This window comes from Delphinus delphis, chromosome 18 (assembly GCF_949987515.2).
Source record: "Delphinus delphis chromosome 18, mDelDel1.2, whole genome shotgun sequence".
In the NCBI taxonomy this organism is placed as follows: Eukaryota; Metazoa; Chordata; class Mammalia; order Artiodactyla; family Delphinidae; genus Delphinus; species Delphinus delphis.
In genome coordinates, this window is record NC_082700.1 from 65,629,624 (window position 1) to 65,917,981 (window position 288,358).

The 288,358-nt window shown below is 41.0% G+C and overlaps 2 protein-coding genes across 5 annotated transcripts; both read left to right on the forward strand.

Moving 5' to 3' along the window:
- The first annotated feature begins 22,623 nt into the window (after positions 1–22,623).
- Positions 22,624–174,505, forward strand: MBNL2 (muscleblind like splicing regulator 2). Of its 4 annotated transcripts, none has more exons than XM_059995746.1 (9): positions 22,624–22,852; positions 72,544–73,319; positions 120,270–120,434; positions 128,740–128,940; positions 132,060–132,323; positions 139,080–139,133; positions 139,765–139,918; positions 148,406–148,500; positions 171,724–171,868. In XM_059995746.1, the coding sequence occupies exons 2-9, from the start codon at positions 73,146–73,148 to the stop codon at positions 171,736–171,738; spliced, it is 1,122 nt and encodes a 373-aa protein (XP_059851729.1). In that variant the 5' UTR covers positions 22,624–22,852; positions 72,544–73,145; the 3' UTR covers positions 171,739–171,868. The 4 variants fall into 4 exon arrangements, 3 of the variants coding, with proteins under 3 accessions (XP_059851729.1, XP_059851727.1, XP_059851728.1); XM_059995744.1 differs by lacking the exon at positions 171,724–171,868 and adding an exon at positions 148,794–151,502; XR_009516781.1 differs by lacking the exons at positions 139,080–139,133; positions 148,406–148,500 and adding an exon at positions 174,186–174,505 and having other exon boundaries at positions 171,724–171,929.
- A 47,576-nt stretch (positions 174,506–222,081) lies between these two features.
- RAP2A (RAP2A, member of RAS oncogene family) lies at positions 222,082–262,555 on the forward strand. Its single transcript, XM_059995747.1, has 2 exons — positions 222,082–222,642; positions 258,765–262,555. The coding sequence occupies exons 1-2, from the start codon at positions 222,329–222,331 to the stop codon at positions 259,000–259,002; spliced, it is 552 nt and encodes a 183-aa protein (XP_059851730.1). The 5' UTR covers positions 222,082–222,328; the 3' UTR covers positions 259,003–262,555.
- The last annotated feature ends 25,803 nt before the right edge of the window (positions 262,556–288,358 follow it).

Sequence of the window (288,358 nt, forward strand, 5' to 3'; positions counted from 1 at the left end):
ATAAGCTCCATGGGGGCAAGGTGTTTGTGTATTATGCCGCATCCTAGCATGAAGATCAGTGCCTGCCCCCATATAGATACTTAAGAAATAGGAGTTGGCTGAACACATAAGCATGGGCATGGATGACCACGGCTGAATGCAGAATGTGTAACTGCTATCCAAGACCCACGAGACGAGAGCTGTGCATGTGGAGATGAGAGGTGACTTCTGATGGGAAAGACCAAAGAAGGCTCACGCCTGAGGAAGCTCTGATCCCCATTCGGATAGGATGGTTAAATCGGTTAACAGCTCAGGCTTCCTATCAGACACACCTGGATTCCAACTCCGACCTTGCCGCTTACAGCTCTGGTGACCTTTGGCAAATCTCTTCACCTTTCTCACCCTGCATTTTCTTAACTGGAAATGAGTAATAAGGCCTGTTTCCTAGAGTAAGGGGTGAATACAGGTCATGTTTCACAGGCTCGAAAAGCACATCTCCACACGCGGTCACTCTTAGAGAAGCAAAAACTGGAGAAAGCATTCTAGGTATAGAGACCTGGAAAGGAGCCATAAGAGGTGGCGAAGCACAGGCTGTGGCTGGCGAAAAGCAGGATGGTCTGATCTTTCTGAACATGAGGGCCACGCACGGGGAACGGGAGATAAAGAGGAAGAGGGGATGGTTGTAGCAGACGTTTGAGGATCTTGTATGGCGGCCATACCTGTGAACTTTATCTGAAGTCACCAAGGAATCGTCGAAGACATTGCATCGGGGCGCAGCTGGAATGAGATGATCCGAACAAACCCATTCTAATCGGTGTGAAGGAAGGACTGAGGTATCCGCGTGCAAGTTGCCTCCGCAGCACGGAATTTAGAACGAGATAAACCTGGCTCCCAGACCTCGCTCTGCAACATTCTAGCAAGTCAATCTCTGAGACCTCAGTCTCTTTGCCTCCTTCATGCAGGCAGTAAATGGTGCATATATCGCACAGCTGATACGAAGCTTCAATGAGTTGTTGCACATAAAAAGCTTAGACTCTTCTGATATATGGGAAACACCCTGCTAGCTATTTATGGAGCCTTACTGGGTAGGGACTTTGGGAGAGAAAGATGAGGACAGATTCTAAAGACATTTTGCGGATCGATGCAAAAGGACTCAGATCTTGCAACTGCTTAGAAAAGAAGAGGATTCTGATGTTTTGCTCTTATGTGTCTGCATCAGCCAGTTGTTCTTAATTGCAAGTAAGAGAATCTCCTCTAATTGGATTAAGTGTTTAATCCTGCCTACCTAGCTTGTAAAATCTTCAGAATATACAAAGAAATAGGATTGGAGACTCTAACAGGAACAGTGCACAGAGCATACCACGAAGTCCCTACCATTGCCATGGGGAGCAGACACCACAATTCCCGCCTCAGAACTGGGCAACAGAAACCAGAACCTCTACCCTTGCTGTCCTGGAAAGCTAAAAGCATCCAACCGCCACTCTTGCCAGAAAGCAAGTTCCAAATGATACCTACTCTGTCCCATTAGTCTCCTTCAAGTGGAAGTCTTGCCTGGCTACAACTGATGGGTATAGATTATGTCAGACACCTTACTGGACCTGCAAGGAAGGTGCGGAAAGAGAGTTTCCTAGGATGAGACTAACCACGTGTGAAATTCCCCAGACATAGGAGATGTTTTTAAAAGATACTTGGAGGCCACAAATCATGACAAATGTCAATTTCTACTGTTAACAGAAATTAGGAAGTCAGGAGAAAGAGTGTATTTGCTCGGGGAAAGGAGATGCTGAAAAATTGAGTTTGGGGTTGACATTCCACTGGATTATTTGTCGGAATACATCTAGCAGACATTGGATGTGGATTTGGAATTCAGAATGGCATTATGGGGAATATAATCCCAAAGTGGAGATTGCTAAAGCAATGCAAGTTCATGAAATTGCTGAACTCTTAATGGGTGGTTTCTGGACACTGCTCCATGATTTTGTTTCTTTAATTCTGAGAATTTATTTATAGCTGATAAAGTGAAAATAAACAGTGAAGCTCAAAAATCTACATTGTTGGATTTCATTAACTGACAAAGTTATCTTCCTGTAAGTTCTGTAATGGGCAAATGATTATTTAATTCAACATTTAATGAATTGTTCAAGTTTTTATTAGGATTATTTATGTTTGAATATATAATTAAGTATATAATGTAATCTAGGATTATTATTTACAATTCATTTAGTTATTAAATGAACTATTTTGTTATTATTTTATTAAATTAACTAATTATTATTACATAATAATTATTAGAATTATTCATTATTTAAAATTATTTCGGTTTTGATCTTTTAGTCTTAATGAACAGAATATTGATTAGTAACTATCTTGGTGAATGAAGAAATATGAGTTACACTTTTATATGCAATATTCATACGGTTTTGCCAATTTGGGGGACTTTCCATGAATTCTGGAGGATATTTTTTCTTTCAAGCACTGAATGAATTTTAGTTTCTGAATTGTTTTTCTACCTCATATGGTTAGTGAATCAGTCGAGGTTTGGTCAAGAAGCAGAATCGCTACGCATGGTAAGACATAAGGGATTTGTTATAGGAGTTAGACCTGTCCGCAAGCGTGGGAGCTGGTGGTGCAGTCCCTAGGAGTTAGACCTGTCTGCAAGCGTGGGAGCTGGTGGTGCAGTCCTTTACTGCTGTTGGCTCTGCACCCCATGTCAAGCCAAAAACACGGAGCCTTTGGATCAGCCAGATCGGCAAGTGGGGAAGAAAGCTGGATGTGGCCGAGAGCAGGGAGCTGACACTGATGGACTGCAGCCCTATGAAGTCAACCGTAACCTTTGAGACCAGTTGGGGCCTGCACCTGTGTCTCAACCCCTGCGACCCCGATGCCGTGGCAGGAGAAGCGGGTGTCTCAGCGCAGAGGTGCACGTGCACCCGCTCCATGCCTCGGAAAAGGAGAAGGAGCAGATCTCGCGGGAGCTGGAGGTGCGGTGAGTCTGGATGCTGTGCTACACCAGCCCCGCCTCCGGCTAGCGGCTCAGCAGTGCTGTGCAAGGTCTACCGTGGGGCCTGGAGCCTGGCCCCGACCTTCAGAGGGTAGGGAATATGGCTGCAGCTGCACTTCCCCTTCTCACTTCAAATGTCTCCGGCGACCAGCGCTAACCCAGAACCGTACAAGCAAAGGAATCTGGGAAAACACAGTTCCGGCTGAGCCAAGCTGACCCACCACAGTTGTAAGAATTTCTACTCAAAACATTTGCGTTTTGTATGTTATCTCTCTGTATAGAATGTTAATAGGCATTGGACAACAACAAAAAAGTCCTCTTGGATTGCATTTTTTTATGATTTTGACTGTAAGGAGTTTTAAATAAATTTTCGTCAGATCTCCTTAAAATTTGCAAGTTACTTATCCCTCAAACATGACTTGTATTTGAGTATCTTGTTTAATATTCTAGCACCTGCAGACAGCACTTAAAGATGAATGAAGCAGTTGTGGAGGGTTTTAAACTAAGTAGACACATTGAATCACTGTATGCTAGAGAAGCACTTTTCTCTGCCCTCTGTTCCTAGAGACAAGTTCCAGATGCATTAGGGAGGTGGGTTCCTTCCAGAACCTAGGCTGCCCAGCCTTCCGCCCAAGGTCCTGCAGTACTAGATGCCCGTACTTGTTTCATTTAAACTCTACCTTTGTTTATGGAAGTTCATTATTCTTCATCCACCCTAGCCCTTTCCCCCTACTTTTGACCTCAGACTCTCTTCTCTCTCTGAAATTATTTCCTCTCTCTTTCTCATTAAGCTAATAGACTAGAAAGAGAGAGAGAGAGAAAAAGAAAGTTCTTTGAAAACCTCTTCTTCCTTGAAGCCCGAGTGATGAGCTTTTAATGATCTATCGCTTTCTTCTTGGTAAAGCAAGGCTGGGGGCGGTCAGAGTCATCTGCCCATTAGAAGAAAAGTGAAACTTCAAAGACCATCTTATCTTTAGAAACACATAAGCCCTCTTGTCTGAGTCTCACCCGAGTTTGCAATTATTTCTTTTTTTCCCATATTACGTAACAAAGCAATCGTACTTATAATGTTGTAATTAACCTGCTTGCCTATGTTTTGGGTTCTGTGAAGAATAATAGTTTCATTTTACATATTATTAAAAGACTACTTTTAGACATATGTCTTGCTAGATATATAGGTAGGCACATTGATTGACGGATGCATAAATGAATGGGTAGATAGATAAATATACTGATGGTCAGAGGGGAAGAGGCTATTTGAAGGTATTTACCTATTATTCCTTTTTAACACCAATGACTCCACTTTTCAAGTTTAGAAAGACAGTCCACTAAGGAAATCATATTTATGAAATAAAATCCTTTCGGAATATATATATGTAAAATAACCTTCAGAAAGTTCTAGAATTTGAGAATTCCAAATTATGTCACTGATAGTTCAAATTCCTCTTTCATATATAAGAAACTGAGGTCCTAAGAGTATAAGTAGTAAACTTAAACATGGAGCCCAAACTTGAGAACTAGATTTTCTAAATCCTGTTGCTTTCTGCTATGCCACTTGGAGAAATACATGGCCTCAGCAACTTGCATGTAAAGTAGCCTCATTTGCTCAAACACATTTAAGTGTCAATGCTGGAATACAAATGATGCCATTAGGGGTTTGGTAGATTTATTCCTTCATCTGTACCAAATCTTGTCATACCTATAAGATTATGGCCTTGTAGTTAAACTACAGCTTGAGACTGGGTATTTGTTGTTTTTAATGAATTATTGTTAATACTTTTAGGTGTGATAATGGTATTGTGGTTATAGTTTTTAAAAGTCCTCTTTTAGAAATACATAATGAGATGTTTATTGATGAAATGATCTGGGTGTCTTGGACTTGCTTCAAAGCAAAATAGTGTTGGGGGAAAAATAGAGGAAACGAGACTAGCCTTATTTGGTAATTATCGAAACTGGGTGATGCATACCTAGGAGCTCATTATACTATCCCTTCTACTTCTGTTCATGTTTGAATGTTTTCACAACAAAAAGTTAACTTAGGAAAAAAAGGCACTGTCACTGGAGCATTGAGGTGATGAGCATAGGCTCTGGAGGGGAGCCAAATGAGGGAGATTTCAATTCCAGATCTGCCACTTACTACCTCTCCATTTATAGAATGCATGTCAAGTAGCTTCCTCATAGGGTTATGAAAATTAAATGAGATAATACATATAAAACCCTTAAAACAACCCCAGCACATCTGTAATCCCTCAAATTTTACCTAGTATATTATTGCTGTGATTGTTGTTATTTGAAAAGCTGCCTTATCTCCATGGCTTTCTGTTCTTCCACACCTACTGCAATGGTTAAAAAAGAAATGTGACATGAATAAAAGATGTGAATACTATTATCCTAGGTTCTGAGATAGAGAGAGTTACTCACTGGAGAGACAGAGTTACTCACTGAAGTTTTCAGATGACGAGTGGCAGAGAAGTCAAAAGGTTCAATTGCTGACTGCAGAAAGGAAAAGAAAAGAAATGTTCTTGATTATAAAGATGAATCTTTACCAAAGTCCGAGCAATCTTATATCTTACACTCAGCTGAGAAGTGGGCAGCACAGGTGGCTTTGGCCTGGGGCTGGATGTGTGGTCTGTTGCGGCCGGCAGATTCCATTCATTGCCAAAGGAATTGCTCGGTGCAGACTCCCTTTGGCTTCTCTTCTCCTTCTGTGCTTGTGTTTCTGCCTTACTTCGTCCACCACTGATTTTCTTGTCTTTTTTTTATGGAGAAGTGACATGCTTAGAGTGATGGGTAGACCAGAAGGATTTGTCTGCCAGGGCTGTTCTGGAGATGGGAAAGTTCTAGGAAAGGATGCCTTTAACCAGAGTCAAGGAAGCCATACCTTTTTCATAATATAGACCACTTTCCATAAAAAGGTCAAGACCTATTGCTTTGCAGACGACTTTGGCGGGGGATCGGGGTTGCAGGGTCATCATCAGGACTTAGCCAGTGCCCATTTGAAACACTGCTAAGTGCAGGGACGTGGAAACAAAAACCTGGTATGTTTTCATTGTTAAGGGTAGAGGTCCTTGTTAATTCACATATACATTGTTAAATGCAAAACAGTTCAGTAATTCTATGATAGAAGCCAAAGTCTTTAGAATATCATAGGAGTCTCTACACTGGAGCACCACTGGCCGTCACCCCCCAACCCCACATTGTAACTAGCCTAATCTCTTCTCGACGGCTGCCATTGCCAGCCCAATGTGCTCCAGGTAAGCACACCCCTACTTCAAGCTGTTTGTGCTTGTTTTTCCTCCACCTTGAAAACTGACCTCTTAGGGGTCACTATGGCTTGTTTCCTTAGTGTCTAATCAAATACAGCCTGCTTGGGGTGGCCTCCGCTGACAACCTGTCAATGCAGTAAACCACCACCTGAATCTGCATTCATTACCCCTTTTCTGTGCTTTACTGTTCTACGTAACATTTAGCATCTTTTAACACATTATGTAATTTACTTACTTATTTAGAAAATGATGGCTCTCCTCCCACCCTACGAAGGCGTGTATATATTTGTGTCTGCTTTCTTTTACGGATCGCCAGTGCCTCGAACACTGCCTGGCACGTAGTCATTGTTTAATTGAATGAATAAATAAGGGAAAGAAATGCTGAAAAAACTGTAGAACTTGTCATCACAAGGTGTTGCTCATTCATTTTCACTGGCAAAGACCAGTTCCCTCTTCTGCCTGCCTACGTCTGTCTTCTGAGTCTCAGCTACCTGCCTGAGGATCTCATTTACCCCAGACAGTCACAGCAGTGACGGATGTCCCCTTTCTAAGAGAACTGCCATGTCACCACCTCCTACAGCCCACAACATGAAATCATCTGACTTCAGTAAGTCCTACTTTTCCACATGTGGAGTAGAGGCTGCAGTGAGTTACACGGTCGCAGAACTTAAGCAGAGAGTTTTAAGATCTATGCTTGGATTTAATGCCTTGACCAGTTATTAAATATCTTAGGAAAAGGCTTATCTGAAATAATAAAACATCCATTTAAAACATTTTTCAAAATACATTCAAAAGAAGGCAATTTTGGTAATTCCTTGGTGGTCCAGTGGTTAGAACTCCTTGCTTTTACTGCCAAAGGCGTGGGTTCAATCCCTGGTCGGGGAACTAAGATCCCACAAGTCACGCAGCGCAGCCAAAAAAAAAAAAAAAAAAAAATCAAAAGAATACAAGTTTGTTATTCTAAGTACATAGAAGCAACTCAAACTGTTAACAAAGTATTACCAACATGAGGAGTTCCTAGCTTTGTTTCTTTGAACAAGTAAAGTACATTTATTATGGAAGCATTTATCTGCATAAACTGTTTAAATATACTGTTTAAGGAAGAAAAAAAGCTATACTTTCTTAAGAATGTTGAAGAAACTTTTAAAATTATGTAGCAGTTGAATGATGTATCGACTTATTTAGGAAATCTCTTCTTCTGAAGGAGGAGGAAGGGGACTGCAGCTCCACCAACGTCAGCCTGCTCGCACATGTGCTACATGTCGACACCCCAAGTCCACGCAGTTGCCTGTACAGCAATTCAGTGGTTTCCGTAATGTTCTGCATATAAAGTAAATGACGGAAGCACAGCGTTCCCCTTGAACTCTCCCCTTTGTCAATGTTCTTCTGTAACAGTGAGTTGGGATCTATGAATCTTGCATCTGATAACAGAGTATCCTCTTAAAAGACTCTGCATCTGACATTTAGGTTGGATTACAACTTATATCAATTTCCCTCTTGTAAGAAGAAAACTCTCACTCAGAATAAGATCTGCCAGAAGGTGACAGCTGTTTTTTGTTGGATGTGAATTTAAGTAAACAGTTAAGACAGTAGAGCTTTTACTAAGATGATTTAATAAAGCTCATTAATGTGCTGATTTCCATAGCTGACCCGAATAGAATATGACATTCATCTCTCTGCTGCAGTAAAGTGTCATCAAGATATATTAATGTATTAAAGGCACTGCCAATGTTAAATTTTAATTCTAAATGTAATCAACCTTTATGATGGAGGACAACACAAAGGGGGAAATATTGGAAATAGTTCACATGTATTTTCCTTTGTTTTTAACCCATATAAATTGCTCAGTCTACCTCGTCAGGAAAGTATTAATAGCATTTCCATTGGTATGGAAAAAAAAAACTGAGTTATTTGCGAGATTATAGATCAAAGCTATTAGATCAATCAATATAAAAGCCAGTGAGTAGCTAGAGAAGAGCTTTAGCTCTCAGTAAGCATCCGCTTGTCTCGCTCAGCTGTATCCACAGTCATGAGTCAGCAAGAAAGCATTTGACCCAGCAAAACTCACCCCTGTGTCTGAATCGTGATCCATAACAATTCTGAGCCTCGGAGCACAAGCCACTTGGATATTTTCTATTTTCTAGTTGAATGCTCAATGCTCTCACTCTTCACCGCACAGTGACTGAGGGTATCATAGAGTCCACCTGACAAGTATGCGATTTTTCACATATTAAGACCTCTTAGTCCCCCTTCAGCTTCAGGGGAGAGGAAGGAGAGAGGGACTCTATTTTACATTTGATCCCAGCAGTTCCTGACAGTTCCTGACATAGCCTTGGCTATGAAACTTGTAAAATTTGAGAATTAAGCTGTGAATAGTAATAATAAAAACAACTGGCAACATCTATTGTTTACTCAAATAGTGACGGGAAGTATTCAAAGTATTTTCTGAACACCAATTCCTTTAATCCTCTCAACAATCCCATGTGGATTACTATTCCCTACTGCAGAGATAAGGAATTGAATCGGAGGCACAGGGAACCCCAGGCAAAGTCACATGCCAATCCGTGGGAGGGATGGGATGTGGACTTGAGGACTGGTTGGAGCCTGCACTCACCACTGCACCATGGTGCCTTTTCCACAGTAGCGATATTAGCAAGTGTAAGATGATACCAGAGGTAATGAAATGGAAGAGCAAGGGGTTTGGAGGCAGCCATGTGGGTTCAGGTGAAAGCTGTTCACCGAATAAACAGCGTGAGCTAATGCAAGCTATATAACTTCTCTAAGCCTCAATTTCCCCATATGCAAAATGGGTTTAATAAAACAGGGCCAGGTAACAGGCTGACCTTCCCTGAATTCCCTTGGTCACCTGTCTGTGGCTCCTTTCCCTCTACTTTGCTGTCTCCCTAGGCCCCCAGCTCCCTCCTTCTCTTTCTTGTATGCAGGCTGTTGCGAAGCTCAACTCATTATACGGTGAAATCCTGTGAGGTGCTTGGGAGAACCTGTAAACGGTCAAGGTTGTGCTGTACACATTATTATGGATGCTACAACCTAGCTAAGCCAATGAGGGTGAGATCAGGGAAGAGTCTTAAATCATGTTGAGAAGCAATGTTTGTAGAACTTGTTCTTCTGTAGACTAATATTTCCCGAAGTGCATTATTGTTATTAATAGGAGTTACCAAAAATAAATAAGTAAACTTGGGGATAAACAAAATTAAACAGATTTATTTCTTGCAGGACTTCTCAAAGCCTTTGGTATGCTAACACACTATGTGAATCTCCAAGTGGACAATGTAGTATGCAGTGTTTCCCAAACAAATCTAAAAAGGAATCCATTTTTATTTCCCCAGATCATCTTGCAAGACCAGTACTGAGCAGGAAAAAACTGGGGAAGGTTTTGGGCTTCGGTGACACCCACGAATAGATGTAGAACTCAATGCTGAGGATTGTTTCTGTGACTTAGGGAGTGGAGCAATGAGACTAACCCTATACCGCTGATTCCTTTGTAGAGCTGGAACTCAAACCTTTTGAGGAAGCTGCAGCCTGGCCCAGATTGTACAACAGAACTAGATTGTTCCTAGGACTGTAGAAGTAAGAGCTGATTCATGGATTTATTTTATCAATCTCCTGGGACTTAGAAACCCTAGTTATTAGTCCTTAGGCTATTAGGAGCAGTGTAGAGAAGTCTCAGTTGTAGAAGTATATGGGTCAGGGGCTTAAGAAAGATTTGAAAAAATAATGACAAGAGGGCTTCCCTGGTGGCGCAGTGGTTGAGAGTCTGCCTGCCGATGCAGGGGACACAGGTTCGTGCCCCGATCCAGGAGGATCCCACGTGCCGCGGAGCGGCTAGGCCCGTGAGCCATGACCGCTGAGCCTGCACGTCCGGAGCCTGTGCTCCGCAACAGGAGAGGCCACAACAGTGAGAGGCCTGCGTAACGCAAAAAAAAAATAATAAATAATAATAATAATGATTTACAGAAGATTTACAGAAGACTAGAAAAGAGTCAGGGGAGAAACACAAAGATTATCTAAAAGTGGTAAATCTGTGACCAGCCCCTATTAGTGTCTATCACCCCAGTCTTAATCTGAAGATGTTAACCGGGCAGACACGTACGGTTGAGCAGGTTGTGTACCGCATAACTCCAGGGGAGCACATATTTTATGAATGGTGAATGCAGAATGTTGACTACAACCTGAATAAAGCCCTGGAGATCTGCCACACATAACCTCCTTGGTCACACACAGTGGCCCTGGACATTAACCTCAGCGACTAGGTAAACTAACGGAAAATGTGTTCTTACAAAATATTTATTTGATTTGTCAAGCTGTATCTGGTTTGTCCATTAAGCAGAGTTCTTAAAGTTGGGGGCAGTAAAATCAAACAGCTACCCAAGCAGCTAGAAACACACAAGAAATGAATTCAAAATACCATAAAGATATGATCTGAGTAATTTAATTATGAGTTTAAAAATTAAATCTCGGTATTTCCTTTAGAACATTTCAGGAAGTGCTCTATATTTTCATGTTTTCAAGACAATCCCTTTCCTTATTATTTTCCTCTTCATGAGCAAGAGAACCCACCAAAATTTCACTTGCGAACTCCCTGCTGAAACATGGCAAGTGAGTATGAATCTTTGCTCAAGTTTCAGGATTAGACTGTGTCTGAGTGTTTGTGCCACTGAAGGGCCTAAACTTTACACAGAATCTGGGTTCACCACCCACCTCAGCCACTAGGTTCTTCAGAGACCCAGGATGAAGCCTTCAACCTTCGGCATCTCAGTTTCTCCACTTGTAAAATGAAGGTAAAGAAAGTGACCTCCCAGATTGAGTACAAGTATGAAGTGAAAAATGATTGTAAAGTGCTTTTCGAAAGAGAGTGTACAATGAGTGCTTGGTAATAATCTTTCCAATACTGAAGACATAAAGATAAATTAGGCAGCCCTCTTTTCTCCTCTGAGAATGATAGAATCCGTATTTGGGTGTCAGGATAATTAGGGCAATAAGTACTTATTAGTTGATTCGGTATGAAAAATATGCTCTAATTGCCCATTTGGTGAAATTTACATTTTTCTTGAAGTTTGGGAATCTTTTGTTTCTCTATTTTCAATGTTAAAAAGTCCTTTACAAGGAAAATGTTGATTTCTAACCAAAAGGCAGTTTCCTCATTATATTTAGATGTGAAATCTCGAGAATAGAGAGGTTTTTAAAGTATGGTCCAAATTATTAGCTCAGCAATGTTATGTAACTCAAAATATATATAAAGCAAAGTTATAAATGCTTAATTATGTTAAAAAATATTTATGCTTTAAGATTAAAATAGATTAAAAATATCATCTGTGCTTCTTAGTCAGGGATCCAGCAAACTGAGAACTTTTGAAATTACTTCTGGAACGTGACGGTTAATACGTGATGAGAACTCATGAAGGAAGTCTTTGTTTGTAGCAGAGCTTGTGGTTTTGAAAGCTGAGCACCTGCTTTTGCCAAGGTGTTGCATGTATGTGGATAGTGTGCTACTCATTGATAGCAAATTTTTCCTGTAGATATATACAAATATTTACTACTGTAAGTAAACATAGCTTAAATGATCCTACACGACTGCGAATTTTTTAATGTTATTTATTTTGAGACCCCAGTGAGTATTTAAACTCTTAAGTGGAGGAGTCTCAGACCAGTTTCTGGTACAGGAAGGATTTCTGGCTGCTGTAATTCAGCCAGTTGGGTGTATGGAATTTTTGTGTATGAAGGAGACCAGGGGGAGGCGCCTGGGGCAGAGATGCAGGGAATGGGGGCCAAGTATGCACCCAGTGCATAATATGACACCCTGTAATCATCCTCACTGATATTTTGAGGAAGTACAAACTTCCAGAGGGTTAAAATCTCTTCTGCTTTCATAAAAGCCAAGGATTGTGTTTCCTCACCTTCAAATAAGGGGCTAGAATCTAGATGAATAGTAAGATATCTTCCAGCCCTAAGGATCCATGATTGTAATCTCACCATAATCGCCTCAGGACTGGGCTCCTTTGCAAAATAAAATAATTCCATTTGTAAGTGATCAGGCTTGTTGGGGAGGCTGGCAATCCAACGGGCTGGGGGGCACAGAGAGGGAGCTTGTGGGCATCAGCATGACTCAGGAGATACAAGGGTATCTTAGGCAAAGCTGTAGCAATAATTGGAGTGAGTCGAAAAGGAGTGAGTCGAAAAGGATCAATTCTTATTTTGTTTGGCTGTAGACGAGAGACCTGCTAACAGAGTTCAGGATTATGACTCAGTGAATATTTAAATGTGGTTATTTCTTCCTTTCTCATTAAGCCTTTTAGGTGCAGAGATCTACAAAGCATTGAGATTTAAAGGTCTGAGATTTTAGAGAAAGAACACAGTGACATGAGACCGGAATGATGTAAGGTGATGACATCAGCACCAGAATGCTGTTGCTAAGGTGAACCTATTTTTCTCTCTGATCCAGATGGAAGGCTAAATAATTGCCCATTTCTGGTAAAGAATCTATCCATGGCATTTTCCCTTTTCTGTAGCAGATGAAACAAAGCCAGATGCTTTCTCTTTGCACAAATTATTTCTTAAAGACAAAATTTTTATTACAAAACATACCACCTGTTCTTCAAAGAAAATTCGGAACACTTTATATAAGTTTGAAATTTTGATGATCAAGAATATATACTGAGATCTAAATGGATTATCTGAATGAGATGATGATTTGATGAATCACCCTAAATTTAGTGAAAAGAAATAGGGAAACATCTAGAAGGGAAAAGAAAGATCTGTCACCTTCAGATTGTTGACAGAGGGAAGGCAGTGAGGGGAGTCCTGGGTTGGAAGACAGAGAGAGAGAAGACACCGTTTTAAGGCTATGGACTGAGCGAAACTGCATAATGGATTATGCCATTAGTACGGAGAGAACAGGGCAGAGCCGAGAAAACCTATGAAGAAACAAGGGGTGGGATTCAGCGACAAGTTGGAGGCCAGAGCAGTTGAATACAGAAGTCCCTCCTACATGAAGGTCTTCCAGAGTTCTCCCTGGAGTTTGCATCTTCCGCTGGAGCAAGTTTCTCCAGGGATCCATGACAGACTCCCCCAACCCTGCAAATCTCGGCTCAAGGGACACTTTCTCAAGGAGGCCTGTCCTGCCTACTTATTGTAAGATGGTCTGGTCCCCTGCACCGTGTCCTACTTTTCCTTTTTCTTTTATTTTTGTAACAACACTTGACACCTTCTAATTTACTGTATGATTTTTCTTTCTGTTACTTTTAGAGCAGCATACTGTAGTGGCAAAGAAAATGCACTCTGAAGCCAGCCTGCTTGGGACAAATGGGCTCCACCGCTGACTCGCTGTGTGGCCCCGGAAAGGTTCCTTAACCGCGCAGGTGACTTTTCTCCTCTGTAAGGTAAGGCTGGGATAATAGTAGCATGTATTTCATAGTGTTGTGCTCAACATAGTAATTGCTATGTAAATATTTAACAATATTACAATATTAGTATTGTTAGTTAACCATATTAAATATTATATTAATATTTACTATGTAAATAAATTGTATCTACCCCCTCCAAGCCCCCAAGACTATGGGAAATCCTGAGAAGCACTTGTCATGAGTGACATTTGATGGAGGAGAGAGATGAATAACACATTTTCCAGAAACTGGTATTTTCGTTGAAGCATAGAATTTAGGTGGGATTACGATTTGGAAGGGTAGTTCTGCCTGTAGGTCACTGGACAACCACCAGGGGCCCTCTGCTGGCCAGAAAAGCCTGGGCAAATGGTCTCCAAGATTTGACCAAGAAGGATGGTTGTGAAGGTCTGGTCCAGCCAAGACGTCCTGGAGCCACAGGGGCTTCCAGGTAACTGTGGTCCCAAGAAATGAGTAGAAAGTAGCACTGGAGACGTGGTAGATGCCTCACAAGTTGTCAGCACAGTTGAGGACCTCTATAGAGTAGGAAGATCTGGCACCAGATAAAAGATGTTGAGGTGAATGAGGTAAGCAGATATGGGCATGGCCCAAAGAACGGGACAAGAAAAATAAAAAAAGATTTATCTGGGCCAATGTTCCCCAAAATGCATCACCCATATAGTTAGATGTTACACCATACTAGTTAGATGTTTTTTAATTAAAAGGGTCTGTGGTAAAATAAATTTTCAAACATGGCAAACTACAAACTACTTGGAGATTCACAAAGCATATTCCTAGAATTAAACCTCTGAGAAGTCCTTTGATGAAAGCACATGCTTAACTGGTTATTCCAACATTTCTTGAACTTACTTGTCTGTGACCCTTTTCTTCAGGAACATTTTGAGATCCGTAGATCTTGCTTTGGGGAACCTCCGTGTAATTCTTCAAGCTCCTCGGGGTCAGGTCCTACTCATCTTTATATCTTCCATATCTCAGTTGGAACCAACGCATAGCAAGTATTTCATAAATCCTAATCAGATGAGTGAAAAAGCAAATCTAGGTAGAGTGGCTGTCCTGGGAGAAACTGGAAGAGATGGAGATGGGAATGAGAGCCTTGAAAAGCGTCCCATCAAGGAACGTCATATTGTACTATATCAAAACTGGTTGTATTTATTTTTAAAATCAAGCTTGCAATCAAAGCTGCACTTACACACATGCCACCCTTCATTTCCCACAACTAGCTCATACTGGCACTCCAGGACAACAGTTGTCTTCTCTAGTCAACAAGCTCAGGTTCTCCTGCTGTCACAGAGGTTCACCCAAGAATTCACCAAGACCTTTTTCTCAAACTCACCACCCACTTCTCAGCCTTTTGGAAAGGAGGTTATTCCCATTCCATTCAAGACCCTTTCTAGTGATCTGGGCTGCTCATTGAACATAAGAAACATGACATCCCAACTCTGCCAGAGCTCATGCTGTCAGGTGGCACAAAGTTGCACCCTCAATAGCCGGTCCTGACTCATCCCTGGTTTGCACACATGTGGCTCTAATGACCCTTGGAAGGCCCTTAGGAAGTGCCACTCCAGCTTTGATGGTTTCCTGTGTCTCAAGCACAATTTCCTACTTACCCTGTGCCACATTTCAGTCCTCTCATATTTTATTCATTTACTTAATGAATATTTATCATCAGTCCCATATGTCAAGTATGTGGTAGGCGCTTGGACTATACCAATGAACAAAACAGGGAAAGCCCCCTGCCCATGGGTGCCTACATCCTAGTGGAGGAAATGGACAACAAAGAATAAATATCAAGTACATTACATATTATGATGAAAGGTGACAGGTGCTATGGAATCTCCTTCCATCCAGTTGCTATTAGACCCCAGTCCAGCTTGGGGTCTTCAGTCAGGAGATGGTCAGGAGGCAATGGATGGGCAAGTCTTTCAGGTAATCCAACAAGGGGAGCATGCCAGCCCCCTCTAGCATTTCAGGTTTGGAGGATTCTCTGTCATACACACCACTTTACTATAAGGAGGTGGAGACAGGGTCTAAGAACAGTCACCCTTTCTTATAGGTGAAGGGTCAAGTTATGGTGGCCACAACAGGAAATATGAGGGAAGCATGGTGATCCACCAGCTAGCCTAGAAGAACAATGGAGATGAGCTGCAAAAGATGTGTGTGGTCTTAATGAAGAGGAATTATAGGAAAAAGACTCATTGTCTCTTCCTCTTTGCACTTATTTTCAGAATTCACCATTTTGAAAGGCAAATGGTCACTGGCAAGTTGTCCCCGTGAACAGCTGGCAGCATCAGCATCCTCTTTGTCCCATCACGTTCTTCTCTATTTGACCCACAAGCATCTGAAATTCTGAGGACCATAAGGTTCATCCACTACTCAGCAGCTTGTTTTCAAATGACCTCGGTTTCAGGGCTGGACATGTCCTGACCTTGTCTTTGCAACTCCAAATGCCTTTGGGCCTCAGGACAGGAAGCCTGATGCAGCCATCACACCAGAAAAAAACACTGGAACAGATGATGTTGGCCAACCTGTTGCGACCCTTGCCTTAGTGCCATGGTTCCCAAATTGAACCATGAGTCACCCTGGGAGACTGCGGTGAACACACATGGGTTCCATGGAATATTTTATATTTCCAGGGGAAACACAGAAATATTTAGCATTTGTCAGAAACTGTGCAAACTACTAATTCAAAGTAATGCAATTCCAATATTAGAAACACACTACATTCCTTTCAATGGTATATATATCTTTGCAAAGTTGGACTTGCAGCAATTGCTAAGAAGAAAAGCAAGTGCAACACAAAAATCAATGTGGAGCAGGAAACGAGAGCAGTGCTTCACTCTTATTTCAAGCTTTGAGAATTGCAGGCAGTGCCCAATAGGCATTCACAATTCATTAATAACTAATTAAGGTTATTTAAGAATGAAATAAAAATACTGTTTTTTCTTTTAAACTTTTTATATTAACTTTTCAATCATCTACAAACTTGTGAAAACATAAACTCTTACTAAGTTGTTAGGATCTAGTTAATAAATAGAACAATTAGGTGTTTCTTTTGGCCTAGGAGCATGGTGAAAAAAATACAAGAAAGTCTGGAAATCTCTACTTTAGTCCATTACCACATAGACTCCTCAGTGAAATATTGCTAGAATTCTAGAAACTAAAAATGATGATGCCGATGATGATAACAGCAGCAGTAATAACAGTCGTAGTTAACATATATTGAGCATTTATTATGTGCCATGTCTATGCAAAGGATTTCTCAGACAGTATTTTATTTATATGCTTTATGCAATTTATTTTGTTTTAACCCAGAAATGTTAGTCTTAATTTTTCCCCAGGCCTGCTGCCCCTGGACCTACAGAGAAAATTTAGGAACCAGTTGAACTTTTTGTAATAAATTTGATTGAAAACGCTATAACTTTTTTTCTAATGATTATAAAACAAATTTTCTATTTCCTACTGCATTTTCGACAATCCATGTATTAAAAAAAAAAACTACCAGTCCCTTCTAAGTATGTAAATTTTCTTCAGATTCATAAATAAAAATCCACCAACCAAAATTAATTCAGCATTGCTCCATGCTAGGCAGTGTAGAGGATGCAAAAGGACTTAAATGCATGATCTGTGCCCTCAAAGGACTTCCAATAGGATTTATACATAAAATAACTAGAGGAAAATAAAAAATAGTATCTACTAAAGAACTAGATGGGGAAGTGTAGGGTAGAGATATTCTATTGAGAGAGGAATGCACCCAGAGATTGAATTGTCACAAACCTGGCCCATCTGCACCTTGCCTTCCTGTCTCATTTCTCTTTTTGCTGTAAACAAACTTCTCCTTTCTAGCCATCTCTTCTGGAAAGTCAACACTTCCATCTGTTCTAGGACACCTATCCATTTCCACTTGAAGGAAGGCTTTGTTTCTATGGAAATCACCTCCATTTTAAACATCATCAAAGATTAATTTTCCTCTTGCCTGTAAGCTTGCTAACTTTGGTATATCCAACAAAGGAGACGATCATAACTGCATGTGCTTTTTGGCTTTTGTAGTATTTCTCCTTTCCCTTCTCCAGAGAAACGTTTTTTAATATATAGACCAAATCCATTGTCTCTTTGACTTCATTATCAGTTTTTTTTCTTGAACCCTGAATTTGTCTTTGCCACTTTATTACTAGTGCTATTTTCAAGTTATCCATTAACCATTCAACAACTGTTTAACAAATGTCTATTATATCACTGCATGTTCTAGGTATTGGAATAAACTGATGGGCAAGAAAGACATGGTCACTTCTGTTATAGAGACTAGTGAGGTACATAAACAAGTAAGACATATTTAATTGCTAATTGATATGTGATAACTGCTATAAAGAGTAAAATGTCAAATTGCCAGGGAAGCTTTGGTGGTCAAGGAAGGCTTCCTGGGAGAGGTGATGTGTACATTAAATGTTGCTGGATGGAAATATGTTAGATGGATATAAAAGGAATAAAAGATGTTTCATGCAGAAGGAATCCAGGCTCTAAATTAGAAAGGGCATAATACATTCTAGGAAATAAAATTAAAATTAGTTTAGTAATATTAGATGTGAAGTAGGAGGGAAGTGAGTTCAAGAGGAGTGGTGAGAGAATATACTCAAGTCTTAGGCAAAAGATTTATTCTGAAGGTAATAGGGAGTCACTGAGTGACTTTGTGCAGGTAATGGCACCATAAGATTTGTGTTTTTAAAAGATGAGTTTGGCTGTGGTGTTGTGAATAGAGTGAGAAGTGAGGGGCAAGATTGGAGGCAGAGAGGTGAAGAATAGACAAAAGATGATGGATGTTTGAATTAGCGACAAAGCAAAAGGGGAAGAGGAGAAAAAGAAAAAAGTCCAGCTTGGATCTGCAGTACATTGTGTTGATCAATTCACTAATTCAACACACATTTATTATTGAGAATCTTTTTTTATGTGCCAGGCACATCCTAGATTAGATGCTGAAGAGGCAGTGATGACTCTGACACTGACAAGCTGGTTGAGAAGGTAGATCTTAAGTAATTAACCAAAGAAATGTATCACTATATCCTGTTAAAAAGTGCTATAAAATGAGCAACATCTATAAAATCTTGCTACTCAAAGAATAGTCAATGGACCAGCAGCATCAGCATCACCTGGGAGCTTGTTAGTAAAGCTCAGTATCTACCTAAGAACTACTGAGATAGAATGTGCTTTTTTTTTTTTTTTTTGCGGTATGCAGGCCTCTCACTGTTGTGGCCTCTCCCGTTGTGGAGAACAGGCTCCGGAGAACAGGCTCTGGACGCACAGGCTCAGCGGCCATGGCTCACGGGCCCAGCCGCTCCACGGCATGTGGGATCCTCCCGGACCGGGGCACAAACCCGTGTCCCCTGCATCGGCAGGCGGACTCCTAACCACTGCACCACCAGGGAAGCCCTAGAATGTGCATGTTAACAAGATCCCTGGGGGGGGGATTTACATGCATATTAAATTTGAGAAGCAGTGCTCTAGAGAGTACGGGGCTGTGAGAGAAAACAACAGGTGGACCGGAACTCCTCTTGGGGGTTAGGGAAGGGTTCCCTGAAGAAATGGCCTCTGGTTGGCTAGAGAGGTAGGCAGGGGCTGGGTAGCACAAGACCTTGTAGGCTATTTTGAAAACTGTCATCTCTTCCTAATAGCAACTCAAAGATGTTTAAAGGTTAGGTTCATCAGCTCAAGCAGCCATAACAAAATACTGCATAGATTGGGTGGCCTAAACAACAGAAATTTATTTTCTCATGGTTCTAGAGGCTGGAAGTCTGAAATCACCACGCCAGCATGGTTGGGTTCTGGTGAGCGCCCTCTTCCTGGCTGCCTTCTTGCTGTGTCCTCACTTGGCTGAAAGGGAGCAAAAAGATCTCTCTCCCCGGTGTCTTTTCTTATAAGGACACTAATCCCATCATGTGGGCCCCACCCTCATGACCTAATTACCTCCCAAAGGCCTCATCAGCAACTGCCGTCACATGGGGGCTTAGGGCTTCAACATATGAATTTGGTGGGACACAACTCAGTCCATAGCAAAAGTATGTGGAGTATTCAAAATTCTGTTTTTGAACTATTATTCTGGCTGATGTGCAGAAAAGGGATTGGAAGGATCAAGAATATATGTAGGACACCAGCCAGGAGGCTATTTCAATAGTCATGGTGAATGACACTGAGAGCTTGGACAAAGTTGCGCTGGTGGAGATGGAGCAGAGTGAAACATTTCAAAATATTTAGGTGCTAAACTTGACAGGCTTTGATGATAGATTTCATATGGTGGTTGGGGAGAGGAGGGTCAAGAATGACTGCCAGATTCTTGGCTGGTGCAATTGGATGGATATGATATCAACTCTTGAGATAGGAGTCATGAAATTAGCAAGTTTGTGCATGGCATCTTGCTGAATGCAATGAACAATATAGAAATTAAGATAAGAATAGCCATCATTTAGTGAGCATTTATCACGTGCCAGCCACTGTGTAGACACTTTACATACATTACCTTCTTTAATATACTATGTGAGCCTAGCCTTCTGAGATGGGAAGATCAACTCATTGCTAAGGGTTTAATGGTCTGCTAAAATGAACAGTGCAGAATGCTTTAAAGGAGATCAGAGAAGACAATGTGAACAGGGAAGCCATCGCAGAAGAAAGAGGATGCAAGCTGAGGTTTAAAGGCTGGATAAGACTTTCTTCAGTGAAGCTCTTGGGAGTCAGGTCTGAAGATTGGCTGTAGGAGCCAGGTCCTGGAGACTCAGGCATGGCTCCCTCACAAAGTTCACTTAGAAAAACAGTAGAAAAAGTTGAGTGGAAAGGGAGGGCCCAGATTATGAAGGGCCTTGAAAGTCGGTAGTTTGGATTTTAAGAGAGAAGAATTGAATATGAAAGGAACATGACAGTACATGACTTAGGAAAACCTGTCTGGCAACAGGGGAGCTTGAACATGGGAGGCTTGAGTCCCAGAAGCCAGCTTATTGGCATTTGCATTAGCCAGGTAATAGGTCAGATTTGTGAACTAGCTAGAAGGAAAAAAATCAACCAGATTTAGTTTCATTGAATGAAAATAGAAGAATGGGCTTCCTTGGTGACACAGTGGTTAAGAATTCGCCTGCCAACACAGGGGACACAGGTTCGAGCCCTGATCCTGGAAGATCCCAAATGCCGCAGAGCAACTAAGCCCATGCACCACAACTACTGAGCCTGTGCGCCGCCACTACTGAAGCTTGTGCGCCTAGAGCCCGTGCTCCACAACAAGAGAAGCCATCGCAATGAGAAGACCGTGCACCGCAACGAAGAGTAGCCTCCGCTCGCTGCAACTAGAGAAAGCCCACACAGCAATAAAGACCCAATGCAGCCAAAAATAAATAAACAATTTTTTTAAAAAAAGCCTTTAAAACAAAAGAAAACAGAAGAATGAGTCAAAGAAGACTAAAATTTCAGGATTGAAATTAAGGGAAAGGTAGTTTTAAAGTCATAATCAGAGGGGGATCAGGGAGAGGATAGTCATAAACCTGTGATATCCCATTTACATGCAGTATAATATTAAGAATATTTAAAAATAATTGTTTACCTGTTTGACCACAGAGATCATTTAAATTTCCAGAAAAATTATAGTAGATGAAAGACTCTAAGTTAGGTATACCTTGGATTTACACTGGGATGAAAAAAAAATTGTAAGTATAAGATTCAAGGGGAATAAAGTATGGTATTCTGTTAAAGAAAGAACCTACAAATCATATGAAACATTGTGATTTTTAAATGCAATTGCCAAAGTCAAAAGAAACCATTACATTCCACCCCAACTGTTACTTCATTACAGATGCCTCAAGCCGTCGCTTATAAACAACAGTGCGTTGGGTTCAACCTTTCAGATGAATGGGCCTTGGTTCCCACCTTGGTCTAGCCATGTAATCATAACGCAGTTTTTTTTAAATTCAAAATATTGTGTTTAGTGGAAGGAAAATGTATGCTTTTTTGTGTTTTCTAAATGCCATTTATACTTTTTCAAAATGGAGTACCGTTGACTGGGAAAGAAGTAAATAACCCTTACTAAGCTTTCCATTCCTCTTCTGCTTTATCTCAGGGAACTTCAGCACCTCCAGACCATCCTTTGTGGAGTCGCACCTGATGGTGCCCCTTGGGTCACGTGCCACGTGTGTTCAGCAGTAAACATCCTCCTGTGCTGTTTGCTTCATTAATGACAATATGGACCAATGCACAGTATTTATCAAGTGGTAACCAAGGAAGCTAAGGTTAGGTTAAGGCACACCTAATCCTCTCAGGGGATCTTGCCAAGAGCACAAAGGGTAAAGTACAGGTATCAATTTTATTGTTCAGAATTCCTTAATTGAAGTCCCGGGGAGTCTGAAAACTTAAGAGGAAAGATATATGGGCTGCAGTAACTAACCACTGCAGTAACAGATGTTATACAGGAAAACTGTGCGAGGGATATAAGCGTGTTTTGACTTTGACGATGCACTTGGGCTAACACATCCTTCCTCACTAATGGAAATCATATGCAAACGTTTTGTAAGGTATATTAATTTCCATGGCAGACATCGAATTGTTTTCCTTTTAAAAAAATATAATGCTTTGTCCAATGGGGTAACGACTTCAGTTTCATGTACAACCTGGATTTTTCCTAAATCAGCAGAGTTTTCTGTTTTCCAAAGTATCGACAATGCAGCCACAAGCTTTGGGCTGGCTGTCTTAAAGGGTGTTTTCCGGAGCTACCCCTCTCTCTGCTCTGCCAATTATGTGCCACTTTGTCTTAGTGCTCTGATTGCTTTCTTCTGAGAGGGAAATTCCTCTTTCATCAGTATGGATGCACTGTTTTCACACACTGCAAGTGCTGTGTTGCTGTGTCAGTCATCCTATTAGGGCCAGTTTCAGACGAGTAGGGCTGACGAACTTGCTGGGGATTGGCTGCTCACAGCTGGGAGGGATTTGTCGGAAGGAAGGGCTGCAGCTTACAGCAACAGAGTTTAGACTGTCTTTGCTTCATCATCTGAAGGCAAAATTTTCCAGATACGGCAGACGGCTCTCAGAGTACAATAAACAGGGAATGAGAACTATTTACATGGAAATTTCTTCCTCATGATGCAGCGGAGAAGCCTCGGCCGCTTGATTTTGCCAGATGTTCCTGGGGTTACTGTAAAAGGAAAGGAGAGGCAGAGCTAAACAAGGTAGGGAAATCATCCCCCCCTTCTTTTTTTTTTTTTTTTTTTCCTGAATGTTTAAAGAGTTTGCTGCAGTATGCTGCATTCCGTGTATGTTGCTTAGGGAAGCCAGGGAAACCGGATTCCACTAGTTCAAATGTAATACTTGCAGGGGGGACCCTGGAGTTTTACGTAACATTTTGATTCGAGAAAGAGAAATGGCAAAGCGTGAATCTCTGCTGCCTGTTTGGGGTGAGGCATAAAACGAGTTTTTATTCAAAGAATAGATCCATTGATTACTCAACAAAAACCATTCGAATTCTTGGGAGCATTGTTATTTTCTTGTTCTAGAAAATGTTCATACTGTCGTAGTTAGCTCCCGAATAAATAAAGTTTACGTCGATCCTGTGATTTGAAAACAGACTCGTAATTAAGAAAAAGAAAAAAAAAAAACTTCACGGTAAATAATTATCAATTGGACGTTTAGCCCAAAAAATACGTCTACTTATCGGAAATTAGGGACCTACCTAGCTCTACAATGCCACGGCTTTAACTGAGTTTCAAAAGCACATTTTTAACACGCCAGCAAGAGGTAGCTTTCTGACAAGTTTTTGATACTGTAGTTCGATGTTTACATTTCTTTTTCTGGCATGTCTGAGCCTTTGTTTCCAGCTTAAAAGTGGAACCATTATATTCAAAAGTAAAGCTGGGTTAATAATGCTTACTGCAATTATCTGATCTTTATGCATTTTTAATGAGAACACACAGCCAGCAGAATAATTTAATGAGGGCAGGCTAGCTTTTAAAGCTGTGTTTTCACTGGGCCGAACCATATCAACTTTCTAGCCGAGAAGCAGCAGTGAGAAATGATGGAGATTTATTTTTAACACACTTGGCCCAAGAGAAGGAAAGGATATATTTGTTAAAGAATTCTTTCTGCCCTTTTCCGTTTTAAATTTCTGCCAGGCATGAGGAAACTGTGCTTTTTTGTTAGGCCTCAGAAGCATATGTTTACAATAAATGTGTAACATTTTTAGAATAGTTAGCAAGCACTGAAGCAAAGAAAAAAAAAATCTGACTTGCGTAACCATCACCACCGTGAATGTTGTTCAAGAAACATCACTGGCCTTTGAAAAGACAAAGGTTAAGTGGAAAGATATTTGTTCATTGAGTAATATGTGCATTTTGAGGATAATAAAGTAAAAAGATAAAGAGGTTCCTATAACCTGTACATAAGATGAAGTTTCTTCAGCTAGCTTGCCTGTTTTGGAAGAAGCCGTAGAAGTACTCATTTAAATAAGGGCAATGCCACGTAGATTCTTCCAGACCCACTGTTTTTACTTTCAAGGAGAAGTGCAGGACACTAGCCCAGAACTTCTGACGTCATCTCCCAACTATTTCTGCTGTGTGTTTTTTATTCAAGCTCGTGGAGAGGAATATTTTTTTATGTCCTGGCTAGGAACGTTCTAACTGTCACTTGGCAGGTCTTGAGTTAGGTCTTCATATTCCCGTCCTTTCTAAACCCTAAACCGACCTCCAGCAGAAATAGGGCATCTTCTCCTACCTGCTTCCTCATGTCGGGCAGGTCAGGGCGGTTTTTCTGCAGGACCCTGGCTGTGCTGACTGGAAGCGGCAGGGAGTGGAGCACGGCTCTGCTTCTGGTCCCACTTCCCCTCAGTGCAGCCCAGCACTGCCCCCTGGGCAAACAGTCCCCGTGGCCCCATTCCTAGCTCCCCCAGAGCCACTTTTTAGGACCCAGGTTATGCCACCGAGTTCACGGCTGGTCGTGATGGTGGGAACAGCCGCTCTGATAGAAAGAGCACCGTGTCCTCGTGCAGATGGACCCAAGGAAGGGCAGTCCAGTACTGCAGGCTGTTCATCCCGTGTCACAAGTGGCAACCTTGGTCGTCGCGATCAGGGGATGGTTAGTTTTTAATAAGGAGGCTTTTCAGAAAGAATTTCCGTTAGAACAGCTTGGAGTTCTCGGGAGTTCCCAGTCCTTGTCTGCATCCTCTTCAGGACTGCTTGTGTTGTGTAGCCTCGAACAAGCACCCATCTCAATTTTTCTCTCTCTTAATAGAATTGAATACTTGCTACACTTTCCTTCATACGTCTAGCATTTTGAGAGGTCTTGACCTTGCATCCAAAAAACAAAAAAAAGTTTGTCTGTTGACACAGTGAACTAGTTAAAGTACAAAGGGATAAAACCTCCCTATTAACGAAACTGGTAAATGCTTTAGGGTGTTAAGATATATCGTCATATATACAGCACCCTTCAATCTACTTCATGTTCATGTACATTTTCTAGGGATATTTCTCCTTAGACCAACGCATGCAATTCCCAAGGAAATCAGAGCATTGCTGTGTGCATTTTCTCCGTTGGTCTTGTGCAATAGACTAGAAACTGTGCAAACCAGACCCTTCAGACTCAGGCCTTGCAGTGCCCGAAGCATTTTGTGCTTTTTTCTTTGACTTTGGTATTACATGTGTGCAAGTGCAGTGAATGAGAGAGAGAATGAGAGGAAAGGAGACAAATACGCTTGTGAAATCTACTGGTTGTGCAGCGTTACTGGTTAACAGCCTGCCTTCTCCCTGCTAGTTGTTTTAATTTGCTGTTGCTATGGTAAACACAAATCAATATCACATGGCCAGTCCCGCTCGGGGAGTGCCACAGAGATTCAAGATCAGGTACCCACGCTTCCAAGCAAGAATTGGGAGAAGCGGATTCAGATGTTGAGTTTGAGGAATTTCCTTATGGGAGACTGATAAGGTTCAGGCTTGCATGCGTTTTCTCTTCCTTTCTTCCTGCACTTTCCTACCGGTAACGAGAAAAGCTGGGTATTGTATGTCAACGAGACGTCAATAAGAAAAAAAAAAAAAATGGGAAGGCCTACTGATTTGTTTACATTTTCCAAGATGACAAAACATATTATCAACATAGAAGGAGGCTGGCCACGTGGCAAGTGGCAAAGGATTCTGATTAACGAAGAGGTGGGACAACTGCAGGACCTGTTGGTTGTGAAAACATAGTTTGGGGTCTTGAGTAGCTCCAGGTACAGCTGCACAGGAGAGCTGGTAGGTCAGAAACAGTTGTGACTGCCGTGTCAGGCAGAGAAAGCTGGCATCTCTGGGGAGCAGGTGGGCAGGGGGGCGAGGGGCGTTATGGAAAGATAGGGAGGTGTGAGGCATCAATGTCAGCCCGGAGCAAAGTCACGAGAAAGCTGTAGGTCCAAAGGCAGGCCAGGTGAGCACGGAAGCCCGGGGGTAGAGCAGCACAGGGGCAGGACACTTACCTCCTCTCATAAAACCTGCCTGAGGCCCGACCTGAAGGCCCAGCAAAGAAAGAGAGGAAGTGGCTGTGAAGAGAAGTAAAGATGTCATGTGCCCAGGCATACTTTCTGGAAGGAACCAGATGGGCACAGATGTCCCCTGCCGGGTGGAGCAAGGAACTTGGTACTTCATGCTTTGCTTTATTTCAGAAGAACGATGCAGGAAGACTTAGCTGGGCTTTGTAAATTAGTTGCAGTACTGTTTTTGACCTCCAGATTTTTACTCAGCTCAGTTGTTTTTTGGTTTTTGTTGTTTTGTTTTGTTTAATGTGCACAGACTGTTAGTTGCAGCTGTGATCATATTCATAGTAAGGGGCTCAAGGTGGCGTCATGGCTGGTCTGCATCAGGCCATGCCTCCAATTGCTTGGCCTCGTTGAGCTGAAGCTGGTCCCCGCTCTGTTGCTGAGAGTGAACATAGGTGTGAAAGGCGAGGCCATAGGGTTTCTTCTGTGATCCGGAGCCACAGTGCTGATGGATAAGTTTTCGGCTGGCCTGCTCCCCTCAATATGGCAGAAACGCTTGGTCATAGAAGTGGACCCACTGATTTACCTTAGTGCTCTGACAAAGACTGCATTGTCTCCGAGATCCTAGGTCGGTATATTCCATCAATCGGTCAACAAGTGTTTATTAAACACCTCTTGGCTCCCCTGGCTTTTGCCATTTGGTTAGAACAAGTCAATTACCTAATAGCTAACTTTGAGTATGTGCAAAATGTAGGACAGAAAGAAACAATGCGGAATTGTAAGTTTCAAAGACTTTCATAATAACTTTATTGGCTAACATTAATTTAACATTGTTAACCATCAAACATTAATTGTAGGTTTGAGACAGTTTTGGTGTTTGGGGGAGGTATAAGAGAAGGAATTTTGAGTTTTAACTCTGTAATTTCTTCACCTCTACTGTATTTCTCAGCATAATACTGTTTAAATAACATATAATGATGTACGATCAGCAACAGACGTATGAGAATGCTGCCTCCACAAATCCAAACTATGAGGCTGTGGAGAGCATTCCCCCCATCTCAGCAAGCTGAGAGACAGCCCCGAAATGACTGGGGAATATGGGTGCATCGTCCAAAAGGATCTTAGCCATCAATCAGCAAAAGGAAATCCTAGACCCTCTCCCACACTTCTGAGCCTCGGGGTGGCTGAGATCTCACCGTCCCCATCCCAGCAAGGAAACCTGATTCCTGACCCTGGAGGGTTAAGCTCCACCACCCACACACACACAACTCTTTTTTAAAAGCACAGTTACTTAAAAAAAAATCTATTTCCCTTTTTAAACACAAAGTTTTTGTTTTGCTTTGTTTTTCACCCTGACATCAAAATTAATGTGTGTTCTCTGGGCACAGACAAGCCACAAGTTTGGGAAGAGCTGGGAGAGGAGACTGAGGGTGTAAGGGAGCCTCAAGAATTCTTTTCAGCGATGGGTCCTGGCAGGCAGATGGGCAGGTTCTAAGGTCTAGGAGCATCGAGGCGAGCTGGTTGCCAGAGAAGAGCTCTGGGGGAGTGAGCCATCTCAGAAGACAGCAGAAGGAGGCAGGAGGCATGGAAGATGCTGCAGGTCCCTGGGCCTGAGCAGTTTGCAATCCACACTAGCTGGGGCACAAGACACTCACAAACAAGATAAGAGCAGCTCAGCACACAAATGCCATCAGAAGGATAATTAGCATATGTATAGTTCTGTACCCTCTACAGAGGGCTTTCACAGACTTTATCTCAATTAACAGTTCAAACAGTGGGTTAAAAACTGGGAGCCTAAGATTAGAGCATGCCTGTGAGGATGTACTAGGTAAAGCTTCCGGCGGAGATGAGTTATAAACCGGATTTTAAAAACTTTTATTCATTGATTTTTTTCAGTGTTGGATTTGAATTTAGAAAACCAGGAGACACAAGTGCTCCAGGTTACAAGTATGCGTGTCACCTTCTCCTGTCCCCAGATGCTTTCTTGGACAACTACACTTCAAAACTAGTACAGGAGGCAGTCCGGATGTGGCAGCAGAGCAGGAGAGGTTGGCTGGCTTCGCTTTCCCAGCTCTGACTGCTCAGAAGTCATTAGGAGACAAAACCTACACTAGTTTCATGCCCCAACCCAGGCACACAGTGGCAACGTGAGTCTGGCTATGACTGGCAAGGAGGTGCTTCTAGAACATAACATTCATAAATGGTTGTAAAAGGCTCACAGGTCAGGGAAAAACCATAGTCAACAATGAACCCAAAATTCAAAGTAGTCCATTTGCCCATGAGAGCACCTCACTGAGTTCTCTTAAGCCTGTTAAAGGGGTTAGGGCAGAAATTAATATTTTAGTGGCATGTGTTATAAGCTAGGTGCTTAACACACATATCTTGTGTATTTCGAACCTTAAAAGGACTTCATGAAGTTAATGTTTTCCCCGCAAAGTTAACGCTGGCCAATAGAAGTTCTGAAAGTTTCCGGAACACACCCGTGATCCCACAGCTGGTATCTGGCAGAGCCAGGATTTAAACTCAGGCCCGATCATACCTCCAACTCCTATAGGGAGGCAGCACCATGTTTTCAGCTGAGCAAATAAAATAGAGGAAATAAAAATAATTTATTTGCAGAAAGAAAGCTCAAGGTGAAGGTAGGAGGCCGATTCTTTTAGAAATCTCCGATGTGCTTTATAGAGTTTACATTATGATACATAAATACTGAATGTAATAACACTAGCATCTTACTTCATATATCATTTCCGTTTTTATGCTTATCGTCTCTTTTAATGGCCACAAAGCCCCCTATGTGTCCCCATCTGATAAATTAAATAAAAACCCAATTTGAATGAGGTTAAGCAATGGGTTAAAAATCTCGCTAGCCAAACAGCGGAAAAGCTGGTCCTCAAAACTGTGGGAATCTGTGCATATGATATTCAATGAGATCAAGCAGTCTTTAAATGAAATGACGCTGCAGCCTGACTTGGAGTTTTCTTGCAATGGACGTTGCATACTGGACTAGAGCTCAACCCAAGCAATTTTGGGAAGACAGTATGTTTTTGATTAAGATATTGAATTACTTTTTAAAAATCTATCTATTTCGGGCATCCTAGATACGAGCTTCACCTAATCAACTTAAAAGTATTGGTGAAGTATATATTATGTCAGTGATTTACTGCTTGTAGTTTTCAGTGCTCTGGGAGTTCAGGAAAGTGGAACTCCTTTTGGGTTGGAGTACTAGATAAGGCTTCGAAGAGGAAGAGATACTTCCTCTAGCTCTCTATGGATGTACTGTCTCTAGATCAGTGTTTCTACAATGGGATGTTTACACCCCAAGCCTAGGGCAAGGCCATCATCTCCGTGAGGAAAGGAAATAGTTGAAATTACATCTTATATGTTATTTAACCCGTCCTTTAAAAATGTCACGTTTCACATGTGTGATAATGTATGTAGCATATTGTTATGCAAGTATAACATTTATAAATAAGTAACTAATCTTATAATGGTTGTTCCTGCATGAAAGTATTTTTCTGATGGGGATATATGATCTAAAAAGTTTGGAGAGGACAATAGTCAAAAATAGAGGAAGGAAGATTATCTCTAGAAGGGAGGAACAGCATGATGTAATGTAGAGGCCAGTGTGGAACTTTGAAGAATAGGGATTAAATGCTGGAAAAGAAGCATTTTTTCAGTGTGGAAATAAGTTTAGACAGAGTGGGGGAGTGTGAATATGGGAGAACTAAAGAGCTATGTGGAAGAGTTTAACTTGTTACCTACAGCATCACGTCTAATGCTTTATAAGGATTGAATTGAACTTGTGAGATCAGGTTAGAGGTTAGAAAATTTGTAACAAGTGAGGCCACTGGCCGGAAAACTTTTGCAATATTTCAGGCACCGTGTGGGAAGGAGTTGGCTTAGAATGGCCGAATGAGGATGGAGGAGATAAGAGCAAATCTAAAAGATGTCTTGAAGGAAAAATAATAGAGGCTAGTGAGAGCTCAGAAGAGCCAAAGTGACACTGGAGTTTCTAGCAGGAGAAATATCTGTGGGACCCTAACAGAAAATAGGGGTAGATGGAAAAAGGGGCCCATCATGGGAATGGGGTCAGGGGAGGGAGGGAGGATGAGTTTTGAGTTTTGAGTCCTGGTAATGGTGTTTTAGCTAACGATGGGTCATCAAAGTGGGTCATCCATAGACATCTGACAACATGAAATGGAGAACAGCTTAGGCACCAGGCTGCAAATGTAAACTGAGACACACCTGTGTTGAAGCCATTGTTGAGGCCAGGAGTGCTTACTGCCTCCAAGAAGAAGGGAACATAAATGGAGATGGGGAGATGACCAAGGATGAGCCTTAGGGAAGACTGCCCGGGCCCAGAGAGAATAAGAGCTAGCAAGGAATCAGGAAAACGAAAACCCACAAAGGAGCAAAACTGTCAATCAAAAAATACGTAACCAAGACTGTTGCGCACCATACCACGGCCTCCACGGCTCCTGTGCTGCATCGTTCTGCCGGGGCTTACCCTCTCTGACATGAGTGCTCAGCCCGTGGTCCTCGTGGAGGCCAATATCAACTCAATGCCATGGTGAGAGCCACAGAGTATCGGCGGATAAGGAGAACTTCCTACCTGGATCTTTCATGTAGATACAGATATAGATATTTGACTCTTTAAAAAGTAACTCTTCACTAATAACCAAAAGAAAGCATTTAAAACCAACAATAATTGTTGATCAAGATGTATGCATCTGTATCTCAAAATATACATTTTGAGGGTATAAGCGGTTAGGACAGTCATTCCAGAGTGATTGGAGATCTTGCTGTTGTCAGAGACCTAGGAACAGGCCTTTGACCTGTTGTCAAAGACCTAGGGTTCGTTCATTGCTGGCTCTAGCAGGCGTCAGCTGAACCCAGCTGTAAGGACTACTCTGAAGGAAATGAGAAAGTACCCTCATGCCTACAGTGAGCAAGCCAGAACGGCACTCCTCACACTTTCGTGTGCACAGCAGACCACTGGGGATCGAATTCAAACTGTAGGGTCTTGACTCAGTAGATGAGGAGCGGGGTCCGAGATTCTGCATTCCTCCGGGATGAAGATGATGCTTGTTGCTTGCCCTGGAGGCTTTGCTGGCGTGAACGTAGACGGCGGTGGGCCTCCGGGTCTGAGATGATTCTAAAGGAGGCTCTGTGGGGCTGAGGGCCAGGACCGGCTTCCTCCATCCAGGAGGCCTTTCCAGGCTTCCCGGGCCCAAGAGTGGAGCAGAGGTCGAGCCGACTTATCCTGCAAGCCTTGCACCGAAGCTGCTGTGGTGGAGGCCACGAAGGTGAGCCTTCCAGCAGTTTCCAGCAGCTCCGTGGCCACAGCAGCAGGTCTGTGGATGGCGCCCCGTGCCCGCAATGGCCGTTTTCTCTGCGGACACAGACTCTCACCAATTCCCAAAAAGATTTGCTCACTGCCTCCAGGGAAGGCTAGTGTGTCTGTTTCCACGTCTGCTCCAGAGATATCTTTTCCTACCAAATATATGTGTTCAAAATCGGCCATAGACTTTTCCCTCCAGACAGTGGTCGGAGCTGGAGCCTGTGAGTCTGACAGCCTCAGCGGGTTACTTCGGGGAACTCTGACAAACCCAGCATTTCCCTTAGGATGCTCTCATTCTCCCCTCATTCCCTCCAAAGAATAGGAAGAGTGTAGAGGAAGTGTTATGTGCAATTAAAATCACATTTGTTTAAACATGCTAGTTTTAAAGTCTCATGCTATGAGTGAAGACGTTAAGAGAAACGACAGCTGTCGCAGGTGGTGGCTTCAGTGAAACTGTGGACAGTCTTACATCTTGTTTCATGTCCGTCTGCCTTCCCTGCCCTCGAGAACTTCATTTTTCTGTATGTCCAGCATGTGGCCCCCTCTCTCCTAGAACCAGGGGTCCCGCTAACCGGATTTAGAGAAAGTCTTCCCTGCCCAGATGCCCTTTTAGCCCACACACAAGACGACCGGTATTTTGATGCATTTTTAATTTACCAATAACCTTTTAGGACTGAAAGGAAACAAGTATTTATTGAGTGTCTACTATATGCCAAGCCCTCTGCTGAGAGCTTTATGTACATCAACTCAGTTAAACCTTTCTACAAAGAAAATAAAGTCCCAGGAGTCTGAGTTCCTTGCCAAGGTCACACATGAACAAGTGACACAGAGCAGGGGGTGAAACTCCAGTTAGCAGGTCTCCGAACACCCAGACCTTTTCCAACGGTGCTTACTTGGGGGTAGCAAAAAAAGGGGTTTGCTTCGGGAAAACTTCTCTCTCATTTGCACGTACTGTTAGCAGAATTCACTAAACAGTTAAATAGAACACAAACAAGCAATTCCTGGCAGCCTGGGCAGGCATGAGTTCAGTTTTAGCCGTGAGTTCCTCCTCACAAAGGGACCTGGGAAATCTCCAGGGACAGCTAGAGCATCATCTTCATTATTTGTTGTGATTAGTGGGCCTTTTCCTTACTCCTGAATCTCCTCTGTGTCTGTGTGCGTGTGTCTGTGTGTGTGTGTGTCCAGGTGCGCAGGAAGATGCTTAAAGAAAGATCTCGTCCGAGGTGCCTTCTAGATACTTTCAATTGATAACACGCTCATTATCAGCTGTGAGGCCTGTGTGAAAGTGAGATGCTCTGTGTGGCTGTGGTTTGCTACCCTCTAGGAGGACTTAGAAATCCCCTTTCCTTGCCATCGACTTCCCTGTTCTCATGCAGGGCTGTTTACACTCACGCGTGTCACCCGTTCTCTGGTGGGGGCACGTGTTCCACCTCTCGGGCTGCATCTCCTGGCCATCGTGGCACTGCAGGCTCTCCTTCTCCCTTACTCTGCTGGCTCCTGAGCTGACCCATGACCTCTCTCCCCGGGTTCTCTTCTCTCTGCCAAGGCTGTACCTGGCACCCCTCCTAAATGGCACACAGATGCCCCATGTCTCTGGGGTTCTAGTCACACCCGACTCTTAGCTGGTAGAAAGGACTCTTTATTTGCCCCTGAGGAAGCCCATCACTTGAACCCTGAAGTATCAGCTTCCTGGCATCCACCACAAAGACCATCCCCTCAGGAAACAAAACAAACCCTATCTCCAGAGTTTCCCTGTTTCTTTTCTTCAAAGTTCCCTATTGCAGCTAAGCTGCAATTAAGAGGCAGGCTCAAAGGGACTCAGCTGCCTCTGGGCTGCCGGGACCCAGCAGAGCTTTGGCCTTTTTAACTCTTTGCTTCCTGTGACCTGCTGCGCGTCTCTGCTCCTCTGGGTGCTCAGGTATCAGGAGGGTGAGCTGTGGGGAGACATCGGGGTCGGCAGAGGAGCTTTGCCCACCCCACCAGATTCTGATCGCCCCTCCGAGAGCCACCCAACTGACGAAACCCACAAGTGTGCGATGAAAAGCAGAAGGGAATCCCAAGATGGAAGGAATTGGCGGGACTAGCTGGCACAATTCGCGTCTACCCTCTGCCACGGTCCTGCCAAGCAGACTCTAACAGGGGTTCATCCGTCTCTATGTGCCGGCCAGTCACGACCCCACGATGCAAGCAAACCATAGCGCTTTGTTATGAAATTCTTCCCTGTGCTGAAACGACATGTGACTCCCCATGACCTTCAGTGCTCAGCCCTCGTTCAGGCCTTTGCATTGACCCTAAGCAAGTCAACTGCCCCTTCGGCAGACGAGCCCCTTCACATATTTAAAGACAGCAAACAAGCTTCCTCTGATAGGAGCAGCGGGCATTGCCTGTTGTTTTCGGGAAAGAGTACTTTATTTATGCAACCGAAGATACACAGTTTTTCTGGCAGCTTTGTTGCATTGCTGACCCATATTGGTATTGTACTTGAACCTTGAACCAGCTGTGGTAGAGAAGGGGGTGGGGCTCTCCATTTTCCCTCAGCTCTGTTCAGGCCTGAGCACAGTGGGGAAAAGGTGATGGATGGAGGTGAAGCGGGGGAGGGACAGACAGCTTCCCCAACTGCACGGAAGGGTTGAAAATTGTCTTCCGTTCCAACAATAGGCTCTAGGCACCTCTGGAAATGCCTGGCAAGTTCCTGGGCATTGACTTGCAAAACCACCCATAGATAGATAGATAGATAGATAGATGGATAGATAGATGGGAGATAGATAAGAAATAGATAACTGTATAGATATAGATTAATATATATGTATCTATATAATACACTCAGATAGAGATTAATAAAGATACACCTATAGATAGATTTAGATTACTGTATAAATAGATGGTTATAGATACAGATTAATATTTATATATACAGATAGAGGTAGGTAAAGATATAGATAAATGTATACACAAATAGATAGCTATATAGATTAGTATATATACACAGATGTAGATTGATTGATAGATGATAGAAAGACAGATCAATGATACTGTTCACACAACTTGAATACCCCGTTAAGGCACTTTCAGAGGTGAAGTACGCGTTTTGGGTTTCCTTTTGTTTTGTTGCGTTTGTCTTCTGGCACGACAGAAGGGCAATCGTTTTAGCAGTAGCTCTGAGTCTTCCAGAGTTTCTCTGCGGCTCTCAGCACAGTCCTCAGCAGCTTAGAGACACACTCTGCCATCAGGAGATGCCAAGGTCACCGAAGGAACTAATTAATCCCAGCTCCAGTCTACAGCAGGCTGCACTAACCTGCCCTCCTTCCTCTGAGTGGGAGAAAGAAACCAGGAAGGATTTTCTCCCTCAGCTCTGCCCGGGCCTACTCAGGGCCTCCCTGAACAAACAAAGGGAGGCAGGGAAGGCTGGTAAACCATTTCCCGACTAACTGGCCAGGTTTCATCTAGAGAAAGCCTGTTCTAAGGCTTTAAAACTTGAGATAAGCCCTCCAGTTTTTCTTAGGAAAATTCCCAGGTTAATAATTAACCTGAAGGTCCCCAGGCCCCCCTACTCTATCACAACACTGCCTTTTTTTTTTTCTTTACTGCTAGTTTCACTAATGTCCTCTAAACCCAGCCAGCACTCTTCGCCTTGTTGAAAATTTGCCTTTTTAATTAAACCTACAAATTTTCCAGCTGACCACTAGGGAGCAAGAAACTTTTTCCCCCTCAGGGTAAAACTGATGTCATATAACCCAGACCACACTAAATAATTGATCAGAAAAAATAATTGAGAGGAGTGATGATTTGGGGAAACAATGCCGAGCTGACAACCCAAGAGGTGAAGTTGGAGATGGTTGCGGTTCAAACATTGTGGATCCCCGAGTTAATAATCGTCCCCTTAGCCAGATACATGCTGCGTCCTGAGTTAATTGTTCTGCGGCTGTGGATTTTTTTTTTTTTTTTTTTTTTTTTTTTTTTTTTTTTGCGGTACGCGGGCCTCTCACTGTTGTGGCCTCTCCCGTTGCGGAGCACAGGCTCCGGACGCGCAGGCTTAGCGGCCATGGCTCACGCACCCAGCCGCTCCGCGGCATGTGGGATCTTCCCGGACCGGGGCACGAACCCGTGTCCCCTGCATTGGCAGGCGGACTCTCAACCACTGCGCCACCGGGGAAGCCCACGGCTGTGGGTTTTTATTTGACGTTCTGATCCCTTCCTTCCAGCTTGAGAATGAGTGCGGAAAGTAACAGTGAAGCTCAGACAGGGCCTGCGTGTTTTGTCAGGTCAGCAGTCCGGGGTCAGTGCCGCCGCGTTTTAGCCCCTGGTCCTCAGTGGGTGCCCCCCCCGCCCCGACCCACCGCAGCTGCTACAGCAGGATGGGCATCGGTCTGGAGTTAGTTTCACCTTACAGTTTGGCAAGACCAGCAAATCCTGGAGTTAGGGTTGTGACACTCTCCATCTTGCTCTCTGGTTCAAAACCGAAAAAAAGAAAAAAGAAATCAAAACCATATGTTCAGTACGGTATCAGGCTTCTACTGAACACTGTGCTATGAAATAATAGTCAGAGACCTAGCCCCATATCCGGAGGCTTGGGAAGAAGGAGCCGGCCTGCTCCAGCCAAGCTGAGGCAGGTAGGGAAGGGCGATTCCGTTTGCTTCCTTTCTCAAAATGGCATGTCGCTGGAATGCTTCCAGCTTCTAATGGGGAAAGCAGAGCGAGGCTGCGTTTACTGACTTATTTCCCTCCTTCACATCTCCCTTCTTCCCCTCACATCTTCAGGATGGAAAATTAGAAACACTTTTCTCCTACACACAAAACTACTCCCTCACACACACTTTTTTTTTTTTTTCCGCTTTGAAATAGCAGTTGCTGCCAGAAAAGTCTTCTCAAAACACACACGCTGTCCTGGCCAGAACAAAGGGTTAACTTCAACTGGAGCCAGCTGGTTAGACGTAGTGGCTAGCTAAGGAGAGGGCTCACCCTTTGCGGAAAGGGAGGTTATGACCCAGAGAGACGCCGGAGGGGCAGCCAGGGTCCTGCTAAGACGTGACCTCTCCGTCTGGGTGTGGGTTACCCACTGTGTTCGCTTGGTGGAATCCAGCGAGCTGGACACTTAGGATAAGGGGCTAGGTCTTTTAGTCTTTCCTGCCTGTAAGAAAAAATGTTTAAATGTAGCTGGCCGCCGGGTACTGCCTGTTATCAGATAAACGAAGAACGAGTCAGAAGGTACCCCTGTTTCCGTCTTTTATTTCCACTCACGTCTCCCCACCTTATCTGTTTCTCTCCTAAACTTCCGGGCTTCCGAAGTGGGGCTCCATTCCCACTAATAACAGGAACCATGAAGCCCTATAACGTCCTGCCCCCGGGCCAGTGGAAGTTAACGCTTCAAATGCAAACTTGAAAGGAAGTCATCGGTGTTAAATAATAATGATGATGGTAATCATGATAGTAATAATAAGGCCACTTGGTCATGGTGTACAAACCATCTACTTTTCTCTCCCTGTTGTTATGTTTTACAAACACATGAAAGTTTTGCTTAAAAGGTTTTGGGGTTCTTTTTTATCCTATTCGGCAGTCAAGACTAGTGGGAGGAAGGGACACCCTGGAGACCACAGATGAGAGTGCCCTTTGCCCTTTCGGGGGACTGCAGGTCTCAAAAGATAAATAAGGGTGGCTGAGGATGGCCAGAAGCCACAGCTTGCGCGTTGTTGACATGGATTGAATCCTGGCCTCCCCCGCTTAGGATGAACGAAAGTTACCAAGACACTTGGGACTTTGATCTCCTGGCTGGCAAAAAGCAAGATCATCGTGACACGTCTCGGGATTTTTGTGATGATTTGGTGAAACAAGGTACCGGAAGTGCCCTGCACACTGTGAAAGCCCCAGTGTCCGTGGGAGAGACAGAATCATTGTTAATTTTATCTTCACCTGCTTGGCCAGAGCAAATGTGTTCTACTTAGTGAAGTTTTCTTGGCTACAGAAAAGTTTGCGGAGAAAAAGAATGCTGTGTGAAAGGTCACGGTCTTCAGTTTTCCTCATTTCCTTTTTCTCATGGAATTTATGCTCTAGAATAACAGATAAAATGTACAAATAAATCGCCCTGGTGAAGGTAATCCGTGCCACAAGGGGGGTGTAAGGTGTCTTTGCAGAAGGTTAACTGCTGTGCAGGTGAGGCAAGGAGGGCTTCCTGGAAGATACAGCCTCTGACCCAGCGTGTGAAGGCCAGGCAGGACCACGGTGCATGCACTTGGGGGCACCCGTGCAGGTGTCCGCGGAGCAGGGGGCAGAGTCTAGGGAGTACTCTCAGGGGCAGAGCTAAAATGCTGGGAGGACCCTGAATGCCAAGCTATAGGTTTTGAACTCTATTCAGAGTGCAGCAGAGAGCCACCAAATGTTTGTGAGCAGATGAGTGATGGCGTCAGACACTACCTGAGGGAGATAATTCTGTGAGCGCAGTTTAGAGCCGAGAACCACAGGCACCCAGGAGTCACGGAGGCGTGAGCTGGAATAGTGGCGACGCAACGTCGCAGGAGGCGATGCAACGTCGCAGGAGGCAATGCACCGGTACAGCGGCAGCGTCCTAAGATCGTGGGCAGGACTTGTGGAAGCCGAGGGAAAAGGGGGGAGTCCATGAAGTGAGGTTGCAGGAACATTCATGATGCCAATGACAGAAGCTCCCCAGAAGGCGTGGGGGAGGGAATCAGATTGGTTCCGGTCATCAGAAGCTTGAAGTGAAGTTGGAACGTCCTCGTGGAAGTGTGGGTCGTGGCTTCCGTGGAGTGCAGAGCTCAATGTACATTTGGGATGCATCCACAGAGGAGCGGTATCTGCACCCACAAAAGGCGTTGAGATCCCTAAGGAAGCGAGTGTGATCTAGAAGACGGTAGATGGCACAGGCTTGGGGAAGGTTTACGTTTAACGGGATTTCCTAGGCACACTCCCGCTGGCAAAGAAATCCAGCGTCAAGAGCATTTCAGAGGGCAGGTGCTCCTTGGAACAGGTGTGTGGGCCTCAGGGTGTCTCCCTTTGCCTTTGGGTCTGTGAGAAGAGATCAGTCTATTCACTCCAGTAAGTCCCCTACATACGAACGAGCTCCGCTCTGAGAGCACATTTGTTAAGTCCAACAAAGTTAGCCTGGGTACCCAACTAACACGATTGGCTATATAGTACTGTACTGTAACAGGTTTATAATACTTTTCACACAAATAATACATAAAAAACAAACAAACACAAAAAAATAAAACATTTAAAATCTTACAGTACAGCACCTTGAAAAGTGCAGTAGTATGGTACAACAATTGGGGTACAAGGGCTGGCATCGAGGGAACAGGCAAGAAGAGTTACTGACTGGAGGAGGGAGAGGAGGGGGGAGACGGTAGAGCTGAAGGATCGTCAGCAACAGGAGACGGAGGGCGAGCTGCGATGTCGCTCACGCCTGACGCTGACGGCACACACGTTCGCATCTTTGAAAGTTCGCAACTTGAAGGTTCGTGTGTAGGGGACTTACTACGTCCTAGAAATAACACCGATCAATGGTACAGTATGAATGTGTTTTGAATTACGGTTTCCTAAAACCAGGTGATAATGGAAAATAATGCCAGAGAGTGGTGACTGGGCAGCTGAACAGCCAGGTACCGGGAGAGTGGAAAGCCGAAATCTTCAGGGAGGGGTGTGGAGTATTTAGAGCAATCAAAGGAGAGGAAGTAAGTGGAGGAGAAGCAGGGTTAAGATAAGACTGTGTAGGTTTGTCGGAAGGTGGGCTGGGCTGGCTGTTGGCACCTGGTGCTGCTTGAAGCCCGAGGAGGCTGCAGGGGGATAGATGGGCTGAGACCACCAGGGAGAAATCATTTGTGAAAATCTGTAGGGAACAGGTCTGATTCTGCTGTAAAAGGAAGGGGGGGAAACGTCAGACATATTTGAAGGAAGGTGTAAGTTGAGGTCTAAATGCTTCCCAGGGAGACTCCGAGAGGCCTTTGCCGTGAAATGAATCCTGCTCTATTCAAAATAACCATCGTGGGGTGAGGCCAATATACTGCATTGATCTGCAATTATTAATTAAAGATGAGCTTTGCGTTACTGCAGGCTTAACTAAAATGCAGTGACTGCCACTTCTTTCTAAAGTGCTGCACCAATGTTATTCAGTTGTTGCTTTGTTATTTACTCATTCTCCTTAGCTTTTTCCTTCATCTCACTGGGTTCAGCAAAAAGACAATCCGTGGGCCTAGCACTCTTTTCTGAAGTAACAATCTGTCAATAGAGATATCACATGTGGAATATCTTTAAAGCCCCTTATTTTAGTAATCCTTGTGCAATTTAAACTTGAACCAATGTCTGGTAAGAAGTAGGTGTTCGATAAATGTTTATGGGACACGATTGAATGATTAAAATATTTTATAATCGAGGCAGGCCTTCTAGAGATGATTATTAGCCACGAGTCATAGTTACAGAAATACACAGTCCATCATCCACCCAAATACACCCAGAAGTTTCTATCACAGACACAGAGAGAATGCATTTCCCCCCAGAGATTGTGCACGTTTGTATGAAGTTGTCGTTTAGTACTGGAGAGGGGCCAGCTAAACCTTGACCCCTTCAGCTAGGGCTCTTTTTTCACTGAAACTTCACAGAAGAAGTTTTGCTGATGAAGACAACGGGCAGAGAGAGACGAAGGGTGAAATGTATCAACTGGGGAGTTATCCCGAGTGCCCTGACTTTGCAAATACGTTTTAGTTGCTTAGCTGCTGTAGGACAGATACTTCTGATTATGCTTAGCTGCACAAAACGTACAGCACATCTCACAAAATGGATTTGGCCTATTTATTCGCGCTTGGGGGCCACTTGAAAACTAAGGAAAAGAGAAACATGCCCACAGTCCAGGCCACAATGAGCTCTTGTAGCCACTGGGACAAGGTCGTACGTCTGCACTACATTCGCTGCCCCACCCAACTCTAACCTCAGGAGAAGAAAGAAGTTGTGTTTTCTTTCTGAACCCATTTCAAAAGCCCTTTCCAGTTACTCCAAACCCTGGTTTCATTGGCTGCACAAACTCTTGGGAAGCTTGTTAAAAAAAATAAAACAGATGACAGATTCCTAGGCCTCGGCCTCTGAGGTTCTGACCTGGGACGTCTGGGGCAGGGCCCGGTAATCTGCATTTATTGTAAAACCACAGAGTGATTTGAACACAAATGACTGACAGACCTCCTGGCACAGAGGTTAAGAGACAATTCAAACCCTGCATTCAGATTACGGCGGGACCACAGACTAGATGCGCAACTTCAAGCAAATTACAAAATGTATTTGAATCTCAGCTTTCTCGTCTTTAAAATGAGGGTAGTAATACGTCTTGGGGTGGCGGTTAGGATTGCATGAGATTACCCATATAAAGAACTTTCCCTACGGCACAGAATAAACACTCAATACAGAATATTTGGGTATCGTTCTCTGGGTGAACGTGAAGCTACTGAGGACTAATCTCCAATTAATGCTACGTAACCTCTAGACAATTCCAGAAAGGGTAGGGGCTTCACCAGGACTATTTCTGCAATTTCTTAGAGTCTTGCTATCACTCACAGACTGCACTGTTTTCTCAGTAAAATTCAAGAAGCCTTTATAGTTTACAAAATAATGCTATACCGGACTTTGGGGAAGGCTTATATTTGGTAAGGATGGTGAGACACTGGAGCATGTTACCCTGGACTGAAGGAATGCTGTTGCTTTTGAAAACAGGAGGACTGAGCCACTTTCAAGAAGTTTCATGCAGCGTGTGTGTGAAAGTGGAGCCCTTAGCCCAGCTCTGTGATTGCCCGTGCCTTGAGCTGTTTTGGCAAAGATAAAGTTGATTCTGTCCCCACTTAGGCTGCTTTTAGGTCATTGAAGTAGATGGTAACTGGCTCACGTGGAGACTAAATTCCTGAACTTAAACTTTTGGAAATGAATGAATGAATGAATGAATGAATTTCCTCTGAGGCCCGGTTACACTCCTGACATCTGCCAGTCCATTCTGGCCCTTTGGTCCCTGAGGAAAGGTTGACTCTTTGTTGCTTAGGGAATAAATAAGCAAGGACTGCTCCAAGGTGTTTCCTGCAACCATGTGCTCCTTCCTTCCTGGATGTAGTAACCCAGTTGCCTGTGTTGCAAGGCTCAATGTCACGTGTCCTTTTTTTTTTCCCACTTAGAAGCCATCAACAGCAGAAGTATTTTCACAAGTTAGATGCTTGCTGGTGCTCTAGGTCATGAGATCTGGGTCACACACAAACAGGAGGAAAGAAGTGTGGTACAGAGTCCATTTGATCGACACACAGGGAGAAATAACAGAAAAGTGAAAAAGAAATTCAAACACAGGAATTGGAGTGCAAAGAGAATTTTATGATACTCTGGGATAGAAAAGGCTTAGCTTCAGCTCGGTATATCTGCAAATCTTCAAATTCATTGTGAATCATTTTCAAAAGACTCATTCCCTCCATTCAGAATGTACTGATTAAAACCCAACTGTGTGCCTGTCCGCAGATGCTATAGAAAGCAAGCAAAACGAGGAGGATTGGTAGCTAGCAATTGCACTGAGGTGTTAAGACATACACGCGCATGCCTATCTTGAAAATACATGCACACGCGCGCGCGCGCACAATGGAGAACCCTAACTGTAACTCTGTTTGGATTAAGGGCCCCAGGCACTTAACTGCTTAATCTAAGGCAGGAGGGAGGGAAAGGCCATTAGAGTTAAACCAGTTAGGCCTGACTCCAACTGGAGTGGCTCCTGAGTCGAGAAGGATGCCTGGATTTAGATAATTTCGAAGGAGAACGGAACACATCCCATATCAAAGGCAACCATTTAAACAAAAGCCAATAGGAGGAAATGAGCTCTTATTGTGCACACACACGGGGCTCCACAGAAAGGAAACTGCCTGATTCAGGACACTTCCGATGCCTGCTGGAGCTACCAGGAAAGGCCTGCGTTCCCACAACCTGGAGAAGGTGTGTCTTTCTCTACCCAGGGTTGGCTGCAGTGAAATGGGTAGGACTTTGGCAAAACCACCCACTTTCCTGGACCTCCAGAGACTTCGATTACGAAAAGTATCCTTGGAAACCTAAAAGGCATTTTCTTATGGTCCTCCTTGTGCTTTGGGGTGTTTGGAGATAGGAAAGAGCGGGGAGCAGGCACGTAGGTAAAGTTCCTTCATTCTTCAGGGTCCATCAGCCAACTGAGACATAGCCTGTGCCCTGCGGGGCCACCTCTCTACAGGGCCCTTGTTGGCTCCCTGGGGTGGGTCAGGCCAACCAGGATGAGGCCCCTTGATCAGCTCAGGGGGATATTACATCCACGCCCCTCAGTTAGACAATAGTAACATCAACAGGCTTGCTTCCTGCCGTCTTCTACCCAAAAACACAATCCTGACCGTGAGCTTTTGATTTTGCAGGATACAGCCTGGTGCCTGGCCTGGTGCTTGTGCCGGACCCCGCGGGGAACATAGAAATGTATATGACATTCCCAGTTCCCAAGGACTTTAAGGTCTAGAAGAGGATCATTCATTCCAGTAAACATAATAAGAAATAGGAATTTCCCTGGTCCCTGGAGCCCCTGGGGTGGGGCACCTAAGTGTTGTTAAAAAAGCACAGAATAGCAGAACTTGTTTTTTTTTTCACCTTTGTGTTATTTGATTGACAGCTCGAGTACAGTTAAGCTTGGGTCTGTGGGGATGCTACTATAAGTGGCATGTATTATGGAGTCATTTTCCACTGACGTCATCTTCTGAAAGGGTGCTGGTGGAAGGAGAAATGAGAGAAGACTGAGTCTCCTTAGTCTAACACTAAGGGCTCCACACCCAACACACGGCCTGGCCCCCTCCCCCTGCCTGAGTGGATGCGCTCCTGTGGTGGAGTCTCCATCCGTTTCCACCTCGATCCCCAGAGCTTAGGCGCAAGCTCAGAGTGTCACCACCCCAATCCTTCTGTCCTCCATCCTCCCCCACGTGACTGTCTGCAGCAGTGGCCAGTAGCAGGCGTGGACAGTGGATGGAGGAGAGAAAGTTGATCACAAGACAGTGCTCCTTGAACACATCAAGTTTCACTGCAGCTTAGGTAAATTGATTTTCAGTTCACTCTGGAGGATGGAAAATTAAGGCCCTTAAATTTTCTTAGGAACTGCTCTTGGATCATTTATTTATTTGGTCAATCCGTCAACAGACCCTAGGCGAGTACCCAGACGCCGTTCTGGGTGCTGAGCTAGAAACAGGGGTTAGCCTGGCACCTGGGCTCAGCTGGCTCACGTTCAAGCCAGACTCAACAACAACAAGGTCAACTTCAAGGACATGAGAGGGGGTCACAGTGGTCAGGGAGAGTGAGAGTGGCTCTCTGGGGCAGTGGGGATGGGGGACAGGGTAGGGAATGACTTTCCAAGAAGGGACATTTGATCGGGGACCTTGTAGGATGCACCCAATGACAGCCAGCAAGGAAAGGGGAGAAGGCTGTCACAGTCTCCTAATTAGCACGCACCTTCTAATTAGTGGCTTCTGGGGCTTATCAAGTCTTGTCTATAAGCTACAACTACTAGGCAGTTCGATTTTTTTTTTTTTTTTTTGCCTCTTTCCTCCTACCCTTCAAGGGAAAAACACATGAATTAAGAGTTAATATGGCAGCAGATAGCATGATGCAGATGCACAAAAACAAGACTATTTTATTCAGCATGGATAGGGCTAGATATTTAGGGAGATTTTTGTCCTCCAGCCTAGATCTTGTTTTGTTATCATTCATCAGAAACAGCAGGGGAAAAGGGTCGAAGTAAAACTTCTCCGCAGATTCCTGCTTGTTCTCCCTACACCATCATCTCCCACACCATCAAAAAGGCAAGAAAAGGAACCGCACCCTTTTTCTTGGTCACAGCGTGGACCGTCTCCTGCCCTCCCCGCTGGCTAAAAATGACGAAATAAAAAAAAAAAAAAAAAATTCGTCTCACATGACATTGGATAACGGTGGTTTCAAAATTCCTCATAGTTTAAAGGCATTAGCATTACAGGGTTAGGTCATGGAAATGCTTGCAGAATTCCAATGTGATTCTTTAGTTGTGTTTAATTTATTTCAAATATTACCACATGCCCAGAGAAAAACCCGCACTCATGAAAATATTTGCAGTGAATTTGTTCACTTGCGTTTCAAACATGTTGACTTTTTTTTTAGCTGTCCTGAATACACACAGGCTATAATTTTAAGAGCAACAAATTGAGAGATACAGAGAGAAAAAGAGGCCAGTACCCAATAATACTGCTGAGTAGATCATGATCAGAAAGGGAAACGTGTCCTCTGGTAAGGAAAATATGGACACTAAATAGAGACAAGTCAACTTAAATTCAGGATGATCCCACCAACCATTGAAGTTCACTGAGAACCGTGAAACTTTGGCTTTTTCATGTGTTAACAGCGCTTTTGTGCCTTTGGTTTTACAATGTAGACCAGCTGACAATGCGCCTTGTTCCTCATTGACTTTGCAATCTCATTCTTTGCCACAGATAGAATGGCCTGTTTGTTTTGCCACTAATGCACGCTGGCCAAAGAATCAGACATTTGTTTCACAGTGCTTGTTTTGAAGAAATCAGCTCTCGGTACATCTTTACACTGCTCATAAAAACAGAGGCTTATCTGGGTGAAAGACACCCCAGGTCTGCGCTGGGGTAGGCTTACATTTATCCACTATTATAGGAAATGAAATTGAAATATAATAAAACTTCATTTCAGTCTAATTATGGAAGAGCCTGAATTATAGACTATTCATAAAGATGTACCCTTTTATTAATTACAGCGACATACAGCGATGTGAGCTGGCCAAGACTATTTTATCTCATAATGGCTCTTAAGAAGCTCTTATTAATGAAGAGATAAGAATGGTTTATAAGTAGTATTACAGGTATTTATATCTAAATGAACGGTAATGAAATGCCTGAGAAGTTTGGTCTCCTAAGTAGGGTAAATATTCCCATTAGAATTACGTTAAGACAGTTAATTTATTCAGCAAGCACGCACCCTCTGCCCCCATTTTTCATAAGTAGTTCAAAGGTAACCTTTAGCCTAGCCTCGGGGTGGTTCCAACTCACAAGGGAACTCTAATCAGTGGGTGGTGGCTGCCTGCCTAGAAACTTGTTTTGAGAAATTTTTGAGTGCCAAGTGCAGATCCACAGGGGAAGAGCACTGGGATCAATTGGTCATGCCTGCTGTGGATGGGAAAGGTGGCCAGAAGGAACCTGAGTGACGTCCATTTGTTAGCCTGGCGTAGGCCTTTCTGAAGTGTTAGAAAGTTGGAATTCTCACAACAGTCAGCTCCGGAATAGACCGCAAAACGGTAGTAACTTCCATGCTGCAGGTGACACAGTTTCTGTGTGTCTCCAAAATCCCGCCATCAAAGGTTCTTTCTGCAAGGGTGGTAACCATTGAACTATCCTAACTCACTGAAACTCTAAGAAAATTAAGTTGCATTTACTAAATGTAGCTCTGTAAAATGCATTTTTATTTTTACTAAGTTTGAGGAAACAGAATTATCCTGCAACTCTTCTTTCACTCCTTTCTCCTGAATGTGATATTAGGGGTAGGGTGGGGAGCAGTTAACACAGGAATGAGCCCTTTGAGATGATATTCTGATATTTTGTTATAGTTTAATCTGTAGTCATTACTCTTGCAGTTTTTGAAAGAAAGTGAACAAGTGCTTATTTCCCTCCACTAAAACAAATCGGAAACTCAGGGCCAGGTCCGCAGCGCAGCACAATTTTCTTTCATTTCTAGGTTAAGTAACATAATGAACAGAATAGAGGCAAGGAGCTAACTCTTTTAAAGCTCCTGCTATGTTCTAGGCACTTTGACAATTACTTTCAAAATGTTAAATTTTTTTTCTGATTTAATGCTCCTCACTGCCCTGAGAGCTTCATAATACTGCCTCATTTTATAGATAAGAAAAGTGAGGTTTAGAACATGTAGACTGTTAGTTCAGTGGAGCCAGACTCTAAAACTGGTCGAAATTTCTGTTTGGAGTTCAGAATCTAAACATAACCACTCATCCTAACTTTTAAACAGTACTTTAGCAGTGATGTTTTAATGTATTGACTACTAAGAGTTTTATAACTTTAGCATTTTGAGAGCCCTCAGTAAATGTTGGTTACTATTATTTCTCTCTCCGTATACATACACATATTCATATATATACATCTATATTTGTGGACTAATGCCCTACTGAACTTCAAATGTTTATTGCAAACCACTTTGCCTTTTTATTTCAAAAAGAAAATGTGAATGCCTACTCTTTGTGTTAGAAAATTATCTAAACCTAGAAAGGGGAAATTTTTATAGGAGGATAGAGACTGTAAGGAATACAATAAAATCAGCAGCGTGTGTAAGGAACTAGAATATCATCCTGACATTTTATACAGTAGGCAAATTGCAGTTCTAATCCAGAAGAAGTCTGCTGTTAGTTAAGCACTGTGAATAAACTCCTGTTTCTAAAATTCACTGTCTCTGTCTTTTGGTGGGAGGGGGCAGCGGCTTTGGTGGTAGGGAGAGAGGCTTTTTTTTTTTTTCCTCTGAGAAGGCTTTTTATTAATTTCTTTTGCTGAATTTTTGACCCTGTAAAGAAAAAGAGAGCTATTGTACCGAACCACACCACAGGACAGGCTCCCCCAGATGGGATTTTTCCTTCCTGCTGAAGGACATAGATATCAACTTTATGAGCTGGTTACCGTCAGCTTTATCGCAAAGCCAGTAGATTTTCTTAATATACTTATTGCTGTTCTGTAAATAGCACAGGAGCAATCATGAATCTGAATCACTTATGGGGTCACAATGAGATTGCTACCGGTAATCTGGGGAAGAAAGTGTTGAGTAGCCTAAATAATGAAACTAGTAATTGGAAATCTTCCTTATTGTGCAGGCTGACAATCTCCAGACCAACCCTTTGAGTACGTATTGTCCACGTCTGAAGTTTAATGAGATAGTGCATGCTGGAGGCTCCTCATTCACTGTGTAAAATTCTGTGTGAATGACAGTTGATGATACTAATGACAATAATTATATTGAAGCTTTTAACTAAGACATGAAGAGAGCTCTAAGATTGCCCACCATGTTTCTTCAAAAAGAGGATTCATTAAAGACTGCAGTCTGCTTTACTCGTTTCTTTATGTTCGACAGTATTAGGAGGGACAGGCACCTGAATCCTGGCTAGATGTTAATAATACAAAAGCCCTCAGAAGACAGGCGGAGATTTTTTTTTCTTTAAAATGGTATGCTGCCTTGATTTTTAAAATTCGAAATTGTTGGGCTTCCCTGGTGGCGCAGTGGTTGAGAGTCCGCCTGCCGACGTAAGGGACGCGGGTTCGTGCCCCGGTCCGGGAAGATCCCGCATGCCGCGGAGCGGCTGGGCCCGTGAGCCATGGCCGCTGAGCCTGCGCGTCCGGAGCCTGTGCTCCGCAACGGGAGAGGCCGCAACAGTGAGAGGCCAGCGTACAGCAAAAAGAAAAAAAAAAAAAAAATTCGAGATTGTCTTTTGATTGAATTGTCTTTTGAAAGAGGGACTAGAAAAGATATACGTTCTAAGGTCTAGGACAGAAAACCACTAGCTTTTCATTCTAGGAAAACGTGACTATGGTTCTTCTCAGAGCTCTCGGGGAAGGCGTCATCTCTCTCATATCTGTTCCTCTTTGTTGATCGGTTGAAGTTAATCAATCTGGGATACTCATCTGTGGATTCAGATGTAAAATGTCGTGGTTTTTGAGGCAGTGGTGTTGCTTATATGAAAACTGTTTAGAACTCTAGATGATTTCTTTACTTCATTCATTAGTCAGAAAGCTTTAAAAAAGCCAATGTCACTTACCCTATATTTTAATCACATTTTGATTCAGTTGCATTATTTTTATTTTAAATAGTTTATAAGCAATTAATATTTGGATCTGCTGACCAATTGCTCTACTTGTAACTTTTACCCTAAACTCTAGGTGCACCCATATCTAGGACACATTTAGTTTGAATCAAAGCACATATGGCAAATCCTGCATCACACTTTCTCAACTTAAAATATTTTATCTTCAGGCAGTCACATTCTAGTTTAATGTTTTTATGTGGAACTAGAAACGATGTTTCTCGGCAAATATTCCTTCCTATATTTATTACTGCTGGATTTAACGTGTAATTATTTACTCTTTACAGAACAATTTGCTCTTCATAATATTTCATCGTCATGTTTGAGGTTCTTGTACGTGGTTGAATAGCTTAGTTGATTAAAGCATGAACAGTGATTATGGGTCCCCCGTACCACAGACTCATGCTTCATTCCAAACCTTAGCCAACCCTTCTAAAAATATGTGCTATGAGTTCCCAAAGAGATCAAACCATAGCCTAATATCTTTAACCATTTAAAACACAAAAGGAAACCCTATGTTCATTATTGCCGTTAAGAATAATAAAATTCAGATACCTTTCTTTTTTTCTTAGAATTCCCTCTCTGTTTTTCTAAAATCTTATAAAATCAAAGGAGGTGATGAGAAGGTGGAGCCATAGCCTAAATGTAATGTTAAAACCGTCTCGGGCTTCCCTGGTGGCGCAGTGGTTGAGAATCTGCCTGCTAATGCAGGGGACACGGGTTTGAGCCCTGGTCTGGGAGGATCCCACATGCCGCGGAACAACTAGGCCCGTGAGCCACAAGTACTGAGCCTGCGCATCTGGAGCTTGTGCTCCGCAACAAGAGAGGCCACGATAGTGAGAGGCCCGCGCACCGCGATGAAGAGTGGACCCCGCTTGCCACAACTAGAGAAAGCCCTCGCACAGAAACAAAGACCCAACACAGCAAAAATATATTAATTAATAAAAAACTCCTATCCCAGCATCTTCTAAAAAAAAAAAAAAACTGTCTCATCTGGTGCCTTAGCGGTTAATTTTGCGTTAGTTATGTCTTATTATTAGAAGTAATAACAAGCAGTTATAATTTAACATTTTTATTCCAAGTTCTGTGAAAAGTGTTATGCAAATTTTACTATTATTAGTAAGCTACAATTTGCAAGCCATTGTCACTCTGTTCATTCTTTCATCTAATCTCTTTTCTTAAAAGTTGGCCAGCCTCCTCCACCATGACCCACTCACTGTGAGTTTGAATTATTCAAATTAACCTCAAGTTGTTTAAATATTAAACCGTATTTTACTTTGTGACTTAGTTTTCAGTAACACTTATTATAATTTCTGCTGAGCAACTTGGACGACCGACTATGACATATGATATGCTTATTATCTCATCTAACTGGGCAAAGTTCACAATCATGAAAATATGTCTAGACTTAGCAAAATAATGTGATTTCCCTATCTTGCTACTATCTTGCATTTGAGGCTATTCAGGCTGGAAAGTGTATCCACACTTTCTAAATGATTGTCCCTAGATCTTCGTAACATTTGACCTATTGTTCAGTTTTAAATGAGGAAGTGACACGTTTGCAAGCATAAAAGCCCAGGGGGCATTTTTAGAATTTTTGTCTCAGAATGTTTTTTGTTTTGTTTTCTGATAATAAAATATTTGCTTCCTAAAGAAGAAAATATAAAATATTTATATCACACGATTAAGCGTTTGGACGTGACATTCTACATTGTTAGAAAACATGTTTTTTTAAGAGCTGCTTAATGTCCAATAATATGAAGGTACCATAATTTATTTAGCATTTCCCATCACTTAACATTTACATTGGTTCTAATTGTTTGTTTTCATAAATCATGCTGTGATTAACATCCTGATACATAAATATTTAATCCCAGTGCCTGATTTTGTTCCTTTAGGATATATCCCAGTATTCCTGGGAACTGCTGTAGTTTTCGATCCCTTGCATATTTGAGAATATTTTTCATTTCCATGCAAGATAATATGATTGAGTATATTATTTAGAATAATAAATTTTCCCCTCAAAATTCAACAGAGATGTTTCTACTGACTTTTAGTGTTTTGTACTGCAAAGGAGAAGTCAGAAGCCAATCAGTTCATTTGTAGGTAACTCTTTTCTGAGCAGAAAGGGTAATAATTTTAGAAATCTTCCTTTATCTTCACAATTGCCAGGATGTTCACAGACTTTTCATTGCTTTGCCTACGACACTGAATTCTCTTTGGATCTTCTTTCTCAGCTCCTTTTTGAACCTCCCAAGACTTTCTTACCTGTATCTTTTTTTTTTTTTTTTTTTTTTTTGCGGTACGCGGGCCTCTCACTGCTGTGGCCTCTCCCGTTGCGGAGCACAGGCTCCGGACGCGCAGGCTCAGCGGCCATGGCTCACGGGCCCAGCCGCTCCGCGGCATGTGGGATCCTCCCGGACCGGGGCACGAACCCGCGTCCCCTGGATCGGCAGGCGGACTCTCAACCACTGCGCCACCAGGGAAGCCCCTCTATCTTTTAATTATTGCTTCTATTTTGTTTCCCTCCCTCCCTCTCTCTCTCCCACCCCCCACCCCCAACCAGGGGCATTAATAATTCTTAAGCTGCACCTTTGTTTTCTGACCTCCATATCCGTCACTAGCTCTCTGATCATTTTAATCTTTTTCCTTTTTCTCTACGTTGTGTAACTGTGTCTCGTGTATTCTCCACCTCATTGATTACATTTTGTACACCGACAATGCTCTTTGCTGCATAAAATTAAGATTTGTAATCTGCTATTGAAATGTTGGTTTACTCAGATTCCTTTCTTATGTCAATCAACTACCATTTTTATTTCTGGATATCTCTCAGTCCCTTTCCAATTCAGTCTGTTGTCTTTGCTTCTCATCTTTCCTTTCCTATGTCATAAGTCCATGAAGAGAGGATGAGCTTTACTGAACTTTACTGAAAACACAAAGCAAGATGCTGTTTTAATATTTCCCACTTTTTTATGATAAATCTTGAGTGCTCAAGCTTGATCCTCTTTTTAGTTTGCAGAATCTTTCCTTTGGTCTCATATTGGATCTATGTTGCATATCTAGATTTTTGCTTTTTTTTTAATTCATTTATTCATCTTGAATGAAAAGAAGTCTGTCCAGGCTTGGTTCTTTTTATTTAAACAGGGCAGAGGAGTCTTTGTATAGTTCCTTGCTTGCCACCCGACTGTAGATAGACTCTCTCGTCAAATATTAAGTAGAAAATGCCTTGATGTCAGTTTGGTAGAGTTCAGTGGTGGTACAGCTTCAGTATAGGTTAGAGAGAGCTGTGGCCAGGGGGTGCCCACCAGGGATATGCCACCTCTGCTCAGCTTCTTGTCATAGGGGTTACTCTCTCTACCCAACTTTTCCATTGCTCAGCCTGTATGCCAAGTAGCCAACTCAGTCAAGCCCCACTGCTGTTGCTATTTCTACTACACAAAGGAGACAAATCAGTGAACTCTTGTTTTTTGGTTTAATATAGCTCCTGGGCATAATTTGGGGTTTTTCAGTATAACTAGTAGTAGCACAGGCTTCAAAACATGTGGCTGACACACTTTCCTTATTTCTAACTCTGCTTAAAGTTGTTTTTTTTTTCCATATTTTTTAAACCAACCTTTAGTCATTTCACTGGGGATTTTGCGGGGGAAGTTAGATACAAGCTGACACTGAACTAAGAATTCAGAAGCTTCGAGTGAAGGCCTATTAAAGCCGTAAAAGATCGACCTTTTTGTTGTTCTTCCTTGTTTTCTTTGTATACATTGTTGGTTTTTTTTTTTATTCTTAGGAAGACATGCATGCCTGTTCTTGGTTAAAGATTCAGCTATGTCTTCTTTTGCCTTTTTGTAGATTATCTTTTTTAATCAAGTCAACATGGAATTTATTTTGATGGACAGTACAAGTTGAGTTTACAAATTAATTTTTTTCTTGTTTTTTCCATTTTTCTAAACGAGTCTTATTCAATATGAGTAAGGCATCTTTTCCCATCTGTATACTTATTATCTTGGATCCTAAGTGTATACTGGGATCTTTTTCAAGATACTTTTAGTCAATTTCATTGATTTATCTATCTATTTCTTCATCAGTAACAAACTCTTTTGATTGTTTTAGATTAATAGTGTATGTATCCATCTACTAAGACCAATTCTATATATTATGATTCTTATTCAGAAATTTCTGTTCTGCCCTCATCTATTTCTTCATCAAATTTCAAAATCATTTTTAAGTTCTTTCTCATACTCATAATGACCTCTTCCAGCAACAAAAAATCCTTTTAATATTTTATTAAAATTGTGTTGAATCTATAATTTTGTAAGAACTAATATTTTTAAATGATAAGAATACTAATCTAGAAATATCTCTGAATTTTATTCAAATATTACTTTACATCTCCAGGTAAAGTTTGTTAATTTTTATGTCTGTCTAAAACATTTTCAGTTAGCATTATTTCCAGGTGTTTTATGTTTTATGTAGCTATTATAAATGATATATTTTTCTATTATATATTCTACCTGATTATCGCTATGCTAGAGAACAAGAAAACTATTGGTTCCATTTAACTCTATTTCGTTGTCTCATTTCTGGCAGTTTAACAGAACTCACTTTTTCCTTGTGAGAAGTAAATTTAATTCTCTTGAATTTTCTGGGTATATAGTCATATCATCTGAAGATGATAACATTTTCTCCTCTTTTCCAATAGTTATGCCATATATTCCTGTTACATATTAATGTATCGGCTGCACCATTTCTTGACTTTCTGAAAATTATGAACAGCTCATCTTCTGAAAATTCTCAGAAACAAATAGTTAGTGACAGAGGTTTCTCTTTATTTTATATCCTGCTATGAATGCAAGCTTCCCCAGAGAAATTTCAACTAATAATACAACCAGCAGTAGATATGTCATCTTGCTAACTGAAATCTAAGACCCTTACACATCTCATAAATATTAGTTTTATGATATTAAAAACAAAATTCAGGCTAGTACATTTAGACTGATTGCACAAAGTTTCCTGCTTTATAGAAAATATAACTGATATATACATTTAAAATAAGGAGAACCAAAAATTTTTGTTTTGTTTTGTCCCATTCATTCATCCGTCCACCCATCCATCCATTTATCTACTCAACAACTGTTCATTGAACCCTGTGCTTAAAGCAAAGAAATGAAAATCTCATCCCAACCCTAGAGAGTCTCAGCCTAGAATTATTAGGAATGTATAGTTCTGTTCACATAAGTGTACCCCCAAAAGTACATGACTTGATTAAATGATGTCAAGTGGAAATGTATATAGTTATTAAGTTCTTATTACATTCTAATGATATGCTTATGAGTTAAAACTTCATCCTTTGAGATAGAAACACCTGTGACACGTGAGTAAAAGCAAACATCACTTGTGGATCTTGTTCATTCGTTACCAGAGGCCTCTTTCTCCCTCTCCATTTTCTTATATCCTCATCAAGGTCTGTCAGTCGGGAAAAGACTGGCGCTATATGAGTAAATGCAAGAAAATTAAATGTGCTCCAAGTCTACCAATTTTCATACTCATTTAAAAAAAAATCCTTTAGCTAATCCTCCCTTTAAGAAATAATGATACACAAAAATGTTCTTTTGGGGGCTTCCCTGGTGGCGCAGTGGTTGAGAGTCCGCCTGCCGATGCAGGGGACACGGGTTCGTGCCCCGGTGCGGGAGGATCCCACGTGCCGTGGAGCGGCTGGGCCCATGAGCCATGGCCACTGAGCCTGCGCGTCCGGAGCCTGTGCTCTGCAATGGGAGAGGCCACAACAGTGAGAGGCCCGCGTACGGCAAAAAAACCCAAAAAAAACCGGAAAAGAGAAACTAATATTATTAACTAACTCTCTAACTTATTTCCACAATACCCTCTGAAAAACACTGGCCTCTATTTTTTTTTTTTCTTTTTTTTTTTTTTTTTTGGCGGTATGCGGGCCTCTTACTGTTGTGGCCTCTCCTGTTGCGGAGCACAGGCTCCGGACGTGCAGGCTCAGCGGCCACGGCTCACGGGGCCCAGCCGCTCCACGGTCACGTGGGATCTTCCCGGACCGGGGCACAAACCCACATCCCCTGCATCGGCAGGCGGACTCTCAACTACTGCGCCACCAGGGAAGCCCCTGGCCTCTATTTTGAAAATATTTTTTTCAGTCTAAACATTTGATTTGAACTTGCATTTTGACTTCTTTTGACTTTAAACCTAGTCCTCCTTCGTCTAATATTTGATTCTTATACATGTAGGCATATAAAATGATCCGCAATTCCAGATCTGCTTTTTAATTACCGAATTATCCTTGGTCATAGTGCAAATCATTAAGTAAATAATTAATTTGACGGATTTCTTAAAACAAGATTGACTCTTGTCCAATGTGAGCAAATACAACTGAAATGCAATGGACACCACTTTTCAGCGACGTGAACAGCCCAGGTGCTTCTGGCTGACCCTGATGCTGTAGTAAATTAATTGGTATATTAGATTTCCCAGCCCCAAAGGTAACACTAAGTCCAGAGTATACCCCCATACTCATTTTAGGCAAGCAAATGGCCGGAAGAAGTAATATTTTCTTTGAGGAGGGTTAGTGATTCAGATGAAATCTTTAGCTATAATGAACTTTGTGTTTCTGCTGCAGGTAACAAACTAAACCCCACTAGATGACAGGTATCTCCCTAAAGATCCCTCTCACTACTAGGCGAGAAACACAATCACTAGATGTAAAAGGTAGAAGCGGCCCTGGAGACCCTGTTGTTCAGAATTTCTCAAGTTTTTCCACTGAGGCATCATGATAGCAAAGGAGAGAGGAGTTGGTCTCCTGAAGCTTAGAAGGACTGATGGACCAGGTCCCCTTACTTATCTAAAGTCTTCTAAATCTTGCCTTCTATCTGCTATGTATGTCTGCTCTAGTATAAAAAATTTAAAATTACATACCCCTTTTACCCTAAAACTTTTTAAGTAAAACTGATGCTTCCATAAACTATGCTATATGTTTACCTTTGGCCCTGTAGCTGCTCACACGCGAGTTGGAAAACCACTGCTTGGTCCTTTTTTTAAATAACTGAATACACTGAGGCCTGCAGAGGGATTGTGACTCACCCCAAATCTCCTGGCAAGCGTGTCACTGTGCAAAAACTAACATCTCTTCTGACTCCCAGCCCTATGCATTTTCTGACAATTAGGCAATTAGGCTACCCCCGCAAGGGCAGTCAAGTACATCAGAGGGTCTTTACCTTTTATACTTTTCCACTTTGGAAAAAGAAATACTGGTTGCCCTTTCCTTCTGGAAACTGCCTGGAACCTGAGGAGCTAACTGTGTTTTTGGTCGGGACTGAGGAGAGCTGAGCCAGTTATCCACAACTTGTCCGTAATCTACCCATGGCCTTGTGCGTTCAAACACTCCATCTTCTTTCTGCTCTTGTGAGCAGAGTGGTGCTTTTCCTGAAGGCCACCTTTGAGTAGCCTAAAGCATCACCTTAAGACAAATATGAGTGAACCCTTAAAACTGCTGGCTTGGGGACAGGGACCTTTATTATCAGTTTTCTTTGAACATATCAGAACTAGCATTTGCGAAGCTGGATGAGATCTGGGAACACCTGTTAGCAGAGGTGATGGGGAGTTGGTTATAACGTCGGGCCCAGTGAAGAGCACGGAGCCAGGCCTAATAAATGTTTGCTGCTGAGTCATTCTTCCTGGGAAAAGCGATGCAAACAAGATCATCTCTGCCAAGCGCTGCAGGGTTATCACTGGCCTTCACCAAGGTTTCCACTGTCAGTTGCCATCTTCCTGCCATGGCTCCGGAAGGACCCCAGGGATGAAATCTTCACACTAGTGTTCTGTGTTAAGTCTTCCAATGTTTTCACAGACAGTTGATCAGTAGAGTCTTAGAAACAACCTACTATTGATGGGGCAAAGGAACTCTCAAGTTTAAAGGCTGTCTCAAGGGCACGTGGTTTTGTAAGCTGCATCTCTTGACTCTCAGAAGCCTGGATTTGCAAAATCATAAAAAAAAAAAAAAAGAAGCCTGGATTTCAGTCAACCATCCATGTCTCATTAAGATGCACACTTCTGTTAAATTCTAAGAAAGTCATTCTGATTGCTGCCAAGAAGACCCATTCCAATAAGCAAAACATCATTTACATCTACACAATAAAGTTTTACTGGCATCATAAAAATTATTTCCAAGTTCATCCCTGTTACAAAGAGACTGCATTAGGAAAATCATACTTTAAATGTAAAAGCACTACTTCATGGACAAGTTGCTTTTTCATACATAGTGTTAATGACCAAAAAAAAAAAAAACATTTCAGGTACTGGAATAGGCAAAGAGCGTAAGTGGGTAACCATGGGATGATCTGCATACCAGAGAAGGTGTTTTTCAGACTCTTTTTTCCTCTCTCTCATTTTATCTTGTCAGATTTGGTTTGATTCAAAGCTATTGGTTCTCTTAGAGAAGGAGGACAGACCAGTTTCAGGAATAAGCAGCATTAGAAGAGCAGTTGAAGTGTGCACATGGGAACGCAGGTGATAAAAATCATTTTGAAAAATAATGAACAGGTAACTTGAGAGCTTGTCCTGAGGGTGGTATGACAGGTTATACCAGGTTATTAGTTTTCTGACTCAGCAGTACGTCTCTTAAAAATCTCTTAAAGGAAAATGGATGTTTTTGAAAGAAATGCAGTTGGCAGAGGAGAGCTAAGGAGCTGAGTGAGTCCACAGGTCGGTAGACCCGGGAAAGCAATACTACGTACATTGAAATAAGCATTGTGTGTTTGAAAAAAATGTGCAAAAGATGTAGTTAAGACAGCAGTGTTTTGTACATTAAAATAGATGTCAAAAAAAAAAAAATAGATGTCTAGGGATCTTTTGGTTCATCTACAAAATACCAAAGCACCCACCCTCTCTGTTGTTTTTTGTTTGTTGAAATGGCTGAGTGACCTCCATGGGTGTGGCCATCAGGTTTTACATTTTGCTCCTCCGTTCACAGGAATGCGGGAGAGCCTGAGCCCTTCCTCAGTCTCCCCTTCCATAAAATGGGAAGAAACACGTTTGCCACCTCAGAAGTTGCTCGTGACCAGGAGCGGTTCAGCCCGTGACTATTTTTCCTTTTCTCATTTCCCTGTTGCACGCCTCAAAGTGGTGGCCCGCTGTTGCCATGGTGACACAGCACAGGGTGACGTCGCTTAGAAATAATGACAACTGGCGACAGCGGGGAAGCAGAGCCAGAGTGGTGATTAGCCTCGGAGGAGCGCCCTGTCTGGGCGGAGAGGCAACAAAAGAAGGAAGGAACGGGAGGGCGAGCTTGATTTAACAAATCGTGAGCGGATGCTACCTGCCTCCAGCAATTAGGAATCACGGGACCTGATAACGCCCCGTATCAGAGTGCCGTACATTTTTACAGAATATCCCTTTGGTTGCCAGGTTTGTCCTTCTTTATTACTCAGAGCTCCCGGTTTAAGTGCAGTAAATATTTGTTGTTGATCTCGATTCTAGCTCCATCTCCTGAAAGATAAGAGGAACTGTTGACACACCATCTTTGTAGCCTGCTTTGTACTTGCGACTTGAGTCGTGCCTTGTCAATGGCGATATTTAAAAGTGTGGCAGGAAGTTGATTTTTTTTTTTAACTTCTAGGGTCAGTGAAATGACAACAAAACTAAAATCCAATTTTAATAGATTGACCTCTCCCTGATCCTGAATTCCTGGGCTCTGTTTTTCTGCTGAAGTCAAATGGTGCTCTGTAGGGAAATTTTTATTTGGTTAAATATTAATGAAATACCATCACCTGCATGCCTGACCCTGCTGGTATCTTTCCCACAGTGTTCAAACAAACAAGTAGCACTCTGCATCCTTCTGGGATCTTCTGAACCCTGGGAGCATCCAATCCACATACCCCATATCTGGTTCTGTGACAGAATGATTGTGTTCCCCATAGTTAGTGGGGTGGGGTTGGATGTGAAAAGAAAATGGAAAGCTGGAAGGTTCTTCCCAGCAGAACCTCTCTGTGACGTATTCAACATCAGCTTACAAACATCGAGAAGAATGGGACCTAGCAATGGCCGTTGGCTCAGGGGACCAGGACGGAGGAAAACCCGCTCTCTCTGGTTTGCCTTCAGAGATACGTTAACCCCACAGGGTACCCTGTGTTGAGGGTCCGTGTGGCTCACAAATTGTGCCTTAACTTGCTGGAGAATACCGCGGCTGGCGCAGGGCCTCTTGGACCCCAGTCTTATCAAGAAACAAATTCACGTCCACTTTTAGCAACCTTTTTCAGCTGACAGCCTTCAGAAGCCAGTATTGCTTCCATTCAGAAAATTCGAGAGCCTCCTGGAGGTCTGAAAGCAGAGCAGCTCCCACCACCACACCGTGAAGACAGGGCTGGGGTGTGGCTGAGTTCTGGGGGCACAGTAGCATTCTGTGTGCTGTTCTTTTCTCAGAAGAGAAAATGTAAAGAAGAACAATTAAATCTCTGGGGTCCCAAGACCTAGATCTGTGTCCTTTTTGCAGCCTGGGGCTGAAGTATTTCAACAGCTGCTCCTTGCCGGGTGTTGAGTACAGAGCCGCCACCTCTCCACCCCGCCTGGACGCCCCCTTGGATCTGAACTCTGGAGCAGGAACACAACGAGCTCCCCAGAGGCTCCCCCCAAACCCCCGCACTGATGTTCCTGTTAGATCCCCCGGCTCGAACAGCCGGTTAACAAATCTAGGCCAAACCCAGCCGAGCTGATAAGATTTCCAGAAGAGTTCCTAAAAATACATTTCTCCTTAAACCAGCCTTGCCAATCACTGCACAATCACAGAACTTGAAGGACAGAAGTGGCCTTCGAAATTGTTGCACCCTCTCCATTTTTAAACCTAAGAAATCAGAGTCCCAGAGGGCTAACCGCAAGAACAATGGTTGAGGAATATTACAAATCGCATCATGAAGATGGAACAAAGCAAACCATAAAGGCAGTACAAACTGTGAGCTGTGTAGTACATTCTTTCACTTATTTGCGCATTCAGCCACTCACTCATTCAGCAGATATTTATTGCGTGCTTACCATGTCCTAAAGTTCTGGTGTTGCACTAGATCCAGACAGACCCTGCCCTCACGGACATCACACTGTGGTTGGGGGAGAACACGAACAGATAAGTAGGTGAATATGTGAGTGTAAAATAATGATCAGGACTCTGGAGGGAAATAAAGCAGGGTGAGCTGGAGTGAGGAGGTAGGACTGAAACCATATCACATCAGGAATGGCCTACCCCAGGCTAATATCTGAACATCTGGGAGAGGCACATTCTCAGCAGGGGAAGAGCAGGTCAAAGCCCCAGGCAGGCCCATGTTTGGCCACTCAAAGCCCAGCCAAAGGCAAGGGTGGCTGAGGGGGAGTGGACAAGGGGAGAGGAGGTCAGAGAAGGTGTGGGCAGATCCGGGAGGTCAGTACGGGCTATCGCAAGGCTTTCGGCTTTCTCGCACGGGAGGTGGGGAGCCACTGGAGGCGTCTGGCAGACAAGTGATGTGATCTGATTATGTTTGCACGGGATTTGTCAGAATAATATGAGATGGGCCTGCAGGAGGCAAGCGTTAGGAGGTTACTGCATTAACTTACAGGAGAGGTAATGGTGTCGTTGAAGGTGCCCGCAGGGGAGGTGGAGAGAAGGGCCTAGGTTCTGGATCTATTAGAAAGGCAGGGCCAGTGGAACTTCCTAATGGATGGGAGGTGGGCTAGCGGAGAGAGGGAGGGAGGGAGGGAGGGAGGGAGGAGGGAGGGAGGGAGGGAGGGAGGGAGGGAGGAGGGAGGGAGGGAGGGAGGAGGGGAGAGAGGGACACACATTTGGGAGTCATCACCATCCAGCGGTCTTGAAGCTCTAAATTGGAGGAGAGAATGGTGGAGCAGAGGCCTGGTGGATTTTGCAGCCAAACTGCCTGTGTTCTAGCCCTTTCCTCAGCGCCACCATTCACCATCCACAGATATGCCAGCCTCCTCCAAGTAACACTGGCCACGAGGCATAAACTCTTTGAATGCTCTCATCATTATTACCTTTCACCTGAAAACCATTATCTCAAATGCTTCTCCATAAATATTTGTTTTAAGTTAGTCCCTGGGTCTTATCTCGCTGTTCACCCCCAGGCCAGTGCTGTCAACCAGGGAAGCTATCAGCTGCCTCTGCCCACCAGCCTCTTCCAACACCTGCCTCTTCCTTCTCGACACGTGCGCACCTCCCACGGCACATTCCGCAGCTATTCACTGGCACCCGAGGGAAGCCACTGGCCTTCACTCACTCGCAGATCACATGTGATTATTATGTGCTGAGCCCACGACTGATCTAGAACCTCTTGACTGGGGAGTCCAGCCGTGCGCACTTCTGACATCACTCACGCCCGCGTGCGCGCGCGCGCGCACACACACACACACACACACACACACGATACTTCATGATGCACTCAGACCCAGTCACAGGATAACAGATACAACTTCCGCAAGGAGAGAAGCATAGCCCTTTCACACACCTCCTCGGCTTCAGCCACCTCTGCACATCCTCTTGTTAGAATTCCACCCTTTGTGTTGCTTTTTGTCCCACCTCCGAGGCCTGGACCTTTGAATTCGGTAGCATCCTTTCTCTGCCCCTGCTCTCAGGTTGCCAAGGATAGATGGAGAAATCATTCATTTCAGAGCAGGTTCACGCTGTCCCACTCAGGTGGCGCCCCCTGGGCAGCTCGACACTCCTCGGTTTCTCTCTCTTCCTGTGGGCAACATCGCAGGTCCCACCTCAGCCTGTCTCAGCAGGTGGAACACCTCCTCCCCGGCTGAGATGGAGGGGCCACAAGAGCTGCCCCATTCTTCCTGCCTGCCCTCCAACGGGAAAGCAGGTGGTTGCCGTCGCTCCCCTCCTTCTGTCGGCCCAGGTCTCAGAGCCTCCCCTGGAGCTAATGCCCTCGTCCCTCCCCTACCTTTGGTGCCTCCTCTGGCCCACACCCCCACCCTGGCATTTTCCCACATTCCTGTTGTGTTTCTCTCCTTCCACTCAGAAGAGAAAGGAGAGGACGGAGAGTGATGGAGAAGCAGGTTCTCGCCACTCTCCTGGGTCTCTTACAATTCTGTGCACAAACCTCGGGTTCACAAAGGTCACTTCCCCAGGAGCGCACAGGTGGTCAGGGGCCATCTGCCTGCAGAGCACAGGGGGTTCAAAACTCTCCTGGCGGGCTTCCCTGGTGGTGCAGTGGTTGAGAATCTGCCTGCTAATGCAGGGGACACGGGTTCGAGCCCTGGTCTGGGAGGATCCCACATGCCGCGGAGCGACAAGGCCCGTGAGCAACAACTACTGAGCCTGCGCGTCTGGAGCCTATGCTTCGCAACAAGAGAGGCCGCGATAGTGAGAGGCCCGCGCACCGCAATGAAGAGTGGCCCCCGCTTGCCACAACTAGAGAAAGCCCTTGCACAGAAACGAAAACCCAACACAGAAAAATAAATAATAAGAAAAAAGAAGAAAAAAAAAACAACTCTCCTGGCTGCTCCACGGTGTTCTTGCAACCTCAGATACTCCAGGGAGCTCCAGGCGCTGGGCACCCTCCTCCCCCTGTGCAAGTGCCACAGAAACTGGCACCTGGAAAGTCAGCAGTGACCTCCTTGTTATGGCATCTAGCCACCACCAGTTGTCCACATGCCCTTGATCTTGTGGCACTGAACACTTTCGGCTGCTCGGTCCTCCTTGAAACTCTGAATCTCTCTCCCAGCACCCTGGATGCAGCGCTATTCAGAGGCTCTTTTGTCTCTCATTATTCTTTTCCTGTGGCGTCACCTGCTCCTCTTTCTGTCACCTCTAAATAACTGAAAAAAGTGTCCATGACCCTGTCCAACTCTTTCTTTTTTTCTCTCCTAGATATACACACAGATGTAAATATTGATATGTGTTTCTCTCTCTCCCATTTTAGCCAGTCTGTGGTTTTAGCTATCATTTCTATGAACATTAATTCCAACTATGTATCCATGACCACGACCCCTATGTCCCGTTTCCAACTTGCCTCCACTCCCCAACATCCTTCCTCCTGGGCAAAGCATCAGTGTTCTTCTGCCCACACAGGACCCACATTTTGAGGTCCTCTTTGACAAATCTCTTTCCTGCACTCCTCACTCCAAGTCCCCCCCCAATCTATCTTTTTCTGATGATTTTACCCCAGCCATGATATGGAATCACCCTCATCCTTTTCCTTCCCACCCCTGCAGTATAACTTTGGGCCTGGATTACTCCTTTGCTCCTGGACCATTGCTGGAATCGCCAACCAATTTCACCACCTGCGAGCTCTTCTAATTCTAGTGCATCCTAAGTGATCCTCCAGTTGGGGTCCTGTCTAGAGCTCAAGTGCTCCCCAATATCTACCAGAGTAAAGATCCTGATAGTTTATAACTGAGCCTACTTCCTCAGACTAACTCAGCCTAAGACCCTACAGCACTATCCTCAATGGGGACGACACCACTCCTTATAGAGAACTTTGGAAATTTAAAGGAGCATTTTTCCCCCATTGTCCTAATGACCAGGCAACCTCTCTGGAATGTAATGGGCTGAAGTAAAGGATTTTGACATCTTGCAATGAATACGACTCCCTGGGAGTAAAGAACTAGTCTGTATCTCATGAGTTCTGAGTGTCCTCCTGGACATTCACATGGATAAAAATCCTGTTCTGGGGGATCTGGGGCAAGATCTTAACTGTTTCATGTATTTGCATGGAGTGTTTTTTCTGATGTATTTTTTATTTTTTGGACAGTCAATATAACTGAATTTTTCAAGAATACAACAACAACCGTGTAAATTGAGTCAAGACTGTTCTTTAACTTGTTAGGAACTTGAACAGGAACTGACTTGGCATGTTTAAAAGCCACGTCACCTGTCTCACCCATGTCGGTCTGCATTGTGCCCGTCACACAAAATAAGGTGTGAACATCCGACCACTTCATTCTGTCTTCTAACATATTTGTGCCTAAGTGTGGACATTTTAAAACACACATTATTTATCTTATAAATAACGACTTCCTTTGATATCTTAGTTATATTTCAGTTATGACAATATATTGAGTCTTCTTCAATGTGTACATGTTGGCTAGATTATTTACGATTTTCATCTGGTGGTAATAAAAGTTATGTTTTCATCTGGTGGTAATAAAAGTTATGTTACAAAAATTTTGTCAAAGCAGGGGGCATTGGTCTTTGTACGTGTACAGGCAGATGAACTAGGCATTTGGCTGGTGATAATAGAGAGAGAAAAGGGAAAAGGTCAGCTGAAGAGCAGTCCTGGCCACCAGCAGCTGTGGCTGGGAAGGAAATGGAAGTTCTGGGAAGAATTCTCTGGCATTCAGGCCTAGACTGCAGCCTGCAGCTCGATAATTGTTCTCACTGCAGCCACTGGGTCCTGGATATCCAGGAAACCGGTAAGTGCTGTCAGTCTTAAATGGTATCTAATACAATTGCTTTTATTCTAATAAGAGCAGCTCCTAACTGAATGATAAATGTTTAGATAGAAAACACAGGCGCGGTGAAAAAACATAATTTGAATACAAATGTGTGTTGAATATATTATATCTGGCTGTAGTTTCAGGAGTATGTTTAGAAATCTCTCCTCTTCTAATTGAAGAAGGGATTTCTTTTTCTGCCCATTCCTGGAAACTACAATGAAAATGGGCTGGAAATTTTCATGCATTAAAATGATTTCTGGATTTTATGAAGTTTTCACTTGTACTTTAAGAGACAAGGTCCAAGAGGAAAATTTTTAGTGGGGGAATTTCTCCTTTTATTTCTGTTATTATGAAACATTGGCTTATCTGACTTACTGTGTGGCTTGGGTGCCCCGGTGTTTAAGTTCCTCTATAGAAATGTATTTGAAAGTATATTCAAAAGAACAAGTACCATGTGAAATGAAGACATGCTTGGTAGCCGTGGTTCTTTCCCTGCTTAGAATGAATGAGCGTTTGGAATTAGTTTTTGAAGAGCATCTATCAAAGTTTTGTCTAACATTCTCTGAAGGACTTCATACTTTGTACCATCATCAAAGAAAGAGACTTTCTACTTGCTTTAAGTTACACTTCATTTGCTTTACAGAAATGTCTAACTCTTAGTGAATAGGAGTCCTTTCCACCTGTGCGTGTATATGTGTGTGCGTGTGTGTGTACATGAACACAAATTTAAGGAAAGTTGATGCCTTATCTAATGCTGATAAGGGTTAGACACCAAACAGAGAGTCCTTATAATATACTACTAATTATATTTTGGTAGCAATACATCCATTTATGGTTTAGGTATTTCCAGTCTCCACGATTCCAAACAAGGAAACTGAGACTCAGAGAGCTTAGGTGACATTTCACAGCTATTCGGGACAGAGGAATGACTGACTGGAATCCAGGGTAGAAAATTTTGTTCTTACCCCTAACCCATGCCAAGTTTCAAAGCACTATTTCATTTATATTTCCAATAAATTTTTAAAAAATCTTAAGGTGTCTAGAAAGAAAAATCTTTTTAAGGACAATCACTTTTGCTGCTCCCTTCACTTTTTTGCTTGGAAAAGTCAATGAGGTTCTGTATTGCCTTTGGCACTTGGGACTGCTTTCATTTCTGTATTTTTATTGGTCCTCCGGGGTTCCCATGGGAAGGTCCCAGTCGGGGACCTCTTCTCAGTGGCTGTGATTACGGAGCAGGGTTACACCCACTCCCGGAGGTCAAGTGGCTTTTAGCCCAGTTCTCCAGCCTGCGCTACTCTGGGTTCCTCTCCAGCCCGGGCGTTTGCATCTGACACGCAGGATACAGGGAGTCAAGGACCGAAGGAGAGAGCATGTGGAGAGATATTTTAAATTAAGCTCCAGAAATAGAGCTGGAGACGTCAAGCCACTCACAGGAAGGAAGAATCATTTTTCAACAATGTGTTTTAAGAATTGAAAGATTAAAAATACAGTACTTGTTTTTCTCTTTCTGACTTACTTCACTCTGTATGACAGACTCTAGGTCCATCCACCTCACTACAAATAACTCAATTTCGCTTCTTTCTATGGCTAATATTCCATTGTATATGTGTGCCACGGCTTCTTTATCCATTCATCTGTCGATGGACACTTAGGTTGCTTCCATGTCCTGGCTATTGTAAATAGAGCTGCAATGAACACTGTGGTACATGACTCTTCTTGAATTATGGTTTTCTCAGGGTATATGCCCAGTAGTGGGATTGCTGGGTCATATGGTAGTTCTATTTTGAGTTTTTTAAGGAACCTCCATACTGTTCTCCATAGTGGCTGCACCAATTCACATGGGTAAGCTGGGACGAAGTGAGAGAGTGGCATGGACATATATACACGACCAAATGTAAAATAGCTAGTGGAAGCAGCCGCATAGCACAGGGAGATCAGCTCGGTGCTTTGTGACCACCTAGAGGGGTGGGATAGGGAGGGTGGGAGGGTGGGAGACGCAAGAGGGAAGAGATATGGGGATAAATGTATATGTATAGCTGATTCACTTTGTTATAAAGCAGAAACTAACCTACCATTGTAAAGCAATTATACTCCAATAAAGATGTTAAATATATATATGTATATATACATAAAAAGGGAAAAATTCATGAAAATTACCAAAATTAAATAAATAAATAAAGGATTAAAAATAGGAAATCCAAGATTCTCCAAATTAGAAGTTAGGAAACTCAAGGAGACATAGTTTCTTCATGTAATTAGATTTATGCAAAATAAAATTAAAGGCATCCCATAAATTACTTAATGGAAAATAAGTCCTTGACTGTCTGACTCAGAAATCGGTTTGTTTTGCAAGGATCCTTTAATCAGCTCTCTAGGAGGCCGCTGTCTGGCAGACAGCTAAAATACCTTAGATGACCAAGAGTTGGCTGGAGAAGCTGTGTGCTGCACAACTATTTTCCTTAAGGCGGTCTTAACGTTTTAATCAGTCTCCGTCTCAAGATTGGACATGATTGATGTGTTTCCCTTCAGAAATGTACAAACTGGCTACAAAGCGTTGGCAAGGTGAGGACACCTGGGGTCCACAGCCCGGGCTTGTCTGAGGGGCGTGGCCTGGGGCAGGTCGCCAGGGTGGTAGAGTGGAGGACCGTGCTTTCCAAACTCACCCTGCGACATCACAGAGTTACTGTAAGGAAGGATCGTGCACAGCGAATTCTTTCCTGCAGTCAAAAGTCACAGCTTTCTGAAAATCTAACACCTAGAAGAGTTTTCAATATGTTTTGAAAGATGAAGCGTCATGTAAGTGAAGACCCTAAAAAAAGCGTAGGATTACTTTGTACTGTTGAACAGCAAGTCCTTTGGCATTTCAGGAAATACTACAGAACCTCCTTCCTTATCCTTGAACTTCAATCTTGCCTTTCCTTTGAAGATGAGTCCAGCAGTGAACCTCCATATTGGTCATATCTGGCGCCGGGGCTTTACACAGCAGCCCCTCTGTGGAGAGTTCTGGCGTCACGCGGCTGAGGACCAAGCTGCTGGCCACCAAGGGCCGCCAGCCCCCTAAGATGGTCCTCTCTCAGACAAGGGCCCTAGAAACAAAGCCCTATTTACCCCCATCAAAGGCCTGCTTCATCCTGAACAAAATCTGCAAGCTATGAGACAATCTATTTTTCAAATTCTCAAAATCAAGTCTTAGCGGGGACAGATCTCTCAGGTGTTTCCTGTGTCATCTAGTTTTATTTTGTTTTGACTGATCGGAAACACAGCCACTGGGAGAAACCCTCAGCCAGCCCTCCTGCAACTGTTTGTGTGGGAATCGGTGACCCCAAGACCCTGTGATTGACTCAGGACAGACATCTTGGTTCCCTTAGCAACCCAAAGGATGCCTGGCACACAGGAGGGCGGCAAGAAATGCTTACCACAGTACTTGTCAAACTTGAGAGTGCTTCAGAGTCAGCCCTGGAGAGCTTGTCAAAACACAGATTGCTGGGCCCTACCCCCAAGACTTCGGACCCAAGACCTCTGGGCCGGGGCCTGAGAACCTGCATTTTTAATGAGCTCCCAGGGGCTGCTGGGCCTGCTGGCCCACATATACTACACTTTGAAAACCTCTGGCCTAAAGATTCAGGGTTTTGAAGCTCAAATAATTTATCTGTGGGGCAGCTCCTCACCCACACCCCCAGCTTCCTTGGCAACAACAGGGTAAGCCGCTGGCACTCGCTGGAATTTTCCTACAGGATAATACTGAAAGTCTCTATTCAGAGCCTTATTCCCTTAGGTTAGACTTTGGTCCATGTTAAAATGCAAATGCTCTTTGGAGGAGGATCAGGAGTTTATTGGACAAATATTCGTTGAGCATATTCTAGATACCAAGCACTGAACTGAACCCTGAGGATTTGAAAATAATAACAGTCTATTAGATACACAGGAGCTTATACTGGGGGGAGACAGTTGGATAAATCAGTATTCACAGTTCTCATGAATTAAGGAATAATGATGTCTACTTACAAATAATTACCAGGCAGTGTTAAAAGACGGACTACAGAGAGGCCATCAAAAGGGGAATGAAGGGGACTTCCCTGGCGGCCCAGTGGTTAAGACTCTGCGCTTCCAATGCAGGGGGCACGGGTTCCATCCTTGGTCGGGGAAAGTAGGATCCCACATGCCTAGTGGTGTGGCCAAAAAATTTAAAAAATAAATTAATAAAATTAATTTTAAAAAGGGGAGTGAAGGAGGTCAGGCTGGAGCCCCGCTTCAGGGGGCAGGGCCGGTGAGGGCTACCAGCCTGTGACTCAGCAGCGCCTCAAGGGCAAGATCATACCCTCCTCTGTGAGGGGCTTAGAAAGGCAGGAAGGGGAGAGAACGTGGGGTGCCTGAATGCCTGGAGAGGACAGGGGAAGAAATACCTACAACGGCCAGAGAAATAACTGGGAACAAGTGCTTCAGAATTCGGCCCAGGTTCTGCCTGGGAAGGAGCTAATGGGAGGGGATTGATGTGAAGCTGGAAATAAAGCTGCAGCACAATTGAAAAGCAGCGAAGCAAACAGAAGCCAAAGCAAAGCACTGGGAGAAACTTAAACAGACAACACTGGAAAGTAATGGGAGCAAGAGACCTGGCTTCCCAGAGCAGCGCAGAAACTTCCAGGAAAGGCAAAGGGTGCCCGGCATCGAATGGGTCCAAAGCTGACACCCGTGGCAGCTTTTTGAAAATAGAAAGATGTGCCCTCTCCACACAGACACATTTTAACGGGGAGTCCTCTGGGCAGGTGAACTAGAAAGTGCCGCCCCCTGCTCCCCCCTCGCCCAGGACGCTGGGAGCTCACTCAGCAGCTGTGCTCCCACCAAGGCCTCGAGCCAGATGGGCTCCCCACCACTGCCACCAGCATACTGGGACTCGGCATCACACCCAGGCTGACCACTGGGCCCTAAAAGTGTTTCATCTACTTCTGGGTTGGTAGCAGCTGGAGGAAGACAGCAGGCTCAGGCCTTTGTAGTGACACCGTGGGACGTGTACTTGGGGAAACTTCTCTGTGGGTTCCCTTCGGCTGCAGAATAAGATGGTCTGAGAAATGAGGGGCGCTCCGGATGCAGTCAGCTCTTTGATCTGCAAGGTACCGTCCTGCTCTCAGAATCTGTGGCTTGAGCAGATCCACCCCAGGCATGACCCCAGTCATTGATAGGGAACGACTGCAGAGAGGAAGCCTGGAAGTGGATTTATTCAATAAATATTTATAGAGCGGCTCATCCTTTCATCACCTTGCTTTGGGACAGCTCTTGACTGTTCACAGAGTGTTTTTATGTTTCTTCTGTAATCAGTCCTTCGTGGCAGTATCCATGTAAAGTAGGTAGGAACTATCATTAACATTTTACAGATGAAGAAACTGGATCTCAGAGAAATTGACTTATTAAGGTCATATGAAGGAGGCTTGGCAAAACAAGGGCTGGAAGCTGGCTCTTAGGACGGGGTACTTTCCACCATTCCAGAAAGTGCTGTGGCTAATAGAAGAAATGCAAAAGCCCCTACAACAGCGCCATCAGCAGAAATACAATGTAAGCTACATATATAATTCTGAATTTTTTGGAGGGGAGCTAAAAAGAAGCAAGTGAGTCTAATTTAAATAATAATATTTAATCCAGTTTGTTAAAAATATTATCAATTCACCATGTAGTAAATATGAAGCAATATTAATGAGGTGTTTTCATGGTTTTTTTTTTCATACTAAGTCTTTGAAATCAGTGTGTATTTTATACTTAGAACACATCTCAATTAGGATGCTGGATTTTTATTAGAAATACTTGATCTGTATTTAGATTTCCTAAAATTTACAACTGAAAAGTAGATTCATATAGTCAAGTTGGCCCAAGCATACTTAAAAGTTTTCCGATAAGTAAACCGAGGATCCGTTTTTAAGTTAAATTTATGTTAATTAAGAGTAAATAAAAATTTAAATTTAGTCCCTCAGTGACGCTAGCCATATTTCAAGTGCTCAATAACCACGGGTGGCTAGTGGGCCTCCCAGGAGCCTCCAGTCTGGGAGACCCGATATGTAATTTGCTCTATGTGTTGGTTAATTTAGTCTTGTCCCTTGATAACCATGTTAAAGGTTGGTCTTCTCCATCCTTGCCCATCATTGCCCATCTCCTTCGGTGGCCTCCCGTGACCTCAATTAAATCTATTCTCACTTCCTCATTCCCACAGCTGCTTGCTGTGCCCACTCCGGAAGATGGAGGTTGTCATGGCCCAAGAGAGGTGATATCTTTGTAACAGTAGCTCGGTAACTTTTAGGATAGAAACAGAGAAGAAGCTGGGAGAAAGACTGGATTCATGAACGGTTAGGACAGCGGTATATTTAGGTGCAACCTGACGAGCCTTGTGGAACACCTTTGACTTACACAGGACTCTGGCCAGCAGAAACTTGGTTCCTCTGTTTCCAAAAGCAAGTCCATCTTGATAGAGTGTGACCATCTAAATTCTGGTTGGCTTTTCATAGGAGTAGAAATGGCACTCCGTTTCTCCCGGGGTGGAGGGGGGAAATGTCTTCTTATCTAAAAGTATAAGCAAAAGTGTACCCCATTCACTGGATTGAGTTAAGAGCATTGTTCCTGTGTGGTTTTTAGGAAGACTTGAGTAATGATTCATTTGCCATCTGTGCATGAATCTGTGTTTGCCTCTTTCTTTTCCTACACGTGACGCATCGGCCAAGACTGTGCTGCTTTGAGGAAGAGCATCTCCTGCATCTTTGCTGTTCTGTGACCCCATTGGACCCAGGTCCTTGGGACTCGGGGACGCTGCAAAATATTCGGCAAATATGAACTACGTGTGTCCAGCCCCTCATTTTGTCTCCACATTATTGGCGCCTCAGCTCCACTGAACACACAAGCAGAAATGTTTCCTTGTCCCTTGCTTCCCTTGCTTTGTTCTCACGGGGTTTAGAGGTAAGGGTTGAGGTAATGAGGGTGCAGGTCCAGGCTGGTCGGTGAAACCTGACCCAGAGGCAATTTGGTTATTAAAGTCATCTTCTTAAACTCTTGAAGTTAAGATAGTTGATGTTAGCTGCTGGGAATGCAATCCTGCCAAAAAGACAAGCAGGAGCCTGTCTGGCCCCTCAAATATTTCAAAATGGGAAGCTAGGAATGTGTCATAGCTTTCCAGGTTGCCAACTTCCTTAAATGCACATACAATGATAACTCATTCAAACACTTCTACTAACAAGTCAGAGAAGTATTGGGATGAAGAAGCATTTCCCACTAGTCCCGGGAGATGTCCCGCTAAATAAATGATCCACAATCAGATAAGCTTGAGAGACACCACTGCTTCTCTTCCCCTGTCAGAGACTCATCCAAGGCCGAAAAAAGCCCTCTTGCAAGGAAGCCTGTTCAGCTTGGTTTGCCTGGAGTTAACTAAACTTAACTGATTGTGAGACTTACTTTTTCAGGGAACACTTGTGAATCGCTCAAGAATTATTGCTCTCTGAACTTCTATGGTACATGACGATTTTAAATAACCTACTTCCAGCCTCCATTAAGTTTTTAGTTATAAATATTTTAGAAGGCCGTCAAGGCTAAGCAAGTATCTAAGGTAGCCCATGGCATATCCAATATATAAAAATGACCAACTTCTGATATTTAGTCCTCCATTCATGCTTGACTCAGTAATGTTAAATTTTTAACGTTTTAATAATTTCATAATCCTTGGAGATATTAAAAGAAACTAATCGTGCTGATCTTAGAAATCTGAATTGACTTGTTATATTTTTGTTGTGTTAGATATGTGATTCAGCTCCAGCATTCCACAGAACAGAACATTCTCAGATTGTGACTCCGTTAAAATCTAAACCGGACTCAGCTAAAATGAACTTGCATTCATTCACTTAGTCAGTGAGTCAGTCATCAGTTAAATCAGTCAAGAAATATTTTTTGAGGACCAAATAGCCATGAACTAAGGCCCTAGGGAAACAGAAATGGAATATGCAAACTGCCCTTACCCTCTGAGTGCTTACAGCCTAGAAAGGAACACTAACGTCACGCAAGTATTAAAGGTAGAGAGGGGCTTCCCTGGTGGCGCAGTGGTTGGGAGTCTGCCTGCCGATGCAGGGGACACGGGTTCGTGCCCCGGTCCGGGAAGATCCCACGTGCCGCGGAGCGGCTGGGCCCGTGAGCCATGGCCGCTGAGCCTGCGCGTCCGGAGCCTGTGCTCCACAACGGGAGAGGCCACAACAGTGAGAGGCCCGCGTACCACAAAAAAAAAAAAAAATGTAGAGAGAAAGTATAAGAGATCTGAGAATAAAATATCAGATCTACCTTTCCCTCTCTAAGTTCGAATCTCTGTAAACTAGAAAAGGATGGAAAGGGTAAGGAGCCCACACTTCATCCAGAATGACAATATCCTTATTATTTAGGAGAGTCACATCCCAAATGATTGGTTACAGCATTTCCAACAATAAAATCAATGGCCTAAATGTGAAATTAATTGGAAGTCACAGTTCTAATACACTGTTTTGGCGATTAGGCACATTAGATTGAATTGTTTCAGAATGCCTAATTATTGTGTCTGCCACACTCATCTGTTTGAGTCATTCCTAACTTTTGGACTGCTGCCTGGATCAGTTCTGCAGTACAGTTGCAGTTTCGCATTCTTTTCTCTCTTTTTTAATGCATAACTTTCCTCACTATATTCAAAGCTCAAAGCTCTAAACCGCACTTTCGCAAATTCTAGATAAGAGCCAAATAGTTTGTTAAAGTGTTGATTCCATTGAGTTTGGGTGTAAGTTGATATTTTATTTGTGTTTTGCAGGTTCAAGATTTAAAAGTGCCTGTGTGAAGTCACTTTTGCTGGAAAACACAGCCCGGGAGCTTTTGTGTTATCGTGTTTTGCTATCCAATACACATTACCCTGACCTTACGAGTGGATGAAGATACCTCAGTTGTCTGGCTTTGCCAATTCCTTGATTTCGGAATTTTAAAAGGTGAAAGGAAAGAGAAATCCTGCTAAGATCTGAACATCTAAGTGGCTTATTTTCCAGCATCGTCAATAGCTGCGAGCATCAGAACTAAATATTCTCCCAAGGAGTGCCATGATATTGAAGTCACTTTATTAAAAACAATTGTGTCTGCAAAACGATCAGGCGACTCGGACGTTTGCAGCCAGAGATGACACTGAGCATGCTTTCATTGCGGCCCGCAGTCTTCGAGTGGGGCATATTGATTGATGAGTGACCGCCTGCCGATAAATTCTCTCCTCACTCTGTTTCCCGGATTGGGCTTCTTTAAGCAATTTGTCACTTACCTTCAGACTTACATGTGGGATTTTTCACAGCAATAGTTTTGGAATCATTGGAACTTGATTTGATTTCATCATTTAACAGAAACGAACAGGATCCAAATTATTTTCTCATCATGGCTTTGAATGTTGCCCCGGTCAGAGATACAAAATGGCTGACCTTGGAAGTCTGCAGACAGTTCCAGAGAGGAACGTGCTCCCGTTCTGATGAGGAATGCAAATTTGCCCACCCCCCCAAAAGTTGCCAGGTCGAAAATGGAAGAGTAATCGCCTGCTTTGATTCCCTAAAGGTAAGAGAATGTATTTTACGTGTCACATCAATGCCACATTGGACTTTCAAATGGAATATTTTTCGTTGTACTTTTACAGACGTTTAACAATCGATTTTAGATCCTGTTTTCTTATTTGTGGTGACTGTTGGGAGATTTGCACTCAAATTTTTTCATATCAGGTATATATAAAGATTTTACGGATCCATGTTTAAATTAAAAATACATGGTGCTGTATTTTTGGTCTGGCGTGACATTCATGTACCCAAGAGTTTTAAATCAAAGTCTGGCTTGTGACAACTGAGGATAAATATTTTATTAACGTTTGATCTTCTGGAGGTTATACAAAGGTGAAGAAATTGAATGTGTCATTTTTATGTGCCAGTTATTCTGATTCACCTCTTGAAGAATTTTCTACTCTTGTGGCTTTCTTTCTTGACCAAGGGTTTCCTAAAATACTTTACTTAATAGGTTTTTCACTCTCTTTGACAATTTGTCATGGCTACAGAAATTATTAAGTACACACGCAGTACTTCTTGAGAACCTACTATGTGTAAGTTAACACATAGCACATCAGAGAAGAAATGAATGTGATTCAAGATGGTATCCTTGGTGATCTCACTGTCTGGTAGGGAAAACACAGCAAATGGCTACAATGCAAGACAGAAAGGGACATGGGCCCTAAGAGAAGGATAGAGGGCAGACTTCTATGGGGAACCATAGATGGGAGAGCTGGCTTCCAGCTGATTGTTTCAAGAAATGTTTTTGGAGGCTGTGGCACCTGAGTTGTATACTGAGTTTGGTGGAGCCTGGGCTTGAAGAAATGGGAGAATTATAATGAAAGATCTAATTGAAGGAAAGGGGGATGCCTTAGCCCATAACGCTTTGAGGTTGATTTTGCCCTAAGATTATGGATTCTATCAATCCCTGACTGTCTAGGACAGTTCTAACATCAATGGATATAGGTAAGATATATAGCTTAAAAAAAAAAAAAGATTTGGGAAATCATAGTGCTGTGAGTTTACAAAATAGTGACCTTAGTCTTTTCTTGAGTATGAAGGGACTGGGTATGTATTTTGGAAAAAAATTCATCTTAAAGTAAAAAGACTTTTAAGTGAAAATTGAAACACAAGACTTCAAATCATATATTAAAGGGAAAATGTGTCTATATACTAAAAGCAGAAGAATGCATTTATAGCTCAGTAGAATTATTTTAAGGATTAAAATTTGAAAAATTATAAATATGTGATTTACCTCAACAGCTACTCCATTTTCTTTCTTTTTTATCTTTTTTGTCTAAGTTTATTAGATTAGACTTTAAAATTATAAATCATTTTGTCTACACAGAAATGAATAGATGGATAAATCACAATTCATATAAACTATAACAGCATAAGCACATTTTTATATTAGTATTTATTTTGCTTGTAGTCAAAAAAGTAAACAAAGTATTTGCTTCTATGATTATCACCAATGGAAGCATTCACTATAAAAAGCAGTGTAGATTGAAAACTAGAACATAAGAACTTTAAGATATGGAATCAGGTCAGAGATGAGAAATTCATTTTCCAGGTCATTCCCAATCTCTTCATTTTATTAATCCAACCCTTCTCTGGTTAGATATTTACTATTAAACTGATATTTTAGCAAGTTTCTTAAAACTTTTAATTCTTGGACATCCCTGGTGGTGCAGTGGTTAAGAATCCGCCTGCCAATGCAGGGGACATGGGTTTGAGCCCTGGGGGTCCAGGAAGATCCCACATGCCTCAGAGCAACTAAGCCTGTGCGCCACAACTACTGAGCCTTCGCTCTAGAGCCCAAAAACATCAGCTACTGAGCCCATGTGCCACAATTACTGAAGCCTCGTGCCACAACTACTGAAGCCTGCACGCCTAGAGCCCAAGCTCGGCAACAAGAGAAGCCACAGCAGTGAGAAGCGCACGCACCGCAACAAAGAGTAGCCCCCGCTCACCACAACTAGAGAAAGCCCGCGTGCAGCAACAAAGACCAACACAGCCAAAAATAAATAAATAATAAATTTTTTTTTAAAAGTGGTTTTGGTTCAAGGTGTTGGAGTGTGTGTGTGCCCACGTGATTCCGAAATGCACGATTTCAGATATTATGATGTGATAATGTACAGGACAGCTTCACACTTTAAGAATTCTTGGACCCACCAATTATACTTCCTGCAGAAGAGATCCATTTCCCCATCATGACTTCTACTCTCCCTTGTAAATCAATGCTTCCCCTTTGTGGCCTCCCTTGACACTATTCAGACCTCCATATACAGTTGATTCCTCTAAGTATGTGTCCTTGCACAAGCAAGTAAGTTTCCCAAAGGGAGGATTGTGTCTTATTCATCTTTGTGCCCCAGCACCTAACGTGGTAACTGGCACATAGCAGAAATGCAATCATAACCATTCAAAGTATGCATAAATGAAGAAAGAATCCCCACAGTTTTTCAAAAGGGATTATTGATGATCATTGGTGAACTTCAGACACAGAACTTCTCCGCATGAGTGTTCACCATTTTCTTTAAATATTTCATTTTACAAGCCTGGCCAGCCTCTCCTTTGAAGTCTCTCCTGCTCTTTTCCCCCAGGGCAAGCTCCTCATTCTTTTACCCCTCTAAACTGCCTGCCTATTTTACCTCTAACGCCACCTCTTCCTCCCCTTGCTCCCTAACGTAGATGCTGTCCGAGACTCAGTGTTGGTCCTTCCTAGGCCAGGTTCAGTGATCAGTTCTGAAAGCGGACCTGCACTCAAATATTCAGTCCCCACCTCCGTGATGCTCAATCCCAATGCTGCGTGCCCTTTCCTTGCCAACTTTGTGGCTCCCAATGCCTACTGAATGCCCCATGTGAACGGTCCATTGTCCCCTGCAGGTCAACATATCTAAATCCACATTCTTCATCCTGTCTCCACCCTGAGCCATCATCCCACTCCATCCCTATGCCTTGTTCCCCAGGCACAAAATCTTAGGTGGATCCTGACCATCATGCCAAGCACCCTTAGTCTTTTTTTGTTTTTTTTTCTTGATGTTCTGGTTGTAGGGAAGTATACATCTTTAAGAATTAATCAAAACTATGGAATCTTTACCCAGAAAAGTGGTCATACCCTCAGACTACTGCAAACAATCTCAAGATCTCCAAGGTTTCATGTTGGCTTCTAAGAGCTGTCTCTGGACTGTGAGTTACGGAACTCTCATTCAAGGAGAAGTCTGACACATTAAGGTGGGCGCAAGAAGACCAGAGGGTCATTAAAGATACTTTCTGATTATTTTCCAAGTTTTCCTAGGGCCAAGATTAGAGCCAAATTCTTCCTAATGCTCAAGATATTCTCTTCTAAGGAATGATATACCTTTAGCTTCCAGGACAAAAGGAGGGCCATTACTCCCTGTCTAAGAACAGGTGGAATCAGCTTCAGTGCCTTCAGTAAGCAAAGGAATGAGGCTTCTCCAGCAATGCAGCATCTGCCTAAATGTCTTCCTTAGGGATAGCACATCTGTGGCATTTATGGCTGATGCCACTTTCCTAGGGACACAGCTTCTGCCAGTGAGATACCTACGTTCTAACACAGTTTAAAATGAAGAGTCAGGGACTTCCCTGGTGGCACAGTGGTTAAGAATCTGCCTGCCAATGCAGGGGACACGGGTTCAAGTCCTGGGCCAGGAAGATTCCACATGCTGTGGGAAAACTAAGCCAGTGCACCACAACTACTGAGCCTTCGCTCTAGAGCCCACGAGCCACAACTACTGAGCCCACGTGCCACAACTACTGAAGCCTGCATGGCTAGAGCCCATGCTCCGCAACAAGAGAAGCCACTGCAACGAGAAGCCCACGCACTGCAGTGAAGAGTAGCCCCCGCTCGCCGCAACTAAAGAAAGCCTGCGCGCAGCAATGAAGACCCAACGCAGCCAAACATAAATAGATAAAATAAATAAATTTTTAAAAAATATTTTAAAACATTAAAAAATAAATAAAATGAAGAGTCAGACAAGGTAATCTCTATGTTAGTTTCCTAGGGGCGTAGTAACAAATCACCACAGACTGGGTGGCTTAAAGCAACAGGAATTTATTATCTCCCAGTTATGGGGCTGGAAGTTTGATCAAAGTGTCCTCAGGGTCACGCTCCCTCTGCAGCTCCTACAGGAGGATCCTTCCTTTTGCCTCTTCTGGTTTCTTGTCGTGCATGCGTTCCTTGACTTATGGTAGCATTACTCTGATCTCTGCCTCCAGCTGCAGGTGTCTGTCTTTCTGTGTGTCTCTTTTTGCCTCATCTTCCCTCTGAGTCTGTGTCCAAATTTCCCCTTCTTACAAGGACAACAGTTATATTAGGTTAGGGCCCCCCGCTTCTCCAATATGACCTCATCTTAGCTAATGACATCCACAATGACCCTATTTTCAAATCAAGTCACATTCTGAGGGACAGGGATAATTCTATTTAAGATTTCAATATATCTTTTGGCGGGGGTGGAGGCGTGGAGGGGGACAACACAATTCAATGCATAACAATAATGTCCGAACATCAGAAATGAAGCACTGTGGTCTCATTCAATGATCCCAAATTGCGTTTCAGAGTCCACCTCCACACACTGCCCTGAATAGCCACTAGCCATCACCGGAGCTGGCAAAAGAGAGGAGGCTTAAAAAACTCCAGTTTTTGATAGTGAGTAAAAGAAGGGATGATGATAAACTGTCATTCTATGATTATAATAGTCTGTGTTTAAAACATGTAAGAGTAGATAAAAATAATTCACAGAGAAAAATGGCATAACTTACTTCTCCAAAAAAAAACTAATGGAGTAAAATACTAATTTTAACCTTAATTATATTGTTTAATAATTACATTTGTTTGTTATTCACTTTGCCTTGGGCAGTGATGTTAACTTCTGCTAGTCTGTGTAGCAGTTCTTAGGAAACCATTTCTTTACATTTATCATAATAAACGATTTGTTTAATATTCTATTTTTTCCAAACATGGAAATAGCATTTTGTCAGTACACTTCTTTCATTCAAACTCTTGTTTTTATTTTAGGATGTTTTTAATACAATGACATTGGAAGCAAAGATTTTAGGTAAAAGCCCTGGCCTGAGCATCTATAGCTGAGCCCTGGCATTTCTGCATGTAAGCTTACATCATTTCACCTCTCCCAGCTCCAGGTTACTCGTCAGTAAACATTCATTCATTCGTTTGTTTATTCGTTCATTCCCTCTTTAACTAAACAAGAGGTACAAACTCCAAATCTGCAGGAACCAGCAAGTAATATGAATGAGTGACTCAGCACTCACGGCTGGGGAGACCCAGGGCTCGCTGGAGACGGCAGGAATTTAGCTGAAGAGCACATAACCCCTCTAAAGACGGCAGCTGCCACCCAGCCACAAACAGCTGTGGCCTGCCTTGTGAGAATCCTGGAGATTTTTTAAAAAAGAACCAGAGATACAAGTTTTGATGTGAAGTTTCCCAATTTCTAAATCTTGGCAACCAATTAAAATATCTTTAAACCCCAAAGTTCAAATAAAACACACCTACAGGTTGCATTCAGCCTGAAGACTGCCACATGTATCGTCTGAAATAAACAAACAGATACTGATCCTGTGACAGGTGCCACTAAACACTGGGAATAGAACAGCATATACAACTTCTTCCATCAATAGAGCTAACTGAGGGCAGAGTAAATTTATAAACTGCTCTTAATCATTCTTGAAAGACTTGATTCACACTGCTTTGGTGATTCACTCTCTGGTTTTCCCCTAACCTCCTTGGCCACTCCGTCTCTGTCTCCCTTCCTGAATCTTCTGCCTCCTCCTGACCTCTAAATGCTGGCGTTTCTCCAGGCTTGATCCCTGAGCATCTTCTCTGCATTTGCTCACATCCACAGTGGACAGTTACCTGACTCTTCTGGTAACTCACCAAGCATGTTCTTGCCTCGGGAGCTTTGTACTTTCTGCCCAGAAAACTGGACTTCCCTAGATGACCTTATCCAACCCAAAGGCTGTAAACATTTTCTATATACTGAAGTTTTAAAAAATTTCTAGCTCTAGGCTTGATTTCTCCCCTGAACTCTAGACTCATGTATCCAATTGCCAACCTGACATCTCTACCTGGATATTCAAGTGACATCTCAAATTTAATATATCCACTAATAAGTTCTTGATTCCCCCTTCAACCTGCTGTTCCCATGGTACCTATTCTCAGTAGATGGTACCATTTATTCAGTTGATCAAATAAAACATCTTGAAACCCAGCCTGAATCTTCTCTTACCATTACCACCATATCCAGTCTCTCAGTCTATTCTATCAGTAAGTCCTATTCTCTCTGCCTTCAAAAGATATCCTAAATCTGAGCGTTTTTCAGCACTCCTATGATGACTGCCTTGGCCCACACTACCATCGTGTCTCAAATGGACTGTCATAATAGTCTACTGTAGCTTTCACTTTTGCCACTTCCTACTCTAGTGACCCGTAAGTCATGTCACTCTCTTGCTCAAAACCTTCCAATAGCTGCCCATTTCATTTATGGAACCTGAAGTCCCTAAGGCTCCACGTGGTCTGCACCCCGCTGCATTCCTGGTCCCACTGTGCTCCCGTCAACTTGGCCTCTTTGCTCCTCAGGCCTTTGCACTGGATGTTCCCTCTACCTGGAATGCTCTTTCCGCAGGTTACCATAAGCCTCAGTTCTTCACTTTAGTCTGGCCTTCGCTTAAATATCACATACCCATCCACAAAAGCAACCTCAGAACTTGTCCTTAAGGGATGTTATCTGCCTACGTATCTCCTGCTTGCCCGTGTCCACTGCTAGGAGTTAAGGCTGTAAGGCAGGGGTCTCATTGCTCTTTCCTTGTACATGGCAGCTGCTGGGTGTGCCGTCATATTTACCAGTGAATAAGTATATCCTTAAATCCTACACTTTAAAGTATCACTGTTCCAACAAAATTCAGATCACTTTTTTGGCTACCTATTATTCATTTTCTCTGTTAATCTACAGACAGAAAAGCCCTCAAAGTTAAAGGCTTTGTACAAACAAGTTCTTTGATTTACAACCCAGAAGGTGTTTCTGGATCACGTTCATGGTTTTGACTGCACTGATAGGCAGGTCATATGGAGACTTGCCCACAAGTGTCAGCTATTAAAATTCCTGGGCTGGCTTGTTGGGCCACTGTGGGCGCCCACCTCAGCCCTCCCCAAAGCCTGGCCATAGACTGATACTGGTATTGGACAACATTTTCACTAGTCTTCTACAAAATTAGGACATTGAAATACATTTGTGTATCTTTTTTTGGTTTGGTTTTGTTTTTATTGTGATGAGAACACAACAGGAGATCTACCCTCTCAACACATTTTTAAGTGCACAATACAGTATTGCTGTCTACAGGCATGACGTTGTACAGCATCTAGCATAACTGAAACTGTATGAAGTACATTTTTTCATAAAGGTAAATTCTTAAAAGGTTGCTTTTTTACTGAGATTGTTTGCTTCTTGTTTTTTTCTGATTATCATAATATTCCTTTCTTTTCTAAAATGATTGTCAATGGATGTGTTTTGTTGTTCTTTTTTCCTGAATGTCCTTACTCAGCAAAAACAAGTGGGCAACTCTATGTCAGTTCCCCTCTCTTCTTATGAAATATTACTGCTCCATAAAATTCATAAAAATCTATATCATTTGGTCTGACATTCCCACCATCAGACTCACTTCTTTGAGTCACACAGGAAAGTCTTCGTCATTAGAAAGTCACTGTTGAGTCCGCATTACCTGAGAGGCCTCTCGAACTTTTTTCTGTTAGCAAATGAGGACAGCTTGATCTATCAAATAAGCTAATTTTCATTTTTGGTGGGGAGAAGAGCCTGACCGGAGACTATGAGACCTAGCACATACTTGCTTCATTGCACAAGAGCAAGTCTCTAGGAAGCCAAAGACAGCTGGCATTCAGTGTCAAGGTCTAAACCATGGCAGGGGCTCACCCCTGGGGCTGGGGAGACCAGGGTTGTTCTAGGGGAGCTTCACCAATAATGAACTTCACCTGTTTTACAATTTCCCCGTGAACTGACCTGCTACTGGTAAATAGAACATTCTTTCCACTTGGTTTGGTTCAATTTCCTCTGGCTCAAAGATTACAGTCTAGTATGTATTACTCTTTCTCAGCTCTGTTTTGACCAAGAAGGATAAAACTGATAGAGGACAAATACTGCCCTGAGCACCCACCCTTGGGATTCAGGGAGTAGGTGGATGCTGACATGTTTATTTGTGGTCAACCTTACCTAGCCATCCTGCCTGACCAACCAGCATTTTGGGGATGTGACTGATAAGACCGTTTTCTTATGACTGAAGTCATGTACCCATAATGAACATTAAACCCCGTAGAAGACGAGATACTGCCGGGAGAAAGAGGAAAAGAAAGCAAAACAAAATGACTAGAGTCAACTTCAGGCCTGTTTATCTATTTCATTTAGATTACTATCATCTTACTGGAGTATTTAATATTCTTCTAAAAATCATTGCTTATAATTTTTGATTGAATATGATATGGACACTAAGGTACATTTGTAATCAATCTTAATAGGAAGACTTATTTGCTGAAAAGTAGAATACAGTTAATATAGCCTTCTTAAAAATGCCCATCTGGTCCACTTCTCAAATCTCATTCGGAAGAATATTTCAAGTGCTCCCAGCCCTTAGTAAAATCATTAATAATGACACTGAAGATATCATTTCCACACCTGCTATGAAACTAAGCGCTGACCCAGATGCTCAGGATCTAAAATTAACCGGCAGCAGCCTCATTTGAGTGATTTAATTCGCATTGCTTCTCTTCCATTCCCGTTGGGTGCCTGAGTTGTTAACAGAAACAGTGATACTGGAAAATATTGGGATAGCAGAATTCTTAATGAAGGATTCTAGTAGATGCAGACGTTCTGAGTGTTGTATAAAGCTGAGGCGAAAGAAATTTCATATCCTAGAGAACTTCGATATCTTTATTCATTTACTTATTCTACAAATAGCCACTGAGCTACCCCTAAGTGCCAAGCACGACATTTGGTGCCTAAAAAAGACACAGGAACCTTGTTCCTGTGGAACTCACAGTCAAGTGCAGGAAACAACAACAAGAGAAAAGTAAACAAACTAATCAAATCATCACAATTTATCCAGACTGTTATTCCTTCACGAAATGCTGAGCGCCCACAGAGTGCAGGCATGCGGCCAGGCACTTGCAGTACAGCACCATGTAAAAGCCCACAGCGTTCCTGACCCCGTGGGGTTTTCAGTCTAATGGGAGTGACAGAAAACAAATGGGTAGAAACACTGCCCCTGCAAAAAGGAATTATTTTTAAGTTGTGAGAAGTGCTAAAAAGGAAATACAAGGTATGTGGATAGCAAACAATGCGATTGAGGAAGAATTTAAACAGAAAGGATGGCCTGGGATGCTTTCCCCAAGGAGGTGCTTTCTGAGCAGAGACCTGAAGGGTGAGAAGGAAGCAGCCATGTGAGGAGAGAAGAGCTTCCCCCGGCACAGGGAAAAGAGAGCCCTAAAGCCTGGAGAGAAAAGCACTTAGCCAACTTCTGGAAACAAGAGGTGAGGGTGACTAGAGCATGGCCCATCGGTCAGGGGGAGACGCACCTGAGACAAGGAATAAGAGAGAGACTGTGTAGGAGTTTGGATTTTATGCTCCGTACTAAGATTTGAGCGAGAGGATGTTTTGCCTTGTGAGAAGGTCCTCTGCCTGGACAAGGAATTGCAGGAGGAGGCTGGGCCGGGAGCTCAGTGCGTGAAGCTTTGCATTGTCCCGGTCACTGCCAATGCCACCCGGGGGGTGGGGGTGGCGGCAGTGATAGAGAAGAGTAAACTTAAAATAAATTTTGGAGGTAGATATTATTAGGAAAGATGCATCCTGATGGAGTATTAAAAGGGCCAATGAATATGCATCGTAGCCTCGTTTGTTCCTTTATGGCACGTGGAACTGAAGGTTTGGAGAGGGAAGTTACCGTCCCCTCTGGAGAGTTCATTTCTCCTGGTCCTGTTTGCCCTGCTGGCTATTTTATTCTTAATGTTCTCTAAGGATATTCTCTATGTGGTCACTCAGGAGCTGGGTGGGAACCAGAGCTCCCGGGAGAAGTTAGTTTATTATCTGAGTAGTGGTGCTGCTATGCAAAATCAGGCTGCTTATCTAGAAAACCCTTCTAAATGTGCCTTGTATGATTGAAGTTCCTATTACTTCTGGTTTTCTTTTGGTCAAGTCTTGAGATTGGCTTGAATCGCATGAACTTTTTCTTAGACGTTTTACACAGAAAGTTCTATTGGATCATTTGTTTTTCAGAATTATTTTTTATTACCAGTTTCAACCCTAAATTTAAAAACTTAGGCTATTTTTACATGGCGTTTAAACCCAGTTCTTTAACTACATTGCAGAAAGTGTTCCTTTCTCAGAGAGCCCTATGTCCCCCAAATTTCTAAAATCTCTAATTGAAGTAAAAGTAACTTTTTGATAAGTGGTTCAATTTCTTCTTTCTTTATAGATTTTCTTCTCATTAAGTTCATCTTAATTTACATTTTTCTCAATTATTTATTTTACTCAAGTTTTCAATTTAATCACTAATTTATTTTACTCTGTTATAAGCCTTAATCTTCTCTCTATTATTAAATAGTTTAAATAAATTTATTTATAAATGTTATTATATTCTTTCTAGTTTTTTCTTTGATTAAATTTGCCCAATTTGCCAGAGATTTGTCTGTTTTATTTGAAGAACGTGTTCTTGGTTTTAGCTATCAATCCTGCAAAAGATAGGCTTATTTTTTTCTCATTATTATGTTTCATTTATTTTTTAATTTCTACTTTATTATTTTCTTTCTCACTAGCTTTCCTTAATTTCTTTTATCTTTTTTTTTTTTCTAAATTCCCATGTAGACTATTTAGGTGTCTTCTCATAATTCTTTTCTTCAAAAAGCATTTAGAGCTGTGAATCACTACATAAAATAGCTTTGCCTCCATCTCATGGGTTTTTGTTCAACAACGTTCTCACATTTGTTATTTGCTAGTTTGCTTATTAACTCGTTTATTATTTATGTGACTATTTCTAAAATGTCCAAGTAATTTGAGATTTTTTTTCCTTTAAAGTTCTGATATTAATTTCTAGTAATATTTTATTATTAAGATAATGGAGTTGTGCAATTTTTACTTTAAAAATGCACTGAAATATCTTATGGTCCAGATCATGATCAGTGTTTGTAAGGTTCATTTTCTGTTCTTAGGTGCAAAGTTATATCAGTGTATCGATATTTATACAACCATTAAATAATTCATGTGTTTTATGTCCTTAATTGCTTATTTTTGTCTCCTTGACCTACCAGAGAGTTATGTAATTTTGAAATTTTAATACAACTCATGTGTTTCCTTATATTTCTAGCAACTTTTGCTTTTCGTGGCTTGACACTATGCTATTCTGTGCCTAGTGTTTCATGACTCGTGGCTTTTTTATGGTTTTACTTGTATCAATATGTAGTTGAACTTCTGTCAAATTTATTCTTTAATACAAATGTACCATCCCTGCTTTTTTTCTTCATGCTTTCCAAATATAGCTTGTCATTCTTTTATTTTTAATTGTATTATGTATTTATCTCATGTAAGCATCATTGCTTCGAATTTGATTTTTAATTTGAATGAATTTTGAAGTCTTACATGTCTTTGATATTTAAAAAAGAAAAAAAAAAGCCTATGTAACTATCTAAGGAACCCCTTCATCTTTATTTTGAAACTTTTATCAGGACCTACAGTACCCTCACTATTGACTTTGTCAGATGATAGAACTGCACCAAAAGAGCTAGAACTCATTTATGTCTGGTGTTCCAGATGGACTAGAAACACTGGAAATAATAGGCCTTCTGGCCATATTTATATAATGTAGTCTGTGGGTTACTGTCTGACATCTCCAAGGATCAGGTTTGATGGAGGTGGAGACATCAAGCAACGTCTGTGTACTCTATCACTTACACCTGGGAGCAGGCCACAGCACAGTGTAGAAGATACTTCTTTCAAAAGAGAAAGACTTTAATCTCCCTGATCTTAAACTTTTCCAGCTAGACTCCTGCAGTATCTGCCTCCCTTTTGTCTCTAACTTCTTCTGCTACCTCCAAAAATCCTCACCAATCAATCAATGACTCCGTTCAATATTGTGCCATATCCCTTGGGAGTTCTTGCCCTGAGGGATTTTATAACGGAGACAAAAAGCCATGCAAAATTAACGATTAAATACCAAACTATTTGGTACCAATCATTAGAAGAAGAGGCTTTTTTAGAAAAGAGAGAGAGTGATTGGCTGTAATAGGCAGCGAAAATGTGTCACAGAAGACAGCTTTATAGGGTAGGTAGAATTAGCTCAAAGGAAGGACTGGTCTTCATGTTGCGTACCCTACATCCATGGCTCCCAAATGCTTTTCCCTTGGGAACTTCTAGAGGCACCTCTTTGGTAGGTCTGGGTACAGATGCCAAGAATCCGTATTTTTAGAAGCTCTCCAGTGATTCATATGCACGGCCAAATTTAGCAAATATTACTTTAAATGATTGCATCCCACACTCTGAAACTGTTCTTATGCTGCATAAATCTATTAGGCATCCCTGAAGGTCTTACTTAAAGTTTCCATTTGTCTTCCAAGGTTCCAATAAGGCACAAATGCTGTGATTTCTCACTGGTAGCATTTTCCAAGTCAGGATTTAAAAAAAAAATAAAAAAATAAAAACAGGCACCTGTTCTATACCCTTGACGTCTTATTCCTGTGCCAATTTTAATTGCAATGTTCAACCACACAACAGCCTATAAATCAGTAGTCATAACTGTAAACTATAAAACAGCAACCAATCCTAGTTAGTCCCAGTTTAAAATATTATGGTGCCATTGAGAGGGGAGAACAGCCAGCATGTGAGATAATGGGGAATTCTGAATAAGGGAATGAATTGGATATATTTACTCTGCAGAAAGAAAGATTCAGAGAAGACATGATAGCCTTCTCCAAATATTAGAGCTGGCATGTTGAAGAGGAAGTAAACTTGCTCTAGGTAAAGAGTGGAGCCAATGTATAAGGTCTGTAGAGAGACAGGTATTTGTTTAGTATGAGGAAAAAATTAATAAACGTGCCTGGTAGGATAAAACTTCCCATCTCAGGAACTGCTCAAATAATGCAAGCCTGGGATTTGTATTAAATGTCCTTTATAAAGTTCTTTTATATGCCAGAGATACTATGAGACAGTTCCATGCTGAACTAATTACTAAAATGGCCAAGCCCAGCAAGAGAAATTTTCCCCGGTGTCAGTGTTGGAACATTTGGTTGCCTAACAACCAGTAAATATCTATGATGCAATGGAATATCAATAGTTTGTGTCTGAGTTGATTGTATAGTTCCTAACCACACTTGGTTCATTTCATTGATGATAAATATTCCCACTACAATTTGTTATGTACCAAAATGGTGTAGAGCTGCAACCTGCCCAGTTCTAATGTTTATCAAACACTAGCCAGCCACAATGCACACGATGGAAATAGATGTTGCATTCAGACAGGAGGTGACGCGATAAGATGGTGAGAACAGAAGTATGTGGGGATCTGTAAAACTGTTAAAAGTTAAATCTAGTAGCGTCCTTAGAGTGATGGTAGAAGTTTTGTCATGAGCTCTTCAACTTTGGAATTCCGTGGATTTTTCATAAGTGACTGATACCATCATTTAAGGTATAGAACAAATTTTAAATATATAACATGCTTTAATCAGTTAATCATAACTTTCCATTCACAGTCTCCTAGGAACTCGACAAAATATATCTGGATAGTTTAAAAGTTTGATCTCATTTATAAAGGGTTGCTTTACGTTATAAGAACCCAAGAACGGTTATTTGTCAAACTTCCACGTTAAACATCTGCCGAGATACCTTATTAGGTTTTCTGAGCAATAATGACTCAGTACAAAATAAACAATGGAACCCTGTCAGATTCTATCCACACTAAATAACTAAGACACTCCTTTGTTTGATCTCTCAAGCCCAAAACATAACTTTAAAAAGTGATTGATACGGATTAATTTCTCTTTCTCCCTGAAAGGTTCAGAATTGCCTTAGGTAACTTTTTATTAGCCAGTCCAGGACATTTGTACAAAAATATAATTAATAGCATTTTTAATGAAAATTATGGCATATTAATTGGTAATTTTTGGATGACTGTGCTCCCTAATTACTTATTAACCTTTAAATCAGATATACACAAGGGAACGGAGCAAGATTCATGTCTTTGAGCATCTGAAAGCTTTTTTCAAGGTGCTGTTTATGAAAAGAATCCAAAAGAACTGTTTTTTCCTCCAGAGGAAACTCAAAATTATATCAGCAGCTACGTGTGGTATGATGCTTAACACATTAATATGCTCGAGAAGTTTTCAGTGTATCTATTCTTGACACTTCAGTGAATCATCATTAATAGAAGCCTGGTTTAATAAGATAGTAGAGATGATGCCATCAGTTTTTCTCTATCATTTAAATTTGGATTGCAAAAGGTGCTGAAAAGAGGAAAAAAGACTATTATTAGTTGAGATGGCCTATTTGAGCATTTCAATGTATATACTAGAAAATGAGGAAGGCTAGACCTACAGAAGGTTTCCAGGTCTTTTGCCCCAAACATCAAGTCTGACTGCACGGAGCCAAAATAGGCTTTTGGATAAGGTGTGGTGTGAACCTGTCTCATTGCCATTTAAACAGTAGGTCCATTGAAACAGTTAAACATAAACTAGATGAAGAGACGAATAACTGGATCTCAGAGGCCAAGAGTCCAATTTCATTTTCTCTGGTAGGAAAGGGCATCTCACTCTGGGGATCTTCTCTGTAGACCTGCTTTCTTTGAGCTTCTGTTTGGCCTTTCTATCTAGCACTGTTGAATGAGTGTTACTATTTGAAGGTCAAAGTTGCTTTTCACGCCTTCTAGAGATTCATTTTGTACCTGTGCCTTACCTCTAGACCTTTGCCCTGTTAACTTTTCTACCTTCTCTTTCTCTCTCTGCCTTCATTCATTTATCAAATGTATTTATTAAAGCCTGATGTGTCCCAGGCTCTGTCTTTGGCATAGAGGATCCAGCAGTGAAGATGCTACCCTGCCTTCAAGCTGCTGAGAGTTTAGTGGGTGTGGAGAGGAGTCAGAGATGAGTATCAGGCAACTTCCATACAGGATGTTAAGTACCAGGAAGGGTGTCTGTGTGCTCTAGAGCATGGTAAGCTCTAGGGCATGCACTCTGGAAACGCACTGTAGGTAGCCAACTCAGACTGGGGGCTGGGGAAGATCAGGGAAACTTCTCATCAGACACAGGATCAAATCCGCATTGGTAGGCGGATTCTTAACCACTGCGCCACCAGGGAAGTCCCTGGAAGGCAGATTCTTAAAGCAAGTCCTGGAACAGTCTTTTGCCAAAGTATGGGCTTAGTAACTACTTCTTAAATAAATGAATAGATCAATATTTCTCTTTGCTTGGCGTCTGTCTCTCTCCCCTCCCCCATCCCCAGAATGTAAATTCTTTGAGGGCAGGAACCTCGTTTTGCCTTCTTCTTTATCCCAAGCACCTAGAATGGAGGCTGGCACATGGCAGGCACTCAATAAATGTGCCTCTTCTAAAACACGAGGAGGGAATTCCCTGGTGGCACAGTGGTTAAGGATCTGCCTGCCAATGCAGGGGACATGGGTTCGAAACCCGGTCTGGGAAGATCCCACATGCCGCAGAGCAACTAAGCCCGTGCGCCACAACTACTGAGCCTGTGCTCTAGAACCCGCGAGCCACAACTACTGAGCCCATGTGCCACAACTACTGAAGCCCGTGTGCCTAGAGCCTGTGCTCCGCAAAAGAGAAGCCACCGCAATGAGCAGCCCGCTCACCACAACGAAGAGCAGCCCCCGCTCGCCATAACTAAAGAAAACCCGTGAGCAGCAATGAAGACCCAACACAGCCAAAAATAAATTAATTAATTTAAAAAAACAGAAAATAAAACACGATGAAACTGAGATTTAGCACGATTCAGTATCTTACGCAAAATCACATAAGATAAAATCATCACATAAACTGAGACGATTTGGGACTTGCTCTCAGGTCAACCCATGCTTTTCTTCCCTCCACGTCACACCAATCTGGCTTTTCCTTCTGCACAATTATTCTCTAATTATCTCAGGCCTGCTTATATTCCAGAGATAGTTTTCTGTCTATAATTCACCAATAAGGTCTTGTTTAAAGGACTTAGCACAATAGCACATATTGGTAAATATTTAGCAAATACCTATTATAGTGGCAATAATCAACTTTTCTTAAAAAAAGTTGGGGATTGGGGAAGAGAAATGGGAAAGTTTTATTCCTCCTGCTTGGGCTGGAAAAGCATTAGAGGAATACACAGACAGAATGGCTTGGCGTGTTCCTGACAGCTGCAGTGGGGCTTCAGCTATTGCGATGACGCAGCTTAGTGTCCTCCTCAGCATTTATTTATATCGTTAAAATGTTAGGACAAACACACTGATGCATTGCAGCTCAGCCTCATAATTACCTACGGTCATGATAACCTAGCGTGTAGTATAAGAGCAGAGTGAAGTGTATAACTTGTCGTGAACCTGGCTGGTTTGGGAGAAAGACAGCAGGAAAGCAGTGGGATGTTAGGAGTTACAGGATTAGGACTGACAATTGCTGTGATCGTTGGAACAGTACAAGTGGCTCAGAATTTCACAAAGTGTGATCATTGATGGGGTTTTTTGGTAGCTTATCGTACTAGATTCCAGCTACTTTCATCTTTCTTGTTCTAGATATCTTTTTATTCTTTCTGTAATAATCTTTTCTCCCTATTTTTCCCCATTAGCTGAGCAAAATTAAAGATTGCTAACATTGACAGTGTTATAGAGAGTTACGCACTCTCATATGCTATGGAAGTATAAATTAGCTTAGACTTTTAAGAGGACAATAATAAATTATATTCTTAAATGTTCATAGTATTCAACTCAACAATCCCATTTCTAGATATTTACACTAGAGAAATATTTATGTATGTGAACAGAGAAGCATATTCAAGGGTGTTCATGTCAGTAGTAATAATAGTGAAAAGTAAAAGCGATCACAAAACTAGTCCACAGGGTAATCCAGGAAAGACATTGGTTAAATAAACTATGGATCACTGACACTAAGAAATACATCTGACACTTCAGAAGTGTGTCTGTCTGTCATCTATATCAAACACACACACATCTGAATTGGAAAAATCTCCAAAACAGATTATTTAGTAGGAAAAAAGGCTAGTTGCAATATTTTATACACTATTATCTATTTGTATTTAAAATACATTCCAAGAGATATATTTCTATAAGTACATATATAATGTACCTATTATATATAATATTATATAGTACATCACATATCATATTAATATATCATGTTATATAGTATCTACAGATTATATTTATATACAATATATATTATAATGTATAATATATATATATATGCTGCAAGTGGGTTGCTGCAGCTAAGCTGTAATAAGTGACCCAGCAATAATATAGCTTTTAAACACATGGCATAGATCAGTGAATGAGAAACATTTCTCTCTCATAAAGGATGTGATGGGTGTTCCACGGTCATTCAGGGCCGTGGTTCCTTCCATATCATGGCTCTGCAGTTTTTAGGCCTTAGAGTCTTAGCATCTGCATGAGCAAGGCTGGATCACTGCTACATCCAAGATCCGACCAGCCTTAAGGGAAAGGAGAAAATATGGAAGAAGCCCACTTACTATCTCAAGGGTCCCAACTTGGAGACAGCACGCGTCGCTTCTACTCACGATCTATTGGTGAAAACTCGGCCAAACCTCCACCCCTTAGAGCAAAGGAGGCTGGATGTGCAGCCCCGGCTGGATGACCAAACACCCAACCACAGATTATTACAGTGGAAGAAGAAGGGAGTAGATTTTGGTGGGCAGATAGTTGTCTCCTCCGTCATATAGAGAACATGAACACAAATAGAAAACAAAGGGGAATGTGAAGTTTTGCTCTAAAGTGAGGACGGGGCAGCATCTCAAAGGAAATCTTTGTGTCAGCATTTCTTTGAATCGTTTAATGTGAGTAGGAGAGATTATGACTGCCTGGGAGCCAGTAACGAGGTCAGTTGGCTAATCTGCTGTCTAATCCTGAGTGGGGGAGGGCTCCGTGCAGCTCACTTGACCTCCCAGCTGACCTCTTATAACTCTGGCAAAATTGCCTTTCTCTCCGTCTTATTCTTCACCTCCGACATCTTTATCCCACGAACCTCCACACTAACCACCACTGAAATGCTTCCAAAGTGTGGATGCTCAGCGCCTACGGGATTGTAATTTATTAAAAAGACAGTTCGCCACTGGCCTTTATCCCTCCCCTGGGATTTTCTCCTTCACTCTGCAACTCACACAAATATCCTGAGCATTTATAACAATGCTAGACAAAGTAGGAAGTTGGAGTGATGAGACAGAATTTTCATTGACACTAGCCTTCCCCTTCAGGAAAGTCTGTCTAACTGGCCAAACAAGACATCAGTGTCTGAGCAGATGAGTAACAGCGGCAGCTGATATGGCCAAGTGAGTGGTGAAGCCATTAAAGTAAGAAGGACTTCACAATGATGACTGGGAAAGGAAGTTTAAGTGACAATTCCTCAATGAGATGAGACTGGAATCGGGCCCACGGGCACATGTGATATTTGTCTAGACATAAAAACATTCACATGTATATTGGGTGGGGAGAGTGAAACTTTCTTGACACCTGCAACGTGCTGTGTACGGTGCAGGCATTGTGCCTTCATTATTGCACTTATCCTTATAACGCATTGTTAAGATAGACACCCTAATTTTACAGGTAAGGTAAGTGAGGCAAAGAGAGCTTCTATAAACGATTCAGGACCCCGGAGCTAGTGAGTGGAAGAGGTGGGATCTGGGTCTAGATTCCTCTATTTTCTGGATAGATTTAGGTCTCTCTGGCTTCCAATTACCTCACTGTGTGAGCACTTCAGGCATTTCAGGAGGAAAAGCAGAAGTGATGGAATGGAATGGGGCTGACTGTGGTCTCTTGAGGTATGAGAGGGGTGCTGCCCGAGTGGCAGGATGTCAGTTCAGATGCCTTGGGGTTGAGGTCACCCTGGTGTCTGAGCGCTGTGTCCGGTGCGAGAGGATTGAGTTACTTATAGGAAGCGCTGTATCATGCTTCACTTGGCACTGAGTTCTCCCCCAGGCCTGGGGGAAGGAAGCTCTACGAGTCAGCCCAGCTCCACTGGCCAATTTAACAACGTAACCGGTTTAGAAAAGGGGCTTAGTTCGCAGAAAACACCCCCAGCCTGTGCTAGTTCATCAACAGCAAATGGTGATGAGCCCTGCGCTGCTCCAGGTGACTTGTGGTCCCCTAGAGACGAGGGCAGGCAGGGTCTTCCTATCTCTTCAGAGGCTGGAGAACGCTAAGCTGTACCTGCTCCTCTCAGATTTCTTCTGTTGGACCTTTACCAGCTCTTCCTGAGGTGACTGTAACGCAGTGTATTCTCCGAGGCGGCGCCTTAGAGACACCACCAGATTCCTGCAGCAGTTCCCCAGCCCATCCTCAGCTGTCTCCCTGGCACCGCAGCCATCTCCACTGGCTTCTTCCTCACGAAGCTCCTCTCAACTGGAAAGCCTAAGCAAAAGTCCTCCTTTTAGGCCATTCCCCCTTCTTCCATTCTCTGACCCAAGCCATAGACAATGCCCAAATGCTGTACGAAGAGCTTTCCTCCAGAAGTACCTTGTTATTCTGATCAGGGAAATGAGAGGAAAAGAATCTCAAATCGCTCGGATACGGCGGGGTGCCCTGTACTATGGAGGGTCTGAATGTCAAACGGAGTGGTTCATACTTTTTCCTAAGGATATTTTGGTTGTGGGCTGGGATCAGGTGAGGAAGGACTTGGAGTTCCTTGAGCAGGAGACAGTTGGATAGGATAAAGTTGAAGTTTACGACCTATGATCTGGTAATAGCGCATAAGACTAATTTCAAGTGGAAAAGAGACTGTGGCTCACTATGAGGACAGAGAATTGCTATATGCCCGGCACCACGCTGAGCTCTTTAAAAGCATTATTTCACTTAATCCTCACAACCAGCCCTGTGAGCTTGTGCCCAATTTGTGGATGTGGCCACTGAAGCTTCGAGAGCTTCGTTTGTCCCACGGCCGGTCCGTGGCAGAGCCGAGTCTGATGCTGAGAACTTCAGTCCAAATACAACAGGTGCAAAAATGTCACCAGAGTGAAGACAGGGGCATTCCCAGGAAGCTGGCGTGAGTCCTGGATTTCTCAGGGTCAGGACTCTGTCGGCTGCAGGAACAGACTGGAAAGGAAGGGAGCGGGCATCTGCAGGAAAGACTGGCAGGCTGAGAGTAAAACGGGGAACAAAGGCCAGAGGGAGAGGACGCTGAGTGAACACCCTGCGTGCCCCGCAAATGCGCGTGGTTATTTCAGCCAGCTCCACAATCACTTTATGAAGGAGATCTAATTTCGTCCATTTTGTGGTTGAAGAGATGGGTTCCAGGATTTGAAAGGACGGCCCCCGAGTGGCAGAACAGGGATTCAAACTGGACCCTGCGGGATCCCAGTCCGGCAGCTCTCTGCTCTGCTGTGAGAAGAGGGGCGTCCCCACAAACAGGGGCCAGGAGAGGCCCTAGGTGCCACCAAAAGAGGTGGAAAAGGGACAGTTGGCACCAGAGGATGCCATGATCAGAGACTCAGCGTGGAGGACGTGCAGAGAAAGTTCCAGCCCAAGCGCACCGCAGCCTGCCTGCCGTTGGTCCACTCTAACCTGCCCAGGCCGCTGCTGTGATATTTTCAATCATGTCAAATTTGTTAAGAATATATTAAATTCCATTAAATGCTGGAACCACAAAGGATGACGCGGTGTCTACTGTCTCAGCGCCACTGCTTTGGGTGGCAAAGCGCTCTGTTTGCACAGTAGCTCCCTCTAACCGGTTCTTGTTTTCTGGTAAAGTATTTGCTGAGTATTTGCCTTACATAAACAGAGAGAAAAATAATAATAGTGTATACTGCCTCAGAACATTATAGGAACATGTAGGCTCCCACTTAATGGGGTTTGGAAACGACATAGCAATTTTGATGTCCTGTCAAGCTTGTTAAATTGCGATTCTGCCAGGATTTTACATTGAGCCAGAGCCAGCACGTCCCAGGGTATAAATTAGACATAATTGGATATGCACTGATTCTTTCAGGTCACTGGAATAGAATTTAATGCTATAATTGAATAAATGATACTGTTGTGACCTGAAAAGCCCTCTCCCAAAACTTCTAGCCCACTCTCTGGAAGTAACTGGGGAAGCTGAATCCACTGTATGATTTTATCTGTGTTTTACAAACCGAACCCCGCATCTGAAGAATGGCTCTAATCCGGACCTACTGACTTATATTTTCAATCAAGGGGGCAGGAATTTGCATTTTAAAAAAGTTCTCTGGGACTTCCCTGGCGGTCCAGTGGTTGAGACTCCGCGCTTCCACCGCAGGGGGCACGGGTTCGAGCCCTGGTCGGGGAACTAAGATCCCACATGCCATGCTGCATGGCCAAAAAAAAATTTTTTAATAAATAAATAAATAAAAATCCAAAAGTTCTCTGATTAGTTCTGTTGGAAAGTCATATTTAGGAAATGCTGTTCTGTTATCCAGGGAGGAAAGCTTTGTCGCATATTTTATTCACCTAACCTCTGTAGGGATTGACCTAGTGGGGCTAAGTAGGGAGGAGTTTATTTGCTCCTTGCCTATACCAACTATGATTTTAAAATTTATATTAAAAAATGTATGTACCGTTTTACATAGGTCCAACGTATGAAAACAGGTGTATTTACTTATTAATTTTTAATTTAATAATATTTGCTATTGTCCTTTAGTATGTTATCCAAATTCTTAAATATACCCTGACCTGGAACAGGAGTGTCATGAGCTGACAAGTGAAGGATTTCACAGTGTACCAAAGTAGAAGAGCTCTGAAGACCTGGGTTTGGATTGAAGATCTACCACTGAGAAGCTAGATGGCCTTAAGCAACTTATTTGCAAAATGGCAATAATAATGCCAGTGTCTAGTCTGCCTAGCTCATGGACTTCTCATAAAAATGAAGTGATGTGATGAAAATGGCAGTGCTTTGCAAACTATTAAATGCTTACAAATGGGATGCATTACCATATAGAATTAAAATGAAGAGCCCTATGTAGTCACCTCCAGGACAGTCCCCAAGGAGAGGAAAAGTGGGAGAGATTCCAGCTCTGCCAATTTAGAGAACCTCTATTTGATTTTTCTGCCTCATGTCTGATTTATATATTAGTTTTCTACATAAGGCTTCACTGGAAATCTGCTGCTTAAAAAAGGGGGGTTGAAAATCACTGTTCTGTGGTCTGTTGGGCTTTCTGCCCATATTCTGGCCTGTTAAATTGCAAGCCCGCCCTTAAGCAAGTAACTGATCATTATCACCTTCACAGACATTTTTAAAAGGTAAAATTCCTGTTACTTTCCTTCCTTTACTTCTTATCAGGAGTTTTGGTTAAATTCTTCAGTTGAGTTTAAAGCTAATGGTTAAAATAGGTTTTTAGATGAACTACTATTATTCCCAACTTTTCTTTCTACTGTCCCTATGCATAATTAGGAAATTACTATAATAGGAAAACTCCTTCTTAGCTAATTACAATCTACTACTTGGAAATAAAAGTGAACTCTGAGACTTACCCATGTACCAGGCAAAGTGAGCAAATCAGAAAACTGATCAGTCTCCAGTGCTCAGGTAATATTAAGTGGATATAATTTTAGGTTAACCGCTTAAAAGCCTAAATCATTACCTCAAAAATCCCAAATCATGTATTTGCAGGCTTTCTATATATTTTTGTCAGATTCTTATGGTGGATTTCTCATGAAAAGTTCAAGACATTTGACAGAAAGTTACCCAAAAGTAATTAACATTTCTAAGAGGAACCGAGCAAGGGTGGGGGGAGAAGAAGGGACAGAAAAGGAATAGAACAAATGCATTCACATACACACACACACACACACACACACACACACACACACACACACACACACAGATTAAGGGAAAACAACACAAACCAAAACCAAAGCAGGATTCCAGTGGGGCTTTCTCTGCCCCAAGCATGGAGGCCATTGTTAGTGCCCTGGCTGGGCACCTTCCACTGCTAGTCTGCACGCGGTCCCTTCTGTCTACTCACACAGAGGAGGGTGGGAAAATAGAGACATTTTCCATAACACTAAACATCATTTTGTCTCCTCTTCCTCCGACATCGCTGACCAGAAGAACCTAATCTACTAGGATATTTCAGTGAAAGAATTGTCCAACCTTACTTCTCACCATTTTCCAGGCCTTGTTCACTGCACTGCAATCTGACTTTTTTCTCAAAGCCCCACCAAAACTGCCCTTGATGAGATCACCAATAACTATGTAATTGCGATATTCAAAGATCACTTTTGCAACTCTGGATTTTACCTGACCTCTCCGCAGTACCTGACACTGCCGGGCACTCTCACTCTCTCCCCCAGTACCACTCCTTTCTTTCCTTTCCCCAAGACCCATATTTATGGAGCCTTTAATTACCATCTGAGACCAGACGGATGATGGCCTCTTGCCACCACTGTAACTTACATGACACATATTACATTACATTGCCATGATTTGTTGATACTATTGAGAGGCTGGCCCTGGGCCACCAGTGTGAATGCCTGGGACGTAAATGGGAAGCTCAGCCTTTGCTGATCCTCATTTAACTTGCTCCCTCTGAGCAAGGAACAAAGCAGCAAATGCTTCTAGAAAAACCTGAAGGAATTCCCGGCACCAGAAAGGAAAGGAGAAAAATAGGTGTCCTACTTATTAGCTCACCTTCCATGTGGGAAAAAAAAAAACATGCATGGAAAGTAGAGAGTCTTGGACATTGGTCTCCTGGGGCTCAGGAGAGCCTGATGTCAGTTGTCAAGCAACAAGAACAAGGCTCAAGGACTATGAGTTCCTGTCTAGGTGGGAAGCAGATTTGGATGGGTTCTCAACAGGATGTCTGGACTTCGTAGGGAGACTCAACCTTGGTTAGATCCTCAGTGTTCATGAGTTCCTCCCGCATGCCTAGATGTTTGATTCTTGTTATCAACATAACATCTTATTTACTTATTGTTCTGTGCATGCTCTTGTTTATCTCCCTAGTTAAATTGAAAACCCTTTTGAGAGATAGAAAGGAAGCCTAAATTTTATGGGTCCCACCTCCCAACATCCAGTGTATAATTATCTTCTATAAAACTATATTGGTTGATTACTTGACCTACCATCCTAGTTGGTTGTCAAAGATCCTTTTTTTTGATTTTTCTTAGTGGGCACAAGTTTATTGACACTTGCAGAGGCAAACGTTGCCTGTCAACTTTTAACTTCCATTGATTTTTCCATGGTGTGTGCCAAAACCTTAAATTGATTCCAGTTGCTCAAAAGAGATGCATATTTTTCTTCTACACATTTTAAGGGAAAAAAAAAACTTGAATGTATTTTCCCTAGACTAAACCAAAATCAGATACTTTTTCCAGGAACGTATGAATGAACAACACAGTGGTTACTTTGGAAGCAGACATGCCATTATATCTGATTTCAGAGAAGTCTAGTAATCCCATATTTCACATGACTCCAGGTAAAAGAAAAAAATACTTAGTTGGCAATAGGAAAGGGGAAAATAAATCCAAAAGCTCTCTTGTGCAGATCTGTGGTACAAAAACTGAGCAATTTGATGTAGAAGCAACACAGCAAGTTATATTAGGGAATATGAATTGCCTTTTAGACAAAAGAATATTCATGACATTTTTGCTTTTTAAAGATAAAATGGTTCTCTTTCTTGATCATAGACTCACAAAATCTTGGATCTGTAAAAGACTTTGGAGAATTAAATTATTTTGCACACAATGCCAAGACAGTGACTCCTCCAGGGCAAGGATCATATTTTCTGCTTCCTCGTCAACATGTCCACAGTGCTGAGTCAAGCGCTGTGCGCTCAGTTCCCTTAAGTAATAGTCGATGATGTGGGCGCTGCTGATTCACAGCTGCAGGGGGTAAAAAGAAAATCTCATCTTCACTTTCTGGATTTGTCTTTCTCTTTGATAACAGCCCATTCTGAGCCATAGAGCTATTATAATAATAGGGATTACATCTTTGAGAGTTTGCCTGTGCCACTCATTCAGATGTCATTTGAAGAGCTACACTGGTGCTTTTGTTTCCTGACGAGCACTGGCCAGCTGCCCTAATGCCTGCAGGCTCCACTTCATAGAGAACCTGCACATTGACCTGCCCATTCAGAAACTGTTGTTAGGACCTTACCTTTATATCACCACAGCACAGTCACTGACAACGACTCCAGATCAATACTCCTCTCAGAGTTTGTCTAGGAAGTCCCACCAGCTGTCACGTAAGGGTAATTAACACATCTCTCGCAATTATGCGTGCCGGTGGAAGAATCTCAAACATTTGGCCGGATAACAAATCCATCCCCTCCGTTAGAGAAAGGTCATTGCTCTGGCCATCTGGATATTTACTTTTCTTCAGAAATAAACTTCATGGAATTTTCTATTGGGAGGGGAAAATGATGAGGACAAAGGGAATTTCCTAGTAAAAATAATCTCCCATTCAACACCAGCCATGCCCACATACCAACAATCTTAGATTTTACATCCAACCGTTATTTTATTTATTCCGCTGTCTATTATATCCATCATGCTGAGTCTGCACACTGTTACAGAGGAGCTGTCTTAGATGACCTGACATGTTACTATTGCTCTCTGCAGAAGAGTACATATATCTTTTGCCAGCTATGTTTTCATCAGAGGTACCAGCAACCACTTTGGGGGAAGTTGGAAAAGAAAAGACACTGGGAAGATGCAAGGATGGATAAGTTCCTACGCTTAAGAGGGATACAGTTTAGCAGGAGGGAACACACAAGTGACTGCAATACAATAGTCATAATCCTTAACTGCCAACAAGATACATGAAGCAAAGCCCTGAAGGAGGAAGAGACATGTCTGTGGGGGACAAGGAAGGCTCAGCGGACAGGAGGGCGCCTGAGACGGGCCTGGGAGGCGGGGGAAGAGGGCATTTGAGGCAGAAAGAGCTGCGTGAGAGTGAGCTTGGGGGCAGGAGAGTGTGGGGTGTTTGCAATCTGAGAGTAATGCAGTTGGACTGCAGTGTAGAGGAATATGGGGCGTGTGAGGAGATGAAATAACAATGATATGTCAAAACTGGGTCAAGGGACAACTGGAACGCCAAAGTGAGGAATTTAGAATTAATTTGGCAAGTCAGGACCATGAAGGATTTTGAGCAGGGAGATGAAAACTTGGGGAAAAAAGACCTTTGCGACTGTTCCAGGTTGGATTGCATCCCGCCTCCACCCGTTCACTCCACCCCACCGCTACCCCTGCCCAAGTCCTATGTTGAAGTCCAAGCCCTCCGTGTCTCAGAATGTGGCCTTGTTTGGAGAGAAGGTCCTCACGGTGGTGATCAAGAGAAAGCAAGGTCATTAGGGTGGGCCCTAATTCAATGTGACTAGTGTTCTTATTAAAAGGGGAAACTTGGACACAGAGATATGCATACAGGGAAGACAATGCACAGAGACACAGGGAGAAGACAGGCATCTACGAACCAAGGAGAGAGGCCTGGAACAGATCCTCCCCTGGAGCCCTCAGAGGGAGCGTGGCCCTGCCAACACCTTGGCTTCGGACTTCTAGCCTCCGGAACTGGAGACAATGAATCTCTGTGGTGTGAGCCTCCCCATCTGCACTTTGTTAAGGCAGCCCTAGCAAACTAATACGGTGACAGTGTGTGAGATGGGCCAGAGTGGGCAGAATCGGGGCTCTAGGAATGAAATAACACAGAGGATGGTGGCAATGAGAAATGGTGGCAAAAGGAAGAGAGAGAGAGATGGAGAGAGGCGCTTACGACTGAGCCCCTGGCAAGAGTGTCAAGGTGTAAGGTACAGCCAATCAACAGGCAGTTCCTCGCGCTTTGCTCAGGGCTCAGATCGGGCATGAAAAGGCCTGGGTTCTCATTAACCCTGGCTCTAGCTGCAGGGAGTTCTGGGATCCCAGACGGGTCATGTTCTCTCTCTAGTCCAGTGTCTCTACTGTAAAAGGAGGGGATTGCACTAGATCATCTCACAGATTCCAGTTCCAAGAATTTGGATTTTATGATGCTGATTACATAAAGAAGTTGTGTGTTAAGGTACAATAAAGGCACATTTGTATGTGTGTTTGCGTGCGTACGTGAGTGAGCTTTATAACCACCCTGTTTCTAAAAGGAACCTGAGGGAACTTTAAGAATTCAGCATCACTGTTTTTCAAAGGGACAACAAAGTAGAATATCAATCCAAAAGAAACTATTACAGGTCACCTGAGATGAACTCATTATTGGATTTGAACTTTAGCTCTGAGTTTCCTGCCAGTTGAGGCAAAAAGAAAAACATATGCTCATTGTCTGATAAAAATCAGTGTAATATGATTAGTTCTTGAGAAAAACATCTAGATATGCTGAGTGCTCAGATAAGATTTCACTTAAAAATACGCTGATTCAAGATATATTAAGCCATGCAAAAATCCATCCTCTTTAATCCAATAATTCCACTTAATCTGAAGAAAGAAAAACAGGGCAGGGAGGATGACTATGCATGTGAAAATGCTTGTCACAAAATTATTTATGAAAGTGCAAAACTGTAATCAAAAGGAGAGAAATAAAAAATAAATTAAAAAAATTTTTAAAAAAGGAGAGAAATAGTTAATTGTGCTACCTCCTTTCAGGGAGGTAGTAATATAAAGCAGGCATCATAAATGAAACTCCCCATCAGCAGAGAGGAACAAACACACTAATGATAGGCTCAGTGAGCACCATCGGGATATGAAATGATTTGGTCAGCAAGATTATAACTATATAAATAGGGAAAACATCAAAAGGGAGCCCTCAGACAGTAATAATTATGAGAGCATGGTGCTCTTAAGAGTGATTCCCATCCCCCATACTTCCCAAATTTTTCTTTTTTTTTTTTTGCGGTACGCGGGCCTCTCACTGTTGTGGCCTCTCCCGCTGTGGAGCACAGGCTCCGGACGCGCAGGCTCAGCGGCCGTGGCTCATGGGCCCAGCCGCTCTGCGGCATGTGGGATCCTCCTGGACCGGGACACGAACCCGCGTCCCCTGCATCGGCAGGCAGACTCTTAACCACTGTGCCACCAGGGAAGCCCCATACTTCCCAAATTTTTAATAACGTTTTACAATTAAATTTAAGAGAACAAGTCAGCTCACATACTGAAGCTTTGCTTTCTAGCTATTCTTTATGGGATTTTATTTTTTAGTTCAAAGGAAAGGAAAAGTTTTCAGAAATGCAAAAATAGCAAACGATGATTGCACTACTTGGAGAAAGCTGTTGATCAATTTCTTGAAATGGCTTTTCTGTCCTAGAAATGACTCTTTTTTAACCGTGTGCATGTTGGTGGTCACTCAGAAGCTCTCCTTGTTTGCTTCTGAGGTTCCTGAAAAGCTGGCAGAATTAAGCCAGTGCTGAGATGCTATTAGGCGGGTAGTGACGGGTTGGGGTCCGTCCGTCCTCCGCCCATAGTGCCTTCCTAGGCCCGCACATCTTGGTGAAGCCCCTTCCCGTGAGCTCCCAGGCACCAACAGTCCTTCTGCATAACCTGCCCCATCGGTCATTACAGATAATTCTTCTCTGTGCCGATCTTGATCTTGTTATTTCTCTGAAGAGAGGATAAGAGCTGCTACCCAGTACTAATTCGAATGGAACCAACTAATTATGACCAAGAACTAGCTCTTAGTGTTGAGTTGAAACATTGAAAAGTTTTTAATTTTCAAATCCCTATGGCACGTGAGGACAATCTAGAAATAAGCCATCCTAGGCAATAACTTGAAAAATTGATTCATAGAAGAGAAGCATAGGTGCACGTGTCACTGCTGTTCTTCTTAGAGGTGCATCTGCGGGCTGTTGATGGATGGCTTTATCCCGCAGCTCAGCTCCAAGAGCCGGGAGTGAAGACGGCCTGATCTGTTCCCAGCAGTTTAGCTGTTAAGACTGAGACGGAGACTGTGGGGATCGCCACCCATTTCCTTTCAAGGAAGAGAGTGGGAAAGGTCTGGGGGCTGGAGATAGGTCCCCCCTGTCCACCCGCCCCATACCTGGGCCTCTTGCATTTAAGCCTTCTGTGCTCTCCCTGCTTTGCTCCCGGTCACAAGGGCAGTGCTATATGGAGCTCTGCATGAGATCAGCAATATTTAGTGATTGGAAGGCTGACAAAATGCACTTCCTCATAATTTATTAAAGTTGCTAATACATTCTAAAAATACGTGAAGACCGTGGAAACCTCTGGTAGTATCGCCCAGTGCATTAACCCGCCATTGATTTTGCACCTCAATCAGAGTAAAAGCCAAAGTCCTGATGAGCCTGGTCACCACGCTCTGGTCACTTCACCCTCCTCACGTCTCCCATCTTAGTTACTGCTATTGCAAACTCTGCTCCAGCCACATTGCGCTGGTTGCTATTCTAGAATACTCTAGGCACACTCCTGCCTCCGGACCATTGAACTTCCTCCCTCCTCTTACCAGAATCTACCAGGCTTGTTCCCTTGCCTCTGTTAGGTCTCAACTGGCAGCTTCTCACTGAGACCTCCTGCAGTCATGCTAACAAAAACCGCCAAGTCCCCCAGCCACACACTTCCTATCTCACTTAGGTTTCTTTTTCTGCATAGCCCTTATCCCCATCACACTCACTATAGATTTTACTTATTGATCTTGTTTAGTGTCTGTCTTCCCTCATTAAATGTAAGCTCCATTGAGGGTAGGAACTTTTGCCTGTTTTTCTCATTATTCTCTCTCCCTTGCTGAGAACAGTGGCTGACACAGAGGAGGGAGGTGCTCATGAAATATGCATTGAGTGAATGAATGTCTGGAAATGGTAGTGAACTCTGTCTAAGAACGTTGATTATTGGAAGCATCATGCCATGATATTTTTCCTCTACCAAGACAATCAGCAGCTTGGACACTGAGGTCAGAAACTGTAGGTCTGAGGGCTTCTAGGTGGAAGGGAGGAGGTCAGATGACAGGACGCAAGGAATTTTGCCCTTGGCTTTCAAGACAGTTAAGTTAGAATCCTGACTCTACCACCTGCTAGCTCTGTGACCACTGACAAGCTATATAACGTAGATGAGTTACTTCTCTCAATTCACTCAATAGGTAACAGGAAGATAAGGACACAAAATTCCAGGGTTGTGGTGAGAATCAGGGTCAAGGTATGTAAAATGTCTGACATATAGCAAACCTTTGTGAAATTTTTATATATGTAAATCATTTCTATTAATATGTAGTTGTTTGTGTTATTGGTAAAAGTAAGAATTCACATCCTTGTTGGTATTTTCATTTTAGGGAACACATTCAGTCATTTTAAAACTAACTTGCAATAGTATTTTTGTCCTTGTGGAAAAAAAAGAAGCCTACTCTATACGCGTTTATTAGATTCCATTATGTATTTGTACTATTTAAGAATCCTTAAGTGGGACAAAGCGGCCTCTAAATCAGTGAAAATCGTCTTCCAGTTATACTTGTTTGTCCCCTAGATCTCATCCCGCAAGGTATACAGGGTCTTGTCTTGCAAAAATCCATGTCTCCCCAAGGTTCATTTGTTAAGCAAACGTTGATGGTGTACAAGCTCTGCCTCTGCCGGGCACCGGGCTCTACGTTTTGGCTATTCTGAGGCAAATGAGAGCACTTCTGCTCAGGAGAAACTTACAATAAGACCTGAGATTGGTCCCGAGAATCCTGATGATAAGAACAGGCATAAGGTGTGATGAACCCCCGAGCGGTGCAGGCTGCTAAAACAGCCCAGGGCAGGCAACACAAAAGTAAAGAGGCTGGAGAATGATGCACATGGAGGAAGGTCAGTTAAACTGGGCCTTGGAGGGGAAGTGGAATTTGAACAATTTGAAAAAGGAAAGAAAAGAAAGGAGGGGACACGGCTTCAGCAAAGTCACAGAGGAACAAGGGAGGCAATGGGGACTCAGGTGTCCCAGCTCCCGCTGCATGTGGCTCTAGGCTGCAAGAAAGGAGAGCAGCAGGGGTGAGACTGGAAAGGAAGCTCGCTCTCTGACAACATGGGAGGCCTTGCTCACAGATAAGGACATCGGGACGTGATTCAGGAAGGAATGGTGTTCCATGAGGTTCTCAGAGGGAGAAGGGTGCAGCCGGGGCCATAACTGAGGAGGTGCACTCGTGGCTGTCAATACCTTTCAGATGCCCAGCCCTTCCAAATGTACATCTCCACCCCACACCTCTCTCTTGAACTTGAGAGTCCTATATCCAGTTGCCTCCTTGACATGCCTACTTCGATACGCTATAAACATCTCAAACTCAGTATGTCCAGAAACAGCTCCTGCGATTTCCCCAATACTGGCTTGATCCATGCCTTTCTGCACCTCAGATGACATCAATTCCACCTTTCCGGTAGGTCATCCCCAAACCCTACCCTGATCTCTTTCATACTCTATATCCAGCATGTCAGGAAATCCTGTTGGATCTACTTTCAAAATATCACCAGAAGCCATCACTTCGCACCACCTCCTTTGCCACCAGCCTGGCCTAAACCATCGCAGTCCCTCCCCCGGACGACTGTGCAGCATAACTGGTCTCACTGTGCCTCTGGCCCCCACTGTCTATCCTCAACACAGCAGCCAGGGCAACCCTTCTAAAATAGCCGTCAGATCATGTCACTCCTCTGCTCAAAACCCCCATCTCCTTCAAAGTAAACAAAGGCCTTAAAGTGGCCTACAGGGCCCAGCATGACGCTGTTGCATCTCTGACCTCCTTTACAACTCTGCCCTGCCTCTGGGTGCCCAGGGCCTCTGGCCGCCTGGAACCCCTCCGGGTGCATTAGCTTCAGACACTCCAGGCACACTTCCTTCTTGGGGCATTTGCACTGGTTGTTCTCTGCACCTGAAGTGAGCTTCCTCAGTCAGGCCAGGCCCAGCTGTATACCTCCTTCAAGTCTTTGCTCCAAAATTACCTTCTCAGGAAGGCTGACCCTGCCTACTGAATTTAACAGGGCAATGCACCCCACTTCAGTCCCCCTCATCCAACTTATCTCTCCCTTTCTTCCCCCATAGAACTTGACACATTCAACCCTGCGGCTTCCTCATTTTTATGCTACGTACGGCTCATTGCCTGTCTGCCCTAAGTAGAAGCTGAGCTCCATGAGGACAGGGTATCTGTGAGTTGTGTTACTGATACAGCCTCTGTTCCTAGAGCGCTTCCTGGCACACGGTAGACAAGCGTTTGGCAAGTGAGCGAAGGGCAGGGCGCTGCAGGAAGGGAAGTCGGTGAGTGGTCTCGCATCAGCATCGGGCCACATCCGATGCTTCACTGGCCTGACGGAGGCAGTGGGATGGAAAGGGAGGGACAATGCAGGAGATGGAGTGGATGTGTATCCAAGGTCAGATGACTCCACATGGGAGACGTGGGGCTTTGGGAAGAGATGAGGCACCAGACACAGGTTCAATCCCGGGTGGTCCTGTGAGAGTCCCTGGACTGTGTGCCTTGCCCTGCTCCCCTGTCCTTAGGGTCACAGAAGTGACCAGGTGAAATTGAGTAGATAAAAATGAACAAAATACCAGTCCTATAAAAACAGCTCACAACTGCATGCACTCCCAGTGGATCCCACAAAGTGTCAACTCTGCCCTGCTCAACTCTGCCATGCCAGGCCAGGCAGACGTTCCACGCTGGGGTCACCCAGGGAGGTGCAGAGTGCCCCAGCCTCCACCGACTATTCCTGGGGAACTGCCCTCATCCGGGGCTTTAGGCCTTTTCAATAAGCAAAGCACCGACGCGTGCCTAAAACGGACGCGCGTTAGTCTTGAACTATGGTTTGATATATGCATAATCCATTTATCTCCCTGATATCCAGGTGTGTCACTTGCAGATTCTGAAACCTTGTGCTCTCCCCAAACAGGGTAGTCCCTAGGGCTGCTAGCAGTGCCTCCTTCTGCCCTGAGACCTGCAGATGTGCTGGCAGGGGTCTACTTCGGTTGTTCCCCTCAGTTATTAGTTCGATGTGTTAAAATTCAACCATATTTATTAAATGTCCTCAATCACTTTAATTGGATTTGTAAGAATGCCTGATTTATGAAACACTACATGGATCCTTTCAGCTAATATTAAACTCAAATATTACTCGTTACTATGGTTTCTTCCCTTTCTTCCATTCATGTGTATATGCATTGTAGATCTATGTATCTAGAGTGTCTTAAAGTTAGGAACAATTTATTTTTCATCTTTATATCCACTTGGGCCTAGCACAGTACCAGGCATATCGTTGGAATTAATAATTTATATTCTCGGAGCATGGCAGTTTTGGCTGAGCCAGGTTGGATCGGTTCAAATCTTGGATCTTCCCCTTATTTGCTGTGTGGCCTTGGGAAGGTTACTTAACCTCTCTGAGCCTTGGTTTCCACTTTTGCAAAATGAGGATTAAAATAAGAGTTACCCTAGAGGCTTATAATGAACACTAACAAGGTAAAGCTCTTAGCTGTAAAGCTCTTAGCACCCTACCTGGCACATCGTAAGCATTCAGTAAATGTCACTGCAGTATATGAACATGTGAAAGAAGCACAGGGACCAAGAGCAGTGGCTCAGGAGTAACCTTGTGGAAACCCTGGTTCTGTCTTTTGCTCCTTGTATGACCTGGGACAAGGTGGTTAATCTAGCCAGGTCTCGGTTCTCTCATGTATCAAATGGAGATATTAATAGCACCTCCCCTTCTGATAGGCTTGCCTGAGACAATGCAGGTGAAACACTTAGCACAGTGCCTAGTATGTATTTAATAATAAGTAGTCAGGGCTTCCCTGGTGGCGCAGTGGTTGAGAGTCCGCCTGCCGATGCAGGGGACACGGGTTCGTGCCCCGGTCCGGGAAGATCCCACAGGCCGCGGAGCGGCTGGGCTCGTGAGCCATGGCCGCTGAGCCTGCGCGTCCGGAGCCTGTGCTCCGCAACGGGAGAGGCCACAACAGTGAGAGCCCTGTGTACCGCAAAATAATAATAATAATAATAAGTAGTAGTAGTAGTAGTAGTAGTAGTCAATAATAATAATAATAATATCAGTATTTATTTGTACTCAACTAATGTTACCAAGTATTATTACCATATATGTAATTCTCTTAAAAAACAACAGCAACACAAAACACTGGACCCTCTAATAATGGATTGATTCAGTTTATAAATAAATTTGACCCGCAGTTGCTGGGCTATGAGGAGCTTAAGTATCCAACCTGTAGCCACTAATGGGGAACACTGGGATTTGCTGAGGGACAACACTTCCTCCACAAACAGCCCTAAGAGGGAAAGGGAATAATGTCATACCTCAGTGTTTGGCTGAATCTGACCAGAGGGGCTCCAGAGTCTGGAGCTAGTTCTGCCCCCTGGACCAAAGAGATGCTGACTGAGCCACTGACTGTGTGTCCACCCTTCTAGGTGCATCCCAGAGAAATATTCAGCAGCAGGAAGTCTGAGAAAAATAAGCAGGGTGTCAGCTGAGGGTGGGTGACAGAGAGGACAAATCCAGGTAGATGATCCTTGGTGGGTTTGCAGGTGGGTAGCAGCTGTCCCCCAGTGGGTCACAGACCCAGCCTGAGGAGGGAGCCTGGAGTGAGGCAGTTTCTCAGCTCTTGAACTTGGAAGTGAAGAGAGAAACCCTGTGGTACCCACTGGGACACCCACTAGGCAGACAAGGTGAAGAGGAAAGCAGAAAGTTGGGACGTAGCACAGAGCAGTTGTCCAGCCATCAAAACAGGGGGCCTGACTTGGTATCTGCCAGGGGCAAACAGCCAGTCTCAGTTTAGGATTTGTCCTGGGAGCCTGGGAGAGAATGAATAGGTGAGGCGGTCAGCAGGGAGGGAGTAGGGCAGACCTGGGCTGGAGTCGGCAGGCTTCGTCCTTGCACCCCGTCCTCTAACATCGTTGCTTGGTACATCCAAGTACCTGTGAAGGTGGCCTCACTTCCCAGAAACGCATATCAACCTTTTTAAAAGCAACTTCAAAATGCTGGCCAAACTTACACACTTTCTTTGACTTCCCTCCTGCTTGACTGAGTGATTCCTCTCCCTTCCCCCATCTGCCTCCTCCATACAAATTTAAAATCGAGGACAATCTTCATCGAGCCTTTCTCTGTAATCAGGACATAAAAATTATCCCAACGTTTCTCTTTGAAAATGGGATCTTCAGAGACTCAGTAGGCCTTTATGCATTACTAATAAGTTCTTTAGTGAAACATTTTGTCTTTTACTAAAATAAATCTCCCTTATTAAATCTGCCATGTGAAAAATCTAACAGTGTTTAAGCTGACAAAATTTCATTTGCACAAAATCATTGTACTTGTTAAGGATTTGGGAGTTGTTGTAGTTTGTTTTTGATAAGACAAGGGGATCTTGTTACTTGAGTTCGCGAAAAGAATTAGAATACCCATTCGCAGAACCAAATCTTTGTGTCAGAAGATAGCATAGTGTTTTGCTGGTTGTAGCCTCCAATCTCATGGAAAAAAACCCATCATCTAGCATTTCTTATAAGTGATTGTAGTTGTTTCCAAGGCTGCTGTAACAAGTACCACAAATCAGGTGGCTTAGAACAGTTTATTCTCTCACAGTTTTGGAAGCTCAGAGTCTGAAACCAAGGTGTCAGCAGGGCCATGCTTCCTCTAAAGGTCTAGGGAAGGAACTGTGCCAGGCCCCTCTCCCAGCTTCTGGCAGCCGCAGACGTTCTGTGGGTTAGAGATAGCCATCTTTTTCCTGTGTCTCTTCACATTGTCTGTCCCTGTGTCTAAATTTTCCCTTTTTATAAGGACACCAGTCATGTTGGATTAAAGCCCACCTAGATGACCTTATCTTAACCTAATTACCTCTATAAAAGACCCTATCTCCAAATAAGGTCACATTCCAAGGAAGTGGGGCTTAAGACATCAACCCGTCTCTCCAGGAAGACACAATTCAACCCACGACACAATCGTCCCGTGTCACCTCCCTAATTTAGTTCATTATTATGCAAGGGGTCCACTCTGCTCTGAACAAATCTTTTGTATGTTACCCTGCAGCTTCCCCGCACTGACAGCAAGGGGCAGGGGAGGGCACGCTTTTTAGTAATGGGGCCCAGAATTCAGCCTGGTAGACTTTGGCAACTTGGCCTTGGAAAGTATCTTCAGATCTCTCGGAGCTTCACTTTCCTTCCCTTTAAATTGGAGTAATATATGACAAGAATGTTGTGAAGCTGTAATAAGATATTATGTGTGAAGAATGCTTTCTAAGGTGTAATAGGAACGTTGCACGGGATTTTCAGTTTCTGAAAAATGGCTCTTCAGAGGGTCAACAGCACAGGCTGCCATCCAGCCTGGGTCAGATGCCCAGCTCTGCCACTGACTACTTGTGTGACTCTGGGAAGTCACTTCCCCTCTCTGTGCCTCCCTTTTATCCCATAAAATGAGAATATTAACGGTTCCTCTTGTTAAGCACTTGTATTGAAGATGAGAGTGTGATGTACCAAAAGCACTTAGAAACTCCTGGTACGTGATATGTGCACTATTATATAAGTCTTTGCTATTTTTATTGAGGGTAAGATCACATCTCAGTACCCTGTGCGCAATTCCACCCCAGTTTCTGGCCTCGAGCAGATGCTCCACAATGTTTGCTGAATGAATAAAGGAATGGAGGTCCACAGCTCCTGCCCTCAGGAGACAGACCCTAAAGCCCTCACCTCTGCTCTGATCCTCCCCTAAGCGGTGCAGAACTGGCCCTGCAGTGACGCAGCGGCCACGCCCGCCCATACCTCCCCAGGCTGGGTTTCTTGAATCAAGTGCAGCTTCCTCCTGCAGCTGCTCAGTTTGCAGGTCAGTCTCAAGGCAGCGAGTAATACACACCAGCCCAAGAGGAATGTGCTTTTCTTTGTTACTAAAACTGAATGCACCCTGAAAAGGACACTCTACCCTTCCATCTCCTTCCAGCGCTTCTTCACCTGATTGGCCCTGTTTTCCTGGTCTTTTTCCCCATCTTCCTCCCCTTCCTGCCCACCCCCCCTTCCCAATGCCCCATCCATACCTCACCCACCCCTTCTCCCACCTCCTCCTGGAAGCCTTACCCAGCTTGACACCAACAACCAGGGCACTCTGGCCTTGTCACAAGTATATTTATAATGAGGTGCGATATGCAAAATCTTGTAATATAAATACCTCCCAGGGCAGTGACCTGGGTCAGGGAGGCCCCCCCTTGCTGTGCCAGGAGGGGGAGGTGGTAGGATCTGGGGGAAGGGGCCAGAGTGACCAGAGAAGTGGGGAAAACACCTGACAGGCCACAGGCTTGGGACTGTGGCTATCTTCTAAGTGGAACCAAGGTATTTATACCCAGTAAATGTCAGCCTTTAAGGCTGATTGTCTGCCAGTGTCCGAATTCCAGGAAGTTCCCTATGGTGGGGGGGCGGGGGGTAGGTGATTGACCACGTGGTTTTCAAATCAGACTGAAAGAGACTGTACAATAACAGTAAGTGTAAAACAAAGTTTGTGTCTTGGGCTAGATTTCACTTATTTGGAAAATGACCAGCTTCTGAACATACTGATCAGCTGATGATAAAAAAAACAGCAGCCAATATTTCCTAAGCATTTGCTTTGTTTCAGGTGCCGTGTGAAGGCCTTTATAAGGCTTCGGGAACTTGACCGCCCCCCCAGAGTGGTCATGAAGTAGTCTGGCTCGTTTTAATTGTCCAAATCGCCAACCCTTACTCCCTACCTACCCACCTCCCTCCGCATATACGCAACTACATAATCCGATAAAGATCTTAGTCTGACGTGATATGTGCCTTCCACTAGAGTCATCCCTGGCCCCTAAGCTAGGCAGAGTTCCCTACAACGTGTTCACAAAGCGCCTTGAATTCCCCCATATTGTGGCGTGGCTCACTCTGTGTTTTGACTGCCCATTTACTATCACAGGGCTCGGCACGTGATTTGCTGGAGGAGAGAGAGGAGGACAGTCATTCGATAACGTGCACTGAGTGCCCACCGTGTGAGGGTCTCTGTACTGAGAAGTATAAGACATAGACCAGAAAGGCCTGCCCTCCCCACACAGGAAACATCCTAATGCTGTGAGATTAATATTGCATAGAGCTTCTGTTTCACCCACGGCCATAGCCACGCATACACGGATGAACGGGATGTCAGGAAACTGGACACTCTGAAGTCAGACGGCAGCTAGACCGGTTTTGTGTTATGTCGGTACGTTATCACAATCCACACTGCCCAGTGTTCCTCTGTGACTCAGAAGATATTAATCTTTTAGCTAAATAAAATAATTTTGAAATGAAGCATCTGATGCTTGGAAATCAGTTTCCTTAAATCTCTGGAAAATGGAGGGACTATTTTTGGTCTCACTGATTTCTCTTAACTGGCACATTTTCAGTTAACATATAAAGTTAACAAGATGGATAATCCTTACCAGTAAAGACAGGGCTTGGCGCCTCAATCAAACTGACAAACAGCTCTTTCCAGTCATAAGACACAGTAGTCTGAGACACTTAAACTGCCCAGGCTCAAGGACAGAGAAAAGAAGTCGAAGAGAAAAACAGTGAAAAAGAATTCTTCACATAATTGGAGAAGCAAGGGAAGGAGACACGCTCAGTACATTTTGAAACATATATAAAAAAGTAAACTTGAGGGCTTCCCTGGTGGCGCAGTGGTTGAGAGTCCGCCTGCCGATGCAGGGGACAGGGGTTCGTGCCCTGGTCCGGGAAGATCCCACCTGCCACGGAGCAGCTGGGCCCATGAGCCAAGGCCGCTGAGCCTGCGCGTCCGGAGCCTGTGCTCCACAACGGGAGAGGCCACAACAGTGAGAGGCCCGCGTACCGCAAAAACTAACTAACTAACTAAATAAATAAACAAACTTGAGTCTTAATGTTAACAAGTTAATTGATTGACTAATTAAACTTCTCAGGCAGCCAAATCCATTAAAAAATAAAATTGACACGTGCTCTGGAATGGCAAACTGCAAACAATTCACCCTCTTTGCCTCTCCTCCCCATTTATTAATTTTTATGTTTCATCTGTTTAAACGGTCACAAATTAGGTCTTAACAGCACAATAGTGCTTGAAGGAATAGGGCAGTTACATTGGCATGACTATAATGAGTCACAGATCTGCTCCTAGAGCACTGGTGATGGCCCCAAGGTCTTCCAGCCTCTCCGGGGATTACAGGCTGCCCTAAATGCAAACCTAGAGAGGGCAGACTCAGAAGCATTCGCAGCTCCCTGTAAGGAAGGGAAAAGCGCCAGCTTTGGGAAGAGGGCTGGACCTCGCCTGCTCAAACCAAGGCCTCTGGGTTTTTTCTCCCACTTTCAAAAACCTTGAGACATTTTGAAACTAGGGAAACTGAGGCTGTGAGCATCTGATTCCCCCCCAGCCAGTTTAGTCACTTAGAAAACATCTGCTAAACACTTTACATGTCACAGGGACCAAAGCAGTGGTCTATTTGACTGAATTTTCCACTGTAGGTACTTAATAGATCCTCCTAGACTTAATCGATTTTGACTTAATTTGCCACGTCTGCTGATGCACTTCATGCCCCGCCTGTCACACAGACCGCTCACAATTCTCATAACATATTGGGACTGTTGCCAACATACCTCCCAGGTGTCACCCTTCACCGTAACTGTTGGTTTATGTGGCTTTCTCCTTTTACTAGATTAGGAACATTCAAGGGGGAAATAGATGTAGAATTGACAATGTATAGCAAATTATGACTTTTTTCAGAGCAACTGTGGCCGTCTCTCGAGCTCTCACAGACATCGGAAAGAGTTGAGATATGGGAACATCATCACCCCCATTTGACAGATAAGAAAACGGAGGCACAGAATATTATACATTATCTGCAAAAGTTAATCTAACCGTTTAGGGATGAAGCCACAACCAGAATTCCAGGATTTCCCCACTATAATGCATAGCTGCTTTAAACTCTGCATTAGTCATGCCATGTTAATCAGGCCTGGCAAGTTTCAGCAGGACAGATATCAAAGAAAAACAGATCTGAGGTTCTTCCAAAGAGAGAAATGGCCAAGGCTGGTGCTAACTGTGAGAACAAGAATAGTGTTAAAGAGCTTGGTAGACAGGCCAGAGAGAAGCACCGTGATACAGAAACTGAACTAGTTATCAGCAAGGTTGTTTTTATTTTTATTTTATTTATTTATTTGCTTGGTTTTTGGCTGCATTGGGTCTTCGTTGCTGCGCGTGGGCTTTCGCTAGCTGTGGTGAGCGGGGTCTCCTCTTTGTTGCAGTGTGTGGGCTTCTCGTTGCGGTGGCTTCTCTTGTTGCGGAGCGTGGGCTCTAGGCGCGCAGGCTTCAGTAGTTGCGGCACACGGGCTTCAGTAGTTGCGGCACGCGGGCTTCAGTAGTTGCAGCGCACAGGCTCTAGAGCGCAGGCTCAGTAGTTGTGGCGCACGGGCTTAGCTGCTCCACGGCATGTGGGATCTTCCCAGAACAGGGATCGAACCTGTGTCCCCTGCATTGCCAGGTGGATTTTTAACCACTGTGCCACCAGGGAAGGAGGATAATAAAAACTTACAGAGGGCTTACTATGTGCCAGGAACTGCTCAAACACTGTATATGCATTAAATCTTAATCCTTACGCAAGTCTATGAGGGGGGAACTATTGTTATCCCCATTTTACAGATGTGGCAACTGGAGGCCACAAGATCCCATGGCAAGAACAGCAGAGCTGGATTTTGAGCCCAAGTGGTCCAGTTCCAGAGACTGTTCCCTTTACCACTGGTTTCAACTGCTTCTCAAGGAAAGGTTCCAAGATAGAACAGGCTTCAGGAATGTGACTCCAGGACATCAGGATTTCGCTAAGTTGGTTTCACGCGTGCGGAACGCGAGGGAATCTGAGAGGTTCTTCGGTGGCTTCCATGGACCTCCCAAGCAGGCTCCTGGACTCAGAGCATCCCAGCAGGCCACTTTGGGAACGCATACCATTTGCCCCCAGTCTTAGAGTCAGATTCTCCATTCCACAGCCAGGCCTGCTCCCTTGAAAATACCATCACATGCTGAAAGCAGTGAGCAGCCAGGACCCAACGGGAAGAGGAGGAATTCAGTGGATCAGGCTGTGACCCTGGGCCTCAACTGGAATTATTTCCCAAAAGGGCCTTTGTAGAGCCTGCTGATCAATGGCGTGGCCCACACTAAGGAACAATTTAAATTATCCCCGAGTCGTACAGCAGGGGCTTATTGTCAGTTTGAATTGCAGATCATATAAAATCCATTGCTTTTCCCATGGAAAACTAATGGGATATAGTTGTCTGTTAGCTATTCCTATGGGCCAAACTCCTATTGTTAATCCCTTTAATAATCTCCTAATTAATCTGTTTTCTTTTTTGCTTCCATATTTTAATTGACTTTTTCAATTAGGAGCATACTAGGAAAAGACTCTAAATATTCCTGGTTTTAAAATAAGCAATTGGAAAACCTCATTTTCCAATTACGCTTTTCCTTTCTCACACCAACCTGATTCTGAAATTTTTTCTTAGCCAAAGCTGCATTTATTTTCTCCCACGTCATGCAATGTAATGACCACGTAATTCCGATAGCTACGATCTGTTGTTCTGACAAGTACATATTAGTTATTCAGCATCTTTCCTCATCCTGTTAAGAATCAACATGGGTATTCTGCATTAGAATCTTTCATGGTCGCTTATTTTAATAAACTTAATTCAGCTTGAAATTCTCACTTGCTTCTAACCATCCTCCCTAAACTAAATTTTCCTGGAGTAGAGATTATTTTGGGAAGCAGAATGAAGTGCACAAATCCTACGTAAACTACGTCAGAATTCTGTTATTGTTTTTAAATAAGCGGATTCCAAACAATGCGAACCATAACAACATTAGAGATACAAAATCTAATAATCAGGGTAAGATTTTATACGTAGCGTAAAACATAAATCTGATCTTGCGCTTCTCCTGCTTCAAAACTTTCAGTGGCAATGAAGTTCATAGCCCTTAACTTGACTCCCAAAGTTCTTTGTTATCTGGCTGTAGTCTACTTCTTCCCGTTTTATCTCTTATCATCCCCCCACTGCAACCCACACCCCCTTCTGTATTCCAGCCTTGAGAAACTTCAAGAAGGCCCCCAGATGGTACATTCTCCTAGCACGTCCTCTTCCTTTTGTCCTCATTTTGTATTCTCCCCCTCAACACACAAATACACACACACACACACACACACACACACACACACTTTAGCCCTCACTCACTCCCTTGCCAAGTTCCTTCTCATCCTTCAGGTCTCAGTTTAAATATGTCACTTCTTCAGAGCCCTCCTTTGCCACCAGTCTCAATTCTGACCCTCTCCCACCATTGTCTCTCAGCCTTCTCCTCCAGAACAGGGACCACAGTTTGTAATTATACATTTATCTGTGTCACTGTTTGGCTAATATCTGTCTTCACCACCTGATTGCAGGCTTCAGGCAGGGAGGCAGCAGATCTTGTGTTTACTCACCTTTAGTTAACTAGCACTTAGCACAAGACCTGGTACACAGCAAGGTCTCAATCAATATTTGTTGAATGAAGGAAGGAATGAGACCCTAGCCCGGAAATAGACCAAGAACAATGGTGAGTGTGATCCAGACCACCTGTCATTTCTAAACCTGCTGCATCCCACCCGGGGTGGGCGGAGCCCCTGAGGGCTGCAATCTCCACATTAGACCCTGGTGTGGGACCATCTGCCTAGACTCCTCCAGGGCTCCCATTTTCCAGTTCTAGAAGATTCTTCACAAAGACTCTGGAATGGTGCCCTCCCACTCCATCCCACAGAAGCTGTGCCAGCCCCCTTCTCCAGGGGCTGGACCCTCACCTCTCTTATCTCTCGGAAACAGTGTTTAACCAAGGGAGGAAGAGTTAAAATAAAACAAAAAAAAAACAATCCTAGCAGCCACAGGAAGACTTTCCCAAGACATTTTCGTCTTCATTTCTTGGACTAAAATTGGGAGACGCTATTTTTGACACTTCTGTTTTGTTTCACAATGATATACAAAGATGCTTTACATTTCTGCTCACTGCCCTCTCCCGTAGGGTTATGACAACTTGCTTTGATAATCAACCGTTTTTGTGCGATGATGTGTATCCTGACAGATCTTACGCCTTAACAAAAACTTCCTTACCAATTGTTTACTGTGTCAAATAGTTATATTTTGACAGTAAGTTTTCCTTTAGGATTTTAGAGTCCTATAGTATCCCTTACTAAAATTCTGCTGCCTGGAGTTTCCCAGGCTTTGAATTGTATGCCTCATACATCTGTGCTGCAACACCCTTCAAAATATTGATGCTAGACTGAACTATGTTCCAGGGCTCTCTCCTCAAATATGGATACTTGCAGAAATATCCTGAAGACTTGAAAATAATTTTAAACATAAGATATTTGAATAAGTATAATTAAGTACTGATTGTTTTTATCATGTTTTGAAATGAAAAGCTCCTCTAGAGAAGAAACAAAAAGCCAATCAAAACATAACTAAATCTGTAATCCTGCATTTACTGTAAAGAAAATGACATACAAATCTCTTTTCTTTCTTTGGTAATGCTGACAACGCTTCCCCAGTGCTTACTACGTGCCAGGCATTCTCTACACCTTGTGCCCGTATTAGCTCATCTAATCCTACAACAGCCTTGAGAGGAAAACACAATAATTATTTTCATTGTATAGATGAAAACACCAATATACAAGAAATTCAAGTAATCTGCTCGAAGTTACAAAGGTAGGAAAAAGCAGAGCCAACTTATGTGCCCAGGCATCTGCCTCCAGAGCCTGTAAGCCTAACCACTCCTCTGACCCCCTTCCGACAGACAGACCCAGGCAAATGATCTTTCTCCACTCCCAAATCCTCATATATATTCTATTATATATATATATATATTTTTTTTTTTTTTTGCGGTACGCGGGCCTCTCACCGCTGTGGCCTCTCCCGTTCCGGAGCACAGGCTCCAGACGCGCAGGCTCAGTGGCCATGGCTCACGGGCCCAGCCGCTCCGCGGCATGTGGGATCCTCCCGGACCGGGGCACGAACCCGCGTCCCCTGCATTGGCAGACGGACTCTCAACCACTGCGCCACCAGGGAAGCCCTCTATTATATTTTAAATTGTGTTAAGTAGCCTATTATTCTATGACGGAGAATGCTAGATTTTTATCCTCCCTGGATTTTTAACTGTTGCTAATAAATAGGTTAGTACAGTGAGGTAATTGAGTCAGATAAACCTAGATTTAAAATCCAGCCCTACCACTTACCAATTATATAACCTTTGGAAAGTTTCTTGATCTTTCTGGGTACATTTGCTGTTTTGTAAAATAGGGATCATTACAGCTGTTATAAGGAGAAAATGAGATAACCATGTATAAATTGTCTGGCACATGGGTAATCAGTAATATACCTCACTCCAAGTGTGTAAGTAAGAACAGTAGGAAATTGTATTAATTCTCATGGAAAAGAAGGTTCCATCAATAAATTACTAATTCGATGTTGTAAATCATGTTCCATTGGCTGAAAATAGTTTATGTAGTTCCTTAAGAGTCCCAGTTGTATCAAGAGATGACAGCATTCACAAAAAAACCATATTTTTCTAGCCTCATCGAAATTTTTACCTGAAGCATTACATTAGAAGACTAATGATCAAATTGACAATTATATGAACGAGCAAAATAGAATAGCCAAACTGGTAGAAGTGTGGATGTTTCACAAATTCCAACTCCATTCTCTGGAACTTTGTTTTCCCAAACCCCCACATGAGGCCATTTGTACATTTGTACACAGAGGCCCATATGTGTACCCTGTATACATGAGCCTCTCTGGGTGTCATCTTCCAAGTGAACTGACTGTGTTTGAAGAGAGTTTGAATTGAGCTTGTCAGACAGAAGCCTGGGGAGACTTATCCTCTATACAAGAAATGTCACTCTGTTCAATTCTCCTCCACCCCTGATGATGGGCAGTAGCCACGTCCCGTGACCACCTCCCACAATAGATGATAAGAATGTATTTGGACACCTGACATAAGGCAGCCAGTCCATAGGCTGGTCATACTCCTGTGCTCTAGGAGCTGGCCCAATCTGAATGCTTTCTTGGAGATTTTATTTTAGAAAATCCAGAGACTTGGGCAATTGTCAAGGGAGGACAGAAAGAGAAGTAAAATAAGACATGCCTGAAGCAGGTTGGTAGGGCTGGAGGGACCCTAGGACATCACAAAACAATGAGCAAAGTAAAGTTAGGATTAAAACTTTACCTTAAAAATCTGCAGACAGAAGCAGATGGAGAGAGAAAGAGATTTCTAGACTGCTTTGACTTGGATTATTTATTTTTAACTTTTTATTTCGTATTGGAGTACAGTTGATTAACAATGTTGTGTTAGTTTCAGGTGTACAACAAAGTGGATTATTTTAAATTGTGGGTCCAGTTTGCCAGTATTTTAACAGTGGACCTTCCAGTACTTGACCCAAGATGTCTGTTTTCTCCCTTAGGATGCTGAATGAAACATCGACAATATGAACTTGAGCCTAAGGAGACATGCTGCCCTTGCCCATTGTTACAGAATAACTTTAGCGGAAACGTGACCAATTCCTTCTGGGGTCCCCGGTGCCCGCCTCTGTGTCCTCCCTACAGAGGGCGGCACAGCCTCTCATGCTGCTAACACGGGTTGATGAGTGCAGAGCACCAGGCTGAGCCCAGGACTCCTGTCTGCCCTTCCTCGCGGCAGTGTAGGAGGCTGACATTTGGGAGGGAGCCTGCGCCACCACAAGTACAGCTGAAATGAGCAGGGGGCAGCGTGCGAACTCCAGATGTTTAGAATTAGGATGACTATAAACAAATTTGTTTGCCCAGATCCACCCAGCTTGCTTTTTAAAATTACTTTTATATTTGGTAAACAAACCCATATTCTCTTTTCTTGGTTGCAAATAAGACTAATTCTTTAGAGACTGACAGTCCCCATACTGGTTAACACAGTTCGTTATTCTTTCTCCAGAAATTGCATACTTCACATATCAACGTGATTCTCTCAATTGGTAGTTTTGAAAACTTGGGAATTCAGTATAAACACTACCATTTGTGATTACTCTTCAAGACTGGTTTTAGGCACACCTGTCACCTAATTAATTTTTTTTTTCACTTTGCCAACTTTAACATCCCGATGTTCCTTTAGCTGTAAACACTCTTCACTACCTCATATTGTGACATTTAATTTTATACAACTGTCACGGGACTGGGGCAGGGACATGGGCTGCAGCTTTCGTGTATTAGAGCAAACTGCTCTGTTGCAGGTGATTATCTGAGTTCATGCCTGGAAATTTCACCTGTGCATCAGTTACTAAGAAATGTCCGCCCTATTCTACCACCGCCTCTTCTTCAATCATTTGATTTAGGGCTGTCTTCAGCCACGCTGGAGCACACATTTCAAGACCTTCTGATTACTTTCCCTGCTGCACAAATGTGGCGCATAATTATTCGCATTTTGTTATCACTCCAGCACAAACCAACGTTTAGCAAGTTCAAAGCTTCCTTTTGATAAGTCACAATAAATATGCTCCTCTGATGGCCTCCCACACTGCCTAGAAGGGTCCGACTTTACTCTCCGCAGTCACGTTTCCTTAGGGTCTTTTGTCAGAGTTAGAATCCACTAAAAACAACAACATTTCAGGACGCTTCTCTGTTCAACAGGTCTGAGCAAGGCTGATAATCATCGAATGCCTGATTCACCCCTTGTATGTTCAAACATACGTGCACACGCATGTGCACACACACAGATACACACCTTCGTATATAAGGAATGATTGTGAAATGGTTGACCACAGAGTTGAAAGCTACTTATGACAGTCCTAAGACCAAAACTCTTTCTTCCAGGGCCGTTGTTCAAGAGAGAACTGCAAGTATCTTCACCCTCCGACACATTTAAAAACTCAACTCGAAATTAACGGGAGGAACAATTTGATCCAGCAAAAAACTGCAGCAGCAATGCTTGCCCAGCAGATGCAATTTATGTTTCCAGGAACCCCACTTCATCCAGTGGTGAGTACATTGCATCTCATGATGGGCTTGATGATTAAAGTGTTGGTACAGGCAAGGCCACGTTGACCTAAAATGGTGTCCCCCTACTTTGTCTCTTTGGCTACCATTAAAGCAAATAGCTTTGAAGCTAACTAGATGCTGAAAATAGGGTTTTTAAGATTATTTAAATGGAAAAACGCATGTAGAAACTGTAGGCAAAGACAATTTCTAATCAACATCTGGGAAATCTGTGTCACTCCAACTAGTGACAGTAACCTCCATATTTCTCACCAGTAACCTCCATATTTGAACCATCTTAGAAGGGCGATAGTTCTACGTTCTCATTTAGAGTATGAATTGATGATCTATGCAAAGAAGAGATTCTGATGCCTAAAACATTATTAGCAATGCAACAGATAGATTATTTAGTTCAATGGTATCATTTTAAGGAAGGGGAAAATGAAACCACAGAAGTTAGTGGATTTACCCAATGTCCTGCAGCTAATCAGTTGTGGAGCTGAGCCTGGACCTCAGACATCTTGACCAGGGCGCCTTCTGCAGTCTGCTCCTCCTGGAGCCTGGCAGAGGCATGAAGGAAGGCTGCCTGAGCCACCCACGCCTCCCATCTCAGAGGCCTGCAAAGGGTGCAGGAGCTGAGGCAAGGCCCACAGGATTAAACGCCCAGGGAGTTCAGTACTCTGTCATATTTTCTCCCTGATTTCACAGTGTTTGAAAGTACTTCCTTAAAGGTCTGGAAATTGCTCTAGGAATGAGGCCCTGAGAAAAAGGAGTGCATTTCTGGGCTTTAGTGAATTTCGTTTACACTTGTAAATTTTTTGTCAAAAACATGCTAATTTTTTAAAAAACAAAGCCAGTGAAGTGAGTGAAATTTTTTTTTAAAAAAGGTACATAAACAAGAGATGATTGTTTAAAAATCAGTCTTTATTGTATGAAAACTCTATGTCATTGAAAGATGCTAAATGAAAAGGGATAGCTACCAGGGAGTTACATTTTCTTGTTGTGCGTCCATGAGATGAGATGGGGAAGGTGGGGTTTGGTCCAGGAAGAGGGGAGAGAATCTGGGCAGATTGTTGGCAATTCTGCTTGTCTCCGGGTTTCTGCCCAAGAATAGCAGCACAAAGTAGCCAGGAACCAATTCTGCCCAGAGTAAAAAAAAAAAAAAGTGCAGGTGCAGGGGACTCCAAGATAAATCAGCTACAGTCTTGTGGGTGTAGACAGACTCAAGGAAAAGACAACATAAGATTCAGGCCCAGAGCATTATGATTTTGGATGAGGCAGGAAAGGCTGCCTGAAGGAAGTCCCAAATAAGTACATCCTAAAGGATGAGTAGGAGCTATCCTAGATGTAAGGACAACACAGGTAGAGTTCTGAACACATTAACACCAAATACAGGCGTTTAAGTGGATCTACTTAAAACCATTCACATGTATAATTTACGGTTCTCTTTATTGATACACACGTATAAATTATTTTATTAAATTACCTAAATGCTAAAATAATTTAATTATACACATTAAATGACATCTATGGGAATAAACTTAGAACCACCTAGGTCAACATAGCAACAGTGCATTGTATCATTTTAATCATTCACTACTTATTTACTTAGAATTTGTAAGGATTGACCCTGGTACCCAATAATGGCAATGTTAATAAGAAAATTCCATTCCTGTTATAAACTATTAGTTGAATTTTCTTTGAAAGTTATGTTTATGTATTGTCTCATATATTAATTAGAAGACAATAATCACAATTACTCTATGAAGAAGGAATATTACACTTAAGTATTTTAATAGAGGTTCTTAAATTGCAAGAAAAATGAGAATGAAAAATGTAATAAACTTAAAAATCATTAACTCTACAAACAAATAACTTCAGAGTCTCAGGAATGAATGAGTGACCTAATACAAGGTAGTAGGCCAAATAATGGCCCTCAAGGTACCTGGAAATGTAAATGTCACCTTACAAGGAAATAGGGTCTTTGCAGATGTGATTAAGCTAGGCATCTTGAGATGGGGAAATTCTCCTGGATTAAATGCAATCACAAGCATTCTTATAAGAGAGGCAGAGGGAGAGTTGACACACATACGGAAGAGGAGAAAGGCAATGTGCCCGTACAGGCAGAGACCGGAGTGATGTGGCCACTAACCAAGGGATGCCAGCAGCCACCAGAAAATGGAAGAGACAAAGAATGGATTCATCCCTAGAGCTTCCAGAGGGAATATGATCTTGCCAAAGCCTTGACTTTGGCCCAGTGAAACTGATTTCAGACTTACAGCCTCCAGAACTATGAAAGAATAAATGCATGTTGTTTAAGCCACCAGGTTTGTGTGAATTTGTTAGACCAGACACGGGAAATTAATACATGCAGAAATTGCTTAAGACAAAGAAATTGATAAACATAAAGTAGCCAGTATCCCTCCATTTTTAGGTTTCCTTCTTAGGTAAACTTCTCTAAAGAGCTATGCATATTTTTTCCACTCCCTTTATCTCCCATCTCCCCTGAACCCATCCACTGAAATCTCTCACCAGTGACCTCCATGTTGCTAAACCAATGGGCACTTCTGCTTTTATTGTACTCTTTCCACCTCTTAGTAACATGCAATCAATCTCTCCTTCGAGGAGCACCCCTCGCTCTCTGATCGTTCCTTCCTCTTCTGACTCCATTGCCCATTCTTTTCCTCTGTTATATGTTGAGGCTGCTATACACTGATGTTCCCAGTGCTGGACCGCTCTCTCATTTACCCTCTCGTTCATGGTCTCATCCATTTCTGAGGCTCTGAATCATCTACAGGCTGAGAACTCCCAAATGCACGTTCCCAGTCCAAACCTCTCCTCTGAGTCCCAGGTTCAGGTATCCAGCTTCCTACTGGACTCACCTTCAAATTTCTCACAGGAACTTGACATGTTCAAGACCCATTTTTTTATTCTACTACACTTCCATCTCAGTATGTGCAACCAGCAGTTTCAAACCAAAACCAAGTAGATTCTCTCACATCCAGTTCATCAGCAAATCCTGTCATATGTGCCTTCAAGTCCATCTACTTCTTCTCCCAGCACCCTCGTCTGAGCCGCCAAGTATTTCAAAATACTTTATAAGCTGTTCCCTCCTAATCTCTCAAGTTCCACTCTTGCTTTCTTCCAATGTATCCTGCACACAGCAACCGGCATACAGTTGCCTTTAAACACATAAAGGCATCACATCACTCCCTTTCTTACAACCCTTCACCTTCCCATTTCACTGGAGACAAAGCCTAAACATGTAACCTTGACTTTATCTATAGTGTCATCTGTGATCATGTCCCTTCCCAGCTCACCAACTCATTCTGGGCCACTCTTCCTTTGTCCACTGAGACCAAACCAAACTTTCCGTTCTGTGAACACACAGAGCTCTTGTTTGCCTCCAGGCCTTTGCTTTTGCTGGAAGTTTCCTACTACTCTTCACGTTTTAACTTCATCTTATTCATAAGGACTCCAACTCTATCCCCTGCGACCCACCACCAATCTCTGTCATTACCAGTGAGGCCTTCTCATTTCTGCTTATCCATAAAAATGAATTGTCATTTTATTTCTTTGTCCTTCCCCATTAGGGTTTAAGTTCAATAAATGTAGACACAGTGTTCTGGCACCATGTCTGTACCACCAATGAATATTTACTGAATGAATGAAAATGCAAACTGTTCTTTCCTCTTCTGTCTCAAATTCATTACATTTCAAAAGTCTCATTCACCTTATTCCTCCTACCAGTTTTTCTTTCTCCAATTCCTAACAGAGTGTAACAGCAATTCTTCCTTCCCTTCCCTTCCCTTCCCAGCACACTGCCCCCAACCCCTCACCTCCCACACAACCTTCCCACGTACACTCAAGATAAAGCAGCAGGTGGGTAGCCTCTAGTAGGACAGGGATTCAAGAGTCTATGCAATCCGGTCCTTGGGGGCAAGGTCTAGTGTTGAGTATTCTGTGCTCCAGAGATGCTTCCGGGAGTAAAGGGAGAAGGCTTAAGAGATGTCATGTTTTAGGCCTTTCAGTTTGAGTGCCAAATACCTACCCTTTGAAGTCAGAGCTTTCTAAATGTATGAGCTCTCACGCTCTTGTTTTAAAAAGTCAATTGACTACATTTTAGAGCCATAAAATACCTCAGGCCACTTAGTCATTCCTCCCCAGCCCTGATCCTTCCTCGCCACTACAAAATATCAAAGAGCATGTGTGCACATGTGAGTGTGTGATCTCTGAACCCAGACCTACTGCTGTAAGGTACTGAGAAGGAAGAGTGGAGAGCGAGAAACACAGGCAGGTGGGGTGAAGTCCAGAGCGAAGACGCCAAGACCGGCATTTCGGACATGATTTTCTTCCAGAAGACTCTCTGCAGCTCTTGTCCTCTGGCCTCTCTCAGTGCAGTTAGTGCTGAGAGACGAGGAGGACCAAATGGATCTCGTCTCAGACCACCTGGCAACAGCCCTCCTGCGGGAACCGCAGGGCCGCTTCTCCCAAGCCCTAGCTCGTGGCCTTCCAGGAGCAGAGTCACCTGCCCTTCTCTTAGCTACCAACTCAGACTCAAGTTCAGACATCAGCCTCAACTCCACCTGGAGACTTTAATTTGAATGCAGGATCTGAGACCCACTTTTCCAGGCAGCTGTTCAGAGCAGCCCTAACCTCCTGCCTGAGGGAGGCCCTGGCTGACGGTGGGACACGGCTCCCCGCCGATGCTCACTCTGTACGCTTATGTCTGTAAGGGCAGCTCGTGTTTTTGTTCCCTCTTCTGTTTTAAGAAATTACCAACGAAATCTAATAAGTGCAGAGGAGTAAAAACAGCCCCAGACTGGGAGCCAGGGGTCCTGGGTAGTTTGCCTTGACTCTGCCTCGGCAGCGCTGACCTTGGGGAATCCACGTGGTCTCTACTCTAAATTGCTTTCACCTGAAGACTGTGCAGTTCTCGCTGCCACGCTTGCTTCTCGCGGGTATTGAGGATAAAGAAGACACAGTGTGTGAGAATGCTTTGAAAACAGCCGAACCTTTCACAGATGTAAGGTATTACTGTCAATGATGATAATAATAATAATATAGTGCCCATCTCTGAAAATTACCATAACTGTATTTTTTTTACTATTCAACTTCAACAGAAAACACTCTAGACAAAAAAAGAGAAAATATCTAATTGAATCTATCTTCATAAAGCCTATGAACTTTTAACTTTCACATGAAAGAAAATACATACTTTCCCAACCTATATTTCAAAATAAAGAAGATATTTGCTATCATTTAGTAAGATGTTATACCTCTATTATTATATTGCTATCCTGACTACATTCCTGTTATAGAATCAATGGACAATTTGGGGGAAAAAACCTTTATTAATACTGATTTTTACACTACTAATGATAGCTGCTATTTCTTGCGTTCCAACCATGCGAAGTATTATAAGACAGAACTAACACCTTGCTCAGCCCAAGTCTTGAAGCTAAGTAGTTTTACTTCCCTTCTGCAGATGAGAAAACTAAAGTTCAGAGAGGTTGATCTCCTGCCCAGGGTAAAGATTAATAACTGGCCGAGCTCAGGATTTTGAATTCCTGTCTCCCTTTGTCTAGTAATTGTGTTTTTACTTTTAAATAATACTCTCTGTGACCTATATTACAGCTAACATCAATAAAACGAACTGCAACGTTCCTTTTCGACCATTAAATTAGATGAACAAGGAACAAAATTTGGCTAATGGCGAGAGATTTGTTGATATGCAAAAAGGTTTTGGGAAATGGGTTTTGAGGTTCTGACAGCCCACTGACAGTCAAGGTACAACCTGAATGTGTGTCCCTACACTGACCCGGGCTTCAAATTATCTAAAAGGGAGGGAGGTTGGGAATTTGCTCCAACAGAAAGTCAAAAATGGAGATGTGGGGAGGGCTCTAATTTCTAAATGTTTACTTCAATCATTAGCCTCTAGATTAAATTATACTACTAGTACTGGTTTTTCCTAATATTTATTTTCACTCCTCATCTATGACAGTTGTCCCCAAACTGGGGTGCACATCAGATCATGTAGTAAGTTTTTTTTAATGCAAATCTCAAGGACCCTGCCCAGACATATTGAGTCAGAATTTGTGATATCTCTATTTATGAAATTCCCCTCAGGCATTTCTGATATAGCTGGTTCTTTGAATCACTGATCTGTTGTGATTTATGACCTTTCAGAATTGATTTTCTTAAATCCTAACATTATAGAGCCCTTATACCATTTAAATCACTTGGCTTCTTTTCAACAGTACTAAATTATAAAAGCTACAGTTACTGAAAACCACAACGTTCTATAATTATGACTCAAATGGGTTGAAAATGGAAAACATTCATGTATAAAACTCTGTAGAAAGTCAAGGAAGAAAAAAACTCCTAACTGCCATCAATTTCCCATGTTAAGACCTCATGAAGCAACTTTCCCCCAAAGTGAATTTTATGTCGGAGGGTTGAAATGGAATGGGTTGAAAATGGAAAACATTCATGTATAAAACTCTGTAGAAAGTCAAGGAAGAAAAAAACTCCTAACTGCCATCAATTTCCCATGTTAAGACCTCATGAAGCAACTTTCCCCCAAAGTGAATTTTATGTCGGAGCCATAAAGATCTAAGGGCCCCTCGTGAGAGTGCAGCAGCAGCCCTCTAAGACCATTAGAATCACCTCTTCCATCCCTCCCCCGACCAGCCACTTCAGTGAAGCCTTTCAGCCTCTCCAAGAACTCCCCGCACAAACTATCAATAATTCACTGCTTTCTAACATCATCGTTTGTAAAAGATATTTTTCCATTATTGCTGTCAACAAAAAACGTAATACACACAGATTATTATTTTTCCCATATGTTCAACAACTCAGAGCTATAAATAGACAACAAGAATGTTACCCACAATGTACAAATAGAGAAGTAGCATGACATGGCCAACCACATAGTTCAATATGAGAAAATTGCATTAACATGTGATTGCAAATACCTAAAATATCCTAAAAATAAATAGGGTAAAAGTCATCCAATAACTAAAAACAAACAAAACAAACAAAAACTATTCAGATCCAATTCAGTGCAAAGTTTATTCTAAGAAAAATCTTTAGCATCTTAAATTTTTAACATCAGCTCTTTGAAAGTGAAGCAAAAGTTTGTTGTTCTCTTAAATGTACATTTTTAACATTGGCTCTTTAAAAGTGAAGCCAATTCCCTGGTGGCGCAGTGGTTGAGAGTCCGCCTGCCGATGCAGGGGACACGGGTTCGAGCCTCGGTCCGGGAAGATCTCACATGCCGCGGAGCGGCTGGGCCCGTGAGCCATGGCCGCTGAGCCTGCGTGTCCGGAGCCTGTGCTCCGCAACGGGAGAGACCACAATAGTGAGAGGCCCGCGTACCGCAAAAAAAAAAAAAAAAAAAAAAAAGTGAAGCCAAGTTTGTTGTTCTCTTAAATGTGCACTATTTATTTTCTGAAAGGCATATTTTCAGGTGAAGCTTTTGAAAACAATCATCCCGTCAACCCTCTAATATACTTCTTTTGGACACAGAGTATAGTGATCGAGAAGTTTAGTGAGGAACTCTATACCTTCATCACTGCTGCGTTGATTTTGTGACCTAGGAAACCAAAGCAACTTTTAATGGCCAATGGAAAAGTTCAAGCCCTTCTGTCCAACCTTTCAGGAAAGGAAGATTGGATCTAGACATAGTTGAGCTAGAGCAAGAAATAGCAGGTCTAGATGTAAGCTGCCTAAGAATTTTGGGGTTATATATGCTAGTGATAGAATACGGAAACATACTGGTAAATCTGAGCAAAATAAAATACCAAATAATCCCCACTTTTTGAGAGTGTATAAACTTGGTCAGTCTGAAAATCAGTCTATAGTCAAGTGTTTTTCTTTCTTCCTCTCCCTTTGAGAGACACGTAGGAGAAATCAAAGATTATGAGTCAGCATTCCCTAAGTTTTACTGCCTTCTTGTTGTAACATTCAATAGTTTGGAATGATGAGCAATTAGGGTGAACTTATTCTTTTCTTGAGAACACTTTCATGGGAATAAAAGTTTCACCTGGTCCCTGTAGTTAGGTTTCTATGATGTTCTCCCATGTGTTTGTATGGTTTGGGGAAGAGAGGATCTGTATGGACTTCATTTTTATTAAGCAAAAAACAGAGAAGCTTAATGAATTTTCACAGTTCAGCATGGATCTATGCAATTAACATAAAGAGTCTTGTATGCAATGAATGAATTTTGCTCAAATGACACTTGCTGGTGATTTTTAAAAGTTTTATTCTAAAGGAATCTTTGTCTTGTGTTATCTTCCTTTAACAGCCCACTTTTCCTGTAGGTCCCGCAATAGGGACAAATACGGCGATTAGCTTTGCTCCTTACTTAGCACCGGTAACCCCTGGAGTTGGGTTAGTCCCAACGGAAATTCTACCCACCACACCTGTTATTGTTCCCGGAAGTCCACCTGTCACTGTTCCGGGCTCAACTGCAACTCAGAAACTTCTCAGGACTGACAAACTGGAGGTACTTCAATTATATTTGTGGTTTGAGATGCATTTGTGGTAGAACTTATACCTCTGTGTAAGTGAATGCTTGTAAGATATTAATTCAGTCTTCCAAAACCACCATGCACACACATTCACCTAAAAGGCATGCATTCATAATTCTATTGTTTGAATTTAAGGTCAAGTATAAAGGAAATTAGTCTGTGGGAAAAGAATAAGTTTAATACGAACAAAAATCTGTTGTGTGGAATGTGTGTTCAGGGGCAAAATATGTAATGACCAGTGGAACATTGAATCAATCACTATGCAGGCCACGAAGATGGCTCCCAAGGGCTCCAGCTGTTCCAGGCGTGAACCTTTGCTGGATCCTGGAAAGGTCTGGTAACGGGCAGGTTAGGAGGCCAGCAGCCAGGACAAGGGGGACACTCAGGGACAGGGGTGGGAGGACGTAGGACTGTGACTACTGACCAAGTGGTATGATCATATTTCAGTATTTGAAGAACTAGTATGGCTGCTCTAGCATGTTCCAGGATATCAGCCCCAGTTATGTATAGGTAAACGGGGAACTGGAGCCTGGGAAAATCTAATTACTGATTTGGGATATTTTCTTTAACTTAAATTCCAGTGATCTACAAAAGTCAAGAAAACACAGACTTAGAGAACAAACTTATAGTTACCAGTGGGGGAAGGGTGGGGGGAAGGGATAGTTAGGGAGTTTGGGGTTGACATGTACGCACTGCTATATTTAAAATGGATAACCAACAAGGACCTACTGTATAGCACAGGGAACTCTGCTCAATATTCTATAACAACCTAATGGGGAAAGAATTTGAAAAAGAATAGATACATGTGTATGTATAACTGAATCACTTTGCCGTACACCTGAAACTATCACAACATTGTCAATCAACTATACTCCAATATAAAATAAAAAGTTTAAAAATTCATATATTTATAAAACATAATTCTTAAGTCATGAGTCAAACCAGCTCACCTGTACTTTACTAGGTAAAATTTCTCTTTAATCAGTTAGGGCATTCATCCATTTATCTTAACTACTGTATCCTATGACATTTAATAGAGCATTTTATATGGGTGTGTAAAGAGTCTGACAGATTTTTCAAAGAGTTCCTTTAATCCAACCATCAGTTAGTTGTTAGGTGATATATATGTATGGTTAGGATGTACACTGTGCTTTATCTTGGATCATTTGAGAATGTTCTTTCAATGAGCATTTGTTTAAATATTTACCCAATAAATATTGAAAATGATAAAATGCTGCCTAATATCAGCTTCCATCTGGAGTATATAGATCCCCAAATGAAAAGACAATAAACTCCATCGCTACTGTTTTGATCAAGACTAACCCTGTGAATACTGAACAGACCTTTCATGGGACTGGAAAAGTGTTTGGGGCTCCACCTGGTGGACCCATGAAGGTTTCGTGTTCAGTACGTGACCGTGTGGTTTAGAAAACAAATTAAATCAGCTGAGTTGGGAACAAGTTGTCCTTCCCAACAGGATTGGTAGACAAAGACATATGTAAAACTGATTCACGAGGACTTTAGCAAAGCAGCTTGCAATTCATTTCAAACCAGGAATGAAGTCAGCTGCACACAGAGCCCCTTGGTAAATGCCTGATGGCTACTCTACACCCCAATGCAGTCTTAGCCTGGAGTCATTCCACTTACAGAGGGAGGCATACTCAGAATCTGTGGGAACAGTTTAGTAATTTTTATTTTGTACATTTTATGAGCTAAAGATGGAATGTTGGATAATATCCAAAGTAGAATGAAACAATTAAAAATGTTGTGATTTATCTGTTTACCCTTTAAACTCGCTTGGTCACTGGTCAGTGAAACTGTATTTCCCAAGTACTTTTGACTCTCACAAGGCTCAAATGTCATGTCAGTGACCCTTCCTGTAATGTCACTAATGATAAAGATGTGAACCACCACTTGAGCACATCAACTTTGGATGTGGAGCCTGAGAAGAAAATAACTTACAATTTTACTAGTAATTCTTCCCTGATAATGATATTTATAAATATAAGTATTATGTATATATGTTATTTGTGTTACTTGACGTTATCGGTATTTAGGGCAAGGTTAAGAATACTCTTTAAATTCCAAAGAAAATTTTCTTTAAACAGTAAACTCCTGATCCACGAGAATTCTCAGAGGATGGAGCATTGCAGTTACTTGAGATTTCAGGATAATTAAGGATTAAGGAATAAAAAAAGAAACAATACATCAACACTTCAAACTCTATTCTACTTCCCTCCTTTTACTTCTTTCCCTTTATCTCTTCCCATATTTCTCTCCGTTTTATTTTGTATTTTTACCTTCTTTCTGTGCTGTCAGAAATAATAATATTGTGACTTAAATGAAAGTTTTGGTGTCTTAGATATCGTAGTTCTTCTAATTTATGAGTATAAGCATACATCAGCTTTATGGAGCAGGACAGACCTATGGGAAAACGGGAGTATTCACGTTCACTCCAGCCCCACTCCCCATCCTCAGAGAGGAGAAACAAGTTCGTCACGTCGCCTTGTGCTTTTAGCAGTTGTGCAGCAATGACCTTGTGGCTTGATCTTTGGTGAAATAATCCCTCCATGTAAAAACCCTGTAAAATCCCAGAGTTGTCATAGTAGATGTGGCTATATATAGACGTCCAAATTTTATATGCATGTGTGTGTGTATATATATATACACACACGTATATAAAATCTCCAAATTACTATATATATATATAAAATATTCTTTCTTTCCTTCCTTCCTTCCCTCCCTCCCTCCCTCCTTTCCTTCTCTAAATAAATAAATAAATCCCAAGAACAATGGGGGCCTTGTTGATTTAACTGCAGATTTTGACTTTCTTAATATAGGTTCTCACCCCAGAAAAGAGGGGGAAGTAAAACTCAAATTATTTTGCCCGGGATTCCAGTTACTTGAGTCCTGGATAATCGAATGTTTATGTTGTAAATGGCACAAAAGCCACCATTAAAAGAAAGGAAAGGCATTTATTCCTTTTCTTTTCTTTTTTTTTTTTTTTTTTACATCGTGCCTGCGCTCGCAGAGGTAGTTCCCGGCGGCCCTGGGGCCTCCTTCTGCATCGTGTGCTCTTCTCCCCATGTCCTAGGTCTGCAGGGAGTTCCAGCGAGGAAACTGTGCCCGGGGAGAGACTGACTGCCGCTTTGCACACCCCGCTGACAGCACCATGATCGACACAAACGACAACACCGTAACCGTTTGTATGGATTACATAAAGGGGCGTTGCATGAGGGAGAAATGCAAATATTTTCACCCTCCTGCACACTTGCAGGCCAAAATCAAAGCTGCGCAGCACCAAGCCAACCAGGCCGCGGTGGCCGCCCAGGCAGCCGCGGCCGCGGCCACAGTCATGGTAAGTGGGGCGCGCGCGCCGCGCACCTTCCCCGGCCCGCGAGCCCGGAGCCGCGCCTTCCGCGCGGGGACGCGCACGCTCCCCAGACCGCTGGGAGCGGGGGACGGCTGCTGTTCCCGCTGCTCCGCTGCCTACGTCCTGTCTCGGTTGCCCCCGTTTTGTTTTGTTTTGTTCTGTTCTGTCCCTCCCTCCTTCCCTTCTGCAGCACAATAAGTAAATCTCTCAGGCGGGCGCAGGGAACGCGGGGCGGGTGCGAGCGCCCTTCCCCACGCCCAGTTCTGCTCGGAGACCTGACACGGGCGGGACCGGCCCGGGCTCCTCGCAGAGCGGGAAGGACCAGGGAGGCGGCCCAGAAACAGAGAGAGACAGACAGACAGACAGAGACAGAGAGAGAGGGAAACAGGGCGGGAGGCCTGCGGCGGCTGCTGCGCATCAGCCGCAGCGCTCCCGAGACGGCAGTCCGGAGCCAGGAGCCCTCGGCCGGCGGCCCCCGCTGCCCGGCTTTTCCCTACCCCCATCTTTTGTCCCTCTTCTGTCACTTATCACAAAGGCTACGCTGCGAACTCTCTCTCCCTAAACGAAATTTTATGCAGAACATCAAGTCATGAAACAGCTGAAGATGGAGCTGTAGGGCTGGTGCTTGGAAAAAAAAAGAAGTCCTGGAACCCAGCCTCAGGTCCCTGAGTCACTGTCCTGTCTCAGGCCCCACCCCAGACCTTTGGGCTCTGAATACAAATTTTAAAATATCCCCAGGTGTTTTGTATACACAGTAACATTTGAGAAGCCCCTACCTAGAACACTTAAATTTAGCTGTATTCTGGGATTACCTGAGGGATCTTGAAAGGTTCTAACATCAGTCCCTTCCCCCAAGTTTCTTATTTAATTAGTTTGGATGTGGCCTGGGCAGGGGCTTGCTTTCTTTATTCTTTCTTTCTTTCTTTCTTTAGAAGCTCCCAGTTGATCCCAGTGTGCAGCAAAGTTTGAGAACCACTGCACTGGCCTGTAGAATTAATTTGTTTTCATGTGAGATCTCTGGCTTGACAGAAGTCTGTTTTAATATATGATAGGCACTGGGCATCCATTCATTCAAAACATATGAGACCTGCCGTGCATCAGGCACTTGCCGGCTGGAAAAAATAAATTAGGCAGCTTTCCTTGCCCTCGGGGAGCTTGGAGTTTAGCGACAGTGATACTGCTCCTCCATGACACAATGGAAATGCATAATGGGGTCCAGGGTGGAGCGGGGCAGGACAGACTCAGTGGCCAGTCATCCCTCGAGAAAGATAGATATGGCTTCAGATACGAAAGGTATAGTTTAAAACACATTGTTCTAACTAGCGACCACCACTTCATACACTAATGCCTGATCAGAATGCAAGGGTAGCTGTTATACACCAAGTTCATATTACTCAACATTCTTTCCACAAATTTTTTTGTTTAGAAAACGATTCATTTTATTTTATTTTATATTTTTAGAGAATGATTCGTTTTATTTTTTATTATTTTTGGCCACACCACGCAGCTTTCAGGACCTTAGTTCCCTGACCAGGGATTGAACCTGGGCCCTCGGCATGAAAGCACAGAGTCCCAAACACCAGACCGCCAGGGAAGTCCCTCCACAAACGTTTATAAGGCCTGGCCCAGTGACAAGCAACAGGGATGCAGAGAGGAAGGCACAAAGCCTGCCCTTAACGTCATCACCGCTTAGTGTGGCCTGTGTGCTTATTCACACCTTTCCAATCTCAGCTTATTCCCAAGTATCTTGAGCACTGAGTCCTTCATCTCTCTCACTGTTTCTTCTCAGAGTCCTCGTCCCTTTAGTGTTTTTTCATCACTGGACATAACAGTGATTTTTCTGTGAGTTTCTATATATGTGGGAATGTATGCATCCACATGAGAGAGTCAGGACAATATAGATAAATTCTCCCCTTTTTGTTCTCATAAAAGAGTGGTTTTCAAAACTGATTATAATTAGGTGCAGGGGGTGAGGGACCTGTAGGGGAGATGAGAATAAATTGGTCACTTAATGCTGATGAAAAAGGAATTCTTTTAGAGAGCAAATGAGGTCTTCTATACACTTCTGCAGTGTGGAATCCATCTTCATCCACTTAGTGAAGATCTCATCCTACCGAGAAGTAAAATGTTTTTCATTGTAATCATTCTTTCAGGCCAGCCCAAATTTATTCTAACTGGTGTGTTGATCGTTGGGCACAAAGAACACGTTTTTACCTTAAGCGAATGTTATAAATCATAACTAGGTATCAAGGATACCCCCAAGGCTAGTTAGAACTCTGGCTGCAAGAGACAAAAACTTCACTAGATCATTTAGTGCCCTCCAAGGGAGGAGCGGTAAAATAGGGCTCAGGGGTAGATGGATCCGGAAACTTGAAAACCAGTAGGTCTCTCTCTTTTCTTTTTTTCTGCTCCTCTTGGTATATCAGCTCCATTCTCTAAGATCAGCTTCTCCAAACAACACTGGCCATGGCTTTGGACACCTGTAGGGACACATTCTTACATTTCCTGACAAGAGACAAAAATAGTATCTATACCATCTCCAATTAGGAACAAAAAAATGAGCCACCAGGGTCATTTTGGTGGTTGTCCTGTGGTGAGAGTAATAGCATGCCGTGATTGGCTCAGCCCGGATCACGATGGCCATCTCTGGCCACTGGGATATGAGATGAGGTTCTGGGACTATGAAAAACTTAGTCCCTATACCTCAAATACCTGTTAAATACAAGAAAACACTGGTACTAATAGTGACCTTTACAGCTGAGCCCTGAATTTATCTGAGCCTTGATTTATCCGGCTGTTACCTAGAAGTACCAGTTCTAACATCTGCAGTCAGTATGTTCTTCAATCACTGAAGGAACAGTGCACCTAGAATATGTCAATGGTAGATGACCTGGGTTGATGGAGATAAGAGAAGAAATGGCCATTTACACAAACAGCCCGGTATCTTTAAAGCAAGATTCGACTCCTCTATGTGCCTTTCTGTGCATTTTCACATCATTTTCATCAAGATGCACAGACCTTGTTGCAGTGGATGTCAGTATATTTAGTTACCATAGTTTCCTAGATTGTTACCCTGTGCCCAGATTTGGAGTTCTGATACTTCAGGTGATCTTGCAACACCGTCAAAGACAACCCAAAGGAATGTAGTTTCAGAACAAAGCGTCAGCTTCTTTCTGACAATGACATGAAAATTACTGAATCTGTCATGTCTTTTTAGTTGAAGTGAGAGGCTCATTTGAAACCAGTCTAGTTGCAGTTGGATGAAGTCCAAGTATTCTTATTCTCATAGCAAGATTACTCGGTACACTGAAGAAAAACTATTATTTCCTTATTTAAAAGAACAAATGGGAGTGATGATTGCAGTCAGAAGATATTAGTATTCCATTCACCTGGGTTCCATATCTGAACACCAAGAATTTCTGTAGTGCAATTTTTATTATTGTCCGGGATTTCCCCTTCTCTGGATTAACTGGACCTGAAAAGGAATCTAAAGCTTTGATTCCAGAAAAAGAGACATCTCTTTCCTTTAGGGCCTATTCTTTTGCACTGCCTCTTAAAACATGAGCATCATCCTCATCAGAATTTTTCAAATGTAAGAATAAGCCAGACAGAGCTTCTCTTTGGTAATTTTAACACAAAGGTATCTGATCTTCAAGTCAGCAGTCCTTCTTCACACACACACCAAAATGGGGCTACACCAGGAGATACTTATTTTGTAAAAGGAAACAGGACCAGCTGCCATCAGCTAGATAAGTTTCAGTTGTTCAAGAAAACATGTACGGGAACTTTGAATCCCATCCTACTTGTCCACATCCTTTTCTTCCACGTTCGAGTGGCAGCTCTGATTACTGTCGTCAGCATTTCCTGACTCCTCAGGTTTGGTCTTTGCCTCTAATGCCGGGCCCTTGGTTGGCTTGCCTTGGCTTGAAGTTGGCTTGCTCCTTGATCCAGAAAATGAAAAGCCTGGCTGTATGTATATAAGGCTGGAGAAAGCCCAGAGGGGGCAAAGGATCAGAAATGTTGGTGAAGCCAGCAAGAATGGGTGCCCAGTGCCTGGCACACAGTAGGGGCTCAATTAAAGAGAACCTCGTTCTCTGCATAGGTGCCTAAGGAAGCTCCCAAGATGCACCGGGCTTGGGGATCGCTCAGGTCTATTTTAAGCCTGAAGATCTTTCAATATAGGTAAACATATGCCTGCAGCCACATAATACCCTCTAAAACGGAACATCTGTGTACTACAAAGCCACATTAGAACATGATTATTCATCCATACAGTTTTTTAAAAACATTCTACCCATGTGCTTCAAAGTGTGAGGTGGGCAAGATATGAATATGTACACTCGACCCTCCAAGACCTTAGTGTTTCCTTGAAGAGACAAGATATTTGCATTTAGTAAAGAAAACCCCAAATAAGGAGTGGTAGAAAGGGAAATGCAGTCACTGTCCAGCTCAGTTTAGGGCTCTCAGCTTCTTTAAATTCCTAGTTTATTATAATTTCTGTCAAAATTGCATTTCATCAAACTAAGATTGGAAAAAAAGAGAACATTAACCTTTCAGGTGTCGATCTTAAGGAGAACTATTTAATATTTCTTTTTTCTACTTGGAGACTTCATTAAATGATGCTCTGTTAAATCAAAATTTTGCTCATAAATACCAGCCTGTGGAGACATAATCACTCTTCTAGTTAGCATATCAGAAAAGATCAACCCAATAGCAGATTTGTTCTATAACTCTCACAGACTGGAAAAGTGAAGGAAAGAATTGAAACCAGAAAGTTGAGGCCAAAATGATTTTGGGTTTAACCATCCAGTTAATGTTGTTAGTGTACTCTATGAGAACAGGCTATGCAGCTTTATGTAGTTAGTACAGACTAATACAAGCAAAAAATTTTTTTAATTTTTAAAAATTGCATTATCTAGCAGTGTAAAACTATACAGGAATGAAAGATTTTAAACAAAAATGGTGTCATGAAAGTTACATCATGGCAAACTGACATTTGAGGAAAGAATATTCAAAGAAGCTTTCTCATTGTGAAGCTTGTTGGGTTTTGAAAATGTTCACAATTCTGCCTGAAGAACGATGATTTCATATTATGTGATGGCCTCTATCCAGACTGCCTTCCAAAGCAGCTTCTCCACTGGCCATTCTAAGCCTCTCCTCTATCTACAGTCCTTTCCGCTTTACTGCTAGTCTCCACCCCGCTCCACCCTTAGCTCTTTCCTTTACCTCCTATCACCTCCATACTTTTAATCCTGAGTCTTCAAATGATGATGAACCGCTCTTTATTGGCCAAGGAAGATACCATTCATTGTTTCCCATTTTGAGGGTTAAATACTATCCCGTTTTCTTTCAAATGCCATAGCTGTAACTCGGAACTTTAGAATAAAACATTTTGTATTTATTGTGCAAACCTTAGGGATTTACCTATTGTGCTAAACATAGAAAATGGGTATTTCATTTCTTTTGTTTGCATTGGAGCTATTCCTTTGAATTTCTTTATTTTCATAGAATTCCATCATAAAATTTTTAGATTTTTTTTTACAACAGTTATCAAGGAACAGGAAAATTTTTTCATCATGGTCTAAATCAATATTTATTATTATTTCAGCTGTTTAAATGAAACTATCTGCCCACAAGTATGGTTATAAGTTAAAGATATTATTTGACTTCTAATAGTCCAAGCAGTTCTTTGCTCTTTTAGCTGTTTGCTATTTTTAGCTATTGTACTTGTTCTAGCCAAGAGTTTCCCACATCTCATTAACTGGGTTGGTCACTGATTATACTTAAAAGTACGACTAGAATTATTAAGTATAAATTATTTTGATACCTGAGGACACTAAATACCCGTTAAAGGGTATTTTCTTAGTGTAATCTGGTAAGTTGTTCGCGATAAATTGAATTAAAATTTCAAATGTGGTGGAAAACAGAATGGATGATAAGTTAGTCATTAGAAACCATATGATGGAATAAAAGCAGGACATTTGAGAAACCTACCATGCAAATTCAAAACCTGTTAAGCTTGGAACCTTATTCCACGTTACCAGATCCACACTAGCAAAGTGAAGAGAAAAACTGAGACAATTATCCACATAATTCAGACAAAAAAATTAAGATCCAAACCCAAACAGTTTTGCCTAAATAATCTTGTGTTTGAATATTTTTTTGCCTGAATTGTTTGTCTCAGTTTGCCGCTTCATTTTGTTAGGCTAGATCTTCATTAAAAATTATTTTTATAAAAGTTAAAGATATTATCTTTTTTTTCAACTTGGATCTTATAACTTGGATGTTATACGTAGTGCATTCATTGTTTTATATTTGAAAACTAACTTATCAGAAGTTCTTCAATCCTGTGGCCCTTAAAAGTTTTGCATTTTTTTCTGAAGCAATGTAAAAAATGCTTATGGTGTGTATGCAAGCTGCTGTTTTAATTAACTTTCCTGAATTTCAAACATCTATATTTTACTCTCTTATATGCTTTTAACTAAGGTATAGTAGATGCATTTTTGCTTCAATACTAATTTAAGGTGTAATATTCATTTCTTTAGAGAACATTTTTGTTGTTGTGCATGCCTAGTGTTTTGTACGTTGTATATTGCATTCAGAATATTTTTTTCCTTCTCACCTATCCACAATGCAATGCCGTTCCCATGATGCACCTCTGCTTGCTGTTTACCTGTATGTTAATTCGCTTGAATCCCATTGGCCCACTGCCATCATGTGCTCGCTGCCTGTTATTAAAAGACTCAGTCGACTGCCAAAGCAATGAAGCGACCTCTCGAAGCATCTGTAGACCTGGTACTTTGACCTTTCACCTTTCGCTTTGCATGTAGCTTTTCAGAGAACCATCTGAGATTTGTATTACTTGTAAAATATTGGTTGCAAACAATCATTATTATTAATTAATGAAAAAAATTCAATAAGGTGTTTAGCCATCTCATTTTCATATGTAATATGTGGAATAAATTAATCCTAACAAATTTTAATACCTTTTCCAAAAGAGTGAAGCAAATTTAAATTACTTGGCTTGGAAAAATGCTCATTATAATTCTAATTAACCTTTAAATTCAAGAAATTGCCACTTTGTTAAGGAAAAGAATAGGTATTAATAATAACACAAATGCTTCCTTCCCCCCTTAGACTAGTTTAACTCATTTTAAAAGCTGAAGTCATTTTTCGTTGTTGTTGCTTGATAGCTTTTCTTTTCCTTAGTTAAGATGCTACCGTTTTGGATTACAGAAATCATGCTTTGCTCTCGGTAACAAACTCTCACTCATTCGACTTTGCCGCTGTTTAAATTAAGGTGCATGGCAGACGCATCTCCTTAGCTGTCATTTTTTAAAAGTATGCTGCAGTTGATGATCTCTGTGGACGCTGAAGGTGTGCTCACTTTGAGTTACACGTATCTTATCCACTTCCTCCCTTACAGGCCTTTCCTCCTGGTGCTCTTCATCCTTTACCAAAGAGACAAGCACTTGAAAAAAGCAACGGTGCCAGCACCGTCTTTAATCCCAGCGTCTTGCACTACCAGCAGGCTCTCACCAGTGCACAGCTGCAGCAACACACGGCATTCATTCCGACAGGTACGTGCCCTGACAGTTCCAAGTCCTGTGTCCGTGTGCCCTCCGGTCATGTGCTTTCTTCTCATTCCTTTAAGCTGTTTGGTGGCATCTAGTTTGCTTTTAAAGGTACGATAAATACAGCCTGAAACTCATCATTGTCCTAGCTATCTAGATAATTTACCTTGCTTGGGACAATAGCTAAAGACTGTTAGGATTCTAAAGCCAAATATTTTATAGAGTTAAGTGACAGTTTGAACCCGTGAGAAGCAAACAGCAGTTAGGGCTTTTGGTTTCTTGTGTTTACACAAGCTGTGTAAAAATTGTTTATGTAAGTAAGACCTCTTATGTGTGACAATTGAAATTTGTCATTAACCCTGAATGACCTAAAAATAGCAATTCCAGTAAATACTAACCTTTTTTTTTTCCTATTCCTATTCAGAGCACTAAACAAAACAAAACAAAACAAACAAACAAAAAGAGAGGCTATTCAAATTAAAGCAAACATCTACTCATATTTTTACATCCATTCTATCTCTTTTGCCATCCTTCTCAACTTCCACCAAGTTCACAAATATAGAGAACTCTTATCCTCAGTTTCTAAGCCAATGCCTGATAATATTAGGTGCTAAGGTGCTTTAACTCTGTCATCCTACTAAGAAATGAATTCTGTTAATCACAGAACCTTGAAGTTTAAAGGATTCTTAGTGATCTCCTCATCCAATTGATTGTTTTACAGATGAGAAAGCTGAGGCCCCCTAAATGTGCAGTGACTTCCCAAGGTGGCACTACTAAAGAGAAAAAGACCTAGAACCCAGTTTCCCTGTGACCAGCTCGATGTACATGACATGACACCAGCCAGCCTCCATAGGCAGAGGCCAGAGTCCTCCTTTAGAGCCTGGCATAAAACATCAGATAAAAGCGAAGGAACAAGAGTACAATGCACGCCAACCCTCCTCTGTTTTTTTACCCACAATGCATGCCAACCCTCTGTTTTTTTACCCACCTTCCTGACCACAGACCTACATACACCATACACAAACACAAAGAGTCACCATAAATGACTGGGGTTTTGACCTTTTAGTCTGAGCTAAAGGAAGGGATAACATTTGCAAAATAAAATTTGCTGGAATGTCAAAAATAAAAATAAAAAAAGAACCACGGAGTGACTTAGGCTTTAGTGAGAAGGCTGTCCATTGAGTTCTTAGTTTGAAGTCAAAATTTTCAGCCTATGACAGTGACTTGAAGGTCAATATAGGTGAATAACAATTTTATCAAAAAAAAAAAAAAAGCATATTGATCCCAATCCACACGGGTGGACTTTTCACGTTTGTTATCTATTTTCTTAAATCCTGTAGCATATCAGGAATTAACATAGGAGGGAGCTGAATAAATATTTCTATCCTATTCTTTATATAAAATCTACACTTTGAAATGAATTATTAACCTAACAATATTTATATTGTAGTAAAAAATATAAATTACATTAGTAAAGTGGTTCTTAGTATATAGTTTTCTTATTTTAGTTCTGCTCTTCTCTTAAAATAAATAGACTCATAGACCTGTAGAATGTGTCTCCAAATCAGTAATTATTGGGGCTTCAATCTTGTCCTATTACAACCTTAATTAGTGACATTTCAGTACAGTTATAGCACAGCAGTGATTGTACTTGTAATCCACTTGATATAGCATGTTTATAAAATAATTACTAGAAGGTAAACTTATCTGAAGGCCCTGTGTGATTTCTACAAGTGTCATATTTGATAGACCTTGTCACTAGATATTTTAAGAGAAAAAAATTGTGGAAGAATATACTGAGTGGAAAAACAGAAAAGGACAAGTCTGTTTCTGAAGACTGGGTAGTAATGCCACTACCATTTCCTGGGAATGCCTCTGAAACCCTGGAGCTAAGCCATGCAAAAGGCTGAAGGCCTCTAACTCGTATTAACACTTCAATTCAATAATGGCCGACTTGTTAAATCACGGGAAGAATTCTCATTTAAAAATATTTCACCTGGAAACCATTTAAAGACTTCCAAAGCAAGAACGAATAACGTCCCATTTGCAATGGCCTGATTATAGTTGATGAAATGCTTGTATTGAGGACCCAAAGGCTGTTCTGGGTGCTGTGGTTGTGCACTTCCGCCCCCTGCTGGACTCTTTAAGAACTGTTCAAGTGTGTCCAGCAACTCTCCATAGAGTGGGCTTTGGGAGCAGAAAAGTGGGTCCTAGCCCGCTTAATTCTGTGCATTAGAAGTATTTCCATCTGTAACATGACATAAATATCATAATGAACAAACACGTGGATCTCATGCTCTGAAATGGTATTTCAACTTCTATGAAGTTTTCACGTTTCTCTTAAATGATGAAAGGATAATTTTATTAAAAGGAAATTAGCATAGTCCTTCCCCCAGTTAAATCCGTAACAGAAAATTCAGTGTTTATTTTGGCTCTAGTTTTTATTTCAGGCACTCTTTCTCATAAGCCACATTTTCAACCTAATTTAAAATGATAATGATAATAATCATTCTTTGTTAATCACTGTTGTTTTAAACTCTGAAAATTAAGTGATGATGTTCAAAAAATTTTTTTAAGTTAGTAAATGAGGAGCTCATTACTTTTAAACTGACAGATTTTGATTTTTCTCTAAATACTTTACATTAACAATTATCATAAATGTGAAACAAAAAAACATTTTATGTTCTCCTGGAAGTTACCCTTTACTGAAAGGTCATTCACAGTGAAGTTTTTGATATGCTGCTAAAATTCTCCCATTGATACAATGTGACTTTGAATTTCAGGAATTCTGCCTCCAGGCTGTGGAGATATTAATTTAAAATATTACGCAAAATATGGGATTCTTCTCCAAACCCATGCTAATATAATTATCACCCTGGTTGATGCCCTAGCACATTTGCAGTGGGTGGGATTTTTCCTTTTTTGATAGGCATTGTTTTAACCTAGTGGTTATACTTTTTCTTTGCTATGTTAGGAAAGTGACAAAAACCACACACACAGAAATAGCAGCATAATAATTCTTGGCATTTCTCTGACAGGTTTATTCTGAGTTCCTCTAAGTGTTCTTATCTCATTATCCTTCAAGATAGTTCCGCCAAGTGGCAGGCGTAATTATTTGCATTTTGCAGATGGGAAAACTGAGGCTGTGCCTTTGCCGTAAAGTGGAATATATGATTCATGGAATTGTCCAGATAATTCTACTCGCAGATTCTAGAGCTGAAATGTTTGTGCAACTGAAGCAGAAAACATTTGAGAAGTGTTTGTTAATAGAATTAGTGCCTTAGTGAAATGCTTCTGCCAGTCAGAGCAAAGACGACCTACTGACTCTCTCCTTGATTTATTTCATTATATTGGAAATACAGAGTAAGTAGAACAGGGAAGTGCTAGCACAAATACTGCCTAATGATCAGAAACCATACTATTACATAAGTGTATCACACACCTTGGTGAAAGATTTGTCAGTGTTTAGTGGAAACCCTATCTGTATAACCATAGCAAAATGTGTTTATCCTATTGAATTCAGCAAGCCACTGTTGAACACATAGTCTGTTCTGGGTTCCAAAGCCAGTAGGGGCATACAACGGAGTTCAGAACACGGCAAAAACCAAATATAATGCAAAGCGTGAAGGGCTACCTTAGGGAGTGGGCAAAGCGATTTGAGAATGAGGAAGCAAGAGACAATGTATTCGCCATGGGACATGCAGTAGGTGGTGGCGACGAAGGATATGGAGAAAGAAGGACTTTCCAAAGGAGGAGAAATTTGCTTAGGACTTTGAAAGGAAATTTTACCAGTGTGGGAAGAGCATCCCAGGCAGGGGGAAGAGCATGGATTGGGAACAGTGTACTTGAGGAATAACAAGTTGCCCGTTGTAGCTCAGTGTAAAGTACTGAAGGGGCTGTGTTTGCAGGGGTGGGGGGTGGGAGAGAGTGGGGTGAAAAGGCAGAGATGGAGCTTAGAAAGAAGATCAGGACCAGAATCTGCCATTGAGTAAGACAGCCACACATTGCAAAACTTCTGTGTTTCCGATATGCATATCACTTTTAGGCCACATAGAGAGAGATGCTCATCACATTGATTTGGTTGAGCGTTTCAGGCGCATCCTGAACTGAAGCCAAAGGACGGTTCCAGTCCTAGCCCAGTGTGGCTGTAGGAGCTGCTGTTGATGATCTGCAGCTCAGTGACATTCAGGTGTGTCCAAGAAAGGAAAGTGCTCCAAGAAAGCCCATCCGCATTGGAATGCGAGAGAATAACATGGAATTTTTATAGGGATGATTTTGAATCCAGCCATGGTTGACTTTGAAATCATTCACGAACTGGGTACTTTAATACATTTTAGGAATAAGTTGCTCCCAATACACTCTCACTGGTGGCTGAGAACATTCACTCAATTGACTGTTTACCATGCGCCCCATAGACGTAGACAGACATGAACCCTGCCCTCCAGAGTTTACAGTGGAAGAGGAGAGGTGGATTTCAATAAATAGCCAGAGAAGTATATAATTAAAAGTTTTTATGAGTATAATGAATGAAAAAGTAGAGAGTTCAGTAAGGTTTAAAATAGGAAACTGATTTAAGTGGCATGTGAATATAGGTAACAGAACAATTGAAGAGTTTTTTAAAGAAGCAACATATACCTCGAGACCTGGAAAATGAAGAATGGGGTAATGATGATTTTAGGCAGGGGCGGAGAGCTGTGAGAAGCCCAAAAGTAGGACAAAAGTGTGATGAGTTCATTTCAAAGAAATGAAAGGCTAATCTGTCTGAAGCTTGGTGCATGGGGGCCAGGGGAGGAGTATAGTGTGAGCTGGGGAGATAGTCAGAGACTAGACCATGGGAACCTTTATCCTAAAAGCAATGAGAAGGCAATGAATCATTTCCAGCAGAGAAGTGAACAGACCTGTATTGGGGAAGGTTTACTCTGCCAGCAGAATGGAGAATGGACTAAAGGGGGGGACGAGAATGGAGGCAGGAAGACCACTTAGGATGTTACTGCATAGCCGATCCCAGATCATAAAATGGTGATCAGGCCATGAGGAGTGGCAGTGAAGATGGACCAATAGACAAACACAAGACGCACTTTAGAAGCAGAACTGCTTTGTCTTATTGGTGAGTTGGACCAGGGAATTTCACGAGGGAAAGTGGTGTCAGGGAGAACTTTCAGTTTGGGCTAGAGCTACGACATCAATGGTGACGTCCATCTAGCATTTCCTGAGGTGGAGAAACAGATGCTGTGGAAAAGGTCAACGCTTGGACATGTTCGATTTGAGATGCTTGTGAGAAATCCAAGTAGGAAGGCCAGATAAACAGTTAGACAGAAAAACCTGGAGCTCAGAGGAGCTATCTGGGCGGGATACATAAATTTGGAAGCCTTGAGCTTGTAGATAGTATTTAAATCTTAAATTGAATTAATACCATGGAGTGAATGACATACCAGAAGAAAAGTATAGAGTAGATGAAAAGGAACCAGACTGAGCCCTGAAAAACTCTAGTATATAGAGATAGAGTATGTGTGTGTCTGTGTTTGCATATGTGTCTGTGTCTGTGTCTGTGTTATCAGAAAATCCAAGGGAAAAGAGTAGTTTATTACGGAGAGAGTAGACAAGTGCTAAATGTTACCATGACTCAGGATGGAAGGGTTCTTACTGATTGCAGAAATACGGAGTTCTTTGATGACATGCAGTTTGAGTGGAGAAGTGAAAATGAAAGCCAAATTGGAGAGGATTGAAGAATAAACGGGGTCAAGGAAGTGCAAATTTATGTGTAGGTAACTTTCCAGAAGTTTGATTGTGAAGAAGTTTAGAAACATAGGGCTGGAGAAAGATAGGGTGTCATGAGGTGTTTGTGTGTGTTTTCAGTTGGATATATTAGCACATGTTTGCTGAAGAATCCAGGAGTCGCCCAGTTAAATAGCCTCTTTTCCTGACTAGTTAATGTTGGCCTGATCAAAACGCAGATCAGGCAAAAAGTCTCCCTCAGGTGTGAACAGTTCAGCAGAGAGAATAAAGACGTACATATCTCAGATTCTTCACCCAGTATCTCAGAAGGCAGTTCTAAAACCCTAAGTGGGTACACCTACCTTCATTAAAGACTACTTCTCTGGTACCCATATGACACCCAATCCTCAGTTACCTAAATCCTTACATTACCTTGATTTTCACTCTAAGGAGCTGAACCAGAAGTAGATAATTCCTTTCAATACAATTCTTTTTTCAGTATTCCACAACATATGTTATATTCATGGTCCGTTTTCTGATTCAAGTACATTAATATGACCACCCACAGGTAAGGCAGCTATTCCCAAGGAAGGGCTGTAAACCCCCCTCCCTCCCTCTCTCCTTCCCACCCTCCCACTTACCCACCTAGACACCAAAAACCCCTAGCCCTGGTCCTATCCCAGCCTCAGTTCAGTGCTGTTTTGCATCTGCAGTGTTTAGATTTTATTGCTAGCCACCGCTCCTTTGTCATAATGAATCTCATAACAGAAAATAGGTCACACACACATCCGGTCATCCCGTCACGGGAACCTCAGTCTTCCTACGTTGAGGGCTTTCAAGCAGTACTCTAAAATTCACCTGACCTGCAACCCTTTGATTTAGAGGATATGGAATCTTAATTACTGTTTTTATTTTCATATTGTTATTGACACAAAACATTTTACAATCAGACAAGCAAACTTTTAATTCAATAAGGTCAGTGTGATATAGTGAATACAAAACCTGACCTGGATTTAGGAACAGAATTCTATTTCTAGCCTTAGCCTTGACTCCCACGATGCATGACCTTGGAGTAGTTACTATGCCTCAGATTTTTCATCTGTAAAATACCCACTTCCTACCTTGGAGGATGAACTTGAGAATGTCTGTAAGATACTGTGAGGTCTTAGAGGAAGGTGACTGCTGCATTATCACATGTCATTCTTACTAGAATCATGTCAATGGAGATGAATCAAAAGTGTGAAAAGTAATGAATAATATTGGCTTAAAATAAGTCAGATATATTTGTGTCCACACTGAACATGTGAATGACTCTAAAAGACTGTGTTAACTAACCCTACTTATTTCTGGTTGTGCTTCAATCTCACTTTGAATGTTAACTCTAAACCGCTAACCTGTTTCTTTCCCTTTATTCACTTTTTTCCACCTACCATTGCATGACATGCAGGGTCAGTTTTGTGCATGACACCCGCTACCAGTATTGGTAGGTTCCAACCTTTTTTTATTTGTCTTTTATATTATGTACAATACCTTCACTTGATTGAGATTTACCTCAAAGATCGTAGAAATGCTGTAGGAACTGGTAGATCTGAAGGCTTATTTGGCTTTAGAGTTAATGTATAGGTTTCAAAATGTACTTGTATACTGAAGACAGTGACCATCTTAATGTGACTAGAACAACCACTGCAAGACATAAAACCACAAGTACGAGTCTGCTTTTTAATGATCTGTATTTTGTTTCTCTTTATAGTTTATATGGTTTAGCATAAGAAAAAAGAAAAAGCTTACTTTATCAGAGAGGCAGGCTAATTTCATCAATGTTTTAAAGTTTCATGTGGTGTGCCTTTATCTCCTCTTTGCTGTGTGTTAGAGTTATCAGAGTTTCCCAGAAGTATTTATTTAAAAAAAATTATAAATGGATGTATTTTGAAAACAAATGTCTCAACTGCCTTGCTTTATTATCCTTTTTAATTTTGTGTTGATTTATTTGTGATGAGTATTTGTACCTTACCATTCCCTTAGATGTTAACTTTTAATAGTACATACATAAGCTATCCCCACACATTCCAATGCCTTGGTACAAAAGTCTGTCTTAAGGACATATGGATTAGTTCCACTTAGAGTAAAGAAAAATAAACATTGGCAAAATTTGTCTGGCTGTTTCACAGTGACTGTGTTACAATTTTACATCAAGGCCATGATTTCTGCTCTACTGTTTATTGACCCAAATAAACCACAATCCCCAGTAATTCCAGTTCAAGCAGGCAGGCCCAAATCGACCCAAAACATTCAATTTAACTGCAATTAATTCCAAGAAAATTCTAACCCAAATTAGGCCTACATTATCGAGGCTTTGATGTTTTAGAATGATGATTAAAAGTGAATATTGCATAGTCTTACTTCATTTGGACATTACAATTTCGCGTTTTGGGGAGCACTGTTTATTACAGGCACTGTAGACTCTGACTTGGGAACGATCTAGTGCTGGAGGTAAAAGGGTTTATAAATACATCAACCAAAGTAATCTGCTTTGGCCTTTCTGGGAATCACTGATGATATTTTAAAACTTCCTTTAATTGTACTTGTAATAAGCTATTTTCCCTTTTTTTTATTTCTCTCCCATATGCTTCCTTGCTTTGCATTGTGATTGCATGCCATCTGCTGGTTTAACCCATGATGGCTTGCTGCTCTGATATTCACCATATGCCAAAATGCCACTTCTGTTACCGTAACGCTACACCCTCCTGTTCATTGCTCCCATGGTCCCCCTCCTGAAAGTACCCATGATGCACAGCGCTACGTCAGCCACTGTCTCTGCGGCAACAGCTCCTGCAACAAGTGCCCCCTTCGCAGCAGCAGCCACAGCCAATCAGGTTTGCTCCTTTTAAAGCTTTTCTTTCACAAATCCCAAACTCTAAATGAGTGCTGATAGTTAAAAAAAAAAAAAAAAAATTCTCAGGGAGAATTTTTTTTTTTCATGTTTATCCATCAGATTTTATTTTATTTTATTTTTTTGATTAGTTTATGGCCAGCATTTGTGGACAGGTTGCACTTATTTAGAGTTAACATTTACTGCAAATAATGATGTAGCTGTGTTTCGTGTTGCGCTGTTCGTTTCCGTACCTAATATTGTGTGATTAACCTGACAGGCTTACATTCCTTTCAGGGCAGCATTACGCATCCAGGGCTTTGTGAATTGTCACAGAAAAATCAGAAAAGCTCACCTGGGAGTGCTTCAGAGCTGGCTGTATTTGGATTCAGTTCATTCAGAGACCCTATTATCTATTGTGGAGGAAAAGAAAATTCTCCTCTTAGAAAAGTCTCCCCTTTTCCCTTAGTGTCAAATTTGAGGTCTGAATGATTCTTGTTAACATTTCACCTGGATCCTATGTGCTCCCAAACTCGCTTGGTTCCCAAGTGAGAGACAAACGGTCCTGGAAGAAGAGTACGGGGCCACCGAGTTCACAAAGGCTGGATATAACTGATTAGGGGCGTGTAATTCTTTTGGTTTAACGCATGTGCCAGTGAGACCTCGGATGGACTCTTTCTCAGGGAGGGCCAGCTGGCTGTTTCCTGTCGTCACAGGCTGACTGTAACCCTAACCCCAGCCAACCAACTTGCAAACATGTGCTTCTGGTCCCAGGAGAGGCGTAAAAGCATAAACTCTCACATGCCCGGAAAAACACTTGACTGCGCATGCTCTCCCTTCACAGAAGAGCCATTCTGGTTTTGCTGTGAGTGTAGTGGGTTTTTTCTCGTTTTGTTTTGTTTTGATTTTTGTTTTAATAAAATCAACTGTACTGATAAAAGATGACAAGACATATAGGAGGAGGTGGAGGGAAGGTCCCAGCTAACGGGATAAACTGGAAAAAATCATGTCTGGGCATAAATAGCAGATTCCAAACTACATTCTGCAGGCGGGAAGGGCTGAGTCACGCTTCTTTCCCAGTTCTAGTGAATGAGTGATTCCAGAGCGATAGGTTTCATTGCTGAATAGATAGGCGTGAGTGCACTTATATGAAGGAATAAAAGTAAAATCCTGTGAGCTCCTCCTGTGCCCTCTGAGTTTTGATAAAGCAGAAAAGATCGAGGAGGGAGGGAGGAGAGGCCAAGCAGGCCCTCAGAGGCAATACCAACTGCTGACAACGCTTTGGCTCTTCACTCGCCACCTCAACATGCCAGCTTCCCTCTAAGGAAAGCTAGCTCAGCTTCCAAACAGATAGAACAAAGAACAGCAAATCACTTTCTTAGCTGCGAAGATTTTTTTAAATGATGGGATGGCAGAAGGGAGAGACAGTGTGCGTCCTTCCATCATTAGGTTCAAAGCACCTCTTTTCACATGGTCATTCTTAGTAGGGAAACTGGAAAGGTTTCTTTTATGTCTAAGTCCTGTCTTCCTGAACCATGTTTTTGCGATCTGGAGCAGAAGTTTTATATAAAGTCCCTTCATCAGAAAGCAAGTTTCAAGCATAATAGAGTGTTCGTTACAATGGAATGTAACGTTATACTTTACGGCAAGTTAAGCACTTCTAATACAGAGAGCTCTTTCTTGGGAATGGAAAGGAAGTCAAGATAAAGAACTATTTTGGAGTTTTAGGATAAGTCCCTTTATTATGATAAATTCTTGATCATGTATCATAAATATTTTTCCAGCCTAATGATTCTTTGGCTCAATTTGGTAGAAAAAATTGAGATTGCATACGTATGCGTAGGTTTATGTATGTGTGTAGGGGAAGCATAACTATTCAGAAGCTAAAATATATCACTTTTCAGCAGAGTGTGATTGGTAAAGGAACTAACAAGTTAACGTCAATTAAATCCAAAGAAGTATAATTATAGAAGTACCTGACAGTAGCTTCAAGAATCCTAGATTCTCCATTTTGCAGTTTATCAGATGTAGTCGTTGCTGGGCTGCACTTCAGTGATGACTCTTAATGAAAGTCTGCTTGCACATGAAGACAACAGAAAAAGAAATAGTAGTAAACATAAATTTTCAGATATGATATTCTTAATGTATTTTCAACAAGTTTCAAAGAGCAAAGCAGCTACAAAAGAACTTGGAAATTCTTTTAGTGCCCAAGAGTTCAGAATTCAGAGAGATTTCTGATGGCTGTGAAATGACAAGTTTTCATCTTATTAAGATTTCGCCCTTTAAACTCACACTGAATCATGTCCATGTGAATTACATGTCATTTAAACAAAATGAATCTGTTTCCTCACTTGTAAAAGGAAGATTAGAACTAGATGGCCTCCGAGGTCCCTTTCAGCTCTAAGATTCAGCAAACCTATGGTTCCTTAGCTGCTGTGCTAAGCCCAACGCATGAGATTATAAAGGTAAACACAGAGTAGAAAGTGGTGCTAATGATTTCAGAGTTCAGTGCATGATACGCATCCTCCCTTCTTTCCCTTCATTGAGCCATCTGTCTTTAACACAAAATGTGGTAGGGTTTTGACAGCTTTTTAGTTCATTTGATCAATTTAGACTGTCAGTTCAAATAGTTCAAATCTCATAAGTATTTGTAATAAGATACAAGTCATTCAGAGAAGAAAGAACATACACCAAAACATCCCATGACAGCTCCTCCGGCCCAGGTTTCCTTCACATGTTACCCCATGATGAGTCAAGTTGAACTGGCAATAAATCTATAAATTCTACCCTCAGGGCTTAATCAAGGTGACAGCAATGAAAGTTTTAACTGAACTTAGACTTGCAGTTTGAAATTAAATGACGACAAGATCCAAATACTTCTGGGAAATAGAAAATTATTTTTTGGTTGTTTAGCTCTGGGAGTAGATATATAAACCAAAATACAATAAACAAATTTACCAACAGCTATCTCCTGTTTCAATTAAGGTCTTTGGGCCTTAATATACAAGTTACACCTAATAATAATATTATTAACAAATTACTTATAGATATAAGATACTATTCTAAATGGTTTCTCTCTTATACAATACATTACATATTTTAATATATCATATTATATATATCATATGAGAAAGAATACATATGTATAGGATATACTCAATCTTTACTACAGTGTTATAAATATTACTGTCACCCCCATTTTATAGACAGTAAAACTGAAACCAAGGTTAACCAACTTAGCCAAAGTTAGACTTCTAATAAATGGTCTTGCTGGAATTTAAACCCAGGCAGTTTGATCCCAGAGGCCTTGCTCTTAACCACCATGCTACACTGCCTCTCTCTATAATTATAAATGAACGGAAGTCACTTCTTCCACAGGTAAAACTGTCTTTAAAGTGCAATTCAATAGCAGCAAGCTCTGTTGCTCTAGGGAAAATGAAGGCGTTCTGCTGATGCAGCTCAGACTGAGGTGAGTTCTAAGGTGGGGAGATGAACTGCATCTGAGCAGAGCTTCAGGCTAGTTATGTAATACCCAGGTCACATTTAGAAACCATATACATAGTTGATATATATTAATTATGATACAGAACTATTTATTAATAGTCTATGTTATATTATACCCAGTGAGTAGACCGAAAAGTATGAATAATTTCTGTACAAGTAAGATGAGAACTAAGACGAGAAGTGAAAAGGAATTAGTCATTAGTCCTGGTGAAGCAGATTTATGGGCTTCTTTTGTGTGAATCATGGCCCTGGACTTTACTCCCAGCCTCTGCCACTCATCTCACAAGTAGCATCGTGACAAGGGAAATCAGAAATGAAAACCCAGGTACTACATAAGTCAGTCAATTTCAGTCTGCTAATAGAAGGTCAGGATGTATATATACATCTATAGATGCCTATATTGAAGGCAATATAATCTTAGAGTATACAGTGAAAGAGGAGAGGTCAGCAGCTTAGTATATGGATCTAGTTTTTTTCACATTATAAGAAATTTTATTTAATAAAATGAGAGTGCAGATTGAAATCCCTCTAACTTAAATTATTATGGTACTCTATCCTGTTATTGCTTTATTATTTTTTTACCTCAAAAATACATTCTATTTCAAAAGGGGAGAAAATAATTTCCTAGTAAATATATTTTAAATCTTAGTTTCTTCATTTATATACAGAGATTATTCACCTTATCTGAAAACATCCTTGAAGGCCCAATTGAAATACAATTTGTATTCTGAGTCTTTCCCTGAACCCCTGCAGCTAGAATTTCTTTTTTCTATCCTCTGAATTCCACAAGGACTCTATCTGCGTGTTCCTTAAAGCATTGTCATTAGATGGATGGAATGACAGTGCTGATATACAACAAAGGTGGGGAAGTGTAAAGCTTAGCAGAGAAAAACTAACAATCCCGTTGGCCAGAGCACCAGTTTTCGTGAGCGGCTACAACACAGGTTTGATTCCGAGTGTGTAGGACCTTAAATGACAGGGTAAAGGGTTCGCTGGCCTTTATTTGGCCACTGAAGGTTTTCAAGCAGGAAAGTGACGGAACACAACTCTGAGAAGAGCAGGCAGATGGAGACGAGGCAGGAGAGTCTGCGGAGACCGTGGAGAGGCTTCCACAAGAGCCGGAAGTGGGACAGTGGCAGCCGGCGAGTGGCCGACTTTGCCTTGCCTTTGCCTGTTACATAGGGAGAGGCGCGTTTAGCCAAAGAGAAACATAAAAATGGTTTCATACTATGGCAAAACCTGTCCAAATAAATGTCATGTAGCAGAAGAAGAGATGTGGGCTGACAACCACAGGAAGTTGCCTCTGTAGGACCTGAATTTAAGGAGAGCCTTTGGGTGGACTCCCTGGGCAAATGCCTCCAGGGTACTTGCGCCGAATATGCGGCTCCCCACTCTCTACCCGAATGAGACATCAGAGCCACAAAAGTTCAGACACCTCCCAGGCCTTTGCCTGGAAGAAAGGGTCCCTTCAGGTTTGGAGTGAATACGTGTTGTCCACGTGTCCACAGCTACAGCTATGTGGACGCGGAGGGCAGTTATTCATCTAATTCATTCTGGGTCGTGAGTCCATGCTAGGAAGGCAAATTCTTACATACTGGCTATTAGGAATATTTTAACGGAGCGTCCCACGCAGTGCCTTTAAAGCTGGTGAAATCAGTTATATTCCTGGCAATATGTTAACAACACTAATTACATCTCCAAAAAGTGCTGATTGGTGTTTAATTATGACCTCAAGGTTTTATCACATCTTCTGAATCCTCTTCCAAAGATTAAATCCATTCAACAGAAAGCTGGCCTTAGGAAGAGTTTATTGAAAATTAGTTAATAACATATTATACATTCCTAGCCCTCCGTTTATTGGGATATTTGGTAAGTCAGAAAATCCCCATTTTCCAGACATGCCTGATTAGTATATATATAATAACAATTTCAACGGTATCTTACCAGACAAAATAATTACATGCAACCAGATACCTATATTATGCTTCATCAGGCCTGCTACAAATTACTAAAGGGAGATGAGAAAAGTTTAGAGCATCAGATTTTACTCATTTCTCACACATAAACATGAACACAACTTCAAAGCTATTTGTATGTAGATTCTTGGACTTCTATATACAAAGTTACAGTAAATCACCCCATCCTAACCAAGAAGTCTAGAAAGGTAAGGTCATGTTTTACTTAATCTCTCATCTCAAAGAGTTTTCTAAAACATCTATTATTCAAAGTCATCTGTTAGGACTATATTCAGACAAATGTAGGAGGCATTAAACGTTCCCCACTATTCACCACTTGACCCATTTGGAGCCTGTGTTTTTTCACAAGAAAAATCTGGGTTCTGCAAAGCCCCAGCGTGGGAGGAGGAGACCCCTGTTAGTTCCCTCCCCTGAAATATACAGGAGAGCGACTGGCCTCCCTGCATGGATGATCGAACTGTGAACCACTCCTTTCCCGCAGTTTGCTGGGTCCTGAGAACAGTCAACAGAAAGCAGCTGGGCCCCAAGTATGTTGTGCTCTGAAAGGGCCTGGACAGCAACTGTCCAAATCCAGGGCCTGTTAATAGTGCTCGGGCTGAGACACCCATCTCAGCATCATCATACTGCTAACGTTGTTCGGCCTTCTCTAACTCTGTGCTGATCTTCTAACTATAGAGGAAGGTTCCATTTCAGTAATGGATCTGGTTGCCTCAAATGAGGTAGAATCGCCATATCAAATATTTTGTGGAGAGAGGGACTGTGTGTGTGTGTGTGTGTGTGTGGAGAGAAAGAGGGGTGGAGGGACAGAGGAGGAGAGAGAGGGAGATTAACTGGAGCCTGCTGTATATCTCTTCAAATAAAAAAATCAAAACAATAAAAATGGCGGCGTTTGCGTTCAGTTAACACCATTGGTTAAAGCTGCTTGGCAATTTGAGTCTCAATTCCATGGTGCAACGTGGCTGGGGCACTGGAATCCAGTCTTGCTAGTCTGGTGAAAAAAAAAAAAGATGTTTAAGGTGGAGAGGAGAGGTGGGAGGGCCGCTCCGTATGTCTTAGATGGAGCTGGATCTGTGAGAACCATAGAGAGGCAGATTATTTTTTCTCTTCAAGAAAGCAGAAAATAAGAAGAAAAAAGGCCTCTTATTTTCCTGCCTCAGGAGCAGCTGCTTTGCAGAGCTACCATGAGGTTTAATTAATATATGTATTTGCAGATTCTCCAAGGAAAGGCTAAGTTATATTAAGTGTTGTAATCTAGTACATTTTCATCTTTCATGAATAATTTACACCTCATGGTGAGAAACTTGAGTGGAATTCTTTTGTATACAGCTCCTAAAGACATAATATCAGCTCCAATTTTGTGCAGTTGAAGAGAAAATGTCAAGGGTCCTTACGTGGAAATTGACTGCCTGGTGGATCGTCCTACTTACTTTACTTCAAATCCCATCCTCTTTTGCATTTTGATGGAATTTGGGGGAATCTTTTTAGATTGAAAAGTTATATTCCCAGCAGTACTTTGGCTTTTGTTGACCATAATAAAATCATACTCATTTTTCTAATCGTAGGTTTCCTCTTTGAGAGGAATAAACATAGAGCTCATCCTATATGTGTGTTTATTTCCAGCTCTACATTTGTAAGGAAGGAGAGACTAGGCACAGTGCAGGAATTTGGATCCATTGTCAAGGGTTGAAAGATGAATGGGGTCTTGTTTTTAATAAAAATTGCTATGAACGGAGAAAATCTTTGACTTATAGGCATCTATCTCCCCAAGTTTTGCCACTGCTGCCTGCCTTCCCACACTTCTACCTGCATGTTTGGGGAAGTTGCCAGCCTTGCTGTGTGGGTGGATGGAGAGGAGAGATCCTTGCCGTCTCCTGACACAAAGCTGGCCTGTCACTTCACTTACTGGATATGACGCCATGATGAGTCAAAGACAAACTGGCATGAGGTCCGGCCTCTCAGCCTCTTCCAGCATTCTCTCTGGGCCACATCTCAGGAGTCAATGGCTTCCAAGGTCAGACCTGGCTGAGTCTGCTGAACATTCTAGAGGTCACCAGTGTGGGGAGGTGCTAAGGGTACCCAGGAGTTTACTGCCTAGTCAAAGAGATGTGACGCAATCAGACAAGGTCACAAAGTGAAACAGTCAAGGATTCAAACATTAGTGCATGGGAAGTAAGCTCCACGGCAGAGCCTTGGCCCTAAGTGGGAGGGGGAGTAAATTAGGAGTTTGGGACTAACATATACACACTACTGTGTATAGAAGTGCAGAGGCAGGCCTTGAAGGATGTGTAGGAATTAGATAAGGAACTGGTGAGGTTGTTCCTGACCAGAGTGAAATGTAAGGGGTAGAGCTGGGGGTGGGGTAAGGGGCAAGGAGACTGGCATTATAAATGTACCAGCATCATGCTTTACATGTGTTCTCACATTTAACCCTATCAGATGGGCCCTATTCTCGCTCTTTAACATGTGAAGACATCAAGGCTCAGATGTGGCCGTGGCTCTAATCAGTAGAAGGGCCTGCATTTGACCTCAAAACTCTGACCCTGAGGTCAATGCTTCCCCCTTATCCCACCTTCTTCCCCAGTAGCCTTCGCGGCTCAGATAGGAGTTTCCGAATCAGTTTTGGACTTTATCCCACAAAAGATGCAGACAGAGCAGCTATTACTACATCAGATCTAAAGGGGGGGACAGTGTAGCTCACACGCACTAAAGGCCACACCGCGGTGAGTGAGGAGTGAAGGGAAGACACACGTGGGCAGGACTAGAAAATCTCCTTGAGCAGGTGAGGAGAGGTTAGGTTACTGAGGAGGTCAAAAGGCAGGCTGAGGGCAGGGCAGCAAAATGCGAAACGAGAGACTTGCAAACACTCATCTACAGGAAGTGAGTGGGTAGGTGTGAGCTGGGATGGGCTGAGCGCAGGTTAACTGGTAAGGAAGCTACTTTGTTGATGAAGTGATAAAATTGGGATAGAGAGAAAAGGGAAAATGTGGGGAGGGGAGGATGAATACATTCGTCCCTCAGTATCTGTGGGGCATTGGTTCCAGGACCCCGAGTAATACCAAAATCCACGGATGCCCAAGTCCCTTATATAAAATGGCACATTTGCATATAACCTACGCACATCCTCTCTTCTACCTTAAATCATCTCTACGTCACCTAAGACAATGTAAATGCTATGTGAATAGTTGCCAGCGCATGACAGATTCAAGTGGGTTTTTTTGGGAACTTTCTGGAATTTTATTTTTTCAAATATTTTCTATCCATGGTTGGTTGAATCCATGAATTCAGAACCTGAAGCTATGAAGGAGGACAGACTGTAACTAAGAAAATCAAGAAAATTCAGGGAGGCATTTTGATCCTTTAGTCTCCCAGCGGCCCTTGCCAGTTTCTATAGCATCTGTGGATTCACCAGCTCTCAGCTCCCCGCCACATCAACCTTCTACAAGACATTTCTCCCGACGACTTACATGGATACAATGGCTCCTGTTGACACTTCTTCACTTTATTTGTACTATAAAGGAGAAATTTGTTGCCTGGGATTTTCTGACACCGGTTTATGAAAAACTACAGCTAGTCTAGCACTTAGACTCCATCATGCCTCGGCATCACATATAATATGCTGAAACTTTTGGTCTGTCTGTTTTAACTCTCAGTGATCAAATTATAGTATTATCGTCACTCTCCTTGCTCTGGAGTTTCCAAAGATCTCAGAGTTTATGTCGATGAGCTTCCTATAATCAAATACAGACACTTTTCGGTATTTACCACAATGCATTTCTGGAAGCAGCATCATTAAGCTGAATGCTGTAAAACGTCACCCATTTTCCCATAGTCACTGTTGCCTCAGGCACTGCAGGTCTGACCCAAGACCTGCATTAACTACATCAAAGTTATGAAAGGCGATAAGTCAAAAGAGCAAACTGACTACAACCATGCCATACTTCTACAGTAACAGAAAAGGGAAATGATGATGCAAGTTACATTATAAATTGGAACAAGACCCCAGATCAGTAAGGTGGCTTACCCAAGTCACATAAATAATAAGAGAGCCAGGACTAGAACCCAATTGTCTGTGTCCTGCCTAGGGTAGTGTTTTTTCCCTTTCACCACACTGCCTTCCTGAGAAAGTGCTTTAAATGATCATTAAAGGGACCCCAAAGTACTACAGAGCATACAGACAGCACAAAGATAACACAAGCGTCTCTCCATGAGTAAGCTCTTACCAAGTGCCAGACATCATGCTAAGCTTTTATACGAACTATCTCATTAAAACCCAAAATGGCCCTGTAAGGAAATATTCTTCTCCCTAATATACAGATACGGAGACTGCAGCTTTGAGAAGCTGAAAAACTTGTGCAAGGTCATCTATTAAGTGGCAAAACCAGATATACAACCTCCCCCAAGCTCCTAACCTTCCATTTTATAATGAGGAAAAGGACCTACAATGGTTAAGTGACTCAGTCAAGGTTACGTAAGGGATTAGAAACTGATCTCCTAACACCATGCTTAGTCCTCTTTCCCTCCCTCAAACCACAATCCAGCATGAATATGCTAGCTATACATTTTTTTGAACAGTCAATAGATTTTCTTCCTCCTTAAAATTTAGAAAGGTTTTGGAGGAATCAAAAAGATACCCAAGGATGTTACTCTCGATTCCTTCTTTTTCTCAAAATATTGCTCATAACTCTTCCATTAGTCATTCTTTCAATTCTTGTCATTGTTATGCCGAGATATTTGAAAGGGCCAGAGAACCACTTTAGTTATGAAGATCCAGGAGAAAAGGAATTGCTTGAATCAATTCCTATTGTTCATCTTCTTTTCTTTGGTCTTCTCTGACCCCTGTAACACTAAGGATGGTCTTGAACAAGGAAAGAAGTTAAAATAGGGAGATCTAAGGTGTGTGTGAAGAATGAGAAGAAAACCCCACCATATTCCTTTGCCTTGGAAAACTGTGTTTAAGAATTGCTTTCTTTTTTTTTTTTTTTTTAACATAAACTCATAACCTAAGTCCCCTCATTTTTCCTGCTGGTTATGTGAACCTATCTGAGAAGAGGTGAAGGTTTCAAAATTGAAGTATGGGTGTTTATTAGACAGAACTGGGTGTGCAGAAGCGTTCATAAATAGTGGTTTGCTCTAAGCCCAGTGATCTAAGAATTATTAGTAAATGCTATACCTTGTCAAAATATTCATATTCATGTTTTGTGGCATAGCCTAAGAAATTAAAATAGGTGAACTACTACCACAGGATAACAGTAGCATCTGCTTACTACCACCAAGCACTTGTTAATTACATTATCTAAGGCTCACAACTACTTATGCATTAGGGACAACGTTTGATTCCCATTACAGGGAAGAGAAATACTAAGAATAAAAGATGTTGAATCACTTACCCATGGTAACACAGTTATTAGGTCTAGAAGCTGGGTTTGAACTGGATCTAAATTTAAAGAGTGGGAGATGCTGCCTCCCATGGGATGTAACTTTTTTTTTAACTTGAGTTTTTATTTATTATTTAATTTAATTAATTAATTTATCTATTTGGCCACACCCCGTGGCATGCGGAACTTCCCGGACCAGGGATTGAACTCGTGCCCCCTGCAGTGGAATCATGGAGTCTTAACCACTGGACCACCAGGGATGTAATTTTCTATTGCAGTAGACTTTGATCACTGTATGGTACTGGATGTTGATGCTTTTATAATAAAAGATTTTAGTTTGGAAAATGATTAATATGAATGACAGTCAAGACTTTCACGAACAATAAAGAAGTTCAGCCTATATTTATTTAGTTGTCAGTGACAGGTCAAGATATACATACACAGAAAGGGAAGTGCATTTGACATCTTAGAAAATCCTAATCTCATCAAAATCAAATTTATTATCAACACATATGGAGTGTCATACAGATCATATAATATTTAAATGCACAAAATTATTATTTGAATGCCTATTTAAGTAGAAGCTGAAACCAAATTTTATTTAGGATTATGAATTTTCAAATAAATAGACCAAGGGAAGGGAAGCAACATTTATCAAAAAACACTACTACATATCAGACACTTTATATACATTATTTAATTTAATATTCAGTAGAACTCTGTGAAGTGTCTCATCCATTTTCCAGAGGAGAGCAAATTTTAAAGAATAATGTGCTTAAGATTCAAGCAGGTTGGAAGTGGCTGGACAGTTTTAGAACTCAGGTTCACTGATCTCCAAATCCTGTTCTCTTGTGTCTCCACCATATTTGAATTAGATTGGAGCTTATGGTCAATGCAGGACTGGGGTGAAGTTCTTTATATGGTTCCCTTAAAAACTGCTAACTACTGAATTTACCTATTGGTTTACAAAGTTTTAACCATTTAAGAAGAAAGTTCCAGTAGAAGCAAACCTTTTTAAAATCCAAGTTCGATATCAGAAATGTCTGAAAATATGGTTAGTTGATGAGACCAACAAGGAAATTCAAATTTCAGTCCAGTAAACAAGAGCTAGAAAGTGGATGAATGAGGGCACCATTTCACCCTTCCAAGGGTGGCAAACTGGCAGGAAACTTCTGTAAAAAAAGAGTCTACCAGGAGGAGTCCTTTCATCCAGGACTCTTTTTTTCTTTTCTAAACAATAATTTTAAAAGAGAGATACTGTTTTTCTCCACTGTTTTCACAGAACCTTACCTTCATATAAATCTCAGGTTAAACGAACATCACTACTTGATTCGTTCTACTTGAGAAGGAATGTTTTGGGCAGCCTGGAGGAGGCAACTGTGAAAGGAGTGACTAGAGGTTAATTCAGTTGTAGGTAAAACCATAGAGCTCAATTCCATAGTATCCCAAGGAATCGATGACGATTCAGGTACGCAAACAGAAAAATTCCATTCTGAAGCCCAAAATGGGGAGGATAAAAAGAAGGATGGGAGGGAAAGAAGGAAGGAGGCGTTAAGTATTGGCAAGAAAGGAGAAGAGGGAGTTACTGTTTAATGGGCACAGAGTTTCAGTTTGGAATGATGAAAAGTTCTGGAGATGGATGGTGGCGACAGTTGCACAATAGTGTGAGTGTACTTAATGCCACTGAACCATACACTTAAAAATGGTTAAAATGGTCAGTTTTATGCTCTGCTTACTTTACCACAATATTTTAATTGGGTGAAGGATCTGAATAGACTTTTCTCCAAAGAAGAAAGAATTAGGATTGGAAAGAAAGATGCCTAATTATACGTAGGTTTTTGTTTTTTTTAATCCATAGTATAAAATTATTCTTTTCACATTAAAAATTATTTATTGTTGCTGTGTTTTCCTTTAAGAGTTCTCTTTTCATGGAACAGGTAACTGAGTGCAAATGCAAATTCTTCCTCAGTGAACCATGCAGGCCAGAAGCTGAGTCTATTCTGAGGCCGTAACAAAAGCCCACTGTTAACCCAGTGCAATGCATCTTCATACTTTTTCTCAACAAATGTTTATAAAGAGCCCACTATGTGTCATGTGAAATTCAAAATTCTGGGAATACAGCAATGAACAAAACAGTCCCTGTTCCTGTGGCTCTTACACTGTCAAGGGGACAGGCAATAAACCAACATGTAAGTAATTACAGTCAAAGTAATTATTATATAATAAGGATCATCTCAAAAAGTAGAGAAGCTGAAAGAATGGGCCTAAGCACTGAGCTGTGAGGGGGGACAGTTAGTAACAGAGAAATAAGAGAGAACGTAGGAGCTTGCTTTCTTCCTTTGGTTTCTATTTTGCCATCTATTATACCAGGATATTTAGGGCACTTTCTGAGGAGTTATTAGGGAGGACAGATGGCAACCTGGTTAACTACCCACCACACTGCAGAGGTGCCAATGTGGTACAAGCAGAGTGAGACACTGAGGCCCAGAAGGGACACAAAGCTCGTTGGTGGCACAAACAAGCCTCCCGAAATGCCACTCCAAGACTCTCTTTGATTTTTCCTTTGCACCATTATTTTACACACATTGAGTGGTTTTGTTCATCTTTCTCTCGCTCTCTGACACACATACACAAACACCCAGGCAAAGAACGAAAAAGGAAGAAAACAAAACAAAACTACTTTTGCTGGAAATTTTTAAATGGCAGTGTCATCCTATCAATTTGAGAAATGTGGACGATGACTACAATACACAAAGGCACACTTCACGTCCTGCGCATGACATTAACTTACCCTTCTTTTCACTGAATCCCAGCATTTGGTTAATTTTCTGCCTTTGGTGTCTTAAAAACCAGTTCTTAGCAGACTGAATTATACATTCTGCTCCACTGTTTTACTACGGCCAAGATGTGCCCAGGATCCTAAGTCTAACATAATGGTAGAGGATACAAAAGCAGGGCGCTGAGCACGATTGGGGACTTAATGTTGAATCCAGCAGGATCCTGCTTCTGTGATTTTTCTTGGCCTGATTCTTCAATTTATTACTGGGAGCAAAACCCCATATTGAAAAAAACAGGTTTAAAGGAATGCTTTTGGAATTTCTTTTCAGTCGCTGCATAAACTGGTTTTTAAAGGTAGAAAAAATGTTTTCTTAGATTCTCCCTTCATGTCCAGAGGTCACCTTCCCTGAAGTAGCCTCAGATGTGGGCAGCCTGTCTAATCCCAGACAGCCTTGCTTGCTCCGTATCTCACTGCACATATTCTAAACTTAATATTTTTAGAAAAATATCTTATTACCTTTTCTATAATATTTTACAGTATTTTTAAATAGTGTGGCCCAATTATATATTATTTCTTGATGTAGTAGAGGAGTTTAGCCTTCCTTAATATACATACAGTCCCTAATTTTAAAAATGTTTGTTCAAAATTCCCTTTGCCACTTGGTTTGGAACTCAAGTAATTTTCCTATGGAGACAGTGGTGGATTTGATGGTTAGGTCTCCAGGCTGGCCTATAATAGTTTACTTAACTGGTGACATTGCTCAAGGATAATATTGTGCTCACAGCATGAAAGAGGCTAAATACCATGCTTCTACATCTTTACGATTCAAGAAAGATGCCAAAAGCATATGCTTAACCCAAAGCCCCAGACAGCGTGTGATAGGAAAGTCCTTCACCTTCTCCACCAGCTGAGGGTAGAGGCACCACAGTCTATGGTTCATTGCGTGATTGGAATGTTTGTTGGGGAAGGTGTGTGGAGTAGGAATGGGATGTACGGCATGGAACCAAGAATGCCAGAGGATGAATAGGAAGGTAAAAGCTGGAACCTGGTCCTGGGTGGCCACCAGATGCATTCACACCACCCTCTTTCTCATTTGCCTTGGATGCTATAATTGATTTGCCAATTTCTTTTTTCCTGGCTGTCATGTGGCCCTTCCAATCTAGCATTTTGTTTTACTTCGACCTGCTCTGGCACCTGCAGAGCAAACATGGTCTCATAGCCCCTCTCTTCCTGAATGAGCACACAACACTCCCAAATGCGATTTTCTTTTCAACACTGCTATAGCAACAGGGGGAGGCATGAGGAATACAAAATCTCCTCTCAAATGCCTTTCCTTTCTTCCTCATAAATATCATTTTGGAGAAAAAGTCACCCATGAATGATGTATGGATTTTTAGATGATCTGAGGTGTAGACTCCCATCTCACCATGAAAGCAACAGAAGTAAACCTCAGCATCCCCTCAGGGGTGGAGCTGGGAATCATGATCAAAGCATCGCTGCAATCCTCACAAGAGGCTGGATTTTTCCAGGTGACTTGGACTCATGCAAGGAGTGGAATCTTGCTCAAATCAAGACGCTCCATGTATGTATTTTATCCAGATGATATAAATCGCCAGTGTGGACCCTCGTCAGTAATCTTCAGTGAGGCCAGTGTTACTGCCTTTCATACAAAAACTCAGTTAGTAGTATTTTAAATGATAATTCTTAGAAAGTAGATCTGAAAAGTCTTTTTGTTCAAATATCGTAGAGTGGAAAATATTAGACAGTCGTGAGTCATCAGCAAAGTGATATGTCATTGAAAACAGAAGAATTAGAGTTTTAAGTGTAAACTTTATATTAATGACAGAAGGCAAAACAATAATCTGCACTGAAGTACTCTTTAAGTTCTGCTAAATATTGTGGGCCTTCCCACCAACCTCAGGTTGCTCTTCCCAAGAGTGAAACTGGTTGTCACACTTGAGAATTTTCTCCCACAACCCAGTATATGCCTTTTCTGTATAAATAAAACTCCACTTGGAAAACAAATCAAATACAGCAGAAGACCCTGCCCTGCCCTGGAAAAACGTACCGCTCAAATAATGAATGTGACTGGTTTTCAAAGTATCTTTTCATGCACCTCTAATTATCTTTGAACTTTTTATACAATTAAAATTTACAAATACTGGGACTTCCTTGGTGGTCCCCCGGCTAAGACTTCGCCTTGCAATGCAGGGGGTGCGGGTTCAATCCCTGGTCGGGGAGCTAAGATCCCACAGGCCTCATGGCCAAAAAAACAAAAACAGAAAACAGAAGCAATACTGTAACAAATTCAATAAAGACTTTAAAAAAGGTCCACATCAAAAAAAATCTTCAAAAACAAAATTTACAAATAGTCATGAAATAAGTCAAAGTTCTTGAAAGTGTTCATTGATCAACACATATCACGAGAATTACTCTGATAACATATGTCCACCAAGAAACCAAAGGCATTTGCTTTTGATGTTAATAATTCATAGTATGCTAATCTATAGTAATCTACCCTAGAATTAAGTACAGAATTCTCTGGCAGCCAAAGATATACAAATGTCTTTCTGCTTTTGTATAGTTTGCTTCAACCAAAATACAAGTTTCACCTCTCAGACAAAACCAGGGAATTTCAGACAGTAGAGGCTTCCATGGAGAAGACGTGTGGAGTGCTAGGGAGAAGATGCAGAGAATATTAAATAACGCAGGGCCTGGAGGACGGAGGAACGCCAGTGGAAAGTAGCGAAGAGCGACATGAGTGAGAGAACAAGAAGAATACCGTGAATAAAGACAAAGATACTGGGATGGTGAGCAACAGGCTGGCCTCCTTAGCTTGGCCATATTTTTAGGAAATTCCATCCAGTTGTCTATTTTTAGATTAATAATAAGTTTTGTTTAAGGAGACAGTGAAACATCCCTTTCTTTAATTACCTTCTGAGGAAACAGGGCCCTGTAACCATGAGAAGAGATTTCTAAGAAATATTCTAAGTCTAGAAGTTTTCTTCAGGTGCCATTTTTGTTTATCTGCCATGTTTCCATCCTCTGAGTGATTCTGCCCCCAGCCTGGAATATTTTTCCTTTTATCTGTATAGAACATGGGGTGGGGGGATGGGGATGAATGTTTCTTTTTCTTGGATATTCCTGAAGCCTTAGCTGCTCTGAAAGGGTAAGAGATGTAAACTCTCCAAGGGGTTCTTTTCCTGCCTCCACCGCAACCTCTTGCTTGTGAGAGGCCTGTTGGTCTTCTGTAGATGCCAACATTGTGGCATTATGCCTCGGTAAGTTCTTACTTATTCAGCCATCCATGCAACCAGTAATTAAGAAGTGTCTCCTATATAGCCAGTCCCATCCTTTTTACTAGGGATCTAAAGAGGAATGAGACAGTGCCCCTGTCCTTACGCAATTCGGTTGCGCTGTGGACCCAGTTAATGCAACAGCCCTGCTTGGAAATGTCTGCTTGAGCTCTTATGCTAGTGGTATGCAGAGCCACTGAGATTCCTTCAGATTTCAGCAAGGCCACACAGATATTTGATAAGGTATATTATATCTACCTCTCCAAACTCAACGTTACAAAGAGAGTTAGTATTGAATGTTTAACTAAAACATTCATTAGCCCTCTTTTCTAACTGTTTCTCGTGGTTTGGATCCCTAGAAACAGTTGGTCTTTTCACTGAAATATTTTTTTCTATCATTTAAGCCAAGCAGTAAGAGTTCTTACTGAATTTACTACTGAACTAACATTTTAAAGGATAACTCATCTGACATCTCTGAATGTCTGCAATGAACACATTTACATAAGAAGTGCGAACATGTCTAGAAGTCATCTAGAAGCTAACAATTTCCAAAATTATTTACATGTGCATTTCCTGGAGATCAGCCACAAGGTAGAAAACTCAGAAAGTGTTAATACTTGATACCGTGAAGCACTGAGGAAATTATATGTTGATTTGTCTTCTTTGAACCCTCTTGCATGAGTGCTAGTTAGTTCTGCTGTTGAGTTCGTGGTATTCATGCTTTCAAGTTCAGTGTTTCAGCCTCTGCACAGACTATTTTGCTTTCAACCGAGTGCATTTCTCACTCTGGTCAGCTCTTTTTCAAGTGCACACCAAAGGTAAGGGCACATGATGGCTCATTCTGAATCCATCATCAGCTTGGAAAAGACAAGGCAACATGTGTATTTCATATCTGGTGACTCAGTCAAGGGAGGTCAGTAATCTCTTCTTAGGTAGAAGGTACCGGTGGGTCAAGTACCCTGTTCCTTTGGGTGAAAGCCAAATGTCTGAACGTTGCAGGATGAACTCCCCATTAGACGTGCTCTCTTGATCCCGCCCACCATCCCCAGCGCTGCCTCCCTGGATGATGCCTTCAGCCTTGGCTACTGCCCGGCTCAGGAAGCTAGCAATCCAGGCTTAGTAGATATCTCCTTCAAGAAAGTAAGGCTCAAGGAGAACACAAACTAGCAGCTCATAGCCGAATTCAGCCCAAAGATATCTGACCCATACAGAGTTGTTTTCCATAATGTGAATCAGCAGCTGAATTTCCAGCTTCTTTTGGCAGATGGAAAGGTCAGGCACTATAGAGCCCAGGCTTCTGCAGGTGACAGGTGGCTGGAGGTGAGTACCTGCTGCTCCATTCCTTCTAGGCACGGGCCCTTCCATCTGCCACACTTCCCGGCTGATCCACCCACTTATGCACATTTCCTGCCTGGCCCCAGTAGGCTTAGTATTCAGGCAGTGCCTAACCCGGTCCTCTCTGCGATGAGCTTGACTGCCATTGCACTGTGAGTCAACGGTAGGCATTTCAGTGGGCATGCAGGGGTTAGTAAATGGTTGCTCATAACACATTTGGTGGGGAAACAACCCATTTGATGTTCTTTGAGACCATACATATTTTGTCTTCAGTAAATAAAAATGAGACTCATTGTGTCCTGGGCTCATATGGCAATAATTTACGGATGTGGATTAAGCAGAATCTTTACATTCTTAAATCCAGCCACCTGAAGGAGATGTTCATTGCTTGGTAGACTCTGTTGCAGCCAACGGATATTTTTGCCTGCAGACACTCTTGTTAAAACTAGAGGGTCCGGGCTTCCCTGGTGGCGCAGTGGTTGAGAGTCCGCCTGCCGATGCAGGGGACATGGGTTCGCGCCCCGGTCCGGGAAGACCCCACATGCTGCGGAGCAGCTGGGCCCGTGAGCCATGGCTGCTGAGCCTGCGCGTCCGGAGCCTGTGCTCCGCAACGGGAGAGGCCACAACAGTGAGAGGCCCGTGTACCGCAAAAAAAAAAAAAACTAGAGGGTCCACTGAAGATTTATGAACGCAGTCATTTTTTGAGATCAAGTGTGTCTTTGTCTTAAAAACAGAATCACCAATTTGGTGGGCATCAGCTATTCTCATTTTTGTGTGTTCTCCTTTTAGTGGAAAAAGAAATTGAAAATAATGCTTTCAGTCCAAGATTTTGATTTACCATAAAAGGTTAGCTAGAATCTTATTTTAATAATTTAATCCCCATCTTCATCATGATTCTGTTATAGAAAATAATACTTATTTGAGGGACTAGTCTATCAGAGAGATAAACAGAAATACAACTTGTTCAATATATCCGATTTCTTTCCTATGATACAGCTTGCCAGGGCTCCGTAGAAGCTGAAGCGGTGGAACTCTGATTGGGTAGGGGCTTCTGCTGTCATAAGCAGACGTTTGCAGCATCCGTCTGGAGGAGGCCTAGGCTAGGATGTGGTTGACCACCCAGGCAGGGATGACCTAGCAGGGAGCCTAGCAGCCCACAGGTCCATCAGCAGTTGCTATGCACCTGGTTCTTGCACACAGTCATTGCTGCCTCTCATCCAGTGCTCCAGGCTCTGTTTGCTTTAGGCCCTACCCCATGGCCTCGCCTTTCCCTGATTCCCAAGCTCTCAGAAGGGTTCTGAGCACTGACCTCCACTGGCACCCTAAGAGGCACAGACCTGCTCTTTGGAATTACTGTCTCCTGGTCCCATCGCAGACTGTCACTACACCCTGGAGGGGATTCCCATGCCAGGGAGCAGAGCGAGCTAACACCTCTAAGCTCATGCTGGTTTGCACAAGTACTTGGTATATTGTGCAAGCCAGCTGACACTGTTCATGCTGCCTTCTCCATGTCTGTGAAATATGACCGGCAATACTGACATAGCTCTTAAGGCTTTGATAAAAATTTCTTAGTACCTCCTGGAAAATCAGGGGAGTATCTATTAAAATTAAAACAGAGACAATAACAATGCTTCAGGGAGGGGACTTTTAGGGGACCTAGTGTAGTAGCTATTTCTCTGACCTCTACATATGCTGGCAGTCCCCAGGGGAGTTTTCGACTGACCTTTCCAAAAAAGCATGGGCTGCAGTGCCTGGAGGTTGAGGAAGGAATTTTGGATATCAGCCTCAGTTTTGATGAGTTCAGGGCAGGAAGGATGCCACTGACAGCTAGTCTATAGAGGTCACTTTGGTGAACTGTGGTTTAATTAACCATTGTTTTAAAATAGACCAGGTCAGGCTTAGGACTTGTCAATATCAGACTTGGAGCCCATGTTCCGGGACCACATATAAGCCTGTTCTTTTAGGAATTTTGTATCTATATTGAAATATTCAGGTACCTCCTGAAGCTTTTTTTTTTTTTTTTTTTTGTGGTACGCGGGCCTCTCACTGTTGTGGCCTCTCCCATTGCGGAGCACAGGCTCCGGACGTGCAGGCTCAGTGGCCATGGCTCACGGGCCCAGCCGCTCCGCGGCATATGGGATCCTCCCGGACCGGGGTACGAACCCGCGTCCCCTGCATCGGCAGGTGGACTCTCAACCACTGCGCCACCAGGGAAGCCCCCTCCTGAAGCTTTTGATCCTCCTGGCCATTGAAATTACAATGGAGGCTGAAGAAGTTTTCATATATAGAACTTATTTTATATGTTCATATTGAATTGGTGTGGCAGAGAATCTCCAAAGAGAGGCAATAGGGAAACACAAGATTACCTATTCATCTTGTTTTAAATTATGGTGTTTTGATGTGAATTAAAAATATAATCTGACTAAAGAAAAGCCATAGCAAAAACTAGACAGAAGAGCCCTCCTTCCCTCAAAACAGCTTCTCCACACCCTTCCCGCTTGACACACGCCCACTTGGCCCTCCTCTTCCCTCCAGAGGTTCCTTCCTGCTGGAAACTGTCCTCCCCTCCCCGTGGGCCCTACGACCTGTAATGTCATGTGCCTTCTAACATCAGAAGCAGCGATCAAAGGGGCAGGAGTGCCACAAGAGGCTCTCAGTGGGGAACCGGTCCTCATCTGCATTCCTCATCTGTCTATATTTCCAAAATGTATTTCACCCCAGAGTACACCTAATTCAGACTGTACCAACAAAGCTATATTTCTCAGGAAAAAATTTAATAATTAAATGGTATTTTTGAGAAAAACGTTACCACCAAAAAACACCCATAGCTTTCCTACCATCTAAGATCAAATCTCTTAAACCTCTTGAAGCTCACAGCTGGCGGGGGTGTAATTCATTTTTTAACATCACACATACAGTCCTCAAGACAGCCCAACGCATAGACCAGGGTATGGCCAGAGTTTTCTGGCCTAGATGCCAGGAAGCAGTGCGGCTGAGAGTTCAGTAGTACCAGAGGTCATTTTTATTTACGTCTTTATCCATGTCTTTATCCATACAACGGACGGTGTGTAGGCTGGGGCAGAGGGGCAAAGCAGTCTGGGTGAGCCCAGTTAATGCTTTTAGTTAACTGCAGGGCTGATTTACAGTTCAATTACATCTGGGTGGTCGGACACGTCTGTTTGTCAAATTCAAGTCCAAAGCATCGTTAACTAATTTCTATAATACAGATTTGCCCGTTGCTGGGCTCTCTGTAGGATACTTTTTCTTTCCAGGTGGTTGGGAATTTTCATCCTATATGGCATTTTCATTTCAGTTAATAAGCAAGAATGTGAATATGTTCTAAAGCATATATTATTATATATATCAATTTAAGAAACTGCAAGTTTGTTTTCCATAAATATTTTAGAGAGGCTTCTGCTAAAGTGAAAAGAAAGACAAAAGAAAAACATGATCTGATGTCCTAGGGCACATTCTTATTTGGAAAACTTACAGACAAGATTGAAGCTAAGGGATGAAACAGAATAATTCCTATTTAATAATCAAATATCTAAATCTAAAAATGAAGCTATAATATAGCCACCTGAAGAATTTGAATGTTAGCTATCTGCAATGACTGTTCAAAGACAATATGATAATATTTACATATAAACCATTATATCCCATTATTTTTATTTGTATATCAGTACATGAGATATTTTTTCCCAATTAATTTTAAATTCCTAGAACTTTTTGAAAAACAAAAAAATGATCTGATCTTATCCAAAGTTTTGAGTTTCCATTTAGTATAAATATTTAACACACATGAATTCTTCCTCTATTTTTATCAATTCCATACATATCTGTATATTCCAATAAAATAAAGGATACTCATATTTATTTCAGAGGAGAAATTAAGTGTATGTACTAAAACTGTTTTATATTAACTGCAGAAATACCCACTTAACGTAAAAAATATCCACATGTATAAATTCTGACATAATGGGATAAGAAATCATACTTGGAGAAATGAGGCTTTTATTGGGAACTGGATCCCAGTGTGTAGGAATATTGGCTGACCTTGACCATAAAGAATATTTACCGGTTATTTCGAAAACAAAGACTCTTGGCTATTTAATAAATAAACATTTTGTTTATTAATTGCACAAAGTTTTGTCAAAGCATTGCACAAAGAATAAATATTTTTGTTAGAATGTGTCAAAAGCTTGGCTTTTAAGCTTGACATTTAGTTGACTGGGTCACACAGGGCAAACTCCCTGTCCTTTGCAAAGTTATGGAGTTGGAAATGAACTTATATCAAACTTGCATTTGATAGTTTAGTTTTATCTGGGCTTTTTGAATTATCAAGACTGTTTTTAACAGCTTTGTTAGAATGTTATTTCTTTTTTCTTTAATATGGGACATTTAAACGTTCCTGAATTTGAAACTAATTGTTATTGTATCTTGCGAACAAAATTACTTTTGATGGGAACATATCTTTGAATTATAAATGCAAGTTAATAGATAAGTATTACTTAATTTGTTACACATTTTTAAATATTTGTATTTAATCTTTACAAAGAACCTTTCACGTACAAACTAATTCTTTGATTAGACTTCCTGATCACATTAGCAAATATTAATTGAATGAGAATTGAACGTATAATAAAGAGATATGAAGCCAAAACTAAGAAAAGAGATTAAGGTCTAAACACACTGCATGCCCATATATATGCAGTCACAGTTACAGAAAATAGTGTGCATTTGAATCATCATTCTTTACAGTGGCCACATAGCAGAAGTGCTTAAGTGTAAACATTTTCAGCATGAAGGGTGGGGATTGTGCAAAATTATAATTGCATCAAAACTATGAGAAATTGCAGAAAATTCCTATTTTTAAATGTCTATCTTCAAGGAGTAAAACTTAAACTAGCTATCTTCCCTCAAGAAGGATGTCTAAATCACACTTGTCTTTTTCTTTAACAGATAATTCTGAAATAATCAGCAGAAATGGAATGGAATGCCAAGAATCTGCATTGAGAATAACTAAACATTGTTACTGTACATACTATCCTGTTTCCTCCTCAATAGAATTGCCACAAACTGCATGCTAAATAAAGATTTAGTTCTTCTGGACAGACCACAACTCTAAGAAGCTAGTGCTGCTATATCATATATGAGTATTAAATATGGTATGCTTAGTATATTCCAACCTAAGATAGTTAACTACCTGAGACCAGCTGTGATGTTTAAAGACATAAAGGATAAAGTTTACTTTTAAAGGGTTTCTAAACATAGTTTCTGTCCTAGGAATATTGTCTTATCTCCATAACTATAGCTGATGCAGCAAGTCCAACCAATTTACTCATTTTGACTCAGAATATTTCAAAGTTAGCAATAAACAATTAGCATTAGTTAAAAAAAAAAAAAAAAACCTATTCCAAGGGCAGGTTCGATTCTAACTTCAATTACTGTCATTTCATTTACCTACTGGATCAAAGCTATGTTTCACTTCTTGACAACACGAATGCTGCAGCAAAGATGAGAAGTGAAGTAAAACCGTTACCTGTCCTGCAGGTCTAAAATTTGAACGGAAATTCAAGCACAAGTACTGGGGACACATCAAAGTGTGGTATTTGGTTTGCCTGGAGATGCCGCATTGAATCATGTGATTCTAGAATAACATTAACTAGATTGAAAAAGAAACTTTGCACGGTATGATCTTCATACCCCACCAAACAAAGTCTTGAAGGTATTATTTTACAAGTATATTTTTAAAATTGTTTTATAAGAGAGACTTTGTAGAAGTGCCTAGATTTTGCCAGACTTCATCCAGCTTGACAAGAATGAGAGGCCCATGCCAACAGTCTAATCAAAAGGATTAGTCTTTCAAACTCACCATCCGGTTGCCTGTTACAGAATAACTCTTCTGAACTAAAAACCTAGACAAACAAGGAAGCTGTAGGTGAGGAGATCTGTATAATATTCTAATTTAAGTAAGTTTGAGTTTAGTCACTGAAAATTTGACTGTGACTTTAATCTAAATTACTATGTAAACAAAAAGTAGATAGTTTCACTTTTTAAAAAATCCATTACTGTTTTGCATTTCAAAAGTTGGATTAAAAGGTTGTAACTGACTACAGCATGGAAAAAAATAGTTCTTTTAATTCTTTCACCTTAAAGCATATTTTATGTCTCAAAAGTATAAAAAACTTTAATACAAGTACATACATATATATACACATACATATATATATACTATATATGGATGAAACATATTTTAATGTTGTTTACTTTTTTAAATACTTGGTTGATCTTCAAGGTAATAGCGATACAATTAAATTTTGTTCAGAAAGTTTGTTTTAAAGTTTATTTTAAGCACTATCGTACCAAATATTTCATATTTCACATTTTATATGTTGCACATAGCCTATACAGTACCTACATAGTTTTTAAATTATTGTTTAAAAAACGAAACAGCTGTTATGAATTACTATTATGTGTAATTGTTTAAAACATCCATTTTCTTTGTGAACGTATTAGTGATTGAAGTATTTTGACTTTTGAGATTGAATGTAAAATATTTTAAATTTTGGCACCACCGCCTGTTCTGAAAACTAGATGCACCAACCATATCATTTTTGTTTGAGGAAAAAGAAATCTGCCATTTTAATTAATGTTGGTCAAAGTCTAATGACTATTTATCTTATATCGTAGATTTGATAACCCTATCAAAAAAAATCACATTCTAAGTGTAATCTTACATAGCGCTTGTATTGTTGCATTTGTTTTAATTTGTGGGAAAGTATTGTATCTAACTTGTATTTCTTTGGTAGTTTCATCTTTATGTATTATTGATATTTGTAACTTTCTCAGCTATAACAATGTAGTTATGCTACAACTTGCCTAAAACATTCAAACTTATTTTCTTTTTTCTTTGTTAATTCACTTAAACTCATTGAAAACATAGTATACATTACTAAAAGGTAAATTATGGGAATCACTGAAATATTTTTGTAGACTAATTATTGTAACATTGTCTTTTTTTTCTTTTGTTTCATGATTTTGATTTTTAAAGTTTTTAGCACACAACTATTTTCAGCCCTTTAATAATGGAGCATCAGAAACATCACCTATACCCCCAAGCGAATATAGGAGACTGTATTTTTACTATGATATCCATTTTCCAGAATTGTGATTGTAATATGCAAAGAGTCATAAATATGCCATTTACAGTAAGGAGGAGGCAAGGCAAATGCATAGATGTACAAATATATGTACAACAGATTTTGCTTTTTATTTATTTATAATGTAATTTTATAGAATAATTCTGGGATTTGAGAGGATCTAAAACTATTTTTCTGTATAAATATTATTTGCCAAAAGTTTGTTTATATTCAGAAGTCTGACTATGATGAATAAATCTTAAATGCTTTGTTTAATTACAGAACAAAATCACCAATATCCAAGACATGATGATAGCAATTCAACAAATACTGTAGTTAAAAGATGAACTCGCCACTTGTATGGGAACTACATTTCACTCTTGGTTTTCAGGATATAACAGCACTTCACCTAAATATTCTTTGAGCCATATCACTGGTAACATTTCTACTAAATCTTTCTGTAACACTTAAAGAATTCCCTCATTCATTACCTTACAGTGTAAACAGGAGTCTAATTTGTATCAATTCTATGTTTTGGTTGTAATATTCAGTTCACTCACCCAATGTACAACCAATGAAATAAAAGAAGCATTTAAAAGGATTTCTAGTCATCCTCCTTTTTTTGTTGTTGAGACAGATTGATAATTAGCCAAAACAAATGGTTTTTACATTCATACAGATAACATTTCGTAGCTTCAAAGAAGAGCAGGCTTTGGATTTTTGGGCTTTTTAACAGTAAGAAAAACAATTTACAAGGATCATTTTGGAACTACTTCTATTATCCTTTGAAATTAGAAATAAAAATAAATCCCACCACTCAGCCCTCATCTTCAGAATTCTGCCTGAATATGAAGATATGTGAAGAGATCAGTAACCAAATGGGGAGCAAAACGTCAGTTAATTAACAGACAAGAAAATGCCCATTAATCCATAAGACAGGCTTTCAGGTAAGAGCCTGATTGAGCAATGTGTCTTAGACCTTAGGCTGCAGATAGAGGCAGAATGATGAAACCTGTTCTACGTGGACATCCTGGCTGGGTGGACTGAGGAGAGCACAAGAGCTGAGCATCACACCTGAGGGCAGGTGCTCAACAAAGTGAGGCCTCCTGAGAGGTGCGGGGCACCTTCTCAGTCTTCTTTCTCTGTCCTTTGGGGCCCATGATATTTCTCAGGGAAGGTGGGAACAGTCCTTGTCATGCAGAGGTTGGCGGAAGTCACCTCCTCTATGGGCCAAGGCAGGAACAGGGAGAGAAGAAGATTTTCTCCATGGCAGGTTTAAAGCTTCAGGCCTTCTGAGTGATTATGAGACCCCTTATAAGGGTAGACAACACAAACATTCAACAGATCAGGCATATACAAATAAAGGCACTTGTATTTTTAAACAGTGCCATCAGGAATTCCAAGGGTAAAAATACTTTCACACCTTTGTGGATGTTTGAAAAATTGGCTATATGTTTGGGTGAGCAATTTCTTTTACTGTAAAAGCAGAAGAAAAGTTGCTACTCCATCAGTCACTCCTGACAAGAAAACATTCTCTGTTAAGTTAGTTCAAGGTGTCAAGTTTCGAGAACAAGTTGTTATTTTAAGTGAAAAATCTAAGACAAACTGTTCTCAAAAATTTTCACACCTGGTTTATGAAGTGTAATTTTCATCAGTAGACTGACTTTTTATGGTACTTACTACATCAAAATCAAAAGACAAATTTAAACCTTAGAGGATAAAACTAATTTATCTCTTCAGCACAGAAAATACTTAAATATCAATTATTCTATAATTATCTGCCGATAGGAAGGTGTTATTTTAATTTGGGGCAGCCCAAACTAAAAATAATGTTTCAGACTCAGAAACATACTCTCTTTATTATTAACCACAGTTCTTCTGCAATACTTTAAAGCTTTTAGGGGCAGCCAGGCAAACCAAAATCTAGTTCAACATTCTGACGTCCGTGACAAGGAAATACTGGCTCGCTGAAGAATGAGTTCTTCTTCCCCGCCAAGTATCCTAGGGTCTCCGAAATATTAGGCTACCATTGCTGTTGGACTGAGCTATGTCCATAGAAATGACTGAGTCACTATGAATCAGAACGAATCATACAAAATGAACACAGTAGTGACTTCCCTCCATGCTTTTGGTGGGAGGGGGGGTGGCAGGGATGGGGAAGGACTGGGATTGAGAATATTCCCCAGGGACTAGCTTATGTGTCAAGCACTATGTGAAATAGTCCATATAGGTTTCTATATAGAAACTCACCCCGGTTGTTGAGGAGAATTACTAATAACTAACAAGTAAGTTCTAACGGCCGCAGAGATTCTTAATCAAGATACACAGAGGCTCTGCTGTGACAAGCAGCTTGATTCTAGATCAACACTACCTTCCCGAGGCTGCCCTCAGGGTGACTGGATCCACAGCTGTCCAGGGGATTTCAAATGCATGACCAACAGTCATGTGACTTTCTCCCTCTGCTTCAGCGACTCTGAAGAACGATGGCCCACCCATTTGAGGTGTCCTTTTAGGTCCCCCATGTAAATGTCATATGTGCTATGTGGCCTATATTTTAATAAAACCATTTCAGAAAAGTTGGTGAAAACATATAGCTATTTTCATGAAATAGGGTATAATCAGAAAGTAACTTTGTTTTGTTCATATATACTTGACATAATCCTTAGCATTATGAAGGAGTTATTATACCTGGAATGTACATGAGATATCAAGACACATAAAAATTAAGTAACTCGTTTAAGATCACATAGAGCAGCAGAACTCTCAAGCCCTGGCTTGTCCTAACTCTATGGTCATGTTGACGTGAACTTTATTTGTGGCAAACTTTCAGGCCCAAATTTCAGAAAAGAATTCAGAGTAGACCATTCATCCAAGTTTAAGATGAAGCCATGGTAAGAATCCTTTCATAGGATATATAAACAGGTTTTCTTCCCTATAGCAAGAATACAATTTATGAAATATTTTGTAGCTCTGGGCTGCAAAGTACTATTCTAGGTTTAGGACAGAGCCTAATTCTTTATTAGGACCAGAGGCAGCTGGAGGGAATGTGACATTGCACCATCTCTCCAGTGTCATCCAGTTTTTTAAATCAAACTTCAATATGATTCTCTTGAAATAAAAATATTGAAAGTCACTGAATTTTTCCCAATAAGCGTATGTCATTAAGTCATGATGAAGCAGCCCCTAAAAAGATGAACATGTCACATAAGCCAGAGAGAATGATTTCCTAGATAAAGGTCACACATGGATCACACACACCTAAAATCCAACTGTGTCCAGACAGTCATTCCTTTCTCTGATAACTTTGCTCTTGGGTCTTTTCAGGACTTGGGCTTATATAAACAAAGGGAGAAGTTTATTTATCAATCCTCCTGTGTAAACTAAAATGATCTAAATTAGGGGAATCTAACTTTTCTTTCGTTAGAGGAACTTTCTTTCAAACGAAGGGGTCACCCCACAACAGTACAAAAGCAAAACAACAGGAAAGTGCTCTCCTTGCTGAGGCTCTCTGTTCCTCTACTAAGTGCTGCAACGCACACAAAGGTGGAAACCCGCTCACTTAAATATAAAACCTGTGGCTTTACAGAGGGAGAAGAGTATACTCAAAGTAGCATGGCAGGGACTTCCCTGGCGCTCCAGTGGTTAAGACTTTGACTTCCAATGCAGGGGGTGTGGGTTTGATCCCTGGTCGGGGAGCTAAGATCCCACAGGCCTCAAGGCCAAAAAACCAAAACACAAAACAGAAGCAATATTGTAACAAACTCAATAAAGACTTTAAAAATGGTCCACATCAAAAAAATCTTAAAAAAAAAGGTAGCGTGGCAGCTTAGGAAACCTGGCTCATAAGTTCTAAATATGTCTGAGGAACCTGATGGCCTATATATATGGAGGTAACAAACATACCACAGAATAAATATACATGCAACACTCTCACACACACGTTTATATGGAGAGCAATCTAAACACATTATCGTCCATAAACACAAAGCTGAGCATCTCTCAGTTCTGCAGAAAGGAATGATCAGCGTCTGCATTTCCCAATAGTCTAGTGGTTAAGAGCAAATTTTACAGTCTTATGGCTCAAGTTTGACTCTCAACTCTGCTTTTTACAGCTTCTGAGCTTCGGTGTTTTTCATCGGTAAGCTGGGTCTAACAGGATCTCTCTCACCTAGACATTATAATGATTCAATGAAAGAATGTGCACTGACCACGGAGAACAGAGTCTGACATATAGCAAACTCTCAGTGAATATTAGTAACTCTTCTTAAAATAATATTAAAGTACGCTCCTGGGTTTCCCTATCAGTATTTATTTCTTCATTCTATCCAAACATCTCTTGGCAACTAAGAGGCACCTCTTCTATGTCCTCGATGACAATGTCAAAAGCTGACAAGCAAATTATAGGTGTTTTATAATAACAAATAATGAGCTGCATTATTTCTGGGGAAGCCTACAATTACTTCAATTCAACAAATGCTCACTGAGCCCCGACTAAGCACTGCTAAGCTGTTCAAGGAACACGAACATGGGCAAAGTCCAGTTCCTACTCTCTAGAAGCTTTCTGTGGAGCAGAAGAAGAAAAGTAAACCTGTGAAAAAATGGAGAAAGGATAAAGAGTACTATAGTTTCCCAAGGCTGCTGGAACCAAGCCCCGCACAGAGGGTAGCTTACAGCAACAGAAATGAATTCTCTCCAGTTCTGTAGACTAACGTCTGAAATCATGGAGTTGGCAGGGCCGAGATCCCTTTGCAGCTATGGAGAGAATCCTTCCCTGCCTCTTCCTAGCTTCCGGTGCAGGCCATCAATCCTTGGCGTTCCTTAGCTCACAGCTGCGTCCCTCCAGTCTCTGTCTCCATCATCACAGGGTCTCGCCCCGTGCGTCTGTCTTCACATTATCTTCTTATAAGGCCACCAGTCATCTTGGATTAGGACCCACCCTAATGACCTCATCTTAACCTGATGACATCTGCAAAGACCCTATTTCCAAATAAGGTCATGTTCACAGGGACCAGGGGTTGGGATGTCAACATGTCCTTTTGAGGGACGCAGTTCGACCTGTCACAACAATGACAACCTAAATAAAGATAGGTTTCTATAGATATCAAAATATCAATGAAAGGGTTTCTGTTGTCTTTTCAATAAGAAGATCCCACCTACATGATATATGATGACCAGAGTCATGACCCCTTAGGCCTCTTCCATTTGCTTTGTTTTGGTTTTGTCTGTAGAATGAACCAGTTGGACTATAAGATCTCTAACTTCTATTCTAGATGCAACATTCTGTGATTTAATCAGCAGCTTAGCCCGCTCTTCACTGGTCTCAATATTTATTTTACTTGGTAATTTTTTTTTTTTTTTTTTTGGCTTTGTTGGGTCTTCGTTGCTGTGTGCGGGCTTTCTCTATTTGCGGCGAGCGGGGGCTACTCTTTGTTGCGGTGTGTGGGCTTCTCATTGCGGTGGCTTCTCTTGTTGTGGAGCAGGGCTCTAGTCACACAGGCTTCAGTAGTTGTGGCACGTGGGCTCAGTAGTTGTGGTTTGCGGGCTCTAGAGCGCAGGCTCAGTAGTTGTGGCGCACAGGCTTAGTTGCTCTGCAGCATGTTGGATCTTCCCAGACCAGGGCTTGAACCCGTGTTCCCTATGTTGGCAGGCGGATACTTAACCACTGCGCCACTAGGGAAGTCCATTACTTGGTAATTTTGATTTGCAAATATATTTCATTGTTTATAAGTTTTTATTGATTGGATTAATTTTACTTAATCCATACTGCAGAGAAAGCCTTTTCCTTTCTTTCTATATGCATGAGAAATTTCAGTAATCATTCATAGGAAGTCTTAGCCAAGCTTGGTTAAGAAGACCAAGTGTTATAACTACATCAAGAATAATCGTATCAAATATTTTTGTGCCCTTATACTGTGATAGCCTCTTAGTCTGGATCATCGCATTTAATCTTTACAATAACCCTCTCTGGTTGATTCTATTATTAGCACACCCATTAATAGATAAGAACACTGAGGACTGGAAAGATTAGCTAACTTAACCAAAGTCACAAAGTTTGTAGAAAAATGGGCGTTGAAACCCAGCCTGCCTGACTCTGGATCCACAGTGCTTTACTACCTCACTACGCCAGATGTGGTCCTTGAACTTCCACAGGAGCAACTGGGGATTTGTTGGAAATGCAGAATCCCAGGCCCCACCCCAGACCAACTGAAGGAGACCCTGCATTCTAACCAGACGCTCAGGTGATTCATACACACATTAGAGTGTGAGAAGTGACACGGTGCTAACCAGCGCCACCCCCTTAAAGGCTCTGTTGACTCTAGAAAACAATGAAGGAAAACCACTGCCAACCCTTGACCATTTTGATGGCCGTCTTCAATACCCAAACTTCAAAGAATTGTGATTGTTTGGATACAAATTGGAGTCTCTCTGATTTTATCCCTGTCCTTTCTTGATCCATTCTCCGTACGGCAGCCAGTACGTTCATAAAATAAAAGTCAGATCACAGCATCATCCCAATCAAAGGTGGATCCGCTCCAGGTTTTGTGGGGTCTAAAGGTTATAAAACTTGGGGAAGAGGGGTCTTAAAGAAAAAGAATCCAAAAAATGAATATAGAATTAAATATGAGAATAAATACATAGAAAAAGAATATGAAAAACATGCCATTTTATGAATTAACCATTTGACATGCCTTATGTTTTGTTTACATTTTTGACTGTATCCCCATTGTCTTATGATAACACTTTTGTGACGTCATTTCCTATATAGAGAACAGAAAGGTAATTCAATCTCATCTCTAGCATGGTTGGCAAAATATTTTTTAGCATCTGTTTTTGTAATGATAATTTACGTGCAATTCACACACTCACACACATATACATACACATACTGCTTATTATACTCTTACAGATGTGTGCCCTACAAACACCTCTACCTCCTAGTTAAACACACACACACAAAACAAGACAAACAACAGTAGTCACTAGTTTTCCGCTGCTCTTATGATAAAATCTGAAACCTTTTACCCTAGCCAACATCTCCAATCTCATCCAGTGTTTTCTGCTGTGCCAACTACCGTCCAATCCCTCAGACCTCTTTTTTGTTTCTTAAATACATGGAGTCCTTTCTGCCTACTGAATTCCTACTCCTTATGCCTTAGGTGCTTATCTTCTCTCTCTGGCCATGGCAGAATCATTTCCTTCTGAAAACAATATCACCTCAGCCCTGATCTAAAGTGGCTGATTCCATCTCACCACTATGTTTACTGCCATCATAACACCCATCACACTGTGTAATTATTTTGCTCATCTGTTTCAGTTGTATTATTGGTTATCTCATTGGAATTTAAGCTCTGTGATGTCTGGCCCTTGTCTTATTCACCACCATATCCCCTCTGCTTAGAACAGTGTCTAAGAACATAACTCAATATGTATTTGTTTGAATGAATGACTAATAAAACCATGGTGTCAGAAGAGACAGACATAAGTGAAAGTATAAAATTATGAAATTCAAATAATTTTTCATAAACTTTGCCTATACCCGATCCACATTCTTGGCTAAGGAACTAAACAAACTGCAGATCCACTCATTTAACAAACATTTTTGTATTAAAAAATGCTAGAAAACATTAAAAAAAAGAGCATATATTCTTATTGGATTATAAATAATCTGAAATCATCATAATCTAGTTACCATCTAGCTAGAGATACATATGGCTGAAAACAAAATACATGTATTGAGGTATTTCATGATAAATTCCAAATTATTAAATACCAGTGACTGTCATGGGAGATTACTGAGAGCTGGAGATGTCACAGAAGGCTCCCCGAAGGAGGGGTGTCTTGAGATGGAAGCTGAGGAGCTGTAAATATAGTATTTGGCAAAGCAAGAAGCATGAGAAGCAACAGGAATGGAAACACAGTGGCCTGTGATTAGAATGAATGCAGATTCTACACGTAAAGGGATTCTACACTTGAGGAATGAGAGGCACACAAAACGGAAGAGGGCATTGGCTTCTACGAGACAGCCACAACTCAAAGAAGGGTAAGTGGCTGCCGCAGCCTGCAGTCAGCTCCCCGTTCCGGCTGAGGCCCTCACTCCCCAGTGTCCGGGAGCGACAGCAGTCAGGTGCAGCGGCCAGCCTCCCTCTGGAATCGCACTGACTAAAGAGAACTGCCTTGTCCAAAGTCTCGCTCCCTCCCCCAGCACAGCCCTTGTCCAGGTGATTGACACAGGAGTATAAAGGCCCCCAGCTTGGCCCAACTCAGGGCAAATACTGCACCGGGCTCCCCAGCTCCCCAGGGCGTGGGCTGAGGCTTTTGTTGAGACTGCATCAAGGCCCAACCTCTCCCTTGGCCCAATCGTGCTTCCTTCCCTTCTCCATGGATTGGACTCTCCACCTCAGAGTCTGCCTCCCAGAAAATCCAAACTGAGACAGAAAGGCAACTCTACCATTTATTAATTCCACTGCCCAAGCTTTGAGTTCCTTTCAAACTGATGCAAGAAATATATTCAATCTCGCAATGTGATTCCTTTTGATAAAGAAAATTAATTGCCTGTAAAAGTGTCTCACCTGAGAGAGTACTCAGTTAATCATAGAAGAAAAAAAAGAGGAAGAAAGAAATCAAAACTGAAGTATTTTTTTATTGTGGATTCCAAAAATGGCAAATTTTCACATACTTTCAGAGGAAACATAGCTTTTATTTTTTATTTTAAAGCATGCCTTTAAAAGGCATGAAAAGTCATGTTTCACTTGGTCCAAAGTTTCACTCTTAGTCTTTTATATTACTGAGCTCTTTGTCAGCATTTCTTTGAAAAGAAACCTTTTCAAAGGTTTGATCAAGAAAAATGATCAAATTGGTTCTTACGGAAGCCAAGTATCTTCATATAAGGTTAAAACAAAGAGTATTCAGTGTGCATTTGGTAAATACGATCCCGGAGCCAGTTTTGGCTCTAAATAAAGCACAGGAGTATAAAACTCCGCTCCACCCATCAGCGCCATTTCAAAATAATTGAAGTGATTCCTCCCTATCAGTCGCCGCGTTTACAAGTTGAAGTGGGTCGCACTTGGAAACTAGTGCAGTTCACATGCACTATTGACCAAAGCACCCATTAAGACAGCAAGGAGTAATTAAGAAACACATACACATAATACTGAGATTATCTCAACTCCTCCAAAAGTCATCCTTGTGTTCTGAATAAAAGCCACATGTTTGGTGACTCTGCTCTGGTAAAAATCTTTACAGAAATCAATTAGCATATTTAGTGCATGAGTTGATGACTACCTGAGGACACAGGGACTACCACTTTCATATATTCTACCCACATGAGCCACTGTAGGAGACAGGAAATTGGGGCAGTCAGGGAGCCCTTTGCTGATCCTTGGTCTGGGCTAACTGCACCACGTCCTGTGACAAGTGAAGGCCCTATAGCATAGAGGTTAAGAGCATGGCACTGGTAGCCAAGCTGGCTGTGTTCAAATCCTGACTTTCCACTTTCTGTGTGATCACAGGCAAGTGAGTGAACATCTAGTCCTGTTTTCCTTCTCTGTAAAAAGGAGCTGATCAGTAATAGTATCTACCACATAAGGTAGTTGTGAGAATAAAGTGAGTTAACATACACCGAACTCTTAGAACTGTGCCTGGAACATAAAAGCATTAACCACCTTTGAAAAAAAAAAATCAGACTTTGAAAAGTTGGCCATTTAAAAGGAATTCCTCTATATGTACCATTTTTCTAGGAGGACAGCCTGTCAGCCATGCTCCTGGCAAGGTTAACTGGGATAGTCTGGTTGCCTCACAGTGGAATTAGGTAAACCAGCAGCTAGTCAGCAGACACTGGTTGAACTCAGCAGACAGCTCATCTTTTTATATCTTTTCATAATGAACCTTCTAGACTGGGGGGGGGGGGGGAGGGTGTACAATAGAATAAATACAATGAATGAGCCTCTGGAGGAAAATAACAAGACAACTGGATAAAATAGTAAAGAAAATCCTTTTAAATGCACTGTGGAGCTATCAAGAAAGTAAGAAATGCTCAGAGATTTTTTTTTTTTAAATGGGAAAATTTTAACGTGAGCTAGCACCAAATCTACCCTTTGCCTGGTGGCATGTACTCAACTACAGAAAACTGGAGTCTCCACATGGCACAGGAGACCAAACACTAGACTGGACCTTTCCCAGGCAGAGTGGGCCTGCAGCTGGAGCCCCAGCGCCTACACCGTCAGCACGGCTGGATTCGTGTTTACTCGCCCACCTCAGGTGGCCAGTAAAAGACCCAGTAATCCAGATAAAGAATATTGTTAGTGTGATATTTTAAAAATCAAAACTAATGGGGAAAAGTTCATAATGAACAAAATATCAAAATTGTGAACAAGACTGTCTGTCGCTGTTTGTTTGACATGTCGCCCCACGTCACTCTGCAGTGGGAACTGGCCTTTCCAATCAGCCCACATGTCCTTGCCGGGTGGGTTTAGAAGGGAGATAGTGGCCTGACGTCAGACTGGGCCACGTGGGGCTTTCTATAGAGTCTTGTTTTTAAACTGTTGACCTTTCATTAGCTTTTGTCACTTGGTCCACAATAGGAGAGGCTATTTTGAAAAGTATATATATTTTGTATATGAGAACAAATCCTGAAAAGCGCACACATTTTTCTTTTGCTTCAGACTCTAATATGGTTCTACAGGGCCCTGCTGTCCAGCCATGTGAGAATGATTGAAAATAAAACCAGTGGACCAGTGTGGCTAACAGAGGCGGTAATAATAAGCCCTGTTCTAAGGGCAATATACATATATATGAAACAACATTGTCATGAAAACAACATTTTCCCTAATTAGACATTTACTATTCCCTTCTATGTACTTTTTTAAAGTCCTGGTCAATAACCACAGAATTATTTTCACAACTCACAGTTTCAAAGACACTGTTTTAGGTTAACTACTAAAGGTAACCATGGCGAGTACAACTACCAAATGGAAAAAAAAAATTAACAAGCAAACAGAAAAACTCAACCCATCCAGAAGAAGGTGGAAAAAGGGAAATACAAAGAAAGAAATGGAAAAAAACCCAAAATATTGAATACATAAAAATCACAAAATGGGAGAGTAGAAATAAATGCAAATATCATTAATGACAATAAATATAAATAGACTGAACTCTCTGTTATATTATTGCCAGCCTGGATTTTTTTAAAAGCCTAGGTATGTGATGTTTACTATAAGCATTTCTAAAACATAAATACACAGAAAGTTGGAAAGTCAGAGCATGAAAGAGGAGAAACTAGGAAAAACTAACCAAAAGAAAGCTGGTATAACCACATTAATACCAGACAAAATAAATTTTAAAGCCAAGAGCAATACTAGATATTTTAAAAGGCCTTGTCAAATGATCAGTTCATCAGAAAATCAATTCTGTACTGGTATGCACATAATAACATAAATGCAAAACACATAAGCAAAAATTGAATATAAGCAAAATTGATAGAACTATGAGAAATCCTCATCAAAGAAAATGTATACATCTGCTTAGTAACTGACTGACATAAGGAAATACTTGAAATACTTAAAGATCATATCAACATGCTTGACCTAATAAAAAGAGAACTCAAAAAATTAAGTAATATTCATTATTTTCTTGCACATAAGAAACATTTTTAAAAATTCACTCTGTGCCAGGCCATTAGTGCAAGCCTCAATAATAAATTACAAATTATACATATCCAATCACACTTTTCTGATAAAAAATGCAATTGTTAGAAATTAATGATAAAATAACTAGAAACTCCACTTGTTTAGTAATTTTAAAACAGTCCTCTGAATGACAGAATAATGGAAATTAGAAAATATTGAACTGAACAATAATGAAATATATATAAACTTTAAAGATGTAAATAATATGATAAAGGAAAATGTATAGCCTTAAATGTTTATATTAGTAAAGAAAGCCTCAAAATAAGTCAACATCCACATTAAGTAGTAAAAAAAAAAAAAAAAAAAAAGCTTTTGACAAAATTCAACACCCATTTATAATAAAAACTCTCCAGAATGTGGGCATAGAGGGAACCTACCTCAAGATAATAAAGGCCATATATGACAAACCCACAGCAAACATCATTCTCAATGGTGAAAAACTGAAACCATTTCCTCTAAGATCAGGAACAAGACAAGGATGTCCACTCTCACCACTATTATTCAACATAGTTTTGGAAGTCCTAGCCACGGCAATCAGAGAAGAAAAAGAAAGAAAAGGAATACAAATTGGAAAAGAAGAAGTAAAACTGTCACTGTTTGCAGATGACACGATACTATACATAGAGAATCCTAAAGATGCCACCAGAAAACTACTAGAGCTAATCAATGAATTTGGTGAAGTAGCAGGATACAAAATTAATGCACAGAAATCTCTTGCATTCCTATACACTAATGATGAAAAATATGAAAGAAAAATTAAGGAAACACTCCCATTTACCATTGCAACAAAAGAATAAAATACCTAGGAATAAACCTACCTAGGGAGACCAAAGACCTGTATGCAGAAAACTATAAGACACTGATGAAAGAAATTAAAGATGATACCAACAGATGGAGAGATATACCATGTTCTTGGAGTGGAAGAATCAATATTGTGAAAATGACTATACTACCCAAAGCAATCTACAGATTCAATGCAATCCCTAACAAATTACCAATGGCATTTTTTACAGAACTAGAACAAAAAAAATCTTAAAATTTGTATGGAGACAAAAAAGACCCCGAATAGCCAAAGCAGTCTTGAAGGAAAACAACAGAGCTGGAGGAATCATACTCCCTGACTTCAGACTATACTACAAAGCTACAGTAATCAAGACAATATGGTACCAGCACAAAAACAGAAATATAGATCAATGGAACAGGATAGAAAGCCCAGAGATAAACCCACACACCTATGGTCAACTAATCTATGACAAATAAGGCAAGGATATACAATGGAGAAAAGACAGTCTCTTCAATAAGTGGTGCTGGGAAAACTGGACAGCTACATGGAAAAGAATGAAACTAGAACATTCCCTAACACCACACACAAAAATAAACTCAAAATGGATTAGAGACCTAAATGTAAGACCGGACACTATAAAACTCTTAGAGGAAAACATAGGAAGAACACTCTTTGACATAAATCACAGCAAGATATTTTTTGATCCATCTCCTAGTGTAATGGAAATAAAAACAAATGGTACCTAATGAAACTTAAAAGCTTTTGCACAGCAAAGGAAACCATAAGCAAGACGAAAAGACAACCCTCAGTATGGGAGAAAATATTTGCAAACAAATCAATAGACAAAGGATTAATCTCCAAAATATATAAACAGCTCATGCAGCTCAATATTAAAAAAACAAACAACCCAATCCAAAAATGGACAAAGACCTAAATAGACATTTCTCCAAAGAAGACATACAGATGGCCAATAAGCACATGAAAAGCTGCTCAACATCACTAATTATTAGAGAAATGCAAATCAAAACTACAATGAGGTATCACCTCACACCAGTTAGAATGGGTATCATCAGAAAATCTACAAACAACAAATGCTGGAGAGGGTGTGGAGAAAAGGGAACCCTCTTGCACTGTTGGTGGGAATGTCAATTGATACAGCCACTATGGAGAAGAGTATGGAGGTTCCTTAAAAAACTAAAAATAGAATTACCATATGACCCAGCAATCCCACTACTGGGCATATACCCAGAGAAAACCATAATTCAAAAGAGTAATGTACCACAATGTTCATTGCAGCACTATTTACAATAGCAAAGTCATGGAAGCAACCTAAATGTCCATCGACAGACAAATGGATAAAGAAGATGTGGTACATATATACAATGGAATATTACTCAGCCATAAAAAGGAACGAAATTGGGTTATTTGTAGAGACGTGGATGGATCTAGAAACTGTCATACAGAGTGAAGTAAGTCAGAAAGAGAAAAACAAATAGTGTATATTAATGCATATATGTGGAACCTAGAAAATGGTACAGATGAACCAGTTTTCAGAGCAGAAATTGAGACACAGAAGTAGAGAAAAAATGTATGGACACCAAGGGGGAAAGCAGCGGGGTGGTGGGGGTGAGTGGGATGAACTGGACGATTGGGATTGACATGTATACACTGATCTGTATAAAATTGATGACTAATAAGAACCTGCTGTATAAAAAAATAAATTAAATTTTAAAAAAGCAGCATAAGTCCCAAAAAAGTATGAAGAAGAGAATAATAAATGTAACAGAAATTTTCCCTAAAATAGAAACCAATAGATAATGTAGAGAATCTTCTTCTTAAAATGGATGTTGATTTATTAATTTTGAGTCTTAGCTAAAATTATGGTGAATGTCACTCATGAAAAGAGATATAACAGCACATTATCAGTTTAATGAAGAAAAACATATGATATTCCCAAAGATGCAAATATATCATTAAATGAAGTAACATCCATTTATGACCCAAAAAAATCCATTGATATGTTAGTAATAAGAAGGAATTTCCATATCCTGATAAAGGATGTATACAAAATTTTACCAGGCATACAATTAATGGCAAAATGTTAAAAGAACTCCCTTGAATATAAGGAGCAAGGCAACTTGCAAACCATTGTTGCTTTGATTCATCATTGTACAGGAGGTCTTAGCTAGTACTGTAATACAAGAAAGAGAATAAAATCTGTAAAAAATAGGAAAGAAAACAAGCAAAGTTCGTTATTTACAAATGATGTAATATTTATGTGGAAAATACTAAGGAATCAACAGGTAAATATTTAGATTAATAAATGTGCTTATTGACTTGCTGGCATTAGAATTAATATGCATTAATTAAGATAATCATATTTGATGTAATGGATACATCTCTGTGGCTTAACAAAATAAAAATTGTTTCTCATCATGTAAAGCTAATTTAATTGGAGCAGATGAGAGATGAGACTTCATGCTACCCAGTCACATGGGGACCCAATGGATAGAGATGCCACCCTCTTCAATATGTGGCTTCCAAAGTCTTTCTGGCACCAACATCCAGCAGCTTAGAGGGAAGGGATGGGGGGCCAGAGAGGAAGCTTCTATGGGCCAGACCTCAATGTAGGGTATATCATAGCTGCCCCCTGTTCCATTTGTCAGAAGTCAGTCACATGGCCGCACCTAATTGGAAGGAAGGCCAAGAAGAAAGATGTGTGTCCAGAAAGAAAGGGAAACACCTTTAATGATAAACAAAGTTGTCTCTGCCACACAATAAACAAAAATTGTATAACTGTACCCAACAGCAGTTTGAAAATAAGTTTTTAAGCAAGATACCAGTGTCAATAGCAACAAAAGCATAAAGTACCTAGGAATTAATCTAACAAAAGATGTACAAAGACTTTTTGAGAAAATTTTTCAACTTTTTTGAAAGACTTTAATAAACAGGGATATCCCATGTACACAAATGGGAAACAATATCATTAAGATGTCACTTCTCTCCATATTAATCTATAGCTTTAATGCAATCCAATCAAAATACTAACATCGTTTACGGTAACTGACAAACTGATTCTAAAATGTATATGGAAAAGCAAAGGACTAAAAGTACCAAAACACTCCCAAAGGAGAATAAGGTAAAGGACTTTCCCAATCCACATCAGAACTAGTTATAAAACTGTATCAACTAAGACAAGGTGGAAATGATAAAGTATCATACAAGGTAGACCCATGAAACAAAATAGAAAGGCCAGAAACAGTCCACACTTATAAGAAAGCTTGACTCAAGACAGAGAGACAGAGGGACTTGGAAAATCAATGTGAGTAGGGAAACTGTCCAATAAATGGTACTTGGAGATTTGGTTATCAATAAATGGTACTTGGAGATTTGGTTATCCAATGGATAAAAAAAATTTTTTAATTGGATCCCTACCTCCCACCATCATGAAAGTTACCAATTCCAATTAAAGACTTAAATGTAAAGGGCAAATCTATAAGTTTTTAAGAAGAAAATGCATAAGAATACCTTTACCATCTTGGGGGTAGAGCAAGATACATTAAATGTTTTTTAAAAGCTCAAAAATGATAAAGGAAAAAGATTGATCAATTTAACTCCTTTAAAATTAAGAATTTCTATTTATCAAGGGGATCAGTAAGAAGACACAAACTAAGACATTGATACACATATGAGATAAAAGATTAGTATCTGGAATAGGTGAAGGACTCCTATAAATCAATATGAGAAAAAAAAGACAATATGAAAATGAGCAAAAGACATGAACAGACATTTCATAGAAGAGGAAATACAAATGGCCCAAAGATGTGAAAAATTCTCCACTGTATCAATAATTTGGGGAAATGCAATTTAAAAACACAAGATACCATTTCACACCTAGCAGGTCAGCAAAAACTTTAAATGTAGAACAAGACGTACTCTCATGCAGTGTTGAGAACTTAAATTGGTATCATCATTTTAGAAAACTATTTGGTATTACCTAGCAGAATATGTGCATCAGCACAGCGCTTGAGGGTAAAGATCTAAGCCCCAACTTACCAGTGATAACAGCTACCAGGGGCGATAACAGAAACTATGATAGAATCTTCCTAGTGTGAGATAGTAACTCACATTAATGGCCAAGTTTAATGTCTTCAAATACAGTAAGACATGTAGCATGGCAGTTAAGTGAGTAGCTTTGAAATCAGACTGCCTCAGTTTAAAGCTTGACTCTGGCCACTCAATCACTGTAGCCTTTGTTAAGACCCTTAACCTCTCTGTGCCTCAGTTTTACCATCTCTAAATGGGGACAGCAAGATTGAACAGTTAGTGAATGCTATTATGATTACTAATTCTTTTAAATTTTCCACTGGAGACAAGAATGAATGTGTAAGGGGGTGGGGCTGGGGGCCCAGACTGGGACAGCACCTGCTGAGAACAGCGGTTGCTCATCTTCCAGGTTTACTGCCTCCTCAAGACCATGCTGCAGGGGCTGTCTCAGGTGAAGACCAAGTTTGGTATGTTTCTTAGCTACAATATGGCATGTTTCTAACAATTTCACACAAGCCACAAAAATACCCCACAAATTCCACGTCTAGCTTCCAAGCATAAATGAAGAAAATGAAGTTCCTGCTATTTTAAAAGCTAATTACTAGTAATATTCACATGTCATATTCACATTTCCTGTGAAACAAAATTCTGCCTTTGAAATAAAGGTCTCTGGCAGAGCTATTCAGTAACACCTTTGTTCCAAGCAGGGGTTTTCCTTTAGTACTGAACATGCTGTACCCTACTCAGAAAATGTCTGATTTAGTTCTAAAGAGGAGACAACTAAAGCACATAATTTTTAACACATGTTTAAAAATACCTGTCCCATCTCATTAAAGAGATATGGATGTTGTTGGTGAGTTCTTTCATTTTTGAAAGTTTTACGATGAATAAATGAAACAAAATATGTAAAGATACCTAGTTTAGTGTCTGGAATTGAAACCATAAACAAAGAAATTTGACCACAAACCATCTACACTTAGAGCACAGGTTTTAAGAGAACTTCATATCAAATTTCAGCTTCTTTGAAAGAATGATCTTTATACATATTTTTAATGATTTAGTATTTTCAATTTTGATCATTTTTCTATGTGTATACTATTGGTTCTCAAAAAGTTACATTAATTAGAGAATAAGAAATAATACAAAGAAAAAATCATTTTGAGCTTTTTGCTATCTAATGATTTAATTCAACATAATTCCAAGTTGTGCATGATTAGACCATGGTGTGGTCCAAATAATAAAAATTACCTCACAAATTTGAATATATTGAATTTGAGCTCAGAATTCTGCAGTTTCACATGTCAGTTTATCTACAAAATAGAATAAACTTTTGAATTCTTCCAAATCACTTGGTGTCAAGAAATAGAATACAATCTCTTTTCTTCTTTCCTTCCCAGTAAAAAAAAAAAAAAAAAGTAGAAAGAATGGTCTTCACTTGCCATCTCCAATTCCTCATCTCTGATTTACTCTTCATTTTAGAAAAGCATTATGCAAAATTTAAGGCATAAAAAGCCAAACAGAACAAAACAACAAATGACCAGGTACCTACCTCACAACCTGATGAATAACGTATTTACAACACAGGTGAAACCCCTGTGAACCCTTCTAGATCACATAACTCTCCCTCCTGAATTTGAACTATACCATTCCCATGCATCTCCATAATTTTATCATGTGTGTCTCCTTAACCACATGCAATATTGTTTTGAGTTTTTTAGCTTTGTGTAAACGGTGCCATAGAGCATGTATTCTTCTGCAACTTGCTTTATTCATTCAGCGTTATGTGTGAGAATTATCTGTGCACATACACAGTTTATGTTCACTCATTTTCACTCCTATATGATGTTCCACTGTATAAATACACCACAATTTTTGTCCTGATTTAGTGAATACTGTCAATATTCATTTATTACTGCAAATGGACATTAGTTGTCTACATTTCTATATGCCAAATCTTCTACAACTTTTTTTTTTTCTACAACTTTTAATATTGTCAATTTACATTTTTTGACAGTCTGCTAATCCCACTGGGATTTAATCTGCATTTCTCCAATTACTAGTACAGTTAAGCCTCTTTCTTATAAGTTTCTAGCCACTTGAATTTTCTGAAAATTGTTCTACATACCAATCTTACTGGGGTGGGGGCAGATTTGTTTTTAATTTTTAACATAGTCAAATTTATTAACGCCTTTTCTCTGTGGTTTAATCATTTTTCCTTACCCTGAGGCCATAAAGATATTTTCCTATATTTTCTCTATAATAATTTTGCCTTTCAAATTACTCCACTGAGAACTGATTTTTGTATACAGAGTGAAGCAGGGACCCAATTTTATTTTGTTTTTCCCTTGAGGAGAATGGAATGCCTCAGCCCCATTTATTGAGTCAAGTATATTTTACCCATTGGTCTGCAATGCCAACTCAGACATAGGTCAATTTTCTGCATGTGAGTTTCCTACTCCTTCCTTCTGGGTTCAGCTCTTTTCAGTTAAAGTGTATCATCCCTTAGAAGTTCCTGCTAGAAGAGTTGGTAGGTGGTAATGTTCCTTAGAAATGAATAAAAATATGTGCCTTTTCTTGAATGACATTTAAGTGGTTATACAATGTAATTGCCCCAAGCATTTTGAAAATATCTCATTGTCTTCTGTTATCTATGATCACAGTGATCCTACAACTGTCGATTTGATTTGTTCCTTTACACATAATCTGTCTTGCCTCTTGTAGCTTTATATTTTTTCCTCTTTACCTTTGATATCCTGTAATTTTAATATAATGTTTCTAGATGCAGATTTGTTGCATTGATCTTAACTGAGCTTGTGTGCCTTTTCAAACTCAGGCTTCTTTTTTGTTTAACTTTAAAACACCTTTAATAATTCTTCTTAATAGTGCTTCTCCATAATGCTCTTAAACTCCTCCTTCCAGAACTTCTATTAGCTCTTAATTGAAGCTTCTCATTTCATTTTCTTGAAGTTTCTCATTTCGTTTTCTATGTCTCTTCATTTCTTTTTCTGTATTTCCCATCTCTTTATTTCTCAGTTCTGCATTCTGTGTGGTTTCATCAGGCATATTTGACAATTCACTAATTTTCTCTTCATCTGCATCTAGTCTATTCTTTAATCTATCTGTTGATTTTTATTTTAATGACAATATCTTTCATTGCTTAAAATGTCTGCATGTTTCTTTTTTCAAATCTGGATGCTCTTTCTCCCCAGAAATGTCCAGTTCTTGAGGTAGGAACCCTGTTCCTTCTTTTAGCCTTTTCAACATTTTAAATTTTCCTAAACGGGAGCTGTCCTGGTCTTTCCTTCTATGGTCTTAAAGCTTCTGCCCTTGGCTTTCTTATTTCCATAACCCTTGGGAAATTCATTCAGTTCCTTGGTATAAACTGTAATAGACTACTGACCATCAAATCTAGGCCAGATATATCTTCTAAGCTCTAATCCCATGTGTTTTCCTCCCACTGCTTGTATACGTACTGAAAAACTTCACAGGCATGTCAACCTCAGCATATCCACAATGAGCTCATGACTGGTCTCATAAAAGTCTTTATTTTCTCTCACATTCCCCATTCTTTTGAGTGGCACTTTCACCTATCTGCTCAGTCACTGAAGCCAGAAACCTGGGTAATATTGCAAATTTGCCCTTTTTCTCAGCTCTTACATCCAATCAACAATAACCTCTACATATTCTACCCCTTTGACAAATCTCATGTCCATCCTCTCTTCTCCATTTCTACTACAATGACCTGAGTTCGCTCCCTGATCCCTCCCCCCCGGATACTACAATAGTGGCCCACATGATCTTCCAACTCCACTTTGGTCTTGTCAGATTTTTGAAAATAATCACAGACAAGAAATATATCAAGATTTTCTTATTATTTCTCTTATTGTTGAACCATGAAATCACCAAAAGGAACTTCAAAATATCATGTGCTCATTTCCAGTCTGACATGACTTCTGGATAGCAGCCTAAGACTTCAGCCTTTCTCAACTTTAATATATATAGGACACTGGCGGGAAAAAAATGAAATGAAAACAAAAACTGTCACACATCCTATTGTCAGACTATGGGAGGAAATGCCAATAACAAAATCTACAAAGCTGAAATGAACTTCAAAATCAATGGGCGACGCTGAGTCATGCTTTGAGTCTTGAAAAAGAAGCCATGCAGGCCAGCAAGACAGTGGAAAGAGGCATTGTTCCTCCTCCATCGCCCTCCTTGAGGCTGGAGGATCCAGAGTCATTACCAACCAGGACACAGGGCAGCCAGCCTCTTTTGCAGATAATACATTTGGATGCAACCTGAGTATCATTTACCCATGCCCCCTTCCCACCAACAAAGCCCATGTACCCATCTCAGATAAATTAGAGCCAAAATCCCCTAGAGACTAACACAAGACAAAAGAAATTGGGCTGACCTGCCTCCTTATTTCTCACTACCTCATCAGAACAGAATTCCAGCTATCTTAAACCATTCTAAACTAAAACTTACTAAAACTCTGATAAAGGTAACCTTTCCAGAACAGACACTATCTATAAAGTTGCAACTGTCTTGCATAACATTCAAAGCCTACTCTATAGATTCACTCTGCATTTACAATCTTACTACTCATTATATCACCAAACATTGGGAACTCTAGCCCCACAGTATTATCATATATTTCTAAAGCATTCCCTGTGCTCTCCTACCTTCTTGTCTAGGTTCCCCTTGTGTCCATCTTCAAGGTCCAAATTCTTCACAAAGTCTTCCAAAAATCCCTAAATTGAAATTAATCTGTCCTCCCTTATATTCCCATAGAACTTTCTTTGTACTCTTATTCTAATACTTATCACTATCTGTCTTATATTGCTAGCTACAACTCTGCTTCTCCCATTGGACTGTGAATCTTTTTTTTTAGTCAGCTAACACAAATCATAGTGCATTCTGTATCATAGCTTTGCAACAAACATGTATTAAATTAACTGAAGATGAGATGAAAAGGAAACACAAAGAGCTTCTCACTCAGATCTCAATTTTTACTCTCAACTTTATATTGATCTTTAAAACAATAGCTGAAAAAAAATAATAAAAAAATAAATAAAACAATAGCTGAGTTTTGTCACTAAGCCAAACAGCAAGCTGAAAACGAACTAAATCTTGAATTTCCTTCGCAGTTTTGAAGAGGAAACCCAAAGGTAATACCTTCCCTGACAAAGGAAAGAGGAACTAAAGGCCACAAGGGGGGGTTGGGGTCATGGAACAAAAGGAAGTCCTATTTTCTAATCTCCCTAAGATGGTAGACTTGCTGATTTCTCTTGTTGTACTAGAGCAATACAATATGTCACGGAAGGTCAGCAGATGTTACAGTGGTGGAAAAAAGCAGGAATGATGTGACTATAATTAGCCAAGATGCCCAGTAGGTCCATCTCAATTTTCTCTTCTTTACTTCTTCCAATCAAATGATAAAAAAAATCATTGTTAATTTTAAAGCCAGTTATTTATTTGTCACATGATAATGAATCAACCATCCAAACATCTTTCATAGTTATTTCCAAATTAGCCAGACACTTTTATTGTGAAGTTCACAGTCACCCCTGAGCCAGCGTTCTATGGAGAACTTGTCCCTTCATACTGGTCACAAGAACTTCAAAACCCATAGTGGTTTTGAAAGGCACAGAAGTTGTGTTTTGAGTTCCTTTTCTTACTTAATCCAAAAGCAAAATTGCTCTTGCTTTTCGGTCATTTATTCAAAACATTAATCAAGTTCTTGCTATGCTCTAAGCACTGTGCTAAAACCTAGAGGCAAAATGATGAGAAATAGCAAGCATGGCCCCTGACCTCATAGAGCTTACTTTCCCTTAGAGGAGACAGATATCAATAAAATAATTTCATGATAAATATAAATTTTACTGCTGTGAAAGAAGGTCTTGTGAAAAGTGTATGAGACAAAGGAATCTGAGATAGTCTGGAGAATTACAGAGTTTCCCTAGAAAAGGATTGTACACTGAAATTTGAAGGTTGAGTATGAGTTAACTAGGAAGAGCGCAGGGAGGACGAGGAAAGAGAATGTTCTAGGCAGAGTGAAGCAGTGCACACAAAGGCCTTGTTGCCTGACAAAGGACATTTATGAACACTGAGATAAAAACAGCCTTAAGGGCTTCCCTGGTGGCACAGTGGTTGAGAGTCCGCCTCCTGATGCAGGGGACACGGGTTTGTGCCCCGGTCCGGGAGGATCCCACATGCCCCGGAGTGGCTGGGCCCAAAAAAAAAAAAAAAAAAAAAAAAAAAACAGCCTTGAAGCTAACGTGGTCCTCCATCCTCTCTCTGTCTGCAATACTACCTAGTGGTCAAGTTCATGGGATTCTACATAATGTTCTGTTTAATAAAAGTTAATTATTTAGCAGTTTGGAAAGCTTAACATTGCAGACTGTTTTCAAAAGTTGAGTAAAAAGCATGTCCTCATATGAGGCAGTGGCAGGGGTGCGGGGCTGCGGGGAGATGTGAATACCTGAGTGTGTCCTGAAGTTTTTAAATTGTTTTCTTGTGTGTGTGACCCATTCTCCTTCCTCTTCCTCCCTGAGCTCGGATGCATAGTCACGGGGTCTAAACCTTCCCATCCTTTATTCTGCATTTTTCCCTTCAAATGAAAGGCAGTCATACAGAAACCAACTCAGAAAGGATTTCACTATCTGTTTTTCATGGCAGTCTGTCACTGGATGTAGTAACTAAGCTAGTATAACATTCCATACACTTTGTTCAAGGATCCTGGGATAGAAACCAACATTATTTTTTTTAATTATCAGATAAGAGGAAGCGGATTGGTTTTGTACCTCTGAGAGTTCGTTTCTTAAAATTGCCAAAGTTTGTTTCACTGATTCAGAATGACGAATGAAGCCGTATTTTAGTTCAGTGCTTTACCTACTAGCCAGTGTGTTCTGGTCTCTGCCTTAGCAGAGGCAGTAGATTAATCTCCTCCCACGATCCTGCCATGCAGAATCAGCACAGCATTTATCAATTCACCTTTCACTTCAACTGGTTTTCTTTTTACCTTCACCACATCTAACATCTTGGACTAACCATATCTATGTTTTCAGCACAGTGTAAAATGGGGTCAAATTTCTACTTCCTGAACCGGGTTGAATAAATAAAACTAATAGCTCAGACTGATTACCCATTTAGACAGCAAACTACAAAACCTGAGATGGATTGTGTAATTTGCAGCACTATGACATGTATTAAATTTCCAGACATAAGATAAATAATTCATGTAAATAACCAAGAGAAGATACCCAAGAATGAAGTTGTATGGTTCTCCTGTTATAGCAGGCAAAATAAATGACAAATTTCATTAACTCTTGACTTAGGTTGTCCTATAAATGCATTTTAACTAACCACTGCCTAATTGAAACTGGTGTATAGATTAAGGAAATTCTGTTATCTGTCCTTATCTAGAGACTTCCTTAATTAAATATCTAGACCCCCCCTCAAAAAGTGATCTCTTAGCTTACAGGTTTCTTACACTACTCTAAATTCTACCTACCACCTTGTGATTTAGGGAATTAAAGTCCCTCAGATAACTACGGGAAGGAAAAAACAAGCATAAAGGATGTGAGCGCTAGATTCTTCTTCTTCAGCGCCAGGAGAGTAGAACCCAGTGGATAAAACGTGGAGTAAGTGTTGAATTCTGTTTATACTTCCCCATGCTTAAATTAGTAAGCTTAACATAATCACTTAACCCCTAAGGTTTCATAATTTGCAAGGTAAGGATAAACAGTCCATTCTATAAGGTGGTTTCATGGTTTAATTAGATTTGAGGAAGCCAAGATAATCCTCATATCCTCCCAGGGAGATATAAAAATAAGGAATGATGTAATTGCTTTTCAGAGCCTTTAATGAAGAACTGTGCCCACTGGCCCCGCCACTGGGATATTCCAGCCTGGGATGAGAGAGTGGCTAGACTGCTGTCAAAAATAGGACCTGTGACTAGGCAGTGTGGACCTCCAGCTCCCAGGGATGAGAAGATGAGGAGTTCCAGGTACTCAAGAGCTCAGAGAGTACTTAGTGCTGGTGCTTAAGTGTTCATACAGAACACTGCTTTGGTCCGTGAAGTCTTCCTTGAGTGTCTACAAGGCAGCAGAGCAGGTTTTTCTGGAATATTCTAAAGATGAAGACAGTTCCTGCTTTCTAAGAGTTTACAAGGTTTTTTTTTTTTATAATGGGAGCTGTAAGCAACTAACTTGACTTTTACTCCTTAAAAGAATCTTTATTATTATTAACATTCCCATTTTACAGATGAGAAAACGAAAGCACAGAGTTCAGTGATCTGTCCAGTGCAACAAAGACAATGAGGGAGACAAATGAGGTTCAACTTGAGCTCACTCTGTACCCTACTGTTCACAGAGAAGCAGAGGTGGGATCTGGAGTCCCCTTTTGTGTTGAACTTTGTTCTCACAGGATCCAAAGTTGGCAAAACTTCATCAAGGATGATAGTTTGAATTTTAGAAATTCCTGAGGCTTTGTTTAAAAGTACTGGCCTACTGATAGTTCTGGGTATAAATTCTCCCCAGTAACCGTTTTTACTTTGGATATAATTACATGGGTTGCTAGGTCTCTACAGGCATTGAATTGAGCTGCAGTAATCAAGGAGTCCCTCACTGCATATGGTAACAAACCAGCCTTTGAAAATTTTCTGGGAAAATTAGAAGTGAGTGAAGAGGTAACATTTTGAATACATTCAGATTAAAGCAGAGGCTTTGTACCGTCTCAGTGAGGGAGGAGTTTAGGGGAGTTGATGTTGTCTTTGACAAACTTCCAGCAGGTTTTGTAGCCATAACAATCCCAGGCGCTATTCTTTTATTATTATTATTATTTTAACATCTTTATTGGAGTATAATTGCTTTACAATGGTGTGTTAGTTTCTGCTTTATAGCAAGGTGAATCAGCTATACGTATACATACATCCCCATATCCCCTCCCTCTTGCGTCTCCCTCCCACCCTCCCTATGCCACCCCTCTAGGTGGTCACAAAGCACGGAGCTGATCTCCCTGTGCTACGTGGCTGCTTCCCACTAGCTATCTATTTTGCATTTGGTAGTGTATATACGTCCATGCCACTCTCTCACTTCGTCCCAGCTTACCCTTCCCCCTCCCCGTGTCCCCAAGCCCATTCTCTAGTACGTCTGCGTCTTTATCCCCATCCTGCCCCTAGGTTCTTCATGACCTTTGCTTTAGATTCCATCTATATGTGTAAGCGTACGGTATCTTTAGGTGCAGGCGCAGAGTCACCCCTTTGTCAGCTCCAACCCCACCCTACCCCCACGTTAAATTTGGCACTAGCATCTTCAATGACAAGTTGGCTTTTCTTTGGGATTTTTTTTTTTTTTTTTTTTGGCAGCAACTGTTGGTGTTCCCAAGCTGCTGAGTTCTCCCGCACCCAGTCTGGGATACATGAGGCAAAAAGAAAACCCACAGAACTCACAACAGTATCATTCCTTGGATCTCAAGACCCCTAGGAGGTTGCCTTTTTCTCTCTACCATTCAGAGGCTTATGGTTTATATATCTTGTCCTTACAGCTTATATAACTACATACAGCTGTACTTAGAGAAATAGAGAAAAATATGCCTTCTACATCTTTCCCGAAGTGATGGTCCCCTTAACTTACCTCTGTCTGTATATGTGTTAAAATGTATATAACATTTGCTGTGTTAACCTTTTTTTTTTTTTTTTTTTTTGCGGTACGCGGGCCTCTCACTGTCGTGCCTCTCCCGTTGTGGAGCACAGGCTCCGGACGCGCAGGCTCAGCGGCCATGGCTCACGGGCCTAGCCGCTCCGCGGCATGTGGGATCTTTCCGGACCGGGGCACGAACCCGTGTCCTCTGCATCGGCAGGCGGACTCTCAACCACTGTGCCACCAGGGAAGCCCCTGTGTTAACCATTTTTATGTGTACAGATTATCACCACCAGCCATCTCCAAAAGTTTTTCATACTCCAAACAGAACCTCTGTACCCGCTGAACAACAACTCCTTATTCTCTTCTTCCCCTAAACCCTGGTAACCTCTAGTCTACTTTCCATGTCTATGTATTTGCCTACTCTAGGTATTTCATGTTAGTGAAACTGTACAATATTTGTCCTTTTGTGTCTGGCTTATTTCACGTAACATAATGTTTTAAGGTTCATCCCTTTTTTAGCATGTGTCACAATTTATTCTTTTTCGTGGCTGAGTTATATTCCGTTGCATGGATTTACCGTATTCTGTTTAACCATTCATCTGTCAATGAACACTTGGGTTGTCTCCTAACTTGCCTTTTTGATAAGGTAGTGCTGAGAACTAGTGGGTAGGGGACAGTGGAAGTGTATGAAAATCTCACCTTGGTCTACCCTAGTCCCTTCTCTCAGTGCTGTTAGAGGCAGCAGGACAGAGAAAGGCCTGACTATGAAGCCGGAAGTCTCAGCATCCGGAAACAATCTTCAGCCAGCTTTCCTCTAGGGAGCCTGTGAACTTACGTGGTTGGGGCAAAGCGGTGCTCACCTCCTTTAATAACCTTCCAATACGTGTTTATTCACAATGCAATCTGACGCTTTTTGAACACCAGAAAGAAAAGAATATTGCTACTCTGTGTGCATCTTGCTGCTCCAGGACCCCATCAGTCCCTGCCAGAGCACAGCCCTACTCAGACTGCCCAGCACTGTCACCAAGCCTCAGAGAACCAGCCAACCGGAACCTGCAGGAAAACGGGAATGGGAAAACCCTGTACGAATGTGAGTGTTTGTGTTTAAGGACACAAAATGCTTTTACACCAATTTATGTTTTGTTGGAAGACACAATTAAGGTACCAAGCACTATAATTAAGGTAATCAGATAAAAAGCTTGCTTAAAGTCTGTAGAACCTAAGAAGTTAAGAACAGTGTGACTTACTGATAGGAAACCTGACATGGCAAGGGGAAACATACATCTCCACCTTGACTGTGCTCCAGGGTCCAGGAAGGTTGCGCTGATGTCGGTATGACTTCTTGGGGTGACCACAGTCCTACTCAAAAGTCAACACTCTACAAGTTTCGCCTTGAACTTTCCTCAAATACTACCTGACCTATTGTGCTTATTCCTGGTAAAACAAATAATCCCAGTTACTCCTCAAAGTTTAAAATTTGCAGTCTCACTGCCATCAGAGTTTAAGGTTTGTGCCTTTTATTCCAGATATTAGATATTTTAGGAGACTGTTTTCTTTTGTTTTCTCAAATAACCTGCCATACTGTGATGGACTCTGAGATTTTAGATCCTGGCTCTAGTTTCCTCACGCCAATTCTGTTCATGACAAACATTAGACATGGCATTCTGGGAGATCTGAAAATCAGGAGAAGTCAAATCCTCTTTATACCAAAATCTGGAAACTAAGCAGATGGGTCCTTGGTCTTATTCCAAACACTTATAAATGTTGGATAAAATATATCAAATATAATTACACCAAAGCTAAAATTGGAAGATGGAATTGGAAATCACTGTATACAGGAACAGAAAAGAAATTGAAACCCAGAGTGGAGAGTAGGAATTGAGGTTTGGGCTGTCCACAGGGCAATCAGATCCTGACAGAGCTCCAGGTCCTGGGGAATGAAGGCAGGTTGGGGTTTTCACATCCACGTGGTTCCCATAGTTTCCACCTCAGGCAGGAGGAGAGCTGGGATAGACCCAAGGACCTTAAGAAACGGCCAAATCCATAAATCGAGAACCAGAAGTTGGCCAAAAATCTCCTAAATCTAGATCCTTCTCCTCAAAAATAATTGTACAGCAAGCTTTAGACTCAGCTGAAAATAACCTGAGGCAAATGTTTCTTGGCACCAGAAAATTCAGAATCTTTACTAAGCAATGATAACTTTTGACCCTTGTCTAAGTCATGCATTTATTTAATTAGAATTAATTGAGACAATGAGGGTAAAATCAAGTTGTCAAGTCTGTTTCTGATGCATATTAGGTAAATCATCATCATCATCCATGTTGCCTGTCCTCATTAATATCACAGATATAATTCTCTAAATGCGATCGTCAACACTCCATACTTGATTTCTTATCAACAAATTATAGGAGTGGGTTCCTCCAAATAGTGTTTACAAGAGGAGCAGGTAGGGCTCAGGCAAAATTGGTTTATTACTCATCAGACTGTTCTGCCTCATCAATAAAATGATTAAGAGCAACTTAACACTGTTTGCAGAGTTCATCAATCCAAGCCTTTGATTTCACTGGCAGAAGCCCTGTATAGGAAAACATATCTGCAACCCTACTGTAAATCTGAATTCTTAGGAGTCACAGCATTGTGGCCAGTCCATGATAGATGGCTCAACGATGACCATGAATGAGATCTGCCTAGTGGGAACAACAGTGCTGACGAAGTGTCTGTGGGTTTGTTGTCTCAACTGCCATTCTTCACTTTTAAACACTTCCGTAGTCTACACGCACTATATAAAGTTCCTCTTATGGAAACATCTCTGTTCCCCACCTTAAATGGAGACCTTGACTTCTATTCTCCAATACTATCTTAACTATAATAATAGTAATGATAGTTCACATAAACTAGGCCTTGTGCCATGTGACTTATATACATTACTCAGTCATCATTTGCAGATAGAATATAGAGACTCTGTGAGCCTAAGTAACCTTTCCAAGGTCATATATTCAGAAGGTGAGAGAAGGTATTTTGGCCCAGGAATGTTTGACTCTAATAAAGTATATAATTATGGATGTACTTTTACCTAATGTAAATATGCCTCTAACAGTAAAAGCCAATATTGAGAGTAGAAAGGTCCATTAGCAGTCCACATTAATGATACAGATATTCAATAATAACACTAACATTCTAATAGGAACAAGGACTGCATTTACAGATTGTATACATCTATTTACCTGGTATACAGAGGATACTTTAACGTACTACACATCATTTGATCCTCATAGTATCACTAAAAAGTAGCTATTCTTCTTCCCATTTTATAGTTGAAGGTATTCAGGATCCAGATGGCTAAGTACCTTTCACAGAGGAAATAAGTGGTTAGATTCTAGTCCAGGGGCTTGATGCTACACCATGCTGTCAGTGCAACTTCATAAATGCATCATTAAGATTACTTTCAGGGACTTCCCTGGTGCTCCAGTGGTAAAGAATCCACCTTCCAATGCAGGGGCCACGGGGTTGATTCCTGGTCGGGGAACTCAGATCCCACATGCCTCAGGGCAACTAAGCCCGGGGGCCCCAACTACAGAGCCCATGCACCCTGGAGCTGGCACGCCGCAACGAAGAGCCCACACGCTGCAACGGAAGATCCCACATGCCTCAACAGAGATCCCACAACTAGGACCCGATGCAGCCAAAAAAAAAAAAAAATTACTTTCATATTAACTATATGTGTATAAAACATATTTATAATATTATCCATGGACATACATAGTTTCTATTTTGTTTTAAGGAGTGACCTAAATCAAAATAATCAAAATGTCTCCAAAAAAAGTAGAATTCTTAGATGTATATATCACTGATTATAGACTGTTAAGTGTGAATTCCCTGGCAGTCCAGTGGTCAGGGCTCCGCGATTTCACTGCCGAGGGCCCAGGTTCGATCCCTGGTCGGGGAACTAAGATTCCACAAGTTGCATGGTGCGGCCAAAAATTTAAAAACAAAGAAAAAAAGTGTATTATAGACTGTTAAGAGCTGAAAGGAACTTTAGGTTTCTGGAATATAATCCACTTAATCTTAAAGGTGAAGCGACGGATGCCCCAGAGATGCCTCCGTTTATACAGATAGTGACCAGTGGTGGGAGTGCGGGCAAGTCTCCAAAATGGCAGCTAAAATTCGATGTGTTCAAAACCCATGCCACAAAACAAAACAAAACAAAAACAAACATACCACTGTGAAAATAAAGATAAATAAAACAAACAGCACTATGTCTAATGTAATAATGTTAGCTAGATGATTTTTATCATTGCTACCAACATGACTATGTTAAAATTAAGTCACTCAGAAACTTGAATACGAAGGCCAAGTGTAGGGTGACTGTATCATACAGTTTGCCTGTGGCAGCCCCAATTTATGCTTGGTGTCCTAGCTTTATTATTAACAGCATCCCATTTTACTCTCAAAAGTATTCAAATTTAGATGATGAATGGTATAGTCTGAGAGTTTCACCTACAAATTGATTTAAAAGTTAAATATGAAGCTATTTTAGAGATGATGGTAAGTTTACAAATATGACTTAGGCTATAACCCTACATGCCCTTCACCTCAGGTTGGACAATGAGGAATTCCCTGTATTCACAAGAGAAACTACAACTGTTTTCTGGGTAAGCCAGATGCTATCTTACAGCGGAACTAGATAATTTCATATTATTTTTTAGTTTCTCCAGAAGACAAGTACATGAACAAATGGTAAGTTGAAGCAAAACACCTCCTCTATATGAATAGCTGCAGGAAATACTCAAATCTGCATCGCCTATCCATGTTTGGAGAGCTGGCACCCCGCCTCTATGCCTGGGTCTGTGAGATAAGCTGCATCCCAGGCCTCAAGTTGCATGACCTGGCTATTGCCTGGAGCTTTTGTGTTGCATTTTGTTATTAATGCAAAAAATGACATGCATGAGAGACAATATTTCCATTACAGAAAGGACACGCTATATTCTCCAGGGAATATAGCTGGAACTTCTAACTAACCAACATGCAGCAGCTCCAAGAGTCGCTGTCACAAGCTATATGCAATTAGGCTCTGAACAGTGCTTGGGCCATAACGTATAATTAATGCTGACAAATTGACAGCAGAATACTGTTCATTTCCAATGTAAACCTAATTGAGGCTTAAGGGAACACATCCTAATGGAATAATCTTGTCTTTGTCAGGAGTCTTCGGGTTATAAGCAATAGAAACCCACTGATATTAACTTAAGGAAAAGGAAAATTTAGTATAACGTTGGAGTGGGAGAGGCATCTCACATGGCAATGGCAGGAAATGCAACTGGATTTCCTCATAAGCAGGACACCTCTCAGAAACTGAGTGAGCTGTCACCTCTGGAACTAAGCAGGTCATCACTGCTTTTTTTCTACCTCTTTTTATGAATCTGCTTCATTCTTTGGCTTTTCTCTGCAGACTGGCATTCTCTGATTTATTTGTATATACAGCCCCCAAAAAAGGCCTCCTTAGTGTAGCTTTCCATCACTTCTTAGTTCAAGTGCTCAGCTGCAGACTCCAATTCTAAAGTCCCGGGAGGAAACAAATCTGACTGCCTCTGAGCTAGACATGGTGTGCCCACGAGCTACGAGCAGAGAACTCATACGCTGTAAACATGGGTCCTCAGGAGCCTGACTTGAGGGAATATTCCCAAAGAAATATATAAATGGATACAAAATGGTCATTTGCATTTTTACTATATCTCTCTAGTACCAAGGAAGCCCGTTTTTGATTTTTCCCAAATACATCTGGAAATAAGCTGGGCTTGTGGGTGCACAGAAACATCCTGGGATGCCATTTTAGCACACTCAACTGTGCCTCTGAAAACTTCTGTGCAGAAGATCAGATTGTGTAATTCATGAGAGTTATGGGGCCAAGGGCCCCAACCAAGGCACCCACTGTGCACTCACAAGAGGAAACTGGCATTCATTTTTCTCTACCCTGTCTGCTGTCATCTGGCTATTCTATTCTGGGGGGATCTTACTTCCCCGACCAGGGACTGAACCCTCGCCCTCGGCAGTGAAAGCGTGGAGTCCCAACCATGGACTGCCAGGGAACTCTCCATCTGGCTATTCTAGTCTGAGTCCCTGTGGAGTTTCTGTGCCCACCACCACCGCTAAGCTTTCGTATCCTGTCTACGCCAGACCTCAGGCTGGAAGGAAAGAGGGGGTCTTTAATAAAGGAATTAAAATCATAATAAATATTTCCTTAGGCAGCTTGTCCAACTCCTACTATTCAGACGTCCTTGATCTCTAAACAACAATAAAAGATCCTGAAATTTTAAGGGACACAGACAAAACTATATCAAAGGATGTTCAAGTTTTTATAAATTGTTCTAATATTATTTTAACCTTGATGACTCACATCTTTAAAACTCATTTGCCTTGCTGATTTGTTTTATAATTGCTTGTTTATTTTTTTACCTAATTAGAATTTTCTTATTGGCTACTTTTAATTAAAACAGAATTTGATGTGATTCCTTTTAAGAATGACTTTACATGCAATGAGATAAAAAATGGGAGCTTTTCTGTATTTTCCACTACTCTGTCAGATCCAGAGTTTGTCTGTGTTTCAGTACTAGGATTTGGTTAGAAAATTAGCAAATGATTACCTAAAGGATGTGACTCAGTTATGATGAGTCTTGTGAATTAAGCCTATTTTACTGCTTTTTGAAGAATTATATTGTTTAAAAATCCCTCCTGTTATGATTTTAGCTGGTTCAGAGTTTAAGTTCAAAATTTTAAAACACCATTGATCTTAAGTGCTATGACACCTTTTAATAGAGAGGATAATATAACAATTCAATAATTTTGAACTTGATCATAATTTTAATACCACTTAATATTTCATATTTAATCCAATCCAATCACATTTATTGAATATATACTATTGACCAGCCAAAGCAATATAAAGATTAGAAAGATAAGGAAAAAAATTATAGCTTCTCCACCTTTATCTCCCCTGCTGCAAACATGCATGAGTCCACATACTAGCTGAGAGGACAGATGGAGATAAAATAAATATAATACAAGAAAAATTAGAGTACGTATCAAAAGAAAAGTATGGAGTGTTTGGGGAATACAGAAAGAGAGATTAATTCTAGTTTGAGGGACACATGGGGACGTGGAATTTAAACTAGGCTCTGGATTTGGGGTAGGTAATCTTCTTATTTGATATCCTCAGTAGCAATTTGCAGGATCACCTCTTAAAAGTGTGATTTTTCCTTTCAAAAATGCAGAACTAATATTGTTACATTGATTTTCACCATGAGGGCATGACAGAATCATCTAGAGGATTTTGTTCAACATATATAGTATTCCCAGTAAGCACATGCCTGCCCCTCTGTCCCCCAGATTCTTAGTTGGGGAGACCTGGGTGGGACCTGGGCACACCTCGCCCACAGACACTCACACGGGAAGCAAGACAAAGTATGACTGCCATGATGAAAGTTATTACATAGACATATTCCAATGTGAAATACAGTTTCTATAAATACTTTTTTGGACAAATAAGGTTAAAGGTTTCTTGGAAAGATCTCATTGACTCTTGGAATTAGAAGATGTATCACTATAGTTAATTTTTGTTTAAGGTTATCTTATATGAATTTATGAAATGTACTTCAGTGCTTTCTGAAACCAAGTGAAGTGGAAAAATGAAATAGGTAGATGACCTGAATGGCTTAGTGTTCTCTATTTCTACTTTTGGAGAGCCAGGGTTTGAGGAGTATTACTATATAAAGACCAGCTCCCATACACACGTGACTCACCAAGTCACGGTTAAATGTCTTACTGAGCTTCAGCCCCACCCCTAGCCCATAAGTCACAGATCCAGATAGAAAATCCCCAGGCTTCCTGATATCCAGACAGCACTGAGCCCTTTGAAACTTTGCGCCTTTAGCATAAAAATCTTAGTAACACATGCTATTGCTAGGTCTCCTTTCGCAATTATTTTACGTGGACTTCTTTCTTTGGAGTACCATAATCATAACCTGACAACACCATAAATTGCCCACTGTAGCTCCTTTCAGTTTGTCAGTATGTAGTGCAGAACTGACTTAATTTCATTCCTGGAGCTAATTGTTGTTCATATAATCTAAGTATGTCAACAGATTAATATTTCTTAGATAATTTACATATATAAATATTTTCACTGGAAACAACATTAGTTTGTATGAGAAATAGTCAAATTTTTTATTTAAAAAAAAAAAACCCTATAAATGCCAGAGACCGGTCCCCAACAGAATAGAATCAAAGCAACCTGCATTATAGGATGGCTTAACTTTGTTCAACTACCCAGTATGCCAAGGAAAATGAAAAGGTTTAATACCCCTGAAATGTCTTCCTGAGATTCTCTCACTCAAATGTAGACTGGAGTCAATTTTGCCAGCAGTGCCATTGCACAGAGGCAGCAATATTTCTTCCTCAACTAGTACAGCCAGTTGATGTGGTTAATTTTCACTGAGTGCTAATATTTTGTGAAGCTGTGTGAGAAGCATTAATTAGGGTAATAATAAAAAGAGGATATATTGTTCTGTAAAAGCAGGAAGTTGAGTTTTGAGGCGATAACCCTGGAAAGCAGGATGAATAACTCTCCTTGACAAGATAACTGGCTGGCTGCTGAGAGGAACAATTGGATGGACCTTCCACTGTGGCTCTGATCTGTCTTCCCCAAGGTGCCCCAAACCATTGTTTAACACAATAGAGTGAGAAGCAGAAGAGAAATTCATGGAATCAGATGAAAGATACAGCTCCAAAGTTTGGAAAATTCTCACATCCGCTTGAAAAAAAGAGAGCATTTGAATCAAATTTAAGAATCTAGTAATTGTTAAGCCTGGCACTGTTCATGTCATACCATGTGAAGAGATTAATCTTCTCATTAAAAAAAAAATAGCATATGATGCAAAATATCAATACAGTGGATTCCCGTGGCCTCCTCATGCTCACTCTGGGCACACATTCATGCCATGACTTATGCACTGACTTAACTTATTTTCTTCTACTTTTTTCTCCCTGTTTTCTCTTCCTGCCAGATAAGCATAGCTGAATGTCCTAAAGTTTATAGGATAATGGTGCAATTTAACTGCGTATCTGCCACTTACATTATAATTGGAAAAAAAAAAAAAAAAGCTTTTACATCAAAAGACCAAAACCCTAAGCACAGAATTTCAGGCAGCAGTCAGCTGATACAAGGGGTGATTTTTCAAATTCTTCCTGGCACTTCTACATTCAAATCCACAGATCAATGCCTACCTCGCCTGTTGTGGACTTTCTCTTTTTGAGCTGGAAGTTTCTTTGGGGGATAAGGTGAGCTTTAGAGAAATATTTATATCTCCCTCTCCTTGATATTGAGAAAATCTCTATTTTTTCCCCCTGTTTTCATCTTCTCTGTATGTTAAATACAGGACTTTCAGAAGTAAAGTTAGAGTTCAATTGTGCAGTTACAGGTATTTGCAAATGTTGTATGAGTTCCCGAGATGTTTTATGCAATGTGCTGAACGCTACTAACATTCAAATGAACAAAACACTGTCCCTGTCTCAGTCAGCAGAGGAGACACTGCAATAATGTACTATTGATGTTAAGACAGAAGTCTGCTCAGGGTTACACTCGGGGTCACAAGCGGTGAGTGGGAAATTCTATCTCCAGTATCCATGTCTATATGAACTGACTAATCTCCGACAAAAGAATATTTCACCTACTGTGTAAAAAGATAGAATATTGTAACCCCCAGCAAGAAACTAGCAGTTGCCCTTACTTCAAATGGAGAAAGTTATTTTGGAAAATTATGTCCTAACTCAAAGCCATCAGGTTAACCACACATCTGTCACAAGTGTGACGAGAACTGTGAAACTCACAAACTAAACATAAATCAGAAAAAAAAAAAAAAGATGTCAGAGAACAGACCATACATGGAAATGTATCCTAAATAATCCTGTACCTACATTTTTATAAGTCCCTTTTCAAAGTAAAGCCTAATCTTTAACATTATGGCTAGTTTATATATACATATGACAAGGAAGAAGTCACCTTTAATTCCCAGCACAGCACCTTGCACACAGTAGGTGGTCTTGAATGCTAATCTTGGAAACCAAACAGCATAATGCAAGTCAAGTCATAAGAATCTGCTTTTTCTATAACACAGGTATCTTCTTAACTCTCTTTTGACTTTTGGAATTTTTTAAATTCTATTTTGATCTTTGTAAGTTTGTGGTAAAAAAGTAAAATTTGTTTACCTAAATTCCTTTCAGTTATTCAAGAGACATGTATTAAGCTTTGTACTACGCACTGATCTAGGTACCAAGGATTACAATGAACAAGAGAGAAGAGCTTAGAGTCTGGTGGAGTAAACAGACAATAAACAAATAATCAAAATGGCAGTTTCAGGTAGTAATGATGAGCGTACAAAAATGAAAACAATAGGGCTTCCCTAGTGGCGCAGTGGTTGAGAGTCCGCCTGCCGATGCAGGGGACACGGGTTCGTGCCCCGGTCCGGGAGGATCCCGCATGCCGCGGAGCAGCTGGGCCCATGAGCCATGGCTGCTGAGCCTGCGCGTCCGGAGCCTGTGCTCCGCAACGGGAGAGGCCACAACAGTGAGAGGCCCGCGTACCGCAAAAAAAAAGCAATCAGTAATCTAAAAGCATGTTCTAGGGTTGGAGATAACTCTAGGTTGTGTGGTTAAGAAAGATCTTTCTAAAGAAGTGACATATGAGAAGAAACCTTGGAAATGAGAAGGAATCAGCCAAGTAAAAATCTGAAGGATCCAAAGCAAAGTCATTCTGAAAATCGGACCCAACCACACAGGCCAGTATGTTCAGGCCAAGAATCTGAAAGTGCTCCTTGATTTCTTCTCTCTATCACGCCATCATCCAAACCATCATCTAGGCTTGTCAGCATCACCCACAACACAATGTCTCACATCTCTCCATTGCTCCCCTGAACCATCGTCTATCACCTGGAACTGTTCTGTCCAATATGGTAGCCGCTAGCCACATATGGCTATTGATCATTTGAAATGTGTCTAGTCTGAATGCTGTAAGTGTAAAATACACACTGGATTTCAAAGGCTTTGTATGAAAAAAAAAGTAAAACACCTTATTAATAATTTTTATCTTAATTATATATTTAAATTATAATATTTTAAATAGATTGGGTTAAGTAAAATACATTGTAAACATTAATTTTACCTCGTTATTTTGACTCTTCTACTTCTTCATTGTCTTCCCCCATTGGACTGTTGCACTCCATGGGAGAAAGACATTGAATCAACTTTATTCACTGCTGTATCTCCAGCATTTAGAACAGTGCCTATTTTATAGTTTGCACTTGATAGAGGTCTGTTGAATGAATACTGCCTTATGGAACTTCTTCACCCTGGCACTTCAGTGTGGTGCTGAAGATGTCAGTTCTAAAGCTCATTTTTAGGGCCCTGTTTAATGTTCCTCTTTACATGTGATATTATGGAAAGTCTCCTGACACTATTGCCTAGAAATCACTAATTATGACACTTTGGAATGGAAATCATATGGTTCCTCATTTAGGCATGTATAGATTTGACAAAAACTTCACTTTTTTTATGCCTAGGGATTACTACATCACATGCCACACAAACTAATAAACACAATTCTTATAGTTTACAGATAAGTTGAGTCTCGCAGAGGTTGAGTAACCCACCCTGTGAAGTGGAGGAGCTCAGCATGTGAAACCAGGTCTGTATGAAGTCAAAGGCCAGGGTTTTTTTTGCATTCCTCTAAGTTGCATTCCAAAGTATAAGAGTATGAAATGAAATGAATGTGTATGTGCTAGAAGGTAAGATGGCATGAGATAGGTCAAGAGTCAGAGTCAGAAGCTCCGAGAAGATAAGAAAGGAATTCACTGGAGAGAGCGGGACATATAATACTTTGGTTTTAGAAAAGTTACTAGAGATATTTGGATAAATTATATATCATCTCCTCCTCCCAGCCCCTCTTCCTTTGCCCACTCCCTCCACTTTCATTCACATTGGAACAGACACTTTGAGAATGCCAAGTTTGGGGAGTGGCAGGTTTAATAATCACAGTGAGAGAGAGAAAAGTGTACCTCACCTCTTTAAAGGCAAGGATATTGTTCTACGTCTTTTATTGTTCTGCTCCCAACACTCCAACCTTAAAGTATTAGAATCTCTAGAATTTGAGTCATTATATACAGTTTGTTTTTAACTCTGGCATATAATATGGATTAATAATCTTTGATCCATGACACATTCTTATTATTGACTCATGCATGATCTACTTTTATTATTTCTTTAGTTATTTTAAATAATGAATTAAGTACCTGTGAACTTACCCCCCAAAATAAAAGCCCTACATGTTGGAAAAACTACCAGATTTTCCCCATTATCTCAACCCCTTGCCTCCCTCTACTCAATACATTCATCATTTTGCATGTGTTCATCATTTCCCTTTTTCCTTTTTTTACATAGTCTAACTGCATTTCTAAAAAGTATATTTTTAAAAATTTTAGTCGTTTAACATTGTTAAAAGGGCATCATGGTATGGGCAACCTTTGGGGTTTACTTTATTTTTAGTAAATAGTACAATGTCTGGCTTCCCTGGTGGCACAGTGGTTGGCAGTCCGCCTGCCGATGCAGGGGACGCGGGTTCGTGCCCCAGTCCGGGAAGATCCCACATGCCGCGGAGTGGCTGGGCCAGTGAGCCATGGCCGCTGAGCCTGCGCGTCCGGAGCCTGTGCTCCGCAACGGGAGAGGCCACAGCAGTGAGAGGCCCGCGTACAGCAAAAAAAAAAAAAAAAAAAAAAAAGAACAATGTCATCTATATTGTTGCATATTACTATCATTCATGTTTTGACCATCATATAAAATTCTCTACTGTGAACATACCATGATACATCAATTTACTCTGCAATTGATTGGCATCTAAGTTGTTTCCAGGATTTTATTTTGTTTTTTGTTTTTGTTATTATGAACAAAGCTGCTAAAAATTCTTGAACATGGCTATGGTTAAACACACGCAAGACTTAATTTGGATATATGACTCGAGTTAGAATTGCTAGGTTATAGGGAATATGACAGTGGAGTTTTCCACTTTTCCTTACGGTTATATTAGTTTTTGCTTTATATAATCTGATGCTATTTTATTAGTAAAATAATGGTAAAAATTCTTGGTGTATTGAATCTATTATCATCATATAGTAATTCTTCCCATGCCTAAGAATACTTTTGACTTAAAATGAGTTTAAATCTGATACTAATATCACTATACTGGCTTTCCTTTGCCTGTTTTAATAATTTGCCTGATAGGACTTCTAGCATACTTTTCCTTCAATTTTTGTATGTCCTTATCCTTTAGGTGTACCTTCTGTAAACCGCATGTAAATGGACCTTTTTTTCCCTTTTAACTGGTGAGTTTGGCTTTTTAATAATTATTGATATCTCAGGATCTATTGTGAATATCTTATTTTTTCAATATTTAAAAATTCTATTATTTTTAATACTTTTTAATATTATTCTTCCTTTTTTTTTCCTGTGAATACATACACATATACATATTACACATTATATATGTATAATTACATTTATATATATATGTATATATAAAACATCCCCCTTAATAAGACAAGAACACCTTTGTCATGTTCTCAAACTTCTTGGTGTACCCCCATCAGGCTGATATTATCTAGACTTTTAATTCTGAAAATTTATGGATGTATTTTCTCTTAGACATTTCTTTCATCTTAGATATTTTTAAAGACAACTGATTTTACTAAAATATTTGATCATCTTTTCTAGTGCAATATCATCTAGATTTTTACCACCTTTTCCTCAAGAACTCATGCACTGTTTTCAGTGTGGATCTCTGTGCTGCGACATTTCTGAGGTTTTCTACACCTGAGATTATCTGTCTCCTATTCTCATACCTGAATGGCACTTTGGCTGAATATAAAACTTCAGTTTCTAAGTACTTTCCCTTCAATATTTTGAAAATCTTATGTTATTGTTCTTCTTGCTTCTTATGCTATTATTGAAACGTTCAATGTTAATTTGATATTAATTTTTCATACTGTAAACTTTTAGAATTTTCTGCCTTGGATCTCCCAAATTTCCCTATAACCTGTTAGTGTGGGTTTTCCATATCATTCTCCTTTGATACTGCATGGGCCCTTCCATCTGAAGTCTTTTATTTGTTCATTCATCCATCCATTCATTTATTGGAAATTTAACACTTTCATTTCTCTAAAAAGTCATCCATTTATTTTTCCTTCTCTTTCTTTTCCGGATTATCTGTATACTGCCACTTCTACGTCTGCTCTCCATTATCCCTTTTCTACTTCTCTGCACTTCCCTTCTTCCTTTTGGGAGATGAACTCTGGTCTTCCAATGTTCTCACGTGCTCTTTACTGTGTCTCTTCTGCTATCTTATCCTATCTCTCTTGTTCTTTATTTCAGCTACGATATATTTCATTTGTAATATGGCCATTTGGTTCCTTTTTGTTTGTTTTCATACAGCTAACATTATCCCTTATCTTTTTTTAGTATGTTTATCAGGCTAATTTATAAATTGTGGTCCATTCTAATGTTTATGCTTCTGATGGAAACCATAATCTACTATTTGTGTGTGTGTGTGTCTTTTAAAATAACTGTACTTCTCAAAATAATCTAATTTGCACATGCATTCATTTTCCTCTGGAAATGTGTTGAGGATAGGTCGAGGATGACCCACTGGCACTTAGGGGTTTTCTGGGATGCTAGACTAAACCCAGGGCAGTCCTAGGTAAACAAGGATGGTTCATCATTTTACTAGACCCCAGTCTGAGACACGCCAAGTTGCTCAGGGGTGAGAGTAAATGAGCTCTGCAGTGAAGAACCCTAAACCCAAGAAAATCACAGCCAATCACTTCTTAGATCAAGAATTCACCTTCTGTTTCCCCAGAGAGGAGCAACCTCAGGAGGAACAGTCCTTAGGTTGTGATTCGCCAGCTGCCAGGGAAGTTAGAGAAGGAGGTGTTGGTGGGCAACTGCCCTAAGTTGGTTGGGAGCCAAGGAGTTTCATGGCTCCTCACAAGCACAGGGCTTCTGTGCGGCCCTGATTTCCTTATGGAGTCTACATGGCCCAGAGCTCAGAGTCACAATGCATGCAGGGGCAGGCACTGATTTTCCCAAGGCAGCGGAAAGGAGAAGTACTAGCAGATTTTCAACAGTTCTTTCCCTGTTTTATTCTCCCACAGTGTGGCTGGCTGCTTCTTGCCCCAGGCCCACATCCCCACTACCCTCTTCTCGTCCCAGACAATTTCAAAACGACAAAAAACCCTCATTCCTGGGTTTTCCCATAGTCTTCTTCATTGCAGGGTGTTTCACCCTCCATATTACTCCAGCCATCCAGGAGGAAGGAGCAGTAAGGCTAGTTCAGCATCTTCATATCACATATTAGTAGAGTTGCTCCTAATTATTTTTAAATTTTTTATTAAAAACAAAAAGTTTCTTGGATATGTGGGAAAGTGATTTGGAAATGGCAAAACATTTTTATTATTCATAATAATGTAACTAATGTAAAAAATTAGTTACATTATTATGAATATCAAGATATTCATATGCCTACTGTGGCTTAATTTTAAAATGTTCTTATATCTGTACAGAAAATAGCATTAGAAAAATTACTACAATTATATTTGACCAAAAACCACGTAATGTCTGACAAACTTCTGATTTTTATTACAGGTTATTTATTGCTGCTATACTATTACATTTGGTACATCTATGTGTTTCTTTACGTCCAAAATGCATCACTAAGCTATAATTTATTATTCCTTGCAGCTACTTTATTGAAAAGATTTTTCTATGGCAAGGTACAAAAAGGCACTCTACAAAAAACATTTTAAGTTACATTATTTACCAAAAGACTATCTTTATATATTACTGGTCTGTTGAAATTTTTCTTTTCAATCAAATCCCATTCATTTTTACATAATGCATGTCAATAACAGCTACCATGAAAAAAATAACTATAAGCAAAAATTGTTTCCCTGTTTATTTTCATTTTTTGCTACTCTTCATTTTTCTTCCTGCTTCTATTTGTGAAAGTGTGAATCCCTCTTTCATGATGTCCTCAAGTCCATAATTACCCCTTATGACAATTTTTTCATGATACCCACATTATAAATTATTCATTATTTTGAATAATGCCTTAAGTTCAAATGTACCTTTGTACTCTTCTACTTCTTCTTCTGTATTGTTTTTTTCTATATTATTTTCATACTTTTCATAATCTTGCTTTGAGACTTCTGGCTTCTGATTTTTTCCCTGATAGTTGTCCCTAGAATGGCGTTGCTATAGGGAATTAAGGAATCAAGTGATTCTGTATTCCCCTTATTTCACTCTACCCCATTCCTGCTTTCTTCTTTTGCTCTCTCATCTTCTGCCCCACCTAGTCTATTCTTTGGCCACTTCCTTCAAAACATGGCTCCATATTAATTTTCTCAGACAGCTTTCCCTGACCAAACCCACTCCAGGTTATTATGTTTCTCTTGACCTCTAGGAATTCATGTATAAATGATACATACTATTACCATGTACTTGGAAAAGTGTTTCTGTGATGTTATTCAGTTATTTAGTTATATATTTTGTAATATTCTATTATTTATATTTTATTTTATTACACACCCTTGTAATCCCTGATTTTTTTCCTCCTTATTAGCATTAGTTATAGCTGTTATTACATAATGTAAATGTGTAATCAGTTGCTTAATGCCTGCCTCTTCTGTTTATAACATCTCGTCTGTACCTCCTCCTAGAATTCAAGCTCTTTTGGCTATCTGTCTATTGTTGTATCCTCGGGACCTAGAATAATAAACATAGTAAGTGCTCAATAAATATTATAATGTCTTGGAAATACCATGCAGTTCATTAGTAGAATAAAAGTGCTCATAAATGATTGCTGATCTTTTAAAACACCATTTTGTCTCAAATCCCTAACACTCTGTGTAACAGTTGAGATGTATTTGCCTGCAAGATGCAGAAAACCTAGCAGACTTAAACTAACAAACATAAAACAAAGGACACTAGCTGTTTACTTAACCATGGTCCAAAGGTGGGCATTTCCAACATAGGTTTGACATTCAATGTTGTCATCCAGGACTAGGTTCTTCCCTTCCTTCTTAACCATCCAAAGCTTGTTGGTTTTCAAACTCACCCATAAGGCATCACAGCCCAAAGGTGGTGGCCACATACTCATATTTCAATGAGCAAAGCAGGAAGCAAATGATGTCAAAAGTGGGGATATTAACTCATTCTTGTCAGAATCCCAGAAATCCCCCAGCCTAGCAGCCTTCTTCCCAGACCAATGGCAAGAACTGAGTCATGTGCCTACTTCTGAACTATGTACAGAACGGAAAGCGCTACCATCAATGATCAATCCTGATTCATCCCTTTTTTTTTTTTTCCCCAAAAGTAAAGGGAAACTGCAGGGTATGCAAGCAACATTGTGACTGGTCTTCTATATTCAAAAAATTACACTAGAGCTATTTTCCTCAGGACCTTTAAGCTCTTAAGATTCTTCAGGGTTTTTCTTTTTTTTTTTTTTCCTCCCCTATATTTTAATCATTAAGCCTTTCCTTCATGGATTTTTTTTTTTCTGCTGAAAATTGCCTATTGAAAAATTTCTGTTCTTGGGAGTTCCCTAGTGGCACAGTGGTTAAGAATCCACCTGCCAATGCAGGGGACACGGGTTCAAGCCCTGGTCCAGGAAGATCCCACATGCCACAGAGCAATTAAGCCCATGCGCCACAACTACTGAGCCTGCACTCTAGGGCCCATGAGCCACAACTACTGAGCCCATGTGCTGCAACTACTGAAGTCCATGCTCCTAGAGCCCATGCTCAGCAACAAGAGAAGCCACCATCATGAGAAGCCCACGCACCAGAATGAAGTGTAGCCCCCACTCGCCACAACTAGAGAAAGCCCATACGCAGCAACAAAGACCCAATGCAGCCAAAAATAAATTAATTTTTTAAAAAAAGAAAAATTTCTTTTCTCTATCAACAGGTTTCTTTCATTGATTTGTTTACATACTCAATTTCTGCATTCTAAATCTTTGTCTTTTCTAAAGTGCTGAGACATATCACATTTTCAAAAGAGACACACAATTATTTTGCCCCTTCCTTTCCACTCTTCATATATACTTCTGTTTCTCAACTGTATTAGGAGCCTGAGAGGCCAAGAAAATGTTTTCTGCTCTCGTTGTAATTACCAGTAGCATTTCATAGGTGCTAAATGTATTTGACTTGTCCTTCCCCTTTATGGTTAATCAGAGATATGTAGGCTTTTACAGGAAGCAAAAGAAATCAGGGTCTTATAGCCAAGAAAAGCACTGGTCATATTACGAATGCCCTCTACTAACTTGTTTACATTAAATTCCTTGCATACTTGCTTCTTGCTATTGTCAGAAAGTCCCAGAATTCAGTGTATTTCCCACTTCATCCCACCTTTTCCAACATCTTTCACTGAAGCAAAGAAAGGAGCTGGGTTTCCATGGTAACACAAGTGTGACAGTTGAGGATATATGGGCATAGGTGAGATAATTCTCAGATTCAGAGGGGAGAGGAGAAATGAAGTTTTTCTCTTTTCTTTTTTTTTTTCCTCCCAGCAATGTACTTCTGAAGCTAAAGAGACCCTGAAGTGTCAGCGTTAAGCTTACACTATCATACAGATTTACAGCTCTTGGGGAAAATTCAATTTTATTTTATCTCATTTTTATTTTGTCTTTCCCACAAACAAATGAATGGAGACATTTTATTTCTAAAATCACTCTCAGAATAGATAGTTCATGCTAGCATAGCAATGAACACAATTAAGAGATCAGGAGATACACACCCAATTCCCACCCAAATCTTCAAAATTCTCTGCACATCCCAACATCCTTTCTTTTAGCAGCTAATTCTTCTCTTTCACATAGAACCTCAAATCAGGTCACTACCAAGACAGAATAGGTAGGAAAATACGCTCCTACTTAACATGTTTTTTTTTTGAGTCTTATTGATTAAAAATCTACCTTTATGGTAGCACTGAGAATGAAAATTGAGGCCTGTCATTAGGAGAAACATAAACGAGCTACACTACTCCAAGAGCTGCAGTCTCTACACTTCTCCTTATCAAGAAAGTTGGCACTGATGAAAGGTCAGGGAAAATAAACTGAGAAATGTCTTAAAAAACCTGTCCTCTCTCTATTATGCTAAGTGGAGTAACTGGGCACCGACTCACTATTTTTTTGTGACAACTTCTATCAGATGCACTCCAGTCCAGAGCTTCTCAACTTTTGGGGACCTAAGAAATGAAAGCAGTTGTTTAAAGATACATTCTGGACCCACAATCCCAATGCAAATTTCTTAAAAAAAACAAAAGTCACTGGGTCTTTACTTCTTGCAAAGTGAATGGTTTTTCAGTTCCACTGTAATACAAGGTAATACACAGGTTGTAATGATCCATACAAAGAGAGGAAGTTTGATGCTTCTTGGCTCTATTCAACCCCTGACAAACCTAGGGATTTCTTACGACTACAATACAAAAGTTGGATCTTAAAAGAGATAGTATGCCTTTTCCGTGAAAGAAGTGTAGCTGTTACTAAAGAAACCACAAAAAGCATGTAAGTTTTACACAGTATATGAGACTTCTAAAATGCTAGTTCAACACTGTATTCACCAACAAAATCCTCTTGAAACATGCCTGCCAAAAAAGCTCAGATATGAAGCTGCACTTCAAATCCATATGAGCTCTTAATTTTAATTCACTTACTCACATTACTAGTTTAAAATGAGGTATCAGATGCTCTTTGGTTTCAATTCTCCCAAAACTTTCCTCTTGATTCTTAGTTCTTTTGCAATCTGCCTTCACTGTTGATTCTGGTGGCTCAAATATAACACTCATATTTTGATAAGTAATCAAGAAATAATGATTGACTTATATTTTACCACATATTTTGACAGGACACTTGCCCGCAATTATTTTAAGCAAAAACTTGGTGTGTTACACTATAGCAAGATAATGCAAGGGTAAGTTATTCATTTTAAGATAATGGAGCAATAGGGCTGTAGGACACAGCTAAAGCTGAGTACATCTTTGTAGTAGTTTGATAATTGACCAAAAAAACGATGATAAAAGGACATCTGTTTTATTGATGAACTCAGACCAAAATTCTCTCTACATGATGACCTTGTGCGGAAGAGGAAGGCTGAAGAGGTATGCCATGATCAAACCTTAGTCAGAACTATAGAAACTTATTATTCCCAAGAAATGTGAGACGGTAATGGATGGGTGTAGACTAGTTCGAGAAGGACATAGTTTGTGGAAGGTAAATCCAATTACCAGTTATTGCAAAATATAATCCAGGAATATTTAGGGACATAACTTCTCCTAAATTTGACGTTATGGGTGGGAGAGAGTGTGTAATTAAGATCTAATGCCACAGAGAGAACAGTAAGTTTCAAAACTGAGTTGTTAAAAACGTTTTAGGAGGCACGCATGGAGGACCCATGCAACTGCTGCTGTATGTCTAAGGACCCGACATTTTCTCACCCTAAAGAGTCCCTGTTTTGTCAGTTCACCCCACTTTTCAGCCCACATCCCTCAGCACTATTTCCGTGTCTATCATTTAGGCAGAATGCCATGGAGACGACGTTAAAAGTGAAATGCATCACTCTCGCCCGCAACACATCCTGTTTCTTTGCCCGAATAGGGTACCGCGACCCACCCCTCAATCACTGACCCCTCCCAGACCCCACCAGCTCTTCCCCTTCTCCATACTACCGGCCCTTGGTGGCAAGGAAACCGCGAATTCTGGTTGGCTCAGCGCAAGTCTCCGTCTTTCTTCAGCTCACCTATGATTGGTTGGCAGAGTGTGCGCAGGAGCAAACGCCCAGCCTGGCCAACAGTGGCAGATGGGATGGCTGAGCCTGCGATTAGACTTTTCCTCCATTGGCTGATGGGTCAGTGTCACGTGGCATGAAGCGGCTCTCTATTGGCCGAGAATGATACCACGGGGTCCAAAAACGCGGGCTGGTTGGCTGAAATGAATCCCAGCTTCCTACTAGATGCCCCGGCTGGCTGTTGCTATGAGGTGTCCCCGGGCCTTCTGGCTGCTGCTGCTGGGGGATCCGCTCTCCCGGTTTTCCAGGCGCCCGTAGCTGACAGGGCGTGGGAAGAGCTCGACTTTTATCAGGCACTGAAGAAGGGCGGGGCTGGGGAAGGTGGGAGGGACCCCCGGCGACGTCACAGAGCGTGGGCCCGGCTTCCGCGGTTTCTGGCCTTCGCCGCCTCGGGCAGTGGGCTGGATGGGGGTCTGTCACTTCTCCCTCAGTGTCCTGACGCTTAAAACAAAGCTGCATTTCGTTGTACTTATGCTCCTCCCTTAAAGCTTCTTATGTTTATACAAGAGAAAACCAAAGCTCTCAGGAATGCTGACAGACTGGGTGGTGCCCAGCAAGGCCCTCAAGCGAAGGCCTCCGTCTGGACCTTGCCAGTATCTTCTCCCCGCCTCATGTTAAAACCTGGAGATTGCTCTGGCCCCTCCAACATCTTGTCTCCGCCAAATTCTGACCGTGGCGTTCTCAAGTAGAAGCGGCTCCCGTCGCAGGAGGAAGAACTGCGCATGCTCAGTACGCAGGCCCCGGGGTTCAACGGGGCAGACCGGGTGGGGTGTTGTTCGGTAACCCAGGTGGCTGTTTATCTAAACGCGGGCGGAGGCTTCCGCGCCGCGCCGAGCTTCCTGGGAGCGCGCGCGCGGCCGGTCGCCTAGGCGACGGGGGGAGCAGGGGCGGGGCTGCGCCGCCGGGCTCCGCCCCGGGCCGCCGGGCCCCGCCCCTAGCAGCGCTGCGGCTCGGGCTCGGGCGCGCGCTTCGGCGCCGGGAAGAGCGGCGGCGGCGGCGGGCGGGGAGCTGGGCGTGGAGGCGCGAGGGGCGGGGCCGCCGGCACTGCGGGCCCGCGGTTCGGGCGGCTCCGTCGGCTCCTTGACTCACACTCCCTGCTCGCCCTTAGTGCCTGCCGGCGCCCGCGGTGCCGCATTGCCGCCCGGCTCGGCCCATGCCCAGGGCTGCTGCTCCCTCCGCCGGCGCCCGGGGGGCCGCGGCGACCGTGAGGTGGGGGCGGCCGCGGGAGGCGGCGGAGCCGGCCGCCGGCGCAGGGTCCGGGCGCGCAGCGCGGCGGGCGTAGGTCTATGTCGCGGGCAGCGGCGGCGGCGGCGGCCGCGGAGGGACGATGCGCGAGTACAAAGTGGTGGTGCTGGGCTCGGGCGGGGTCGGCAAATCCGCCCTGACTGTGCAGTTCGTGACCGGCACCTTCATCGAGAAATACGACCCCACCATCGAGGACTTCTACCGCAAGGAGATCGAGGTGGACTCGTCGCCGTCGGTGCTGGAGATCCTGGACACGGCGGGCACCGAGCAGTTCGCGTCCATGCGGGACCTGTACATCAAGAACGGCCAGGGCTTCATCCTCGTCTACAGCCTCGTCAACCAGCAGAGCTTCCAGGACATCAAGCCCATGCGGGACCAGATCATCCGAGTGAAGCGGTGAGAGGGCCGGGGGCGCGGGCAGGGGGCTTCGCGGTGCGGCCGGCAGCCCCTGTCCCGGGGCCAGAACTCCCTCCCGCGCGCTCTGGGGTGGCCGTGGGCAGGAGGAGATGTCTAGGGAGATGGCTCTGCGATCTTACGCTTTATGATAATTTTTTTTTTTTTTTTTACCAGCATCTTCCTCCTCATCTTGAATCTCAAATTTGAGTGCTTTGTTTCACAACTCAAATTTGGCATCCCGTGAACCCACAGCACAGCTCTTTGTCTCTTGGATATTACTAGTAGCGCTTGTGCAGAACCCCAAAGGAAACAAAGTTTAAAACTTGCAGGGGGGGAGGGGGCGGGTAGGTTTCTGCTGGGAAGAGGGCAGCTGTGCAAGTATAGTGGAGACATTTTCAGATTGAACAACAACAGAAAACCTACCTTTGCAGTATTTGACAGCAAAAATTGCTCACACGTACGTGGTTAAAAATGTCAAGTCCAAAGGAAAGAGACCTTTCTCGTTTCATAAAAGATTGAATGGTGCCAAGGCGTTTTACAAAAATGAACTCTCCAATTAAGATGAAACTTTAAAGACAGATTAGCAAATTATTTGAAGACATGGCTCAGTTGGACTGAGATAGTATATAGAAGCACAAGTACACCATTCACATTAAAGAATGCGACTTTTTTTTTTCTTTTTAGTCTAGCTGCCTTATTCCCCTCAAAAACAAAAAAAGAAAGAAAGAAAAGGGAGGGAAAAAGGCATTCCTGGAAATAATGCAAGTTTCTTCAAAGGTGTGACTCAGATATTAGCTAATTTAAAGTTAATGCAAATAAGCTCCTTCCTGATATGAACTCTTTTTTCTAAAGTGTGCATTTTGGAAATATGGCTGGTAGCATAAATGGCTTATGATATTTGTTTTCTCTTAAGTTGACTGAGTATATTTTTTCCTATAATTTCAAGCATCAGAAGTGTAATATCTCAGTTCAAAGTTTTAGCAAATTTTTCTAATTACTGTTTACATGTTACTGCTTTGTCTGATTCTTATTATTAGTTAATAATTGCTAATAATTTTGATTTAGTGTAATTTTGTTTTTCTTACCCAATTCTACCTATAACCCTAAATTTGTAGACATTTGCTGAAAACTAGTTGTAAGTGTACTGTAGACGTAGTCTCATTTTTAGTCAGTTTGAGTCTACTCACTTTGAAAGAGCAAATACCAAGTCACATATATTCAGGGGTTGCTCAAAAATTCACTAGAAGCAGCAGATTTTTAATGCCACGTACGAGATCAAAGGCGAGGCCCTCTCCTGAAGCTCTCCCCACTTAATTCACTGAATATGCACTTTAATAGCTAACCTAAAATTTGGTATGTTACTTCTTCCATTAAATTTCAAACTAGAATAAAGTGGATATTTTTATAGCCTCTCATGGTGTTCTGAGATCTGTGAATCTGATAGCTTCTTACTTCTTCAGTCTCATTTTCTTGAAAGTTAATTGTTATAGTTAACATAGGAACACTTTTGGTGTTAAATTTACTATGTATCTGATATTTAAGAGGCTACATTCAAGTGGCTCAAATCTTTAATTCCCCTTTCATACTACTTAAAAAAAAAACATACAAAACAGGGCAATCTAACACATTGTCACATGTCAATCTTAGGCCATATACATACATCAAGTAATAAAGTAAATGCCCCAACTCCTCCACCCTTTATATTTAAACATATACAGATAATACGTGCATTGATAAAAGTCACATGCCCAGGGCGAACTTCTTGACACAAGCCTAGCGGACAGAATATGGTAAAATGTCATTGGATAGTTAGTCCATATGATTTTGTAGTTTCTTATGATTTAGTAGAGATTACTAATAATGAGTTAGTCTAAACGTAGTGTATTGGAACAATTTATTTGTTTGCACTGTGACCCAGGAAGAAAAAAAAAGAGTAAAATTCTATTTGCCCAGATGTCATTTACTCACTAGTCTCAGTTCCTGATGTAAAAGTTGAAAAGACCAGCTGAAGTGTATGTAGCTCATAAACTCTTTCACTGGAATTCATCCATTGTGTCCTTAAGAACCGCTTGGGCCTTTCTGTGTCCTGGTATTTTTTACTTCACCCTAATCTCATCATCTGGCCTCCCGGCCTATAGCATATTATAAACAACGTTGAAAGAAAGAAGGAATCTGTGTATACCATGTATTTTACAATACAGTATATATCATGCACATATTATGGTAAAGCAGGCATTCAATGTGTTGGTTCTTTAACTTTTCCCACTTAAAGAGAATAAAATGGGATTTTCAAATAAATGAATTTTCTTCTCTTTTTGGGAATCAGTTTTTAAATTAATCAGTTGCTGTAGGAGGTATTCGTAGTTGTTCCCTCCCCTCTGCCAGTTACTGCTTTACATATTCTATACAACAGTTGTTTGGGGGTATTTAATATCACCATAATGCAGATGACATAAGTGAAGTGCAGAGAGGGTTGATATTTCGCCCAAAACTAGTCATTGGTGGAGAGGAGATTTAAACCAAGATCTGCATGAATCCACGTATTCTTCTTTTCTTCTGTACCACGCTGCCTTTGACCTTGATGTTTATTGGCAAATTCAGCAATCCAGCCTTTGGTCTAGGGTCACGCTCTTCAATTCAAATACAGTTGTGGGCCATGTGTGTAATTTTGAAATGTCTACTAGCTGATTTTTTGTAAAAAGTGGGAAGCAGGTAAAATTAATTTTAATAATATATTTTATTTAACCTACTCTATCTAAAATATTGTCATTTCAACGTGTAATCAGTATTCAAAAATTGAGATACTTTAATAGTTTTCATACTAAATTTTCAAAATCTGGTGTTCAGTTTATACTTACTGCACATCTCAGTTCAGACTAGCTCTATTTCAGTTGCTCAACAGCCACATGTGGCTCCAGGCTACCATATTGGACAGTGTAGGTCTAAGGTGTATATATTTTGGGGAAATGCTTGCTTCTCTGAGCTCCATCTTCCTTGTCTGTGAATTAGAGTATAGCATGCACCTCTCAAGAGTCTTTGTTAGGATAAAATGAGATAATATATTTTAAGGTGTCCAACACAATACCTTGAACACAAAACTTGCTTCAAAATTCCAGCTGTTCTTTAACTTTGTCACCCTGTCTGCTTAAAATTTTATCCTTGATATAAATGTAATTTGAGAGGAAATAAATTTGATTGCATTTTGAAAGTCATTACCTAGTATAGACAAGATGATACTAAAAAAGCAGTGGTGACTAAAACAATCCTTGGAAAAATTTTGTTGGTATTCTCTTAAAATATTTTCTCTTATTAAAGATCTTATGGGAAAGGGCAAGAGAATGAACATTTCACTTTAACTGTAGCACCAATGCACAGCTGAGAGTGAAATGGAGCTTTTCCCTGGATTGTTCTTGTACGGAATGTTTTGCTTATAAAAAGTATAAAACAGGTCCCTACTCCCTTAAGTGTCTGTAGGTTCACGGACATCCATATACAGGTTCCCCCCTGCTATCTGAAAGTAGAGAGTTCCTATGAAACCTTTCCTAAGCCAAAATGGCATGAAGTGAAGAAGCAATTACCTTAGGACACATCTTGCTTACAGATGCGCAAAAAAAAAAAATCTAGGTAAAGCGCTCACAGACACAGTTCAAAGCTATGGCAGATTGATGCTGAGGTGCTGAGTGTGGTTCCTGGGGAAGGAACTTGGAGGTGCCTCTCTCCCTGATGGGGTACGTGCTACCTCTCAACTGCTCACAGCACACCAAGTGCTGGACGCTATTTTCACTTTTTGCCTTTTTTCATAAAAGCAAAAATCATCTTATTTCTTTTGGTTATCAAAAACAGGTACTAACGTAGGTCTTTCCTAAAATTGAAGTGTCACGAAGCAACTTTTGAAAAGCACAGAATAGCTGTACATACACAAGCTCTTGTCCAAGCCAAGCAGGCTAGCTAAAATGGTGGTTTTTATAAATTCACATGCCTTCTTTTTTTAAATTGACTTGGGATGAGATCGGACACATAGGGAAGAGTGACAAGGATACAGAAAATGTTTCAATTGAAATAAAACTCAAGTTCTTTCTAATTTCATAGTTGCTTCTCCCATTCCTCCCAGGGTAAGCCGTGGTCCTGACTTGAAGTACCTTGGAACATGCAACCCAATGCCTATTCTTAGGATAAAGCCCAGAAATCTTCAACATGACCTTCAGGCCCAGCAATGCTCTTATCCCTCCCTGCCTTTCCACCTTCACCTCTGGCAACCTTCCTCGCCCCTTGGATTCCAGCACCCCGACCTTCTTTTAGTTCCATGAAAGTGCCTGTCTCTGGGCTTTCCTTCTACATGCAGAAATCACCCACCTTTTGCAGAGTTAATTCCTACTTTTTGGCCCCTGCTTAGAAGATTTCCTCCTCAGGGAAGCCTTCCTCATCTTCCCAAACTGACTTTATTCCATCCTGTCTTCCCACAGTGTATTAACCTCGTGCCTCACCCCTTCCCTCAACCACTCATGTTTCAGACATCAGTGGCACCCTGTGCTTCCCCTCCTCTGGTAGTGCTCATCAGAGTTTAAGTACAGTCTGTCTTTCTTATTAAACTGTAATCCCACGTGGCTAGAATGGCTCCTGGCACATAGGAACCAATCAAGAAAGATGTGTTGAAAAAAATTAGTGTTCAAAGAGAAAATTCTTTTAGTGGCCTCAGTTTCCCCAAGCATTTGAATTTTATAGATGGAGGAGGTGACTCTTTAAAGCCCATTTTGCAACTGGAGTAGACGATCTCCCTTCCACTCTAACATTCTGTGAGAGCACTTCTATCTACTAGGGGCGACCAGGGAAGATGTAAAATTTAATAACAAACTTTAAGAATCAGAAGCATGGTGTCTTCCAGATGGAGGACATGGCATGGGAAATGCATAGGGTAGGTTCATTGGCTGTTAAATAGACCAGGTTGGCCAAACCAGGAATTTATATAGAAGTGTGAGAAGAGGTAAGATACATAAAGCTAAATTACGGAAGGTTAAAGACTGGACTTGCTCTTGCAGTCAAGGACCATGATCAGAATTGTTACAAAAATAGAAATATGGTGGTGATATGATAGATGGCTTAGTGGTAATAGACCAGAGTCAGAAGAAAGAGTTGTATTGTCATAATCTCATTTCTACATGAAGTATAAAGATTCTGAATTAGCATGGAAAGAATGGATGCAAATAATGTTGTAAAGAACGAATCAATCAAACTTAGTGGAAGAAGGAGAGGAAAAGGTCAAAAGTAACCTTGACATTTTGAACATGAGTGAATAGAATTAGAGAGGAATAGCTGGGGGAGATTATTTTGGCTTTGGAGATGGTAATCATCCAGATAGATGCACCTAATAAGCAATTAGAATACGGGACTAAAGCCTGAAAGTTCAGTTTATGTATGAGTGTAAAGACTCAAAATCATCTATATAATTCACATTTGGAGAGTAGATGAACCCTGCTGGGTAGTGTATAGAGAGGTAGAAGTGAATGGCCAGGAATAGAAATTAGAAATGAATATGGCCAAGGATAGAACTTGACATTTGTAAGGTACCTAGAGGAGACTTTATACATTGCATTAGGCTAGAAGGCATGGTGCATTTTATTTTTTTTTAATTTTTTCATTATTTCAAAGCCACCTTTTACTATTAATCCCAGAGCAATAAAAGGCAAACAAGCAGCAACAGCAGAAAAAACTATTTACAAAACTACTTCTAAAATACTCTTAAACACTTTTGACTTACTAATTATCTATGAAGAAGTTCTACATCAGATAAAGCATTGAAAACTTTAGTACCTTAATCATTTAAAAGCACCTTCATTATCCAGGCTTTAGGAGCCAGTGTCCTTTAATGGACAACAGACTCCTGAATAGTCCTTTATTGGACGTTGTAAGAGTTATACAACAACAAATATTTTGGCTTCACAGAACCTGCACCATATCTACCTCATTAGCCTACCTTTGGGTCCTTTCTGATCAGGCATTTCTTTCCCCTCAATGTACAGAAATACTGCACTAGATGGCCTTTTCATTTCGGGATAGCCATTTCATTACGTATTTTTATGTGGCGTGGTGCATTTTAAGACTGAGAAGAAAAATGGGGAAAGTGTGGTTATTTGTACTACCCAAAGCGAATAAGTTACTATTTTTTTTTACTATTATTATTTCATATTTCTGTATCATTTAAGTGATCACTTTTAAGAGACCCAGCTGATCGTTTGCACATTTTCTCCTCACAGTAAGTTGCCCTAAAAGCCCAATCTAAGGTAGAGGTAGATTGCCAGTTGCTAACACATAGATCATGACCCACAACAGATTGGCACTGTGGAGCTGAAACCAGGAAATACATCCAATGATGTTTGTCCCAATAAGTGATTTCTGGAGTCTGCCACCAATTCCTTCTTCCCCAAACACCTCCTTCCCCAGTTTGATACCTCCAGAGACCATAATTGTAATTGAAAGCTCCTCCAAGGTACAGAGCCTAATAGCTGTGAGTCACTTTTTATAGCCCAGAGTTTTTTCCTGAAAAGGAAACTTGGTTTTGCTGCATTGTAAAATTAGAATATTACAGTAGAGTCATTTCCTTTTTACCATCCCAGGATTAGAATTTTTTAAGTTCACTTTGTAGATGGAGTAGATGATCTCCCACCAGCCCTACATTCTGAGAATACTTCTATCTCATTGGCACAATAAGGGAAAAAGTATTTTAGTATGAACCTTAAGGAATCAGCAGCCTGTGACCTGCAAATCTTATCTATTTAGGGGTTTGTGATAATTGTATCAATAAAATCTCTAATCAGAGGAATCATTACAATGTTGTTTTTTTTTTCAAAAAGGTGGAGGGGCAGAAAGGATTTAAATAGCCAGCCAACAATTCCACTGCACACAGACAAAAGATATCAGCTATCCCTGAATATTGATAAATCCTCTGACAAATGGAACAGATGGATGATTTGAAAGGTGATTTGACTGGCCACTGAATGAGAAGTATTCAGGCCCCAGGCAGGTGGATGACATTGACTTTCTAACTCTCCTTTAGGTAGGAAGAAGTCAGATAATTAACAGATAAACACTAAGATAATTAACAGATAAACACTAAAATATCTCTGGATGACACAACCAACAGGAAGAGCCAACAAAGTTGGAATCTTTTTATTTGTTAAAATTTTCCAGTAACAGTACACTTGAGTGATTTAATTCTGTATGCTATCTTTTCAGAAATTATATATGGCATATTAAAATGCATAGATTATATATTTACACATTTCTAAGCAGTGATCTTTACATAAAACTATGTACACCATACACAATCTGTGATTTTAGACATCTGCATTTCAGTAAAGTATATAAGTAAAATATAAGTATATTGATAAAGTTAATCAAAATATATTAAAAGAGCATATTTCTAGTTGCTAGGATTTTGACATGGTATATACTAAATACTGTTTATGTACTTCTAAAAGATTGGAACCTCTTTGGAAATGTCGGACCTAATATTTCAACTATTCACCTTTTATTCTTGTAGGAAAATTCTACTAAAAAACACATCACATTAGCCTGATTTTTAATAAATTTCAGTTTAAATTAAAGGTCACTGCTATGAAATAAGATTTTTTTTCCAGCATGTGAGTCAGAATAAGGTTATTGGGTATCCGAATCAAATGTCAGCAGCATATTATATCGAAGGCATGGTTTGGGAAATCCAATAATAAAGCAGCACTGGAATTCTTTGGAGTTTGATGCATTTTATTACTTAATGTTGGAAATGTACTTATCACACATTGCTAAAAGCTCTATCTGAATAAGCTATTTAAAATAGATTACAGCATGTGAATAAAGTATACTTGTAAATTATACATTCTTTTAAATCAAACTCGTGAAATATATTCACTGGTGGAATTGGATAGATTGTTGGTTTTCTTTTGTTTTGAAAACAAACCAAATTGATATTTTATGGAGAAATGTGATTAATTATTTTGTGGGTTTTTAAAGTTCATTTTTATTGAGATATAATTGACATATAACATTGTAATAGTTTTACGGTTTTTTCACTCCGTAAAATTACACAAGACAAACATTGTAAACCTTTACCTAAAACATTTAGGAGTTATTTCCCATAAAACATAATGATTTGATATATGCATATATTGCAAAATGGTCACCACAGTAAGTTTAGTTAACGTCTGTCACCACACACAGTTACAGTTGTGTGTGTGTGTGATGTCAGCTTTTTTGATTTACTCCCTTGGCAGGTTTCAGGCATCCAATACCGTATTACCTGTAGGCGCTGTGCTGTACACCAGCCCCAGGACTTACTTATCATTTATCTTATAACTTGCAGTTTGTACCTTTGTACTGCCTTCACCCATTTCACCCCCCACCCCATCTGTTCTCTGTATCTGTGAGTTCAGTTTTGTGGTTTGTTTGTTTTAAGATTCTGTATATAAGTGAAATTATACAGTATTTGTCTTTTTTCTGTCAGACTTATTTCACTTAGCATAATGCCCTTAAGGTCCATCCAAATTGTCTCAAATGACAGAATTTCTTTTTTTTTTTAATGGTTTAATAATATTTTGATCCCTCTCTCTCTCTCTCTCTCTCTCTCTCTCTCTCTATATATATATATATATATAACATTTTCTTTATCAGTTCATCCATCAGCGGACATTTAGGTTGTTTCCATGTCCTGACTATTGCAAATAATGCCGCAGTGAACTTGAGGGTGCAGATATCTCTTCGAGATAGTCATTTTGTTTTCTTTGGGTAAATACAGAAGTGACATTGCTAGATGTTCTATTTTTAATGTTTTGAGGAACCTCCATACTGTTTTCCATGGTGGCTGCACCAATTTACATCCCTACCCACTGTGCACAGGGGTTTTCTTTTCTCCACATTCTCACCAACCCTTGTTTATTTTTTGTCTTTTTGGTGATAGTCATTCTAACAGGTGATACCTCATTGTGATTTTGATATGCATTTCCCTGATTATCAGTGTTGAGCACCTTTTCATGTACCTTTTGGCCACCTGTATGTCTCCTTTGGAAAAATGTCTGTTCAGATCCTCTGCCCATTTTTTAATTGGATTTTTTTTCTATTGAGTTGTATGAGTCCTTTTTATATTTCAGGTATTAATCCCTTATAAGATATATGACTTGCAAATATTTTCTTCCATTCTGTAGATTGCCTTTTCATTTGGTTGATGGTTTCCTTTGTTGTACAGGAGCTTTTTAGTTGGATGTAGTCCCATTTGTTTTTATTTGCTTTTGTTGCCTTTGCTCTTTGTGTCAAATCCAAAAAATTATTACCAAGACCAGTGTCAAGGAGCTTACTCCCTATGTTTTCTTCTAGGAGTTTTATGGTTTCATGTCTTATGTTCAAAGCTTTAGATCCATTCTGAGTTGATTTTTCTGTGTGGTATAAGGTAATATTCCAGTTCCATTCTTCTACATATGGCTATTCAGTTTTCCCAGCACCAGTTACTGAAGAAACTATCCTTTCCCCATTGCATATGCTTGGCTCCTTTGTTGTAAATTAGTTGACCATATATGTATGGGCTTATTTCTGGGTTCTCTAGTCTGTTCCATTGATCTATGTGTCTGTTTTTATGTTAATACCATACTGTTTTGATTGGTATAGATTTGTAATATAGTTTGAAATCAGGACGTGTGATGCCTCCAGCTTGGTTCTTCTTTCTTAAGATCCCTTTGGCTATTAGGTCTTTTGTGATTCCATACAATATTAGGATTGTTTGTTACATTTATGTGAAAAATCCATTGGAATTTTGATGGAGATTGCATTGAATCTGTAGATTGCTATGGGTAGTATGGACATTTTAACAATATTCTTCTAGCCCGTGAGTACGGAAGAGCCTCAGATTAATTTGTGTCTTCTTCAGTTTCTTTCATCAATGTCATATCTTTTTTTTTTTTTGGTACGCCGGTCTCTCACTGTTGTGGCCTCTCCCATTGCAGAGCACAGGCTCAGTGGCCACGGCTCACGGGCCTAGCCACTCCGTGGCATGTGGGATCTTCCCAGACCGGGGCACGAACCCCTGTCCCCTGCATCGGCAGGCAGACTCTCAACCACTGCGCCACCAGGGAAGCCCTGTCTTATCATTTTTTAAAATTGTTATTATCTGTCAAAAAACAAAATATTAAAAACAATAACTCTACTACTTTGTATTCACTTAGCAGTGGCTTTTACATTTTCTTAATCTGGCTCTCAGGAATACATTTTGCAGTGTACATACAGGCATAAATATGTATAACTGAAACCAAAATTTCATGAAACAACAGTTACACTTGGTATGTTGCTGGTATTATATTTTCTGTTTTATTCTATTCTGTTTTATTTCATTGTTTTTAAGTGTTCCTCTTGATCCACTAAATTGATCTCATCACACACAATCTGAAAACTGCTATCCTGGAACATTTTACTCTAAGAAAAATAAATGGACCTATCTCTTTCATAGTTTGAAACAATTTTTATCTTCTCTTCCTGCTTTTCCATTTTCCAACAATGCTATGTAAATGCTCAGAAAGTGAAATGAATTTCCCAACATGAGTTAGTAAAATGTTACCTCTGTCACCGAGAAAGATAACATTTAGTCAAGGAACAAAGAGATACATAAAGTGTATCTTTTGAGGAAGCATTTATTACTGTTTGTTGGGCAAATTACAAATATGAGGACATATTTCTCTTGTAATTTTGTTTGTTCTGGTAAGGCAGGATAGCTCCTGCCTTGTGAAATTTAGAACAAGAAAGGGATGTTGCAGTAGGATCCCAACCAGAATGTGTTCATTACTACAGCAGGTTGCTGTGGGGACTTGGGAGACTGATCTTTATGAGAGGTTTGCTGCATCTGTCTAGGATGATGTTGATTCAGCTCTGCCTTTAAGACAGTAAAAATAGACGAAGACGACTATAATTACAGCTATCTTAAAATTACTTAGTAAAATTACCCCAGAGAAACATTATAAACCTTTACTTAAAACATTTAGGAGTGTTGTGTTTCATGCTTTTCTAGGAGCAGCCCTTAAAAACTAGTAATTCGAATGTGGAAGTCCTACACCATATTGATAATTCAGTACATCTTAATGTTTTCATCTTACCAGATGTCTTTACATCTTTCTGCAAATGAAATCTTAGAGGGTTGTTCTCTGGTTTTGGATGGAAAATTTTGTTTTGTTCTTAATTCTAAGTACATGCATCCTGAGGTTTACAATGAACATAACAAATACTGTATATATTATAATTGCTCTCAGTCAGTATTTAATTTTATTGGGCATACTGATCTTATCTATGAAGACCATTAATTGTTAATCTGGTTAAAGCTGAGCTTCAGTACTTACTAGTCATATGATTTAGGAGCAAGTTAGCATTCTCTGCATCTCACCTTCCTCATCTGGAATATGGGTATAATATAATAACTAATGAGGTAATGAATGTAAAGTTTCTTTACATAGTAACTCTAAAATATCAACAATAAAGTTGCACCAAAAATCACAGAAATAGAAATGAGACCCAAGCATTTTCTGACTTTATAAATCAGTATACTGCCACATGATTTCTTAGGAATTAGACTCGCTTGCCTTCCCATATCTAAAAAATTATATATTAGCTAATCTAGTACTGCATTTCCATTTTTCCATTGCTTTCTTGCCCGTGTCTGAAGTGCTCGTACAGTGTGTGTATTACAGAACTTACAGCACAGACCCTGAGCACTTTGTGTCTTGACGCTCTCTTGCCTATAAATGGTGACAATATGATTTTGTGACTCACAAAGAATTGTGATTTTTTTTTAGTACACGTATTTAAAATATAAAAAAAATAGAAAGTGATCAGGCATATAATAAGTATTTGTTAAGTAACACTTTTCTTTTTTAAACAGTTTATAATGATAATAGACCTTTTATGAATACCAAAACTATAAATGGGGTGAAGAAAATTTTAATAGTGTTTATGGCTAATTACATATATATGTGTATATATGTATATAGGGGGCAATGGAGGGAAATGTGTTGACAGAGCTTTTAATAAATTGATTCTAGAAGTTTTGCCTTTGTATAAAAGTCATCACTGTCAACATCAAATACTATGGTTTAAACCACTTTATTTGCATAACACTGCCCTGAGCGTTATGCAGAATAAGTACAAGATACTATCTTTGTCCATCTGGCATGCCAAAATGTACTACAAATGAATATATATTTGACAGTGTTGAGTTTATTATATATGGAGAGAGAGACAGAATACATTTTTTGAAACAGTTTGATTTCTAAGTTTTAAAGTATTATTCCACCGAAAACATTGCTTTTGCTAGGCCACTTTTTTTAAGGAATTTTTTTTTTTGGCACAACTTTTTTTTTCTCTTCCTATTTTATTCAGATATAATTCACATACAGCACTACATAAGTTTAAGGTATACAGCATAATGATTTGACTTACATACATCATGAAATGATGACCACAGGAAGTTTAGTGACCATCCATCATCTCATACAGATAGAACATTAAAGAATAGGAAAAATAATTTTTTTCCTTGCAATAGGACTCTTAGGATTTACTCTCTTAACTTTCATGTATAACGTACAGCAGTGTTCATTGTATTTATCATGTACTTATAACTGGAAGTTTGTACATTTTGACTACCTTCATCCGACTCCTCCCCCAACCCCCAGACACCCCTGCCTTTGGTAGCCACAAATCGTTCTGTTTTGCTATGAGTTACTTTGTTTTTGAAGCATAATTGGCCTACGACACTATGTGAGTTCCTGGGGCACAACATAGTGATTCGGTATTTCTGTATTAGGTTGGCCAAAGAGTGCCTTCAGTTTTTAAGTAAAAATAAAAGACACATTTTTCATTTTCACCAAGAACTTTATTGAACAACGTATTCACCCTTTTGTGCCACTACCTTCTGCCATTTCTCAGGCAACTCCATAATTCCATCTTCCCAAAACCTTTTATCTTTTCAAGCAAAGAACTCTTCCAGGTGCCTTTTACTGTCTTCCAGGGAATTGAAATTTTTTCCATTAAGAGAATTTTGTAAAGACCGAAATAAATGGAAATCTGAAGGTGCAATGTCTGGTGAGTACGGTGGATGAATCAGAACTTCCCAGCCAAGCTGTAACAGTTTTTGCCCGGTCATCAAAGAAACATGCGGTTTTGTGTTATCCTGACGGAAGATTATGTGTTTTCTGTTGACTAATTCTGGACGCTTTTCATCGAGTGCTGCTTTCAGTTGGTCTAATTGGGAGCAGTACTTGTTGGAATTAGTCATTTGGTTTTCCAGAAGGAGCTCATGATAGAGGCCTCCCTTCCAATCCCACCATATACACAGCATCATCACCTTCTTTGGATGAAGACTGGCCTTTGGTGTGGTTGGTGGTGGTGCACGTCACTTGCCCCACGATCTCTTCCTTTCCACATTACTGTACAGTATCCATTTTTCATTGCCCATCACAATTTGTTTTAAAAACAACGTTTTCATTACATTTAAGTAGAGAATCGCATGTGAAAATGTGGTCAAGAAGGTTCTTTTCACTTAACTTCTGTGGAACCCAAACATAAAAGCGATGAACATAACCAAGCCGGTGCAAATGATTTTCAGTGCTTGATTTGGATATTTTGAGTATATCAGCTATCTCCTGCTGACATACTCAAAATATCCTGATTGTTCTCGATTAATGTCTCAATTTGATCACTGTCAACTTCAACTGGTCTACCCAATCGTGGAGCATCGTCCATCGAGAAATCTCCAGCACGAAACTTCGCAAACCACTCTTGACACGTTTGATCAGTCACAGCACCTTCTCCACATACTGCACAAATCTTTTTTTGCGTTTCGGTTGCGTTTTTACCTTTCTTAAAATAATAAAGCATAATATGCCGAAAATGTTGCTTTTCTTCCTCCATCTTCAACGTTGAAATGGCTACACAAAAATTCACCAATTTTGATGTCTTTTTTAAAATGCACGCTGATACGATAGCAGTCACATACAGTCTAACAAAGTTGTTTCGAATGAAGTTAAAGATAACTAAGTGCTACTGGACCCACCTTACGGAAAAATCTGAACGAACCTTTTGGCCAACCCAATACGTTACAGAATGATCACCACGATAAGTCTAGTTACCATCTGTCATCATACAAAGATATTGCATTATTATTGCCTATATTCCCCTGTACAAATGTATACTGTATATTTCATACCTCTGAATCATTTATTTTGTAACTTCCAGTACTTCCAGTTTGTACTTCTTAATCCCCCTCACCTGTTTCTCTCACCTTTTCTAAAGGTTTTTTGATGCATTCTACCTCATTATAGAAGGTCAAAATTTGTCTGTAAGACTAATGCCAACAATCATATATTTGCTTTGTTATATTTAGTACATTTTGATCCTCCCTGGAAATGAAATCTTACTTTGTATTTGGTTGTTGAATGGTTTGAGCAGAATTATTATCTTAGAAAGCATTAAAAAATAAACTGATTTATGGATAATTGAGAGAAAACAGCATAGATTAGCTAGTACCCAGGGAAGATAGCTGGGAGATTATCTAAAGATAAAAGTTCGTTATCAGGGATAGTTTAATATAGATTAAGAAACAAAGAATAAGCTTTATCTTAATATCAGTTTTTTTGTCTTTGCATTTAGTGAAGCTGAAATATCCAAATATGGTACATATAAAACTATACTATCCAGGACTTCCCTGGTGGTGCAGTGGTTAAGAATCTGCCTGCCAATGCAGGGGACACGGGTTCGACCCAACGCAGCCAAAAATGAATTAATTAAAAAAAAACAGAAACTATGCCATCCAAAATATAATCCTCCACCCACCCACCCAGATGACCCACATACACTTGGACTGTTTTCTGCTTCGTGAACCAACACTCCAAACAAACTTTGTCCGTCAGTCATAGTCACGTTGGCATAGTGAGGAGCTGGGTGCTCGTTGTAAGACAAGTGCGTACATATATGAACACTAACTAGACAGGACAATTTTTAAGTTTATTTTAGAAGAGCTAGAGATGAGAACGTAACTTTTCAATGATTAATCAGTTTACACATAATACTGATGGCATGAAACTTTTCTCAGTGGTCTTGCATTAAAGAGCTTAATGTTTGCATACTCTACTTGTTCTTGCTCTCAAATGGCCATCAACCAGTGTCGGCATACTGCCCCCTTCAGGGAGGAAGGTTATAAACAGAGTGTTGGGTGGTTGGAGGCCTCCCAGAGGTACAGCCATTTGAAAAGGCCACTCTTTTTTTTATTTTGCGGTACGCGGGCCTCTCACTGTTGTGGCCTCTCCCGTTGTGGAGCACAGGCTCCGGACGCGCAGGCTCAGCGGCCATGGCTCATGGGCCCAGCCCCTCCGCGCCATGTGGGATCTTCCTGGACCGAGGCACGAACCCGTGTCCCTTGCATCGGCAGGCGGACTCTCAACCACTGCGCCACCAGGGAAACCCTGAAAAGGCCACTCTTGATGACGTCATTCATTCCTCAGGCTACCCTGAGTACATCATTTGGTTTTACTGAAAGAAATACTTGGACACTTATGGAGGAAGGGACTATTTGGGGGAAGATTTGTTGTGTTGCTCTCATCAGCGCATCCTGTTAAAATCATAAGTACTGAAACTTTTCTAGATCGTACTGACTAGCTTCTAACAATCCCATAAATATTTCCTTTGAATAAGTACCACTGCTTTGATCTGTTCCCTTTTCTCCAAAGGTGGCCGTATGTCTCTTTACCTGGGACAGTTCAGGTTTACACCTGTTGCCTTGGTACATTTATTTACAGTGCCCCTTTCCATCTCAAAAGTGTCTCTTGGCAAAAATTATATGGTCCCTCTAGGCGCTTACCTTAAGTTCCCTGTTTTTAGAATTATGTCAATTTCAATCCCATTTTTACTTGTATTTTTGTGATATCCAGTCTGTATAAACAGTCTCTTCCTTTGACTTGGCCAACATCCTCCTGTATTACATTTCTGGATTTGGGGCAGCAGATCCTCATGAACTGGAAATTTTATTCAGTTTAAAAGATGACATCTTTTGGACTTCCCTGGTGGCACATTGGTTAAGAATCTGCCTGCCATTGCAGGGGACATGGGTTCGAGCCCTGGTCCAGGAAGATCCCACATGCCTCGAAGCAACTAAGCATTTGCGCCACAGCTACTGAAGCCCGCGTGCCTAGAGCCCGTGCTCCGCAACAAGAGAAGCCACCACAATGAGAAGCCCACGCACTGCAACTAGAGAAAGCCTGCGCACTGCAAGGAAGACCCAACGCAGCCAAAAATTATTTTTTTTTAAAAAGGTGACATCTTTTTTACTAAACATGCCAGACTACTAAAGATGGCTGTGGATTGTTTGACATGACTCCCAGAGAGAGGTGGGATCTGTTTCCCCTTCCCTTGAATCTGGGCCGACCTGTAACTACTTTGACCAAGAAAGTATGGTGGAAGTGATGCTAAGCAAGTTTGGGGCCTAGTCTCTAAGAGGACAAAGCATCTTCCACCGTGGTCTTTTGGAGCCCTGAGCTGCCATGTGAGAAGTCCAGCTACCCTCCTGGAGAACACATGAAAAAGCCCTGAGACTGTGTGGAGAGAGAGACGGAGGTACCCTTCTAGCTGTGGCCACCAGTGGGCCAGGCCTGAGCTGAAGCCAGCTTTGAGACTCCTCCCAGGCCAGCCCTAGCTGAACACCACTGAGTGAGCCCAGCCAGTGCCACGTGGAGAAGAAGAATCGGCCACCTGAGCTCTGCCCAAGTTCCTGACTCACACCACCACGAAACAGAATAAAATGGTTACGTTAAGCCATTAGTTTGGGGCTAGTTTTTTGTGCAGTAATAGTTATCAACATTTTTAGGTGAACATGTTGATATTTTAGAAATTATTTTGATAAGAGTACTATTGATCCTTCGGATTTCTCTGTTAAGATCTTTAAAGAATGTGTAATGAGGATGAGTGACGAGTGAAAGGATGTATTTTAGCTCTTAAAAGGTGGCATATTGACGCAGGCATCTACCAACTGACTTCACACTGTATCTGTCCCGTGTCATTTTACCGTTCACACCCACATGTGATTAACTGCACTTTGAAGATCATATTTAATTTTATTAGAATATAACATATTAAAGTTTAGTTTAGCAGAAAAATCTGCATATGTGTATACACTTTGGAACTGCTTGTAATAGTCCGTACTGCCCATCCCCATTCACTCTACCCACAGTGTATATTCTTTCTAAAAGTAGTTGACATATACCATCTAATTTATGTTAACAAAGAAAGCTTCTTTCATGTATGTATTTGGTGGTAGTCTGCTTCAGTTTTGATATCCAGCTCCTGGCACAAAGAAAGCATCCAGTAAATGTTGAATTAGGAATAAAGGTCCCTTCAGTTCATTACCTTATGGATTTTGGCCATTTTCTTTCCGAATATCTGGAGAACCCTTATATTGCAAATCAATTTAAGCATTTCGGCATCTAATGAAAAGCATGATAAAGAATAAAAAATAAAGCATTCTAGATGGTGTACATCCAAAATGCTTTTTAGCCTGGTGACCATGGATATGTTTGCATTGTTTCTGTGACATTTTCACTGTGGGCTACATAAAAAAACTGTCATATTTGAAGATAATCACTTCACTGACTCATTCTATTTTGTATGGCTATAAGCGTCAAGAATTGATTGCAGCACCGGAGATACAGCTACATAAAAAAGCATTCATGGGGCTTCCCTGGTGGCGCAGTGGTTGAGAGTCCGCCTGCCGATGCAGGGGACACGGGTTCGTGCCCTGGTCCAGGAAGATCCCACATGCCGCGGAGCGGCTGGGCCCGTGAGCCATGGCCGCTGAGCCTGCACGTCCGGAGCCTGTGCTCTGCAACAGGAGAGGCCACCGCAGTGAGAGGCCCGCGTACCGCAAGAAAAAAAAAAAAACAAACATTCATGGCTCTTGCCTTCCTGAGGTCCCAGATCTAACTTTAAAGGTCACACAGCTGTTGTAAAGCAGAAGCAAGACTTTATCTCAGAACACCTAATTCTCTTCAGTTTTGTTTGGTTTCCATTTTCTTTTTTATTATCCCACATTGTTTTATAGGACGTCAGAGCCACGGTTCATATCTAGTAACTTGACTTAGCAGTGCTTGGAGCAAGAAGACGAACAGAGTAAGGAAAGATACTTCTGTTCAGAGAAGATGGTAAATTGTCAGCTTCTGATATCAGAGGCAATAGTATCTATCCTGTTTTTCTTACATTGTTCCCATAAGAACTAATGGTCTTTAGAGTAGAAAGTTAGGTTTGGCCATCCTGCCAGGGAATGGAAGCTGGAGATAGGAAATAAGATAACTATGTAACAGTTTTTGTTACCATGTAACAATAGTATTTTACAGTATCCATAATACTTCAATGGATAATTCATGTAAACTGCTTAGTGCAATGTCTGGTACCTCCTAAGCCCTCTACAGATGCTAGCTATTATTAGTAAAGTCATCACCGTCATCTTCCATAACATAATACCTAAGGATCAGTGATGTTTGTTTCACAGATAAGGAACATGAGGCTCAGAGAGGTCACATGACATATCTGAGGGAGCACAGCCAGACTTTCTAGGTCCACTAAATCGACATCCAGTTCTCCCCCCTTTGCGGTGCAGTCCATCATGATTTTAGCCAGTGACCACATGGTGGTTGACCTTGACTGTTAACGTAGAAATAGCCTTTATCAAGTGCTTGTAGAGCCATCACATATTTTTCTTAGGTCGTGGTTTGGGGGGATGGGGAGAGAACCGTGTGCAGGGCTTTAAAATAACTACTGTGGAAGTGGCATATAGGATAGAAGAGAGGGGTGAGAAATTGGAGGTGGGACCAGTTAGGAGACTATTGCATAGCTCAGGTATGACTTGTTTTGGAAATGAAAGGGGTTTTGTAGCGGGAATGAAAATGAAGGGACAGATTTTCTCACATCCAATAATTCTCACCCTGCCTGTCCCCTGTAATCACTACTGTTCCAGACCTATTGTTACAGTCTCTCATCCCAAACCTGATTACTTTAGAGACTAGTGAAGACTTTTGCTTACCACCCTTTCTCCCTCACTCTCACAGTGACTCCTTATAACTGTTTCTAACTTCTTTTAATTCGCTGTTGACTTGAATCCTGTCAAAATGTCGGTAGCTCATCATTCTCCACTGGCTGCTGTTGGGCACCGTAATCTCTGCCAATAATGGTAGTTTCCAGCTCCTTTCTTCATTGTGCATTTGTTTTGTTTTGCCTTTGCCATCTGTCACCTGTTACTTCTCCCGCTTCAAATGAAAAAAAAACTTTTTAATAGACATCCCCAGTCAAACTTATGCCAGTTGAACCAACCAGTTACAACCTGTCATGCATAATTGATACGCTCGTCCCCCGAGCTGCTTATTGCTGGAGAAAAGGAGAGCTAATTCTGCTGGTCTGATAACCTGCATTTTCTAGAGATTCAGCGTGTTTTTAGTTTTGTTTGGTGCTGTTTGTATTTAGTGATTTGGAAATAAATATTTTAAGATCTTACTACAACAGTAGGAAAATACCCCAGGAAAAATACTCTTCTGGTCATAATTTAGAAGTTTCTAAAAAGTCTTAGCTCTTTCTAGCTTTGACGCATCTTTAAATCTTTTTCAGTCAGAGGTACCTTTTAAGAAGTACTTGTAACTGAACTTTAACTGTGTATCAGATATATATGAATTTTCATTCATCAGCATTTTTGCCAAGAATTTGAAATGAGGGGATGCTGAGAAGGTATATCCTATAATTTGATATAAATTTAGATAACAGTTCAAATAACTTGCATTTTCCTGAGCAATTGACTCAATTTAGTCTTTTCAAGTACAATAGTTGGACCTGTTTTTTAATGCAGAGGTTTTTAGATTTCGACTCTCACTGAAGATAAAAAGCATGTTTTATGTCTGAAGACCTTTGTTCCTTAGACGGATGACAGCTGTGTGTTTTTCGAATAGGCGTCCAAACTTGAATTTTCCCTGCTATTTAAATAATGTAAGAAGATGCATACTTTGTTGACAGATTATTTGATGACTGAATATACATTAAAATGCAGATTGAAATTTAACTACACGTTAAAGTATCAAATGTGGACCAACAACTGCTTTCCTCTGCCTTATTTTGGTTATCTTGGATATTGTGCTTCTTTTTAAAAAAATAAAGAGAATCAACTGGTTTATTCAGATATTTTTGCAATTAGTTTCTAAATAACAAGGTTTAAGGCTTCCAGTTGCAAACACTTCCTCACCTATGACACATTACTGGGGCAGATTATCTTCATTTCTAATAAATAAAAAGCCAGATTGAATGTGGTCATGATTATATTTTCTGTTTCTAACATGGATATTTGAAGTTCCCTGCCATACTGTGGCATCTTGATATGCCTGAAAAGAACTGTGGTCAGATGGATGCAATTTATAGATCTGATGGTGAAGAAAATGTTCAGAGTTATTATCGTTTTTATTTCCAAAAACATATACTTTAGTATAGTACTCCTTATGCTTTCAGTCTTTAGCCAGTCTTGAATATAAAATAAACAGCGTAGGACGTGGACAGAAATTTAAAATGGATTAGCAGTATTCAGCTGAATAATATACTAACTGATCGACTTTATCATGCACTTTGTGTGACTTGCACCCCATAACCAACATGCATGCTCACTCCGTTTGTCTTGAAGTTTATTTTACCATTCCTATTTCAATGAGGAAATCATTTAGATAATTATCTCATTTATTGATTTTTTTTCTGTTTCAATTTATTTTTTTATTGATGTATAACTTTTATGTAGTGAAGTACACAAATTACGATTAGACAGCTAGATGCGTACTCCAGGTAGCCAAGTCCTGGATGAAGATGTGGGACAAACATTTCAAGCAACACAGCAGGTTCCCTCATGTTTCATCCCTGTCACTTCCATGCTCAAAGACCAGCACAGATCAGTTTTGTCTGTTATTAAGCTTCTGGCCTTTATCATTCAACATCCTCTTTGTCAGATTCATCCATGTTGCTTGTAGCAGTAGCTGATTCTTCACTGAGGTACAGTAGTCCCCTTGTATGTAATCCTCTTGTATGATTTCATTATTTATTCTGTTGATAAGTATTTGGGTAGTTTCTAGATCACGGCTATCATTATTAACACTACTATGAACATTCTAGTACATATCTTCTGGTGCATATATGTACACTGTCCCTTGGTGTATACCTCGGAGTAGAATTATTGGGTCATAAATGCATAGGCTCAGCATTAGTAAATACAGTTGACCCTTGAACAACATGGATTTGAACTGTGCAGGTTCACTTATATGCAGATATTTTTCAAAAGTAAATACTGCAGTGCTACACAGTCCATGGTTTGTTGAAGCCCTAGTTAGTTGTGGAGGAACCATGGATACGGAGGGCCAACTATAAGCTGTAAGCAGATTAACCCCCAAGTTAAAGGGTCAACTGTACTGCCAGATGATTTTCCAAAGTAGTTGTACCGATTTGCTCTTCCCCCAATAAGAGTTTCAGTTGTTCCACATCCTGGTCAACATTTGATATAGTCAGTCTTTTAAAATTTTAGCTTAGCTGATAAGATTTTAGTGGTACCTCATTTTGATTTTAGTTTTTATTTCCCTGGTGTATAATGATGAATACCTTTTTGTATGCTTAATGACTATTTGCATACCTTTTAAAAAATACCTGCTCAAGTGTTTTGTCCACTTAAAAATTGTATTGTCTTCTTACATTTTGTAGAAATTCTTTATACATTTTGGATAGAAGTCCTTTGTCAGATATATGTATTGCAGATACCTTTTCCCAATCTTGCCTTACCTTTTGACTTGCTTAATAGTTTCTTTTAATGAGCATAAATTCTTAATTTTAATGAAGTCTACTTTATTAATCTTTTATGGTTCTTTTCTGTGTCCTGATTAATATATCTTTGTCCACTCTAAGATTATGAAGATTCATCCTCCATATTTCTTTCTAGAAGGTATATTGACTGTCATTCTGTGATTCATCTGTAATTTGTGTTAGTGGTGTAAGATGGGGGGGGTTCAAGGTTTCTTTGGGTTTTGGTTTTTGGTTTTTACCACATGGCTATCCAGTTGACCTAGTGCTATTTATTTAAAAGACCGTTTCCCCAATGAATTGTAGATGCACCTTTGTCATAAATCAGGCAAATCTGTATGTGTAGGTCTGTTTCTAGACCCTCTATTCTGTTCCATTTTTCTATTTCTTCTTATGTGTAAACCACACCATCTTAATTATTATAGCTTTATAAGTCTTGATATCTGGTATCTAATACTCAAGCTTTGTTTTAATTCTTCAGATTTGCTTTGGCTATTCTAGTTATTTTGCTTTTCCATAGAATTCTTTGCATTTCCAAAAATCATCTGTCAGTTACCCCATACGCACAAAATTATCAAAAATCTGCTGTCATTTTGATTGGGATTACGTGGAATCCATAAATCAATTTGTGGAGAATTGACGTGTTAATGTTGGGTCTTCCAATCAGTGAATAGTACATTCCTCCATTTATTTAGGTCTTCTTTAATTTCTCTAAGCACTGTTTTGTAATTTTCATTGTAAAAGCCTTTTAAATCTTTGATTAGATTTATTTCTGGTATTTGATAATTTTTCAACAAAAAGCTGGAGCAGTTAGGCATGTATAACCTAAACCTCACATCTTAACACAAACTAACTTAAAATTGATCTGACTTAAACGTAAAATGCAAAACTATAAAACTTTTAGAGAAAATCTTCATGATCTAGGGCTAGACAGAGTTCTTCACTTGACACTAAAACCATATTGCATAGGATAATAATTGATAAATTGATATTTAAATGATCTATTTCATATGAGATGAGTTGTGATAGTTTGTACTTTTCAAGGAATTGGCTGAGTCACCATCAATTTCCTTTGGACAAATTGGGTACCATTCACCTTTTCCCTAGTTGAGGCCAGAGCAATGACTGCTTTTACCAGTTCGCCCTCCTCTTCGCTTTTGCCTCACCCCGTGAAACAGTAGAATTTTCCAGACAATTTTTTTAATGGTCTGAGGAGAGCATAATGCTGAAAAGGTCATATGGAGAAGTATAACTTTTTCTTTCTTAGGAGGGCCTAAGAAGAGGGGACAGTGTTGGAGTTTTTATTTATTTATACTGTCCCTCCAATCAAAAAAGTATTTGAAGCTTCTTGTTGATTGATGTAATATTTTTCTAAGATTTTTAAAGACTTAATTAAAGTAATAATTCAGAAAGAGCTAAAAATACATCTATAGTGTTGGGTAATTATCGTTCACAAACTTTTAGAAATAATCAGAATATCCAAGTGTATGGTAGAAGCAGAAGGCAGAAACATTACTCTTTGTCTATTGGTAGGAATTTGAGAGTATGTAGAAAGACCTTCAACAAGGTGAAATTTGAGTGGCAAATGATTTTTATCTTACATAGTAAAAGAAAAGTTCATATCTAGAAACAGCATACATCTTAAACAAGACTCCCAGGTAATCAGTAAAGGATAGGTAGAAATCCAGGAATAATATTAAGGTAAACATGAAGTGAGTAGGATATTTAGAAAATTAAATGTATATAGGAAAAGGAAGTAGCCACTTCTACAGGAAAATCATCGAATTTTAAGCTAAGAGGGGATTGTTTTTAATGTTTATTAAGAACTCCATGGTATACTAAAAGTTTCTTTGTAAGAAGTAGTGATTTGATAACCAATACAATTTTAAACATGATCACAGTACAAGTGTATTAGAAACAGGGTAATAGGAGGCATATGGTAGTTCCCCTTGGGGTCTTAGGTTCTTAGTCATGAGATAAAACTATACTTGTAGGGCTTCCCTGGTGGCGCAGTGGTTGAGAGTCCGCCTGCCGAGGCAGGGGACACGGGTTTGTGCCCCGGTCCGGGAAAATCCCACATGCCGCGGAGCGGCTGGGCCCGTGAGCCATGGCCGCTGAGCCTGCGCGTCCGGAGCCTGTGCTCCGCAACGGGAGAGGCCACAACAGTGAGAGGCCCGCGTACCGAAGAAGAAAAAAAAAAATTATACTTGTAAAAGCAATAGTTTACCTATGAATCGTACTGATTTCTCTTTTTTGTCAGACCACTACCTGCTGTCTTCTTCAACCAGTCCATTATCATGTCTTTGTTGGTGCTGCCTCCGAAATATATTTTAAGTTTTATTTCTTAATACTGTCATTGCCATCATCCCAAGTCATCATTGACTTTTGCCTGGAACAGTACAATCATCTCCTGTCTTCCTGCTACTATTGTGCCCCTAAAGAACATTTTCTGTACATTAACCACACTGATCTCTTAACACATAGAACCACCTAATTTTTTTTTGTTAAAAGACCTTCAGTGACTTTCTCCTATTCTTACAATAGTGGCCATAGGTCCTTCTTCAGTCATCCCTCATGCTTTTCTTCCCCCTTGCTCTTTACGCTGTAATCGTTCCAATCTCCTTTTTGTTCCCTGAATAAGCCTAGCACTCTTCTACAACCTATCCTTTATATTTTCTTCTGGCTAAAATGTTTGATTCCTGGTTTACTCCCATGGCTGACTCAACTCTCAGTCTTCAAGTTTCTGCTTAGAATTCATCTCCCAGAGATGCCTTCTTTGATCACCTCATGTAATATTGGCCTGCCCAAGTTACTGTACATTAATCAATATTGTTTTTCTTTGAAACAGCTGTCACAGTCTTTAGTTACACTGGTTGTTTGTTTATAGTGTTACCTTCAACTTGAGTGTAAACTCCAAGGATTTTATTTGTCTTATATCTCCAGTCCTTCACACAATGCCTAGTAGATACTCAAGAAATAAATTAATGAAAACCTATGAACCTCAAATTCTTAATGATATAAAATGTAAATAAGAGTTCAGCCAAATGAGCTATTTATAAAAGGAAGATTTTAAAAAGAGATGAAATTTGACCTCAATTTCGAATGGTAGTTAGAATTTTGATTGGTAGGGACTTCTGTCGTTAGAGGACCATCATGAACAAGGAAACAGAATTTAGAACAGAAGATTCTCTTTGGAAAGTTGTAGGGGATAAAGTTGAATTAGATATGAAGGGCTAGAGTTTGGAAACCTGAAGAAGCTAAACAGAGGGGTTTAGGTATAATATGATCAGTAGTGGAGAGCTGCTGTCACCCCCTGAGAAGAGCAGCATGAATGACATCATATAAGTAAATTTTTTCAAGGAATTGATGCATTTCATCTAAGTTTATTTCAGGAGCATATTCTCTTTCATGTCTGTAGGGTGTGTAGTTAAGTTTCCTCTTTCTGGTATTGCTAATTTGTGTCATCTTTTTTTCTTGATCAATCTGGCTAAAAGTTTATCAGTTTTATTGGTCTTTTCAGAGAACCAGATTTTTAATTTTGTTGATTTTCTATATTGTTTTTCTGTTTTCAATTTCTTTTATTTTTGTTCTTTATTATTTCATCCTTCTGCTTAATCTGGATTTATTTTGTGCTTTTTCTCGTTTCTTAAGGTAGTAGCACAGATCATTGATTTAAGACCTTTCTTCTTTTCAAATATAAACACAATGCTATAATTTCTCTCTGTGCAGTGCTTTAACTACATCCCACAGATTTTGATATTTTCATTTTCATTCAAATAAGTGTTTTCTTATTTTTTAATGATGTCTTCTTTGACCCATGGATTATTTTGAAGTATATGGTTCAGTTTCTAAATATCTGGAGATTTTTCTTGATATCTTTTTGTTACTGATTTCTAGTTTAATTCCACGATGGTCCGAGAATATATTTTGTATCATTTCCGCTCTTTTACATTTGTTACAGTTTTTATAGCCAAAAATATGGTGTGTCTTAGTGAATACTGCAGGGGCACTTGACAAGAATATGTATTCTGCTTTTATGGTGTAGAGTGTTCTATAAATATTAATTAGATAAAGTTGGTTGATATCCTTCTGCATTGCTACACAGTTCTCACAGTTCGGGTCATCTTCCTAGCATAGCGGGCAGAGAAAAAATTAGGAAAAAAACTAAAGATTTCTGTCATTCTCTTTGGACCTTAAGGAGCCCTTTTTTAGTTCCTCTAACCAGAAATTTCTAATGAAGTCTTAGCTGTTGGCCTTGCCCACTACCCCAGCTCTGCTAGGGGCCCACTGTAGGTGAGTTGTGAAAGGAAAAACAAGAAAAAAGGGAGGTTTTGGCTTCCCTGGTGGCTCAGTGGTTAAGAATCCGCCTGCCAATGCAGGGGACACGGGTTTGAGCCCTGGTCCAGGAAGATCCCACATGCCACAGAGCAACTAAGCCTGAGCACCACTACTGAGCCTGCGCTCTAGAGCCCGCAAGCCACAACTACTGAGCCTGTGAGCCACAACTACTGAGCCCATGTGCCACAACGACTGAAGCACACACACCTAGAGCCCGTGCTCCGCAACAAAGAGAAGCCACCGCAATGAGAAGCATGCACACTGTAATGAAGAGTAGCCCCCACTCGCCGCAGCTAGAGAAAGCCCGCAGGCAACAATGAAGACCCAACGCAGCCAAAAATAAAATAAATTTATTTTTTTTAAAAAACCCTTAAAGAATAAAAAGAAAAAAGGGAGGTTTCCCCACCCACACACATACTCCAGCTCACAGAGATCCCTTTACCCTGATCTTCTGGGTAGAAAGACAGAATTTCCCCCAGAGTTCTGGCTGTGTGCATACCACTGAGTGCCCACCCTCAGCTCAAGGCCACAAGAGAAAAGAGGAAAAACTAGGAAATTCAACCTCCATATGGGTGTTCTCTCTAAGAACTGGCTCTCCTCCCCAATCTGCCTGCTTTTCTTTACTTTTCAGAGTTGTTTGGTAGTTGCTGTTTGTATTTTGTCCTGAGTTTTTACCTGTGATTAGTGGGATATAAAGACTTTAGTGGACTTAAGCCAACTTGGCTACCCTAGTCCTCAAGTAGCTCTTTTTAAAAGACTTTATTTCTTGGACTTTCCTGGTAACGCAGTGGTTAAGAATCCGCCTGCCAATGCAGGCGACACGGGTTCGATCCCTGCTCCGGGAAGATCCCACATGCCGTGGAGCAACTAAGCCTGTGCACTGCAACTACTGAGCCTACGCTCTAGAGCCCACGTGCCGCAACTACTGAGCCTGCGTGCTGCAACTACTGAAGCCCGCAAGTCTAGAGCCCATGCTCTGCAACGAGAGAAGCCACCACAATAAGAAGCCCACGCACCGCAACCAGAGAAAAGCCTACATGCCACAATGAAGACCCAACGCAGCCAAAAAAAATAAAAATAAAATAACAGAATAAAAAAAAAAAAGACTATTTCTTCAGAGTAGTTTAAGGTTCACAGCAAATTCGAGGTGATGTGGAGATTTCCTGTATAGCCCTGAGCCTACCCATGCATAGCCTTTCCCATAAGGAATATCCCCCACCAGACTGGTACATTGGTTAAACTGATGAACCTACATTGACACATCATAATCGCCCAAAGTCAGCAGTTTACCTTAGTACACTCTTGGTGGTGTACGTTATGTGGATTTGGGCAAATGTTTAATAGCATGTATTCATCGTGGTGGTATCATAAAGAGTATTTTCACTGCCCTGAAGATCCTCTGTGCTCCACCTCTTCACCCCTTTCTGCCCACCCCCACCAACTCCTGGCAACCACTGGTCTTTTAACTGTCTCCATGTTTTGCCTTTTCCAAAATGTCATATAATTCAAACCGTACCGTATGTAGCCATTTCAGACTGGTTTCCTTTACTTAATGCGCCTTTAAGTTTCCTACCTGTCTTTTCATGGCTTGATAGGTCATTTCTTGTTAACACTGAATGATATTTCATTGTCTGGATGTACCACAGTTTATCCATATCCTACTGAAGGATATCTTGGTTGCTTCCAAGTTTTGGCAATTATGAATAAAGCTGCTATGTACATCCATATGCAGGTTTTATATATTCATAATTATTCACTTTTGGGGGTAAATACCAAGGATTGCTGGATTGTATGATAAGAGTATGTGTAGTTTTCTACGAAACCACTGAACTCTCCTCCAAGTGGCTGTACCATTTTGCATTCCCACCAGGAATGAATGAGAGTTCCTGTTGCTCCTATCTATCATTTGGTGTTGTCAGTGTTCTAGATTTTGTCCATTCTAGTAGGTGTATAGTGGTATCTCTGTTTTAATTTGAATTTCTCTGACAAAATATGATGTGCAGCATCTTTTCACATGCTTATTTGCCATCTGCATATCTTCTTCATTGAGATGTCTATTAAGGTCTTTAGGCCTTTTTTTTTTTTTTTTTTGCAGTACGCAGGCCTCTCCATCGGCAGGTGGACTCTCAACCACTGCACCACCAGGGAAGCCCTCACTCAATTTTTTAATTGGGTTGTTTCTTGTTGAGTTTTAAGACTTCTTTGTATATTTTGGATAACAATCCTTTATCAGATGTCTTTTGCAAATATTTTCTCCCTCAAATGGTTTTTTAATACAACATTCAAAATGCCTGAGTTGAGGGGCTTCCCTGGTGGAGCAGTGGTTGGGAGTCCGCCTGCCAGTGCAGGGGACACGGGTTCATGCCCCGGTCAGGGAAGATCCCACATGCCACGGAGTGGCTGGGCCCGTGAGCCATGACCGCTGAGCCTGCGCGTCCGGAGCCTGTGCTCCGCAACGGGAGAGGCCACAACAGTGAGAGGCCCGCGTACCGCCAAAAAAAAAAAAAAAAAGAAAATGCCTGAGTTGCATTGTCATGATCAGTTTGGTCCCTCACCATCAAACTGTTCTTCTGATACAGTGTCAGCTCTTAATTTCTATTAAAACAGATTATTTTTATCTACATCGGTCTGGAGTATCCATGATAGCTTTGAGTATCTCTTTAGTGTTATTATGCTCCTAACTTAATTTTTACATTACATCTACAGATTTCTCTCTGTTCTTCAGTATGCAGTCTGAAACCAAGAGAAAGTTGCAGCACAGAGTTGTGGTTTCCTTTCATTACTCACGCTAAATTACCAGAAGTGCTCTTTTAAGATGAAATATTTAGTCACCTCAAAACAAATCAGTTTAGAGGAAGACGGAAGCCTTATTTAGCTTATGTTTTCCATCCTTACGAGAAGTATTGATGTTTTATGCTGGCAGGCTGTGGTAGGAGCCTTCAACTCCTAGCCAAAAACCGTTCTCTTTCTCCAGAACTGCCATAATACTTTATTGAAAGATTAAAAATATCAATCCCAAGGGTGGGGAAACGGGCACTCTTAAGCACTGTTGGTTGTGGTATAAATTTCTGGATGTCAGTTGAGATTGCCTGTATGTGTGCATGGCAACCTGGTTATCTAATCTAGAAATGTGATTTTTCTGGTTTAAATGGTATGCCATACACACACACACGCACACATTATGCATACCTTTGAGAAAGAAGTTATACCTCTAGGTGTAGTTCATCAGATTGCTGTTTGTTAGTGAAAAAAATGAGTAGAGGGGAACTCTCCATGCACAAATGGAGAAGGAGTCATTAAATTACGGTATGTTTATCGTAGAGACTCTATAAAATGGAATACTGTTTAGCCATTAATATGATGTATATCACTTATTGATATACAAAGTCCATGATAAGTGAAAATCGAAGCTGATATAATCTGTCATAAAAATTTACATTTATATAGATATGTATAGGAAAATAGTGAAACGATATACATGAAAATAGTTATAGCAATTATTCTCATAGAGGTGAGATTAAGAATGTTTTTCAGTTTCCTCTTTACCTATTTAAATATTGCCATGGGTTTTTTTTAAATCATTATGTGTTACTTATTTGACCAGGGAGATGGAGAAGAAACGCTATTTTCATTTTGGAGAAAAGATTTCTATGTTCTCAAGCGTAAAAGGAGGGACAAGGTGTTACAGATCACAGCTCATTAGATAGGGATAAACTTTTTAGCACTGACCTTTAAACACTAACATTTAACAGAACTGACAGGAAGGACAAAATGGGTTGCCTGAGATATGATTTCCACATCACTAAAGATGTTGAAATATAACCATTTGGTAAGGTTGTCATAGAAGTGATTAAAGCATCAGGTGTTCTGACATTTTGCCTTGAGACCCTCTTGGTAGCTGAGATTTTTAACAACGGGTGGAAGGTTGAACAAGGGGACCTTGTAAGTAAAAATCTTTCCGATTCTCATTTCTGAATTTAAAGAGAATTATATTTCAACCTGCTCTTGAAAAAGTGACTGAGAAGACAGCAGCCTGGTAAAATTCATGTGAAACATAGCCTTCTTTTAATAGGCTACAATGCGACACCCTCAAAAGGAAGTTAAAGGAACTGAGTATAGTGCTATCTGTCTACAACTTACCATTGGTGAATAAATGCAGGGAAGAAGGAATTGATCCTGGACTTGCCACAGTACAAAACCATGAACTATACACATACAGTATTGTTTGGGGTCACAACGTAGTAGATCAGGTCAGTGATTCCTAAGCCCTGCTGAACCTCACAATTAGTCTTCAGAACTTATAGATCTAGATAGGTTTTTTTTTTTTTTTGTACGCGGGCCTCTCACTGTTGTGGCCTCTCCCGTTGCGGAGCACAGGCTCCGGACACGCAGGCTCAGCGGTCATGGCTCAGGGGCCCAGCCGCTCCTCGGCATGTGGGATCTTCCCAGACCGGGGCACGAACCCGTGTCCCCTGCATCGGCAGGCAGACTCTCAACCACTGCGCCACCAGGGAAGCCCTAGATAGGTATTTTTTAATAGGGTCTTGAGTCCTGATCCCACAAATTCAGATTCAGTAGCTCTGGAGTTGGGCCTGGGAATCAGTATTTTTAGTTCTCAAGCTATTTTGGTGATCAGCCGAGTTTGACACAACCAGAATAAAATATATGTACACATATACCCATATCAAGACAGTTACATAAAGACTGTTGACAAACATCAAATGCTTTGAACTATTCATATTTACAAAGCTGCCTTCACTGAGAAGCCATCAACATTCTACAGCTAAGTGATACTCACGCCAGTATTTCTGATGTTTCATTCAATGCATTAAGCAGAGCTGCTCAAAAGAACTAATTTTATTTATTAATACATTATATATTAATTATTAATAATTAATATATCATATATTAATAATTTATATATTATATATTAATATATCATGCTCATGATACGGTAAATAACACGAACATTCATGTTAATAAAACAAGAGTTCTCAGAATATAAACAAAAATAAAAGTGAGATGCAGAAGCCACTGCATGATCCCGCTCTCAAAGGAAACATCAAGGAAGTTATGCTGAAGTTGATGAGAAACCAGCTGATGTTTAAGATGTGGACAGCGTGCTACTCTGCTCTTAATAACGTTAACAATAATACATAAATTAAATATTTTCGGAATTTTGCAACTTCACCTTTGTTCCCAAGTGATGTGTTTAGAAAAGAGAAAAAATGAAGACAACTCACGAAACTATTATAAATACAGAGCATGAAATGAAAGTGCTGCCGTCACCTGCCAACCAAGTGCCTAGTCTTCCTAGATAATCTGGTTGGCCCTGTCACAGGCGTCACGTTTGTCTTCTGAGGCCACTTTTGCCACCCAGTTTCCAAAGTTCTGTTTAGCCTGAAGTGAACAGGTTTCCTGTGCTGCAGGGTTTCTGGCTGCAGGAGTGGCAGGAGGCTATACAGATGGGCCCCCAGCCATCACACACACTCCCACCAGCTTTCACACTGCCTGGCCTGAGTCCTACCTGGCATGCTCTTCCCCAGATACCTGCTTGGCAAACTCCCTTACACCTTTGCTCACATGCCACCATCCCAACAAGGCCTACTCTGCTCATCTGGTTTAAAGTAGCACCTGTGCTCCCAGCCCCCTCCCCGTTCTGCAGGTTTTTTCCACTGCACCTAACACCATTTAGTAAGCCAATAATTTACGTATTTACTTGGGTGTATTATCGATGACCGTCTCCTCTGCTAGACTCTAGGGCAGAGCTCTTTGTTTTACTCACTGATGTATCGTAAGTGCCTAGAATAGTATCTAGCACATAGTAGGCCCTTAAATAAACGTGTTAAATGGATGAATAAATATACAACACATTGACTGTTTATCACTAGTTACTTACGCAGCGGCAGGCAGTTTTCCGTAGAGCCTTCAGTGCTCGCACAGCTAAAAGCATCCCACGTTTCTGTGTTTGAACGGTGGTGTCAGTGCGATGGAGCTGCCGGGGCCCCAAGTGCATCTCCACCTTCCTGGGAGGCGGAATGCACTGAGCACCCGCTCCACTCGCCAAGTCGCAAAGCTCTGCTGCCTGGGGACTTCGCCCCACTGAATCTGACGCGGTTACCCCTGCATGCTGGGCTTACTCCTGAGGCGTCCATCCGCATCTCTTGTGAAGCTCAGCCCGTTGGGTGCTGTTCTTAGAGCAGTGCTGGGCTCTCAGCAGTCACTCAGTAAGTGATACGTGTTGTCTTGGGAGTGACCTGCTGTGTCTGTGCTGACTTTCAACTTCAGGGCTTAAGAACCCCTTCGAAATTAGCTAGTCCAGCTCATTTTATGGTCCAAGAAACCACGGAACGTAGAGATTACGTTAATTTTCTAAATTCACAGCACTGGCGAGAGGCAGTTCTGGAACTGGAGTCCTGGTCTGGGCGTTATCGGTTTGTTTGTTTCTTAACATACCGTATAACCACAGTGCAGAGCAGAGCCAGTTTCCTCACTGCCTCGCTCTACTCTGTCAAGCTCATCCTTTGCTGCTGTCCCATTTCTTTCTCACTCATCTTCCCGAAGGAGGATCCAGGTTTCTCCAGCTCTTTCCTCCACACGGAGGACCAATTCTGTCATCCCAAGCCAGCGCCTTTTCCGATCCCCTTCCCCACAGGTACCCACATTAGGAGAAGGCTCTTCCGCTTTTCCTGTTCCCTGTGGTTACGAGGCTCAGCCTGGGCGGGGTAGAGTAGAAGAGGCTGTTGTCAGGGCGCTGCTTTATCCCTGTGACTCCAGGCCTGCCTCTGGCCCTCGTCCTCACCGCCCAGGTTGGTGCGCCCTCCGTCGCACTCCTCACCCCCGCCCACCAGTTCCCCCTCCTGCTTCACACTTCCTGAGGCCGTGGTCTCATATCAGCGGGCAGGAGGGGAAAGAACGCCACCCTTCGTTTATCCGGCACTTGGTTTTTCCTAGGTTCTCTCACGTGACCGTTACAGCAACACCGTCACGTGTTAAGTGGGAACAGATGTTCTTACTCCTGCTTTACTGCTGAGGAAATGAAATACGGGCGAGTAGAGTAACTGATTTGCCCAGCCTTGCAGCCTCTCAGTGGCCCGACTGGAAGCTGAGCCTCCAGATCCTGTCGCATATATTTATGTTAACCGAAGGAGCCACGAAATTGATCACCGTCGGGTGTTCTGAAATGTACATCTTATTCAGTCTTTTCTTAAACATCTTATTCAGTCTTTTAAAGCCTTCTGAGAATATTAATCTGGATTTCTCTAGCATCTTTAGCATCTTGGTTTTAGGAAAGACCACTGAATTCAGTGTGTGATGTAATGGACAAGGTCTCTGATACGACTAAGTGGACATTTCGGTTTAACAATCATTAAATACTGTTGCAAGTGGACCTATGTTTGCAGTGTTCTAGTTATTACCCTTTTGAGAATCTGTTAGATTTATTCAGATTCTTGATTCAGTGTATCATACAATGGTTAATGATTTGGTTTTTTTACACGTTTTGAAAATCCACATATTTGTAGTTTTTAATTAAAAGTAAGAAATATTTCTTTATGTATAAAGCATATTATACTGTACATTTAAACTAAAAAGTATTCCTTAAAACAGTTATCACTTGATTAATAATAGAAAGGGATGCCTTATCACTTTCCTTTTTGTTAAGTATTGTAAACAGAGATTGAAATTAATTTTAACTTAAATTTAATCGATAAATTTTACTTAATTTTATTAACGTTTATGTTACTTCACTTCTAGACAAAGTGTTTTAAACACACAGTGATGTATAGCCTCTTATAAGGAAAACAAAATGCAGTTATACCTTTGCAAGTGAAACAGATTAGGAACTGACCTTGTCCCGACAGGACTGGCCGTGTCAGCTCCTTGCCAAGCTTCTCTGTACAGCAGGCCAAGAGGGCTTGTATGCAAAGCACTGATTTATAGTGTTCGTAATGCAGCTTCATTCTCACTGCCGTTGTCCTCCCAGAGGCCAAGGAGTACACGTAATTGTTTGTATGTGAGGGTCCTAGAAGATGTGAAAAACTCCTGTGTCATATGTTCAGAGCTCTCAGTATGATCTGAGATCAGAAAGCCTAGGCACCACTGAAATACAGTAAATGCATGGAAAGTCCTTTGATAAAAATTGGAATTGTCCAGATCCATTTCTAGCAAAATGATAATATCCAAATCTTGGATTTACCTTTGATATTGTTATCCCCACTGTCCCCACTCATTTTGAAGTTGCTTGTGTATTTCGGATTTCTAAGGGGCACACTGCCTGGAGCGTGCCCTGTTGTTGAGACCATTCTCAGTTTGATCTTGTGCCAAAGGAAAACAGAGAGACCCTGTTGGGAATATAGTTTGCTTTATAAATTAGGGTGAGTAGAGATGAACCATCTCACGAGGATGATGAAGTTGTGGAAGTACTGTCACTAACATTAGCTGCCAGCCTGTTACTCAGTTTCCTGAATGATAAAAACGCTCTACAAATCCTGCCTTAGCAAATCCTGACTATGTGTAGCTTTCTCTTCTAACGGATTAGCTGTATCTAGTCACATTTGTTATCCCTTGTGTGCAGGTTTGCAGTTTGCTTCCTTTATAAATTAGAGATGCATCCTGCTCAGGGGTAAGTACAGACACAGGTATTGATTTATCCTAAAATCACAAAAAGCTTTTAAAATGATGTATAAAGTACAAATGTATTAGCAACATTGCTTAGAACAAACATAAACACAAATAGTGAATAAACATACACAGTAGCACCATGTATTTTTACACCATGAGTAATCATTGTAGAGAGAATCATGTTTAGTACCAAAATGATTTAGGACCTCTTTGTTCTTTTCATATTATCTTTTGTCTATTAGATTAGTTTTTTTCCAAACATCTTTACTTATAGACACCTTACCTGAGTCCATCTGACTCCTGTAACAAAAATACAATAGACTGCATGACTTAAACAACAGAAATTTATTCCTCCCAGTTCTAGAGGCTGGGGAGTCCAAGGTCAAGGCTCTGGAAGGTTCAGTGTCGGCTGTGGGCCCACTTCCCTAGTTCATACACTGTCATCTTTTCACTATGTCTTTACTTGGCTGTAGGGGCAAAGGAGCTCTCGGGGGTCTCTTTTATAAGGGCACAAATTCCATTCATGATCTAATCACTTCCCAAAGGCCCAACCTAAATACCATCACCATCACTTTGGGGGTTAGGTTTCAACATATGAATTTTGGTTGGACACACATTTAGTCTGTAGCACACTGATTCTAGTTAGGAAGAAAAAGAAGTGGTAACATCAAATAAAGCTAATGATTGGAATGTTTAAGTCCATGTCAGGCTGAAAAGAACCGTGATTGTCTTTCAACAGGCTAATCTATAACAGTTTGTGTAAAGGGATAGAGTGTAGTTGTGTTTGGTGGGTTTCATCCTAATGAGTTCTACTAGCTTTTTTCTTATTTAGGAACTATTAGAACAAGATCAGTTTTGTATACTTCTAGAACATAGTAAAATGCTGAAATTATATAAAATTATAAATTATTCGTTTAGTCACAAGAGCTAGTACCTCATCATCTGAATTTTTGTAAGCAGCTCTTATAATGAAAAAAGTTTAAATTAATCCATAAAAAGGGATTTATTCTGAGATTCTGAGAATAATTTTCCAAGTATATCTGGAAAGGTAAATTGATTTTAAAAGATGTATAATTGATTAATTTAAAACATCATTTTGAAAAACCCATTTATGACCTACTATGAGAGCTGCTTCTAAATGCCTTCTGGCAAATGTCAAACCAACTGGAGCAAATAATTTTTCATGTAACTGAAAAGTATATTTGTAGTAGAATATAGAGAAAATACACTTTACCTGTTTAACTTCATGCTAACTTCTCCAACATCTGTGTGTTTTGTTTATTCTCTCGTAGGTATGAGAAGGTGCCAGTCATCTTGGTCGGGAACAAAGTAGATCTGGAAAGTGAGAGAGAAGTGTCCTCCAGTGAAGGCAGAGCCCTTGCAGAAGAGTGGGGCTGCCCCTTCATGGAGACGTCTGCCAAGAGTAAAACAATGGTGGACGAACTCTTTGCAGAAATTGTGAGGCAAATGAACTATGCCGCGCAGCCCGACAAGGATGACCCGTGCTGTTCTGCATGTAACATCCAGTAGCATTCACACGTGGCTGTCCTGGTCAGGAGCTGCCCTGAATCGTAGGCGATACCAACCTCGTCTGCTCAACAGTGGAGCTTGCAGGATGTGTGGTGTGAATCTCCAGTGAAATAGCCGTCCTTGTTCAGAGTGGAGCAGTGATGGTCAGTTGATGTCTCTGAGTAACATATGGGTTCAGTAACTCCAGTCTTCACCGTGGTCCTCAGTCTTCTCTAGGCACCTGCAGCTTCAGGCATAGCCAAGTCGATCTACAGAGTGTTCTCCTTTGAAAGCTATCATTGCATTGTCACTGAGTTGACAGAAGCAACTATGGTATATGTTAAAAATAATCACGGGCAAGAAACCAGAAGAATTCCTGTGACCACTTACAATTAAAATATTTTGTCTTCTGTTAAAAAAAAAATTAAGGAGAAATATTTTCCTACAAGAGTACTGAATTTCAGGAACTGAGATAGTGCTTCTAACCAATGTATCACGTCAAGTAAGATAACAACAGCTGACCTGCCAACAGCATTACAGGGAGAGATTCTTTGCTCAGCTGACATATTTGTTTTTCAAAATCGATGCTTAATTGTAGATGTTATCCTAATTTGTGACACGGAACTAACTCACACATCAGTCCTTGATAGAGCAAAAGTCACAACAGGTTGTGTAAAAATACAGCCTAGTGTTAGAATGTGTCATCACCTGCTTTGCCCAGAAAGTGGAGACTCTTACAAGGGTTTGAGCCGAATTAAAACCCCAAACCCACCCTCTGTTAACTAAGCAGGGATGGTCTTTATTACTTTACTGAACAAGAAGGAAGCAACTGTGACGGAAAGAGATTGTGTAGCCTTACTAACGAGAAGTGTTCTAGTAGATTAACTAGTACCATCATGTAAGGAAAACGAAGCCATGTTGCATCCACATGTTCCCGTTTGCAGAAACCTCACAAGACAGTACAGATATCTTGCATTTTTACGTTCGTTAAAGCAGCAAATTCCTTCTTGCCTTTAAGGGCTATGGTTGTGGTGTGATTCTCGGCTAACCTGCTTTCGAAATCAAGTTTTCTATAGCAGAGCTTTATCGCAGGCATTTAAAAAATTGAATAACCAAGAGAAATAATTTGGGCTTAAAAGTAGAACATAAATTATAGAGTGGAAGTTAAAAGACAAAAAAAAAAAAAACCCTTTAATTTTCCTGGAGAATTATATAAAGATTTTCTTACAACAATTTTGCCCCGATTACTGAAGTGGCAAATAAAGCTAGAGTGAATATTTTGTTTTGAAAAGGTGCTCAAGTTCTGACATTTTTGGTTTTCATAGCCGTAAAGTATTTATCATTTGCATGACTAAAGGCACACGAAAAACCTATTCATAAGTTTTACAATCAAGTGCAGAAGGGTTTTCAACTAACTTCAGAGTTACAAATGCTGAAGAGCGTATCTTGAGCTGATCCTCTGGAGATAAATTTGGCCTTCAGAACTGCAGTATCACTGAGCCTGTGATCTACATACCGCCCCACATGTTGTTGGTTTCACGCGCTTGTGCAAGTAAGCTCGGGTCTTATGTGTGTAACTGAGCGAAGAGTGTATGTTTGCGTGTGCATGTGTGTCCATTGTTCCTACGAATTTGGCACAAGTCAGAGACAATTGCCTATAATGAGAATCTGTACTGCAGAATATAGCATATCAAAACCATTTTTTTCTTTCAAATTATTTGTTTGTATACATTATTGAAATCATTGGTAGCCCCCCAAGTGTTTAGTAACCTGACATTAAGGTTAGAGGAGAGAAAAAAGGTGGATAGTCCTTTTCATAGATGAGAAAACAGAGATCTGTGGGTAAAACCAGGCCGTGGTTGTCAGAAGTCTCTGAACTGTGAATATTTGCATTCTTCAGTATCGTTTTTTTTTTTTATGATCCCCAATTATGAAGCACCTTGTTTATAGGACAGAAAGTTCTGACCAGTTTTATTGAAATAAATTTCATCACGTAAAAGGTGATTTGACTCGATCACGTGGAGAAATCAAAGATTCAAGAAGTATGATTTTATCAACTGAATTAGAAATACTTGTTAGTGCACTGTTTGACTTTTGAATCCTGTAACTTCTAAGAATGATTCTGTTTTTTAGAACTCCATATTTGGTAGCAATTTATGGCAACAGATTACATATTAAAAACATCTATAAAGATTCTACAGTTTTACATTGTGGATTGCTATGCAGACAAGAAAAGTTAAATAATATGAAAGGTATGGCAAGATATAAGGTGGAAAAGGTTATCTAAAAATTTGGGTTTTAGTTAGACGTGTTTGTCAGACAATAAGGTGGTTTTTTACTGTAAAGATGTTAATAACTGATTTGGCTGCCTGATCAGTGTTTCCACGCAGCCCTGAATATTTAGTGACAAAGCATCAAAGATACGCAGAAATGTGGAAACTGCTTGTGTGCTCTTACTGTTGGTATTTCATCTGGTATGGATATAACTCAGCTTGAATGAATGTGTTTGTTGAGACGTTAATACAAAGCTTAAGAACAGGAAGATGAAATTTGTTGGCACATGAAATAATAGTGGCTAAAAGTTGGTGACCTTGGGTCACTATTTATTTTATGCCCTGATCAGACTAGCAACTAGATAAGTGAAAGTTTTTCTAACATGCCTTAAAAATGTTATGGTTTGATCCAAAGACCCACTTTTTCTTTAGCTACTATGATAAGGTTTTCTTTTTTTTCTGTTTCATCTCGTTTTACTTTTATACAAAGGCAGCATTTTTTAAGTTTTTTTCGTTCTATATTGCAACTTTTTTTTTTTTGGTTCTTTTAAGCTGTGATAGTGATGGTAACTGATGCCTTTCATTTTGTTCAACTTATACAAAACAAGCCAGCATCTGATCAAAAGTATTACATAAAATCTTCCTTAAACTATTGAAAGGTGCTTTGATGATTTTCTCCTTTGGTTTGTAGAATTAGGACTGAAATTTTGACTCTGATCGCTACAGTTGCCATCACTTTTCTGTGGTAAAACTACTGATATTTGCTCTTCTGTATAAAGAAATGTTGCCTAAGGGTGTCTGCTGTTTGTTTTCAGAAGTTGCCCACTGGGGGTATTGTCTATATGTATGAATATGAAAGTGCTTATTTTGCTTGTTGCCATTGGTTTTTTGTTTGTTTTGTAGTTTTTTGTTCTTCTCAGTAGTCTTGTGTTAGCACTTGGGTAAGCTTTAATTGTCTCCTTAGCCAATCAAATGTTAAAGACTATGGGGGTCTTTTTTTTTTTTTTTTTTTTTAAACGTGTCATTGTGCATCTCTTAAATCTTGATCAGGGTTTCAAGAATGACTGCAGTGGGTTTTGGAAACAGACTTATCCTTATTGATTTGGGATTTCCCAGAGATAAATATAGTTCACAGTTAATTGTTGAGCTCTAATACAACTGACCATTTAAAATTGAACAACAGTTTATTGTTTTGTAACAATGTCAGTTGTTAAACCTTGACATTTCAATTAAAACATGAATTGTAGTTATAACTCAATGCAAATTCAACAGTTGTATTTGGAGTTAAATTATTTTAACAAATAAATTTATTTAATGAAATTTCCTCTGGGTTTGGGTCTCTTTTGGTTCTAGTTGTTTTGTACCTGTTCATGGGTGAAACGTATTTAATGTATTTTTTCAAAAAAAACCTAAAAATTGCCCTAGAGTGAATTTAATACTCTTCTTACAGAAATAGTCAAGCTGAATTAAATTGAATTAAATTCATCATGTAAAAAGGGAGGTTAGTAGATCATTTTCACACCATTTAAAAATTAAAGTGACATGAGAAAGATTTTTAAATCAGTAATTTCAAATATAAAGTTATCTTCATAAATGGTATTTTATATTTTTGATGATAGCTGGCTAATTTGAAATCTCAATGCTCTTGTTCACAGAATTGCTCTAGATAATTAACATTAATTAGCTGTTGCTTTGTAGCCCTGCTAGTATCACTAAAATGTATCCGTGTCCTTCTAGTCATGGCTTGGGGCTGTCTTTTTGTTTAGGTCTTGTGGATTTTAAGGTACCAGAAGCTGGAGGTTGCTGTTCAGTGGGGCTGTAGGGCCTGCTTGTTCTATATGCAGCCCTTTTAATGTTGACAGATGCTGTTAATTATATACAGCCTTCAGCTGCTCTGATAAGGAGCCCATTCATCCCCTAAGCCAATTTAAACTGTGCCTTTTGGTCATGTTGCCTTCAAACTCTGTTGAAATTTCCTGGCAACATTCCACCAGTTTAGAAGCCTCATTGTTTTGGAATATAAGAATAATTTGAATGAATATAACAGAGGCACTGTAGACAGAATCTCAAATATTTAAAGGAAAACATGCCTATATTTTAGTAAAATAAATAAATATCTACTGGTTGGCTTCATAATCTCATTTGAAGCATCTGTAAAGTATTTAAGCCTATCAAATTCTAATTTCAGTTGGGAGAATTTCTTTGCGGCTGGAAAATAGTATTTTGAAATTCTCACAAGTTGTACCATTTATTGATTGTTAGAGGTTCATGAATAAAAATATAAAAAGCTGAAGGAATAAACTGCCACCAGTTGGGACCCCATCTGACCTCTGGGACCCGTGAAGCAGAGAAAATTGTCACAAACTCCCTAAAAAAGCTGCTAACCTCTTATTTGTTTTTTAATTCAAAATATCTATGTTTCCATGTAACTAGGAATGAAACATAGTGTCACTTCATTTGTTAAACAGATAATTTAAACTGGTTTTACATTTTTCCATATTAACTTTTTTCCCCTGCTTTTTGTTTTTGTTTTTCCCTTTGAAGTATTAGGCTTTAAAAGATCTGCTGCTCTTCCAGGTAAGGTGGTTTGTTATTTCTTTCAATATTTTCTTAAAACAGTAGTCTTCATATTACCTTCTAAAGATTCTTCCAAGATTAATGGAGAAAAAGGTAGAAGACTGTCTGCTGGAAAGATTAAATATGAAGACCTATTTATAGACACAAGTTAGGAAAAAAGAAACTGAAGGAATGATACTTGGTTGGATTTATGGGAATTTTTATAAGACTCTCCCATTTCAAAAACTTAAAAATATGAAAGATTTCATTTTATCATATGATTACAATTTTACATTGACAGTATTTGGGGTATGCTTTACACTTTTACCTTAAAAAAGATCAAATATTAGTGAAAAGCACAAAATATAAAGGGAAAAGCCACCCAATTCCCAAATTCCCTAAACAACCATGTTAACATTTGATGTAAACCATTCTAAACATATTTCTCTGCATATACAAGTACACATACACACGTAGTGAGAAAGATAAATAATTCTATGTTGCTTATAAGAAAACTGGCTCTAAGTACTAAAAATGAATCACCCATGGTCACTCAACTAATAAAAGTGGCAGAGTTGAGATGCAGACTCTTCTAACTTTAAATCACCTTTTCCCCACTGTTATGTCTTTTTATATATGGTATCCACTCGTTCCAGGCTCATTCACCTGTTACTCCTTGAGGATTACTCACATCTGGCATGGTGCAGCCACACAGATAGGCACATACACATAATCCCTGATAAAAAAGACAATTGTCTTGCTTCCTTCAAGCTGCTATGACAAAATACCATCGACTGGGTGGTTCATACAACAAACAACTATTTCTCACACTTCTGGAGACCTCAGAGTCCAAGACCAAGGCTCTGGCAGATTTGGTGTCTGGAGCAGGCCCCCTTTCGGGTTGCAGACGGCTGACTTCTCCCTGTGTACTCACGTGGCAGAAGGGAGAAGGCAGCCCTCTGAGGTCTCGTTCATCAGGGCACTAACCCTGTTCATGAGCAGCCCACCCTCATGACCTAATCACCTCCCAAAGGCCTCCCCACCTAATTCCATCACGTTGAGGATTAGGTTTCAACATAATGAACTTTGAGAGGACACGAACATTCAGCCTCTAGCAATAGTCCTCTCCTTGCCTTTCCATTTACCTCAAGGCAGATAAGAATTAGCCTACTGGCAAGAATTAAGTAATCTGTACCTTTCCTACTCTTACATGCCCATGCTCAGTAAGCCAAGAGGAGTCAAAGTCCTGGGCACACAGCCCATACCGACCGCAGTTGGCGCCATTCTTTGTTTCTAAAGCCAGTGCAACAGACCTTAGCTGTTTCATCCTGGGCATTTGAGGAGTCTCTGTGGTGGGTGGGGCTGGATGGCAGTACAGCAGCGCTCTGGGACTCTGCTATTAGAGCAAGTGTCTACTTCCCAAGGAAGCGTTCAGGCTGCTACAGGGTCTGCAAGAGCCATGCCCCTGGAGGGTGGGAAGTGGGGGCACTGAGCTAATTGAGGGCCATCGCAAAACAAAGGGGGGGCAGAGGGATGTATAGATCAGACACTACACAGAAGAGTCAATGCTAGGTCTATGGCTACAGTTAAATATTAGACATTTTTAGGTTTTAGTGACATTTATGATTAAAAACGTCAGGATTAGAAAGTTATTTTCTAAGACGCTTCAGCAAAATGAGTGATTCACTTATACTTAGAGCGATTGAAAGAAATCATTGTTCAGTGGGAAACTACTAACACCAAGAAACGCTGTACTATTAGTGAAAAGGCAATAGCGTTTCTGTGAAGATAGTCACAAAATCTGAGTTAGGAAATAAAAAAGTGTGAAAGCAACCAGAGGCTTCATTTATTTAGTCCTTCGTCACACCTGTGTGGTGAGCAACTGAGAAAGTCATAGCCTAGACTCTGAGTCCAGGTTCCAGGGGGAGATCTGCCAACGAGATGTTATGGCACAATGGGCATCACTTATTTCTTCAGGTACTTCTTACCCAAGAGTTCTGAGGCAGTCTTATACCATGAGATATTTTGTAGGAAATGATTCTAGAATCAAGTAAGTTTGGAAAACTCTGCATAATAGATCTCACTTCTTGGAAAAGGCTCAGAAAAATTCTGCTGGTGTTTCTAAATCTAACCTGACTGCAGGATACTTTCTTCATATAATATATGGAGCAAAATTTGGAAAACACTATTAGATATTTGCCTTACAAACCCTGCTGTGGGGACTCCGTCCAGGTGAGGGGCCTGGATCAGTTGTGAAGCTGGCAAGTCTAGTCTTGAGAGAGAGAAGAGGCACTGTGGTCTCTGTGTATTTTGCTTAGACCCATAGTTAACCTTGGCTCTCAAAGCTTACCTTTTTGAGAGAGTTAAGCAGAAGGCAGAAAAATAAAACCAAAGAAAAAAGTCTAGTGACAGTTTTCTCCTTAAAGCCTCTGCTGGCCAGTGTATATGTCTATTCCTAGGCTGACTCACAGCAGCCTGGACCCTGCTCCCCACATCACAGTACCCACCCCATTGCACTGTGATGCACAGTCTCCTTGACTTGGGTCCCTATCAGAAAATGATGAGTTGGGGTACCATTAAGAAAGCATTGGCCCAAACATCCAGGAATCCCTGAATCCATCATCCCTGTGGGAGGTATAAGCTCATGTGTACCCACCCTCACACGGTCTCTCTCTCTCTCTCTCTCACACACACACACACACACACACACACACCCTAAAATACCAGAGTGAGAGAATGGCAATCACCTCCTGGAGCTTTCATTTTAAAGCTGCAGTGCAACACACTAGTGTACCGACTGGACCCCCCCAGACTCAGGCTGCCAGAGGAGCCTAGAATGGGAAGCAATCCAAAGACCTCTGTCTACTTCTGTCTCGGAGCCTGAATCCAGATCCTGACTCTCGCCTCTGCAACACAAAGGCCAGAGCACCTCAGCTGGTGTGAAGAACCAAAAGAGAAGCAGCAAGTTTGATCTGGAGTCTGGCAAGGTGCTCCCCTAGGCCATCTCCCCAGTCCTGATAGCAGAATGGGAGAAGGCTCACAGGCAGAGGACCCTCCTGGGGGAGCTGCCTCCAGTCTCATCTCATTTCACAAGGGAGAAGAAAGAAGGGCAGGGAGACCCTGGCCTTTCTCCTGCAGGGGGCCATCTGGGAAGCCGGCTATTGTGGCCAAAGTGAGCTTAATCCGCCCATCCTCCAGCAGCTGGCCTCGTCCTGGGAGAGGAATGGAGATGGAAGTGAGGACAAATACAGGTGGGAGGACAGCCCCTCCTCCACCAGAGTCCACAGGACCTTTCTTTCTTTTTTTCTTTTAATTAATTTATTTATTTGGTGGCACTGGGTCTTAGTTGCGGCAGGTGGGCTCCTTAGTTGCGGCTCACGCGCCCCTTTGTTGTGGCTCGCTGGCTCCTTAGTTGTGGCACATGTGCTCCTTAGTTGCAGCCAGCATTCTCCTTTGTTGCAGCTTGCTGCCTCCTTAGTTGCGGTATGTGTGCTCCTTAGTTGCAGCCAGCAGGCTCCCTAGTTGCGGCTCATGGGCTCCTTAGTTGCGGCACACAAACTCTTAGTTGTGTCATGCATGTGGGATCTTCCTGGACCAGGGCTCGAACCTGTGTCCCCTGCATTGGCAGGTGGACTGTTAACCACTGCACCACCAGGGAAGTCCTTTAAGTTACCTATTTAACTTCTCTTGGTCAAGGCTAATGAAGACATATTAATGAAATTAATTTAAAATAGCCAATATCTGATTCCTTTTTTCTTCTTTGTAAAATTGGTTCAATAACAAAGCAGTTTAAATGCCCAGTGATGGTTGATTTTTTCTCAAATACTGGATTTACCTGGCTGCAGGTTAACTGGTTTGGTTTGCAGACTATCCTAACAGCCCATGAAAAGAGATTATTTTCCTCCCTAGAGAGATTTTCTCCCAGAGAGCCTCAGTGATTGAGAGACAGCTGATAAGATCTGGTGGTAGGTATCTCAGTGGGAGGAGCTGTCTTGATTAAATCAGGAGCATGAAGCCTGGAGCATTCCTCTCCTCCCCCATCAGATCACCAAGCCCTAAAGCCTGCTTCTTCCTGCTGCAGAAGAGTCAATGCACTAATCAGGACGACCTTATTACTAAACCCACTGCAGCCAACCTTCCCTAGAAAGTGACAATATCACAGGTGACTGTAACACCTTAACCAGATTTAGTCTACAAACCAGTTAACCTACATTGGATTAATAAGGAATTTATTAGTTTGAGGTGGCTTTTTTTTTTTAACTGACCTATAACACACATATAGTAAAATGCCCAAAACTAAGTGTTTTATACCTCAGGGAACTTTTACATATGTAGCCACCAACCACATCAAGGTATAGACCTTTTCTGTCGCTCCAGAGGCTGCTTCATACTCCCTCTCAATACCCACACACCACAAGGAACCCCACAAGGAACCACCGTTCTCACATCGGTCGCCATGGGTTAGTTTTGTCAGTTCCTGAGCTTCATATAAATTAAATCATACGGTGTGCGCTCTTTTGTGTCTCAACGTTATGCCTGTGAGAGTCAGCCATGCTGTTACGTGTAACAGTAGCTTGTTCTTTCTTATCACTATACAGCATTCCTGTGTATGAACATACTTCAATTATTTATACAATCTACAGTTGATGGACATTTGCATGGTTCCCACTTCGAATCTATTATGAAAAAAAGCTGCTATGGACATTCCCGTCGATGGCTTTTTGTGGTGGACAGACACAAGGCTCATTTCTCCCAGGTAAATATCTAGAAGTAGGATTGCGAGGTCACAGCAGACAGTTTTCTCAAGTGGTTGTACCAGTTCACACCAGGACAAGCAAGTTGCACAGGTCGCGGAACGGGCTACTTGGTCAGCAGACTCTGCAACAGAGCTTAGTGTGCAGGATGTTTATTACAGGGTGCCCTTGGGATCAACTCCTGTGGAAGGAGCGGTAGGAAGTAAGATTGGACCAAGGGAGAGTGAAATCGAGCTGCAATGCAGGGCCAGTAACAACCTGGGGTCGGGGGTGTTAGAAATGGCCCCTCAGAATTATCCTGAGCTGGGCAAGTGGGCTAGCCCTTTGTGCCCTCCATCAGTCACGGTGACTTTAGATGAGAGGCAGTTGAGGCAATCGCAGGATTGGAGATGGAGGCTGTCAGCACTCTTAAGCATCCGGGGCAGGAATCATCTCATTGAAAGGAGATCTAGGCAGCGCCTCACAGCGTCTACCTACTCCACACACCCACATGCATACCTAGTGCTGTCAGTGTTTTTCATTTTAGTCATTCTGGTGGGTGTGTAGTGGTATGCCATTGTGGATTTTACTTTGCATTTCTCTAAGGTCAATAACATTCATATGCTTATTGGCCATTGGTTATCCTCTTCTGTGATGTACCTGTTCATGTCTTTTGCCCATTGTTTAAATGGGTTGTTTGTCTTTCTCTTGTATATAAATATTAGTGCTTTATATTTTCTGGATGTATATTTGTAAATATACTATCCCAGTACAAAGTTGGCCTTTTCACACTCTTTGGAGTCTTTCGATAAACAGAAGGCTTTAATTTTAATGAAGTCAATGTACCAATCTTCTCTTTTATGATTAGTTTTTTTTGTATTCTTTTAAAGGAATCTTTCCTTACTTCAGGGTTGTTCTTGACCACCAGGCCCTCAATGGTATGCTGATTTGACCTTAACATAGAATAGTTACTTTAAGCATACAGGAATGGTTGAGCCAAGCGAAATACAGCTACAGCTATTAGTTAGTCTTTGTTTCACATTATTACTGAAACATTTAATTGACAAGTGAGGCTCTTGGCCAGTGTTTCCCTAAATGTATGTCACCAAGCACTAGGTCTGTGTTGAAGAAATAAAAACGGATTCCATGATCAAATAAGTTTGAGAAACTCCTGGTTAAAGTTAAGCAGGTTCTTTACTGCAGAACTCCTGTGGTTTTCAGTATCCTAATATCCATTAGATAACTTCAAGAGACATGGCGGATACTTTCTATCCCCACATTATTTGACCATAGAATGCTTTATCCCCAGAGCATTTCACAGGAATGGTGTTCCATAGGTGACTGGTTTAGTAAATATCTCTCAGGACAAAAGGTATGATGTCCAACAAAAAAGAAGTCAGAAAAATCTGAATCCAGGAGTCCATAGTGATATTTTTAAAAAAATACCTCTAAAAATCATGGGGGAAGGGACTAGGCATTTTTAATAGAAGGATACTAGTTAATGAATGTAGAAAGACATAGAATCAGGAAATCATCATTTTGCAACGTGTAAAAGTAGATTCAGGCAAAGATCATCAATAAATGCTAAGACCATTGGGTAAAAAGGTTATGGGGAAATGAAACATTCTCATGGTCTCAATACAGCATTCCACAAATTACTTTTTTTTTTTTTTTTTTTTTTTTTTTTTTGCAGTACGCGGGTCCCTCACTGCCGCGGCCTCTCCCGCCGCAGAGCACAGGCTCCGGACGCGCAGGCTCAGCGGCCACAGCTCACGGGCCCAGCCCCTCCGCGGCATGTGGGATCTTTCCGGACCGGGGCGCGAACCCGCGTCCCCTGCACCGGCAGGCGGACCCCCAACCACTGCGCCACCAGGGAGGCCCCCACAAATTACTTCTTAATTGCTAAGTGACAGCTGTAGCTTTTCAGTGGAAACATCTGGCTGACACCAACTGAACCAGGTGATCAAACTTAGTAGCACCCACAATGAGACTCAAGTCCATAATGGGTCTCTGCTGTGACACATGAGAAGCACCCCATGTGCTTCACCTGTGCGGTATCCTTGCCAAAAACATCTCCCCTGCCTCTAATCATGGGAAAGAAATCAGACAAATCCACATCACAGGCATTCCACAAAAATAACTTTGGATGCTGCAAAAAGGTTTGTCTCAAAAGACAGAAATGGGGAGAGGGGGGTTTTCTAGATTTAAGGAAACGAAAGAGACATTTTTAAGAGTGGAAACATTTTTTCCACTCTTTGCATGTAGGAAAGCCTCCTCGTCTTTCCCATGTGCAATGTGGTTCCACAGACAATATTGTATCGCATATGGAACGCCTCCAAAGAAGGAAAATGAGGTCCCACCCCTAAGGGAGTCCATCAAAATCGATGTTTGGGGCTCTGTAGAAAAAGCCAGTCTTTCCCCTGATCTGGAAATTCAGGAACCTCCTTCCACTGGGGACTGTACTCCACTCCTTTCCTGCTGAGAATCAGTGAATTAGCTAAGGCTTTTCCATTAACATAAGTGATACTCTTAATACTTGTTGCCCAAAGAGCTGGACTTCTGGGGATTTGGGGTTTTTTTTTCCCCACCTTTATGGCTGAACAGTACAAACTAAAGAAAACCCAGGGTACTGTTGCCCTGTGGCCAAACGAGAGCATGTAAGTAATCTTGGAGTTTACCTGTGAAACCTGAGTGGAGGATTTAGGATAGACGTCAGTTGTCCCCTTTACACCAGCTCAGAGTTCATCACATGCTTCCTTCCTTCCGTCATTCTTCCCTTTGGCCTCATTTGTCACCATACCTTCCATGCCCTGTGTGGCTGGATTTTCTCCACATCCTAAGCACAGTTGCTATTTAAAGCATTCACATTATTTCCTTTTGAGAATGATTTTGGTCTGGTGGTGGCTCTTGTTTTTTTCTAGCAATAAATTATCTCACTTCAGCAATTTCCGGTGTTTTCATTCCCCAATCAGGGAGCTGTGCTTTGTAACTAAAACAAAACAAAGATACAAGAAACTCTTCTCATTCACTCATACCTCTCGTATTCATTGTATAATTTTTTTTTAATTACAAATTTTTTTTCCCCCTCAATCATACATAACTGATTTCCCAGCGTTTACTTGAAAGCAGGACAATAGTGATTGTGACCTCTAGGACCTCCCAAAGCCACCTATGGCCATGGCTTGGGGCCAGGTGGGAAGGACAGGAAAGAAGCCCCAGGGCCAGGGGCAGGATTGGCTGGGATACTGGAACCAGCTGGGGAACAAGGACAGATGCTTCTTGGGACTCAAGGGAGAGTCTTTTCAAGGGTAAGTCCTGGCGGGAGTCCGAGAGGGAGAAATATGATAGTAAGAAGTGGAAAACCCTAAAATAATGGCTGGCCCTCTCATTCTTACTTGAAGGAATTCCAAAGAGGAGCAAAGGAACACATCTTTTCTTTTTGTTTTATTCTATCTGCGGAGTTCCTGCAGGATGACTGCGTCTTCTTTTTTTCTTCCTACAAAGCTTTGTCAACCTCAGTTCTGAACAAATATCGTCTGACATATTAGCACATCAGTAGCTTAGAAAAATATAATTAAAGGTAACATGTACTAGAACTGAATGATACAGATACCCTAGTCATTCACTTTTAATTACATTTGGATGGATCTTTTGTTGCCATGGAAACTCTCTATGCTTAGGAAATTTGAGAGGCAGGGATCTCCTCCAAATTTCACAGTTCTGTATCTTAGAGAAATTTCTCGTTCTATTTATGAGTTTAGAAGATATTCTGCAACTTTCCATTACGATAAAAGGCAAACTTATCTATTGTCAGTTGCTCAGAGCAGTTAACTTAAAAGGCATTGTTTGCTTTTCATTGTTACAAATTTCATTGCTGCAAACATTGCTATAAATTCTATATGGAACTATTTTCTTTATTGTCTGTAGGTTGGTTGATTCATTAAACTTGTATGTCCAAAATGGCAGCCACTAGCCACATTCACATGTAGCTATTTAAATTTACGTTAGATACAATTAAATATTCAATAAAATGGAAATATAATTCTTCAGTGGTATTGCTAGTATTTCAAGTCCCACTAGCCACATTTTAAGTGCTCATAGCCTTAGGTAGTTAGTGGCTGTGTATTAGCATAGATATAGACCATTTCAATCATCACAGACATTTCTATTCAACAGCACTACATTAGAATAAAAATTGCTTGCATCAGATCTATTCAATTTTCTTTGCTCAGAAACAAGAGACTTAAAACATATGCAAAGCTAGTTTATGGGTGTGCAAACTGTGTCATCATAAACGGCCTTGCACTTAAGGAGGACCCCATGTATGGCTTAATGCTCTGTTCTCACAATCTTGAAATTAATCATTTTAATAACTTTGACCGAGGGACTTCACATTTAGGCACTGGACTCCTCTCAAATTATATAGCCAGTCCTGCACATAAGAGATGGCGCTTGGATGTTGAGTTCTTGGTTTCCCTTCCCTTGTAACAGGTTTTTTTCAACCTCCTCTCCTATAATCTTTAAGACTGAGGAAAAACATTTGGCACATGGGATAAAATTTAGGTGCCTGGAATCCTTTAGGCCATCTCATCAGAGACCCTCATCAGGGATTCAGTTTAAAGAATGTCTGTTCCCAGGAATTCCAGAAGCCTACAGTTGTGTCCTGGCACCTTCACTATTAAGGGAAAATTGAGTTCTCTTTTGAACAGGTGTTTTCTAACAAGGATTCTCAGTTGCCCACAGTGGAATTCCTTTCCATTCAACAGCCTTGCCAGGGCTCATGTTTAAGCTTTAGCCTGATTGGTTTTATTCACCATTCGTTCATTCCTTTATTCTCACTGTCATTCATTCAGCAAACACGAAGCATCTTTTATATACAGGACACCGTTACGGCTCTGAATAAAAAAATTATATGGCACAAACCTACTGTTACCATCTGGTAAATTACGTGCTGCAATTAACCCAACATTAAGGATAGATTCAGGAGGACAGTAAAATCAAAAGCAGCCTGAGTATCATCAAGGGTTTATTAGCTACTGTCCATGTTTCCATGGTCACATTACAACAAGAACAATAAAAAGAGAGTAATGTAGCAACAATTCGGACTGATTCGTGTATTGTGTTATGAAGGGGAAAGTTTTCTTCCAAACCAAATTTTGGTTAATTTTTTTTTTTTAAATAGGTACAGTGTACCTGCCAAAAAAAGAAAAAAATAGCACAGATAAAAGCAGTGTTAGTAATAGCAATACAGTAAATACTAAAGTCATTTTCACTTACTTTGGGAATTCATTGCATGAGGTGCTTTTCTGAAAATTCTGATTGCTTATTATGTTTGAATTAAGCTAACATTCACATTGATGCTGCATTCCGTGAGCTTACATGATTCGAGTGTGTACCAAATGGCAGAGAGAAGGCAGTTATGTGATTAAACCGGCCAACAAAAATTTGCAAAGCCAGAAACACTCATACTGAGAACTGAACTATCATTAAAAGTATTTTTCTCTCCTTTCTATACCTTGGAAAATTGTACCACAAAATTGACTAGGAAATAAGGGAAAACAGAATACAAAGTAGAAAAATTAGGAAAAAAAAGGGGGGGGTGAAGTTATTATCCACAGTGTACGCCAGATGGTCCTGTACTTCTGAAAGCTGAGTTCTTCCTACCTGATTCTGAGTTCAGGATATAAGAACAGCCAGAACCAAGTGCTTTTGGTCCTCAGCAGAAATCCCTGGGTTCTAGGGCACTGAAGTGGGATGGATGGTAGACTTTCATCTCAAGGGATTTTTCCTTATTGGCTCCAAGTTTGACTTTCTCTAGTCCTAGTCTGGAAAACTATACATTCTAGTGGGAGGTGAAAAGAACATGTGTAATGGAAAATAATGGCGTGTGAGATAAATCTTATTAGGAAAAGCTGATTATAATCTTACCTCAGAAGACTGAGATGCTTAAGGAAATGAATCGAATTTTAAAGTTAATTAGGGGGGCTTCCGTAGTGGCGCAGTTGTTAAGAATCCACTTGCCAATACAGAGGACGCGGGTTCAAGCCCTGGTGGTCCGGGAAGATTCCACATGCTGCAGAGCAACTAAGCCCATGTGCCACAACTACTGAGCCTGCACTCTAGAGCCCGCAAGCCACAACTACTGAGCCTGTGTACCACAACTACTGAAGCCCACGTGCCTAGAGCCCGTGCTCTGCAACAAGAGAAGCCACCACAATGAGAAGCCTGAGTACCACAACGAAGAGTAGCCCCCGCTTGCCGCAATTAGAGAAAGCCCACGCTCAGCAATGAAGACCCAACGCAGCCAAAAATATAAATAAAGAAATTTATTTTAAAAAATAAGTTAATTAGGCATTAATATATTGCATCATTTGTTGAAAATCCTCCTAAAAAGTATGTGTTTAATTTCAGAGTTAAAGTAGCAGCAAGTTTTGGAGTCCATGTACCTGTTTCCAAGTCCCCATTAAACAGCCCATGAAAATACTGAAAACTAAAAATTGACAAAATGCCAAAGTCAAGGTAGGATTTCTACTAACTGCATTATTCCTATATTTTACTATCGTTTAAAACAGACACACACACCCTCACACACACATCTACATTAACTTAAAGGCAAAATACTAGAAATAATTTCAGTATCGTAAAGGACAAAAGTGATGTTCCTTATAATTATCATGTCATCAATATTTAGCACTGTTCTAGAAGTTTTGCCTAATTCATTGAAACAAGGAAAAGATAAGAGATAAGAAATAGAAATTAAGAAATTAAGAGAGGAAAATATTGCAGATACACAATTGTTTATTTGGAAAACCTTAGAAAATCAAATAGAAAACTATTATAACTAAAAAGGAACACAAATAAATGTACACAAATCAATGCTAACTACACTCAATTAAAATATAGCAAAGAAAAGCTCCTGTTCATTTTGGAAAAAAAAAAAGCAAATAAAAACACCTTAACAAGAGAGGTGAAGAAGCTACATTGGAGGGAACCACAAAATTAAATAAGACACCTAAGGACATGATGCTGCTGGTAGATCCAGTATTCTTAAGATGCTATTTTTCTTGAATTTACTGTATACCCTTAATGCAACATCAAACTGCCAATTATGAGGGAACTGATAAAATGATTGTATATAGTTCATCTGAAAAATAAATGGAAAGGAGGTGATCAGAACATTTTAATAATGTAGAGAAATGTTGGTGGGCTGGATCTTGGGTGCCTGATCTTAAAGTGTGTGATGAAAAATAAATAAAGAAAATTTTATATACACTTCAGAGTCAGACCTGATTGAAGCTGTACCAACTACTTCTAGCCGGGTTATCTTAGGCAAGGGCTAAACTTTTCTTTTCTTTTCTTTTCTTTTCCTCCTGGCTGCCCACTTGGCATGTGGGATCTTAGTTCCCCAACCAGGGATCGAACCCACGCCCCCTGCAGTGGAAGCGCAGAGTCTTAACCCCTAGACGGCCAGAGAAGTCCCAAGGGGCTAAACTTTTCTAAGACAATTTCTTCATCTAGAAAATCATTATAGTTATATATATAATGTATTTATGTATAAATAGATAGTCATTATATATTATATATTATATTATATAGTCTATATTTATATATAATTTATATTTAATATAAATATTATTATATGAAGTGTGATTAGAATTAAGAGATAATTTTATCTCTTAGCACAATACCTGCTACATTTTTACTGTTATTATATAGACAACAGAACCTTTAGGGAAATGTGTTCCGTGAATCAAAAGAGGGTCATTTTTCAAACCTGATAAAGCAAATAATTAGAATGAAGCCATATTATGAATCTTTACGGGCTACAGTAGTACCCACTGCCGGTACTGGTGTGATAGGTGGATCCTGGAGTGAAAAATGGTGTGAAGTTACTGTAGAGTAATCTAACAATACTTCTCAAGAGCTTCAAACATGTTTCTACCCTTTGACCCAATAATTGTATTTCTAGGAATCTAACACAAATATATTAATTACCTCATCATAAATAACAATTCAAATATTCAACAGAGAAACTATAAAGTAATATAGGATATACTCAGGAGAATATTTTAGGTTATGTATATTTATGCAAGTAAAGATTACAAATGACATGGTAAAATGCTCACAGCAGAATAAAGAATGCATATGTTGAATTTCTTTATGTTTTTCTGTGTTTTCTAAATATTCTACAATAAGCACTTAGAAATACGTGTCACTTTTAAACAATTTTTATTTTATATTGGAGTATAGTTGATTTACAATGTTGTGTTAGCTTCAGGTGTACAGCAAAGTGATTCAGTTACACATACACATGTATCTATTCATTTTCAAGTTCTTTTCCCATTTAGGTTATTACAGAACAGCAGCATTCCATATACAGTAGGTCCTTGTTATCTATTTTAAATATAGCAGTGTGTATATGTCAATCCCCAAAAAAGCATATCTAAGAGAACAGTTAAGCTGCTGTAAATCAAGAAATTAAAGTGTAGATTTGAACTTTCTTTAAATGGAATAAAATGTGTAAGTCTACTTCCCTGTGTTAGTATTGTTTAATTAGCAATTAATATTTTGGCATTGATTTGAGTTATTTAAAAGCCTTGGAGTTATCTCTGAAAACATTAATCATTCTATAATATTTATAATATTAAAGAGTAGAATATTAGACCTCATATGTTTTTTTGTTTTGTTTTTTTAATATACTTTTTTTATTTTGGCTGTGTCAGGTCTTAGCTGCAGCACTTGGGATCTTCGCTGCGGCATGTGAGATTTTTTTTTTAGTTGCAGCATGCACACTTCTTAGTTGCGGCGTGCAGACTTCTTAGTTGCAGCATGCAGACCCTTAGTTGCAGCATGCATGCGGGATCTAGTTCCCCAACCAGGGATCGAACCTAGGTCCCCTGCATTGGGAGCATGGAGTCTTACCCACTGGACCACCAGGGAAGTCCCTAGACACCTCATACGTTTTAGGAGAAGTACAGAATACTCCCTGGAATTGTGTGTGTGTGTATATATATATATATATATATATATGCTTATATTTTAATTGCTATTAATGGAGTTACCCTTCTTGTAATTTTTCTTTCTCTTAAAAAAGAAATTCAATTTAAAAAATGAGGATCACAGGTATTTGGATTCTTGTTAATGGAGATTCTATATATAATGAAAATTACAGAGTACCTATATTCTGTACTACTAAGGAAATGGACATGACAAATCTTGGTAAAAATTCTAATTTACTCACTTGCTATCTGTAGGTCTTGACTTTGTCCAAATTATTTCACCTCTACCAACTTCAGTAATCGAAACTAAACAGTGGGGACAATTTTAAGAGTTGTTTTGAGATAATTCCTGACACACCTGTGGCTAGGATTAAAAATCCAGGCTCTGCCCCAGAGAACTAAAGTTAGGGGACAACATTTTAAATAAAAAATAGAAAACAATGTGCAATTTTAAAATGTGTTGTATTTAGAAGATAAGAGCATACTCTTATAGCAGCACAGAAAAAACTAAGTTTAGGACAGAGTTAGCAGAAACAAATGGCTAAAACTGGAATAACAGACCAGAGGGTGTGTTTGAAGCTAGATTTGCTAGTTTAGTTTGAGAGGACAGCCCCACCCTACCCTGCTCCTCCCTTTTCTCCTTTATATCAAGGAGAGTTAGAAATTGTTTTGTGTTTTCTGTGTTTTTTTGAATTTTATTTTATTTATTTTTTTATACAGCAGGTTCTTATTAGTTATCCATTTTATACATATTAGTGTATACATGTCAATCCCAATCTCCCAATTCATCCCACCACCACCACCCTCCCCCCACCACTTTCCCCCCTTGATGTCCATGTTTGTTCTCTAATAAATTGAATTTTCTTGTAATTTGAATATTCTGATTCACTGATATTACAATAAGTACCAAAGACAGCTTACACATTTCCTAATAACTACAACATTTTAATAAAATATACTTCATCTGAAACTGCTCTGAACATAATCATAGACTGGGAATCATAGATGTATCTGAATCTCTGTAGATTCAAACCTTAGCTCAAGATCTTACAGTGCCTCAGGCTGTCCATTTAAACATCATTTATACATACAGTAAATAAAAGCCTGATTATTTTCACTTTACGGCTTTCTGTCTACTTTTTACGCACTTTTTGAATAGGAGTTTGTGATAACAGGTGTTATAATTATAGCTACGTAAAAAGATAAATTACAGTACATTGGGAGTCTCTTGTATTGGACCAGGAGCAAACTGGGGCAGATTTTGTGTGGATATACATAGAGGACTTAGATATTAAAAATGGCTACGTTTAGAGAGTTGTCTTGGAAAGTGAATAAAAATTAAATACTGTGGCATTTCTATTTTGGTTATTAGTATTGTAAACGTACACACTGACCTTTTAAAAGTCAGAAATTACCAGGGCCTAGACAAATAAATGGAACATAGCAGAACATATTTTAAATCCAACCCCATTGTCTTTAAAGTATTTGAAAAAAATAAAAAGCAGCTAGAGAGAGAACTCAAGAGGAAAAAATAGAAAACAATTAATATAAATAAAATATTCAAAAGTCTATAAAGAAATTAATTTTAAGCAGGAGATTCAATATGAAAAGCACATTTTGGGGTTTCCCTGGTGGTACAATAGTTAAGAACCCACCTGCCAACACAGGGAACACAGGTTCAAGCCCTGGTCCAGGAAGATCCCACATGCTGTGGAGCAACTAAGCCCATGTGCCACAACTACTGAGGCTGCGCTCTAGAGCCTGTGAGCCACAACTACTGAGCCTGCGTGCTACAACCACTGAAGCCCACGTGCCTAGAGCCTGTGCTCTGAAACAAGAGAAGTCACTGCAATGAGAAGCCTGCGCACCACAAGGAAGAATAGCACCCACTTGCTGCAACTAGAGAAAGCCTGTGTGCAACAACGAAGACCCAACACAGCCAAAAATAAATAAATAAAATTTATTTTTTAGAAAATTAAAATTTTCTTTTAATTAAAATTAAAAAATTTTAAAAAAGAAAAGCACATTTCTGTTTGGCACTCATCTTTCTGACTTTTTTGACCGTGGACAGAGGGACAATGTTGATAGAAGAGAAGCTAAAACATTGACTGCTGGCATGTGGATGTATGTTTTTGTCCAAGGTTGTGTGAGTTAATCATATTGGGAGAAGAAAAGAGATAGCATTTGGTTCTGTCAGAAAGAGCTGTAGAGTTTGCAAAATAGTGGGCCTGGACAATGAAAACATTGGCTCAGTGGTAGAAGGTGGAGACCATAAAACCAAAAAATCCAAGTGTCGAACGAGATTTGAGAGACCTTGTTTATTAGAGTGAAACTGAGCAGGACTCTGCGGAGCTTTCCCAATGACAGATGCCTTGATGTCCCCCGCTTATTGTTGATTGGGAAAAGAGGCTATGGAAATAAACTGTAGCCACCTAGGTCTTCCCTGAGTTCCAAAGAGCAAGTTTAATCAGAGAAGTGAGAAAATATAGAAAAAAAGGAAAGCAGTCAAGCAAGACAAAATAATAATAGTTTAGCTATAAAACAAGGTCAAGGACTTTTAGTTCCTCCTCAAGGGCTATAGATAATATCCTGAGCTATATCCTTGCATTATTTTGCAGATGCTAAAGCCCACACCAGGTGGAAGAAGTTAACTGCATGCAGACCACTGGCATGTAGACCCCAGACAGGTTGGACCCAGAAGGTGGATGATTGAGATTCCCAGCACATCACCCTGTTACCTCACCATCAGCCAATCAAAGAATTGCACACAAGCTGATCAGGTACCCTGCAACCCACACCCCTAATCTTGCCCTTAAAACCCCTTCCCTGAAAGCGGTCATGTCTTTTGAGCATGAAGCTGCCCATTCTCCTTGCTTGGCACCCTGCAATAAATTCTACACTTTCCTTCACCACAACTGGATGTCAATAGATTTGCTTTGCTGAGCATCAGGTAAGCAGATCCAAGTTCAATTCAGTAAAAGAGGTAGCTGCTAATTAATCAAGCCACCGTTGTGCCCTGCCCTAGCTGAATGATTTCTCAGAAGCCATTTCCAACCTCTCTTAGAATTCAGCTCCAAACATTAAAAGAATAACTGCCAGCCTAATTTTTGCAACATGCTGGACACGTATCTCAAGAATTATCTGCTAAAAATCAATCAATCTGAATTCACTTTACTTTTAAACAGAAATGGTACATATCACTTTAAAGAGTGGAAGAATGTATCAGAAAATGAAACATTTTAGAAAAAACCATCACCCAGTTGCCCTCTTGCTGATGACAGAGCATTCTCACATTTTTAAGGCATTGTTAAACCTTGGTAAATTCTACTTTTCTTTATCCTTAAGCATTATACTTAGTATCATACTTAGTTACCTTAAGACTTGAAGGTAACCTAGAGATCAGCTCTTCCAAACCCTCAGTTTTATCCATGAGGATACTGAAGCCAGAAGTTTACAACTGCCTAAGACCCACAGATGTTTCACAGAGCCAAAAATCGTACAGCAAACTTCTTCCTTTTCCTATACTCTCTATTTCAAATAATAGAGGAAGCATTCTCTTAGTAACCTTAACTCTTTTACTTATCCCCAAATTATATCACCCCCATCCATCCATCCATCCATCCATCCATCCATCCATCCATTCATCCATCCACCTATTTATCCATCAAATGTTTATTTGGCACTGACTATGTAAAGATACTAAGTTAGCCCCTTTGGATATAAAGATTAAGTAGAATACAGTCTCTGCTCTCCAGGCCTTGGACAAGAGGGAAAAGAGTAGTCCCAGAGTTCCAGGTAAACCAAGCATGACCCACTATCAGTCCCTTTGGTAGAAGCAGGAAATTTCACTTCTACTAGAAAACAAGGGTGGAAGCGAAATGGATCAAGGTTGGTTAGATTACAAGTGCTGACTTCAACTTTCTACAAGGTGTTCCCAAACCAAGCAAGTGAGAAATGTTGTCATGCAATTTTAACTGTATTTTCTGCATGTCTTACGACTTGATTTATAAACTAATTATTTTTGCGACATCCTTTCACTTTCTTAGAGATATTCTTACTTCTTATATGTACCTACCTATATGGCCTTCAACAGTCTACCCTTTCATCCTGGGGCTCCCAATTCTCAACTTAAAGTTGAAAAAGAAGCATAAACACTTGAGAATTTTCTTACTTGTTTTAGACACTATTCGAACATGATTAGTGTTAAGTTGTGTGTCTAATTTATGATATGCTCCACAAGGATACTCTCTATTGCAACGGTAAACTTTTTAAAAATTAAAACATCTTTAGTTCTCATTACAAAAACAGTACAGGTTCATTGTAGAAAAAGCAGTCAGAAGCCCTTTTCTCCTGATTTCAAGCACTGTATATTGAAACTCCATTTGTGCTGCCAGAAGACTCTTCCGGAACAGAGGTGCTAAGGACGTGATTTTTTTTTGAATTTTATTTGTTTTTTTATACAGCAGGTTCTTATTAGTTATCTATTTTATACATATTAGTGTACACATGTCAATCCCAGTCCCCCAATTCATCCCACCACCACCACCACCCCACCACCCCACCATTTTCCCCCCCTGGTGTAAGGACATGTGATTTTCTATTTACTCTCGTGTCAAGGGATCTACAGAAAGAACTTAATGGTCTTGATGGAAAAAGCCTGAGTAACTCACAGCTTGACTGTAGCTCGCTGCCTTGTGCTCAGGGAGCTGAGAGAAGGCCAAGCTTACAGCTAAATTTTCTCAAGTGGCTTGATTTTAAATTAAATGTAGTTGTGAGGACATCTGACTCCCAGCCTGAGCTATAGATTTCTGTAGCACTTTTATGAAGGTGGGGACTGGGTTTTTCTTGTTCAGAGCTGCAGTCTCTCATAGCTAGCGTGATGCGAGACACACAGTGAAGATGGGCACATTCTACTCCCGCTGACTGAGAGTTGAATTAAACTAGGATATTATGGCCCAATACAAAAATCTCTGCAAAGCACAGCAGGTCATTGTGCCTTACAATGGGTCCTTTTATTTTTTTTTTAAAAGGTGCCTCTGGAGTGAGGGGTCTTCCAAGCGTAACCAAGCGGATTCCAACGCAAAAGATAGCAAGGAGAATGTCTCCTTCAATAGCCATAACAGCTAATGTCTATCATACTTTACTATGTGCCAGGCACTGTCCTAAACAGTTTACAAATATTAGCCAATGGAATGCTCACAGCAGCTCCTATGTTAGAGATGAGGAAACAGAGACCCACAATGCTTAAGCCATGTTACTTACGGTCACATCACTGGTGTGTTCTGAAGGTCACATCATACAGAGCTAAGTCTAGAGTCTATCCTTAATCACCTTAATCATCACACAGACTCCCTCTTTAAAGGGTACTTGGTGCTAAGTTCTTCCCAGTAAACTGAACTCTGTAAGCTGTTTTCAGAAACTGTTCTAGGATCTGCCTTCACTGACTGGGGTCTACAAAGCTGCTTGAGAACGGTTTGGCTCTAAGATTCAGGGTCATCGAGTTGCTGAGGCTCATGAACTCGGCCTCATGAGCAGAAACTCCTGGGGCTGTTTGATACATGGTCACGTTCACAGCCCTGTAGACTGGCTAACCATGAGGCAACCCTACAGATCTCCATGACATCTCAGCTGAGGCTTGTGCTTGACTTCTCTTGCTGGAAAAAACTGCATTCAAGAGGACCCAATGTTCGGATGATTGAATAATTAGGGATGTGTCGACTGAAAGAAAAATATACAACCTCAAATTTAAGAATTATGTTTTTGGTTTCTTTTTGGCCATGGCTTGCAGAATCTTAGTTCCTCAACCAGGGACTGAACCCAGGCCCCAGCAGTGAAAGCATAGCGTCCTAACCACTGGACCGCCACAGCATTCCTGAGAATTATGGTTTATTGGGTTGGCCGAAAAGTTCATTTGGGTTTTTCCGTAAGTTGTTATGGAAGAACCCGAATGAAATTTTTGGCCAGCCCAATATTGGGCAGACTTTCTGAGGACCCCAAGCCCAGGACACAGCCTCTCAGACAGCTCTGAGGGACTCATCCGAAGAGGTAAGGGAGGAACCAGGATATATAGGAGTTTTGCAACAAAGACCAGGTAGTTGGAGCATCAAAAGATTACTGTTAATTAAAGAAAACCAGACATCTCAAGTGCGTGAATTTAGCGCTTATCTATGTATGGGGAGATGCATGAGTCTGGGCTCATGGAAATCATTCCTTTGATATGCACCTTTGCTATCTAGGGTCAGTACCCTGTCCTTCCCCATCCTGAGTTCCCTCAGGCTCACCATCGGGGGCAGCACAGTGGCTGATGGCTTGATGGCCACAGCATCCTTTGTTTGCTGATATGGCAAGCAACATTTTTTATCCACAGATGCTTATTGGAGGGAGGTTTTCTAAGAAGCTTCTAGAAGTCCCTCCACAGCCTTTCTGCTCCCTGCCAGAGGGTACAGTAATGGTGCAGCCAAGAGCCCGAATCTGTTGCGTCAGTCAGGGTCCCCACAGGAACAGACGGCACCAGCAAATCAGGACAGTCCAGGAAGGGCTTATTGTAAAGTGACTGTGGTACAAAGGTGAAGGTGGGACGTGGGGAAGCACAGGGATACAGGGATAGTGCTGGAACCTGATAGAGCAGCAACAGTGGAGCCGGGCCCTGCCCTAGACCCAGGGAACAAGGAGAGGGAGTGGCTACAGCATCTAGAAGGCTCTAGGCGGTTGTTTGCTTTGAGAGGAACACAGGTTTTCAATTAAGGGATGCGGCCAGCCTGAGGTGAGCTTACAGGAAGAGAATCGGGGGAGTAGATACTCCATCTTCAGTCTCTTCCCTCCTTCAGATCTCTCGCCAGGAATCCTCCTTGGCTGGACCCAAAAGGAAGCAAGGGGGATGGAGAGTCCTTTGATAAAGTCCATACAAGGCAGCCTTCTAGGGCAGAGAACAGGGAATGGAGAAGAGGGAGGGTGGATCTGGAGAGGGAAACAGCAAACATCTGGTACGGGGCTCAACGAGATGCTTAATAGACTGAAGCTGAGGCAGAGCCCACCCCAGTGATAGAAGGTGAGGAAGAGACCCAGCACAGGAGATAGGCGTGGCAGAACAACGGCCATGACAAAATGGCCTTGCTCTCTCTCTGCAATAACAAGCTGAGAGTCATAAAATAGCCGCGGCATCTCGGCCTGTGGCTAGGGGTCAGAGGGTCGTTTTGTTCTGGTCCCTGTTTATTACTCTAAATGATATGTAGGAAACATCTGGAAACAGAACAAAGTCATCTCCATTGGGACCCAGGGATAACCAGACAGATTTGACAGTTATCATCCCAGAGGCAAAGCTGTGGAATAACCTGTATCCTTTAGCCCGACAGAAGTGCTCGCTGAAAAGCTGTAGATGAACAGCAAGTACAAACTCATATTTTCTTTTCTTTTTAAAAATGTTTCGGTAGCTTTTATTAGACTACACTTTCCACAGACGACAATTATAAACTCTGAAAACTAAAAGAAAATTTTTAATTTAATTTTTTCCAGCTTTGTTGAGATATAGTTGACATATAACATTGTGTAAGTTTAAGATATACAACGTGTTGATTCGATACATTTATATATTGCAAAATGATTACCACTTTAGCATTAGCTAACACCTTCATCACATCACATACCTGCCATTTCTTTTCTATGGTGAGGACATTTAAAATCTACTCTCTCAGCAACTTTCAAGTATATACTACAGTATTATTAACTAGAATCACCATGCTGTACATTAGATCCCCAGAACTTACTCATCTTAAAACTGAAAGTCTGTACTCTTTGACCAACCCGTATTTTTATAAATCTCTGTATACAAACTCTACGGAAATTTGAGACCAAGACCATAGTTTTATTTGAATCACATCTCTAGAATCTGACTATAATGCAACAAAGCAATGAGAGCAGGATCCAGCAAACAATACCCTAAGGGCCACATCCAGCTTGTGTCTGTTTTTATAAATAAAGTTTTATTGGGACACTGCCATGGTCATTCGTTAACGCATTGTCAGTTTCTGTGCTCAACAGCAGAGCTGAGTGGTTGTGACAGAGACCGTATGGTCCACAAATCTTAAAATATTGATTTACTATTTGGCACTTGACAATAACATTTGCGAGCCCTGAGTTAGAGTCAGTTTTAAGAGTAGAATGTGATGTATGATAACATCACCAGCGGGCTTGAGGTGACTGCCCGTTAATATTTACCACTGGACTCAAACTGGGAAAAGGCAGCGAATACATCTGGTTTTCATATCCAGTTCTTAGCTGCATCCTGTTCATAGCACAGGACTTCGGACAGAATGGGGTCCAACAAATGTGTGCAGAGTATATACGCATTCAGGGAGGAAGCTAGACCCAACACCATCATTCTCCAAAGAAACCTCCCCTTAAAGAGACAGGGAACATTTACTTACTGTGGAATTTTATAGTATTTGTCCATAACTGGCTTTGTTTGGGATTTTTTTCTTTATCTGTCTCCCTCGCTTCATTTGAAAAGTCTGATTTGAACTGTGTGAGGAAGAGGAGGAAAGGGGCACTTGGCAATTGTGTACAGAGTGAATTCATTTCTCATCCAGTCTCTGTTCTCCAGGCATGTTTCCTGTATATGAAGAAGACTGACCCCAGAGCTGACCAAAAGTCTATCAACGGTTGTAACCTTCAGGCTGGACTGTGCCCCTGAGCTATTTGCTGGGTCTTTCGCGGATCTTGCTGTAAAAAGGGTGAGACCTCACTGCAAGTCAATTGATCTAGCTTCCAAGTGTGTGTGCTGGGAAAGAAGGTCAAAAGCTTCATTTCAGAGGAAACACTGTCTTCTAAGGCATTCATTCATTCATCTTTCGTGTGTGTGTAAGAGAGAAGGAGAGAGGCAAAAATGTTTGTTTACAACAATAAAACAAACAGTATGTCAAACGGTGATAAGTTCTATGGAGAAGAATGAAACAAGGAAAGGTGATAGAGAGTGCCAGGCTGTGGATGGGCAAACGTCAAGTAGACTATCTTTTGATGTGTTTGAAATATCTATTGATAATCTGAAATTCGATATACCTTTGCCTCATGTGGTGGGTAAATTCCTTTCTTAACATTCAACGTTATAAGAAGCATGACCATTGCACTAGGAAAAGTAGTTGGCTGTCTGATCCCCACTTCAGGGAGGAAAGGGGAAAAAGTCATTTATTGAAGACTCAGCTTTGCTAGGGTTTGAAATTGTTAGCGCTGTTACAGGGGCAATTTATCCAGGCCATGAACTTCTTTATGTGCACCTTTGAACTAACACACTGGGCCAAGTGAAAGTAATACCTTGGTTCACCCAGAAAATCAGGAAACAGAACACAGAAGTTGACTGATGTTGGCTATTTGGAGATAGACCAGCCGCAATGACGGAGACATTTTCTTATCAGGTCCAGAAACCCATGTGAGCCAGGAAACTATCCTTTCACACTCCCTCCGCTCTATTAGGCTTCTTCCAGTGCCAGACAGAAGGACCCAGTGCTTCAGAAGTTCCGATCAGAATGCTCAGATGACCACAATGAAAATACTCCTGTGTGCCTGCCAAGGCCCACCCAGCAGTGCTCAGTTCTGCAAGGAAGCAGGACCCGGGGACAGGCTGTGAGTTTGATGCAGACTCTGAAGACGCTGAAAATCGTCAGAAATGATCTTCTTGAAAACTTACTGGATTTTGCCAATTAGATTGGATTGTTCACAAAACCATTTTGAGGAGCACTGTGCAGAGGCAGGGACACACCATAAACATCTAACCACCAGCTGGCCGGCCCTGGGCTATGAGCGCAGCTGTCGGTGTCAGCTGAAACAAAACCCAAACTTCCATCTCTCAGAGGGTGGGAAGATGCTCTGACCTACTCTCCCATCCAAAAACCCCAGGTGATGTGTTGAATGGGGGTAGAAGTGGGATTGGAGAAGGGCTGCAGAAACCGCCATGGTGTTCCTGGGGGCACTTTTCAGCAGGATGGAGGAGAACTGGTTCTTACAGTCTATAGGGTGCTGGTTGAAGGTTTGGTTCCTACGTCCCTTCCCTGCAGCTGCACGGGCCTCTTGTCCACCTCCTCTGTCAGCCTTGGAGCCGACATGTCTCCACAGTGTGAGGGCAGGAGCATGGGTTTCCCAGGCCTGGGACGCAGTCCAGAAGTTAACACCAGTAAGGTCAGGATTTCCTGCAGCCTCTGCAATCAAGTTTCCTCAGGTCAGCTGGTCGCACACAGCGGCCTCCGGAGCCCTCCAAGTAACATCATGGGCCCCGCTGTTCTCCTACAAGTTGCTGCCCTTTCCCACACTCCAGGCAGGAAAAAATCTTTTAATCCCTAGCTTCGTGCCAGCCCTCATTTCTGCTCATCTTGACTCCAAACTTGAATACCAGTTACCTAAAACTGGTCTCAAGATGTTTTAAAGACGTAGATCAAGAAAGTCACCCCTTCAGTCCACCCACTGAACAGTTGGGATGTGACCTGGTGCCTGTGTTGACCGTTCGGGCTACATTTGCCCTGCTTGGGAGCAGTAATAACTGCAGTCCTCTTCTTGAACTTGTGCCAAGACATACTGTATTTAAGAAGAGTGGAAATTCCCCATGGCATTTGCTTTCTGATGTTTTAAATATTTGCTTATTTTTCCCACAGGAAACTTTATACTTAGTGTACATTCCTAAATCGATTGTTTTTTATTTTTTTTCCTCCCTGCGTTTCCCTCTTTAGCAAATCGTTGGGCAGCTCATCATGGACGTTTCTGCCAATGTGACACCTCACAGCAGCTCGAGACATTCTCCTTTGTGCCGCGTGCTTGGATCCCCGGCAGCCGG

What these genes read in the sequence shown, in the direction of transcription:
- MBNL2 (XM_059995744.1), top strand. Translation starts at nt 73,146, where the DNA reads ATGGCTTTGAATGTTGCCCCGGTCAGAGATACAAAATGGCTGACCTTG. An exon ending in TCGAAGCATCTGTAGACCTG is followed by an intron (nt 139,134 to 139,764) that starts GTACTTTGACCT and finishes CCTCCCTTACAG; the next exon opens with GCCTTTCCTCCTGGTGCTCT. An exon ending in CACGGCATTCATTCCGACAG is followed by an intron (nt 139,919 to 148,405) that starts GTACGTGCCCTG and finishes CCCTCCTGAAAG; the next exon opens with TACCCATGATGCACAGCGCT.
- RAP2A (XM_059995747.1), top strand. Translation starts at nt 222,329, where the DNA reads ATGCGCGAGTACAAAGTGGTGGTGCTGGGCTCGGGCGGGGTCGGCAAA. An exon ending in CAGATCATCCGAGTGAAGCG is followed by an intron (nt 222,643 to 258,764) that starts GTGAGAGGGCCG and finishes ATTCTCTCGTAG; the next exon opens with GTATGAGAAGGTGCCAGTCA.